The sequence below is a fragment of the Toxotes jaculatrix genome, chromosome 9 (assembly GCF_017976425.1).
Source record: "Toxotes jaculatrix isolate fToxJac2 chromosome 9, fToxJac2.pri, whole genome shotgun sequence".
In the NCBI taxonomy this organism is placed as follows: Eukaryota; Metazoa; Chordata; class Actinopteri; family Toxotidae; genus Toxotes; species Toxotes jaculatrix.
The window spans coordinates 11,502,477-11,731,089 of record NC_054402.1 but is presented as its reverse complement, the minus strand read 5'-3'; the positions used below and the strand labels follow the sequence as shown (position 1 = coordinate 11,731,089).

At 40.2% G+C, this 228,613-nt stretch overlaps 7 protein-coding genes across 10 annotated transcripts; 4 read left to right on the top strand and 3 right to left on the bottom strand.

Moving 5' to 3' along the window:
* Positions 1-27,842: 27,842 nt before the first annotated feature.
* Positions 27,843-32,314, bottom strand: cep57 (centrosomal protein 57). 2 transcript variants are annotated; one of them, XM_041046735.1, is made up of 11 exons: positions 32,170-32,314; positions 31,599-31,779; positions 31,038-31,238; positions 30,759-30,880; positions 30,526-30,654; positions 30,311-30,388; positions 30,010-30,105; positions 29,582-29,665; positions 29,225-29,454; positions 28,992-29,136; positions 27,843-28,903 (listed from the first exon to the last, which is right to left on the bottom strand). In XM_041046735.1, exons 1-11 carry the CDS (start codon positions 32,215-32,217, stop codon positions 28,718-28,720), a joined length of 1,500 nt encoding a protein of 499 aa, XP_040902669.1. In that variant the 5' UTR covers positions 32,218-32,314; the 3' UTR covers positions 27,843-28,717. The 2 variants fall into 2 exon arrangements, with proteins under 2 accessions (XP_040902669.1, XP_040902671.1); XM_041046737.1 differs by having other exon boundaries at positions 29,585-29,665.
* Positions 32,315-32,662: 348 nt separating this feature from the next.
* Positions 32,663-39,186, top strand: mre11a (MRE11 homolog A, double strand break repair nuclease). The gene is made up of 20 exons (XM_041046250.1): positions 32,663-32,730; positions 33,298-33,378; positions 33,695-33,827; positions 33,926-34,086; positions 34,179-34,266; positions 34,374-34,515; positions 34,631-34,745; positions 35,087-35,272; positions 35,388-35,559; positions 35,659-35,739; positions 35,829-35,958; positions 36,061-36,161; positions 36,277-36,447; positions 36,611-36,670; positions 36,755-36,935; positions 37,814-37,900; positions 38,029-38,093; positions 38,195-38,256; positions 38,417-38,510; positions 38,703-39,186. Exons 2-20 carry the CDS (start codon positions 33,359-33,361, stop codon positions 38,742-38,744), a joined length of 2,091 nt encoding a protein of 696 aa, XP_040902184.1. The 5' UTR covers positions 32,663-32,730; positions 33,298-33,358; the 3' UTR covers positions 38,745-39,186.
* Positions 39,187-39,650: 464 nt separating this feature from the next.
* tmprss4a (transmembrane serine protease 4a) lies at positions 39,651-54,158 on the bottom strand. Of its 3 annotated transcripts, none has more exons than XM_041046253.1 (13): positions 54,042-54,158; positions 45,204-45,258; positions 44,779-44,922; positions 44,365-44,517; positions 44,132-44,258; positions 43,884-44,003; positions 43,292-43,335; positions 42,821-42,983; positions 42,548-42,714; positions 42,122-42,217; positions 41,861-42,003; positions 41,468-41,620; positions 39,651-41,162 (listed from the first exon to the last, which is right to left on the bottom strand). In XM_041046253.1, the coding sequence occupies exons 3-13, from the start codon at positions 44,888-44,890 to the stop codon at positions 41,151-41,153; spliced, it is 1,290 nt and encodes a 429-aa protein (XP_040902187.1). In that variant the 5' UTR covers positions 44,891-44,922; positions 45,204-45,258; positions 54,042-54,158; the 3' UTR covers positions 39,651-41,150. The 3 variants fall into 3 exon arrangements, with proteins under 3 accessions (XP_040902187.1, XP_040902186.1, XP_040902185.1); XM_041046252.1 differs by lacking the exon at positions 54,042-54,158 and adding an exon at positions 50,650-51,088 and having other exon boundaries at positions 43,292-43,332; XM_041046251.1 differs by lacking the exon at positions 54,042-54,158 and adding an exon at positions 50,650-51,086.
* Positions 54,159-61,099: 6,941 nt separating this feature from the next.
* Positions 61,100-65,849, bottom strand: il10ra (interleukin 10 receptor, alpha). The gene is made up of 7 exons (XM_041046990.1): positions 65,559-65,849; positions 64,893-65,013; positions 64,508-64,677; positions 64,242-64,381; positions 63,456-63,624; positions 62,994-63,112; positions 61,100-62,738 (listed from the first exon to the last, which is right to left on the bottom strand). Exons 1-7 carry the CDS (start codon positions 65,644-65,646, stop codon positions 61,815-61,817), a joined length of 1,731 nt encoding a protein of 576 aa, XP_040902924.1. The 5' UTR covers positions 65,647-65,849; the 3' UTR covers positions 61,100-61,814.
* Positions 65,850-69,038: 3,189 nt separating this feature from the next.
* Positions 69,039-79,299, top strand: tmprss13a (transmembrane serine protease 13a). Its single transcript, XM_041046800.1, has 13 exons — positions 69,039-69,252; positions 72,186-72,357; positions 72,499-72,606; positions 73,836-74,000; positions 74,579-74,705; positions 75,163-75,258; positions 75,508-75,551; positions 76,176-76,338; positions 76,584-76,762; positions 77,244-77,342; positions 77,881-78,023; positions 78,145-78,297; positions 78,432-79,299. The coding sequence occupies exons 1-13, from the start codon at positions 69,235-69,237 to the stop codon at positions 78,444-78,446; spliced, it is 1,482 nt and encodes a 493-aa protein (XP_040902734.1). The 5' UTR covers positions 69,039-69,234; the 3' UTR covers positions 78,447-79,299.
* A 188-nt stretch (positions 79,300-79,487) lies between these two features.
* Positions 79,488-91,062, top strand: fxyd6 (FXYD domain containing ion transport regulator 6). Its single transcript, XM_041046717.1, has 8 exons — positions 79,488-79,666; positions 86,285-86,338; positions 86,943-86,966; positions 87,499-87,534; positions 87,686-87,760; positions 88,053-88,089; positions 88,203-88,252; positions 89,758-91,062. The coding sequence occupies exons 2-8, from the start codon at positions 86,290-86,292 to the stop codon at positions 89,793-89,795; spliced, it is 309 nt and encodes a 102-aa protein (XP_040902651.1). The 5' UTR covers positions 79,488-79,666; positions 86,285-86,289; the 3' UTR covers positions 89,796-91,062.
* An 11,698-nt stretch (positions 91,063-102,760) lies between these two features.
* LOC121187128 (Down syndrome cell adhesion molecule-like protein 1 homolog) lies at positions 102,761-196,945 on the top strand. Its single transcript, XM_041046249.1, has 35 exons — positions 102,761-102,917; positions 113,282-113,602; positions 120,189-120,335; positions 159,892-160,038; positions 160,459-160,737; positions 161,959-162,234; positions 162,999-163,298; positions 166,262-166,404; positions 167,100-167,229; positions 169,076-169,354; positions 169,891-170,019; positions 170,203-170,382; positions 171,823-172,028; positions 173,106-173,202; positions 173,366-173,494; positions 173,841-174,008; positions 174,206-174,276; positions 174,497-174,737; positions 178,290-178,436; positions 178,530-178,685; positions 180,705-180,844; positions 183,856-184,009; positions 185,452-185,569; positions 185,920-186,083; positions 186,255-186,353; positions 188,127-188,315; positions 188,997-189,125; positions 189,275-189,433; positions 189,571-189,726; positions 189,935-189,965; positions 190,096-190,214; positions 190,387-190,539; positions 190,909-191,103; positions 191,275-191,583; positions 192,070-196,945. The coding sequence occupies exons 1-35, from the start codon at positions 102,875-102,877 to the stop codon at positions 192,660-192,662; spliced, it is 6,297 nt and encodes a 2,098-aa protein (XP_040902183.1). The 5' UTR covers positions 102,761-102,874; the 3' UTR covers positions 192,663-196,945.
* Positions 196,946-228,613: the final 31,668 nt, after the last annotated feature.

The window sequence follows — 228,613 nt, the reverse complement described above, 5'->3', positions numbered from 1 at the left end:
ATGGCTCTTCCTGAAAATATGTCATGTTTTATTTTATATTATTTTAATATATGTGAGCAGTGTTTTATCTTGTTTCATTCTGGAGTTGGGCTAACTAAGCTACAGGTGTTCTCAGAGACTGTCTGGTCTGTTCATAATGGGTCATAACCTGTGGCCACATGAGCTCCATTGTAGCACCTGACCATACAATCCTGGCTGTGGAAGCCCCATTGAGTGTAATTATCTGTAATTTTCTCCTGTGTGCAGCCTCCCTGTATTTGATGTCTGGTGCAGTGATTCCTTCTCTTATTATTTATCAAATGCCTGTTTTGTTTTCATGCCCCCCCCCCCCACCCCCAAACACTGTCTATCATCATTGGGTTACTCCCTGACCTCTGCCTTTATCAAACAACATGCAAATTCATGAGACAGAGGAGTTTGTTTAGTGGGCTTAAATTAGAAGCCAACCAACCCACATGTCTCTCTGTCTCTCTTCTCAGTGCAATGAATAAAACCTCACTGAGAACAGGTACATTTAAAAGACATAAATCCAGTCTATACTCGTACAATGAATCAACTTGACCTTCTTTTAAAATACTTATAAATTATCATGGGAACAAAACAAAAAACAAAAAACTGAAAGGTCGCCTTTTATCAGTTTCCTTCCTAGATTTATCTTTGTTGACAAGTTGAATTAATATTTTAGGGGGAGGAGATTGTAATCCCAACAGAGACATGGGCATTACAAGAGGAGGAGTGAGGTGCCAAAAAAAAAAAATCTGATCTCTCCTATCTATTCATAAGCTGAAACATGAAGTTGCTGCACATGCTGTAGGACCAAAAAGCTGTGAAATCTTCATAGCTTTTTGTGTTCCTGCAGGTTTGCTAGATCTGCTGCCATTCAAGCTGTTGTGCAGTGCACATTTCATTTCCGACCCCTGCTTGGTTTTCCTGAAACTGGACGCTGGGGCTGATTAATAAAACATCCTCTGTGTGCTGCTGGCTGATCACCGGAGCCCTGTCAGCTGTATAAGCGGTGAAAGGCGACATAATCTGCCTCAGAACAAGATCTGGACTGAGATTGAGACACACACAACAGAAAAAGGCACACAGCAGGAGGACCACTAAAGCCTTGGGAGCAGTATGTTAAAACCCCATGAGCACGGTGAGCTCCTCCTGCACGACTCCCCGCCGGTTTTTGGGAAGCCGTGGTACTGGCAGCGCAGCAGCAGCACCATGGAAAGCACCCGCAGCCTGGCGCAGGTCATCATGGAGATGCGAGATGAAATCAAGAAGCTGGAGGCGGAGAACCGAGAGCTGCGGGGAGACTACAGCCAGCGGGCATATAGGGTCACACCAGGGGAAGCCAGCCCAGCGTCTTCAGCAGCAGAGCACTGGGTGGGAATGGTCGAAAACCCCTATGTGAACCTGAGACGAAATGTGTCTGCACCGGTCCTGGAGGGACAATACAAGGGTAAGAGGGGAAAGAAAAAACTGTGGGCCTGTAACAGCACAAGGATTACTTTTGACGAAATATCATTTTAGTCCTTAGTAAGGATGAAACTCCAAAAACAATGGATCCTGTAATGCAACTCAATAACCTCAGTTATTTATATATAATAAATGCACTTACTGTTCACAGAAACAGCAACACAACAAAATGTGAGAAAGGATGAAAAGTCATTTTTTGAGACATGGAAAGTTATTAAATTGTAAAGGTGGTATAGAAAGAAACATCATCAGAATGATGATGCATACATCAGAATATCTCTTTCTTTGTGTCCATCTCTGCATGAGGAAAATGAATCCATTGCAATGTATCATGATGTTGTTATTTCACAGAGAACACTGCCATGACTGTCCGAAGGTACTCTATAAGCTCCAACCTGTCTGGGGTGACCGTGAGAGAGGGAAGGACTGACAGGGCGCGGAGGAGCGACTCTGGATGGGGAAGGCTACAGGAAGAAATCCAGCATGGGAATGGTATCTTCGGTAACCCAGCCAGAGGAGAGGCGGGAAGAGTTACCAACAGGCATTCCCTTCAGGAATACGTCCACAAAAACAGGTACAGACAGCCACTTTAAATCCTTTAATGCTATATTCTTGAAGAAAGTTTGGTTTAAATTTGACAAAGCAGAAGTATTTCAAGTTATGTTTTCTCCCACTAGGCTAGAGCCTAAGTTGCAGCTTTGCAGCAATATAACCCTCATGATTTCTTTGCTCTTTTAGGGCCAAGGTAAAAACTGTCACCTTCCTTTTACCTGTGGACGACATTTACACCAACCGTCCAGCTCTGACCAAACACCAGGAGGAGCCCAAAATCACTGAGCTGGCCTCCATTACTGATACCAATTCTTGAAAGAACTTTTAAACACTTTTGGGTGTGGCCATGAACTGAGCTTCTGTGGCCTGAACCAGGTTAATTCTCATCATCTAGGTCAGTGTAGACTGGGCTCTTAATGAGCGAGCCAGCAGACCGATTTTATCACACCTGACCACACAAACAGAAGACTCTGGTTACAGGGGTTGTTTTCATCTGGCCATGGCAATCCAGGCCCGGCCAGCAGTGATGAGACACGGGCCCCTCTGCAGCGAGGATCAGATGTCTAGACTCCTCTTCCCAACCTGGGGTGTCGTTTCGGTGTGAGACATACACCTGCAGGTGACAGCCCTTTTACGGACAGTTGTGGTCACTGACTCAGGCCTCGTGTGCAACATCAGACTCATTATTTATTCATCCTTGTTTCTTTTCACGTTGTAAACTGAAATGGGTAGTCAAGGGGCCATGTGACAGGTTTCTTGACAGTGTTTATAAAGAGTGTATTTTCGTAGTGTATGAAAGACTCCTTATAAATAAACCAGTTTGGCATACTTACATGAAAATCAGGCACCTTAAACAGTCATTGTAAGCTGTTAATTGTAACATATAGAATGTTATGTACTGTTTTGACAAATTTTAATAAGTTAATTTACTGTTAAAATTATATTTCACTCCAGTCATCATAGTGGATCAGTTTAAATTTTCTAGGTAATATAGTAATATCACATTTGCGTATTTATAAGACTGGATTTACAGCGGCATTTTTGAGTGAAAGCAAATTCAACTAGAACTAAAGTGGTCTCAGTGTTTTAGCACGAGCTGAAACTCAGGAGCCTCCACACTGAGAAAATTAGTAGCCAAAATGTTTGTGCAGCATTTCTTCAGCATTATCAAGGAGAAAACATACAGCAAATGAACGTCAAAAAACGACTTCTTCCTTTGAGTGTAAACCAGCTAATGTGTACCTGGACGTACTGCAGATTTTTCTGGTTTGAAAACACCTGCTAAAAAAGGGTGACCCTGGTGATCCTTCACTACATTGCATGAAAAATGCAAAGAGACTAAATATTTTTTACCTTCTTTGCTCATAAGTAAGATTGATTGAGAGTCAGTCACTGACAGGGCAAATGCATTTATTATTGAGTACAAACTCTGCATGAGCCACAAGAAAAATACATACTGTTAACTTAAGCTTTAACATAATTTCTGACTTGCTATATTCAAAGTATTGCATATTTTCCAAAGGGAAACATTGACAATGCTGATAATCTAACCAGCTGATAATACATAGTGAGAATGACACCATCTACACAAAAGCTTCTCAACCAGTGGTGTTCAGCCACAGTAGCGCAAGTTAAATATGCTGCGCCTCGGCTGATAAATCATTTATAGTCAATCAACCATTCAGCAAGCAATTACCAACTCACAGGACCATGCAGAACCTGGTCCGGGTGTATTTGCTTTGATTGATGGTTTCCTTAGCAGCATTAATCAAGTGTTGCTCACTGTCCAATGCATCCACATTTCTCTCAGTGTATTTCACTTCTGTGTGTCCAGATTCATCTGCATCTTTTAACTGATCTGGCACTCCATCCTCTGATTGATCATCAGTGTGCAGGCTTCCGTAGCTCTCCGAGTCCCGGGGCTTGATGGCTGGGCAGGTCTGGGGTTCAGGCATATATGTTGACGGTGGCGGTTCACTCAGGCTGTCTCCATATTTCACAGGGATCAAGCAAAGGTCATCCCTGCGCTGCCTCTGAAAAGCTACAATAGAGGAATAAAGTGAATGAGAGACAGAAAGAGATTGATGTATAAAGAAGACAGGAACACAAAAACAGAGAAACTGTCAATTAAAAGTCCTTGTTCCTCAGTTCATTGAAGACAGTGTAAATTAAAAGAATTTGTTGGAGAGCAAACAGACCAGATCTGTGGAGACGCGGCTGGTAGCTCATCTGGTTGTCTTGCTGTCCAGCCCCAGCCTCGGGGTCTGAGAGACCCATGATCTGCTGCTCGGTGACTTTTAGGTTTCTTTGCTAAACTCTGTTGAAACCTGAGCTGTGTTTTAACGTGACGGTTTCACCAAAATCCACTGAAAGAACCAAACATCACAGTGAAATTTAGAAAGTGCAGCAGTAACAGAGATGTCCTTCCACATGTGTAAACGATGACAAACTGAGGTGATGTGTCCCCAGTTTGGAGCTGTCCCAGTGAGGGTCAGGCTGGGGCAACCAGACTTCCTCTTCCTGTGTCATGGAGACGGTCAAGAAACCCAGCAGTGGGATGTACTGGTGTGAATCTAAACACAGACGCAGCAGCGACGTCGTCAACATCACTATCACCGCTGCAACGCCCCTCAGTGACGGGTAGTCACTGTTCTAAAAGGAAGTGATTAGAGGAAATGAATCTTACGACGACACATCTGCGGAATCCCTGAACCTCAGAAATATCAGCTGCAGATGCTGCTGTGCTTTCAGACAGGAACCTGGTTAAAGAGGACACACACACACACACACACACACACTTATGGACTGTTGTGTTTTTCACACTGCTGCAAACAAAACAAAACAAAACAAAAAAAAAAAAAAAAAAAAAAAGTCTCTTGATCATTTTGAGGCTTCCGCTGTGTTTGGTTTGTACAGTTAACATGGTAACAGTATGTTCTCACTCTGAACCTCTCTGTACACCTGGAATATTAGCATTAGTGTTAGCACAGCTACCTGTGCTCTCCACCTCAGAGCCGGCATAGTTTGTTTCAGCTGTTCTCAGTGGACTGGAGATGAACTCAGTCCATAAAATATTATAACTTTCAGACGGTCGTCCCTCAGACTCTCAGTGTTGCACAAGGTTGAAGTAACTGACTAAACAACAATGTAAAACCTTTTTTCCATCTGTCCTCAGTTGAACCAGTGATCCTGGAGAGTCCTCCCTGTGACGGAGCGAGACAATGTCACTCTGCGCTGTAAAACATCAAACTCCGCCTCCTACCTCACAGCTGATTTCTACAAAGACAACATCTTAATTGGGTCTGAGGGAACAGGTCACATGACCATTCACAATTTTTCCAAGTCTAATGAAGGTGTCTACACATGTGCAGGCCTTGGAGAGTCTCTGAGCAGCTGGCTGCTGGTGAGGGGTAAAGATTCAAAGTCACTAAACTTAACAAATCTGAGGCAACGGACAAAACTGTCCTGTCCAGAAAAAGTGATGGTATTTATGGAGGATGACTGGACCTGATGTGGGGTGCCAACAAGTCTGGCTTCAGTTTTGGAGCCGTTTAATTGGAGGAAATTTTGGCTCATCCATGCCTTTATCTCCTCCAGGCAGGTGGTAAGGGTAGACAGTGGTGATGGCAGTGATGAAGATGGTAGGGCAGCAGAAGGGGTTGAGTCAGTCTCGATATAGAGCTCTGTGTCATCAGCGTAGCAATGGAAAGAGATTCCATGCCGGCTGATGACACAACCGAGGGGAAGCATGTATAAAACAAATAGAATCGGCCCCAAGGACGGACCCCTGAGGGACTCAGGTGACAGGAAGCAACCGGGACTTAGCATCACCCAGGCTGACATATTCTGTCCTCCCAGAAAGATAAGATCTGAACCAATCTAAGGCAGTGCCACATAGTCCAATGCAGTGGAGCCGGTTAAGAAGAATGCAGTGATCCACTGTGTCAAAAGCCGCAGTTCGGTCGAGGAGTATGAGTAGGGAGGGAGAGCCAGAATCTGCCACCATCAGAAGGTCATTTGTGACCCTGACCAGAGCCGTTTCTGTACTGTGGGTGGAGTGGAAACCTGACTGGATTTCTCTGATAATTCATGAAATCAATACTTAACCCTGCAGAAAGGACCCTACCTGTTTCCATGACGATGCCCCCAGCCAGTGAGGATGATGAAGGAGTGGAAGGGGAGTACGATGATGAGACGTTTCCGTCCTCACGCAGCTGCTTTCTCATGGTTTTCATCTGTGGAGCACCTGCTGGTCTCCCTCAGTCCATGTTCAGTGTTCTTCTCTGGTGCTGGACTAGTTCTTTGAGTGTGCAGTGCATTATTTCAATAATATTAAAATAATTATAAGAATTGTATTATAATTCTTGTTTTTTGTGTAAAGGTTTGACTCACTTTTTTTTTTTACTCTGTATTTAATGTCTTTAATAAATAAAGAAAACTTCTTGCTTCGTCACAGCCAGTTTTCAAGTTGTGGCTTTGACGAGTTTTGTTCAGTTATTTTTTTTAGGCCTTGTCCACACCGAAAACGATCTATTTATATTTCTTTTAAAAAAAGTTTTCTGTAAACATAGCATCGTCTCAAGAAATGTGTGTGTCCACATGACACCACTGAAAACGCTGCAGTATATACACCAGGCCTGTAATTCAACGTTCAATGTTTTGTTTTCAGGCTCCCAAAAAGCCAGTTCAGTGCAGATGAAACGTCCATATGATAAAAAACATTTGCAGATATTCGTCTCCATGTGGATGGCCCCTTAGTTTAACAGCTGTGAAGCCTGGAAACTGCCTTTCCTTCACTTTTAAGTCTAAACAGTTTGTATAAGAAATAATCAGGTTAGACAGCAACGCACTGCCGTCTTAACACTAATACACATTTGATTAAAGAGTTTTAATCTACGATGACTATCATGAAAAATACCTGTTATACCTGTTTTTAATATTCCTGTAAAATAATTCCTTAGCCTGTTTTCTGGTTTGGTCAGTTCTTTGTTCAGTTTAGAAAACATCCCTCCCACTTTCTGACTCCATGGTGACATATTTGTGTCCAAGACCCAAAGATCAAAACTCAAAATCTGAAAACAGAAACAATTTATTATTTCAGAAAAAGTGTATTTTTTTAAAGTACAGATTCACAACTTCTTGACATTTCTCAGTAATAAAAAAAAAATAAAAATAAAATCCTAACACAATCTGTGGCCTGCATAACGACAGCATCACATACAGCTACAATATATACATCTACAATACATCTAAAATCCTATTGTGCCAGTTTGTGCTGTCCTCAGACAGATGTCCTGTTCCAGTGGTGCATATTTCAAAAGTCCTTTCAAAGGTGAGGTCTGGATGTCAGAGAAGTGTGCAGGGTTTGGTGAGCTCAGGTCAGGTCACAGGCCACTTTCCAGTCTTCCTTAAGGTTGGACATCTGTCTCAGAAAAAGAAAATCGATTAGCATAAATACAGAGCACAGACAGGTTTAGCTGAAGTGGATGATGTATCTGACAGAACACACCAGTATCCGCAGAGATCGATCACATGGTGCAGAGGTGGGGGTGGTGTCGCCTTCATCAGGGAGGACTCGGTCCAGCTCGGCCTTCGTCTTCTTCACACGTCTCTGGGACTCAGGTCCTCAGGGTCACAGTGTCCCACGCTAAATTCTCCGGTGGCACAGGAAACCTCGGAACCTACGGCAGCCTTCGTCAACGCCTGGCACCATCTGGCTCGTGCACCCTGCAACTATTCATCCACAAAGCACAATGAGATGTAGTCCACAACGGGCCACTACGCCCATACATGACACCCGACCCCCGTCCATCAGAGACTGGCTGAAAACTACACCAAGACGATCTAAGCTCAAGATCACCTGAGTATGATGTCATTAGTTAGACAACAAAAGTCTCTGCCCTTCACAAACTTTGACCTGGTGTTAGAGTCCCTGAGTGTCGTGTCTGGTGTTGGGGGGGGTCTACAAAACAAGTTTAGTATCCTGAAAAACAGGATTAAGTTGGATGAATAAGTGATCTAAGGAGCTGGAGGACTGACAGGCTCATCAGCTGCTGATGGACTGATGGTCCAGTGTGTCCATTACACAGTAAATGACACGGTTAAAGAGGGAGGTTGTTTTAACTGTGGCAGCAGAAACCTGTAAAACTCAAACTTCTGTCAAGATTCAAAGTGGATTCATGGTCCATCTGAACTGCATGTTGTATGGTGGGACAACATCAACATCAACACCACACACACACAGACACACCCCTCTCCAACATCAGCTAACAGGTGTTTGTGTCTGCCACTATCTGAAACTTTCCAACCTTGATGATCTGACATTGAGACCCACTTCCTGCTGTGACTGGCCCAGAGATCACCTGGCTGCTGACTCACAGTTCCTCCTCTGCCACTGATTCTGGAGCCTCCCCTACATTTCACTCTCTGCTTGAACCTGCTGCTCTTAACAAAATAAAACAATCACCCTTCATCGTCAGCTGTTGTCTCATCTCCAAAGGGAGCTGCTTCCAAATTCAACAAACAATCAACAAAGCGAACAGCTTGAAGCCTGATCTGCCCCTGAAATGCATCAAGACTCATGATCACAAGTCTGAAAGTGGTAACGTTACTCTAATGTGTTTTACCTTCATCTTCTGCAGGTATCTGTGCATCAGAAAGACCTGGAACACCTGTAGTTTGCTCTACATCACCAAATCTATCCTTGAAACATGAACTCAGAGTATGATCCTGACAACAGCACACCACGATCAGCTGATTCACAAAGCCAGAGGGATCCTTGTCTGGTTTTGGAAACTGCATGACTGAGGCACACAAGCTCTGCAGAATAAACTCACAGGGCTAAGTTTCTCCTTACTTATCTAGGAACCTGTTTCACTGCCTGGAAACACTCCCAGCCTCTGGTCTTGTAAAAGTCCCTGATCAAGACAGAGCCAGCAGCAGAACTAACGATGACTGATTGCAGCACAGACTTCGTCACACACAGAGAAGAAGGGGAAGGAGAAAAGCCTTGCCTTCTTATGAAGTGAGTCGACTCGTGTGGCCTCATTCTCTGTTGTCTTCAGAAATCCGAGCTCATTGAAACCTGAAAATAATCCTGGGGAGACATTTTCAAATGCTGCTGATTCTGTCAGGACATGTCAACGTCTCTGGCATCGTCTCCTACATCACTTCAAACTGTTCACAGACTACAGGCAAGGTCACTAGTCCTGGAGACATGTTGTCCAACAACATCAGAAACCAACTGAGTAAACAAGTGTTCACAGTGACCACGCTGGAAAATCCAGCTGCCACAGAGAGGGGGAGGGAGGGGGGAGAGGGGTAGGGGTTAAAAACATAACTACCATTTCAGACACTACAAAGGGAGTCACTAATGGTGCTGCATTGGGCCAAACACCTCTCACCTGTCTCACCTCCACACACCTGGCCAATGTCAAAACAGCTGAATCAGATCATTTCAGAAAGACGACACATGCTCCTCCTATCTGCCAGCAGTGTGTGTGTGTGTGTGTGTGTGTGTGTGTGTGTGTGTGTGTGTGTGTGTCATCTGACCATCCAAAATGCAGTTCAGACTCACCATAAATCACACTCACCTCAGCAGGTTTTGTGTCTTAGGCCTAGAGACAGACGATGAAATGAAAATTTAAGGTTTAATTAAAAAAGTCCAAACACTAGAAGTGGTCTGTGGGTCCTGGACTGGACTTCAGTACTAAACTCATCAGGTTCAGGAAAGCGAAACCCTGATCCATCTCTCTGATGCTGTTCCTCCACCGGAGCACTGGGGGGAAGCAATGAGAAGGAAGAACATGTCTCATGAGGTGGAGAGGTCACATGTTCATGTCTTCTGTCCCTTCTGTGGTCACATTAGCCCCTGCAGCTAATTTAATGCTAATGAAGCTGACTGTGTACACGGAAACATCCTCCTCAGTCTGTTCCTTCAGCCCTTAACACTACTCCCCCCCCTGTCTTAGAGACTATGTCCAAGGACTGAACAAGTTTTTCATTTTGTCTTACACACGGTTTCTAGGTTTGACTTGTTGAAATTGTTGTAACAGCTCAGATTAACACATGTTTCTTTAAAAATATATATATATATGCCAGCCTTCACTGGTTTAACAGTACAGCTGCCTCCTGCCTCTGAAACAGACACTGACCACTTGTCAGTTTAGAAAACACTGTTTAGAACGTGATCAGATTAAACACGATAAACAGCAACTCTGCAAAGAAATAAATCTCATGGAATGTTATAAAAGCACAGAACCAGTTTTATTAATATCAATATGTCTAATACAGGTACTGTCAGTGCATCAAGAGCTCTAAGTCTGTCCTTTGTCTCTACTTAAACCTGAAGACCTTCTCTGGGATTCAGCCCACAGTTTGTATTTCAAATACAGCAACAGCTGGTAACTGATCCCTCAGAATCAAACTGGTACAATGGACTTAAAGAAGGATCTAACAGTCTCTGCTGCTGCCGCTCTCATCACCAATAAGGGCAATTTAATCAAAGGCACCCAACACGGGTCTCCACAAGCTTCATCTGTGGTATCTGAGTTGTCTCTTTCTGCCAGGCTTCCTCCATCCATAAAACCAAAACGCAGAACGGTCTACCGATCATTACCCTACCCTAGAGACGTAACGCTTTGCAGGGGCGGGAAAAAGTCCCCTGCCGGGAGGCCTCCCTACACACACGAGGAAGAAGAAGAAGAAGAAATACGACACGCAAAACTGGACGTTGCTGGACCGACTTCAGCTCAAAGGCTGTACTCGAGTCGCCCCTTGGAATGAAACTTGGCAGAGAGACAAGCCAGAGTTCAACATCTAGATAAATTAACCAGGAAGCCCAGTAAACAGGAAGTCTATTTAAAATTTGAATGGTGATGATCTCAACAGCAGCACAGATCTCAGTTTGGAGGATCCCCAATCAGTCTGGATCAGACTTGCCCACATGCCTCCATCTGATGAGGGAAGAACAGATGCAGGATCAACAATCGACTCATGGAGCCAAAAGGTTTCATTCAACAAAAGAAACGTGGAAATACTCAGAAGCCAAAACTGATTTTTACATAGATTCATAATCTACTACCCATGGGCTGAAAACCACAGCAGTCTGAAACCAGTCTCAGATGGACAGTGATGTCATGGAAGGATGGATCATGGAAGGACAGAAGGAAGGAAAGAGGAAGAGTGAGAGAGAGAGGGAGAGAAAGTTGAAAAGTTAAAAAAAATTAAAAGTTACTCACCGTTTGTAGATCCCCCCCCCACAGATACACACACACACCCACAGACACACACACAGACAGACCAGCTGAGACGTCCCAGTCCAGGAAGACCCTCAGCTGGAGCCTTGAATACAGAACTGTTGGGAAACTCAGACTAATGTGCAGAGCAGAACTTTCAAAGGTGAGGTCTGGACGTCAGAGCAGTGTGCAGGGTTTGGTGAGCTCAGGTCAGGTCACAGGCCAAGTTCCAGTCTTCCTTAAGGTTGGACATCTGTCTCAGAAAAAGAAAATCAATTAGCATAAATACAGAGCACAGACAGATTTAGCTGAAGTGGATGTTGTATCTGACAGAACACACCAGTATCCGCAGAGATCAATCACATGGTGCAGAGGTGGGGGTAGTGTCGCCTTCATCAGGGAGGACTCGGTCCAGCTCGGCCTTCGTCTTCTTCACACGTCTCTGGGACTCAGCTCCTCTGGGTCGCAGCGTCCCACGCTAAATTCTCCGGTGGCACAGGAAACCTCGGAACCTACGGCAGCCTTCGTCAACGCCTGGCACCATCTGGCTCGTGCACCCTGCAACTATTCATCCACAAAGCACAATGAGATGTAGTCCACAACGGGCCACTACGCCCATACATGACACCCGACCCCCGTCCATCAGAGACTGGCTGAAAACTACACCAAGACAATCTAAGCTCAAAATCACCTGAGTATGATGTCATTAGTTAGACAACAAAAGTCTCTGCCCTTCACAAACTTTGACCTGGTGTTAGAGTCCCTGAGTGTCGTGTCTGGTGTTGGGGGGTCTACAAAATAAGTTTAGTATCCTGAAAAACAGGATTAAGTTGGATGAATAAGTGATCTAAGGAGCTGATGGACTGATGGTCCAGTGTGTCCATTACACAGTAAATGACACGGTTAAAGAGGAAGGTTGTTTTAACTGTGGCAGCAGAAACCTGTAAAACTCAAACTTCTGTCAAGATTCAAAGTGGATTCATGGTCCATCTGAACTGCATGTTGAATGGTGGGACAACATCAACATCAACACCACACATACACAGACACACCCCTCTCCAACATCAGCTAACAGGTGTTTGTGTCTGCCACTATCTGAAACTTTCCAACCTTGATGATTTGACATTGAGACCCACTTCCTGTTGTGACTGGCCCAGAGATCACCTGGCTGCTGACTCAGTTCCTCCTCTGCCACTGATTCTGGAGCCTCCCCTACATTTCACTCTCTGCTTGAACCTGCTGCTCTTAACAAAATAAAACAATCACCCTTCATCGTCAGCTGTTGTCTCATCTCCAAAGGGAGCTGCTTCCAAATTCAACAAACAATCAACAAAGCAAACAGCTTGAAGCCTGATCTGCCCCTGAAATGCATCAAGACTCATGATCACAAGTCTGAAAGTGGTAACGTTACTCAAACGTGTTTTACCTTCATCTTCTGCAGGTATCTGTGCATCAGAAAGACCTGGAACACCTGTAGTTTGCTCTACATCACCAAATCTATCCTTGAAACATGAACTCAGAGTATGATCTTGACAACAGCACACCACGATCAGCTGATTCACAAAGCCAGAGGGATCCTTGTCTGGTTTTGGAAACTGCATGACTGAGGCACACAAGCTCTGCAGAATAAACTCACAGGGCTAAGTTTCTCCTTACTTGTCTAGGAACCTGTTCCACTGCCTGGAAACACTCCCAGCCTCTGGTCCTATAAAAGTCCCTGATTAAGACAGAGCCAGCAGCAGAACTAACGATAACTGATTGCAGCACAGACTTCGTCACACACAGAGAAGAAGGGGAAGGAGAAAAGCCTTGCCTTCTTATGAAGTGAGTCGACTCATGTGGCCTCATTCTCTGTTGTCTTCAGAAATCCGAGCTCATTGAAACCTGAAAATAATCCTGGGGAGACATTTTCAAATGCTGCTGATTCTGTCAGGACATGTCAACGTCTCTGGCATCGTCTCCTACATCACTTCAAACTGTTCACAGACTACAGGCAAGATCACGGTCTCTCAGGCAAGATCACGGTCTCTCAGGCAACTAGTCCTGGAGTCGTGTTGTCCAACAACATCAGAAACCAACTGAGTAAACAAGTGTTCACAGTGACCACGCTGGAAAATCCAGCTGCCACAGAGAGGGAGGGGGGGAAGGGGGGGTTAAAAACATAACTACCATTTCAGACACTACAAAGGGAGTCACTAATGGTGCTGCATTGGGCCAAACACCTCTCACCTGTCTCACCTGTCTCACCTGTCTCACCTGTCTCACCTGTCTCACCTCCACACACCTGGCCAATGTCAAAACAGCTGAATCAGATCATTTCAGTAGGACGACGCAGGCTCCTTCTATCTGCCAGCAGAGTGTGTGTGTGTGTGTCATCTGACCATCCAAAATGCAGTTCATACTCACCATAGATCACACTCACCTCAGCAGGTTTTGTGTCTTAGGCCTAGAGACAGATGATGAAATGAAAATTTAAGGTTTAATTAAAAAGGACCAAACACTAGAACTGGTCTGTGGGGTCAGGGTCTGGGTCCTGGACTCATCAGGTTCAGGAAAGCGAAATCCTGATGATGCATATGGCCTCTTCTGTTTTTCTTTCTTCCTTAACACTGCCTGCCCCCCCGTCTCATAGACTACGTCCAAAGACTGAACAAGTTTTTCCTTTTGTCTTACACACATTTTCTAGGTTTGACTTGTTGAACCCTAACAGTTCAGGATAACCCATGATGTTTCCAATAATAATAATAATAATATACCAGACCAGGCTTCCTCTCTCCATAAAACCCAAATGCAAAATGGTCTACTGATCCCTAACAGGTCCGAGGAAGAATAAACAATCGTCTCATGGAGCAGAAAGCTTTTATATAACAAAAGAAATGTGGAAATACAGAGAAGCCAAAACTGATTTTACATGGATTCATAATCTAGTACCCATGGGCTGAAACCAGTCTAAGATGGACCGGGGTGTCATGGAAGGAAGGAAGGAAGGAAGGAAGGAAATAAAATGGGGAGGGTGGGGGGGGGGGGGGGGGGAGCAGAGTGCAAAAGTTAAAAAAAATGAAAAAAAATTACTCACCGTTTGTAGATACACCTGATATAAAGTTCTGCCACACACACACACACAGACCAGCTGATACATCCCAGTCTAAGAAGACCCTGAGCTAGAACCCTGCATACAGACTTGTTGAAAAACTCTGACTAATGTCCAGAGCAGAACCTTCAAAGGTGAGGTCTGGACGTCAGAGCAGTGTGCAGGGTTTGGTGAGCTCAGGTCAGGTCACAGGCCAAGTTCCAGTCTTCCTTAAGGTTGGACATCTGTCTCAGAAAAAGAAAATCAATTAGCATAAATACAGAGCACAGACAGATTTAGCTGAAATGGATGATGTATCTGAAAGAACACACTGGTCAGTATCCGCAGAGATCAATCACATGGTGCAGAGGTGGGGGTGGCGTCGCCTTCATCAGGGAGGACTCGGTCCAGCTCAGCCTTCGTCTTCTTCACACATCTCTGAGACTCAGCTCCTCTGGGTCACAGCATCCCACACTGAATTCTCCGGTGGCAAAGGAAACCTCGGAACCTACGGCAGCCTTCGTCAACGCCTGGCACCATCTGGCTCGTGCACCCTGCAACTATTCATCCACAAAGCACAGTGAGATATAGTCCACAACGGGCCACAGCGCCCATACATGACACGCCACGCCCATCCTTCAGAGAATGGCTGAAAACTACACCAAGACAATCAAAGCTAAGGATCACCTGAGTATGATGTCATTAGTTAGACAACAAAAGTCTCTGCCCTTCACAACCTTCAACCTGGTCTTAAAGTTGCTGACTGTCGTGTCTGGTGTTTCGGGGTCTGCAACACAAGAAAATCAATTAGCATAAATACAGAGCACAGACAGATTTAGCTGAAGTGGATGATGTATCTGACAGAACACACTGGTCAGTATCCGCAGAGATTCATCAGCCCTTCATCAGGGAGGACTCGGTCCAGCTCTGCCTTCGTCTTCTTCACACGTTAAAGACCCACACAGAGACAGACAGACTCACATAGAGACATAGAGACAGACCAGCTGAGACATCCAACACAATACACAGTGATGCAGAGGTGGCCATGTTGGAGAAACTGAAATATCTTCATGACATGGTGGCCACAGAAAACCCATCACCAACAGCGACAGCACATAACTTTGTAGATTGGCAGGAAAATCATCAAACTGGACAACAAGCAGACAGGTGGAGACATCTTGGGTGGAGAAATGTCTTCATCAGATGTAAAGGTGGAGACATCTTGGGCGGAGAAATGTCTTCATCAGATGTAAAGGTGGAGACATCTTGGGCGGAGAAATGTCTTCATCAGATGTAAATTGGCAGGAAATTCATCAAAATGGACGAACAATAAATAAAATGACGGAGAAATTAAAATGTCTTCATCAGATGTAAATTGACGGGAAATTCATCAAAATGGACAAACAATGAATAAAATGACGACCAGCGGACAGGTGGAGATGTCTTGGACGGAGAAATTAAAATGTCTTCATCAGATGTAAATTGGCGGGAAAATTATCAAAATGGACGAACAATAAATGAAACGATGAGCGGACAGGTGGCGACGTCTTGGACGGAGAAATTAAAATGACTACATTACATTTAAATTGGCAGGAAAATGATCAAAATGGACAACGGACGGATAATGATCTAACGGGCTGCCATGTTAAATGGAGAAATGTGTGGGCGATGGTTGGAAAATAATAAGTTACAGAAGCAAAAAAAAAAACACTACAAGAGGCAGAGACAAAGCCCTGTTTTAAATAGCTATAGATATATAGATGTGTTTGTAGATATGCCTGAATAATGAGTGGTCATGTTGGACGTGTTCAACAACCAGAGGAAAATCTGTCATGGCACAGTAAAGCATTAAGAAAGATGGGGGCATGAGGATGGAACTAGCAAATGGGGCATGAGGATGGCACTAGAAAAACGGGCATGAGGATGAAAATAACAAACAGGGCATGAGGATGGAACTAGCAAACGGGCCATGACTATGAAAATAAACAAACGGGGCATGAGTATGGAACTAGCAAAGAGGGCATGAGGATGAAAATAACAAACGGGGAGAGAGGATGAAAATAACAAACGGGGCATGATGATGGAACTAGCAAACAGGGCAGGAGGTTGAGGATGAAAATAACAAACGGGGCAAGAGGATAGAACTAGCAAACAGGGCATGAGGTTGAGGATGAAAATAAACGGGGCAAGAGGATAGAAATAAAGAGATGATGACGATTAAAATAACAAACGGGGCAAGAGGATAGAACTAGCAAACAGGGCATGAGGTTGAGGATGAAAATAACAAACGGGGCAAGAGGATAGAAATAAAGAGATGATGACGATTAAAATAACAAATGGGGCAAGAGAATAGAAATAAAGAGATGATGAGGATTAAAATAAAGCGCATGAGGATGAGGATGAAAATAAGAAACGGGGCATGAGGATGGAACTAGCAAATAGGGCATGAGGATGAAAATAATAAATGGGGCAAGAGTATAGAACTAAGAGAGAATGAGGATGAAAATAACAAACGGGGCATGAGAATGAGGATGAAAATAACAAACAGGGCATGAGGATGAAAATAAGAAATGGGGCATGAGGATGGAAATAACAGAGAGAGCATGAGGGTCAAAATAACAAAGAGGGCATGAGGGTCAAAATAAAGCACAGTAACAAAATAAAAAATACAAGAGGCACAGTGGCTGACAGCAGTGACGGTTCGGCGAACATCCAAAACGCATATTAAAGAAAAAGCAGACTTACAGTTCGTAGATCTACCTGGAAAAAAAAAGAAGAAAGCAGAGTTAGTGTGAGTCGAGTCTGGAACCCCTGATGTTTTCAGGTTTGGTCTTGTCCTGACTGAAGTTCATGATGGGGGTGTGTGTGGTATTTTATCTCACTCTCACACTCTTTACTGAGCACCTACTCCACCACGTTAGTCAGTTTAAAAAATAAATAAATAAATAAATAAAATACAAAACACTTATATAGGAGATAAGGCTTAAATATTAAACATCACTTATTTAATGCAGCCGACTCGTCCACAATTGTAATATCTTTGACTAAAAATTCAAACTGTATTTGTAAGGAATATTTTCACCTGACATTCTGACCGGCGGGATTAGAAAATACTGGCAGATTTTAACAGACACCCAGGTCGCAGTAATAACGTATACCAGGGTAAAATGTGGAGGAGGTTTGATGGTGTGAAAGTTTGGATACCGCCCAACTCTACCTGAAAGCTCTCATTTTGATGCTAACTAGTAGCTACTTCAGCAGACCGACAGGTGTCACTGACCTCTCTGGATTAGTTTAAGTTCCACGTGAATATGGACAAGGTCAAGTCGGCATCTCTGTCCTTCTCCTGCTTTCTTCACCAGAGGAGCCGTTTCTCTGTTAAATCAAAGAGAAAAGTCAATTAGTCTGAATGCAGATCTGAGGCCTGGACCATAAGGCAGGACCTGTGATTAGCCGGCTAACTTCAGGTTTAAGCCTGGGCTCTCAGGGTTATGGTGGCGGACTACCTTTAACAAGTGTGCATCACCAAGCTAACTTGTACTGTGTATTTCAAGGTGTTGTTGTTTGTTGTTGTTTGTTTATTTTTGTTTTTTTTAAATGACTGATCCTCATTATGACGAAGGCCCGGCTACTGAGCTGGAGAGTCCTCTGAAGGACAGAGGCACTGAAGCTTGGACCATGTTTAGTTTTTAATTTACAGCTCAGAACCAGACTACACCATTCTCACCTGTCTCACTGTGAACTCAGGTGACTGTAGTCAGTGGGACTCAGCTCCTCTGGGTCACAGCGTCCCACGCTGAATTCTCCAGTGGCACAGGAAACCTCGGAACCTATGGCAGCCTTCGTCACCGCTTGGCACCATCTGGCTCGTGCAACTATTCATCCACAAAGCGCAATGAGATATATTCCTCAACGGGCCACTACACCCATACACGACACGCCACCCCCTGTCGTGGCTGAAAACTACACCAAGACAATCAAAGCTAAGGATCACCTGAGTATGATGTCATTAGTTAGACAACAAAAGTCTCTGCCCTTCACAACCTTGGACCTGGTCGTAGAGTCTCTGACTGTCGTGTCTGGTGTTGAGGGGTCTGCAAAACAAGAAAGTCAATTAGCATAAATACAGAGCACAGACAGATTTGGCTGAAGTAGATGATGTATCTGACAGAACACACTGGTCAGTATCCGCAGAGATCAATCATATGGTGCAGAGGTGGGGGTGGCATAGCCTTCATCAGGGAGGACCCGGTCCAGCTCGGCCTTCGTCTTCTTCACACGTCAAAGACCCACACAGAGACAGACTCACATAGAGACACAGAGACAGACCAGCTACAAGAGGCAAAAACAAAGCCCTGTTTTATATAGCTATAGATATACAGATGTGTTTGTAGATACGCCTGAATAATAAGTGGTCATGTTAGACGTGTGAGGATGGAACTAGCAAAGAGGGCATGAGGATGAAAATAACAAACGGCATGAGGATGGAACTAGCAAACGGGGCATGAGGATGAAAATAACAAACAGGGCATGAGGATGAAAATAACAAACAGGGCATGAGAATGGAATTAGCAAAGGGGCATGAGGATGGAACTAGCAAAGAGGGCATGAGGATGAAAATAACAAACGGGGATAGAGGATGAAAATAACAAACGGGAAGAGAGGATGAAAATAACAAACGGGGCATGATGATGAAGATAAACGGGGCAAGAGGATAGAAATAAAGAGATGAGGATTAAAATAAACAGGGCATGAGGATGAAAATAACAAACTGGGCATGAGAATGGAACTAGCAAAGAAGGCATGAGGTTGAGGATGAAAATAACAAACCGGGAATGAGGTTGAGGATGAAAATAACAAACGGGGCATGAGGTTGAGGATGAAAATAACAAACGGGGCATGAGGTTGAGGATGAAAATAACAAACGGGGCATGAGGTTGAGGATGAAAATAACAAACGGGGCATGAGGTTGAGGATGAAAATAACAAACGGGGCATGAGGTTGAGGATGAAAATAACAAATGGGGCATGAGGATGGAACTAGAAAAGAGGGTATGAGGATGAAAATAAACGGGCAGAGAGGATGAAAATAACAAACGGGGAGAGATGATTGAACTAGCAAAGAGGGCATGACGATGAAAATAATAAAGCACAGTAGTAAAATAAAAAATACAAGAGGCAGAGGCACGGTGGCTGACAGCAGTGACGGTTCGGCGAACATCCAAACCACATATTAAAGAAAAAGCAGACTTACAGTTCGTAGATCTACCTGAAAAAAAAGAAGAAGAAGAAAACAGAGTTAGTGTGAGTTGAGTCTGGAGCCTCTGATGTTTTCAGGTTTGGTCTTGTCCTGACTAAAGTTCATGATGGGGGGGGGGGGGGGGGGGTATTTTATCTCACTCTCTCCCTCACACACTCTCTCTTTGCTGAGTACCTACTCCACCACGTTACCCTGAGTTAACCAGGTTGACACACCTGACAGTAGGATTGGGCAGTAATAAGGTATACCGTCGGGTCTTAAAAATAGCAACGGTATCAGTTTCAATACGTCAGTAAAAACAAAACAAAAATAAATAAATAAAATGCAATATACTTATATAGGAAATAAGGATTAAATATTAAACATAATTTATTTAATGCAGCCAACTTGTCCTCCACTCAAAATTCAAACTGTATTTGTAAAGAATATTTTCACCTGACATTCTGACCAGTGCAGTTGGAAAATACCGACAGATTTTAACGGAAACCCAGGTCGCAGTAATAACATATACCCGGGTAAAATGTGGGGGAGGTTTGACAGTGTGAAAGTTTGGATACTGCCCAACTCTACCTGAAAACTCTCACTTTGATGCTAACTAGTAGCTATTTCAGTAGACCGACAGGTGTCACTGACCTCTCTGGATTAGTTTAAGTTCCACGTGAATATGGACGAGGTCGAGTCGGCGTCTCTGTCCTTCTCCTGCCTTCTTCACCAGAGGAGCCGTTTCTCTGTTAAATCAAAGAGAAAAGTCAATTACTCTGAATGTAGACCTGAGGCCTGGACCACAAGGCAGGATTTGTGGTTAGCCAGCTAACTCTAGGTTTAAGCCTGGGCTTTCAGGGTTATGGCGGCGGTCCACCTTTAACAGGTGTGCATCACCAAGCTAATTTGTACTGTGCATTTCAAGGTGTTTTGGTTTTTTTGGGGGGTTTTTTTGTTTTTTTTTAAATGACTGATCCTCATTATGACTGACACCTGGCTCCTGAGCTGGAGAGTCCTCTGGAGGACCGAGGCACTGAAGCCTCGACCATATTTAGTTTTAAATTTACAGCTCAGAACCAGACTACACCGTTCTCACCTGTCTCACGGTGAACTCAGGTGACTGTATTCAGTGGGACTCAGCTCCTCTGGGTCACAGCGTCCTACGCTAAATTCTCCAGTGGCACAGGAAACCTTGAAATCTACGGGAGCCTTCGTCACCGCCTGGCACCATCTGGCACCATCTGGCACCATCTGGCACCATCTGGCTTGTGCATCCTGCAATTATACATCCACAAAGCACAATAAGATATATTCCACAACGCCCATACATGACACGCCACCCCCGTCCAACAGAGACTGGCTGAAAACTACACCAAGACAATCAAAGCTAAGGATCACCTGAGTACGATGTCATTAGTTAGACAACAAAAGTCTCTGCCCTTCACAACCTTGGACCTGGTCGTAGAGTCTCTGACTGTCGTGTCTGGTGTTGGGGAGTCTGCAAATCAAGAAAATCAATTAGCATAAATACAGAGCACAGACAGATTTGGCTGAAGTGGATGATGTATCTGACAGAACACACTGGTCAGTAAACGCAGAGATCAATCACATGGTGCAGAGGCGGAGGCGACGTCGCCTTCATCAGGGAGGACTCGGTCCAGCTCTGCCTTCGTCTTCTTCACACGTTAAAGACCCACACAGACACAGACAGACTCACATAGAGACACAGAGACAGACCAGCTACAAGAGGCAAAGACAAAGCCCTGTTTTATATAGCTATAGATATACAGACCAGCTGAGACATCCAACACAATACACAGTGATGCAGAGGTGGCCATGTTGGAGAAACTGAAATATCTTCATGACATGGTGGCCACAGAAAACAGCACATAACTTTGTAGATTGGCAGGAAAATCATCAAACTGGACAACAAGCAGACAGGTGGAGACATCTTGGGCGGAGAAATGTCTTCATCAGATGTAAAGGTGGAGACATCTTGGGCGGAGAAATGTCTTCATCAGATGTAAATTGGCAGGAAATTCATCAAAATGGACGAACAATAAATAAAATGACGACGAGCAGACAGGTGGAGATGTCTTAGACGGAGAAATTAAAATGTCTTCATCAGATGTAAATTGACGGGAAATTCATCAAAATGTACGAGCAATAAATAAAATGACGACGAGCGGACAGGTGGAGATGTCTTGGACGGAGAAATTAAAATGTCTTCATCAGATGTAAATTGGTGGGAAAATCATCAAAATGGACGAACAATAAATGAAATGACGAGCGGACAGGTGGCGACGTCTTGGACGGAGGAATTAAAATGACTACACTGCATTTAAATTGGCAGGAAAATAATCAAAATGGACGGATAAGGATCTAACGGGCTGCCATGTTAAATGGAGAAATGTGTGGGCGATGGTTGGAAACAACTAACAAATTACAGCAGAAAAAAAAACAAAACTACAAGAGGCAGAGACAAAGCCCTGTTTTAAATAGCTTTAGATATATAGATGTGTTTGCAGATACGCCTGAATAATAAGTGGTCATGTTAGACGTGTTAGGATGAAAATAACAAACATGGCATGAGAGTAGAACTAGCAAACAGGGCATGAGGATGGAACTAGAAAAGAGGGCATGAGGATGAAAATAACAAACGGGGAGAGAGGATGGAACTAAACGGGGCAAGAGGATAGAAATAAAGAGATGAGGATTAAAATAAAGAGGGCTTGAGGATGAACGTAGCAAAGAAGGCATGAGGTTGAGGATGAAAATAACAAACGGGGCATGAGGTTGAGGATGAAAATAACAAACGGGGCATGAGGTTGAGGATGAAAATAACAAACGGGGCATGAGGTTGAGGATGAAAATAACAAACGGAGCATGAGGTTGAGGATGAAAATAACAAACGGGGCATGAGGTTGAGGATGAAAATAACAAACGGGGCATGAGGTTGAGGGTGAAAATAACAAACGGTGCATGAGGATGGAACTAGAAAAGAGGGTATGAGGATGAAAATAACAAACGTGGAGAGAGGATGGAACTAAACAGGGCAAGAGGATAGAAATAAAGAGATGAGGATGGAAATAAAGGGGCAAGAGGATAGAAATAAAGAGATGAGGATTAAAATAAACAGGGCTTGAGGATGAACCTAGAAAAGAAGGCATGAGGTTGAGGATGAAAATAACAAATGGGGCATGAGGTTGAGGATAAAAATAACAAACGGGGCATGAGGTTGAGGATGAAAATAACAAATGGAGCATGAGGTTGAGGTTGAGGATGAAAATAACAAACGGGGCATGAGGTTGAGGATGAAAATAACAAACGGGGCATGAGGTTGAGGATGAAAATAACAAACGGAGCATGAGGTTGAGGATGAAAATAAACGGGGCATGAGGTTGAGGATGAAAATAATAAACGGTGCATGAGGATGGTACTAGAAAAGAGGGTATGAGGATGAAAATAACAAACGGGGAGAGAGGATGAAAATAACAAACGGGGAGAGAGGATGAAAATAACAAACGGGGAGAGAGGATGAAAATAACAAACGGGGAGAGAGGATAAAAATAACAAACGGGGAGAGAGGATTGAACTAGCAAAGAGGGCATGACAATGAAAATAACAAACGGGGAGAGAGGATGAAAATAATAAACGGGGAGAGAGGATTGAACTAGCAAAGAGGGCATGACGATGAAAATAACAAACGGGGAGAGAGGATGAAAATAATAAACGGGGAGAGAGGATTGAACTAGCAAAGAGGGCATGACGATGAAAATAACAAACGGGGAGAGAGGATTGAACTAGCAAAGAGGGCATGACCATGAAAATAATAAACGGGGCAAGAGAATAGAACTAAGAAAGAGGATGAGCATGAAAAACGGGGCATGAGAATGAGGATGAAAATAACAAACAGGGCATGAGGATAAGGATGAAAAAAAACGAGGCATGAGGATGGAACTAGCAAACGGGGCATGATGATGGAACTAGCAAACGGGGCATGAGGATGAGGATGAAAATAAGAAACGGGACATGAGGATGGAACTAGCAAAGAGGGCATGAGGATGAAACTAATAAATGGGGCAAGAGGATAGAACTAAGAAAGAGGATGAGGATGAAAATAACAAACGGGGCATGAGAATGAGGATGAAAATAACACGGCATGAGGATGAAAATAAGAAATGTGGCATGAGGATGGAAATAAAGAGGGCAAGAGGATCAAAATAACAAAGAGGGAATGAAGATCAAAATAACAAAGAGGGCATGAGGAATACAAGATACAAAAAATACAAGAGGCGGAGGCACGGTGGCTGACAGCAGTGATGGTTCGGCGGACATCCAAACCACATATTAAAGAAAAAGCAGACTTACAGTTCGTAGATCTACCTGAAAAAAAAAAGAAAAAAGAGTTAGTGTGAGTCGAGTCTGGAGCCTCTGTTGTTCAGGTTTGGTCTTGTCCTGACTTAAGTTCATGATGGTGTATGTGTGTTGTATTTTATCTCACTCTCTCACTCACACACTCTCTCTTTACTGAGTACCTACTCCACCACGTTACCCTGAGTTAACCAGGTTAACACACCTGACAGTAGGGTTGGGCAGTAATAAGGTATTAAGGTAATCAGGTATACAGTCGTCTTAAAAATAGCAACGGTATCAGTTTCAATACATCAGTAAAAAATATAAAATGCACTTATATAGGAGATCAGGATTAAATATTAAACATCACTTATTTAATGCCTTATGTGGTTGAAATTTCAGTTTTACTTCAGTAGTACATAGAATATAATATGTTTTACTTTTCGAGACATTTGATAAAGTTTATGAACTTGACGTTATTACGTGACAGCACGGAGAGGAGAGAAAGAGAGAAAGAAAGCTGGCTAGTCGCACAACAAGTCACTATCCATTCAGTTTGTGAACGGCGCAGGCACAAGCCAATACTTTGCTGAGCCTCACGGTCATCATTTTTAATTCACAACGTGACCGGCAGGTTTTCAATTTACCGGACAAATGTTTTAATTAAATATTTGTATTATCTGAATTTATTGAGCTTAAAATGATAAATGATATGCAGGATGTATGAGAATGATATCAAAGTATGTCAGTTTAGAATCTTTTTATTAAAACATATAGGCTGTATCAGATAAAATAAGTGCCGTCAACTGACTCCCATGCTTCACTTCTAAAATAAATATTGCACAAAGCTGCGCTCTTTGAACATGAACATAAAGAAAATATTCTCAGATAAAACCCATCTGGACTGGCTCATACCGTTTTAATAACACGGCGTGCTGGCAACAGAAAAAAAGTCCGTTCGCTATATGCGTTTTCAATGCAATAAAAACTAAATTAATATTAAAAGATCCCTTGACATGTTTCCGACTTTTTCTAATGCATATTTGCTGCAGTTAACTGTAGGCTACAGCAGCTGAATTAAAATCTAAAGTATGCAGTGTTTCTCCGCAACTTGCAATGCGCATTATACAATAAGCGCCGTTTGGATGCGGCTCTGCAGAGAGAAACCTCTGTGCTGGCACACTGGAGACGGGGATCACGGGAGCTATTTTGGCCAGTTTATCTCACTCAGGGTAGATTTCGCTGAAATCTGTAATGAGAAATTCGCTATTGAGAAGTTCAAGCCTCCAGAATCACGGAGAAGCGATGGCGTCTTATTGCGCACTTGTGGCATCTATGAGCGGCTGTAACTGCAGCCGACTTGTCCTCACTTAAAGTGTCTTTGACTCAAAATTCAGATTGTACTTGTAGGGAATATTTTCACCTGACATTCTGACCGGCGGGGTTAGAAAATACCGGCACAGTTTAACGGAACCCCAGGTCGCGGTAATAACGTATACCGGGGTAAAATGTGGAGGAGGTTTGACGGTGTGAAAGTTTGAATAAGGCCCAACTCTACCTGACAGCTCTCATTTTGATGCTAACTTTAGACTAACTAGTAGCTACTTCAGCAGACCGACAGGTGTTACTGACCTCTCTGGATTAGTTTAAGTTCCACGTGAATCTGAACGAGGTCGAGTCGGCGTCTCTGTCCTTCTCCTGCTTTCTTCACCAGAGGAGCCGTTTCTCTGTTAAATTAAAGAGAAAAGTCAGTCTGAATCCAGACCTGAGGCCTGGACCACAAGGCAGGATCTGTGGTTAGCCGGCTAACTTCAGGTTTAAGCCTGGGCTCTCAGGGTTATGGCGGCGGTCCACCTTTAACAGGTGTGCATCACCAAGCTAACTTGTACTGTGTATTGGAAGGTGTGTTTTTTTTTTTTTTTTTTTTAATGACTGATCCTCATTATGACTGAGGCCCGGCTCCTGAGCTGGAGAGTCCTCTGGAGGACCGAGGTACATAGTGATGTGACTCAGTTAATTCACCACTTCACCCAGTTTAGACTCAACCTCAGGCCTTCGGCAGCTACAGGAACATGAACCAGTGTGGAGACGCGCTCACCTGGCGGTAATGACGGTGATGGCCGACTCATGGCGTCACTGGCCTGAGCGAGGGAGACACCGGATTCGGGTTCTTAAGTCTCGCCGTTCGCCCACATTCTTTACAGGACTCGGTCTCTCTGGCTCTGTCAGGTTTGGGGGTTTAACTTCAGTCCGGCACCCACGCGGTTTTATGGCGTCTGACGTCACACGCTAGGCAGTCGTGCGTTGTGGCGCGTTGAAGGAAAGAGTAAAACTTTCCCCGCACACAAATGTCCGGTACCTGGACTGAACTCCGATAGAGTCGTGTTGCTCTCGTCTCTCTGCTGTTGTAAACCGAGCGACTGCGGATGCGCACCTTTTAAAAGGTTTCCCGCGCGGGAGTCTAATTCTAATTGGTTTGTGGCTGCACCTGACCAGGGGGAGGGCGGAGCAACACAAAAAAAAACATACTTCACACAGCCCCGTGTGTAAGCTGTTCACACCATAGACTGTATAAGACACATCACATCACTCCATCAGTTCTAAAATAATAGAACACATTGTGAAAGAGATCAAAGTATCCAAATATTTCTCCATCATTTTGGATTGCACCCCTGATCTGAGTCATAAGGAAAAGCTCTCTGTCATAGTGAGGATAGTGTCATAAGAAGACCTACCTCAAGTTAAGGAGCATTTCTTGGGCTTTCTTGTTGCAGAGCAGTCAACAGGACGACATTTGTCATCTCTAATCCCAAAAAGGCTAGAGGAACTAAACATCCCATTTGAGGACTGCAGAGGCCAGTCCTATGACAATGGGGCCAACATGAATGGAAAAAATAAAGGTGTTCAGGCAAAGTTGCTTCAGCTGAACTCAAGAGCTTTTTTTGTCCCATGTGGTGCCCACACTTTAAATCTGGTAGTAGCTGATGCTGCAAAAAGCTCACCAGATGCCCTTAACTACTTTGGGCATTTAACAAAATTATTCAAGCTTTTCTCACCCTCCACCCTCCTCCTGAAATATGTGAAAATCACTCTGAAATCATGGTCTGAGACCAGAGGGGAAAGCAGGATAAAAAGCATTGAAGCAGTAAGGTATCAGGCTGGGCAAGTCAAGGAGGCACTTCTGGAGGTGAGGGGAAACAACTGCAGACCCTGTGGTGAGAGTTGAAGCCCAGTCTTTGGCTGAGGAGATTGGATCCTATCGCTTTTGCACAGCTATATGGTATGACATTCTCAGCAAGATCCAGTATGTCAGTAAACTGATGCAGTCACCCTCCATGCAGCTTGGTGTGGCTGTCGACTTGCTGAAGAAAACCAGAGATTCCCTCACCACTTACAGAAACACTGGGTTTTCTGATGCACAGACAACTGCAAAGGAGATGTGTGAAGAGATGAATGTGGAGGCTGAACTCAAACAAAAGCATTTGAGAACCACAAAAAGGCACACAGGTTCTTATAAAGCTACTGTAGTAACTGTATGTGGACTTCAGAAATAAACTATCTTCAAAGTATTATATTCGAAAAGTATCAGTCTCTATCACTACAATGTTATGAATATTGCTTGAACATCCTTATAAAACCCATGTGTGTGTATATTTGTCTTTTTATATTTTATATATTTATGTTTTAAAATGCCGAGTAACAGTCCAATAAATATTGTTCCGTTAGATGCTTGATTGAAAGTATAGAGGTTCAGTTAACTAAAGCTTAACACAGCCTGAGGACGTGGTGATCGACATTTGATGTTGACTAACGTCATGACGCCAGAAGCAAAGGTAATGAAAACAAAACAAAAAACTGAAACAAACAAACAATCGAAGACTGCAGTCATATGCAAACATAAATACTTTATTTCTCACAGAAACACAGTTTCACTCAAAAATAGGCTGCCCACGAGTCGCAAAACAACAAACAAAAAAACAATAGCAAAATCCTCCCACACACACATGCGGAGAGCCTGCAGTTTGACACAGGGAGGGGATTCAGTCCATTTAATCAATCACAGTATTTGTTTTTTTTCTTTTCTTGGGTCATTATTCTAATCAAACTGCAGAAATATGCACCACTTCATCATCATATTCATTGCAGTTTATTTGCACTACCAATGGCTGCTTTTGTGAATGAATCTGTAACTATTAAGCAACCCAGGAATGTTTTAGCACCATGAAATGTTAACTTTTTTTTTTTCCAGGTTGTCCAGGTTGTCCACTACTGTAAAATCTGGCCAGAGGGACACATGAAAAACAATCTTTTCCCATGCTCATTGGATCGTCAGTTATACAGATAACTAATCAGTGATTATAAACGTTCATGCCCTCTGCTGCTAAAAGACATAAAACATTAAGTTAATTTTTTTTTTTTTAAAGTCCAGGCAGGTGTTCGAGTCAGTATGCTCCATGAACAAAAATCCAATTTCTTTAATAGTATTTGTAAGAATGAATCATGTATAATTTATAGCCCTCTCATTCTTTAAAATGTTCTGACCATTTGACACTAATCAGACAATATATTGACCTTGTTTTGACAAAATGCCCTTTGAATGGACTGGGGAGAGACAACTTGATAGAGACAATGTTCCTGATTAATGAAAAATATATTTTTCTCCTGCGATCATGGGTCAAATGTCCATAAAAAGAAACTTGGTGGTTGTGCTGATGGTGAAATAATAGTCATAGGTAGGTAAACAGCACCAACAAGATTAACTGTATTTGTTGTGTTTGTGTCCTGGTGAGTTTCAGGTCCGTAGTGAGGTCTGCAGAGCTTTCATGTCCCTCAGCAGCCTCAGATTCCTCTTGCTTCTCTCTCCTGGTCTAACCTTGACTGCTCCAGCAGAGCGACCTCTTGTGGACACTGTGGTAGTTACTCTTACCTCATTCCCACTGTTAGGCCTAGAGTTAGCTTCCTTTCTTAACTTCTTTATCTAGAAGAAAGACAAGAAAAGGTAAGGGAAAGGAGTCAAAGAACAAAACAAAGTCTTTCAGTTTGGTTGTTTTTGTGTGAAAACCTACCTGCCTCTTGTGTTTGTACAGCTTACTGATCTGCTCTCCCTTCCTCTCCATTTTCAGCAGCAGCCTCTCCTGCTCCCTCTGAAGTTCTCTTCTTTCCTGCTCAGACACACTGTCCTCCACTTGCCTCGTCAGCTCGTCCTGCTCCCTGCAACACACACATTCACGCAGAATAAAATGGAACACTTTTCATAAGCAATTCACTCCTGATCACGCTCAGATGCTACTACACTCACAAGCTCATGAGTCGCAGCTCCTCCTGCAGAGCCTGAAGCAGCTCCGACAGCTCCTCTCCACTCGTGGAGGAGGAAGAGGATGAACTGTCGGAAGGCCTGCAGCTCACTGTCTCATAGCTGTTTGCGTTGTTAGAGACGACGCGGCTGTTGCAGAGGTGTGGTTGGTGTCGCTTCAGAAGAGATAAAACTGACTGGACGTTTGCTCTGACTGAGTGGCTGCAGCCTACTGACTGAAAGCCGGGGAGGAGAGGGGGGAAGGAAAGTTGAAGAGAGAGCCAGTGTGAGGGAAGTGCAGCACTTAAAGCTAAAACCCATTTTATTCCTACGCCAAAACCACAAATGCACATATGACCATACTACCGTTCCAGCAACAAAAGGCACATCTCTGAGGCTCAGTCTATAGTGTGGCTGCGTGTAGGACGAGTGGCGTGGGGAAAATTTCTGGGAAGAGACAATCAGCAAAATCAAAAGTAAGATCCACAGGAATAGGCGAATCTGGGAGAATTAAGTAATAAAATAAAGCTGGGTGCTTTTTTGAGAAAGAAAAGCAGGGAAAATTGTGGATTTATCAGGGTGTCTTAAAAAATGTCCTAACAAATGCACTTGAATTCCTTCCTACTTAAGTGAATATGACATTCACAGATGTACTAACACTGCAGAGAGAGACACTCAGCTGCAGCTGTCTTGTCACATTTGTTCAAACATTTGCTTATAAAGAGGGAAAGCAATACTTAGTTTGGCTAAGCAGAAAACCCTGAACCACCCTCTACCGTGAAGGTCTTTACCTTTGAATTGGACTTCTTATCTTTGGATGGTCTGGTGGACAGTCGAGGTGACACTGACTGCAGCAAGATCCTATTGGCCTCCAGACCTGTCTGTAGCTGAGGAAAGATGAATTGAAAAAAAAACCCACCACACACACACAAAACAAAATGCATTAAAGTGTGTGTGGACATTTCAACATTTAAATTAAGCATACAGTATGCAAAACAAGACTAAGTTTCATTTCAAGTATAGAAAACATTACAACCTGCCAATAGTGAGTCCAAGGAAGAAAATGGTCCCTAAGCAGACTTGTGTCATTACCTGATTGGCCTTATCCTGGATGAGCTTCCTCTGGTGCTCCTCCTCCTGCAGTTTCATCTCTAGCTCACAAATCTTAATCTGACATATTGAGACACACAGTAATCATTACTGTTAGAATAATTAAAGGAATTGTTTTTAAAAAGGCAGCTCAGAAGTTGAGGCCAGTATATGTTGTTTTATCATTTTTCTAACTGGCACTATTTCTTTCAATGTACCTCAGCATTGTTTTGTGTGCGTGTGAGCCTGAGATACTCCTGCTCCAGTCGCTCCAGCTTCTCCAGCTGAGCATGCTCAGACACCGTGTCAGGCTGTCGATCGGCTAACTTGGCTGTATCCGTGGAAACCTGAAAGTGCGGGGAACAGTTAATACAATTTTTTTTTAGTATTTTTAGGTGAAGAGACTTAAATCTACATCACAGCCAACGACACTACGAAACACTGAGCTAACCTGCTGTTTGACCAGGCTGGTCCTGTCTGCCCTGGCGTTGCGCAGCATCCTCCTCATGTGATCCAGCTGTCGCTCCAGCTTCACACAGCGAGACTCTGCAGCGGCAAGGTGGTTGATCAACACTACGAGAAGAATGAAGGTCCACGGTGAGACGGAGAGAAGGAGAGAGATAAATAATAAGATGCATGGAAATGAATATATGTAACAATGAAAAAAAGTAAATGAAAAAGTTATGATATTATTATCAATTATTATCAATATTATTAATCATATACTGACCTTGGTTACAGTCGGACGGGTCACTCATCTCTCTCTCCCTGTCTGTCTGATTACTGAAGAGTCTCTGTGTGACCTTCTCTCTCTGCAGGTGTATGTGAGATGTATCTTTGCCTACAGTTTGCAGACCAAGTCCTGCCTGTCCTTTCTCCAACTCCAACCTCCTGATCTTCTCCTGGAGGTTCCTCAAGGCAGAAAAGATTGCTGCACAAGCACATGCACACCCACACACACATATATACACAAATTTGTGTGACAGATTAGATACAAGGTGCATATGTGTATATATGTATATACAGATAGAGTTCAAACATACCCGGAGCATGGTTACAGACATAGTGTAATAAGATATGATTTAAGAAGAAGTGGATAGGATAGAGGCTTAAGACAGGATAATGTGGAAGAATGAATAGATGTCAGTGAAGCTGAGACGTTCAAGTAGCGAGGCATCATGTTGCACATGTAACCATGGAGCTCTGAAACACCACAGTACCTGAACGGGAACATTGTAAAGGGGGGAATACATCCCACACTGAGACACAGATACACAAATTAAACACTCACCTGCACTGCTGGTCTCTGGGAATGCCTTGCTGGGTGAAGGTGGGCGACATGACTGATGCATGCGTGCTTGGGGTGTGTGATGCACAAGTGTGTCGATGAAGGGACGGTGAGCAGGATACTCTTTGTAAGATGACAGGCTGTCAGATACTACTCCACTGGGTGGTGGTGGTGGACAGAGCTCCTGCACAGAAAAACAGCATTCACAATATATGGAGAATATTAGATGTCAAGAGTGCATCTTCAATACTGATATCTACAATATATTAATAACGGAGATGCGTTAGTGTAGCGAGCCATCATGAGCAATAAAGTTACATAAATATGAACTACACCCTTAAATACGTGCTCTAACTGAACTTTACATCATGATTTCTTGGTCCTGCTCAAATCAAATACAAAACGTTAAGATGAAACTTCATTGCACTCTCAGGTCTGCAACATCAGCTGGTCTAAGTTGTAGCAACTGCTGCTAGGTAGATTCCCGTATATTCTTGCTAACTCTATGACCAATATAAACAGTTGTAAAAAGACTTTATTTCTCCTTTCAAGATAAAAAATCTAGTAAAGCTACCTTCTCCCGCGAAGAATCAGCACCGGGTGTTTTTGACAGTCTCTCCATTGAAATGAATCCGATCCAGTCTGCCTCGCTTGTGCTGAACCAGGGAGTGAATTATGCAAAAAAAAAGATGCCAGAGCTAGTTTAAATTAAAACTATAGAAAACCCCTTTTTAATTACGACTGACAGTTTTCTTGCTAAACCGTTTCCACAGCTGCCAGCGCTAATACGGGTTGTGAAAAGAAAACATCACTTGGCAAGCCACACAGCCCAGGGTTTCTGATGGGTTTGAATCATATTTATACCAGCATAGCCCGCCAGCGCTGCCCACACAGACGGCTACACCATTTTTTCAGAGACAGTAAGCCCGGTGTCTTTCTATAATTAAAACAAACGCACATCGTTTGCTAACCGGAAGTGTAGTTCTTCATCTGCGGATAGTCTACAGTTTTGAACGGCGATGCTTCGGAATAAAAACTACAATAACTCTGAGCCTTTTGTGAGGGGTGTGGAGATGGTTTGCAAGACTTGCCGGGAGTTCATGGCAAGTTAGGTCGTTGAGAGACTTCCGAGGAGGTGGGTTACAGGTTAAGGTTTTACACGTTGTAGCTTATAACAAACGGTCATCAAAGTAGCATAGGCATATTAATTCTAGGGTGGACCCAATCAATATTTAAACGCGTTTAGTTCGCGTTTAGTTAGTTACTTGCGCCCATGGGCTTCTAGCATGAGTGGAAGCTAATTCGCCATCCTCGCAGTAACTCAACGTTATCATTCAGTTACATGTTACTGTTAGCTACTACTTTACTAACGGATTATTAGTTAGCTAGCTATCACACAATATAACACAGTGTTTTGTAATGTATTGTAAAGCGTATTGTTCGGTGACCCTGATCATATAAACATGTCTTTCCTCTAGAAACCATGACAAACATTAAAGTAAGGCTTCTGTGACGATTCACTGATTACTTACTTAAGCGCGGTATTTCTCTATCTATATATGTCAACATAAGATTTGTATTAGTATTTGCATTTATCCGTGTGATATAGTTTTGTAGCAACTCTAAAGTTGATCAAAAGCACTTGTAATTTTTTTAGACAAGATATACAGGACTCAGTTTTTTTTTTTTTTTTTTTTTGCAGGAATCGTCTTTTGCTGATCATCTGTCTGGTGTAATCAAATCTCTCTTTACTCCACATCATCATGTCCTCCGAGAAAACATCGTGAGTCTGTTTAAATTATTAATAATAATTTTAAAAAAAGTTCTCAGACCAAATATATTGTACTTGTGCTGTTTGGTTATTAACAGAGATCCTAATATATCCCAGTGCCCAGTGAACAATGAGGAATGTCTATATCCAGGCTAGTGATGTGCAAAGCAGTTCTTTTCAGTGTTCTGAATCACTAGAATCAGTTCATTAAAAAGATTCAGGCCATATACAATGTTGTCTCATGTTCAGGTATGTTCAGGTTCAGAATGATCTAACCTAAATGAGCTGTATTTCTTTTCAGTGATTGTATTGTTTGCTGTTTTTATAGGGATGATGAGGATACCTTCAAGATCCTGATTGCTACTGATGTTCACCTTGGTTACCTTGAAAAAGATGCGATCCGTGGCAATGACTCTTATAACACACTGGATGAGATCCTAAAATGTGCCAAGACAAATCAGGTACATGCAAGTTGATAGATGTGTTTGTGTATGATGTCAGATGCATGATTAAACATTAAATTAGATTCATTTCAGAATTTTCTTTTCTTTGTTTTCAGGTCGATTTCATCCTGCTGGGTGGAGATTTGTTCCATGACAACAAGCCGTCACGGCGATGCCTCCACAACTGCATCACTATGCTCAGACAATACTGCATGGGAGACTCGCCCATACGCTTCAACATCCTCAGTGATCAGACCATCAACTTCAACACAACCCAGTCAGTCTCTCTGTCTCTGTCTGTGTGGTCATTCCTTCCTACCAGTGCTGTTTTGTTTTGCCAATGTTGTTTTGTATATGTATGTGTCGTAGGTTCCCCTGGGTTAACTATCAGGATGAAAACCTGAACATCTCTATTCCTGTGTTCAGTATTCATGGCAACCATGATGACCCAACTGGGGTGAGTTGCTTCCAGTGTTGGAGAAATTATTATATCATACTAATAAGCAAGCATGTGTATTTCTGTGTGCCTGTGTTTTTGTATAACAATGTCTTTTTTTCCCTAAGGCTGAAGGTCTGTGTGCGCTGGATCTGCTAAGTGCCTCTGGTCTTGTCAATCACTTTGGTCACTCACAGTCAGTGGAGAGGATAGAGATTAGTCCCATTCTCATGCAGAAAGGCAACACCAAGCTGGCCTTATATGGTCTTGGTAAGTGTGTGTGTTTTCTATAATCTTTGTCTGCATTCTTCTAGGTTTATATAAAAAGAGTTGATTGAAAATTGTTATTTTGGTCTAAATCGTATGTGTGTGTGTTTATGTGTAGGTTCTATCCCAGATGAGCGATTGTACAGGATGTTTGTCAACAACCAGGTGACCATGCTTCGCCCTAAAGAAGACCAAGATGAGTGGTTTAACCTCTTCACCATTCATCAGAATAGGTGAGTGGTGAAGAGGTTAATGTGTAATCCAAAGACTGTTTTGCACATACTGTATACTTCTCTATTGTAAACTGATCCTCAGTCAGATGCAGGATGAATGTGGGGAGGGAAGTTATGGCATCGGAAATTAAAGCGCTTTTTTAAGTATAAAATAATATGTTATTTAAGGTTTTAGTTCATATGTTATGTTATGTTTATCATGCTTTGTTGATATTTTGGAATGTTTTCAGATAAAGGTAAGTCTTTACCACATTATCTCACAAACGGATGAGTTCTTCATTATGTGCTGTTTTTGTTTTATCCTTCCTGTGTGTGTGTGTGTGTGTGTGTGTTATGTCTAGGAGTAAGCACGGCCCCACAAACTACATTCCTGAGCAGTTCCTGGATGACTTTCTTGACCTGGTGGTGTGGGGTCACGAGCATGAATGTTTGATAGCGCCAACCAGAAATGAACAACAGCTCTTCTACGTGACCCAGCCTGGCAGCTCTGTAGCGACCTCCCTGTCCCCTGGAGAGGCTACCAAGAAGTACAAATATATACACACACACACACACACACACACAGGGAATGATTGTCTCCATATTCTGAGTCCGTTTTAAAGTGATCAGTAAGCTAAACCTTTATTGCTGATGTGTATCTAGGCACATAGGGCTGCTGAGGGTGAAGGGTCGTAAGATGAACCTGCAAAAGATCCCCCTAAAGACGGTGCGTCAGTTCTTCATTCAGGATGCGGTGCTGACTGACTACGAAGACATCTTCACACCTGATACACCCCAGGTCACAAAGAAGGTGGAGGATTTGTGCTATGCAAAGGTAAGCCCAAAGTCACCATCGAACGTAAAGGGCCAGACCAACACTTATCGCTCAGTCATCTCATCCTGTATTTCGTTCTTTATTTCTTTTATTCTGTAGGTCATGGAGATGTTAGAAGAAGCTGAGAGAGATAGGCTTGGAAGTCCGCTCACCCCAGAGAAACCTCTTATTCGCCTGAGGGTAAGATGGAAACACTTGCATGGACACATGTGCACACACGTTCATATTCACGCTTCGTTCAAAGTCTTCAACTTGATTGCCCTCCCCAGGTGGACTACAGTGGAGGTTTCGAGGCGTTCAACACTTCTCGCTTCAGTCAGAGGTTTGTGGACCGCGTGGCCAATCCAAAAGACATCATTCACTTTCTCAGACGCCGTGAGCAAAAGGAGAACATTAAAGGTCTGGCACAGGCTAAATACACAGCTATGAACTCACAGTATACACCACAGATTGATGTACAATACTATCTGTTTAACTTGCTTCAATCTTTGCGCTTTTTAGATGAGGTCAATGTTGACTATGGCAAGCTGTTAAAAACAACTGCAGTTGAGGGACTGAGAGTGGAAGACCTGGTTAAACAATACTTCGAGGCAACCGAGCAGGTACCGCACATACGTGGATGTACAGCCACATGCTGACAGGGTGTCATAACACTTATTTTCATCTACTCTCTCTACTGTGTATTTTCTCTAAAAGTGTCTCTGTATGTCTTCACAGACTGTACAGCTGTCCCTGCTGACTGAGCAGGGTATGGGGAAGGCCATTCAGGAGTTTGTAGACAAAGATGAGAAAGATGCCATCCAGGAGCTGATCACTTACCAGCTGGAGAAGACACAGCGCCACCTCCAGGCCAGAGGAGTAACGACAGAGCAAGATATAGATGCAGAGGTAAGGGGAAAGGGCATGGAGGCATGCTTTGGAAGTGGAGCAAATTATGAAAACGTTCAATAATAATAATAATGACTTTATTAATACAGAATTTCTCACAACAAAGTTACAAAATGCATATGTGTATATGTCTTTATAAGACAGCATATTATTATACTTTCAGATCAAACAATTCAGAGACTCCAAAAAGAACACAACTGAGGAGGAGAATGACATCAGAGAGGTGAGGGTGTAGAACAAACACAGGCCTGCAATTTTGCGTCTGTTGCTGTGGAAAACTGTACGCTCGGCTTTCTTTCTCTTTCAGGCTATGAACAGAGCCAAAGCTCACAGAAGGGAGCGTGGCGACGAGCCTTTAGACGCTGATATATCCAGCGAGTTTGCCGATGTCGCTATGGCCTCCGACGAGGACTCGGTCCCGTTCCCTCCCCCCACGCGAGGCAGAGGGCGGGGAGGCAGGGGACGGGGTGGCCGGGGGAGGGGGAGAGGTGAGTTATCATCACTTGTCTGTCACAAATATGAAGTGAGAATAGAGGTGCAGAGAGACACACAGGGGGCAAATAGATGTTCCAAAGGTGGAAGAATGTAGGCTTAGTTCAAGGCATTGGCTCAACACAGCACTGAGTGCCTGAGCAGCAGGTCACACCAAGCATACACAGACATACAGTGACGAGACTATTGTGTAAAGGTGATGCAGAACTTAGCAAAAAATAAGCAAATCTATAGGTCAGCAGCCCTAGAGCAAAAGTGATTGATTCATTGAGCTAGATTTATAGTGTAAGAGGTTAGCTGATTGGTCATGTAATAAACCCTGACTGGTACATCTGTCTAATAAAACAAGAATTGTAAGATTATAATGTAGAATTTAACAGAAACAATAATGAGTTTCTAATATGTGTTGGAACCTCACTTGAAGTTAACAGCATTGATACTGTTCAGTCACACTCTTCTTAAATTCCAGCAGAGGGCGGTCAGAAGTCTTCAGATCATGTTTACACCCTCTTTCTGTTGAACTTTTGATTAATGAGTGTTAACAAACAGGGACAGAGTTCACTCTTAAGTAAAGCTCAGCCCTAATTCAAAGTGAGCTCCTGAGTTACAGCTTCAGCTGTAGTACGTCACTACAGAAGCACTACAGTTTAGGATTATTAGGCAAAGACAACTTATTGTAGCTTGTGTAATTTTCAGACTGTCAGTGCACAAAGTAGGCAACGTTATTTTAATGGCATATGACACTACAATGGCACAGTTCAAATTGTAATTTTAATTGGGTTAAAATACATTTAATGCAGCAAACGGTTCAGTCTCATGTACAGTTATTCCACCACATATCCTCATTCCACTGTTGTTCATCTGTTCTTTTCAGGTGCAACTGCCTCGGAACCAAAGCCAGCCGGTCGGGGTCGTTCCCAGAAATCCTCGACAACAACCCAAAGCAGGAGCATTATGCAAGGTGGGAGAGTGTAAGAATCTGTAGACATTACTAAAACGGCAGAGAGATTCGATTTTCATCTTTCAGTTTCTTCCTTTGCTTTCACCTCCACTCCTCCTTCAATGTGTCCTTTTCGGCTCATTCCTCAGCATTTCAAGGTTCATCCCAGAGATCATCTCGAACTGCAGCCTCCACATCTTATGCAGCAGATGAAGTAAGTTAAATGACAACACATACATACAGTAAACACAAACACTTCCTTTTTTTCTTCTGTACCATCCTCCAAAACTGGCTCTCACCTGTATGCATCCTCAGGTGACCATTGATGACTCCGATGAAGATATCTCTGTAATGAAAGCTACTCGACCTCCTCCAAAGTATGTTTGTTTCAGTCTACAGTGTGGTAGTCCAGTCTTTTAAGGGAGAAGAACAAATAGTGACATAGAGTGACAAATGTAGTGACACACTTCCTTTCTTCCCGCACACCACCTGTTATTGTGACAACTATGATGTGTTTCTGTCTCTTGCTTACCTCAGACCAGCACCGTCATCATCCTTCACTAAGTGCAGCTCTCAGAGCCAGAGCCAGTCGTCCAAAGGAGTTTCATTTGATGACAGTGATGATGATGAGGTAATGACTATGTGAACGAAACTATGTTTTTTTTCCATTGCTAATAAATGACTTGTAAGAAAATGTATATCCCCACACTTAAGATTACATAATACATTTTAGATTTGCTTGCCAAAACTTAACTACACTTGATTTATTTTAACATTTCAGTTTTTCATGGAAAACGTCTGTCTGTTTTTTTTCTTGATCCAGGATAACCCATTCAAAGGCTCAAGCCGTCGGTCACGGAGATAACCAGAAGTTCATCTGTTATGTAATACTTATTAATGTTGCTGATTTTCCCAAAAATCTATAATTGGTAATTAGAAGATGAGCTGCTGCAGCGTTGTTCTGAAGGACTTCAAAGTGCACACTTCCGTTTTCTCAGCACTCAGTCTTTCTAGTTATTCACAATAAATAATTACATTGGTAAGCTACTGTTGCTTAGGGTGAAACTATCCGTTGATCTGTTTTGGTGAAGAGGCTGGGCTCAAGGCTATGGCACGGCATGGCTTCAAATAAGACTTACTGTACATGGTCTGCAGTTTTCACAACATCATTTACTAGCCACTAGCTGAACCTAACAAATGGTGGAGCCCATCTGCTACTGTACATCGACACTGATCAGTGCTGGGTTTCGTCATTTTGGCCATTGTAGAATTCTGATATTCAGGAATAATAAATGTTTTTTTTCATATATTTTCAACTGTCTCTTTGTTTTTGAATTGTGGGCTGTGTCTCTTTGAAAGGCTGTGGCTGCAGTCACAGACAAGCCTTGTGTTGGATGTTGAAGGTGGAGAAAATGGCATCTGTCCACCACAGGGGGGCAGGCTTAGAGCGACAGTGGAAGTATAGAGTATGTTGATTATCATCGAGTGTGTTGTTGTTAAAAAGCTTGAAGTCAAGATGCTGCAATTTAACTTTGCAACATATAGTTATTTTTCAGTATGTTCCAGACTTAGATTGAAATTTGAGTCGAAAACTGCCATTGGCATCACCTTTGTTTGCACTTTATGTAATGATTTACATAAATTCTCTTCCCTGTTGTTTCTTTTGTTAACTTTGGGTCAGAGGGTGTGCATGTTGGGACGAGGACAACACTGGAAGAAGTGGAGATCCAGTTTCCATGGGATTCGCTTGCAAAGAATACCAAGTCAGTTGTCCAATGGCCAAGTAAAAGCAGAACGTTTTTATTATACTTACAGCCTATTTACAGGTATATAAAATCAACATGTACCATATATACAATCAAATGTTATCTCAGCTCTTCACCATACTTTATGGAAACCTTGAACCTATTCATGTCTAGCTATTTCATAATATACAGTATAATGCAAGATTTTTTGTAAATTGCTAATTGTAAAGTGCTAATTTACACTTATTTTGTTTGAGTCTCTGTAGACCAGAGAATGATAAATAAACCATAAAATACAGGTTGATGTATTCTTTCACTTTGCTACAAATGGAGTGTTCACTTTAAAATGAAGCAAATAATGGCAGAGGTTTTGCCCGAGTGCACACATTTTACAAATTAGCATACTGCACTCCCTGTTTCGCTCTCTTAAATTTTAGGAAGTTGCATTTAGCTGTGAAGGCAAAAAACTTGTGATCACCACCCTGAATATTTTTTGGTTTTCTGAAAAGTTTTCTGAAGGCACAATGGGTATTTGATTGCACTTTGAGAATCAGTGTGGAGGCCCTATGCACATATAACTGTGATCTTATTGTCCTCAGTGCATCAATAGACTAGTTACTTGAATTATCTGTACAAACAGTAAGCTCAAGTATTTCTCACTTTCCACTTAAAGTGCTCGTGTCAATCACTCTGTGGTAGGAAGCAAACACACCATCCGCACTGCAAAAAGGTGCATTTGCCCTTTAATAAGGACACAAATTGGCTCAACTGAATCAGCACCATAAATGCATTAACTAACTGGATTGGTCACGTTGACAGTGTTGGTGGTATTAATCTGAGGCTTCACACTGACTTCTGCTGGTGTTAGTATGCCACAGATTTACCCCATATGACACCTTTCTTCACACAGCAGTTTATCATATAAACCCTCATAAAACGCTGCACACCTAAAGTCATATCACATAGTCATCAAGTACATTATGTCTGAGGTCTGACAGTCTGGTAGGGTACAAAATCTTCACAGCTGAAACAGACTGAACAGTTACTGCTATGTCAGTGCCGGTGATCAAATATTCTATTATCATTTGACAGTAACTGACGTTATTGTTTGGAAAACTCAATGAATCTATAAAGTGGGTCTGTCAACTGAAAGACAACATATGGGCATTCTGCTATGAAGACCCCAAAACTGGCCTGCAACAGACAGCTACATAAATATATTTGTCCCCTGAGATAAGAACCTGAAATGGCACAAACAACACCTGTAATAAGTTTGTATGAAATATGTGTATGTGTGTGTGATATGTGTGTGTGTGTGTGTGTGTAAGTGCAGTGTTCATGCGCATGGCTAGGTTTAACAGTTCATCTGTGTTGCTCGAGATGCATCTTCAACTTCCCCTTTCTCTCCTTCTGTCCCCCATCTTCGGTGAAGCACGCTGAAACTAAATCTTTCTTTTAGTTTCACAGTCTGTCCGAGGTAGTCTGGACTGGAGACTCGTGGTGGTTGCTTGTCATGCTGGAGGACCTCAGGGGTTTTTCTATAAGGATGGAGAAAATAATTAGCAGGGCAGGCTTTGTGTGTTTTGCAGTTGTAATTTTTGTCGATATTTATTTTTCACACTTTAAGATTTTCAGTCATTTTGTTGTGTTGTTTAACGTAAAGTCCACTTATCAGCTTTTTTTCAGCAAATGAAGTCTGTTCAGTTCAGCAAACTGAAATACAGCTGAAATTAAGAAACTCAGCCCTCTTAAGGCATGCTGTGTGATGTAGCTGAAAGCTAGGGCAAAAGCTAGTAAGTGAACCATACAAACACAGACACTTTGGGTTTTTTGCATTTGGTACCTCAATGACTGTATTAATCCAGTTGAGCATCTCTTCCACGTTGCAGTAGACACCTGGCCTTCTCTCACGAGCACAACCAACGCCCCAACTCACCACTCCTACCAAGTGCCATGTAGAGGAAGTGAAGTGCACTAGAGGGCCCCCACTGTCCCCCTGGGATTCATAACAGCACAATAACATTTTTATATCATTTTAATATCCAAAAACATTTGCCAGAAGAGAGCGTCAATACTGCATGATTCTATAAACTACAACTAATACTGAACTGCAGGCCTATAGCAGAACAACAAGATGTGAATCCATTTTAAAAAGGTAATACAAGATACACATGGTTGTTAGGTTAAAAGTATATCAATACTGATTGTAACTGATTGTAACTCAGTGGTCGATTACCTGGCAAGCATCCACTTTCCCCTGCAGGAAACCAGCACAGATCATCCTCTGGGTTATGGCACTACCGTACACTGTGGGACTGGAACACACAGCCTGGTCTATCAGCGGGATGGTGGCCTTCTGAAGTGAAGGAGAAACATTACCTGAGGACAGAAGAGGGATACAACATCTGAGTGATAGCGGTAAGTTCAAAGATGTTGTCTTTTCTTTTTTGTGAGGTGGCAGTTGATAGTGGTGAGAGGCTGTGTATAGGTTTCTCACCATTTTCCTCCAGGTATCCCCAGCCAGTCACAGTCATGGAAGCTCCGGCAGCAAGGCCAAAGGCTTTAGGAGGTAGACAAACTGGCTTGCGGGCAACTGGAAGACAAGGGCAGAGCATTTATTATGGAAAAGTTTAGCCTTTTGGATTCTTATTATTTGCTTTTGTTATACTTAAAGTGTATTTAAACCTACAGTTAAAGTTTGATATATGGCAAAGAGCTTGCTGTTTTACACATACTCCACTAGAAGGCAATCAAGTAAGTGTGCTCTTACTTGCCCTCATCACAACTGCTGAGGTTTAAATTTTTAAATTCAGCCACTAAGACTCTACAAGGCCAGTTAAAAATACACCAGTATAAGTGCCATTTGGTAAGGTGAGGTGATTTCTCTTGGTGTGTTTTTATGGGTATAAAATTCAACTCTAACCTCCCACTGTGATTGGGCTGCAGAGCCTCATCAGTGCTATGTCATAGTCGTTTCTTGACGGATTATAGTCTCCATTCACTATGATTCTGTCCACACAGGTGCCTCCCAGTGAGCCCATGTATGTCCGGCCTGACACCACTCTCCAGCGACTCAGCTCCTTTTTACTGCTGCAAAGTCCAAAAGACGTGAGGAAGTGTGAGCAAGAGCTTGTGTATTAGATAATAACCACAAAGGAAATGTATTGGAAATCTTGTTTCTGGACACTGTACTGACCCTGTAAAGCAGTGGGCAGCAGTCACTACCCATCGCGGTGACACCAGTGAGCCTCCACATGTGTGACTGCCACCCTGCTGCAGGCTGACCTGCCAGGGCCAGTCCTCGATGAGAGCATCTGTACCCCCCACAATACGGTCCTGAGAGCCCACCTGTCCACAGTCTGACAAACAAAAGTTGTTATTGTTATTTTCAAAGATAATTTTCTATACTGTGGTCTGTTTAACTAAAGTTTATTTTATGTCTTTTTTTGATCCGTCCATCTAGATCATTCTATTCAAACAGTAAATGTAAGGCTAGGTTTGTTTCTTTTCCTCCACAAATTCCAAAGAAAGTGTTGTGGCTCACTGTAGACATGTACAGGCCTGTTAGTGTGAAACTAGTCATACAACCATCTTCCATCCATGAACCCCACTCTGCTCAAAACAATGTTAGTGACAGTGGTAGCTTTTCTCAAAAGCTAAAACTCACCTGAACAGGACAAAGATATCACAGATCCAGATCTGCACACACTGCTGTTGGAAGAGAAAGCCATTCGTTAAATATTAGGCATTACACATGTACCATGAACGGCTACACAATTAGTCAAACAGACAAAATACACAGGCTAATGTTGACCTAGCTTCACCTAACTTCACCCCTGTTAAACTTTGTCCCTGTTTCTGTTCTGTCTTTTTTCACTTTCACAGGAGATAGAGAGGGAACAAGAACTCTGGGATTTTTTGATAATTTAGGAAGAGAAACTGTGAACAGAATCTGTCTCTGTACGAGACACACATGGGGGGGTGGGGGGAAAGCAGAGAGCAAAAGTTAAAAGCTGAAAGAGAAAGAATAAAAGCGGAGATATATTTGTCAAACAATGATGTGAGCAATGGGAACTGATAGGGCTACAAAAAGGTGAAAGAGAAGTGTTTAATGCTTTATCTTTAAAGTCAGAGGGGAATCAGCTCCTAAACAGCATTGATTATTTTTTGTTTTAGATCATTTCAGATCTATGTAGCAATGGCGAATAATGCAGTCATGAATTATGAGGTTAAAAGCTTAAATGTGTTGCCTTACTTACCGGTCAATGGTAGCCTGATGTATGGGTGTTGTCGTAGTCCCAGGCCTGATGGCTGTGAATGGTCCAGTTTTCAGGGAAGATATTAAAGTGTCCACTGGGACACTGGTGCTACGAGGTTTACTGTTAAGACAGAAGTTGGGTGATGTTAGACTCGATTTCAGGTCAAATAACCCAGGTCTTAAATTTGCAACATAATTTGTGCAATGGACGTAATCTCATATATTCATCCCTGGTAGTTGTAAACTCACTTAGTGTATCCCAGTTGATTACAGGCTGTCTGTGTGTGCTTCTCGGTCCAGTCGTCACTACACACACTCCTCCAACCTGAGCCAGGGCTGTACACCTGCAGGACGTGCCTGTCTGACATGAGACGCACTGGAGGGACGAATGGCACAGAGAGGAAAAAAAGAGGTGTCATTTTTCAAGCTTTGTTTTTGTGTCTGTGACAACAAAACAAGGAAGAGTCGGGTGTTTGTTTTACCTGGAAAGGTAGTGTTGACCGTAAAGCTTGACAAGCAAGTAATTTCATCCTCTCCTCCAGCACAGTCATTTTTCCCATCACAGGCATTGTCTATTGGGATGAACTTCACTGAGCGCGCACAGAAGAAATACTTGCTCTCAATTAACTGCTTAACTGGAGGGAAAAGGAGTGGCACATTGGAACAGAAGAGCAGAACGCGGGTTAGAATAGCATTTTGTTTGGATGATTTGATATAAAGTGAATGACTCTGTCTCTCTAATCCCTGTCATGAATTTTGAACCTTTGCAAAGCATGTTTCTCCAGTGTCCGAGCAATTAAGTCTGATGGAAATATGAAGGTGGAGCCTGTTTAGCACACTATGATGTGTGTGAGTCTTTGGAGGAAGAAACTACTGTTTTTGGAATTGTGACTCACTGAAGTATGCTGCGGTGGCCAGTATGCCTAGTATGACAACAACTGTCAAGATAGTAAGCAACACTCTCTTCCCCTTAGACGCCTTGTCTTTCTGAGTCTTTGTCGCCGTCATGGGCCTTCTGTGGCGGCCTGGCCGTGGAACCACTGGGAGGGAGAGGGAGGGTGAAAAACAGAGTGATGTGGACAGAAACATAGGTGAGACAATAATACAAAAGTGAGATGAGAGAACAGAAACCATAAAGCAGATGAGAAAGAGAAAATTAGTCAAGTGGAAAAAAGCAGTAGGTGATGAATGTGCTGCAAGTTCTCAGTACTGTCCCACAATGTAGTTTCCAAATGTTTAACATGATATTCTTAGAACTCTTAGCATCAGAGCAGCAACATACTGTATATTAACACAAAACCAACACCATCTGACAGCTTACCTGCCTGCCTGGGATTCAATGGTCTAGTGCTTTCCTCTGGCAGCTGGGCGATTGTCTGAGGAAAGAATAACAAAGATAGATAAGACAAGGGATAAGCTGAGCAGGAGGAAATATACTGTGTGTCTCTGGGAGGAGGTGTAGGTTTGTGATTGTGTAATTTTGTGTGTAAGTTTCCATGTAATTATCGGAGCTTATGTGATATCCTTGCATGTACATTTTGATTGTGTTTGCTTCCAGGTGATCGTTCAAATATATGTGAGAATAAAATGCATCTATCTCGTGCAAAAAGGCTACGAAACAGAGAAAACGTGAACATGTGTAAAACTGGTGTATAACACAATGCATATCCAGGAGAGGAGCCACAAAGGATAACCAATTATGCACACATGGAACATAGCGTGCCACTTTGAGCTGTCATGTTACACCCATGTGCCCCCCCTCCCCAGTATAAGTCAGCCACTCCATATGCTGCAGGCAGTTCCCATAATCTGTTATCACACAAACTACTTGACCCCACCATGAAAGTGACAACCTCAATGAACGAGTACAGTATAGCGTAGTGTGATGGGGTCCACTGGGACCCAGTGAGTCTTCCATTCAAATGCAACTGATATTCTGGAGACAGTACACACTGTAATATTGCAGGATGGTGTAGAAAGGTGTGACTGCCCTTCAACCACAGGAGCCAGGTTAAATCCCAAAGCTACTCAAGTATTCTTGAGCAGGATATTAGCTGTATCCTGGTTGCATAATTGCACAGACTGCATTTCAGGTATTGTGTGTGTGTGTGTAGGCTGTAGGAAAAATTACCAAACGACTAACAGTAAGTACAGAGGGGCAGGATCATCTAAGGTTGTTTCCCCACCTTTCTGTTTTTGAACTTTGAAAATGCTATGTCACATGATGAACATGTTTGTGACCAGCTGAGTAACTTGCAGTGTGGTTTTCCCCTCTTAGAAGACACTGAATTTTAAAACTGAAATGAGGCCTCGAGGAGGTAAAACTATCCAACATTTAACAGAAAAAGAATGATTGGAAAAACTTTTTAATCACTTTAAGTATCCTGCAGCCCCAGCCTGGATCCTGACCACCATGGGAAAAACTGCTTCTGCTGGACTCAGCCCATAATAATAAGGCCTATCAAAGAACTGAAGCCAGGGCACCTACACCCTGGATTAGTCGGTCTACTCTCCCTTAACTCAAACATTTACATATTTATCACGAGGAAGCTGCTGTCAAATACAAACTGTGAACACCAGTGGTAACCTGCAACAAGATAGGTTGTAAAAAGCAAATCGAGATGCTACCCCTGGTAACAAGGTAACTCAAAAAAAAAATATTATTAACTGGTTAGCTTACTTTAGCCTCTGGTGGTTTAGCCTGGTTTTCTTGACAAATGGACGGCGTGCGGACTCTGCAGCGAGACAGCACACGGTCAGGGAGTGGGAGCTAGCTGTAAGCGCTTTTTAAAATACCTCCAAACGCAGAGTAACTGCTTCTTAAATCACAGCACCTCCTTTTCTGTTTGTTCATCTGTTAAATACAGATGATTTGACGTGTCAGTATGCTTTTCGAGGATTTGTTGCCTGTTCATACGTTGCCTTTGACACAATTAAGGTTAAACCTGCAATAGATTGTTTATTCTGGCCGCCTGGGGGCAATGTTACTATTAATGTTCCGTGTTTTAAACAGGTGAAAGAAAGGGGATGTAGCAACCTAACAACATTTAGATGCTGTATGTTTTGTGAAGTTTCCAGGTACTGTACACTCTAATGTGCTCCTGCTGACCCCCGCTATATATCTGGTATTATTCAGTCTTTAGAACAGTGAGATGGGTACATGCTGGGTGAAGCATTTATTTATTTATTTAATTCTAGGCACAGACTATAGTACAGTTCAACAGAGGCACAGCAGAACTAAGGTCATGACAAGTTTTCTTTTTATTTTTTGTTTCTAAAATGAAACTGCCAAGAGCAAAAATACACCGAGCCAGTGGAAAGTTGGAAACATACTGACATATCCGTGTCAAAGTTTAAGCTGATATGAACTTTAAAAAACTGAAACTTTATTAATCCCCGTAGGGAAATTTCTTAGAATATATATATACCCCAATATCAGAAAAAAATAAAAATAAAAACATATCTTCATATTTACCTATGTACATGCAAGCAAACATCTGCTTAGTTCCATATAGAGCAGTTGGGGAGAAACATTATCATTCATTTGAAATTCTGTCTCTGGCCACGTGGTGGAAGTAAGTCCAGTATAAGCTCTGTATTTTGTTTTGTTAACTCCTCAGGGAAATGACAACATTGAAGTTAGCTTCCGATTTGCAAGTTTCACAAATCCGAACTGTGTCTTTATCAGACAGTAGCCTTTCTGGGATGATGTAGTCCAGATTTGACAAGACTAAGTTTGATGGGGTATTTTTTTCTGTTTGTTTGTTTGTTTGTTTTTAACCTATACCTGGTCTGATGTTGACTGGATGGAGAAAACAGTCAAATTTTTGTAAACCTGAAAGTGGTTTTTGAGTAAAGTTTCAGGCCGGACAGCTAAACAGTGAGCTGAGACTCACTCTGAATCTCAGTAATGCCAGGTCTGGTGATAATTCTCCGTAGGTTCACCACTATGAGTAACCAGTCTCACAGTGTCATTCGATGTATTGTATTATAAGAAAAATACATATTATAGCTGCTTTAATGTAATGTAATGTAATGTAATGTAATGTTGACTGACTTCTTTTGCTGTTGAATAATTTGTATATCCCAACACTGATATGATCACATGATCTTTTGTGACTCTACCAGTTGATGAAGTTAAATGTACCATTGAACGGCCTTTGGCGGTGAATTATAAGTGCTACAAATTGACAGTTGTGTCCCCCAAAGTCAGGCTACAACTAGTGTATGAACACCTGCAAGCTCTGACAGATCTTCCACAGTGTTGGAAATAATCACTCCAAACCCATTTTCTGGTGTACAAGCAGAGGTCAGCTGTTGTTGATGTTGTTGAACTTGCACTTTTTGTTATTTTTGTTTTGTTACTCTCAGTTTATCTTCTAAAGTTGGCAGAAAGATAAAGCTGCATGTCTGCTTTTATTTATCAGAGGCATACATGATTCATCCTGCAGTGTTATAGCTCAAGTATCTCATCAGTATGGCTGCTGATTGGCCTATTTGGAGGATTTCAACCCATGGTGTATAGTTACAGACAGTCTGAAGAGCACTTTCGGCTACCTGCTGTTCTGCCTTTGTATTGTCCTTGCGGCTTTTCATTCTCTTTTTGAACTGGAAATATATTTTAGTGGTTCAGCTTAGTGGCTTTGGTTTAAAAAAAAAAATCGAATGTAAAATCTTTGATGACTCAACAAGGAATTGCCAGAAACTAAAACTAAACAGCACAGCTAATTGGAAACACCACTATATATTATTCTTTAACTTTCACTTCTGCTTTAGAGTAAGAGTATTAGGTAAATTCCCTCACTTGTTTATTAGGCTTGTTCTTCTGCTGTTACTTCAGTTACATGGAGTGTCCAAAATCTTTTCAGCAAGAGGGGTGAAAATAATGGTTGATGGCTCTTGTCAGCCGAACGGAAGGAGCAAGCAAAGTCTATTGACTCCATAAAGAGAGAGGCAAAAAATGTTGTTGGGCAGGTTTATTTTTTTTCTTGGAAGTGAGCTCTCACTTCACCCTGCTATGAATCAGCTATGTTGGCTGAAACCGTTTTGCTGAGAAATTCTTATATAAGACAGATTTCATATAGTCCCGTCCAGCTTACAGCAGAAAAGACTGCATGCGTCAGAGATCCCAGCATTTTGTTCTTTACTCTACATGTTGTGCTGTCAAAACCTTTCTCTGGTTTCTCTTTATATGGAAACAGGGATTCTTTCACTTGTGTGCATTAAGCCTTGCAGCACTTTGGCATGTAACATAAGACTTGTACTCACTTAAGGCAAAGTTTGAAATAATAGTTTAAAGCCATATACTTTCACTTTTATGTAACAGAATGTAAGGTGATTCTGAGATGCCCCCTTATTGTAATTTTCCCAAAAGACTGAAGACTCAACCTGATTTTTCACCAGTATATGGAGCCTAAAATATTAGTTTGAAATCCCATATCATAATTAGTCATCCCTATATGTAAATGAATAATTTGATTTTAAAATGTGTTGATTAGTAAACACCCTCATAAGAATCCCACACACTCATCATTGATACCAACTGGTAAAAATAGTGGAAAAAAACAAAAGTGCGAGAAACCAGGTCATCATCTCCTGATCTATGAAGGAGTTGAATGAGCAAAATGAATGAGACGGGACAAGAGAAGAGTGACAGGCCCATCCAACTCGGGAAACCAGAAAGGTGACTGAAGAAAACCATGTTGTCAAGAGTGGACAAACACATACTTGAAAATACAGGATCTGCTTCGTCACTGTGTGACACATCTTATGATACTGCCTACTGGGAAATATAAATGTCGTCATTTGTACCATGACTAGAATTAACCAGTGTACATGCCAGAGCCATGTCTCATAACAACCAAGTAGCAGTAGCCAAGCGTGATCATATCTCACAGATTATTTCTGCTGCAGCAGATAAACCCTTGAACCTGGCTTTGTTTCTTTTTGAGTCACATTGACTTGTAAACTCAACCTAGTGGGATTCTGCTCCAACACCAGCAATAATGTATAACTGGGTCAGCCTTAACAGACAAAAGCCGTGACACGGTAAACCTTTTGTTCAAACGAGGTGTTCCCCTTGCTGCTTCCTCAGCTTCATTGGATTATGTTCCTCTAAGCTGAAACGCTCACAAAAGCGCTTTCAAGAACCTACGCGTGACATGTTGAACAAGTTTTAATCAAAGGTGGAGATCTAGACCAGTGCTGTCCACATGCGTTTAAATATTTGGAGGCACAAACACACGTATGTACATTTCTATAAGCAAAGGTGCATGTTTTAGTCAGTGTAGGCTGCACTCGCTAATGCAAAAAAGGTTGCACACATACATATATATAATGAGGTTAGAAGGTGCTCAGAAATATACTGAACCTACAGGTAAAATGAACTCAAAACTGTTATTTCCACACAAGCCAAATGAAAGCAGGATAATTATGAACTAAAATCTTCATACCTGCACCCAAAGCTGCCACTGATCTCACACCTGTGATAAGATGCGATATATTAAGCACCAGCAGGTATACACTCCCATTTAGAAGCAGGTGACATTTCCAATATTCAAAAACATAACTGCCATGAGCCACTACGCTACAGGAAACTGGTTGAACCTTTAGCACGACAATGAGTGTTTGTACCATAGTATGAAAACAAGCTTGTTATCAGAATATACAGTGAGGATGCTATTCAAATGGCCGCTCTAATGCAAACCAGTGACCTGACTTGCCATCTTCCTGATGAATACATTGATTATGCTTCCAGTTTCACTCACCCACATGATGTAGTTGTCTTTCTCTGTAAGGCCCAGATGCACCTCATCTGACAGGCAGCACAGAGTAAACGCTGCCCTCCGTACCTGGAGTTGGGACTCCCCAGAAACTCACTGTCCTGTGTATGTCCTTTGTGCTTCTCCTCTCACCTTCCTGCTCCAATGGCTTTAACTACAAAACCTGGTTTAATTCAACCCCTCTCTCTCTCCTCTCTCTCTCTCTCCCTTTCTTTCTCTCTCTCCTTCTTTTCTTTCTACAGTAGTGTAACTGAAGCCAGCTTGACGGTTACGTTACTTGCCCCTCTCTAAAACCTCAAGACTGTAATAAATAGTGCTGGTTAGTGGAGTTGTGTTTTGATATGTCGCAAATTTAGAGAGAGTGTTGTGTTTAGATGACCAAGCCCTGCTGACAAAACAAAACAAAACTGAGGTATTCCAGGTAACTTGACACCTGAACCCTCCTCTCCCTCTCTCTCTCTCTCTCTCTTTCACTCTCTGTCTCTCCCCCTCTTGTGTGCCCTCCCCTATTTTATCTCTCCTCCCACACACCCTCCCACTCCAAACTTTTTAAACCCTCTGGACATAAACACACATTATCTCTTTTTTGCCCCCCGTTTGTGCCCGTCTCTTCTTCGCTTCCCTGTGGTGTCTTTTTGCATCTCAAATTTTACCCACACAGCCAGACATCTGGAAAGATACAAATACATGCAAAAACACAGACATAACACAAGTGCTGCATGTGTGCACACACAAACCCAGGCACAACATACGGTTAACAGTGGTGTGGTTTGTGCGTGTCGAGTAGCATGCCCCCCAGGCTGAGGTGTGTCTTTTCTCATCTGTGTTGTTTTGACAGTCTAATGAGAAGTCAGTTGGTATCAGTCAGAAGTCTGTCTGACATCAAACTGTGACTCACACCAGGTCACGTATCGTAGCGTAAACAAAACAGGAAGATGGCCAACATCTCAACTCAAATGATATAATTTATATATAACATATTCATTTCTTGTGTCAGACTTTTTTTTTTTTTTGAAACCCCCCACCTCCTGTCCTCATGGCATAAAAAACTGGCAGTCCTGACTGTGACAAATACACTCAGTGCGTCACATGAATCTACACCCATGCTAGCAGCTGTTTGGCTACTGTGGCACTTTGAGCTAAATAATAAAAGCTAGTCCTGTCAGGACTAACACTTTTACAACTGACTCTGTGCAGGACATGTACATCTGAACCAAATTTTATGGAAATTCGTTCAATAGCTGTTAAGACATTTCATTCATTTCATTTCAAAAAACAAAAACGGCAACCATGAATGTTAATTGAAAATTTAATGGCAATCCAGTAATAGCTGTTGAGATGTTTAAGTAGGGAAACAGCAGTAAGTAAACAGACAGCTGCAAACATGGATAAAATTGTAGTATATTAGAAAATTATCTGAATATGTCTTTATTCTATTCAACATTTAAGGCTATTGTTATATTAAATGGAATTACACATCTTACACCTACTTTCTATGGGTTGCTGTAAAACTTGCGAGAATGCTGCTGTTGTATAGGCACATCTATGTCAATGATGCTACCTACTATAATTAAATTTTTTTTAAAAATGGCATTGACACTACTGATGGGTTTGAGGCCAGAAGTGCAACAATCCTGAATGTTTCAACCAACAGATACAAATACATCAGCACATTTCCGTCCTGTGTTTCTTAAGTGTTCAGTTGCCCTTTGAGGATGTCCTCAGTGACCACTCCGGTCACTAGGTCAGTTTTTGTCAAAATTCAGCCTTTGTGAATGTTGTGGGACACTGAGCATAGATAAGTGAGGGCTCAAGCTTGATTGGGAGGGGGGAAAAAAGGCAAGAAAGAAAAAAGGTTGGCTGAAGAGAAAGAGCCATTGTTATAAACAGCAGCTGATTGTGTCGCTTGACCTGGACTATTAAATGCAACGAACCTTAAAGCTCACTCCCAACCTTTCCTCACTTAGTCCATTGATCTATGGACCTCTCAGAGTAGACAGTCGATGTGAAAATACATAGATGGATAGATATATAAATGTGGGTATGTACAGTGAGGTATACATTTATAGAAACACAGCTATGGCTTTTTCTGAGCGGATCAGTTTGAGCCTGATGAACCTTGAATGCTCTCAAATAACCTCTGTTAACTTTGTTGATATTCAAGTTGCCATAAAGTTGCCAAGACATTTAGAGGCTCCACCCTGGAATGAAATGTGTTGCATTACCTCCTTTGTTAAAGTGAATTTCATGGTGATTTACTCTTTTGTATGTATAGTAAATCACCCATTTTCCACCCCCTCTAATATGACATAATTCCCACTCTGGAAATGACATGAATATTGTTCATTCATTAGGTTTATTCTGTCTGACAGCCTGACATGGTTGAACAATGGCTGACAAGATGTTTGCACAAGCTATAAAAGCAAAGATCAGAGCAATAGAGAGATCTAATAAATCTTTTGTATGTCCTTATTTGACTCTAGGCTTTTATTGTTCTGCTCTTCATTTTGTTCATAATCTCATCAGCTCTCACAGCACGACAACCAAACACGCAGTCTGTATCAGACAGGGGAAATTCATTTGTTCATTATTCTTCAGTTCTTTGTCAGTGAATACAATGGTTGCTGCAAAAAACACAGGCATGCTCTTTTGGAACTGGGTGCATGTAAAGCTCAAGGACAACTAAATAGACCCTTGACTTCCTGAACAGCATATAGTCCAGATTGTTTACACATTAACAGAATACCATCGGGGCTGGTGCTAAAATTTTTGTATTCACAATGAATATGTACCAACTAAGATAAATATTTTCAAACTTTTATGTTACTTATTCTCTTGCAATATCTCTAAAAAAAATTGATTTTTATTTGCTCTTCACTAAATTGCAAACAGTGTAGCAGCAGGTTCAAATACTGTGCAAATCTGAGTAACCTAAGCAGAGGCTTTACAGCTTGATCTTTGATCACAGTGAAGCATTTCGTCACCTTTATAATTTGATTACAAGTCTAGTTTTGAGCAGACAAAATTAACATGAAAATGGCAGCTTTCGTCCTATTAAAACACGAATCTGACCACTTACTTGCAAAACAGCTAGCTTTCTTTTTATTTAATATCCTTGACTCAGATGCTTATGGGGGTGGCTTTCTAGTTTAGAGAGAAACTCAAGTTGTTTTCTGAGTTGACTGGGTTTGAAAAGCACCATATATATAAAAACCATCTAATGTTCATACAGCATGCCATTCATTCTTTTGTCCTCTCACACAGTTATTTCATGAAAAAAACCCAAACCCATTCATTGTCGAGAATTTAGAAAAAAAATGTAGAAGTAATAAAATACGGACAAATATGATTCCTCACACCAGTGCACCATTCCTCACCTGAAAGGCAGCTGTCACTCGTCAGAGGAACATCTGAAAGGTCAAACAGGTGGAAAATAGTATTCCCCGTCTCTAAAATTCAGCATCTTTCTCTGAGGAGTTTCTCAACGACTTTTATCTTTTCAACAGGGACCACCCCCGCCCGTCCGCTTTCATGGGAGACAACTTATCTCTGTCCATCTCTTGCTTGCTTTCTCTCTCCCTTTCTCTCTCTCTCCCTCTTCCAGGCACACATGCACTCCACCTCAATTTATCACCAAAGCCATCACACCACCACCACCACCATCACGTCACATACACACAGGTGTGTATTTTGTGAAACTTGATAGGAAGCTTGAGAGAGGTTAGGGGAAGTGCAGCTTGAAAAATACCTTGTTAATTATTAACACTTTGACTTTTCATGTTCCCTGGACTCTAAAGAATATATGGTGTCCCTCTGTCATTTGGGAAACCCAAATGTTTTTGCATGTTTTTGAGAAAACAGATTTTTTTTTCTTTTTTTTGTTGAAGAAAAGCCAGATTTCAAGCCAATATTAAGTCAATTATGTCATATAGGTTAAGTTAGATTCAGTTAAACTGAATTTGACAAATATGAATGACATGTCCTAGATGAAGGAAAAACAAACAGGATTAAACAGGACTTAAAGATATATTCAAGCCCCATCGACAATGTCTATGATACTACACAATCATTTTTGTCTAACATATGTATTTAATTCCAAAATATGTTGTCAAGGTTCGTTTGTGGGGGTATTCCAGAAACCATAAACACAAGTCTCATGATCTAAGTCTTCATCATCACAGAACAGTTTTCTGATGTTGTTATTGTGTCAGCTGCCACCCATTGCAACATTAAATGAATAGATTTACAGTATAAGGAAGCACTTGTTCTGTCTGCTGAGAATTGTGAAATTTACCTCTTGTTATGCAACTCAGGCAGGCTGCATGTATCTGCATCAATCTATTAGTCATGCCATAGTGATAGATGATATCATAGAGGTCTTTGTAGGATATCAGTTTCACCTCTCGGTGTGATGTGATGGTAAAATGAAATTATTTCCTGGAAACTGCTGTTGTATTGCCAAGAGATCCCAAAAAACTTTCATGAAAATAATTTTTTCCTCTTTTTACCACTCCCCAGGTGCACCTCATAAACAAGAGACACACAGGTACAGAAAACAGGATCTACAGAACTAAAAAACTGAATTATATTTAAAAAACAATAGACAAGAAGCCGGAAATTGGAATCGAAACACTCTCACCACCAGGAACGCGTAATTAGCCATTTTAGACATGAATTTTTAAAGATTAAAATTTACTCTGTCATCTCACTGTCAACTCACCTATGACTATCAACTGCTTCCTCCTCCTTGAAATCATTTGAATTTCTAGGAGCCTATAAACCATATTTACAGTAATTGAATATGATGTACCAAATTTGGATTGCATATTAATGTGGCTTTAATGGGCCAAACTTGATTGTGGAGAAGACATGAATTTCCAGTTTTATTGCACAGCAGGCAGATCAGAATGTGGATTTCCATCAGCAAACTCCCTGAATACTCTTTACTCTTGCTCCAAAAACTAGTTCCTTTGATCTCAGAGTATTTTATTACATATTCTCTTCCCAGTGGGTCAAGAATGAACTTATATGCTCATATCCTCACTTTTAACACCCTCCAAGATGAATTTCCTCCCTGGGCATTCTTAATAAGTGTCTAAAGTCATACTAGCAGGTCTGTGAGGCTGTATATCAGTGCTTTGAGCCAACATCAACATGCTAACATTCTCACAGTGACAACGCAAACATGGTGTTGTTTAGCAGGCATAATGTTTACCATGTTCACTATCTTAGTTTAGCATGTTAGCATGCTATCGTGTTAATTAGCACTAAACACACAGCACACCTACACCTGATGAGAATATCATTAGTCTTGCAGGTATTTAGTCATAAACCAAAGTATAGGACAAATTACATTTTTGACTTGCTGGTTACCATGAAGGTCTGAGCAAAATTCAATGACAGTCCATCTAATAGCTGTTGTGGTTTTCAGTGTGGACCAAAATTGTGGACCAGCATTGTCATCCTTGCAGCAACACTGCTATCGTGGCTAAAAATTGCAGACTGACTTGAGTCATTTTCATCACTGTCTACGCACAGTATTTAGCAAGAACTTAGTCATGTTTATTAGTTATGCTGTCCCCTAACTAGATCATGGGATGGTGAATGGAAAGATGAATGGAAAGATGCTTGAACACATTTGTGGCTCATGCTCTGTGGTTAAGTCAGAGTGCGAATCACTCAGAGAGCTTTCCACCATTTGGACCTGATAACATCTTGTGGATAAGTGTGACACACTTTTAAGGACTCTTTTTAAAGTTAATGTACTTACTATGGTACTTTACAGTAACTCCTAAACTGTGATAAGTTTGTAGTCACTCTCAATCATAACCACCTTGTCTATGTGCTATATTATTTTCTTCTTTTTAAAGTCAGAACTATAATTTTATTACACAAAATTTTAAATTGTGGTTCTTTTACATTCATTCAGTTCTGGAATTAGTATGTGACTAGAGTACTTTCCCCCTCTATATTCTAAAATATAGTGATTTGTTGTGGGTAATTCCACATGTTCAGCGGTCCAGAATTGTATCAGTAGGAGACATTCAAGAAAACCCAGCAAATCCCTTCAAATGGAGAAGCAACATGGTATCAGATTATAACAAAACATTTTAATTGTATGAAATTCATTGGATTTGTACCTTTTTAACAAACACAGAAATCTTTGCTGTGAGTGTATTTTCAGTCAAAGTACCAGTACTTCTGTTTTAGTCAGATGTTTTGTCTGTCTCACTGACTGTACATTAAACTGGTTCAGTTTTGGCTTCATCTAGAGTTTGCACCATTATTTCCAGCCACGAGAAGGTGTAATGACTCAGCCATCCAACAGGAGTCCCCATGCACCATCTGATTCAGGTGTTATTACCTGGCAGCCTGTTACTGATTTCTAAGAGAGTAAAAATAGAAAGGCTGCTACTGGAGATGTAATGGAAACTGGTGGTCAGTAGAAGGTTATTTCCTCTGTGAAATGCTTTTAATTGTGTAGTTAAAACAGTTCTCATTAGGCTTGGCAAAACCAGAATGTCTGGTTGTGTTTGAGATGCCTGTTGGATATCAGTGAGACAGGGTGACTGTCTTGTGAAAAGCTGTCACTGCACAGTATCACAGTACTCCAGGTTGAATTTTAAGGCAAGACCTGCTTCACATGACTGTCCACATGAGAACGACAGGCCGTCACATCCGCTTTGTTTTAAAAGTTGCCAGTGGAGGGAGGGTAGAAAACAAGCAGGATAATGAAAGAAGATGGACCGGTTTAAAAGAATGACTGGTATGGGGACATGGAGAGACAGACGTAGGCAAAGAAGGAAGAAGAGAGAGATTTTGATTCTTCACCATTGAGACAAATTATTTTATAAAGCCTTGTGTAAAATCAAATAAGTGACAGTGCTCAACACCAAACGGACACGGAGGAGAGTAGACATCGGTCATCCTGGCTGGTCAGCTATGGGGAATAGTGGTAAGAGTCTTTTAGCTGAGATGCTTAATTTCAGTTCTGTTTGCAAGAATGATGACGCACATAAACAACTTCCAAAAACCTGCTGTAGCCTGTGGTTCAGATTTGATTTTTCTACTAAAGCATTTCAATTTAGAACATTGCTGAAACTACTTCTGCTTCTTTTCTGTGACTAGAAATTTCAAGCCCTTCTCCCTATCGTAGCTGGCAACTTAGAGCTTTTAAAATATTGAGTGACAAAAAAAAAAAATACAAAAATGTCAGCAGTTTACATGTGTTTTTTCTGTCTTAAGCTCCCTCCACACTTGTGATTTCAGTGTCTCTCCAGACTGCTAATGAAGCCAGGGTCAGAATCTTTCCCAGAGATTGATTTTCCAATCTCATTTAATCACAGTGAATATTCATTCATAATGAACAGACATATATTGATCGATTTAGGCCCAGGCAGCCAGACAGACTATTTCAGTTGGTAATCATTTATGTCAGCAATAAAATACACTGTAAAATTCAAACAGAACCTCTTTGTCATTCAGAGGGCTTGTTTATTGTTCTTGAATGCTTGTAAGGTGATCTTGGAAAATGTTAATCTATGGCTATAATCTAATTGCCTCTTTGTGTGTGTATTTGCAGGGAGCACGGTAAACCCAACAGCAATTGGGATTATTGTGGGCTTTGGCATCCTGGCGATCCTTTTCACTATTGGCATTGTCCAATTCTGCTGCAAGTACAAATGCAAAAAGTTCAAAAAGTGCTGCAAGAAAAAGGGTGAGCGGATCTTTAAAAATGTCATAGCAAAAAAAAAAAATACACACACTTCCTCTCTTATCTCTAGCGGTAATGAGTCATGCAGGCAAGTTTGGTTTTATCTGACCAGGTTTTGAGATTTGCACCTCCGCTGCCTCATCAGTACTATCGAGGACAATATGTGAAATTTGAGCATTTTTTTCTGTGCAATTTGCACCACAAATTTCATTCACCTCGTTTGGCTTCAAGCACCAATCTCAGAGATGGATATCTGAAAAAAAAAATCTATACAAATAAAACTGAAAGTCTCTGCATGGCTTTGAATTTTGGGTGACAACTTTAAACTTGTGAAACTGGGATGCATGTGTATACATGGTGGATGCTGTGAAACATCACCCATAATTAAGACCACGATATGATGAATCTGTCATGCAATTGTCGCACAGTAATGCATATTCATTGTCTCCTCTTACTCTTTAGAGCCATCATTGAAAGACAAAGTGCTCAAGTAAGTGGACTATTCCTCATAGGCCTTTCCAATAATTTTTTTTCTTTCCTCTTAAATTCAGTACTTGCTTTATGGTTGTATGGGTAAACTTGGTGTGTTTGATGTCTCTATCTGCAGCAAGGCTGGGTTGAAGAAGTCCCCTCCCTTCTCCGTCAGCAGCATCATAAAATGACAAACAAGCTGGTGGCATCCAGCACCACCGTAATGGAAGGCACACCCCTCATCTGTCTCTTTCCTGTAGAACACATTTTGTTTTGAGCATGTATGTTATCTGTTGTGCTATAAATCATGATGGGTTTTTAACCTGAGGAGGGACTTTCTTGTATTTTTGTTTTTTTCTTAATTACTTTAATTTTTTTATGTGATGTGACCCTTTCAAACCATGTCACTTCCTCTGGGCCAACTTTTTAGTGGGGCCTTGAAAACTGCATGCTATGTCTTGAAACAGAGAAGTATTGCATGCTACTGTGTATGCAAAACTGGTATTTTTATGTCAAGTCATGAAATTAAAAAATATTATTACAAAATAGAAAATATTCACTTGAATATATATTGTCTTGCAATTTCGCTTTTTTTTTGTCAGTTTTGCTATTTGTCATGAGAAACTGAACAGTGTCATTTTGTGCATTTATGTGGTTAAAATTTGAGCACGCACACACACACCACAGACAGATACGCTGGGCTGCTCATGAGAACTGTTGAGGTGAAGGCTAAATATCAACAGCTGAACCGCAGCAACAAGGCAGATCAATTTTCTTGTAAGCTGTGGGTGACTTCCCTCCACGTTCACATAACTACTACCTTTTTGATACTTTCTATGCTAGTTGGAACTTTAATGTCTCATCATTTTCCTTTAATGAAACTAAAACACGTTTCTCTGTATCTGATGTTCTTCTGATATGAACTGCCTACAGTAGGGTGAATAAAGGTTAACCTTTCTATTCAGTCATAACTTAGATTTGCACAAGACAAAAACAGAAATCTTAGAAATCTTCTTGAGTGCACTTGACAGGATTTTAGATTATTTCAGGCCTCCCTCTCTATTTTTCATATATCACAGTTCAGAAACATAAATGGTAGGTGATCCACTTATGCGGCTGCAGTGTTTAAAAACCTTTCACTGCATTTGTTCCTTTGTGATTATATTAAAAATCAAAGGTAGATGTTTGGAAAATCCACAAATTAAGAAGCTGAGGGGCTCCAAAAGCCTCAAGCTCACTGCATATCAGATGCTTTTGGTAATTTGTTTTACCAAAAGCCAATAATTTATTTTGGTAATGAAATTTATTGGAGAATTTACAGGGCCAATTAGCTAATTTTGTGACTGCATCTTACAGAGGGACCTTGCAACAAAATCTAATTAGTTTCAGCATGGGAGAACTGGGTAAAGAGGGAACTTGGGGGTGACAAGATACATGCATACTCATTATACAGATAGCTGTGTGTGGGGGATCCTTAGGGGCTCATCCGTAAATTTTTACACCACGACCTCCTAACAGGTTAATCCAGTCTAACATGGAGTGGTAAGAACAGACGATAAACTATGTTCGACATTTGCTGATCATCACTGTACATGTATTGCAGAAAAAGTAATGTGATACTTTTCAGTTCAAATGATTTTTTGTTTTCTTAAACTTAAGGATTAGCCAAAATTTGTCTCACTTCCCCTGTACTTTTGCTGCAAATTGAGAAGTAGGTCATATGACTGTGTTACTGCTGTCATGGACCTGCTTCATCTCACCAAAGAGTGTAACTTACCCTACAGCTCACTAGTAGATCTTATTTAACTGAGACATATGTTCAGTATCAATAGAAAATTTGGCGCCACTAACAATATTTTCTGTCTCTGCCGTCGCTGTAATGTGGGACTTTTTTAAAATGAGTGTAAGGCTGAGAGAGGAAGTGTTTGTTTCTTAATTTAGAAGCTTCAAAGCCACTGTCCTGGTTCTTGTACAGTATTTGCATACATGGGGATCCCAAGTACAGCTAAGCGATATGTAATGTTTGCTTTTTTTCCAGTTGGTATCACTTTGTTGTTTCAGGGTTTTCCTTTTGTTTGCTTGAGTCTTGGTTTTCTAATAATCGACTTCATGTCATTTGTTTACTGATTGCTCTTTTTTTTTTGTTAATGTGTGAAATTTACTCAAGACTCCAAGAAGAGACTTGCTTTTAATCACATGTAGAAGAGCAGAATCGCATATATATATATTCACATCAATACACAATAAATATGTATTTTTTTCCATAACATTTAATAAATAATTGAAACAGGGAAGTAGATGACAGACAGATCTGCAGTAGAAGTTATATGAAAGTCATTCAGAGAATGTTAAAAATAACCTGTAAAAAAAAAAAAGCCCAGCTCAAACTTGAAAATGACAAAAGAAATGTATGCTCCTTAATTGTGTCCTTTGTTTGACACTGCTTGATATATTAAGAAACAATCATACACTTTACTAGTGGGTTCTTTGTTGGAGGAGGTGAAATAGCAAAATGTCCAAAAGCATGTAACTGTTAAACCGTTTCTCTACATTGCTCCCCACACCAGTTTCACTTCCGGCATGGTGCGTTTTAGTCAGTCGTAAATATACCCAGAGAGACGGAGCTGTAAAAGTCTTTGACTCCACAGTCTCCATCTGTATAAGCTCCTGAGACTCAAACCAACAGCTATCAGCCAGCCGCTGTGTGGTTAAACCTCTCATTTCCTTTCTATATTCAGAAACAAGGTGTTGACTGCTTTGTTTCCTTCCCTCACTTTTCGCCTTCGTCCTTCACATTTCCAATTCTGTAGCATTCCTCCGTATTGGAAATCCCCAAAATACCACAAAAATACTCCCTAAATACTAACTCATGCTTCTATTTCATGATTCAAAAGGTGTGTCATGTGGGGAGAAAGGAGTTTCTTGTTCCAATATACCATTTGGAACGGTTCCATTAGCATGATTTTTAGTCAGTTTTCAGCTGTACGTCACATAGGGAAAGGGACACATTGTTCATATTGAAATCATGTCCTTCCTCCACCAGGGGAAGTGATGATAGATTTGTTAGCAGCGGGAAAGTCTCCCCTAGTTGTGTAAAAGTATTGTTGAAATCGTCCATTATGACAGTGTCCAGCTGTGATTTTTTAGGATAATTTGAAAATGTAAGCCCCACTTTGTAAGAGTCCACAAAATCACATTTGCTGCTCAGTGGTCCATTTTCTATACACATAGCTTTGTATTGTTTGATAACTTCAGATTCATAATGACCTTGCTTATGGCACCAAGGGCACTGACCTGCTCCTGAGCAGATACACAACTGAGGCCCAGCCCTGTAACCGGTGACCACTTCGGCCAAAACTGTATCTGGAATTATCTGTTTAATGGAGTCCTCATCGCCACAGACATGAATCTGAACAGCCGAGGGGCTCTGGGTGCGATAATTACCACCAGGGACTGACTCTTTCAGAAGCCTGCTGTCCTGTCCCTCCAGATTCATGGAGGAAGAATCAAGCTGGCAGCCCAGCCCTACTCCACTATCCTCCTGCTTCCTTACTTTGTCAGCATCAGTCCTCTCATCTTGCAGGGGGTAATCTGCCTGACTGCTGGTGGAGCTCTCTGGTCCTCCCAAGCTCCCGCAGCCGCTGTCTTCTTGTCTCACATGTCCTCCGTTGTTTGTATTACAGTTGGACTCCATGCTGACGCCACTGTCCATGCTTGTTCTCCTGTCCTCATCTTCAGTTTCCTCTGTTACTGTAACATGGGTCATGGGTTCTTTGACACAGTTTTTCACTTCTGTTCTGTAACTTGACAGGAACCATCCTTTGTCTGTGACAACCTCCATAGTCCCCACTCCAACAGAGAGTGGAAGCCAGTAACTTGCTGGGGATTTCTGGGGTGAGATAAGAGAAGACAAAGGTTGTAGAATTATTCATTGTTTAGTGTCAAAATAGTTATGACCTATGAGCCATCTCACAAGGCTATATTGAAAAATGTGGCGCAAGGCGGTATCTACTGCCCACTTTATGAGCTCCTTTCACTTTTTCTTTTTATCTCCCTGGGAACTGTTTGGTTCTGCTTTTCAGAACGACTGACACTACAAGTTTTTTGAACTGTAACTCTTCCCAGTTTTTATAATTTAACTTACCAATGCAGCAGGTGTTTTCTCCGGTCGTCTAAGGTAACACAGGAGGATAGTTACACTGACAGCAATGATTGCCAGCACACTCAGAACAGCTAGAGATGATACAGCAATCACGAACCATTCTGGAGGAAGCACAAAGACAAAAGAATTTAATAGGTGTGAGGGTGTTATGCATAAAAGGATTTCTTCAAAACTATAGATCTGAACTTGTATCAAATTTTAAATTTAGGTTTGGAGAAAGCTTTACATTTTAGGAACTATGCCAGACTTGAGAGTGGCCCACAAGTGGTGTAGATCTTTACCATTGAAAAAAAATGTTTTGGTTGGTTTTCATAAAATCATCAGCAAATCAACTAAACTAACCTAACCTAACCTAACCTAACCTAACCCAAATTGTAACTGCCTGGTTGCCATTCACAGCTGCTATCTCTTAGCTGTCTGTCATCATTATAATGCTTTTCTTACCTTGCTCTGGTAGCAGCAGACACTGTTTTGGAGACCAGCTGCTGATGGATAGGGCTCCATTACCCTCTACCTTCATGCTGACACAGTACTCCCTCCCCCAGTGGAGAGACGTGAAAGTTTTAGTCCTCTGATCCTCCCCTACGTCATCTTTCAGGTATGCTTCGATAGTCTGTGGGATAAAAATCAAAATTCCATGCAGGTAAAGGCATTGTGGGGTAACGTTCAAACACTCATTCATATAACCAAGGCCTAATCGAGATTATTAAAACATACATTAAAGGTATATGCAGATACTGTACTGAAAATATATCTTCATTTTAGGAGCACTGACTGTGTCTCCAGTTCCTCGTTTTCATTGTCACCAGCTTTCATCTCAGATCCAGCCACTCCCCTCTACCCAGTTTCCTGCCTGCTGGCCCCTCCACCCCTGCACACACCTTTTCTTATTTACCTAAAATTCCCTCGTTTTGTCATTAATTCACCTTCATTCTCCTTGTTTTTACTACTGTACTGTACAATATCTTAACCTGGCATCATTGATGCTGTTTGTGCTTGGAACATAGACTGATAATAAACATTTTACATGGTCAAAAACACTGACAAATTAGATTTAGCTGTTGTCTGTTGTGTTTGCCTGTATTTTAAAAGCCCTGCCAGTGAGTTTAAGAGTGTTACAATTTGTCGCAATTTTGTGTTTTGAATTTCAGTGACACATTTAGTGGAAGTGGTGTCTGCTGTCTTATATTATTTCTCATATTGTGCCTTTAACCTAATTCTGATGCCCACCTTGTTATCTTTATCCACCAGGTGGATGGTGTACTTGACCCCATAGGGGTAGAGGTTTCTCAGAATGGGTTTTTGGTGAACAGAAACTGATAGAGAGCTGGAAGTAGCCACCAAAGTGAAGGAGGGAGGCTGCAATTTACCTGTGGATAGAGAGAAAGGTAAGAAAACATCCCCTATAGTGTGTGTACACAATTATTTATCCAGCCAAAATATTATAACCAAACAAATGTTTAAAATATAAATACAAAAGTAACAACTATGCTTACTTTCTTTTGGGTTAAATTTCTTGCTTTTCCACTCAGAGGTGGAATTTTCTGCGACCAGGTGAACTCTGACCTTGTAGACATTGCTATAGTCATCTATGAGGCTGCTAAGGTCACAGTAGGCGTTTGTGATCTCCGTGCAGATTTCTACCTTGGTCCAAGGACCGTTGTACCTGAGGACAGACAACACACCAGTCACCAACTGGAAGGAGTGGAGTCACTGGATAACACAAGGTGAAATAAAATCTAGCAAGTCAGAATCAACATTGAATAACTCTCTTTGGAAAAAACAACCCTGGGAAATTTGAATTGCAAAATAATAGGAAACCAACAGGACATGGTGATGACTACATTTAACTGTCATTACTGATACTGAAGTTAAACATACTTTGCCATTTCTACATTGTATTTGGAGTCTGCGGGGGCATCCACGGGACGTTTCCAATACACTATTATTTCCCCATCCAAAATATCCACTGTCAGGTTGTCAGGCTTCGGGATGCCCAGTCCTGCCAAAGAAAACAAAGTGGCATTATGATATACATTCACTGGTCAGTATCACAAGATACTTTACGGTTCTCCAATTGAAGTGCATTTTTAAACTCTTTTCCTCTGTAAAATCACAGATATGTTGTATGCACACGCTGAGCACAAAAAGTTATTTTTACTTAAATTTTTAGTGAAGGATGCGGTCAGGGGAGTAAGGGAAGTCTGACTAACGAAAAAACTTGGCGGTCTCGAAATAGCTTATTTGACTTCTGATCATGACGACACCGCAGGTGTCATCATGAAAAGCGAACAGGATTCTGCTCATTTCCACTCTAAATGTGGAATTCATTTACCAGAGGGAAATAGATGTGATTAATTCTCTTTTTTTCCATGACGCTTTCATGAAAAAAAAAAAAAAAAAGACGTTCAGTGTTTCATCAATATGAACAATTCTGCAATAATAAATTAAAATTATTGTCAGGATAAACATGGCAAAAAAAAGGTTAGTTTAACTGAAATGATAAAGTCAAAATAAAAATACATTGTGATAATGGTTGTTAATTACCTGGCACAGAGTTTATGCAGATAAGCAGGAAGAAAAGTATTGCTGTCTTGTTGCTCATATCCATTTCTGGTATCCAGAGAAATATCATTCAGTCATAATCCACACATTGATCACCAATAAAGTCTCTTATTCCAGTCATCACTGAGGCACATTAGGCTGTAGAAAACATCTTTTCTTCTCAACAGCTGAGGGGAAGACACTGATACTCTCTCTTTGATACTCTCTCTGATACTTTCTAACTGGCACTGAGGTGAAATAAGAAGAGGCAACTTATTTTCCCCTCATGACTTGATTTACATAGTTCTCCTCAAACACCTTCCTCTCTTGCTCAACTCCCCTCCCTCTCAGATGATGCGTTTCCTGTTGTTACTACATCAGTGACGTTGTTACCAGTTTTATCTCTTAGTCTGCTAGTCTTTTCTCTCACCAGACGTTTTCCTCTTTCCATATTTACTGAATGTTGTGAACTGCGACTGACGGCCGTCAGAAAAACAAAAACAACAATGCTGTTGGACTGTACAAGGCTCAGAGAAAAGAAAAGGGAAGTGTTCAGGAATTTCCCTGGCCCCTTTTATTTCTTATTTCTTTTTTATCATAAGAGAGGCATTCCAGTGTTTTTGGAGAATTGATATTTTTAACTTCTTAGTTTTCATACTAAAAACATTCAAACACATGATAGTTTTAGTTTGCCTCTATTTGACTTGTGTGTTCTTGCCTTTCTGACTTCATCACATCTTTTCCTGTGAGACTGTCTGTTAAACCTCTGTTGTGGTTGGCTGCACCATGGGTGGGTTTTGCAAAGAGCAGTGGTAGAGCAAGCTGTGACACGAGTGGAAACAAGTAAAAAGACACATAAACTACACTGATAATCTAAATGAATTGTAGGTTTTTAAATATTAACCATCCAAAATAATTTGATTTGTTGATAGACATGAGTTATGAGTTTATATGCTTCACAGACATATAATTCCATCATGACTGAATGTGCATTATGAGTCCAGTATGCAGGCTATTAGACTAGAATCTGGACTTGTCTTTTATGTAGTCTCTTAAAATGTCTAATGAGTGAGTTATAAACTTAACTGACTAAAGTGACAGGAGCCATGACCTTTTCAAAATGAATCAGCTGAGGGGTCTATCTGGTATATCTCTCTGGCGTCAACAAACCACAATGACTGTGGTCCCTTATCTTCATACTTCATCTCACTTTTCTCATCACTTTTCCAGAGATTTCAGAAGAAAGTGTATGATTTAAAGGTTAATGCGGGTTCATATGCAATATATGAGTGTGGTTTTTTCGTATTAGCGAGAATTACTTGGCAAATTACTCAAATACTAGATACTTTAGATAGACTTTTTGATTTGACTTTTAGATATACTTTTTGTCATGAACTTGGTTAATAACTAAATGCAACGTATATGTCCTTCACAGTTTTTTTGTCTCATCATGAAAAGAGTACCATGTACCAAACATGCTGTTTGCATGATAACTTAATATTTACTGTTAATCTCACTGAAACTGCATAGAGATAGCTCACACATAACAGATCCCTCAAATACCTGTATTACCACATTGAAGAGGAATCCATGAGGATGTTGATTTATTAAGAGGGGAAACTTGTTTTGATAGTTTAGCTTTTGAAGGAATGTTATTTTTTTTTCTGAATAATTTATTTAAATTAGTTTACATTTGAACTCCTCTTCTTAGAATATGCTGGCAGTTATGAGAAAGCAGTTTGTACTTATTATAGCCACACGTGTCATTTTTAATTCCCCATTTTGTTTCACACCTCTTTTTCACAAGGGACTCATTGAGTTTTAGTTCCTGGTAAATGCAGACTTGCTAGTGTTATCATATGGTGTCTATCTCACAGGTGGACAAAGAACCACTGCGTAAGCGTGAACTGTGGGAGCTCTCCATAAATGTCAAACATCATCTTCTGTTTTAGTTCAGGGCAGGGACTTTTTTCACAAGTCACTTGATTCATGAGGAATTCCCAGTGAGTACGCCCACATAGGAAGAGTCTCTATATGATATTACCCTCTAGTGGTGCTACAAGGTGCGTACATTTTCACAGTAAAAATCTTGTGATACTTCTCATAAACTCAATTTATCATGCAGTATCTCAGTAACGATAAAACTGCAATGGGCTCACACAGAGAATTACAGAATTTATCTGACCATCAAAGGTCTTGTAATACAGACCTGTATTTCAGCATTCAGATATTCAGCACTAACATTATGCACTGGTGTGCTCTATCTGCTTATCATTCATGGTTGCATACTTTGGGGACATTTTACCTTTATTTATGTAAGAGGACTGTTGTGGCAAAGATGAAACATGGGGAGAGAGTGACAGGATGACATGCCACAAAGGTTCTCAAGCAGGTTCAAATCTGGGGCAGTGTGGTTTCGTGGTATGTGTCTTAGACCACAATGCGCTATGTTCATAATCATGTGCTTTTTAGTATAGTATATGTACACAAAAGCAGGCACTCAACGCCAAGTAAATTATTTAGCTTGTGGATGCTTATCGCACAGCACCCACAAGCTAAATTGCTCCTGTTAAGTCCTACATATTGTGACAGGGAGAAAGATGCAGGAAAGGCAGACACTTGGAATCAAAACTACTGTAACCATGGGAAGCTTTCAAAAGGAGACATTGCAAAGCATCAGTGTGTGGTATCTCGACAGATATCAGATGAAGGAAGCTTCAAAAGTTTCCAGAAACAACACAGCTGCAGTGAGGTACTGTTGTAGGAACAGCAATGATGAAATTCACAGAGAGAGGAAAATACATCAGTCAGACAGTGCCACCCATGAGTGAGTGATGGAACATATCCTGGTTTGCTATGTTTGAGTCAGTGTATTGTGTTGTCTGTAAATCTCTGTGGCCTCCAGAGGGTTGAAGAGTGCTGTTCATGCCAGAGATTATAGGCTGACATCAGAGGTTTAACTTGTTTCAATTTACCTGCCAGACAGCAGGTGGAGGGCACTCAGCAGTGCCACCTATATGAATGAACAAGGGAACAGATCTTTATTTCCAGAATTCAATGACAGAGCTCCCTTTTCCCCAGCATGTCCCTAAACTGCTAACAAGCATACTGAGGTGCAAGGTTTACAGATTAGACATCCTGCATTTAACTGACATAATGTAGAATTTCATTGTATGTGAAAACCATTTAGTCTCACCATTTAAAAAAAAAGGTTTCTGTCATTCTTTGTGGAAAAGATGCCATTTTGGTTCGGGTCCCTGACAGCTCAGCTGGTGTCATTTGAGCCATAATGGAGGTTCGTACTGTGAAACAAGTGCCGACAGTTTCTGGCCACCACGAAACCGGTCTGGCAGGTGGGAAACTGTTGCACTGGTCACGCCCGTCTCTGTGAGGAAAAGAATGAGGGATTGAGAGAATGATGGAGGCTGGAAGTGGGAGGTGTTAGGGAGGGAGGGGGAAGGTGGATCTACCTGTTGCTGCTTAGATGAAGGTCAGTGACAAACGCATAGCCAAGTAGAAAGGAGAGGAGAAGAAAAAGAGAGAAGGAGAGTAGAGGTGTTAAATGTGGCGTCACAATGCTCTAACCACTGCTCTGTGACTGAGTAATCGCCTGGATGTGAAAAAGTATCCAACTACCTGCTCTCACCTCCACTCTTCACTCTCTGCTGCCCTGAGTCCGATGGCAAAGCATGACCTGGTAGGTTCTTCCTTTGTCTTTCTCTTTCTCTTATAACAAAAACCTCCTTCTTCTTGCCACAGTATGTCTCTTGGTTTATTCAGCCTTCCTTCAATCAATAGTCAAGCTTCCTCCTTAATCAATACTTACTGTCCTACTGTCACTACCTACCGTCACTCAGACTCTTGTTCTGTTTATCTGCTTCTCTGTTTGCTCTGTTTGAGTTTCAGTATATTATGTTGTCTGTAAACTTCCAGAAGGTTGAAAAGAGCTGTTCAGTGCAGGGATTATTAAGGTTTTATTTGTTGCAATTAACCTGCCAGGCAGCAGGTGAGAAGGGGCTCAGAATATATTGTAGGTTTTGCCTAAAATAAACTGTTCAATTGTTATAAAGGGGTTCTGTCTTTAGTTTCTGTTGGATGACACTTAAAGACTTTGCTTAAAGCTCTTGAGACTGTAACACGCAATGTTTTGTCATAAGGTACAGCCTATCTCCACACCATCAATGAGCAAAGAAAAAAAATCCCTGTTGTCAGCTTTGTGACATTGTGTTTTTGAGATAACGAACTAGGGTTTTAAATTGTTTATTTAGCTTAAGAAGCAGGGGAATTTTCTCAACCCACAATGGAATTGTGTTATTTTCATCTATTCAGAACTTGAGGCACCTATTGCAAAAAAAAAAAAAAAAATGTTTTTTGTGGATTGTTTCCTGACCAAAATCAAGAGTCTAAGAATGAAGGGTGTTGTATGTTGTACAGATTGTAAAGCCCTCTGAGACAAATTTAAGATTCCACTGAAAATGTTGCTACGTTTTCAGTGGAAACTTACTGTGTGTTCTGTTTACTTAAACAGGAATATTTTAAGATTTGTTTTGGTTGCGGTCAGGCTCAGATCACCGTATTCTCTAAAGAAATGCAGCGACCTGACGTGTATCTGTCTTGATTCCTTCTTTTTCCTACAGACAAGGCAACTAAGCATTAAGGGACACTTTAGTTTACTATTTCGTGTTGGGTAGCTTTGTAACTTCATATTATCATAGTTCTTGTTTGAGGCAAACAATAACTTTTAAATGTCATGTGATTCCCTAATCTTTTAATTTTTTTCGCAGTAATCTTCCAGGATAATGGCTGATAGGCAAACTATGCAAGATGATCCATGTGTACCCTGGTGGGAAATATGATGAACCTGCTCCTCCACCTATTTCATTCTACTTCTATTAAGTGGGGTGTATGCTGCCTATAGGCATATTTTGAAACTTGATCAGCATGCAATAGAAATTGTCTTATGAAACACCTTTTGTAGCGAGTCCACCCATTGCCTTCTGAGTGCCACCTGGACATAATGCCCCCCCCCGTTTATGAAGGTGTGACCACAGTGATGAATGAAGAAGGGTCCCAACAGCTTTAGAAAAGCTTTGATCACTGGCTGTTGGAGACTGAATTCTAGCTTGTTTTGGTGATTGAGGTTACTGCTCAATGCTGTGCTCATCAAAACTGATTTGACTCTATTTGAAAAGATTGTGAAAGAAACTGACCCTTTAACTGTGCATTTCAGATTTTAAGCGCCATCGAAATATCGTGCATGGCTGTGTATGTTTTTCAAAAGGCTTTTATTTGTAAGAATAACAGAAGGATACAAATGACTCGACATTTCTGTAAATGCTTGGGTGACACTGCAAACAGGTGATCAGGCAACATTGTGCCCAAACAAGTTTCGTCACATAACTTTCTGCAATCAGGAACTTCTGAATCCCAAGTTGCATTTCACATGCCACCTAACAACACAGAACTATAATAAGTACATATAATAACTGCATATTAATGAAAAATGATCATCATCATCATCATCATCATATCAAAATCTGCCTTCCAGCACCTCTAAAACTCAGTAGTTAACACGTTACATCTTGTTTGTTATATCCCACTTGGCCAAGAAATAGTGTGGAACATAAACCCCCAAACAACACAACTCTCTGGTTTTTGTAAGGATGAAGCAACTGAGACTTGTAAATTAGTGAGCTTTAGAGGTGCTGGTAGGTGGATTCTGTTACCTGTGGACAGAGCCAGGCTATTTGTTTACCCTGTTTCCAGTTCCAGAAGCTACCTCTCCTGTAAACATATTCTCTATCACAACATCCTAGTTTATAGTAGTTAAACTTCAACCATAATCAGGGAAGCAGGAAGAGAAACTTGTTTGAACAATGAAACAATGCAGGTCAAACTTTGAAAGGCAGGTTTTGCAAGTCATCGTAGCAGAAAAATAGATGCAAAGAGATGAAAGGAATCACTGGTAATAGAAGCTATTGTTTTACCAGGAATAGAGTCTGACTGACTTATGTCCACGTTTATCATGAGTCATTCTCAGTGAGTTCATGACAGATCCAATTGGGTAAATGGCCTTTTGAGACCATTTCCAATCGAAATTGTAGTTTTAGTCACCTTCCTGTTACCTCTTATTTGTAAGCAGATGATGACCTACCTGTCCCAAAAATTCAAACACTGATTAAGTCCTTTGTCTGAAATACTTGATATGGATATTGGGAGCTGTGAACCAAAAAGGGCAGAGGAGATAGCATGAACAGAACAGGAAATGAACTCTTGAGACCTTTTAAATCCCGTTGCCGGGACACATCACTTGTGTCTTTGTGTACAAAGTTGTTACCCAGGTGTGGACATAGACTTGATACTAGTGTTAGGATTGCATGAAGGACAATGGCCTACGTGCTTAGTCTTGGCAACCAAAAACATACAGAGTTATTTGTTTCCCTCTCCATTGTCTGTCGATTCATTGATATCATTATACCTATCAAATATAGCATGGTGTCTTATTTCCAAGGGCAACAGATGACACAGTAATGGAGACTTCACATCGCTTTGTGTGTTATTACAATAAAGGATTTTTTTCTATATGAAGTTATTTCCTTTCCTTCCAACCTTTATGTCTGTTTCTTACAGAACGACCCCCCTCCTCCTTACTCTGTAGCTGTGCACACCCAGCCCCCCCTCAAGTCCTATGAAGAGGTAGTGTATGGCGTGGGTCCGGGCCTGAGACCCCCCACCCAGCCACATTACATTCCTCAGTATCCACCACCTGCGATTGTTGCCCAAGTCACACAGTCACACATACGTGAGTGAAATCCACAGCTCCCATACTTTGCTGAGAATATAATTGATGCAGGTGTACCTGCAAAACAAACAGGGACAGAGTCACTTTGAGGATTATCAGTGTGCGTGTTTGTTTATATATTTTTGTACTGTCTGTGTCCAGCCCCCAGAAAGAAGAGGAGCTGCTGTGAAAGTAATGCCCAGTGTTATGGAGGGGCAGGGGGAGCCTTACTGGTGCTTGGTCTGCTGGCACTGGCCATCTGGCTTGGAGGTACATTGTGTTTATTCATACAGATCACTGGACATTGTCATTAATATTCATTTGTTGCTCTAATTTATTTAGGACTATTGTGACTGAATGCAAAGTTCCTCCCTTGTGGTTCCTTTACTTTTTGAAATGTATAGCTTACACACATATACGGTGGGGTCTAAAAGTCTGAGACCACTTACCTCTTTAAGTGGTCTCAGACTTTTGAACCCCACTGTATACAGTTACATTTGTCTTAATAACAATAAGATAAGGCTGTTTTTTCCCCATTTTCATTGAGCTCTGTTGGCCATCACAAAATGTGGGTAGTTTCAATTTAGTATTTTTCCAGGGAATATTTCATTTTTTTCCCCTTCTTTCTAGTTTGGGCTTTTGCATATGTTCATTGTTAAAACAGACAAAATCATATGTGGGAGTTAGAATACCCTGAGATGGGAGTAAAAAGAAGAATATACTTATACACAGCTAGTCAAAAGTTCAAGAAAACATGCAGTTTACTAGCTGTTAAAAACAAGCAAATTTTTGGACTCATCCAGCAGCTGAACATACTCGTGATGTTCTTTCTTCAAATCAAATATTTTTCAACACCGCTGCAGAAATTCCCATCGATGTGTTACGCTTGTATGTTGCTTTGCTTTCACCTTTTGTCCAGTTCTTTGCAAACCAGCTCCATGTGGTTGAAGTCTGGAGACTGTGCTGGTCTCCCATCATGTGAAGCCACTGTCTAGTTCTTTTCTTCTTATGTTCTGGGTCATTATCTTGTTGTAGTAGGAATCACTGACCAACCAGTCACAATACTACTTCCTGCTGTACAGTGTTATCCTGATAATGCATCAGATGGTGTAGTAAGCACCTGTAGGAATTGTTTGCATTAACTTTCAAGGCTTAATTTACTTCCTATGCCTAAATTAACCAATTTCTTACTCCATGAAAAAGGTTTGTTTTCTATGAAGTTTATATGATTTTTCAAAGTATTTTATTTATTTATTCATTTATTTTACGTTCGGCTTTATTATTTACTGGACTCGAAGTTTCAATAAAAAATAGAAAAATGGGGTGTTCCAAAACTTTTGATTAGTACTGTGTTAAAATAGTTGCTGACATTCATGGGTGGTGTATTCATTTAAGTTGCATTTTATAGTTTGTCAGTATTGATTAACAATAACAATAACAACGCACACTGTACCTCTACTTAACCTCACTCATGACAACCCACTCTACCCCAACAACAGTTCGTTACGGCACCAGACTGTCAACAGCAGAGATCCACCATGATGAGGATGATGATCACAGAAGTGAAAATATGCCGTTGCCAAAGTATGACACCTGTCCCAACAATACTGTCCAGTGTAATGGGATAAGAGATTGCCAACGGGGCACTGATGAGACAAATTGTGGTGAGTAGGCTCAACTCCACACAGACCTAATCAGACCCCAACAAATCCAAGGACAGATGGTGAAGAAATATGGGCAGACACTTGACAGATTAAAGATACCCTCAAAATAAAAAAATAGGCCAAAGGATCTGCATGTTGAGTTCTTATCTATGGCAGGCACTTGTATTCAGTTGAAACTTAAATCTACTGTAGTAATATTACTATTATTACCACTTACTACAATATATTTTGTAGTACCTTTTAAGTCAGAAGTACAAAATCCATTCCAGTAGGCAGCATAGTTCAACCTTGTTAAAATGTTGGGCTTCAGTACCAAGGAATCATATAATGTCATATGAAGAAACAAGAAAGAAACTGCACACGGCAGCATGCTTGCATTTGTCAAATCTTGCAAAGTGAAGCTTTAATTTATTTCACATTTGATTTTTATTTTCACTGTAATTGTTTGTTGTTGCAACAACAGCAGCAGCACAGGCCAAACACTCCACATAATAGTCACATTGTGTTAGGCCAGACCCACTGAAGAGATACCATCTAAATTGTCTTCTCTGTTTTATCTACCTCTTTGTCTTCCCCAGTGAGGTTTGGTGCGAACAACGGTCTGCAGGTCAGGACATCTCAAGATGGCCGCTTCCTACCAGTGTGCTACAAAGGCTGGGACCAGAGCCTTGCTGAACAGACCTGCACTCAGCTGGGTTTCAGAAAGTAAGAAAAAAAAATCGCCACATTAAGTGTGCTAAATAACATCCATGAAAAAGTCAGAAAGAAGTAGTACTAAATGATGAAAACCATTTTGGATCAGCGCTACAGCATCAAAATATTTATTACCATTCCCAATCATCAGTCAGAACAAGGTCTGGTTTCATAAAGGAATGATTTAGCTGGTCAGTTTATCAGAGCCCATTTTCAACAGCAGCTAGGGGACCTGTGGACTTCAATCTCCAACCTGTGATTTACCCACTGAGCTCCATCTAATTTCTCCTCACCTGCTGCTGTGTGTTTAGGCCTGAATTGATTCTCCACGGGTCTCTCTGGGGTGTCTCAGTGTGACAGAGCCAGAATGAGTTTCCAGACCCAATCAGACCTTGTTTCAGCAAAATGGTCTCTGCATGTGCAAGTTTATCTCTTCAGCTTTGTGAACTGCCTTTCTCTCTATCTCCAGGCCCAGTGTCACCAAAGCAATGAAATCCCAGGGGTCCATCAGTGTAACAGTGGCCAACAGATCATCTGTGCCTATCCAGGGTCTGGTACAAGTCAGGTATAGAATCTAATCCTTTTTTTTTTTTACCCTGTTTCATACACAGCTCAGACTTGATCTGCATCATCCATCCAATCTGAGTTTATTATGAAATCTGTTTGTAAAAGAATTTCATACAATATTAGCCCCACTGACTTACATTCAGCTATTTTATGGGATTGTAAAGCTATTTATAAAAAACATCAGTAAGGTGCACATTGGTTTACTGTATATACTCATGTTAACTAACATGCTTTTCTCATTACACAGTTCTTCCTGTCCAGACCAGGAGACTGTCTTCCTGCAGTGTGTGGGTAAGGAGCCTCCATCTGTTCCTACAGCCACGTGTCACAAACAGTTACGCATTAGCTCTCTCTGTGTCTCTTTTTCTCTGTCTCTATCTCACACACACCAATAACTGTGCTTCCAGCCATTTGGCACCACAACAACAAAACACAAGCATTTGACATGACTGTAGTATGCTTTGAATCTTAAATCTGAATTGAATTCAGAGAACATTTCTACAGACCATATTATATTAGAGTTGGTGTGATAAGACTGGGTTTCAACAATGAGAAAACCAACAATTAAATGCTACATATCACAATACAACAAATGTGAAGGGTACTGTGCAAGCTGGTTCAGGAAGCCAACTTGAGCCCACTGCTCACTCCTGCTCCTGGCACTGCAACATAAATCAAAGGGCCCCTTTCAGTCATGTTTATCTAAGCTGTTAGTGCTTTGCTCGCTCTTTTTCTGCCATACCTGCTGGCATACTGTTTACTGACTTAATCCATGATCTATCCAATCACCTATTACCACCATTTTGCTGAAACTCACTAAACCATAATACAGAATTACCTCTTAAACCCATATAAAGGATGTTTCAGCTGTTTCTTTGGTATGGTGCAGTATCATACATTGCGTCTTTTTCCCAGACTGCGGTCGCCAGCAGTCTACATCTCGGATCATTGGGGGCAGTGTAGCTAAGACAGGTCAGTGGCCTTGGCAGTTGTCCCTCCACTTCAGAGGATCCCACGTTTGTGGCGGAGTCCTGATCTCTCCTGATTTTGTGCTGACTGCTGCCCACTGCTTCCCAAGGTGACTGACACAGAAAATGTGTTCTAGCAATCTTTTCCACACTTTGGGATTCTTGTTTTTTTTTCTATGCTGTAACACTTTTGTTCATTCTTGCAACAGAATTCATACATTGTAACTGTAGAAATGTATTTTGTTGAGCTGCAGTCCACAGTGTTGAACTGATACATTTCGAAGTTAAGAGATAAAGTCTTCTTCTATGCTAAAACTGTAAGCACCAGTGCCAAATCAGTATGAATCCATTGCAGTGGCAACACTTTGGCTGTCTCAGCGCAGTACTGGAAAGTCTATGCTGGAGTGGTGTCCCTGGACAATCTACCTCAGCCTTACCTAGTTAAGAAGATCCTGCTCAATGAGAACTACAACAGCAAGACTAATGACCAAGATGTTGCTCTGCTCAAACTTACATCTCCAGTTCTTTTCAATGGTCAGTCACATCTTCACTTTGTTAAAACAATGTTTCATCCTACTTTCATACCTGAGGTTGCAGTCAGAATTTCGTCTTCACATCAACACCTTAGCTGCTGAAGCTACCATGGTGAGCAAGACAAGAGTCAGTAAAGGGTTTCAGTATGACTGCTTCCTCCTTGAGAATATAAAGGACAGACAGCCTTGAATGAATCAACACAAGTTGTTTATGTTTGCAGGGAGTACGTATTCATGAAAAGCATTATCTAGTGAAACCAAGTGGGTGACTGAATGGCTTGAAAGACAAGCCTTCTGTTGGCTGACGTGGGTTCAAGAGTCAGTCAATAAACATTCACTCTGCAGCTGAAACGCCCTTGAACAAGTCACTATATTTCTACAAAATCCAGAAATTTCTTTTGCGCTCAGAGTGCTGTTATTTTGAGTACATAGGTTTGCCAGTGTGTTTGCAAAAGTTAATTACTTGTTTTTGTGTTATCCAGATGAAGTTCAGCCAGTTTGTCTGCCTTTGTCTGGCCAGCAATTTCCACATGGAACCAAATGCTGGACTTCAGGCTTTGGCACCACTGTGGCAGGATCAGGTAAGCTGGGACACAAAACCACTGAGTTTATTTATTTCACTGGATCTCCATTAGCTTCTACTGAACCCAAATTGGTCTTTAGAATGCAGTCAGACAAAACTAACAAATCCAGAGAGCTAGAAGACATTCAGGCAGATAGTCATCGGAGGAAAAACAGGTAGGCAGAGCACAACAGAATAAAGTCTGGACCACCTAAGGAAACATGGGTGTGTGAGTAATGTCTGTCATCTAAGCACAGAGACTGACAGCGAAAGAAAAAGATGGATGTAAAACAAAAGTAATGGCTGATGGGCAGTTGCAGAATGACAGAGGAAGTAAGAATACACAACATTGTGATTAATCACATAAACTGGAGACAAAAGAGGGAAGTCATGACCACAGACTAGCTGTTTCCATGGGAGTGCATATATTTATCAATCAGCTGATCCAGCTTTTAAGCTCAGTGGAAAGTTTCACATGTATTCAACCACTACTCTGACATATTTTAGGGCCTTGTTAGAAAAATGAATGAGCACATTGTTTTTGCTTTCAAATGCAGGTACTGTCTCCAAGGATCTGATGGAAGTGACTGTGGACATCATAGATACACAAGTGTGTAACAGCCCCCGTGTGTATGGAGGCGCTGTGACCACAAACATGCTCTGTGCTGGAGACCTGGAAGGAGGCAAAGACTCCTGTCAGGTGAGCATTTAATGTCAGTAGACAGGCTTACAGTAATAAGATGGATACACATTGTGCTATGAACGCCCAGCAGACTTTGGAGGAAAACTTATGTTAAGTAAGTATGAACTATATTTTCCAGGGTGACAGTGGTGGACCTCTGGTATGTCAGGGAGAAGACCACTGGTACCTGACAGGGCTCACGAGCTGGGGAGCTGGCTGTGGTGAAAAAAACAAGCCTGGTGTTTATACCAAAGTCAGTAGTGTTCTTCCCTGGATCTATAGCAATATGCAGGTAAGAATGGGTGAAGCAAACAATGAATAAATTGTGTAGGGGGGCATGTTTGACATCCAGTTGATTAGGATGCACTCAGACTTACAGTAGGCCGCAGGCTGTCACCATCTTAACTTTTCCTGTGCCTCCTACAGCAAGAGAGGCCGTGATGTCACTTTGTCTCCTGCTGGTGGTCTGCTTCACCTCTCCCATCCCCCAATGAACCCTGCACTATGAATTTGTCTTAGAGAGATGGATGGACTTAGATGAAGGAAATGATGAGAAGATGGTGAAGACAGAAAGACAGACAGATGAAAGGTTGGGGGTGTAGCAGCACAACAAAATGCACAAGCAGAACACAGGACTTCTGTCTTGGCGTTCTGCATCATCTATATTCGTCCTCTTTCATATGTCTGTTTTGTGTATTACCTGACCCTGATTATTAATACAACACTAATCAATGCAATGACTTCAGTCCTGCATTCTTAATTTTTCTCCTCTGTCTCTTGGTGTCTCAGTCATACAGTATACTTATGTGGACCTATGCTAGGTGTTAAGCAAACTTCGAAGATGGCTGGTCCTTCTCTTATGTGTTCTGTGCCAATGAAACAGTCCACTGTACTGTGATCTCTTTAACTGGAGTTAGAATGATACTCTTTAAAATGATTGTAGAGGTGTGTTTTTTTTCCTCAGGGACACATCTCAGGCTTTTCTTTGTTAACCGTTGTATTTCATACTAAAATTAAAAAAGGACACTATGTATTCACTTCATGAAGAAAGACAACAATGTGGGCCTTGGCCCCCTGTATGAGCTGGGGCTCTGTCTGTGCACCTAAACCTCCTCTTATACTCACACTGTGAAATTTTTCAGACATTGCTCTTCTTACATTGTGTGTCAATGTGTGTGTGTATTTATGTGGACTGGCCATATTATCTAACAGAATTTTCTACTTGTCCAATGTGTGGGATCATCCAGCATTAAACAATGAGCATATATGAACAATAAAGATCAAGGAAAATGTTTATTATGGCGTTGATTAATCAATAGAAAAAGCCTGACCCTCACAAACTGTCAATCATATGGTTTTGTGTGTGTGTGTGTGTGTGTGTGTGTGTGTGTGTATGAGAGAGAGAGAGAGAGAGAGAGAGAGAGAGAGAGAGAGAGAGAGAGAGAAGGAGCGAGAGAGAGCTCCAGAAAGGGTTCAGCGCACTGAATAGACAGTCGCTCCTGGAGTCACACTGTAATCCATCACATCTATTTCTCCTGGACAAGTAGATGTGAGAAGTGTGCACATATTGACAGATGAGAATATTTCGTACGAAAACCTTGTGAGACAAGCTGATTGATCTTTGTGGGTGGATATCAGTTTGTTGGCTGGAGAAACAAGAGGTAAGTTGATAAGCGCGCATATATGATGTGTTGGATGTTGTTGTTATTGGTTTTTTTTTCCAGACAATTATTGTCAGGAGGGGTCTTAAAAGCCATGAGAGATAAATTGGAGGGGAATTTTATCGTCATTTATTCCCAGCAGGTTATTTGGAATACACAGTCCAGTTTAAACAAATCTGGTAATCAGGGATTTTCACTGAATCACGCCTCTAAGTGAAATTATTTTTTACGCCAACGTGTGTGGTGTTTACAGTATTTGCACTCTGCTGGATATGATTTCATTAACTTGCACAAATGCTGTTTACAACCCTAGTTGTTATTTATCACTGCTCTAATATACAGTGAGGGTGTGTCTGCTGGCGCTGATCACTACAACCTTCACTGATTGAGCGGCAAAAAAAAAAAGCAAATATGGATCAAAGGCTTAAAACGAGCGTGCCCAATTCACTTCATCTGACGCCACTGTTATCGTGTGCCTTGTCAGAGTAACTTGAAAATCAGATGTCGTGCATGATGTCACTGCTTTTATTGTAAACGGCGAGTTGCTTTCACTGAGACAGAAAAACACAAGGCGGATGCTGGCTCTCTTTTCCAGCTCCATCAGATGATCCACAGGTTGAGGGGACGCAGAAGTGGATGAATGCGCAGACGTCACCCATCGGATGTTGACATATATCGTGCCAATTGTATATTTAGAGTGTGTCGGTGAAACCTGGCGGTGCGTGATACCTGTGCGTTGATATCATAATGGAGAGTTTATCAGTGCGTTATTGAGGTCGGTCTTTGTTTGTTGTGCGCGCAACTTGCACAGATAACAAAAGGTGCTGGATATTTTTTATTACCGACGTATTAATTTAGAAATGGTTAGATGGCCATTTATCGTAGATACAGACTGAATTCCATCCGACTAATTCTGACTTCAAAGCTTCGTGCCACACCCCTTTTCTCCTGTTTATGTGCGGACTGGCCGTCCCTGTGTTTTCATATGAGCCCGTCATCTTAACCCATTTCTCCTTCAGCGCCAGAATTTTCAGTTGGAGACAGTTACCATAGAGATAACTGGACACTATGGAACGACGCACATTGTTGTCATGGTGATGTAACATCATTATGGTGGCAGATATAGGAGGCCAAGTTGTCGCCCCCCCCCCCCCCCCCCCCCACAAAGGTTGTGGAGACCTGTGGCGTGACCCATTTATCTGCCCTACATTTTTTTTTTTTTTTTGATGTTGAAAAATAGGAAATGCCTTTTTAATTTAACCTGGGACTTTAGTATTAATTTGTTTAAATACTTTTACAGAAGGCTAAGGGTTATTGGTCACCAAACGGATGTCCTTCCAGAAACCTGCACAAAGGGGTAGTGGGATGTAAAGGGACACACACATAAATAAACACAAATAACCAATCAAACAGGTACACATTCTCTCAGAGACACAGACAGATGGAGCAGTATTTCATGTGGAGGTGTACCTTACGGAGTTAACAACAGTCAGACAATGAAACACACGACAAGCCTGGGAAGATGACGTCTATCACATGATATAATTTCAAATGCTGCATAATCTGTGTCATTGTGCAGAGGATGGGACACATTTAGAAGGGCTGGCGGGGTGTGGTCTCATGCAGAAACACACATACAATGGACTCTGGCATACTCAGTCGTTTTGATGTTGTCTTTCTTTAATGACCTTGTCGGGTTTTTCCATGATTTCTCAGTTAAACTGTCATTTTAGGTGCTTCTGTTGCAAAAGTTTATGTCACAGTGATCTTACTGTCTTCTGAGACTCATACATTTGGCAGATAGTATGAAGTCAAAGGTTAGATTGTTATTTTTCTCGCGTCTCACTGACGGTTGAGCACTCTGCTGCCCTTAACTGCTTCACCATCTCACTGCTCCCATTGCTTTGACTTATTGTTATCTCTGTTGTCTCTTACTTATTTCTTTGTATCACTCATGTCATTTGTCTCACCGCATTTTCTGACCTTTCTTTTTAATAATCTGTGTATTTTACACTGGAAATGCCACTATCATGCAACATACTGGCCTTCCCCTGTCCTTTCCCCCAGACAGTGTCTCCTCTGCATGCCCTACTCCTGTACTCTCCTGCCAGACATTGTCTGTCTCTGTCTGCCCTTTCCTTGTCCCCTGTCCCCACATTACAGAAAACAGCCTCCTACCCTGCTATTTCCTTGTCCTCCCCAAAGAGATATGGTCACCCAGCCTACCCTTTTCCTGTCCTTTCCTCTCAGACAAATGGGAGTCTGGTTCTGGAACTTGATATTGCAAAACAATAGTGCAGATATGAGGAAACTGCTCAGGTGCCATGTTTCATACCTAGTGAGAGAAAGGCTAGCGCTGAATAGCTGCTTGATACATTACATTGGGCAGTGCCAGGTTGCCAAACTCCCTAAAGGATTCTCATGGGACAAGCATGTGAATCTGACCCACTAACAGTTAAAGATATTCCCCTTGAAAGGAGATTCATATTGCAACACAAACCCAAACCCAAAAGTTTAATTCTTCACTGTGATCTCAACATTTTTTAAATTGATGTATATATTTTTGAAAACACCTAGCCCTGGTTTCATTGTTACTGGTGTATTGGAAGAAACTGTAATACAGCAACAGTGTCACTATTACAGAGTTAGTCAATTAGAGAACAACGACTTAATTCTCTGAACTGTAAAATGCCCCTACTTGGTTCCAGTTCTCTGAAAAGAAAGAATAAAACAAACATACACACGCAAAAGTAGTTTTAAACTCTCAAACACTCATATCTCTACTGGCCTAAAAAACAAAACAAAACAAAAAAAAAGAAACAAGTACTGGTCAAGCTAATGTGTAGTTTAAAACAGGTAGATTTGTTGAACATATCAAAAAGTATTTTTGGGACATGGGAACACAATTGTGATACCTTCTAAAAGAAAAACTTTCAAGTTGGGATTTGTATTTCACATATATATGTCTGCTTCCCCAGCACTTAAATAAGGATTGGTGTTGTGGAGTGAGTGGCCATCTAGTGTTTTGAGTCTGACTGATTGCTTGGCCTTTAACCCCAGACTGTCTTTGCTTCCTCCAGAATCAGGCGAGGTTGTTCAACGGGCCACTTAACCCTGAACACTTACTGTCATATCAGTGCTATTTACACGTCTCTTAGTGAGATGAGACACAAAAAGGTATTAGACCTCTCTCCATCCACCAGCCAGCAGCATCTTCGTCTTTCCCTCCAACAGTCCGCCCTTCCATTAGTCTCTCAGTGATGGACCTGTCTTTACACTGCCAGTACTGGAGACCATCCGGATGAATGCACATTATTCCATTTTGCTTTTGCTATATATAGTGCCAGAAGGATCATATTATTTAGGAACACTTTACAAATGGCTAAGTAGCTACTGTACTTCATGCACAACTGTATATTTACAATTCAAGCTTTGTGCTTTTTTGTGTTTTGTTAAAGAAAAAAAAAAGTAACTTTTGGATGAACACTTGTTTCTCGTTGAAAACAGTGACAAAAGGGCTCACTATCAGTCAACATCTGTTGAGTTAGATGAGGTTTTGATCTCTCCTGCCACATTTCTCTCTTCAGCCCACTTCCTCTCAGATGTATAGAGGTTCTCACACCAGTCAGGCAGCATGTGATAATGAAAAGAAGTGGGATCGAGAAGAGAAAGAAAAAGGTTAAGGGAGGCTATATCAGACAAGGTGTCGGACATGGATGACAAGCATGTACAAAGCTTAGAGACTGCTTCTTATGTAAAAAACAATAACCTGTATACAATAAAGGTTTTGTGTCACAGTCGGGGCTTTACTGTTGTAAAAACTGTCACAGACAATTGTAAACAATTATGTAAAAACACAACTATCAAATTTGCAATGGCAGGAAATCAGTCAGTGGGTGAAACCTGAAACTCTGAAGAAATAAAAATTCTTGTGAATTGTGAGCAAAAACAACTCATCTGCGTTTATTCAGTTAAGCATGCTGTTTGATAGATGGAACAAAGATGACGTACTTACCGACTTCTTGCTCCAGCTGTATTGAAAGCTCCGTCAAAGACAAATTATAGTGTGTTTGATTGTTTTCTACTCCAAAACTGGTAGTCAAATGCTGAACAGAAACAGTTTGGTGCTGTAGATTTGGATTTTAAAGGACACATCTGCTTTAGCGTGAATAACTTTCCTGCCTGCTGTACTTGAGCTGGATCAGTGTTTAATAATTTGTCTGAACTGAATATAAGTGATGTACAGTTTGGGGACAACCATCAATCATCGCCTCTGTTGTGAAAAAAGATGTCGCTTTCAAGATGTGCAGATGTGACAGACATGCCTCCAAAGGCTATATTGTCGTATCTGATCATTCGTAGATGAATTTGGTTTTAATGTGCCACTGAATGCACCGTATACTTCATAACACTTCAATACACTGTGATGGTTAAAAAGACTGAGAAAAGATGTCAAATGTTTCTGTCTTGCCTGTGTAGTCACAACTGAAATGAAAAGCCTCACCAGAAGAAGAATTTCTCTTTTGTCTTTAGTATTTATTGATGTTATGTGACTTAAGTGTTTTAGTACATATGCACATATGCAGAAGAGAACAAGAAACAAGAGAGCTTCTTATTAATTAAAATGATTAAAATTTGTTTATTAATGGTAAACAGCTCTACCTCCTCAGTGACTGTACTTCTTGGAACACAGCGCACACCCACTCAACAATATCAAAACAAGCACAAAAATGAAAATGTTAAATTCTAGTAATCTGTGCACAGAACAGACCGTTAAACAATTTTTTTTCTGTCTAAGTTGATTTGATTTTGATTGACCATTTTAAGGGTGGATACCATTAGTCTAATGGACGCCATAGGCCTTCTGTTCTACAGTTGTCATCTTGTGTCACATTATTTCAGAAATGTCCTACTTACCAGTGTGTTGCTCAGATCTGTATGAGGGCTCACAAATCAAATATACAGAGCTCCAACATACAAATAGCAACTGCAAAGGAATGCTACAGTCAGCACCTCTTCTAATGACTATAATGCAGTGTGTTCATTTAAGTGCATTATGTCCTGTACCACTGATACATCTGAAGATGGACAAACAGCCAAATGGGTAGATGGCTATAAATGGACCTAGTCAGTCAGAGAGCCAGTCAGTTAGACGGACATAAGTAGATAAAGGCATGTAGGCAGTCTGGTTGTCAGCCAGGTGGCACTGTCAAACAAGACAGGTAGAGCTTGAGTTACGTAAAACTTCTGGACTATTTAAGTCTTGAGACAGATGCTTCTATTGCTTGTGTATAACGTATATGTGATGTACTGCAAACTTGTCACTTTCTGTTATTTAACTGTGGAGCTTAGACATGCTTCATAAGAGGCATTGCTGTCAAATCTTGTTACCTCCCTGTATTTATCTATATTGAAATATTACTCTGAATGCACCCTCTTAGCTTGTTTGGAGGATTGATGTATAACACATTACCAGACACTTTGGAGAATTTGATGGAAAATTAGACCACTTCAAGATATTGATTTAGAACTTGTTGTTGCCACCAGGTCTGCGTTGTAAGTGCTCTGTAAGACTGATTTTATTGAACTATCAGAAAAAGTAAGAAATAGATTACCTGACCTTTCAAACCTGTGTTTGTAGGGGTTTTACAAATGTGAGGAGCTAGACATTTACTCATTCTATGAAAAGCTTCTTCTGTTCAAATGTCATTGATCAAAAATCTAATTACTCAGAATGCTTGTATGTTCACAAGACAGTTGATGTGTTTGTTAACTAACGTCTTAGTTTAGCACATTAACATGCTAACATTTCTTAATTAGCACTAAAAGCAGAGTAAAGCTGAGTATGATGGGAATGTCAATAGTTTTGCAGGTGTTTAGTCATAAGTACTTGCTGATGGTTTTAGAGGAAAAGTCAGGGGATCACCAAAGTCATTCGCATACATCCTCTGGGGACCATGATAATGTCTGTGGCAGATGTCTGCACAAAATTTCATTGCTATCCATGCAAACGTTGTGGAGATATTTTATTCAGGAGTAAAGTGGCGAACCCAGTGACTGACTCATCAATAGCCTAACACTGTCCTCCCCGGAACCATGCAGTTAGCATGGTTGCAACGTTGCCTCAGTGACATTACAGCACCTACAAAATGCATTTGCCAATGCAAAATAGTTGAATATGAACACATTTTATAGTAGTCACAGTTGGTGTCTGTGCTTTGAATACCCCAGACGAAAATAGGTCAAGGTTATGTGACGTCCACAGGGAGGTAGGAATAATCTCTGCCAGGAAAAGAGAACATGTATGCAGTCTCACAACATGGATTGTTATGCAAGATAAGAAATTAAATCCATAGGCCTTTTGCATCCCTTAAACTCCAGGGGTTTGGACAGAGCCAGTTCTGTGTGATGTGATTCCCCTTTCACACATCACTGTATGTCTGCTTAGTCTGTTTGGTCTGAGTGGTGTATACAAACTGCATGTGTATGCGTGTTCATTGTTAATGTTTATGTTAAGTGTAGGTTTGTATGTGTGGTGGAACACTCTCTCACTGTATTTTTTTTCTGTCTTTCTTTCATTCTCTCTCACCCTCCCTCTTTAATGCTCTATGTCAACAGTTGCCATGGAAACTATTTTGTTCTTCTTCTCTTCACTCCTGGTGTGTGTGGCTGGTAAGTGCCCCCCTACTCACAAAACCCTCTCTTCTCTCTCTCTCTCTCTCTCTCTCTCTCTCTCTCTCTCTCTCTCTCTCTCTCTCTCTCTCTCACACACACACACACACACACACACACACACACACACACACACATGCATGCACACATGCCAGCTGTCCATAGGGAGGCAGTGTAAGGGCAGGTAGTGCTGACATGAAAAGGCACTCTCTGGGTGTGGGCCTGTGGGCAAAACATCAATTACTTCTTTAGGGCTTAATGTGTGGGTTTTCGTAGACTGGCTGTGTCACTGACGACGTGTGTGAGGTCTGTTTGTGGTGTATGATTAAATGCAAGACACAAAAACACATGCTCTCACAGTCCCACACAAGAAATAGATGATGTGGTGCGGTGCTGCAAATGTTTTTTTTTCCTGGCACTTTGAGGTTGTGTTAGGTAAAACTTAGATAGATAGATCAAAAGACAAAGACACCAAGAGATGGGTGTGATTTGAGTATTTTTTATCTCATGGCTTCCTACCTGATTTCCTGTTTTTCTTTCTTCTCTGTTTTTCTTTACTGTCACCCTTTGACTCAAACCACTTCCTCTCTTTGCTGCCTCACAGCTGTAGCAGACCCCAGTGCAAAGGGTGAGTACTCTTGATGTAATGTCTAAAATCTCAGTCCTAGCAGCCACATAGATGGGTCTGTTGGTTTCCAGATCAGAGCTCAAACCCTTATGGATTGCCCCACTACAGCGAACAGTGGCAGATGTATGGATTAAGACTAAGAATTACTAGACCCAACTGTGGGTTGAAGAGAAAGAGCATTTTATAGGGCAAAATCAATGCTAAAGAGATGAGAATGGTTGTTTGGAATTAAAGAGAGGGGATAACATATGTATATGAATACACAACAAAATAGATTAAATTCTAATACATATAGTGCAAACAATGCTAGAATCTTTTCAAACACTAATGTCAATGAAGAACATTGGTGTTGGATGATTCTGCAAAACTCTTGAATACATCTAGTGGCACCATTTTAAGAAATTGTGCTCAGATTGTGTTCAGTTGCAGTTATGGTTGCCCCCCCCACCACCACATAATGAACTTTAATAATGTCTGGATAGTACTGAGACCTTTGGTTCTAAATGTGTGGTTTTGCTATTATGTTTTACAGATGGCAAGGAGGAAGTTCATAACCCATTTATTTATGGTACGTTTTGAAGAATTGTTCTTTCCTGCACACACCATTGTCAAGACACCGCAACTCCCTCTGCACATAAAGATACTTTTTTCCATAAATTGCATATTGATTTAATTTCTCTCTCATGCTGCTGTGTGCATTCTGTCATCAACTTCCGTAGACTATGAGAGTCTCAGGATTGGGGGATTGGCTTTTGCTGTGGTGCTGTTCACACTGGGCATTCTTCTCATCCTCAGTAAGTTAACCTCTTTGTGTGTGATCTTGTATATCATTATATTATGTGTACATCCATTTGGTGTAATCAAGTGTTACAATCAAATTAAAAAATAATTAATAAAGTAATGAATCATTATTGCATTTCCACAGTATGTTACTACACCATGTGGTTTTCACACTGTTTTATTTTTATTAATTATATTCTAATTATTGTGTATCACTGAGCCACTTTTAGCCTGTGATGACAGAGACGATACATCTTCCCAATTAGACTTCTAATCAACACAGCTAATGATTTCTTAAATTTCCAGGTCGGCGGTGCCGCTGCAGTATCAACCAGAAGCCCAGGTATGTCAGTGTCCCTCTCTGATTGAAAAAAAAAAAACAGACTCTTTCATTTTGTAAGGTTTGTCATGCTACATTATTTGGTTACCATGACAACATGTGGATCCTCACTTCAGGGCCCCTGGAGATGAAGAGGCACAGGAGGAGAACCTGATTGTCTCCAAGGGTAAAATGCACATTTTAACTCTCTGTCAGCTCGTTTCACCTCTGGCTCACCCCCTGACATACATTCATAATTCCATAATTGAGGTGATCCCTTCGGGAGTGCCCATGGCTCAGGCTGGGGCGGGGGGGTGTACTGTATGTGTTAGACAGTGAGAGAGCATACAAGGTGTTTATACTTTAGAATACATATACATATAGAATATAACCTTTTTTGAAAGGCGTACAGCAAGTTTTATTTCATATCTTCAGAGCTGTTTTAGGTTTCAGTTCATTTCAACACAGTGTAAAAATCAACCAGCAAAGACTTGTGAAACTGTAATAGGTAATTTATCACACAAGAACATTTTGTCACCTTGACATTATTGTCAAAATTAGAACGTTACCTGTAGTTACAAGCACTGACTGTTTTGCAATATCTACAAGTAAAAGCTTTCATGGCCTCCAGGTTTGGAGCTTGTTTAACGAATAGTTAGAGTAGAATGGTAGAGCAGAATGGAGTGGGGGAATTTAAGCTTCAAGACTGGGATTTCAGAGATGAAAGAAATAATCTTTTTTGGCAGTCTAACCATAGCGTATGTATCAGTAAACAGCCTAGTGCAGTATGGTGCCATCTTGTTAGTGTGCAGAGTTCATAATCAGCATATTCACAGAGTATATTCTACAGTTTTTTTTTCTCCTAGTGACTCCCACATGCACATCTCATTCATGCCGGTCCTTTACTCACACCAGGCTCCTCCACTCCATATAACAAAGTGTGAGCTAATGTCTGATCAAAATAACACAACATTTTATGATGGGCTGGTTTGTCATTAAATACAACACAGAATTAATTTAGTTGGCAGCAGTTATCATTGCTACAACACTTTCAAATCAGTTCAAGGATGTGCTGACAGCCTTGAATGCACTACCAAAGTTTTCAAACAGCTTCTGTTCTCATCTGCATTAGCATAAAGCCGGTAAAATTAAGTGTTGTATTACCAGCGTCAATTAAGCTTCAAGTCTTTGCAAGCTGATTTTCATAATGTGGTCTGGAAGGCATAGATGCTAGAAGTATTCAGATGCTTTGGCAATGTAAAACTAGTAACTGCACATTGTAAGAACAAGTACCACACATACAAGTCTTGCCTTTAAAAATGAGTAAAAGCAAAAATCAGAATGAACAACGCTGTACTATGTACAAAAATTTTTTCATCAATAAGAAATATAAAGTATAAAGTAGTGTAAAATGGTTCTGTCAAACTTCAAACTTACTAAAATATATTGCTTAGAAGGTTGAAAACAAAGGTTGTGATGTCCCTTATAAAACTGTCCATAAAAATCTCACGTTCAGATGATTTGAGTTAAAATGTTTGTGAACACGTCCAAAACTATGAGCATGGTCCCTCAAGTGATTCCACACAAGTGAGCTCAGGAGAGAGAGGAATTCTTTGGAAGAAATGTCTGTGAGCAAGTTTAGCATTTTGCACTTGTGCTTCAACTAAATCCCTTGTCCTTGACCTCTTTCAGCTGCAGCAGTTGCCAAAGAGACTCCAGCAGAGAACTGAGGCAACTCCACAGGACCGGACTGCCTTCTGAAATGATGATCAGTTTTATTTGATATTAAGCCGCTATAACATTGAAGAAATTGATGATTATTATAACTGGTTATATGATATGGGAAGAGGGGAGGTATATGTTTAGAGGTATAATATGTACATAAACCTTGTCCCCTGAAGACAAACCTTTAGCCTGTTGTGCTCTGTTGTGACCGTGCCAGTCCCTCAGTTCTCTTGTCCGTCCCTGTGCCTTTGTGTGACAGCCTCTCACTCCAGTTCTTTAACTTAGCCAGTAGCACCTTCGACACAAGATTGTCTTTAAAGCCCTAGAAGAAATTTTAATGTTGTGTGGTCCACTGTTCATTGTTTTGTACTTCTATTGCCTTTAGGTTTTAGGATTTGTCAACTGGTGGTTTATTGGCATTTTGTCAATTTTGTCAGCTGTCCTGGATAATGTTTGTTACATTTGGATTATAACATATGTCCATGTATACAGTATACACATAATATATATATATATAAGTAAAGATAGTTTACAGATAAGATATACAGTAAAATATCCTTCATTTAGGTGTGTGTTTGAATGGCTGGGTGTTTGCGTGCAATGTGGACATGTATGCGTTCATATCCTGTGTATGTAGGACTCTGTGTACATCACGAGTGCATGTGTATCTCTACATGTACATGTGATGAGCCTTATATAAGACAATCTCAACTGCCACAGCTCTCTGTCTGAGCACAGGAATTCTTTGCAGGTACCTGCAGGAGCTCCTCCACTGTGGTGTTTTATCATCTATAGTTGAGGGAGCTCCAGCATCAGCTGTCTCACTGCCGTCATCTCCACACATCCACTCCACTACTCCGTCACCGGCTCCACCAGGATTAACTAGTCTCCGACAGACTATGATTTTTTTTCTTCTTTTGTGTTTGCTTATTAAATTGCCTAGTGAGTCTCTCCAGTGTCATGATGTTTTGAATGATCATGCATGTAGTACATTTCCGAAAATGAGAGACAAAGTTTGGGTGCTGAGTTTGAGAGAAGTCAAATTCAAAATTTACATTATTTATGAGACTACATTAATAGTAGCCTAATGTAAACCAAATCATAATGAGAGAACAAATGAACAGTCCTTGTTGTGACTCTCCTGTCAGGTCAGGCTTTCACCAATCTTTGGTCTGAGTATACTTGTTTTCAAGATGACTGCTGTACAAGTAAAAGCTATGTTCATTCAGTGCATGAGGCCTTGTTGTGTAGCAAACAGTTGTGCTTTTGGCATAAATAAATAGAAGTATGTCTGAACACAATTTGTGTTTTTTTGTTGTTTAAATGGAAACCAGATATTAGTAGCACTTGAGTTTTTTTTTCTTTGTTTGGTTGTTTTTCATAATTTTCTTCAGCATCTCCATTTAACATTTTAGCCAAGAAAATCAGATTTCACACGCAACCCTCCAACAGCAATTGAAATTGGTCTGGTAATGTCTTGTCAATGTCAATCAAGGTTATAAGCTGCTTGCGGGGCCATGAAACTATATCAGGAAATGGGTTCCTCCCCAGCAGAGCCAGTAACATGCTGCTCTTTGTGCTATGATTCCAAAGGTTGGCAGATCTTTTCTTTATTGGCATCAGAGTACAAAATTTATGAGACTGTAAATATGTAACTAAGCGGCCGTACTGAAATATGGCTGTGTGTGTGTGTGTGTGTGTGTGTTAGAGGGTGGATCTCTGGGGTGGGAGTTTGGTCTGCACCTGCCCCTGACGCAGACAGGGCCACACACACACACAGTGTTGATACAGAACCTTCAGCAGCTCAGGTGAGTAGCAACTTGCTTTTATAAACCGATGTTTACTGAAGAAAAATGCACAAGTCAGTCTGCTGTACGCACTTCAGGTGGTTCAAAACTGGTGTAATTGTTGCTGTTCATAGGTTCATAGGACTAATGTTAATCTGTGTATTGGAGGGATTGTTTGTTATGTATATTATGAATAGATCTTTTCAATTGGTGTCTAGAATGTGTATTTCTGTGTAAAATAGAAATTATTACCATTCTTGTGATGAAAAGATGAAAAGGTCAACTTTTCCCGAACAAGTTGCTCCACTATTTTACTAGGCAAAATATAAGACCACACATGGTCTAATTAATGTACACTGCAAAAGTAGGTTTAGAGGACAGACGGTGCTGAATTGTTGGTGTTCTTGTTAATTGCCTCCCATTGAAGAAATCTAATAGTAGTGATGCATCACTGCATTTTAGGGGTAATTATTTGCTAAAATCATTTGGGTATCAATTCTGCATTATTAGGCACCACATCTACTCTTTCTCCATCTATAACCTCTATCAGACAGAGCAAGGTTCAAGGTTAATGAATATTGGAGCTGTAATATATTAATGAGTAACTGTCCGGTATGCCCTCATGCTCAGTGGTGCAGTGAAAAGGCCCAGACACATGATGAATGAAAGCATTGAAATCCACAATTCACAGTGGCATGCTTTAACAAAATAGAGACAGCAAGGGAAATTTTTAGTCTGTTAATCCGTGCAAGTTAATGATTATAGGTCAAGAGATGTAGATCAGATGAGAAGCTTGTATATGTGTGTGTGTACTTGTACTTCTATCTTTGTGAGGACCAGCTTGAGTTATAGACCCTATGGCGTGAGGACATTTTGGCTGGTCCTCACACAAGGGTTGGGGTTAGGCATTTTGTTGTGATGTTTATGATCAGTATAAGGGGCTAGGAAATCATTATGTCATTGAGTGTCCTCACAAAGATAGTACAAGAAGTACAAGTTTGTGTGCATGTGTGTGTGTAAAGGATTTAGAAAGAAAGGGTGGGGGTGAAAGAGGATCAATACCGCCATTAGCCTCTTAAAGTTCTCAGTGAAGATCAAGGCATTCACTTTACTATTAAGAGTGCAGCAGGCAGCCCAGGGAGGCAATTTGTCAGGACATATAGAGTTTCTGAGCCTTTCAACTACCTCTCATTTAAACTGAATAAGCCCATTTAAACAAGCCTCTACAAATCTGTAACTTTATTAAAAGGGAGAGACTACTAAAGAAACCAAATCCACACAAATCTTTGAACCTGCAAACTTTGGTTTTCAGATACCAGATTTGATGGTGAATGCTTTTATTGTTATTTTATAAAAACAAATTGTTCCTGGTTATTTTATTTAAAACGGCAGACGTGATGGAGCTTCAGCTGGCGGCTGATGTTATCACCGGCCTTTTGTTAACTGTTTGTTTTATGTTCTTCCAGTTTTGTCCAGTGAACACACAAACAGACGAGGCAACATGTCATCTCCTAAAGGTGAGTTACACAGCAAAAACACTTTAACATGACACCAATTGAGTGACTAATATGTACAAGGTCATTCAATCTATTTCTGATTCTGAGCCAGAATTACTGACAACAACACACTAATCATGTATGAGTAATACAAGGCTGACTTTTAACTGCTTTTTAAGAGTAACATAGATATGCCACTGAACTATAAAGAAAAACAAAAAAAAACAAAAAAAAACAAAACAAAACATAAAGCTTAACATAGGTCATACAGAGTGTCCCCGATAGCTTGACAGGGAACAAAACCAATGGGAGTCCTGCAGCCTCACAGTGTCAGCTCACCTTCTCACATTTCAGCGTTCTGCCACAGTTAATCATGTTCACAAAATCTATCCTGCTGTTGGTTGTGGTGTTGTACATCCTGAAAATGGAGCACAATGGGTACAAGTGCCCCTGTAGTGGTAGAAAAACAAGAGGGTGACAATACCGGGAGGTTTATAATATATTACACTACATTTTTAGGAACACTTACAACTCTAAATCTGATATCTATTCCATCCAAGACTACCCAAAATAGCATGCTGTCTGTGTAAAAAACACCTTCAGGGAATGGACCAATGCTGACTGTGACCTATTTTCTTAATTTTCGCTGTTTGACAGAGAGTCATTCAACCAGTAAAGCCCCAAATCTAAAAACCCTTACCAAATCCATGCACAGGTTGAATGTGTCAGAATGAAATGTGACCATTTTTGTTGATTTTTCATGCAGTGGTTTAATGAATGGCACTACTGCTGGATTTCTACCTCTGTCTATTCCTCTCCATCACCAGGTGCCGAAATCGACCCTGATGCAGACTTCGTATATGGTAAGCAAACCACAACTTTGAAAGTGTATCTACTTGGATGAAATGTTTGAAATATTTTATCTAAAAAAAAAAAAAAAAAAAAGAGAGAATGTCGAAAGCACACACAGGATAAAGGGAGTTTCTGCCAGCACACGTAGAGGTTAGATGGGCAAATAAAGTGGGCATGTGCAGAGAGATAGAGTTAAAAATAGGAGGAATAACAAAAATGGAAGTGAGACAAAAGACAAGGACAAAAAGAGAGAAAACAGGGGGTCAGGTGGTGAAAGGGTGTGAAGAAAAGTGAAAGAGGAAGATGGGGTAACAATGAGAGAGAAACAGGGCGTACATTCACAGCTTTCATGCATGACAGTGATGATGTGGTCACATTGTCCTATGTAAATTTGTAGACTACCATACACTACGTGTTGGAGGTCTGGTGTTTGCTGGGGTCATTGTTTTCCTTTCCATCATTCTGTTGGCAGGTAAGTCAACAGCCACATCCAGTATCTGTGTGTGCGCTTTGTGTGCCAAAGCTTGCATGTGTGTTTCAGCTGAAGAGAAAAGTAAAGAGTCTGCTGCAGGGAGTGAAAATAGATACAAAGACACTCAGAAACCAAACAGTTAAGGTGTGATGGGTGTGTGTGTGAATGTGGAATAGAAGCATATTCATTATATTTATGAGGATCATATGTATCTCTGCTCCCATCTCACAGCTGAGAGCAGGTTTGCTGAACAAAAAAAGCATATTGGATATGAGCTTTCCAAAGAACTAACCAACCATTCTCATTATTTTTTTCTGAAGGCAACAAGATCGCCAACTGTGGCAAATCCAAGGTAAGGGAGATGGTAAAAAAAAAATGCTACAAAAAAAATGAGCTGAAAAGCTGAAAAAAAATATGTAGCCTTATAGCGACATCTGCTGGTCATTATGGGACAATACATGTTACTTAGATGCTTTAATTTCTGCATCCTGCCAAGTTACAGGCTATAACAACCAGTGGTAAATCAATGATAATTGGCTCTTTTGTCTACAGCCAAGACATGTTGAAGAGGACTAAACTGTACAGAACCTGCCAGGAACCGAGGGGAGAGCTACAGTGTGCCACAATGTTGACTGTTATGTTTATGAGAATGTAAGGCTTTTGTATTAATAAAGTGTACGTACCCTTGCTGTGTTTATGTTTGTTTCATATCACTGCTGCTCTGGACCTTTTTACAGATCAATGCAATGTAATATTTAAACTGCATGACAGCTTCATTTTGTAACTGTCTTTGACAACAAAATCCCAGCTGAGCCTCCAATCAGGTGCCAAGTCATTCAGAGATATAAACGTAAGAGCATAAACGACCAAATGAGAAGACGAAAATACCAGAAGATACAACATAAAGAACAATATAAATTATATGATTTTAAAAGTTCTCAATGTACAATGTTGTTACAAATAGAAAGGAACTGAACAAAAGTTGTCGGATGTCCCGCATCTCAAAAATCACTTGGTCACACCTGTAGGAGAAAAGTAACAAAACAAGCGCTCCTTCCTGGAAAGGAAACGCCCACCCACCTCGGTGTAATCACCTGGACAGGAAGTGACTTCCTTTTCGTCTTTGTGTGTGTTGTGTGCTGTGTGCTTGCTGTGGGTGAAATTCATAATCTTATTTCGGCTTTATAACAAAAACTTTTAAATACTGTGTTCATACCAAAAACAAAACTACAAAAAAGCCAAACAAACAAACAAAACCTTCGATGTAAACACAATTCCTTGGACTTGCGGTAACAAAAACATTCACAAGGTGGCATCATAAGACCAGCATGACCACAGGAAGAATCGGCTTCAACTTCCCTCGGCAAGTCCACAAGAAGTAAAAGCTGCTAACCCTAACCCAAGGGAAATCAAATGACTCCAAAAACTGGTGGAGAGAACAAGTAGGTGGAAAAGTGCTTTAATCAAACGTTTTGAAGGATAGTCAAAGATGCTGTCGTGAGCTGTAAATTGGACAGCAGTCTGAGAAATGCTGCAGATCACATCAGAGATCAAATAAAAACATAAATAGGGGTTCTGAAACTTCACCAGTGCGCCGAACAGAGACATGACTATGAAAAATAGGCCCTTTCCTGGAAGGCACCACTAACATTTAAAAAAGCAACCCAAGTAGCAGCTGTCCGTACTGGTTTTGGTTGCAGAAAGGGCCTCCAATTATGTATCGCTAAGTTACTTTTAACTGATTATAAGTAAACAGGATGCCCCGTTTTGCCGTTGCATCGGAGCCAGCTAGAGCCGTGCTGCAACATCATAGGCTACTGTATTTTCACTGCTGCAGCACAGATGACAAAGCGCATTAATCATACCGCCAGAAAACTGCGCCTGATTAATTATCCCTGAATAAATAAGTCGTTACAGGGAGAGACAGGAGCTGTCAACTGGGTGAGTCCCAAGAACCCCCCTGCTCTCTACTTCTCTCTCTTTATTTCTTTATCTCTCTCTCTCTCCCCCCTTTTCCATTCAGCCTCCTGAATTTGTGGGAGAAAAAAAAAAAGAGGGGCCGAGCTGTAAAAGTTAACACAGCCTACTGCCCAAACGCCGGAGCAGGCGGTTTTACCGGTTGGATCCCTCAGGGCTCAGGTCAGCTGCTTTCCATAAGGGCTTCAGTTGAGGTAAGCATGAGAAGCCATTTATCACACAGTTCACTAGAGCTGATAACATCACAGCACCAGGAGGAGCTTTGCAGAACAACACATTCGGAAGCAAATGTACAGATGCTGGACAGGTGTGAGAGGGATGATCAGTTACTGTTCCCGTAAGCATTTAGGATGGCTCTGTCAGTGGCTGCTGAGACAAAAGGTCTCAGGGCGACTGAAGGGAAACAAGTGGAGAGTGGATGAAATGTGTTTTCCTTGCGTGGGTTGACGCAGCAGTTGTGGGTGAAGTGACCAAAACTCTTCATGACAGGGACTAACAACAAAGATGCATACTGTTTCTCTACTGGTTGGCTCAAACTGCGTCTACTGTTCTTCACTTGGCACAATGTGGCTCTGTTTAGCTTCAACGGGCTTGTCCCTTTGCAAATTAAATCATTTTGCGTTTACTTTACTATTTATACGCCTGCAGTTTGGGTTCAGATGACCTCTCTGAAGTTCTCTTAGTCATCTCATGTTGTTTTGTAAACTCACAAAGTGCTGACAAGAGGAGCCGTGTCATAGCTGACAAAGTGCTAATAACTGGCCTTCAACTTGACCAATCTCTGTAGCAGTGTAGTGAGCAGTTGTACAGTTCATTAAATATTTGCATTAATTTGTCTACCCCCTGAACTTCTCACAATGCTTTTTGACTGCCATAACTTGTATATGACTCTCATTCATTTTTTTTCTGAAGCTATAAATCTTTAAAAATAGGTCAAAGATGTATAATTAAAGAGTAACTGGTGATTGATCAATAAAATAAATGGCTGGTTTATTGATAATGAAAATAATCATGAGGTGCAGCCCTACAGGATCAGTTTATTGTTGGGCTCGATCTTTTTTTGGGTTTGTTGATAATAAAAAAATGTAGCGTATGACCAAGCTGGTCCCTCAAATGAGTGTCAGTGGTCCCTTCTGGGTTGGTCGAGGTTACTGCATGGTTCAACAAATCACACAGTTTGAGATAAATGATGATGCATCCTTTAAATTTAATGTGGTTGGGTTGGAGTTGTAGAAACTGAAGAATATAATGCTTGAATAAGCTTTTCTCTGTTGTGCAGCAACAACATTTTTACATTTGTCAGCATGTCCTTTAACTTTGTTGTTTGAGTAGTTTTACGTGTGTGTGTGTGTGTGTGTGTGTGTAACTGGTTAACCAGTCAGACAGAGGTACGGGAGTTTTAAAGCGTGGGAAAGCGATAACATCAAAGCTCAGAAGGTCAAGATGGAAAATCTGCCCTCAGCTAGGCTCTGCAACGTCCTCTCACACCTGCCAGCGCTCTCTATCCCTCCCTCTGTTCCCTGCCTCTCCCTCTGTGTCTCTTATGCATCAGTTTATTGTTGACTTATGTAATGTAACAGACCGGAACTGCAAAGATTTGAGTGTAAACATCTGTATATTTCTGTTTGTTCATCCCTTATTTATACATGTTACTTTTCTAAATGCCCTGGAGATTGATACAGTTTGATGTATGAAAACAGAGTCTATGTGCACAATATTACTACATGACTTTAAAATAACTAGATAAAAAGTTTTAGGAATCCGGTTAATGCAACAACCAGTGAGTTATTAGTTTGATGCAGGGAACACATGGTAAGACTTTTCTTTTTTAGTGTAAATTGTAAACCAATGAAGATCTTGTAACTAGATTTTCAGACAGGACCATCTGCATGTTGACTTTCAGTCACAAGATTAGGTCATTATTCATGACCTGCCATAGTTGACATTGTACAACAGTGGTGCAGATTCTCTTGCAAACATACATTTGCATTTACTGCATTGCAATGACTTTTGGGGCCCCGAGAATCTGGGGCCCAGGGGCAGTTACCCACCTCATCCACTCTCCAGTCTTAATAGGAACAATCCTAAAGCACTGGATTGTTTAGAAAGTCAACAAGTAAAAGATTTAAATATTGTTTACGGTCACACTGGTTAAAAGTAAACCTGATAAGTGAAAGTTGTCTCAGAAGAACTTCTTTTAGTTACTTCATTTATATCAAAATTTTACAAATATTTATAAGTTGTGCACTTTTTGGACTATTTGGAGAGAGAGGGGGACGTCAGGCAGGCCAGTCTTTTGGCTTTATCAATATATGGACTAAGACCTTGAACTGGAGTCACAAACAAGTGTGTCCCACTGAAAACTTTGCCAAGATCAGCCTATACAGGAAATGCAGCAGTGTGTGATCTTCTAATGATAACATCTTTAATTGTGACCACTGGGTGTCACTAGATATCTCTGATCAATATCTCTGTACAAGGCACAATCATAGTCATCTGACTAAATCTTCAATATATTCAAATTCAGATGATAAATGTTAATCCTTTACTGAGCTGTTCAGTTTTCATTCTCATTGTTCTGCTTGAGGAACACAGTGGAAGTCAGAAAGTGTGTTTGTGTGTCACCCACTGTGGAGTGAGAGCAGCGGGTCTCTAGGTTGGTCCCACAGAGGATGCCTCCAGCGGCAGCCATCTTGGAAGTGGTGGTATCGCCCTGGCACAGTATGTTTTTGTCTCCAGGCGTTCTGTCTGCTTCAGAATCGCTTCGTGTCCCATCTCCAATGTTTTTTTTCTTTCTCTTTTTCAATCTCATCCTCTTTCTCCCCCATCTCCCTTGCCTCCTTCCTTCTCAGCCATGCAAATAGTCTCATTTGCAAATGTGGAAAAACAAGTGGTGGGGGGGAGAGAGAGAGAAATGGAGAGATGAACCTCCATCCGAAGAAGGTACCCCCCACGCACCACCTCCGCCCCTCACCCCATCCTCTCGTTATCCTCCCCAGCTCATTTGAATAAATTAACACCCCTTGATGTCTAGTGTGCACATGCACATACTCCCATGCAAAAACACACATTGGCAAGCACGTACAAACTCAAGCAGATTCACATGGACAAATACACACTCACGCACACTCGACTGTTGGGTAGAAGAACAGCCAGATATACATGTCCTGCACCTTGCTGCCATGTAGACACACGCACACATCCTCTGATGTGCTGATACACTCTCACTCATCTGCCACAACATTCACGCATGCTTGGTTAAAGATAAACACACTCCATTGGTCGGCACCTTCCTGTTAATGCACTGCAGCATAGTGGTGTGTGGCTCATATTAGCCTAATGCAGAGGCTCGTTTGTACACAGTGGCATGCAGAGCTAGCTAGGGCGGCCCCACCAAAGAAAAAGGGCTCCTGCTGCATATTTCTCGGCTTTGACCGTGTTCAGGACTGGCACTTAACACAAAGTCCAGTTTTTGTGTCCATTTTCACTTCTGTGATGTGGTTTTAAAGGATCACAACTCCTCTATTTGACCCATCATTGAATGGTTTACCCTGAAGCTCCCCCATCCGCAATCCACAATCGCCATTCCCATTCCTGCAGCTCTCTCCCCATTCTCATTTCGATCCCTCTGACCTTGCACAGAGCTACGCAGCAGCACCATGTGCCCTCACCCTCTCCCAATTCTGACCTTGCCGAGGTTTCAGTGGGCTGGGGGCTGTGCATTAATACTGGATACATTAGCGTTAATATGATCCTAGCATGCAGTCAGTGCCTGAGGGGAGCTGTGATTGTCTGAGCATTAACATTAACATCCACATTAACTTATCTGCCTCATCACTCTCTCTCTCTCTCTCTCTCTCTGTCTGCCCCTCACCCCTCCCTCTGCCTTCTCTGTTTCTCTCCTGCCCTGCTCACCCGTTTTCTTCCTCAGTCAACAAACTCGCACTCTCCTCCTCCCTCCTTGCTTCCTGTCTCCTTCCCTATCTCCAGGCAACGATGGAGCAGAGTGATGGAGATGAGTCACATGGTGCTGTGGTTTTTAGTGGTGTGGTGGCAGCCTGTCCTGGGTCCTGTCCTCAGTGACAGTCACTAGAGCTGTCTGGGAGCTGCTTGCCTTTTCTCTGGCCTGGCTGGCCCAGCTCAGCCTGTCAGCCCCCATGATGATCACTGGCTGACATACAGTACAACCTGCTTGGTGCTGTCAGGCCAACTCACATCAGCCCCTTAACCAGCTTGCCATGCTGCCTTTTGAAGTCCTGACTGAGACTTCATGTGTTACCATACAGGGCTGCTGGGCGGAGCCTCTGTGCACGAGGTGCTTGGTTTGAGTGTCAAGGTGTTGGATGCTGTTATATGACCAGTTTGTCATTGGGAGATGGGGAAGAGTATTGAGGTGCAGAATACATGATGCAGAGACAGATTCTGTTCCCCGGGTGCTGTCAGATTTCTAAACAAGAGTGCCCATCTCACTCAGCGTGCACTGTAGGCCGCACTTTTAAACTTGAATTATGGTTTGCGGCTGGGGAAGTGCATAAAGCTGAAAAATGTATCCTTCTATAAAAAGAAATATAAAGTGCACATCTGGATGTACAGAGTGTATTATGGCAGTGCTCCTGTGCACACTCAAATATGTCCCTGTCATTGTGAGGTGTACGTGTGTGCACGTTTGTGGGTCTGTTTGAGACAGAGAGAGACAGAGAGGGTGCGTGGGTGTGTGTGTTTCCACCTGTTACATAACAGAGCGTGGAGGCAGAGTGTGCTGCCTTGCCTGCCACACTACATCGGCTCTTTGGTGGGAGTGAGAGAGGCCCCAGCTCGCCTCAGCTCGATTCCACAGCCAGAACTACTTTTGGTTACGATGCTCAGAACATTATACTAGTGAGAGAGACACAGAAAGAGTGATGGTGGAGGTTAGAAGGGAGTTCATGTCAAGTAGAAGGTGCTGGATGTCAGATAAATAGTGTGACTAAGCGGACATGCTTGTCTGAAATGGATGAATAACAATCAGCCATGCTTTGGTATTTATTTTACTGTGTGTTGATCATTCAGGTGATGAACTGGGTGGCAGTTCTGAGTCCATGCGATGATGAAATCTCAGAGGCTGTGTGTTGAAGTTGTTTTTTTCTAACAAGTGTTTTTTAGAGTGAAATATAATGACCTCAAACTAAAATGTATTTTATAAAAAAAAGTGTATTAATAAGATAAATCTCAGTTCAAAACATGAACAAGCATATCTGTAGAGCAGTTGGGGCACCCTCTCTCACTGGGGGGGGGTGGCACCCTGTCCCACTGGGGGGGCACCCTCTCCTTCTGGGGCCACTGATGCTAAAACATGTCAATCCAGATCATGATGAACAATTTTGGATATTTAAAACACACACACTCAGTAGGGTATTCCTAGTACTGAAGTTTTAGCTTGTGTCCTGCTCAGGTGCTGAGGTGCAGTGTAAATACATGCAAAACAGACTTGTGTTGCTGCATGTTGGTTGTTGGTTTGAAGTCTGTTTAACTGACAGGCCACTCTAAGATTTTACTTTGTAGGCCATATATACGTGAATATTTTAGTTATAGTTTTAATAAAACTAAATAGTTAAGATAGAAAAAAGTATGGGAAGTTTTGTTCAGACATTTCTTGTGACACACCTGTTTGTGTGTGTGAGAGAGAGAGAGAGAGAGAGAGAGAGAGAGAGAGAGAGAGAGAGAGAGAGAGAGATCAACCTTTATGAAGCTGATAATTTTCTAGTGTTGTCTTTAGTCAAAGTCGGTTTGAGCGCCAGAGTGTTGTAGTGACACAGGTGCAGCGCACATTCCTGTATTCCCCTTGAGAAAACGAGAAGCTGCAGCCTCTCTGCGCACCTTCACCTCATCCTCCTCACCTGGAATTCGCGCTGCAGAATTCGCACGGTCTTTTTTCAGCTCTACAATGGCACGTTATTGTGGGGTGGACATTTTTCTTTCTTTCTTTTTTTTTTTTTAACTTTCACTTTCTGCGCTCACCGCCGCGCAGACAAGACACAGACAACTGATTTATGGAAATGTTTTAAATAATTTGCATGAAGAACGTGCGCGGGCATTGCTGCTGTTTCCTGAACTTTAAATCAAATTTAAATCACTCGTACTTGCAGTTTTAAGTTCTTCAGCTTACCGGATAAAAGCATCCATCCAGTGCGCGTAATACAGAGATCCCCAGGCGCTTTTCGTTTGGTCCCACATTAGTACGTATGGTTCACCTCTCCATCACGGCGCATCATTAGGATACTGGGGGTGGAGCGACAGCAGCCTCTCCCGATAAGGGGAGGAGAGAACAGGGAGCAGAGGCGGTACTTTCTCCGCGGCTCGTTTCTCGGCGCTGGAGAGTGTGGGACCAGGGCTGGAGAGACCGCCGGGGAGCATCAGCAGAACCAGTCCAGCACGGAGCCTCGCCTGGCCGACCGCTGCGCCGTGCACTCTTCTTGGGGGACTGCACAACATTCCTGTGAAATATAACTGCTTTTAATGGCATGTGGCTTGTAACTTTACTTCTGCTGTATTCTTTGCAAGAAGGTACGTTGGAAATGTGTCTCTTCAAGTCTTGCTTATCTGCATGCTGTCTCCTCTCCAGTGCAGTGCTGAAGTTGGCTGTGCGTATTTGTCAGCTTATCAGGTTGATAAATGTTGGATTGAACTGGTTACATTCACAAAGGAGAGGTAGAGAAGTCAAATCAAACTCTAAATCACCTTTGGAGGAAGAGTGATAACTTTTTCTTAATGTTTTGAGAGGATGCTTTCCTGGTCAGCATTCATTTTTTCCTCCTGATGGAGCGCTCGGATTCCTCTTACGATCTCAATGTATCATAATGATTAGATGATGATATGATTAATACTGATAAAAGAGCATATGATGAGCATAAAATCAATATGCACTTAATTTGGATGGCCACAGAGGAAACCACAAAGATCTGTAAAGTGCACACGGTGTTCGCTAAGATGGAAAAGACAACGGCATTTGCATTTTGCATGATGAGTATGTGGAGGTGTCGTGAATATGGAGGCTGTTGAATAGGAGGAGAGGCTGATAAGGATCTGCAGGCGCGCGCACGGATAGACGGGCGACCTCGAGCGCTGATGCTCTGGCCACAGCTGTGGGGTGTTTACTCGCAAAAGTCCAAGGGGGCAGAGGAGTTTAATGTATTTGCTGACTTTTCCTCCTCTGCCCCAAAGCAAATAAGATGTCTGTATGTGTTTGCGTGTGCGCGCGTATGTGTGCGTGGGGAGGTTTGGAAGGGGTGGGTGGGCTGGGAGGGGGTCCCCAGGGGTTAAAGCATCCTTTGTATCAGTTAATTTTGTTTGGAAGGTAACACTAGTTACTAATAGTGCATAAATGCCAGTTTGCATGTGCGTGCGTGCGTGTGTGCGTGTATTGAAGAGTGTGTGCGGCCGTGAGGCAACAAGGGTCAATACATTTTATGAGAGACGTGTGAACTGATGCTGGGGGTATTGAGCGCTGGCCTTTAATTTGTAGATAATGTGCCCCAGTTGGGATATTTGAAAGACGAGGCCATATATCCCAGTTTATTTTCTTTGCTAAAATGTAGGAGTGTCAGTGTATGCAGACTCAGTTGTTATCATTCCTGGTCTAATTATTCATCCACCATTTTCTGTGGCACCAGATTCTACTGATTGGCTTCGCTCTAAATGCTGCAGATGGGAGAGAATGATTCAGTTAGTTTTAAATACCAAATGTTTTGTTCTTTCACTATGTGTGAATTTCTGTTGCTACTTCGCCACAACCAAATAATGGAAACAAAAAAAGAACCAAGATTTAAATTTTCCACTTCATTTTTACACGTTGTCTTTACGCCCCGCTCTGTAGGTGAACGTGTCTGATTATGACGCTTGTTATTGAACAAATTTGGAAAAATCTTAAGCGTTTGTTTAAAATTGTGGGCAGGAGGTGCGTGTCATGGTCCTGGTCTTCATCATTGGCCTTGGCAGTGCCCTCTGCCAGGCTGCAGCTGCGGCGAGGACCTCAGTGCTGTTTTTGTTGTATGTAATTGGATTACAGGGTCTATTTCGATTATACACACACTGTACATCGCCCTGTCCCGTGACTGAACGAGATGTACTGTGTGTGTATGTGTCTCTGTGTGTGCGTGAGTGTGTGTGTGTGGTGAGGGGAGGGGGGTTGGGGGCTACAAACAGCCACTGGAGCGGAAAGAGTGCTTGAGATGGGAGAGATGTAGATAACGCAGTGGAAAATAAACTTCCATTTTCCGTTGCTTTTCAACGCCATGTTCCGCTCATTTTGCACGAATCAGCTGTGATTTGTTGTCTCCCGTGGCAGCTTTGTATTTTAGATACGTATAATTTTTATATCAACTTTATTTTAAGGGGGAAAGGTAGGTCTATTATCATATATGCATATGCATTAGTACTGCGTATTTTCTAGGCTCGGCCGCGCCTCCTAGAATGGCACAGAATTCTCTTCTTTTTTCATGTTTTTACATCAGTATGGAAATATATTTTAGATCACACCGCTACATTTCTTTAACAGAATTTATTCTTTATCTTTTTTGTAATTCGATACTCATTCAGTCATTACTGACCGTTTGTTGCCTTGGTTTGGCTGCATATCAGCACACCTGCACCCATGAGTGCGAAGAGGAGGGGGAGAGGAGAGGCATGGATGGATGGATGGATAGATAGATAGATAGAGGGAGGGAGGGTGGGGGGGATACACTCATTCTTCTTTGTCATGATTTGGGAGGTTGCTTGTCATTTTATGGAAATAAAATTGAGACAAACTCAGCTGAGAGCTGTCTGAGAATCTGCTTTTAGGCCTGACAGGCCAGAACAGGGCCTGAGAAATTGGAGAAGGCTTAAATAATTATTACAATTAAAATATTTTTCAACCAGTTAGAAAAAGGAAACGCATTTTAGTGTTAAATTTGAGGACTTTCAATCAGTAACTCTACAAATTTCAAGGAAAAATGTCGTGGAGTGATCGAGGTGGAGTGAGAGCTCTTGCTATAATTATTTCATCAATTAATGTGATTCCGGTTTTATCCAGTTTCGCTCGACAGGCCTCCTGCAACACACACACTCGACATTAAACTGAACTGACTGTGTCACAGTGTTGATCTTGCATGGATGTAAAACACTTTTGTTTCTGAATGCATGCACTTGATTTGTGCATTTGATGGACTAAGCATCATTTTTTCCATTTATTTAGCCCCGTGTGTGTGTGTGTGCGTCTCAGTTATGCCATTTAATCTCTGCACTTATTTTCTTGATTTATTTAATAATACATCAGATTTCACGACCACTTCAATACATGTGGATTCTTGTGTATTCTTGAGACCGCCCTGAGCTGCTGATATACGGTGTTGCAGACCACGGGCTGTGTGTAAATTTGGAATCAAAACAGATACCGACTAGAGGAGAAGTGCTTGGAGGGGGGAGCCCAGTAATTGCGGTATGAGTCAGACTCTGGTGGCTACTAGGCTACACCCGCACGGTGCACTCAGAGTTGTTGCGTCTGGGTTGGATAACTAAGGCTTTAGTTGCTGATGGAAGTGGGATGACAGCAGCTCCGGAGTTGTTTTTCCTCCCTTTCTGTCTCTGTCTTTAAATATCGCTGAGTAAAACCCGGGTGAATTTGTTCTTTTTTTTTGTTGACCTGGAGATGCGCCGTGTGACATATAGTTCGAGATTCACTATTTTGATCTGTTTGATGAAAAGTAAAAGTGACTTGTACATGAATGCGCAGAATGTGAGAGAGGGTGTATGTGTAGAAGTGTGTTTGTTTTTTATTCCACATATTCAGCAACGTCCCTTTGCGTAATTTTACTATAGGATCCTGCCAGTAAAGGACAGCAAAAGGCGAGACTCCCTTCCCGCTGTCTTTCGACCACCCCCCTCCAGTTTTTAAACACTTACTATTATCACACCTGCATATAAATATTGCTTGTAATTAGTTAGCACAGTTGTACCGAACTGAAATAAATAATTTGGATTGAGTGCACCTTCGTTTTATCCATGACGCACATCTCCAATTACGCATGATACTTCACAAAAAGTCACATTAAGTCAAGACAACAAAAGGCCACTGTATGTCTTATTTCTCTGGCTCTGAGTCCCACTGTGCCTGCGCAACCTGTCAGTTGTCTTGGAGAGAGACAGACTCACAGTATAATAGCTACATGTCACTCTCACGTTAACTCACCTCCCTCGTTGTGCTCTGGCGAGCAAAGCCTGTTTTCATTGTCAAGTGTTGGCGCTCTGCGCTTGGCAGTTGAGTGGGGCAGCACAAACACGTCCATCTGAACAAGTCACTCGGTCTCATATCCAGTCCGAACATTTTGGTTTGTTTGTTTGTCTTGAAACACGCAGAACACGTAGGCCAATCGGCGTTACATGATCATTCAGTTATGGTATTGCCTCGAAGGCGCATTAAAGCAGATCTTTGCACTTTTATCAAAACAGGAAATTCTTTGTACAAACTGGTCTGGTGGATTTTTTCATTTCTTTCAAGTAAAATGAGACTGTATAAGTGAACAATAGTTCACTCATGCTTGGACTTGGTAAGGCGCATAATCTTGCATTGAGGCAATTCAGTTGTCATGCACCGCTCGCAAAAAACAATCCCAACGTTCCCTGTAGGCTCAAATGTCTGACTGCTTATCATTATACAGCTGTAGATCGTATAGTCTATAGCAACAGCAGTGTTATTGCACTAAGCTGTCACACAGACAAGTGGGGTTTGACCACTCACTCAACAGGTTTTATGCACAACAGTAGTGTCCGGTAGCCCGGTGCCCTCTCCATTAGGCACAGAGAGAGATCGATGGCTGAAGTATAATTGTTTTGTGTGTTCCACAAAACAATTATACTTCAGCATCTCACAATCAACCCTCTCCTCTCCCTCACTCTCCTGTTCAGCTTACTATCAAACAATTTATGGGCCTGTCTCTGAGGGAGAATAGAAAGAAAAAAACGTCTCTACAAATCTGACACTTCAACAGCGGAAATCATCTTTTTGAAGTGGGAGATGTGAATTTTCAAATGCTGAAATGGCTGCCTAATATTTTACTGACACTGCATAAACTGTGTATAGGGGTTGTTTACCACCTTCTACCCGCCTCAGTTGTACGTGTGTGTGTGCATGCATGGTGTATTGCCATTCCTGATATCACCATGCAGTTTTTCTTTCTTGACTCCAGTGTTTCACCCAGTGAAATGACACCATGTTAGAAATGATTTCCTTTCTGACTGCACACAAAAGCAGAGAGACACATTGTCATGCAACCCTAATGCATATCTCAATCTGGAGTCATTGTATAGCGAATGAGCAGCCCCCTCTATCAAACATGATCATATCTTTTGCCTATTATGTTCTGCCATTTTTCTGTAGCATCACTACAAAGACTGTATTGCCTCTGACTTCAATGCTTCGGCTGTTATTTGGCCTGAATGTGTTTTGTGTGCTGTTATCTGTAGTGCTACATTGTTCACCAAATAGGAAATCTACTTGCTATTATGAACGTATATGTGCAGTCTGAAATGTATTTATGTGACTTTGTGCGTGTGTGCGTGTGTGTGTTTGAGGGAGAAAAAGTGAGAGCGGGAGGGAGAAGGAGAGGGATTTATAGCCCTGTTTTTCGATGCACGTGATGGTATGAATCTCAGTGTGTGTGTGTGTGTGAATGAATGTAGATGAGACAGAAAAAGCTGCATTATGCATAGCGGTTCACCATAGGCAATATCCTTGCTTCTCAAGCATACATATTCATACTCCATTTTCATATCCACTGCAAAAACAGGAAGAAAGTGCAAATGTATTTGAGTGTACAGCAAAGAAAGATTTGAGTGAAAAGAAAAACAGAGAGGGAAACACGGGCAAAAAGAAAAGTGAAGGTTAAGAAAGGAGGAAAAAAAGAACAAATATAGAAAAGGATCGGAAAGCGTTCACCCAATAGGAAAGATGTTTGTGGATGTTTCACCCCAAAATCACTTTGACCTTCTTCATTGTAATCAATGTATTCAGGCTTGAAGAAGGGAATCAAAATACAGTTCATGAACGGATGAGTGCTGCTCCTTTGCTCTTTATTTCTTTGCTGGGGAGAGGGTGGAAGGGGAGCCTGGGGCTATGAAAGGATTCTGATAACCATCTGAGGTTAGATTTTGCCCAAATAAAGAGGAGAAACTAGGTTATTGTGCTCCATGTTTTTGAATGTTGCTTTACATGAAATATTTACAGTTTATTATGATATTTAACTTATAATATTGTTTATTTTCATTTCCATGTGCTCAGCTATTCATTTCATGAAAAGTCCGGGTTAGATAATTTGTTTATGTCTTGAGTTAAACAATTTAATGCAGCTTACTGCATTTTTGAGACGACAGTAATGGATATAATTTCTGTCTCATTTGCACATCTCAAGTTTCACATAACCTGAAGAGGTCAAGACTCAAGGGAAGACGGGAAAACAAGAACTCCACTATTGTCCAACAAGAAGTTACAGCTGTCCTATGTCTATATCACATCCACAAATGACCAACAGCTGCAGCCTTGGGAACCGCTTATGCAAAGTGAGAAAGTCCTCATTCCCTTTTGATGCTTTGACATCCAAGTCTAAACTATGACTGAGATAAGACACATGATCGACATGATGGTCTTTTTCGCTAGAGGCTGTAATCCACGCGGTGTTGACCGGGGGTTTGCTTCCGTGCGATTGTATACATGTAACTTTGTGTGCAGGAGTCTGTGTATGTGAACTCAGTGACCTGAATTTGTACCGCAGGACAAAGCGATTAGCCATCGCATCATAAGCTGCTGAATTTTAGAGGTCTGTTTCCTTGCAGGATGCTGATGTTGCAGGATCAACACTGTTTCCCTCTGAGTTTGGGCTGTTGCATCTGAGCTGTTTTGAATTTTTGTTTGAGGCCATTTTTGATGACATCACAGGATGGTTAAAGGTTTGTTTATTTCTGAACAGATTATTCAGTTTTAGAGCATATGCAGTGGTTCCCAACCCGGGAGTCAGGAGTCAAATCTGAGGGGTTGAGAGATGATGAAAGCAGAAAGATGAAAGCAGAAAAGGCATATTTATGCTACATAAAATTATGTTTATTTATTCAGACTTTCCTCTAATCCTTTTTTTCCCATGTGAATAACTGGATAATTTTACCTCTTTTGACCCCTTTTTACCTATTAAAATGATTCATTCATTAAGGGGACACAAGCCAAAAGGCTAGGCACCACTGGGGGTACTTATGCAGTTGGGCATATTGTGCAGTAGCTCAGATACTTTTTCTTTTTAAAAATGAGATTATAATTTGATTTAAAAAAAATCATATACATAAGCTATATCCACATATTTATGGATATAACATGTATATTAGCACACAACTAGGATTACAAATCGGTGTGATGCTGATTTTTAAATAGTTACCTCAAAGCTACAACATACTGACTGCATGCTTCAGCACTGATGTGAGTCAGTTGTAACACCAAGTTTTGCTTGAAAAATAGAGAGTATGTGAGTAGAAAAGTTAAAATAGCTGAAGGGAATGAATAATTGGTTTACACTTCCATCTGTTGCCATTCCAGGCAGTAAGGGCAAACTTGACCAAATCTGTAGGAAAAAAAAAAAAAAAAGGAGACGAGGCCTAAAAATGGACAGTTCTAGGATCACTTGGTCTTGTGTGCATTCACAAGCACTGTTTTCTCTGTCATGAAATACTATCAAACAATTCCACGAAGACATCTCACCTATCAAATGTGTATAATAAAGGGGTGCTTGAGCCTGTGAGGGTGCAGTGGGCAAAAAATGCCCACTAGTCTGAAGCACTATTCTTACATTATTCTGTGATTACCGGTATGCGACAAGATGAGACAGTGACAGAGATATTATTCCCTTTGTGGGGGCTTTTACAGCAAGAATGAGTTCTTTTTGTCACAAAAATATTTGGCTTCTAAAAATAGCATTTGTCATCAGAGAGAAGCGGGTCAACACACATCATCTGTTAGTAGTTTCCTCCTTATTTGCTCGGTATGGAAACACCTCCGTGTGTGTTCCTCACCCAGCAGTTCATTGTGGTACTCTCCTTGGTGCTGAAAGTGCAGATCAGTCAGCCTAGCAGCCTGCAAGAGTGATTGACATGGATTCGAATGGTAGGATGGATTGAACTTGACCTGAATTCGGATTTTTGAACACAGAGGATCTGTTCCAATTTTAGCTGGTAGGCAGGAGAACAATGACTCTCTACCTCTTCAGTATCTCTGCCGTGCTCGTACACACATGAACTTACTGTCTCTCGTGCCGCACGTGCACCCGAGCAGCGATCGCAGCGTTTTCCTGCACGCCTCAGCCTCTCGCTGTTGGCTGAGTTTGACATCAAGAACTGAGGCAGTCATTTAACATTAACCTCTCTATCCCTTTGACCTTACCACACACAGACGCACACACATTTGCACACTCACTCACTCAGTTGCATCCAAACACCTCTGCACCTGAGCACCTTTCCCCCCCAACCAGCCACCCGTATCCTGTCTACAATATTGCACTCTTGCCTGGCTCCCCCGATCTCTCCTTCCTCTCCACACCCACACATGCATGAGAATCAGGGAAGTCGGACATCGGCCTCCCACGGCAGTGCGATTACAGAGTGGATAGACTGTGTGTGTGTTAAATGTGAGAGGAGATTATGTGGGTTTAACTCTCTGCGTCTGGCATACAAATTCCAATCACATAACATTGCCTGTCTCTAGTGTGGCAGGAAAAGACAGGAGAAAGTGTGTTTGTGTCTTGGACAGGTATCTGTGAAGGGTGAAACAATGATGGCAAATGGCAAACGAAAAGAAAATGACAAGTAAATCAAAAAGATAAGATTGAGGGATGCAGATAGATACAATGGAGGAGAGAGTGAAAATCACCTTATGTCAGTTTGGGTCTTATCACTAATCCCTGCATTTCACTGAGCCTTTTCTCATGTGATTCATTGCATTCATGCCATTTTATTAATGTCATTATGTCATAGCATGTTACTATTTATACTGGACAGAACAGATATAAAGAACGGTCTTTTGTATCGACCATTCATCCATGCTCTTGCCATGTATTAAGGGCTTAAAAAGACAGCCAGTGGGCTTCTGTCTTTTATTTTATAGCTAGTTACTAATGATATCCATTGATGTATAGGATCTGTAGAACTAAGAGCCTAAATGACAGCTGATAGTGTCTATATCTCCATTGATGTGTCTTAGCCAACACCCTATTTCCTCCCAGCACAGAGAGAATTAAAGAGATAGGGCTAATCCAGGCATTGTTGACACAATCCAGGAAAAGGGATTAATTAAGTATCATTGTCTGAGACGAAAATTCTCTGGCTCGGGGCACAGCGTCTTCCCCTGGCCTCCAGCCAAGCTGAGCTCAGCACTTCTTTATACTCCTCTACACCCCTGCCCCCTCCTTAACCCCCCACCCCCCGTCCCAGCACACACACACACACACACACACACACACACACACACACACACACACACACACACACACACACACACACACACACACACACACACACACACATACACACAGAAACACACATATCTTTAAAGATGCCTTGATACCCCTCTCTACACTGGAAGAGGGTGTTTTAAGAGAGAGGATATATGGTTGTCTATCTCCCCCAGGACAACTTACTGTATCTGGCATCAGTTACTCCTATGAGCCACAGCAGCATTGTTTTACAGCAAACATCTGCGGTATCCAGCCAACTCCGCAGGCTTCTACAGCTACAGATGGAGGCCTTCCAACAGTGATGTGACAGGCCTTGAGTAGGTCTAAAACATGGAGCATTTTGCTATCACGCCCATGTGAATACTTTGTTTTCCTGCATGACGCTGGATACCAATAGGAAAAAATGAATGTGGTGGTGGGTGGGGGGGTCGAGTTGTGTGACACATTTTCCCTCCTATTGAGAGGCAGATTTCCAAAGGACTCCCTGGATGCATTACATTAGATTAGAGATATTAGGATAATGCATACGGGATGAGATGGATGGCTGCAGTTTGGCACACATAGAGGAAGTTGTTTGGGTTGAGGTGACCTGGGTGCCTATAGATCCGGCTTGTATACTGTATTCAGGTGTCTGTGTGTTAGATCAGTTAGTATTTATTATTCCACTGAACTAGTGAATGGACTCATGGAAATTAACAATTTCCCTCTGAGGGATGAATAAAGTATATCTATCTATATCTAAATACATTGTGCCTAAAAATAACAATACAAAAACAAATCAAGTGTGGAACATGAAAATTTTGATTTTTTTTTCAATTCACTATTACTATCAATGTTCATGCTTTTAAATGACATTACATGATTGTCAAGACACTTTATTATTATTATTATTATTATTATTATTATTATTATTCTTGAATAAAGCATTCTTTTTCATCAAAACTTTACATAACTAAAGTGGGTAGAGCCCATATCTTACAAGCTATTGCCTCAGCAGTTAGTCAGTACATTTTAATAAAGAAACATAGAAACACTCAACATTGTCGAGCAATACTTATGCACATACTTTCTTCACACTTACATTGGGTTGTTTCATTCATGTAAGTTGTGTGTAAGTTGTATATATGGGCAGGTTAACTTGTTAACTTGTTAATATTGGAAAATAGTTAAGTGTTAGTTTTTTAGTGTTCTATTTTATGTTCACATTTGTTCCATTTTATTAACTGATTGTATTATATTAAATGATTGTATTATAATAAATGATAAGCATTTCAGTTTTCACTCAGTGATGCTTTTTGATTGTGCACATGCTCCCTCCCCTCACACCTGTCTGACACGTGAATGTTGCCCTTATGTCCAACACTTACCAACTAACCAACTCTGTCTCCCTTTTTCTCATCCTAACAGTCAACAGTGAGGATGTTGTCTCTACGCGGCTGTACTTTGTGAACGCCTCCCTGCAGCGGGTGACCTTCTCCAGCTCGGTGGGGGTGTCCCTGCCCTGCCCTGCGGGCGGCGCCCCCCATGCCGTCCTGCGCTGGTACCTGGCTGCCGGAGACGATATTTACGACGTGCCCCATATCCGCCACGTGCATGCCAACGGCACCCTCCAGCTCTACCCCTTCTCTCCCTCCGCCTATAACAGCATCATCCACGACAACGAGTACTTCTGCACTGCTGAGAACCAGGCAGGCAAGATTCGAAGCCCCAGTATCCACATCAAAGCAGGTGAGAGCTGGACACTAGATGTAAACTCAGTCAATAGTCAACAGGATAGGCTAGTTTTCAGGCGACTTTAGGTGTCTGCATGCACACGAGTCAAACTAGAAATCTTCATTCTCATTTAAATTTCCACCCCCTAAAAGAGCATGCACAGTGTTTAATCTGCATAGCTGACAACATTTAGACTGTTTTTAGCCATGCTGACAGCCACTGCCGAACTGGGGATGCTGTGTTTACTGCTGGCACCTTAACTCCTTGGGCAGAGATTGGGCACTCTTAAGAGAAAGTTTGAAATAAAAGATTAAAAAGATTGGTGAAAATTGAAGCATCTGAGGCAGAGACATCCTGACTTTTATTCTTTAGTGTGACGTGGGCTTAAAAAACACTGGATCATACAGTAACTCAATACTGTCCTTCATTAGACTCTCTCTTAGACTTTCTCTTAAAAAGAGCGTTAAGGTTATACCTAAAATAATCTCTTTCTGGTTATTCCCAAATATTTCACTTCATTACATCTTCATAAAAATTTGTGTGAATACCCAGCTGTGGGTAGTTTATGTTGGCACACATTACTTACAGCCAAGCATCTGTAAATATGGTCACCCAAACGGCAGTCATATTGGCATCCTAAACCAACAACTTCTCCCAGTGGGGGTGAGGTGTCTCAAAGTGCCATGTCTTGACCCTGTGTATTGAAAATCCTCTAGAAGACGGACACACGGCCACATAGACAGTTGGTTTGGTGACCTGTCCGCACTCCCTGCCAAGGTCAAAGCTGGAGAGAGGTGCTGAACACACTGAGGGAAGGTGTTACTGCTCTTGCACACACTCACAAACACACACATAAACATCATAAACACATGCATATGACCTAATGTGAAACACACTGGATACACGTGTATACAACAGACATGCATGCATGTGCGCATGCACACACCTACTCAGACACACACACACACACAAACACACACTCTTACATGCACACCAGCCTGTGCATAGCTCATGCCAGCAAGCCTCCTGTCTCCCAGTCTCTCCATCTGTCCATGGACTGGAAAGTCCCCTAACTACACACACACACACACACACACACACACACACACACACACACACAAACAGCCATTTTCGTCAAGCTGGCTCTTGGTGTTTAGTTGCCAGCTCTTTGTCAGGGTGTTTGGCAAGAAAGATTTTGGAGAGTCAGCTACAGACATGGAAAGATGTGAACAGAATCATGAAAAAAAGTGGATTTTCAGGTCATGGTAATAGCCAGGCAGACATTTTGACTGTGTTGATTAAACCTGCCTGAAGAAACAGTCAGCAGTTCCCTGCCACACAGATGTATATGAACACAACAATTCTCCAAAATGCTACTGGATTCTCTTCCTCACTACCGCACACAAACACACCCATATGGCCTGTGTGGTCCCTAGAGGAAGACAGTCCCTCCAGCGTGAGAGTGACCTTCTATAGCCAGCCTCAGTGTTGGGATGACCTTCCCTCCCAAATAATTACAACAATTAATCAATTAAATGCTGAGGCAACCACAACTCCACAGCTCCATAGCTCCATAACCAGAGCTCACGTGCATGTGTGTGCACCTCATTACCTCCAGAGTCCTACACATCTCACACACACACACACACACACGCGCGCGCGCGCACTTACACGCTCACACACATGCACAACCCTGCAGTTGCCATGGGCGACAGAGGCGTGAGCGCTAGGGTGTGGCATGCCCTGTCTCAGGTGGCGCAGGAGAACGATGACAGCTGACAGCTCTCAGTGTGACACCCCCCAAAAAATCTGCCCCCCCCCCCCCCACCCCCCCCATCGCCATCCGTCTCGTTCTCCCTCCCTCTCTCTCTCTCTCCCTTCTCTTCACATCTTCACATTTCTCTCTATCCCTCCCCCTCTTTCTCACCCTCTCCCATGCATGCTGATTGTGGTCCAATAATAGCACTAGCACCTGTCTGGATAGCTCTACATTTATGAAAATCACTATGTGGGCTGGGTTTTTTCCTGTATATGTTTTTATTTGGCTCTCATTGCAACTAATCTAGTTGTCTGTATTTCTTTTTACTCAAGCTTCTTTTATAGTGTATTTCTAAATACCAATCTATTGCACACATTTATTTTTTGGTTAAAATGTTAAATAGTTTGAAAGATTTCAGAATGAGATTTGAGAGACACCTAAACGCACATTAAATAATAATTACTCTTTGGACAAAAAGTAGTAATTACAAATCATGTGTACTAACCGCTGATCATTTGCATGTTGTAGAATTTCTGCCTGTATCTTTTCCTATTTTTGAGACACCCATTTGTTTACAGAATTTTCCATACGGTATAAAAATCAACTAGCAAACTTTTACTTTTACTCTTGCTTAAGTTTGAGTGACTGAGCGATTTATCAGACTTAACATCAACCCTGGATTATTTTCTCTGTTATTTACCCCTGTTTTTACTTGGTAATTCAGACTGCACCGTGTTACCTCGAGCCAGTGACAAAAATAACTGAGAAATTATGTTCAACGTGTCAGACATTACACAAGTCTAGTAAGTTTCAAGAGTCTGTTATTTGATTGTGATACAATACGGAGATTCATTGAATCTACTGGTGGCTTGGAGAATTAGAATTAGAATTAAAAAATGTAAAACACCCTATACTTGTACTACATGCACATAACAGTTGGATGGATCTGTGCTGTATAGCATTGTTCTTTTTTTGTTGTTTGGGGTAAATTACTTGTCCAACACTCTGCCCTAAAAAGGAGCCTAACCAAGACAAATTCAGTAATTAGTTCTCTAATATGAAAAAATATGAAAATCTTTGTCAGAAGTTAAAATTTACATGCACTGTACTGTATGTGGTTTGCCAGATTATCTTATAGTATGAGACTGTAAATAAAATATGTCTTCCTAGTTGTTCTTTAACATCCTGGTCACTTGGCTGGCTGAACTTAAGCGCTGGTTTTCGGTTGAGTTTCCAAAAAAAAAAAAAAAAAAAATTATGGGTGTGTAACATATCCAGCAGTTTGGCATCATCCATGGCTTCAGGAATATGGTTGTACTATATTTTAGGGATTTTTTTTATTGATCTCCTTTTTCTTCCTCACTTTCTGCTCTTTGTGATACATAAATCATTTTCACTTTTGGTAATAAGTCAAAGGACCCAACAGCAAATATGTGACTTTACTCTAAAAATAAAAGCACTCCTTTCACACATGGTTAGTCATCATAGTCAGTGTTCTGCCTGAGACCCAGGGTTTCATGTTTTGTGCACCCAACACCTCCTTACACAAACTTAGTAAAATGAAATGAGGACACCTGTTCAGTGAGATCACCTCATCTCCCTTTTGTCCCGACTAAAACACACAAACCTACGTAGGCTCGGGCCAAGACAGCAGGTGCTTAGATCCCTTTTCTCCATCTGCCCTCCTCATCTCTTCTGTGGCTGACATTTCCTTACTAATACAGTAAGTAGGGTCCCTGAACCTGATACACAAGAACTGCTTTTCTTATCCATTCAGTAATGAAACCTTCATCCACTCAGTTCTCCTGTATTTCATTATTTTTCTCCTTCTCTCTTTTTCCTTCTCTGTGTTTTTGCTGCTCGCTTTATGAATAAGTAAATGCAGTATTTGGTTTCCCCGTCGTTAATTATTGAAGCGACAGTGATACAGGACTTGCCTCCCAGTGCACCCAGTGCACCAGGCCCATGTTTTAGCTCGTTCCTAGGCAACCAGGCTGCATATAGTCAGGCATCAGTAACATCCTAATGATTCTGCTGCGCATGCGATGAGGGGGAGTGCAATTTACACAGAAATCAGTTGGGTTACCATTTGCATCCTGTCACAAGGCTTAAAAGAATGAATATGTAATGGTTTTTTTTCCCCCTCTCTGTCTTTCATATCTTGGAAGAGGAGCGTGTGTTAAATGACAATGCTATCACAACAGTTGCCTCTTATTGGAGCTGCTTACATGGTTGTGTACCAGGGCATGTTGGCATACAGGGCTTATTTGACTGGTTTTAATGGGGAGCAGAGTGATTAAAAAACACTTTTGTAAATGTTAGCAAGTGTAGGACAAGCTTGGGTCAATTCACAGGAAGAACAAACCTGAGGTGACCTTAACTGGATTTGAACCTCCACTGAATTGACATGTGATGACTGTCATCATTGCACCAAACATTTACAAGCTGTCAAGCTGATTTTAAACACTCTATGATAGGCTCAGTGGGCATTGGGGATTTTCCCTGCCATTGATGAGAGGCGGCAGGGTCAATCAGAGAGTAAATAAATGATTGAAAGAATTTGCTCGGCCACAACAGCAGAGGCTACTCAGTCGATTCTGGCTATTGATCTGCAGGTAGATGGCATCAATAAGAGGCAGGGGCTGTTTAAATAAAGAACTGAAATGAAGACTTGATTGGAATTATTTGTCCTTTAGCTTTGATTTGTTTACAAATGAGGCTTCAGCTCAGATTATTGGCCTCTGTGTCAGGTGACAACTTAGATGCTCTCCAGAGGATATCTTACTGCAAACCATTAATTTGGCTGAGATACAAAGTAGTATGGCAACACCGGCATGGCCACATACACAATATGATGCAAGGTTAAATTTCAATAATTGTGACAGAGTAGCCCCTGCTGCACTCCAGTTTTAACTCCTTCACAAGTCAGGAAAGAAGAAAGGAAGGGTTCAGGGTTCAGCTAATTATGAAAAAGTAGAACAATGTAAAAGCAATGGACAGAATCAGACAAAGACTTGGGAGATTAAATCTCGGACTTTAAGGTGAAAGACTCCCAACCGTTTGGACAAGGACATTGGCTTTGGTTCCACTGGGTTCCAGTGACAGTGGCGGCTGGCATAAAGCATTATTAATGACCAAGGAAACTGGCCTTCAGGCTAGGCGTTAATTATATCACTGGAGAGCTGGGGGAGAGAGCGAACACACGGGAGGGTGGGGCCACTCCCTGTTTTGTGTGTGTGTATGTGTGTTTTACATTGTTAAGCCATTACTGTCCTCATTTCTAAGGGAAGCCTGGTTGATAGATTGTAGTAGACTGTCATGCCAGAAACACTCCCCAACATCAGCCTGAGACCTCGTCTGATTTCTGTATTTTTTTGTTTGTTTGTTTTTTCATCTTACTCATGTCAAGTAGCCTCCTTTTTCTATGTGTCAAAGTTACAGGGGAAACATTTGGCAACATCCCTTTATACAAATGTGATCAGGGTATAGTGGAAGCCCACACAGTTCAGCTCAGTTCAGTTTAGAAACACAGCTCCCCATTCATTCAGTAAAGCTAGCATGCCCTTGAACTACCTGTCTCTCCTCCTCACCAAAATAATCCATTAATTTAATTTCACTTTACTTAATTTATTTAATGAAAATTTATGCTCTGATTCAGCATTTCACATTCCCCACTAATCTAAATGTGACAGAGTTAACTGGAGAGATAATTTGGTTAGCTACAGGCTACTGTTTTCATCATTAAGCCCGTCTTAATCACCACCATCCTTTCTGTACACTGGCACAGATTCACAGCCTAGTGCTCTGCATGCCATGTGCAGAGGGTGTGTTTTTGCTGCCTGGCGCCTGCATGTGACAGTTCCATCGGCCGTGAGCAACCCTCCACTCCTTGCCGTCTCACAGCATCTGTGGCGTTGTTCTTTAAAAGGCCGAGGGCCACTCACTGCTTATCCCCTTCAACACAGCTCCAAGTCAGCCCTCCTTACAGTCAAAGTGTGACTTCAAGTCTGGGGCTAAAAAGTGGAACACTGGCCTAATGTGGTGGGACAGGACACCAGGCAAGTTTGTTTACGAGACCTGCCCCTACTTCTACTATGGGTTAAACAGGGCAGAAGGATGTTAGCCATACAGCGCTGAAACAATGAATCAATAAATCCAGTAGCTGGCTGATTAAAAAATAAACTGGCAACAATTTTGATAAGTGATTAATTGCTGAAGTAATTTATTATGTAAAAAGCCTAAATATATTCTGGTTTCAGTAATAATTTAATGTTCTCTTTACATTACAAACGGAATATCTTTGGGTTTTGGACTGTTGTTTGGATGAAACACACAACATGAAGGTGTAACTTTGGACTCTGGGAAGTGAAAAATGTTACTGCTACCATTAAAATTTTGCTCAAGTACAACATTGCATGGTAACAAAACAACCATCTGTCAATGGTTTGGTATCATGAAGGCCTAAAATGCCAAACATTTGCTGGTTCCAGCTTTACAAATGTGGCAATGTGATGCTTGTCAGTGTTTTTTATCGTTATTAATATCATGTCTTTGGGTTTTCTGACAAAACAAGCAATTTGAAGACATAACCTTGGGCTCTGCATAACAGTGATAGACAATTTTAACAATTATCTGACATTCTCTTACAACTTATTAATCAAAATAATCATCACTTGGAGTCATACTTTAATTATACTAGGTTGTGTATTAGTAATTTTGTCATTGGTTAAAACTAAAGATCAAGGTTTGTTGAGCCTTATTTTCCCTTTCTGAAACATCCACTATTACCACCAAACAGCATCCATCCACTGACTAACTTCAGCTCTTTTCTCCACACATCAGTGTTCAGGGAGCCCTACACAGTCCGTGTGGCCGACCAGCGCTCCATGCGGGGTAATGTTGCCGTGTTCAAGTGCCTCATCCCCTCAGCCGTCCAGGAGTACGTCAGTGTGGTGTCTTGGGAGAAGGACACCGTCTCCATCGTCCCAGGTAGGAAATTCAGCCAAAGATAGTCATTAAAGATTCATAAAAAACATAAAGTCAGTCTGCAGACAAAACCAGCCCCACATCCACTTTGTGTTACTATCCTTTTGCAATTCTGTCTCTCTTGCTGAAACTCCAATCGTATGACTATGTGAGTTTTATTTGGCTGAGTGCATGCTTGCTATGTTTGATCAGTTGGTGGGTAATAATGGAAAGCAGATGATCTAATGTCATCCAATATGTCAGTGGACTCAACAACACTTGCCCTTAGAGAAATGAGAAATCTCTCCTGTTATTTTTAGGCTGAAAAACTCTCAAACTTCAAATTGTCATGTAATGTGTCAATATCTTAAAAAAATGCCAGTTTCTGTCCGACTTTATTCTAAGGTAGATTTCCTTCTCGTTTGCCCTGCTTGTGATTGTTGACAGCCCTTAATCGATACTAATCGATTTATTTGTGTCACTGACATCTCCTGTTTTGTCAGTGAGAGAAGATGGAGGGAGGTTTTAAAAAATGCTCTAATCATACAAGTCTGATGAAATGGCCTTTGCCTGGCACAGCCCTGGCTCTTCACTCACTAACTGACACCGCTGTGGTTAATAGCTGTGTTACAGGGATAAATCAGGCATTAGTAGACATGCGCTGTGTGTGTGCGTGCGTGCGTGCATGTGTGTGTGTGTGTGTGTGTGTGTGTGTGTGTGTGTGTGTGTGTGTGTGTGTGTGTGTGTTTGTGTGTGTGTGTGTGTGTGTGTGTGTGTGAAGGACACAGGGGTGTGTGTGGGCTTGGGGGGATCTAATTTGATGAGTGATAGATCTGTTTAGCTGCTCATCACAGTCACCCAAAAGAGAGCAGCCACACCTCTAGGGCTCTGCTGTGTCTAGAGCTGTTCTCTCTGCTTCATTTGATCCTCTATTCAGATCATTCGCTGTTTCACTGAGGAATAATAATATTAGTTTGAAACCGAACCTCCTACATGCTGCTGTATGTCTGTGCATTGGTGTTTATGTGCGCTTGGTGTGTGTGTGTGCGCATGCAGGCTTGTGCTGTGCCATGTTAACATTTGCTCCATGGAGCAGTGGCAAATTGCAGGGTGTCAGATGAGACTGTTTAGGTCAGATGATACGTATTGCTCCCTCTGCCCCTTATCTCGCTCTCTGATACCGAGCAGCCCTTTCATCTCTCTCAATAGTGTGTATGAGTGTGTGTATAGAGGTGTGTGTGTGTCTGCATTTGTGTGCCTCTTTGTATGGCTCTGTCCTTCACACGGGAGCACTCATTGATCCAGCACAGCTGTAGTGTTTGTGTGCGCGTGCGTGTATGTGTGTGTGGCCTGAGGGGGGTTTCCAGTCTGGATCGATAAAGCTTGCTGTTGGATTCCCCTCTCTCTTGTCACGGATCCCTCAGTGTGAGAGTGGTGAGACCGGGCCAGTCTGTTTGACTGATAGCTCCGTGTGTTGGTGTGTGTGTGTGTGTTTGTGTGAGGGTGTGTGTTTGCACTAGCCACTGTATCATGGCTGTGTGGTAAGAGCTCAGTGGGAGTACATTATTGATCAACTGATGGACGTGTTCGGTAAAACATGCACATATGAACAAGCAAGAGTATGTGTGTGAGCGTGACCACACACACACACACACACACACACACACACACACACACACACACACACACACACACACACACACACACACACACACACACACACACACACTCACTCACTCATTCACATTCACATGAGCGGCTTTCTGTGGCTAAGCCTATCTGCACAAGGCATTATAAGCTTTAATCAAAAAAGGTGTTACATAATTTGCCCTTTGAACATATGACCATAATAAAGTACAGTACATTTGCAAAAATATATTGTTCTTTTACAGAAAATAAATTTATGTAAAAAAAATGTTTGCACTAAAGAGTTCTAGACCCAAAGATCATGTCTAGATCTCAAGAATTTGGAAAAAAGAATTACTGTCAATGATGGTACTTCTTCTCATTGTATGAACTGAAATATACTGTAAAAAAAAATTATAGTGGAAACGATTAGTCGATTTATGAGTTATCAACACAAAAAATAACTGGCAAATATTTTGATAGTTAATAATTTCAGTTAAGTTTGAACCAAAAATGTCCAAAATACCCTGGAACTGTTCCACCTTCTCCAATATGAACATTTGCTGCTTTTTGCTGTTTTATATCATTGTAAATGGAATATTTTTGAGTTAGAGTCTGTTGATTGAACAACACAAGACATGAAGATGTCACCTTTGGAATTATTTTCTATTTTGTGACATTTTATAGACAACGTGAATCGATTAATGTAGAAAATAATTGTTAGATTATTTGATAATAAAAACAATCATCTACACTATCTATCTGAATTAGCATTTGAAAAGGTTTGAGAGCTTTTTTGTTTTCCATCTCTGATTCTCTCTCTCTCCTTTTCTCCGCAGGGCTGATGAATAGGTCTTATTAGTAACACAGTGCTCCTCTTCTTCTTTCCGTCCATCTTTGGCTCGTAGCCTCCTCTCATCTCTTTCCCTCCCTGGTACAGACTGGTGGCCTGTGTCAGCATCGTGGCCACACACAGACATACACGCAGACAGAGTGCACGTGTGCGCCCCTCCCACCCCACTACACTCCACCACAGACCTCATCCATCCATCCGTCCATCCACTCTATCTATCAGCCTCTGGCGGCATGTACAGCTTTCTCTCTTTCAATAGCACTCGAGATGCTCTGGTGGTTTGCCATTTATTAGGGACAGTGTATGCCAAGGTATTGGCTTGACAGGATGACACATGTCATACAGACGGCCGTGTTGGTCAATAAAGCTGAGTTTGAACGGGCTTTGATGAAGAGGCAGGAGGGTGTTTGCTGACAGCTGGCCTCACTGCGAGACGACCCTGCCTGGGTGTCGTGTCACTATTTGACAGCCAGATCTGTTTGCGTTGAGGCAGCCCGTTCAAGGAGCGATTGGGGCGGGGGGGTAGACAGATAGATAGACAAACAGAGGAGGGCTTTGTGTGTTGACTGGCTATCCTGATTTTTACTCCCATGCCATACCTCCCCTTCTCTTGCTATCTCTCTATCTAGCCATGTCTCTCCCTCTAATTGATGGTTTGCTGGTGTTGCTGTCTGTTAGAAAATTAGCATTTGTTTGCTTGTCAGTTAGGGAACTGAAAGAGGATGCTCTGCTGACGGATGTGTATGAAGGAACTTCATCTGTGTGTTTATGTGTATCTGTGTGTGTGTGTGTGTCACTTTGTTAGTATCCATCTCCTCCTCCAGCTGGAGCTTAAAACAGTGTGAGTTTTATCTGGTCACCATGGTAACGGGTGCGAACCGGCAGGCGGAATGAGGAAGGTGTGAGGATGCATCGCTGCCTGATTTTTATTAGTGCATCACCACGGCTCAGCTCCGCCACACTCGTGTACACACACACACACACACACACACAAATACACACACAGACACACAAACAGCCACAAAGGACATAGCTGCATATTTATGTACAGTTCAGTGACAGGTAGCACACAAATACATGTCGTCACTGTCAAATGTGGAGATAAACCTTTTTTACACTTTTCTTTCTTTGAAAGTTGTAAATTTCATGGTGCGTGGTCTTTGGATGCTGCTGCTGCTGCTGTGTGTGTGTGTATGTGTGTATATATATGTGTGTGTGTATGTGTGTGTGTGGTTTGTGGTTTGTGGGTGACACATACGAATACATTTGAGCAAATCCAAAAAATTGGCTGGGTCAGTGTATCGGAAAATATTATCATATCACAGGTAACAAGAATTTGCATCTCAGACGTGTCTAATGGCATTTAGTAAGATTAAAATCAGTACATATTTCAAAACAAATTTAAGGAATGCTTGACAGAGTGCAGTTTTTTTTAATGTCGTATTTCATCTTATTTTGAAATGAATGAAGAAACTGGATCACCACCGCAAAAATTCACACACACATTAGACACAGCTTTTTTTTTCTTAAATTCCTTAGATACAAACATAATGCTTGCGTGAATCACATTACGTGCTGTGGTTGAAGATATTAAGCTGGTGACAACTGAGTAGCGTGCTTCATTTAATGTTGACGAAAACATTGTTTGTGTGAGTCATATTACCGCAATAAAACAGGCTAAAAAACATATGTCTTTACCAAGCTGATTTAACACACGCTGTTACATTTAAAAAAAGATATTGTTTACATTGTAAGAAAAAAATTACCTAGAATACTACAGTAATATTAGTCATAACTTTTTCAGAAGTTCCTGCGGATTGTAGATTACTCCTTTATGACATGGAGGGGCTTCAGACTGACAGAACACCACAAGAGAATGACACAAAGAGATAGATAGATAGATAGATAGATAGATAGATAGATAGATAGATTTATCTACTAATTGAGCTATTGATTGATTGATACAGTGGGAGGGAGACAGAGGGAGGGGCAGAGAGTCGAGGGTGAAGAGGGAGTGGAAGTGTGACGTCTGTGTTTTTGCATTCATTGATTGAGGTTGTTTAATCCCCCTTCTCTTTCACACACACTGCCTCTCTCTCTCTTTCTTTCTCTCTCTCACTCTGTGAAGTGTAGCGTCACCACAGCTGCTGCAGTTTCTGTCCCAGTCTCCATTTTGTCGCCACTCTGCAGAAGCCCCATGCTCTCCCCACCCCTCTGTTCATCCACTCTTCTCTTAACTTTATCCCTCTCTCAGCCTTCCGTTCTAGAGGCACTTATTAGGAGATGAAGTGACAAAGCATCGTCTTTTCCTTCCACTCCATCAAACCTGAAAGTGAACAACAGACAGGCACGAAAAATGGCAGAATAGGCAGAAAAAGAAAGACAAAGTGGCACAAAAGCATGACATGCTAAATTATGCAGATGTCAAAGTGGGCATAGGATGGAGGGATGATGGAATGAGGCAGGTAGGTATATGAGGACATAAGTGAGGATGGGCAGATGGACAAAGAGAGAGGTGTGTTTGTGTGTGCTCGGTTTTCTTGCTGTCCCCAGCACCCCAGGGAGGAAGAGGAGGCCAGGGGCTCTAAAGCCACTGTGTCCTGCCATTAAAGATGCATCTGACAAGTGCTTAATGCCCCCCCACCTACCCTCTCTCTTCCATCTCTTGTTCTCCTTTAGACTTTTTTTTTTTTTTTATCCCTGTTAGTATCTGACCATTAACCATTACACACTTTGTGTGCATCAGTGTGTGTGTTTGTCTTTGGGATGGTGGCAGTTTGTACCTAGTGTGAGGGTGGGGGGGCAGGGGGTAGCTGTGGAGGGGAAATGGGCGGTGTTTACTTATTGATGTGTGTTTATGGGCTGTGGTTTGTGTGTGCGTGTGTGAACCTGGCAGTGATGCGTGTTAGGTTGGGTTATTTATTCAGCACTCGTGTTTGGATGTTTTACAGAGAGAACAGGTGCAGAGCGACTCTGAGCTTGCTCTGTTTGAGCGGCGTGTGTGTGTGTGTATGCGTGTGTGTTAGTGAGACCGAGAGAGAGTTAGACACAGGGGCATTCACTGCTGGCCAGGCACTGACAGGGCCGCACTGTTTATTTGTGTGGATGACATGATTTGAGTGTTGAAAGGAAATGATGATTTCTAGCTTTCAAGATCCACTGAGACATAAATGTCCAGGTTATCTGTAAAATGATGGATAGATAGATAGATAGATAGATAGATAGATAGATAGATAAACACTGTGTATGCACAGGAACATGGATGTTCTGTGTAGAGATTGAAATGGCGGGAGAGATGGAGGGAGACTGAAGAAGGGAGGGAGGTAGGAAGTGAGAGAGGGCTGTGCACGAGGAGAATTTCAATGGCACTCCAATCATGCAGGCAGTCTCGTTAGCCCAGGGAACATTTGCATAGCGCTTCGGCGAATTCATTTGGCCTTACTCAGAGAAGATGGCTCCCTTTCCTCTCTGCTAGTTAGTTATTCATTAACCACACACAGCCAAGGTGTGCGCGAGTGCATGCACGTGAATTTGTCTGTGCGTTTCCGTTTGTTTAATGACCTAGCCGCCGACATTCTTTTAATTTCATACTGTATAGTCGCTGTTTTTGCAGCGCTGCGTCTTTCTGACTGAATGGATGCGCGCCATGTCACATCCTCCTGCATATATGCTTACAATAGTAGTGTAAGTACATGCCAGCAGACAGAATCACTGTCAGATATTTTGCCAAATGCAGAACCAACGTCAGAGCATTACTCATCACCCACCATGATCTCCTCGCCAACACCCTCTTCCTCAAACAGTGATGCTGTGCCTCAACTTTGTGTATCACTGCTCATTCCTCCCCCTCTTTCTCCCCCAGCTCAAGGAACTAATTAGGGAAAAAAATACATGATGGGGGTTCAGACAATCAGATCTATACTTGAGGCCATCACTAATGGGGATCATGACTTGCCTAAAAAAGCACGTCACTTGTAGTGTGGGGTAAGATTGTGTGTCAGGGGTGGGGGGCTCAGGGGGAGGAGGGTGTTGTCAGTGAGGAAGCACAGCCAGTAAGTGAAGATGACACACATAATGAAGAATACAGTGGATGTGTTATTCTAATTATCCCACTGACACCGCCTTGCAATCTAATGTTGTTTGACAGTGCACAACAACCATGGTGGAGAAGTGTATGTGTGTATGTACATTTGTATGTGTGAGCCTAAACATGTGTGTGTATGAGTTTGCAGCCAAGCTTTTGCTTGAGTCTGACAGTGTTTGTCACATGTGCCTGAGTTGAAGTGTTTTTTTTTTTTTTGTGTGTGTGACCTTTCTTTAAAATAAATTGGTGTGTAGGTCAGTTGAGGTTGACACAGTAAGAAAACATTTCAACAATATCCACTGCACCACACTTGAATTTGTGTTTCATAGTAGGTACTTACTGCAGCTTTATTTAAAGAAGAAAGAAAATTAAATCGTATGTGCAGCATAATGTGCAGCTTAGTCCATCAGTTTTTTGGGGGGGATTATTTGGAAAATGTGACAGGAGACTTTACAAAGATAAACATCACTTTGCTGTGGATGCTGATGAAGTCTCACCTAAAATAGATCCAAAATAAATCTGGCTACACCAGTTTTATTGACTTAAAGATACTGTCATTTTTTTAAGCAAAAATAAAAACACCAAACACTCTTTGTTGCAGTTGTGATTGGCATATTGCACTCATTTTTTATTGAATGATTAATCAATTAACTGGTAAAAAAAAAAAAATCAAATCTGATAAGGAAAATGCAGCCCACAGTGGAATGCTGGGCTGTTGGCATGGAGCACTGCACCATGCAGTGTGAAGTAAATTATGAATTTGAGGGCTATGATTTTAGTATTTGATAAGTCGGTTTACCAACAGGTCAAGAACTTGTCTAGTCTTTCACCGTGTGTCTTCAAAGAGAGAGAGACACCAATAAACAGAGAGGAAGAAGGAGAATGGAGCACTCGTGTGTGCAAGTGCGCTTGCAGACTTGCATGTGTTTGTGCATATTTGTGTTTTAGTAGCGTAGTGGGGGCAGGGCAATATGAGAGATATCCTGTTCCAACACATCCCCTCTGGAGCTGACTTAATGACCCGTGACCTGAAGAAGTACATGCTAGGGAAGGAGGGAGGGTAGCCGAGGAGGGACAGAAAGAGAGGACGAGAAGGAGGAGGGGGAACGCAGTGGGGTGAGGAACCAGGAACAAAATGGATGAAAACTGCAGCAAATAAAGCAGAATGAGAGATGCAAATGTGTCCTTCCTGACGCATCAGTCTCTCTCTCTCTCTCTCTCTCTCTCTCTCTCTCTCTCTCTCTCTCTCTCTCTCTCTCTCTCTCACTCTTTCTCTCACTGGGATGCGTCCTGATCCGACCACAGTCATATCCATCAGCTGCCGGTGCTCCTCCTCTTACTTCTCTTTGTCCGTCTTTGCAGCTTTCACCCACTTTTCGTTATTCATTTCTTTCATCGGGCTCATCGATCACGGCTAATCAAAGACGGGATGGAGACAGCCAACAGAGCTCTGACATGCAGCACACAATGGACACAGGCAGAGGCAGACAGAGAAAGATAGAGAGCCTCGAAGTGAAAGAAGGACAGGGGGATAGAGGTAGAATAACTCAGTGGGGGAGTGGGCAGAAGACAGGTGAAACAGATTGGCACAGTTTACCTGCTCTCTCTTTTTGCTTCAGTCCTACTCAATTTTCCTTTTTCCCTTTTTTCACTGTCCAGTTTTTTATTCTCTGATGTTTCCTCCTACTGTTACCCCATCCTGCTCTTTCACTCCCACCTCACTTCACCTCTGTTAATTTAAACTGTGTAGCTGCCTTTGTGCCTTTGTGTGTGTGTGTGTGTGTGTGTGTTAGCCCTTACTGACCTCCCCTGTGAGCAATGGCATCTCTGTGCTTTATTAATAGCTAATCAATGGGCTCTCTGGGATGTATTGGATGCCCTGAGGACTTCCACAAGACATATGCCGGCGTATCAGCACACACACGGACATTTCCCCACACACACATCAATAGTTCATAGAAGTCAGTGGAGTATAACACATGCAAAGGTTATTTTGCCACTAGTGTGTTTTTATTATGTTTTTATTTAGGCACTGCGACAAAATGATGCAAGCAGCTCTGATCCGTAATAGACAGTTTCAGGTTTGTCCTTCATGTTCCTTTATTTGGTTTGTTTGCATCATAAATGCACTCTCTTTCTCACTTTCTCTTCTACCTCTGCCTCCTAGGGTTCTCTTACTGCTTGACTTGACATTTATTCCTCTCAAGCGCTTATCAGGCCCACCTGACCACCTCTTGTTTTGCATCATTATTTTCCTTCCCTTTCTGCTATTTTCAGCGTGCCTGCCCTCTTCCTATTCTTCCCTCACCTACTTATTTTCTCCTCTCCGCTCCACTCTCACTTTCTGTACCGTATTTTGAAAGCGCAGTCTGTTTTTTTTTTCTGTCTGTTTTGTTCATGTGCATAGCCATTGTTTTACAGTGCCCAGGGCAATGCAAGTTTTCTGTTCCTCTCACTCTGTCTCACTGGAGACATTGTTTGAAAACAGGGATGTGAGTTTTAAGCATATCTTGGGAGGAATTCTCCATGTTTTTTCATTCTGCCTTTCTCCTCTGCTCCTTTGTCAACCCTCACTGAGCTAATGGCTCACTCCTTACTCACGTCGTGTGCTTTACTTGCATGAATAGCACTCCTTGCCACACATTTAAATTATCCCTGAATTATATGTCTGACGGTTAGTTTGCTGTTGTGTGTGAATTTCAGCATCGCAAACCCAATGAAAGGATGAGGCTGGTGATGTTCTATAGTTTTGTTATAGTCACCAAATCCCATGAAAAGACCAAAGCCCCATTTGTTCCTAAAAAGGAAAAAAATCTAGATTTCCTAAAACAGCTGGGCACTGTAGTCTTTAGATAACGTTTTTTTTATTTTTCAAAACAGATTCACTGGCCCATTTGTCTGTTATACCCACAGATTTGGGATATATGTGGGATGGAATCAAAATAAACTACAGTTCCAGTTCAAGGAACATGCCGTCCTGTGCAACTGTGTGAGTCACTGATGTGAGATATTTGATAGTAGGATCAATTTCTAGTTACGTCACAGTAAGTTTTGGTGTCTCCTTTGGTTTCATGATGATGACAAGACTCTAAGGCTTCTAGACAAGACATAGTCTAGCTCATAACCCCTCATAAAACCTACTACAGGTTGTATTGCATTAAATGGGCTCAGACATAAACAACATTCGTCACATTCAGACCGATGTGAGGACCCATTGGAAACAGGCTGCCATACTTTAGGTCATGGTTGACAAGAGGCTTCCTCTACACCTGTGGCAAAATAGAAACCATGACTCCCGTTTTATTTGGCCACTGTTCATACCTACATCCAACTGCCCTTTGACTAAAAATGTGTGTGTGTCTGTTTGTATTTTTGTGTGCATCTGTGTGTGTCTGTGAAAGAGAGACAGCGAGAGAAGAAAATCTTTTTACATCTGAGCTTAGCTGACTAAGGCTCCCAGAAGACAAAGGAAGAGGGAGAGGAGTGCGGGAAGGGAGAGTATAGAGGAAAAAGAGAATGTAATTTGAATCTCATATACATTTCAGTTGAAAGTCATTGTAGCCTTGATACATTCTCTCTGGAGTTGGCCTCACACACACACACACACACACACACATTCCCCCCACCCACTCTCGTGGACAAAGCTCTTGTGTATGAGCACAGATTGACAGTTGAGTGCTCGCACTACAGCTCATTCATCCTTGTTGACTACATCTCTGCTGCCAAGTTGAAAATACAATGTATGTCAGATGCGGCCTCTCCACAAAACAAAATGTACTGCAATAGCTACAGTTGCTTGCACACTTAAATACCCCAAATACAACATTAGGAGCAGCAAAACAGAAAGAATGGGAAGAAAACAACAAGCTGTAGGCACTAAACCGATTTGTGCTGGCGCTCTTTCTCCCTCCAAACTTATTTTTCTTTTGTCCTGGGAAACACAATGTTCCACCCCCACCTCCTATAGGAACAGAGCTGTTTTAGTCTCAAATCAGTTGGTCTCAAAAAATCTCACACATATCACTACTTTGATTTGACATTTCTTACATGGACACAAGAAGAACATCTGGACAGTGGCCCTAACTTTTTAACTTTCTACAGTGTGTTGGCTTTTATTGTTGGAGATCAAAGTAGTGGAAATGACATTTATAATGTTTGCAAATTGCTGTACATACTGTGTTTTAGGCCCACAGTCTTACAAAGGAAGGGCTGCATATCATATTTTGACAGTGTCAAGAATACACGCAGATATTTTTTGACTTGTCTTCCTCTTTAAGCACCTCCACTCGCCAACAGCACCCATCTCCAGATTTGCCATTTGTGTGTGTGCATCTGTGTGTGTCTTTTCTCCACTGCATAAACAGTGTGCCCTTCTCTTGCAGGCTGACAAGTGAACGCCTTGTTTATTTCTGCTGAGGGGAAAACAGACGGGTATTTATTCCTTTGCTCCCCTACCTCCAGTTCTTTCTCTTACCCTCATCCCCCTTATTTCAGACAAACACGGAGCTGTAGCAGAGCATCATACAGTAATGAGCTAATATTTCATCCAGATGAGGTTGTTTGACTAAGGACAGATGAGGATAAATGACCTTCAGGGGGCTTATTGTAGGTTTATACTGCCATGTAGCTAACTTAATGTTGTGACAGCTTATATAGATTACATATTGACACGTGATGTAATGGAATAGGAAGAAAACACATATATTTGTCCAGTGTGGAGGATTCAGTGATCTCTGTCACTGGACACCTGCTGCATCACTGACTTCAAACCTTTTTCTTTGGTAGTACCTCCCTCTTCTCTCCCAATGATCTACTCATTTTTTTGTCTTACGTTGCCTTTGTCACTTGATTTCTGACTCATTAGACATCATCATAGAGGCCTAAGGTGGAATTAGGACACAGCGCCTTGGTAGTAACTACAGTATACTGTGTTGTATATTGTAAGTAAATACAATATACTGTATTTTGGATGAGATTTCATATGGTGTGTAAAAATACAAGAAGCCGTGATTGATCTGAACCATGCATGTGAATAGATTGCTGTCATTCATGTTATGTTTAAGTTATGTTATATTTAATTTTAATATCATTTATCTTTCCTGCTTTATATCCACATACATTCTTGCTCTCTATTTTTCTTTTTTTAGACCCGTGGTGTAGTGAGTGCATTTCATTTGACCACTTAAAACATCTGCAATTTCCAAACATAATCCAATCTAATTTATAAGCAAAAACATCCCTGCTCTTGAATCTGACGATCCTGCATCAGGTTACTATCTGTTGCTATAGAAACAGCATAAACTATCATAAAACTTTTAGTCCCCACTGCCTCAAGCTCGAGCTGCTTCTACATAATTTTACAGACATTTAATTAAGCCTGTTTTCAGTTCATATGACTTAAAGGTGCCTTATTAAGCAGTTCTGTGACTGTATCAGCATTTCATCAGATTTAAATCCTGAATGCACAGTGCACTGGGGAAATACTTACAGAACCTGTGGCACTGCCTGCTTTGCTGCTCAGCTTCAGACAAGCCAGTGATTAAGCTGTCGCAGAGCAGTGCTCCTAAGCAGTAAAGCAACCAACTAACTAACTGGTCACTTAGGAGCTCTACAGTCAGTAGTGTCACGAAAAACAGCGCTGATAAGCTCAAGAGGATCACCAGTCAAGATCGAAACAGAGGAAGCATATTGGCCACTTTTAAAGTCTATGGAGGGTTTTAGTGTTTGATACTTAAAACATTTGGCAATAAGTTCCGACAAACTGCATATTTGCTCTTTGGGAATAAGCACTTGTACAAAAATGATTGTATGTATTGTATGGAGGAATAGCTGGGCGGATGGAATGATGTAGATGAACTTGTCTGCTGTCTAAAATCAGTTGTGCTTAAAACAGACTGGAAATCATACATGAAAGTACCTACAATCAGATAAATTAAAATATCTGGTATAGCTACTAGACAGATGAACGTGTCTATCAGTAACCAGGAGAATCTTTTCAAAGAGCAAGTCCTGAGCTTTTAGTTCTGCCTATTTAAGACCTCACAAGAGTCACTGGGACCTCATTTGCATTTGGAAGCCTCAGTTTCCATTTTTGATCTTCCTCCACCAATAGGAAGTGACCTAATTTTTCAATTACACGAATTCCTTGGGTGTCATTATAGCTTCATATGGAAGCCACCTACCTATTACGCACACAGTGCCCACACTCTGTGAGGGGCCGGGTGGAGGGCTGCGTAATTGTGGCATCAGTTGATAACCAGTGGACATGACTGTATGTTTTCCTCTCCAGAAGTCAACAGCGCGTAGCAGCGTTCCACTAATAGGGAGAGTGGCTCTGCATATACGCAATGTGTTTCTGTGCAGGAGAGAACAATTCTGCCACTGTCAGTGTCTGTGTGTTTGTGCATGTGTGTGTGTGCTTTTGTGTGTGTGTGGATGTGCCCTTATACTGTCTGTGTGCATGAGCTTGTACATTTATGTGTGCAAATGCACGGTCGTGTGTCTGCGTACATATTTGTGTGTGTTCGTTCATGCGTGCCTGCATATCCAGGGTGTGCACATTTGTATGTGTGACAATAAAATCGTGGTTCGCTGACAGGTAGAAGATGAGAAACAGACAGAGATTGAGATAGAAGTAGAGCGATAGGAAGAAGAAGGGTAAGTGAATAAAGTGATGAGAGAGAGATACAGCACAAAGAAAAAGAGGAGAGAGTGATAGAGAGAGTGAAAGACAGAGGAGTACTCTCCTGAGAGATGCACATGGGGACCAAAGACACATTCTGCCACCCTAAGCATGTTTAAAGTTTGAACAGGCACTTAAGAGGGACGGCACAGAAATGCATATTTCTCAGAGAGGTTCAGAGCAGGCACTTGTGGGTAAAGCAGTGATTTTTGTGCGTATGAAAGAGAAAGAGGTGTTTAAAAGAAGGGAGAGAGCAGAAAAGAGGAGAGATGAGTTAGAGTGGAGGAAGGGAGGGAAGAGAGAGAGATGCCAGCTTTCTTAATGGAGGTGTTTTTGCTTCACTAATTTTAGGGCCCATTTAACAGAGTGTGCTGCTCCCCCACTGCCTCTCCCTCCCTCCCTCCCCCATCCTTCCACCTCACCCTCTCCTCTCTTTCCCTACATCTCCAGTTAATTTAATGAAGGGTTGCCCAATTGCTTTTAGCATTAATATTCCAATACCAAGTGATGTAAATAATGAATGCAACCTCCCTCTATTCTCTCTCTCTCCATCTCTCTCACTCTCTGGATGATGTTGAGCCCCATCTGTCGTCTCTGCGGTGGCACAGAGCACTCCCCAAGGATGAGAAGGGAAAAGTGGGATAAGTGGGCAGAGACAGAAAAGGAGAGAAAGAGAGAGAGAAAGAGGAGGGTGAGGGGTAAGGGAAGGTGTGTTTAGAGGGGTAACATGAGCGTGTCTCTCACTTTTTATCAGTGCTGGGATTTTCTGATTGTGGGTTTGTTTCTATCTGAATGGGGGATTCAACTCTACACCTAAATTTAGTACCACAGTAGATTATTACAATAAACACTACAGGCTTCAAGGGTCTCAAACTACCCGTCTGGGTACCAGATACATGAGTTAGTTTTGTTTTGTGGAGCTCAGTGCAACTTCAGCTGAGTTGCCATTCTCAAAAAATACAATTTTAAGTGGCACTTCTCTACTAAACATGCAGAACAGTAAAACAGGCATAAGGGAGTGGGGAAGGAAGAGTTAATTGAGTTTTTAGTTTCTTATTTTTCTCATGAGTGTTTAAGATACGTCCCTAATGGTGAGTGGTGCATCATATCTACACATTTGATTGCTGGACTGTTTTAGCGGTGTGTTTTGATTTGCTCCAAACAGCCAATGTTCTAACTGGACAGGTGTTAGCTATAAACCAACTAGCAGCAAATGCACCAACTAAGTGTGTGAGTGTGCCAGTGTGTTTGTGTTCAGCTCAGCCTCTGACTGATCTTAGAACTCACCAGGAGCTAGAGTTCTTTCTGTGACTGCTCAATCAGGCCAGTGGCCCTCAGGTAAAGTTAAACAAAACAAAAAAGAAAAGTAAAAACTGAGTGTAGGTTTGTTTTTGTCTAAATGGCTTTATATGTTTTAAGTTTAATATCAGAATAAATGTGGGCTTCAAGGTTTAAACCTAAGCTAGGGAGGGTGAAAGAAGAAGAGATTGTAAGAAAGAGAAGCTGGTGTCACTAGCTGGTTTAGACTGCAGGCCTCTTGCAAACTAGTATTGAGTAGAGCTAATTAATTTAGACTCTGCCAACAGATGGCTAAAGCCACATGGCAGCCGCTAAGGGAGGCACTTCTCTTTCCTCTCTCTCTCTCTCTCTCTCTTTCTCTTTTCCTTTAACTGTCTCTGTCCATCTCGCCAGCAGTACTCAATGGGTGCCCCTTTGCGTATATGTGTCTTCGTTCAAGTTGTCACCACCAGGCAGAGTGTTTGATCGATCCTCAGCGAGCAAAGGCCTCTCGGGTGGACATGGGAGCTCTGAGGCTATTAAACAATTACACATTCTCAAGGTGGTCACCTCAACCTTCAACACAGAGAGACAGAGAGAGAGAGAGAGAGAGGGGAAAGAGAGAGAGAGAGAGAGAGAGAGAGAGAGAGAGAGAGAGAGAGAGAGAGAAAGAGAGTGTATTTTCCAGGTATGTGTTTGTTCCACCATGTAAAGGAGACTGGATGGAGAAGTGGTGGAAAAGGGTTTTGGTATTAATGGCTACATTTGTCTGTAGCTTCGCTCGCTTGTGTACCACTTCAACTTCACGCTGTGACCCCCCCCCCCCCCCCCCCCACATACACACCCACAACCACTAACCACTTAAATCTCCCTCTCTTACAATACCGCTACAGACACACAGAGAAGCCACACTACAACCACTCTGGTGTTTCTGCAACCAAAGCCATTTCTGAGGAGTTTCCCTGAGTACTTGAGCAGGAAAACACATTAAAGTTTAACTCAAGGAGGAGAGAAAGGAAGAAGGAACGAAAGAAAGGGGACATCAGAGTACTGTTGCACACGCTATTCTCTCTCCCAATACTCTCTCCGTCTAAATTGTGGGCTTTTCCTCTTCCTTCCTGGCTCAATTGAAAGGTTAAAGGATGCAAAGGGACATGCAAGGCTGATGGAGAAGAGAGGAGAAACAAGATTAGTAGAGAAAAGGAGATGATCAGGTATTGGAAAGAATATTGATATTCATTAGTAAGTCCGTCACACTACTGATAGATTATTTAGTGCAAATTTCACACCACTGAGTGGGACGACCAGTTGACAGCAACTGTATCAAAATGTTTTGTCACTGAAAAGGAATCAACAGCTTACTGTACAACACTGAATAAATGTAAGTAGTAAAAATTGCATGTCTTTGTTCCACCAATCTTTCCCCCTCTGTAGTGGATTTTCCCTTTCCTGCCAAATAGTGAATGTCAAAGGGTGCAGAAATAAAAACAGATAAAATGAGGAGATGAATAGACAGAAAAAAGGGGGAGAGAGTGAGGGACAGATGGGGGAGCTGGCAAGCACGTGGCACACTTTGCATGGGAGTGTGTGTATGTGTGTGACACACAATAGTGGTAATTATCTTAGCCGTTGAGTGCACAGAGGGCTTGGCAGTATAGGGTATGATGGGGGAGGGAGGGAAGGGGGGTGGGGGGGGGGCAGGCAGTCAAACAGTAATATAATCATAGTCCTTTGTGTGAGCGAGAGCAGAGGGCAGCTCAGTGTCAGCTGTTATTGAGTGCTTATCCCCTAACGGCCTCCCCTACACACAAACACGCACACAACTGCACACACAATGTATAGCCATGTCCATAAAATTGCACTATTCATACATTCATGCTCAGCCACTTTCACACGTCAGTTCCCAGCGAATCCATCAGTCACAGCCGAACAATTATTTAAAACAAACATCATGCCTAATCTGACATGCAGTGAAGGGTTTGCAGTGGTTGCGACAGGTGACAATACAAAGCCTAATCACTATGGTAACTAGTGTTAATGTTAGAGTTGTCTTAACTACAAGCAGTACATTCTTTGTCCATTCATTACTTGTTTTTCTGTTACCTATTGTAGATGCAATCTGAAATCCCTAATCTTTGTGGAGAAGCCAACATCTCTTAAAGTGCATTGGTATCTGTGTTTGTATTCGTTTTAACAACATTTTGGGGACACATACCTCACAGTCACGTTATGAGGACTTACTTCCCATTATGGGGCTCCAAGCTGGTCTCCACAAAGCAAACCCTTTGATTTCTTTTAATAGTGACTTGGTTTTTGGTTAGGAGGAAAAGATTAGGATTGTGTTAGGTTAGGGCAAGACCCCTGGTAATTTGTATGAGTCAGTGCAGTGTCCTCCTAAGTGACAAAAATTAGTGGTGTGGCTGGGTGTCCCTATTCACTGTTGATATGTACATGGTCTATAGTGAGTGGTTTAACAGTTAATGCATCAGCATTAGTTGACTGAAAGGAAACTAAATGCAAACAACGATTTTGATCAACTACTAAGCATTTGTATCATTAATCAAGCAAAAAAAATGCAAACCACTTCCTGGTTCTATCCAAAATATTTAATCAAATAATAGAAAGATATAGTAAAGAAATAAACCCTTTAAAGAAGCCTGTATCCACTTTTTTTATTTTAGTGTAAAGACAGACAGATGGGGATGGTGTGTGGCAAGAGACAAGAAAATGGACTTGAGCCTTGAACATCAAAGTTAATGTAGTGAAGGGGTTAAGCACACAGTGTAGTATGGAAGCCTGTTTAGGACTTATAAATAATTCTCTGGCCTGGTCTTGATCCTTCAGCCCTGAGGAAATCCCACAGCTGACCAGAGAAAATACACAGGACACATCTTAGACTTGACCTTCTACTGTATACCCACACACAAAACACATTCAAGCTTTCTTCGACATCTCTCTTTCAACATGGCCTCTTTCTGTCTCTTGACCCTCACTTACTCTCTTTCTCTCTCCTTTTCTCTCTCAGCTCTGCAGGGATCGGCTTAGCTTCTACACATCCTCGATGATAAATAAATGTTTCGCTTTGTCTCCTCATCAATAATGCAGACTTACTTTAAGTGCTGCTGTGGGGGCTTACATTCTTTGTCTTTTCCCTCTGTTGTTCTCTCTCAATTCTTTCCTCACCTCTATCCCTACGTCCGATAAAGGAGAAGACGCACAGAGGGGAAACATAGGAAAGCACTCAGAATCTCCTCCAGTCTTTCAGAACCTACCTGTGGCTTTGTGAGAGAGAAGCATGGGTTTACTGAGCAACAGGAGAGAAAAAGAGAAGTAGGAAAAGACAAGGCAATAAAATTGCTTTTGGAATTTTTTTGCATATGCACACAATTTGTTGATGGGTAAAATTAGTTTTACAGTGTCAGGTGCTTGGGTACTTAGGTGTCAGGTACTTTGACAGTGTCAGGTAGAACCCTTCGGGTTAATTCAGTCTTGAAAGTTAAATAGATCTTAGTAGCAAACAAAATATGGCTGTGCAGTGTTTCTGTTTTGTTATAGTTTTACATATAGTTATTTTATGTTATAGTTTGTTTTTCACTGAATTACATTATTTACATCTTAGATTATGCTCTGTAAACATGAATGTAAACAGAAGTAGGGAAAAGTTTAAAAATAGTTTAATATAATAATGTAAATGCTGCACACTGCACATATGAACCTATATTAAAGATGGAAAAGCATGATTTCAGATCACATTTCCTATAGCTTTAGTAGTTGTATTTATACACAAAATCAAATAAACTGCATTATCATTCTCCTGATTTTCTGATCTATTTATCTCACACACTTCCTGTAGAGGAGCACTCAGACTTGCATGCAGTTTTGTTGAATCAGGACAGGCTCATTAATCCCCCACAGCGCAAGCTGTATGGCTGTTGGTACTGTGCTTGGTGTTCACTTCCTGTGAATCACATCTAAGAGCAACATAGCAGCTACACAATTACCTGTGGCCAAGGATATCCCGATCTTCTCCTCTGAAGATGCAGTCTGCAGATTGTCGTTCTCATGCTTTGGTCTCAGCATGTAGTAGATGATGATTTATAGACTCAAGACACTAGAGAACTTCTATGCCTGCCACTTCTGGGCATTGGGCTGCAGGCCCTAAGGAGGTCCCTGAATACCAGACCTTCAGGTCACTTTAGTGAAATGTTGTTCATGTCTGCCACTGTCTTCAAGATCTCTTGTGTATTGGCAATGTTGCAGTACTCCAGTGATGAAAGCTGCCCATCATAAGTTACCTTACCGACTTCACCTTCACTAATTTGTGTAACTTCTTATCTCTGCGTTTATATAGTATATTTCCATAACATTTTTCTTTGCTTGCTCTATGCTCACATGAGTTTTGTTTTCACAGCTTTTTATCGTACTGAGTATTTAAGCTTATTCAGTTGTTGTTGCATTGCATTCAAAGTCATTCTGTGTAAGAGCATCAGCTACACATCTAAAGAATGATTTCACTTTGTTAACTTTTCATACAAGAGGAAAATTAGATTGTTGGACTAAGGGCAGGAGTCAAAAGAAAAGAAGGAGAAGAGAAAGCAAAGAGTTTTGCAGCATAAAGGAATTACCTTGATACTGCAGTGATACTGGAATGACACATTTGTATAATGAGCCTCATTGAATGTGTGTGTATAGACGTTTGTGTGCTTGTGCAAATGTAGTAAGTGCTTGTGTGTTTGTGTGTGAGTCTGCCACACTCAGAGTAAAAATTAAGTAAGAGAGCAGAATTTAATCTAAAATACAAAAGCCTGTAGCCTGTACAGACCATTCTTGAAAGCCAGAGCCAAATTATTTGAGCAAAATGATATTAATTATAATTGAATATTGAGGAAATCAGAATGTTACCTTTATTTATGAGTTTATTTTCCCCTTTATCATTGCGAATGCCCAATACCCACTGCACTTCTTGTCCTACTCTCGGGTAAGGAGGGTGAAAAGAGTAGATGGACCAACCAGAATGAGTTCCTAGGGGTGCAACAAGGACATGATCACTCAGCAGATTCCCACCAATTCAGTGGAGCCAAACCCAGCTCATCAGGGGTCAATATCCAGCTCTGCTGGGTATTGATATGTACTTTTTGCCTGTGCCACCCAGGCCCCCCGAAATCAATGAACTACCTTAACTGACTTTAGTAACTGTTAGTTCAGGCTAAATTGGTTCAAATTCATGTTGTAAACAGCTTTGTGTCTGTATGGTGCATCAAAAGGTGTGTAACTGCTCTCATTAAGGCCCATTATATACCTATTATGGGACAGCTATGAAAAAATCTACTTCTATTTAGGATTACAATTTGGTATAATAGCATTTTATCAAATCTGAAACCAGTATAATCCAATTACAAGAGAAAGGAAAAAAAAAAGTTAGGTTTGTTATTTTGTGAAACGTGATCATGATCCAAAATGGAAACAGTAATCCGGACCCAAACCTACTTTGGAAAGGAATATGTAATGGTGTGTGTGATTTTGTAGTAATAAATAAACAGTAATATGTATTGCAATATTAAATATTTTATGGCAAATCAGTAATAATTTGTTATAGACTAAAAAAAATAATATGGGAATTTGTATTTTTGAAAATAAAATCAAGTAAATTAAATAGCTGATAAAGGTATTGTTGAGGTATGTCAACAAGATCTTGTAAATCCCATAGGCCTTTTTCATGGAAGTAGGAAAATTACAGATGGAAATAGTAAAATTATGATGGCTAAACTCTATTTAGCATCTTTAATTTAAGCTGACTAACTGTCACACTGTCATGGTTTAGTGGGACACTTCAGCAGAACAGAGATGTTGTCACTGTTATTAGTGTCACCGGTACCTTTCCTTCTCAAAATGTCTTCTGTGAGAAAAACCTGAATTGTCATAAAGCAACTCTGCTCAGTGATTTACCATATTTCCCTACAATGGCTTAATACAACCACAGATATCAAAAGGTTATCTACCAGTCTTTCAGTAAACAGACAGTAAAGTATCTCATAAAACTTGTATATGCTGAACTGCCTTATTGCCCAAACTTACTTCTACTATATGTCTGTTTTTGAGTACCTACTGTAGATGTGTCCATTTTACTGCATAGCCTCTCAAGAATACTTCAGGTCAATACTGTACATAGACATGTGTGTGTGTGTATATCTGGTAAATGTAACCTGACAGTATAAAATGCCTAGAAGAGTGTGTCAGCATTTGGTGAAGCAAGCGGCGGTATCTGTGTGTCATTGTGGTCCATGAGTTTCTGGGTAAGAAGCTGCTGTGTATCTGATGTGATGTGCAGTGTATGCTGTGTGTCACAGCAAAACATCTGTTCCTGCATAGAGCCGTCGGGCACCTGTGTCTGTGTGTGTGCTTGTGTGCAAGGGGCAGGCTGCCTTGTATCACTGTCACTCACTGAGACAGAGAAAGACACTGATGTTGTTTCACTCTGACACTTATCTGACTCCACTGTCCTTAACTTTTACCCTGCTCCAGGCAGATATATGTGTTCCTGTGTGTCGTACAGTTACATCACATCAAACTGTGGCACCCAAACTCTGGCCTAAAGCCCATTCCTCTCCTCCACAATCATTTTTCAGCTCCCTCACTCCATTCCTCCTGTTTCTTCTCTGTCCCTTCCATAACCCTTCAGCAGTCTGAATACCCCTTTAAATTTGAAAGATTTACCAGTGGACACAAGTGGCTTTAGTCCGGGGTATGCTGTCTACCCTACCACATTTTGTGTGTGTGTGTGAGCCCTGGTTTCTTGATAGCATTTTACCGAATCTGAATCCAATATTAAACACTGGTCAAATTTAAATCTTTTGGATCTTTTTTAGTGTTAACTGTCTTTGGTCCTTTAGGTCTAAAAATTCAAGGTCAAGGAAGTCAAGGAAGTGAAACCCAATCTTCCCAAATAGAATATATATTTGCTGTTTGGTCCATTCAGTGGCTGTGTTTAAGCACACATGGTATTAGCCTAGATTTGATGACTGCCATATTGCTGCCACATTATTGCCTTGTTTCTGGATGTGTAGCAGCACAAGACTATAACGCTCAGCAGAGGTTTGTGGGTCAGCGTCTTGTGTGTAGCTTGCTTTAGTTGTGATGTACATGTCTAATTGTGTTTTTATGGTGCCACTAATGTCATAAAAGTGAAGCCAAAGGAATTTTTCATCAGTCATCTGGCCTCCTAGTCAACCTCCTGGCCATTATTATGAACTGAGTCACACGGAGGGTTTGGTGTTTACCTGGAATGAGCCAGGCTGTAGAGAAACAGTCTTTATTTACTGCTCCAGTTCTGTTACAAAAATACTGCCTATGATGTTGTTATGCTCTGAATTCATGGGGTTAGGCCGTGGCATGCACACGCACACACACACAGAAATGCACGCGCACACACAGATGCAGTCAGCAGTCATGTTCTGCCAGCACTCCTTGTAATCCCTCAGACAAATTACAACGTCTTCTCCTCCTCCTCCTTTCTCCTCCTCCACCTCCCTCGCTCTACTCTCTCCTTCCAGCTGCAATTGGATTTGGATAAAGATGGCTTTTCCTTTTCTTCTCTATTCTTCCCTGCTTTGGCTAAAGAGGGATTTGCCCGGGGAGATTACACACAAACACAGACACACATACATGCACGCTCACAGACTGCAGCGCGGAGACATTGCATTTGAGGAAAAACATCTTCACTAACAAACAGCCCACCCCTCACTCCCCCCTGCCTGCACTATAGCGACAAGCTCCATAGCCAGAGGTCAACAACTTCTCTTGCCTTCACTGTCTTTCACTGCTTTGCCTCCTCTTCTCTCCCACACACTCAGTCTCTACTACTATTTGTCCTCTTCTCATGGTCCTCCCCATCTCCTTCATTCACTCTTCCTCTCCTCCCCCTTCATCTCATTATTGTCCTCAGTGCTCTTGTTCAGGTCAGAGGAGCTGGCCTTAACACAGTGTGATGTTAACTCTGAGCCCCCCACAGAGTTCTGCTTTCTCGGAGAGCTCGGGTTGATCTCATGCCACTGTGTGAGCAGCAAAACTCATGCAATGGACATTGTGTATTTGTTCTCCGTTTGTGTGCGTGCGTGTATCTGTGAGTTGTCATGAAGCCATGGATGAAGGAAACTCTATAAGAATGACTGTAATGGATAACTCGCCCATTTTGCATAGTACAGTGTAGTACACATAGTATTAGGCTATTATGTCACATTGAAAAAGGAAATATGCTCCCAGGAACTAATTTGTGTGTGCATGTGTGTGTGTACATGTATGTGTGTACATGTATGTGTGTGTGTTTGAGTAGAGGGGGCTGGTGGTGGTGTGACTGAATAATTGAAGGATAGAGGCAGCAGATGGTCTTTAACCCTGAACCCCAGACAAGACAATAATCAATATTTAAGCAGAGAAGGAATGATACACTACACACAGAGACACATGTGCACTGTACATAAACTCAGTTACACATTCTTATGAGAGACAGTCCATGGCTGACAGTGTGTATGATAAATGGAGTGTGTTTTTCTGCACACTGAGGGAATTTATAGCATGTGTGGAAGCAGGGAGTTTAGAGTAAAGATCTTGGATGTTTGTGTGGTATATGTTTTTTTTTTTTTTTTTTGCAAGTAGTTTTTGTCACTTTAGATTGTCAAGATTGTTCTTGCAAGCAACTGGCCAGCATGCTAAAATGTATGAAAGTTGTTTTGTGCAGGCACTGTTTCTATGCAATTACGTGTGCTTGTGTATGTGTATGTGTATGTGTGTGTGTGTATGTGTGTGTATGTGTGTGTGTATGTGTGTGTGCGGGCTCACAGAAGGGGGACGCACATCATGTGTTTTGAATTGTGTAGACAGTTGTTAAGAACCACAGTGTCTTCCATTTCTCCCCTCTTCATCTCTCTCTCTCTCTCTCTCTCTCTCTCTCTCTCTCCCTCTTCCTCCGTCCCTGGGCCACCAGTAGTGGTAATGGGGAGGGACCTGTCAACTCACTTAATGCAGCTAATGTTTGCCTGCGCCTGGGGACACGAGCACAGAGACACACATAGTCCTGACACACACAGCGCTCTGCTCTCTCCCTCTGTCACCACTCTGTCACATTGCCTCTCTTCTGCCTCCCCCCCCTCCTTCCCTCGCTCTCCCACTCTCTTTCGTTCCCTGTGTCCCTCCTTCTCTCCCAGCTTCCTCACCCACACTGTACTGCACCCAGTCTCTTAAAAATTTTCAGCTTTGTTTTTCCTCACAGCATGAAGCTCTGTAGGCCATGTTTATTATAATCACCTTCACCTTCCATATTACTTCAGTGCGGTTGTTATTTCAAATGACCACTGCATTTGAACAGTGACTAAGTCGTCTGTTTTGAATAAAACAGTCTCACTTTACATTAAAGAATAAAAAATCTTTTATACTTTTCTTATTGTGAAAAGATCCTGTGAAAAGACAAAAAAGAAAGGATGTGTTAGTCCATCTCTCAGTATATCTCTGCCCAGCGTTTAGCACTTAGCCACAATCCCATTCCTTCCCACTAAAGATGTAAATCTCCTAACAGGTCATAAATATATAGTTTCATTTGCAAATTAATAGACATTTTGTGCATTAGTGAGCATTTATGGCACCAGGGTGGTAAATGTGGAATTGACTCAGAATAAACTGCAGTGGCCATGTTTATCATAATGAAGGAGCATGTCACCCAGTGCTACTGTGTGACTCATTTATGTGTTTTTAATAGTTTGTGAATGGAGGTTTATTGCACAGAGGAATAAACTAAATCAGGCTTTGGTTACACACACAATACAATACTTGCTATGGATAAAATAATTTTTGGTTTCAGTCTTTTCATTGAATTTGTTGGCAGTAAGTAAGTATATAACATATAACTGGCATCATCATTTGAGTCCAATTAAATTTAAATGAAATAAAGAAATCTTGTAGGATTTAGGTAAATTCAGATGCATCCTCTCTTTTCTTCACGATAGCAAATAAAAAAAAAAATCCAGACATTTTTCAATGCACCACTTTTCTTTATGCTTGTAAATTCCACTATAGGCATGCCCCTGTAACTGAACATAAACAAATACAAGACAGTGGAGGGCCCAGGAAACAGCCACAAGGACGGGCAGGGAAGCTTAATAAAAACAAATGGCTTATAGAAACAAAAAATACTTCTGCTTCTTTTCTCTCTTTTCCCTCCTCCCTCCCTATTGCTGCCTCCCTCCATCTATTCCTCCCCTACGCTCTGTCGCTCTGATGCATATCACCCAAGCAAATCAGAGATGCAGAGGAATCTCTCTCATTTCTTGCTCCTCTTTCCCCTCTCCTTATATCTTTCTTTATCCCCACTTCCCTCTGTTTCTTTGTCACCCCCTATTCTTTTTCTCTCTTTACTCGATTTCCCTATCTACCTTCCCTTCTTCCCCCTTGCGTATGTGGTTCTCATTCTCTCTCATTATGATGATTTGAGGTTCAGCTTCAGCTGCTGGCCCATTAAAACCAAGCAGCAGTAGCAGCAGCAAACCTTGCCTTTCCTTATACTGCAGACTGACAGATAGGCAGCCTCATAAGATGGCCTCTACTCTGCATACTACACTATAAACTGAAATCCAAAAATGACCCATGTCTGCGATGTTCTTGAATCTAAATATAATACGGTGGGATTCTTACATGCAGCAGAGATGGTAGCACACACTAACACACACACACACACATGCTGAATGACCTTGACAAATGCCACCTCTAGCCAAACTGCCATATCTCAGTGCCAGCCCTTGATGAGACCTCCCACTCTTTAGGGAGGGATGTTGAGGACTGTACAGGGATTGGGCAGTGGACAGAGGGGGGAAAAGAGGAGGAGGGGGTCTGTTGTAAAACCTACATGTGGGTAGAAGGTGGGGGTAAATGGGCAGGGGCCAGGAGATTGCCAAGTCTCTTTCACGCTATCCTGCTCTGTTCTACATGGGTGGATCCATATGTATGTGCACCCAGAGAGTTCATCCACTGGTGTGTTTGGACTGCCGTTAACAGGAGACATCTCCAAACATCCCAGAGGTATAATGAATAATGCGAAACAGGCAAGTGCCGTGTCAGCACTGTATTTGGATTGTGTTTGTGTCATTATTTTAAAAGTAGATTAAAATGCACAGAGACGTTCAACACCATGATGCATTATGGCATTCCACTCTTCCACTTAAGTCAGGAAGCACACCACAAGTGCATTATTTTCAAATGATAAAGATCTTTTGGTGTTGACCTTGTATATTAAATAATTTTATAGGGTTCATTTTGGTGAAAAGATTTTTACAGCCAATGTGTAGCCAATTTCGAGCTCTTGCCTGGAATACCTACTTAAGTGGCATTCTCTTAAAGGACAGATAAGCAGATAAGATGGTTTAAATGTCCGTCAGCCAGAATGATCATTGGTTGACAGAACAGCAGGGAAACGTAGTGAGTTCATCTGATAATAACTGACAGGTGGAGACTTGGGAAATTCTTGGAAATTAGAATGATAATAGACTTCCTGCTTGAACTTATTTTTAAAGTGTCATTAGGACGGTGAGTTTTCCATTGTCAGAGATGCCTCTGAACTTGATGAATAGAAGATGAATAGACATAGATGAACATTTCTTAACTGTTGAGTAGGTCCATGTGTTTCAGATTTTAATTTTATTTTTTCATTTTTTTTTGTCCAGGTAGTTCATAAAATATTCTGTGTTCTTTTGTAAAAGGTAGATACTGGCTGCAGTTGTGTTGTTGTGGTACTGCATCTGTTAAACTGGCTAATCTGACTGAGGGGACTCACTTCAGTTTTGAGTGTTGCAGGGGTTTGAAATGATATGAGTGGTAATCACTGTTTTTTGAATGTTGCTAGAATTTAATCACATTTTCCCATGTTCCCCTCTGTCATTCTTTGTTTATGCACAGCATGCATACGACTCTGTACATGTGCAAAACTACTTCAAAACTCATCGGTGTGTTTGTCCCTTTTGCCAAATTGTCCTATTTAAATATGGAGCAAACACTTAATTGCCATGAAGAGCAATTAAAACACTCAATTAGTTTAATATGTCCTGCACGTTCTGTCATTTTGTCCATTTGCTGCATGGATAAAAGTTCCTGTTTTCCTGATTTTTAGACCTGAATAGATCAAAATAATTTTGTAGGGTACATCCAGAACACCTCATTCTTGTGTGTTCTCAGGGTTTCTCAGATTTTTTTTTTACATTCAAGGAACATTAACAGCTCTTTTATTGATCAAACTGTGTCTTGCTTACAGGTGTTTGCTCAAATGCCTCAGCTTATGGCATACTCTAAGCCGTTTGATCCACGTGACCTTTGATCAAATCAAAACCTAAGGGCAGTGTTTGTTTAAAAAAATAAAAAAATTTCCTTCAGTAGTTACAGTACATGGATTGTGGCAGATCCGGCACCTTCAGTAACCCCCAAACCCACAGTCCCAAGCACTTCCAGGTTCTGTTGCAGACAGCACAGGGCTCTGGTCTTCATCATCTATCATACACTTCTCCATCCTTCATTTCCACCATTCATACTTGTCACATCTAACAGTGACAACCCTCTTTAACCCTTTAAAGGGGAACTCCACCAATTTTACACATCAAAGCCTATTTACAGGTCTTGAGCAGTACTACAGCATATGTGGAAAAAAGTTGTATAAAGCCTTTTGTGGCTCCAGAGGGAGCTGCACAAAATCTGATAAACTGTCTCAAGTGATACCATTTATCTCATTGGGTTGCGACTGAATACTACAAGTTTGAAGATGAAAAAAAGATGTGAGGTTAGGAAGAATTGAGCTCACCAGACCTCTGCAGCCTGCTCCTTATCTCTGCTTGAGCCTCGGTCACACCCAAATCTCTGCCCAGACTGTCGGCAGTCAAATGGCATTGTGTGTAATGTGGGCGTAAGATTTTGACAAAGAAAAAGAATGCGAGGAATAAAAAAAAAAAAAAAAGGATGATATTTATGGTTCTGCTATATCAGTTTTTATCCTTTTTAAACTGTCCATCATGAGTTCCGACAGTGTTATAGGAGTGTAATGCTAAATCAGTGGATCACTCTTTTAATAACTTCCATTTATATTTTCCCACTACTTTCACTCCCACTCTTACTATCTTTATTATGTCTACTTGCTATAGTGTAAAGGCCAGTGCTAAATTTTGTGTGTCCTGTGGGTTGCAACGGTCTGTAATGGTAAATGGGATGTAGGACAGTTAATAAATTTTAACAGTATCAAAGCAAGGTAAAAGAAACACGGTTTTTATTGAACCATTTCCCATGGTGGCTTTGGATTGTTGTACTGTTGTCCTGTTAGGCATGCTTATCTCCAAGAATCACACTTCACCATGCCATGGGACACTGGATCAGCTGACAAGACCACAAAGCATGCTTTACTACCCTCCTTGTATGTGTGTGTGTGTGTGTGTGTGAATGCAGGCTTGTGCAAGCGTGCGCCTGCACATACATGTATTTTCAACAGGGACTTTGTGCTTGACTGCTTGTGTAACTCTACATATGCTGAGTGCGGTATGTTTGTGTGACAAGGAGACAAAAGAATTCCCTGAGAAGGGATTGTGTGAGAGGAAGGGAGAGAAAATCTGGATATATGAAAGCTTGTGATGGCACCTTAGCTGGACTCCCCATGCTCTGTTCCAGCATCACTATCCTCATCATCATCATCATCATCATCTTCCTCCCTGGGATCTGTCTTCCATCTTTTTCTTCCAATCCTCAGTCAGTCTTTCCTCTTTCTCTCCCTCTTAGTTTCTCTTTACTTTCCTGCTTTTTTTTTAGTTTTTTTGCTCTTTCTCTCTCCTCTGTCTCTTCTTTATGTTCCCTCCCCCTTGATCTGGCAGTGACATTGGGCTAAAGTGGGACAGAGTGTAGGGGGGCAGTGAGGCAGAAGAGACGGAGAGACAGTCATGCAGAGAGGGAGGCAGGGAGAGCTGCTGTGGTGGCCCCCTCTCCTCCTAGCACATAGCTCGGGCACTCCTGGCCCCTCAGGCCTCCCCGCAACGTCTGGGGAACCCGCTTTTAGCATGTCACCACTACTCCAATCTGCAACATCTGTCTCTGCAGTTCCTTCGCTTCCCATCATCCCTCATTTCGTTCTCCTGCTTTGACTCCGCCTCCTTCTCCTCCTCTTTATCCTCTTTTGGGTCTCTTTCACCAAGATGCCCAGCAACAGCGGTGAGGGTGCATCATCACGGTGGTGCAGGCGAACGAGGGGAGCCAGGGAAGGAATGCGTAGGAGAACGGCAGGCCTTCTCCCTCCCAGCCTCCCCCTTTGCCCACCCCCCCCCCCCCCCCCCCCCCACGCCTGCCATGCAAGGTGCACTCATCCGCACACAGGCCTTGCTCCCTGGTGACCTCCTGCTCCCTGAGATTCAGTATGTGTCACTGTGGTGCTGCTTACATGCTGAGGCACTGTAGTACTCCCACTGAGGACAACATGGCTTTACAAAGGGCAAGGCATTATTGATTTGTGTGAGAGTTTATCACATGTGTGCCGGCACTCTCTCTGTGTCTCTCCTTCTCGTGCACATAGAAGGAGCACTGCAGACAGCGCTGTATGTGTACAGATACCCATGTAGATACAGTGCAGTATTGTCAAATTTACGCAAGTACATCATGGAATCAACCTCAAAAGCTAGACAGAAAATCAAAATGCTGCTTTCAGATCCGTGATCAGTCTTTTCCCTGTTTGCCATGTATTCCTCTTCATAATGGATGACAATCACAAAAAACAGACCTGTGTGTGAAATTGGACTGTTAACACACTGTTGTTTTTGTGTTTTCCGCAGCAGAAACAAGGTCACACTTGAGCAGAGTTCATTGTTTTGTGTGCATTGCGGTGTGTGTGTGTGTTTATAATGCATTAGATATGTCCCGTTAGCCTTCTCATGACTGGCGAGCATGTCTGTATCTATTATCTATGAGATTAAATAATTAAAGACTAAAGCGGCACAATGCACCACATGTTGACAAGTCGGGAGTGTATGTTTGTTTGTGTGTCATTGTCAGTGACCAGATGGAATCACAGATAAGTAAGTAGTAGGGGCCATTTTTTCGGTTGTGGGTTTGTGTTTCCACTCTGACACACAGAACATAAATTTAGCAGAAAAGAAAAACATGCAAACAATCTGAAGACAACAGGGTGTTTTTGTGCCACTTTTGGCTACTCTTATTTTAGTGTCGTTTCCTTTCTATCCCACTTTCCTAACCATTTTCTCTTCATCTCTTTATCCATCACATCCATCCCTGCCTCCATCTTGCTGTTTGAATATTTATGGTTGTTCCAATTAAGGTTGCTTAAGTGTGGTAGAGGCCTTCATCCATTACAGAGGGAAAGATAGAGATGAAGAGGAGGGGGTGTGGGCTGATGATTAAAACAGACAGATTATCAGATTTCTCCCTCTTTCTATTTCTTTTGGTTTGGATGAGTGCATTTTCCCATTTCCTTTATTTGTTTTTCTTCTTCCTCTCTCTTTTTCTCTCTCTGTAGTCTCAAGCATGAGTTGTTCAGAGAGGGTGAGGGGTGTGTGGGTGTACGGGGTGTCACCTTCTAACAACAGATATAGAAAGAGAAACAGAGAGACAGCAGCAGGGAGAGAGATAGAGGTAGAGAACAGAGGAACGGAGGAAACATAGATATCGAGACAGGGAAAGACAAAGAAAGCAGGAGACATGGTGATGGTGGTGGTGTTGAGGGGGGGGGGGGGGGCGGCAGCTGGCATTTGACGGTGAAGCATGCCTTTTTAATGAGTGCATTAGTCCTCTGCATACCTATCCTCAGATCAGTGCATCACACTGAACCTGGAAAACAGACGGAACAAGGGAGGAGAGGAGGATGAGAAGGTCAAGGGTTGGGACTGAAAAACCGGAACACGTGTAGAGAGATAAGAATAGAATGAGTGTGTACCTGTGTTTCCTCTTCAATTACTCTGCCTCTGGTAACCGCGTGTGACACTCACAGGGAGAGAAACAGACTCTGTCTGTGAAATTCACACAACTCTTCTTTATTAACCTTCTTCTGTTATTTTGACATAACCTCTTTCCAGTCCTTACTCAAGCTTTTGTCTCTGATTGAGTCAAAGGAAGTGCCAGTAATATGCCATCCTTGTGGCTCTCTCTGTGTCTGGCTTGTTCTCAGTAGCACTTAACTATTATAGACTACTTTGAATGTGAATAGAAAGGAGATGGGAGCAAGCGTCATTCATTTCATACTGGAGAGAGAGAAAGAGAGATAGGCTTAGATAGGGAGAGAGCCTATTGTAGCTAGGTGTAGATTTCCCTTTGTCAAACACATGCCAATTCTTCAGACCCAACAGAGGAGAGGAGAATAGGAAAATGATAGCAGCGGAGAAAAGGATGAAGGGAGAGAGGGCGGGTTGGAAGGCGGGAGCGGAGCAGAGGAGGAGGAGAGTGGTATTGATTTGACACTCAGGGAATCACACCGCAGCTCTGTTCATTTTCATTCATCTGCCCTTGTAATGGTGGTGTTAATATGGCAGGTAGGGGGAGAGGGCAGGAGGGGGATTTAGGAGGATGAGAACATTTTATTAGAATCCAATCTTTATTATCCTTCACCCCTTCCCACCTTTAAGCCCCTACACACGCAGACATGCATGGTATGCACTGGTGCACATGTATGCACACACTCATGCCCCTATATGTGAGTGAAGTTGGGGTGACGGTGTTAATTACATGTTGGGCCTGAATGGACTCACAGTTGTACAAGTCATGTTTTATACAGTGTTATGTGTGTATGTATGTGTGTGTGTATGAGTGCATATGTGTGATGCACGAAGGGTGCTTAGATACCGTATGAGCCGCTCAAATGAAATAGCTTTTAGTAGGCCTTCCCAGTGCCTCCTTGAAATCAGCTATAATGGACCCTTGGTAATTATCAAATAAATTAGCTAGGGGAAGGAGAGGAGGAGGAAGAGGAGGGAGGGATCAGGACTGACTCCTTTCATTCTAATAATGTTTAACATAATCTTTGTGGATGGGTATGTATACATTTCTGTAAAACTGTGCTCATTAGCTGAGGCAGACCTGATGAACTGAGGACTAGCAAGCCTGTGTGGCGACAACAAACCAACAAACCACTGATTTTTGCAAACAAAAAAATTGTAAAATCTAAGAACTGATGTGTAATACTTCTTCTATGACAGTAATTTTCAGTGAAGACGCAGAGGTGAAGAAATAATACAAGACACAGCAACATTTCTAAAAACAAATCAATAAAACACAACATTCCACTAACAATTTGTACTGTATATACCAAGGACTCGACTAATTCAGAAAGCTGACACTAACCTGGCTCGACATGAAGTCACATTTGTACTAGCTACACTACTGCATGACTGTTTTGGATTAAAACAAAGTCGTCACTGTGTTTCACTGTTTGCATGTGCCCTTCATTCATCCTTTTGTATGTATGGCTGCGTGTGAGTTCTTTCAAGCCTGTGAGTATTTGCTGCTTGTTTGTTAGACCATTTAATTGATTATTATGCTCTTTTATTATATGGTGTATGTGTCACACCATATTTACCAATCACAAGTTCATCCACCGTGTTCACCAGTGTTAGATTCCCTGTTACTGTGTCTCTGGTAGGGAGTTGACTGACTGCTGGTAGGCTGGGTTGTAGCACTGGGCCATATGCCACATTACTATTTTATTACTCTGGCACAGTATCCACTGTAGCTAACAGTACCCTCAGACACACATGGTTTAATTTTGCCAAATGTTGTACCACTGAGACATGTATGTTGAGACTTTACTCAAGAAGGTTTTCCTACAGCTTAAGAGCTGTCCGTGGTGCTACCTTTACCAGTATTCCTGAAGATTTTCTAATGTAGCTTTCAGTGGTGCTGATCTGCTGTAAAAACCTTGATCATTTCTCCTAATATGCACTAATGTGCGTAGTTTATGTGTTTAGATTCCATAATAAAATGTTTTCTAGTTTGTGGCAAAATTCCACACTGTTGTTTCTCAGTGCATTGAATTAGTGATGGATAAAGGGTAGATGTTTTGTGTTTACTTCTTTTGAGGGTACCATAAATAATAGTAAACCTCAACCTTAATCCATCATTTTAACATCCCTAGACATCCTTCAACTGTATTCCATCATAGCACAAATATTGTTTGCAGTGGCTCAAGTTTGCTGGAAACAGGTAGATGCATCTGCTCATTAAAAATGGGCAGATGAAGAGGCCTTTCTCAGCCTGGTGCAGCCTCACCCTTTGCATGCTGTTACACCCTTATGTCACCACATTTAACAACATTTAGTTCTGTGTGTGTTTGCTTGGAAATGAGTAAAGGAATTATAGTGTGTGAAGCCTGCTTGTTTATTAAGTTTCAGTGACATATGGGAGTGAAGGGCAGCAAAAAAAAACACAAGGTTGCTGGGTTGACTGTTACAGAACTGATTTGGTTTAATAATATTTTTATTACCTGTGAGATGTTACAGAGGAATTTGTTTAACTTCAGTCACTGCAGCTATGATGACTCTTTTGGCTAGTTTTTGTTCTTTAAACACGACAACATCTTACGTGGTGCAAACAGACACATACACACACCTTTCATTGCTACTGCAGAACGTGAGACAACTTGTGTGTGAGAGATCTAGTATGTCAGTGTAATTAGCGAAGGAAAGGGGAGGGTATGGAGGGAATGGAGACGCACCGAAAAGAAAGAAAAAGTGGAAAAGAGAGGAAAGGCAGAAATGAAAAGTTGAATCAGGAGTGGAAGAATAAATAAGGAATGTGTAGGTGTACTCTACTGTCTTCTCATTGCTGTGGCATCCTGTGGTGAGGATGCTCTGCACAAAAACACACACACATAATTTGTTGAGTGCTCTCTGCAAACGTGGATTGTGAGACAGTGGGAGTAAGAATGTGTAGATCGTGAGACAAATTGTGAGTGTATTTGCAAGTGCAAGTGTGTGCATGCATTTGTGAGAAGGCCATTTGTGCACCTACTGGTCTATATTGCACTGAGGCTGTGGTCCATTTAGCCTTAAAATCTGAAAGGCAAACCTTGACAGTAATGGTCATGATAGTCTTCAGCATCTGTTTTTGGGAAAAAGCACAAGTGAAAAATAAAGTGACATTATGCACAGAGAGATGTGTTGAGCTCCTCTGTGGCCTATAGCCCAGGCCTGTGAAGCAATTACAGATCCATTCAGCAGTTTCTCTCCTCTGATCTCCACCGCCATCATTTAAATGGCTGATTCCGTTTTTACCTCTAATGAAGGGTACTCTGCCGCACACACAAAGCATACACACATACACGCAAAACACACATGAAACGCACACTTGCACATGCCGCTGTGTGCCACCGCAGCGCCCCCTACCCAGCTGTTGTCACGTGAGTGCACGGGCCCTAGCAACAGCGAGCGAGAGAGCGAACAAAAAAGAGAGATCCTGGCGAGAGCAGGGGAGAGGGGAATGGGTAAAGAGAGGGAGAGAGAAAGAGATGGGAGGGAGCGAGAGAGGGAGGGAGGGGGAGCCATAGAGCATTAATAAGTGATGAGTCCAACAGTGTGAATTGCTGTTAGTTAGCATTGCTGCAGCGCCGCCTTCATTTGCATGGCAGCACCAAGAACAAACTCCCTTACCTACGCCATTTCCTCTCTTGCTCTGTTTCTCTCCGAATCACTTTCTTTTTCTCTTTCACTTACTGTTTCATCTATTTCTGTCTCTTTCGTTTTTTCCATGATCTCGCCAGCATCTCAAAATATGTACATCTTTTCTTAGTTACTTTCTTTATCTTTCTTTCCTGTCTGATCTGTTCCTCTTCTCCTCTCAGCCTCCCTGGTGGCTTCAGCATTCCTACATTAGCTTCATCATTTTCTTTTCTCATTGCTTCCCTCTTTATGATCTCTCATGTTGCTTTTCCTTCCCCATCTATTTGATGATAATTTGTTGAAAATGGCAGCCATATACTGTACTGAGATATATTTAGCTGTGCCTTTCCTGCATCTCACCATCTTCTGCTTCCATCTTTGCCTCCTCCTCCATCGCTTCCCCCCTTCCTCTCCATCTCTCCCACCTATCTTAAAGAAGAGGGGTGTCCTCTCTCTGGAGGAACTTTGGGCAAGACAAGTGATGCTCCAGGGCTTCCTAATCCTCTTTTCATTGTGTGTGTGTGTCTCTCTCTCTCTCTTCCACCCCTTCCTGTCTCTCTGTCTCGTTATTTGCATGTATGTGTCTGTCTGTGGAATTTCTGGCATACGTGCACACACGCACACACACAGATCCAGCCGTAGCTTCACTCTGCACTTGGCTTGACTTCCTGCCTCAGGCTGATCAGCTGAACTGATTCCATTACTTACAGACCCCCCTGTAAGAGAGCGAAGAGGAGCACAGACTAGGAGGAAAAAAGGCAGATATGGAAAGAGGTAGAGGGCAGAGGGGCGATGGGAGGAAGAGAGATCAGGAATGGAGAATGGATGTCACACAGATAGAGAAAAAAGAGGAATAAAAGAAGGGTAGGAAAGGGTCGGGACACAAGGAGGAAGTGAAGCGATTTCGTGCCTCCCTTGGGTGTGGGATAGACCTCAAAATTTCTCATCCTGCCTCCCACAGCAAAAAAGGGAAAAAAAAGCAGACACAGAGGCACATACATACACACACTCAACAATAACAACAACAAACTCCTGGAGGCGTAGGCAGACTAGACGAGAATTGATCTCCTCTCCCACAAGGAGAGGCTTGCAAGGGGAGAAAGAGAGAGAGAGAAAGGGAGATAGAGGAAGACATAGAAGAATTGTTTTTGCCCATGTGTGGCTCTCAGGCCTGCAGGCCCCTCATCCCTCTCACTCCCTCCTCTGTCACTCCCAACGGCATGTTTCTCTTTATCTCCCTATCTCTCCCTCCATCAATCTCCATCTGCCGTCCTCCTCCCTGCAGGGTCAGCCCCTTCCTCTCCTCCGCTGCCTCCCTCCATCGCACCCTCTCCGCTGGTTTAGGTGTGTCACATCTCCACAGACGGGAGGAGGGCAGGTAGTGCCTAGAAATTGAATATTTGGTAGAAAGAGCAGCAGTGAAAAGAAGCAGAGAGGAAGTGCAGAGTGGTTAATTGATTAGCCAACCGTCAGAAAATTCAACAACAACAAATTTGATTATCAGTTAATCTTTCCACCATTTGAACCACAGGCTGGTCTTTACTCCCGTTATTTGCAGGCTAGAAGCACTGTCAATACATGTTGTAGCTGTCACATAATGTAATTTTCAAGGTAATTTAACCTTCCCAGAAATGCTATCATGTTTTTTTCATCTTTGTTTGCTAGTTTGTTGCTGCTTTAAGTTTTTAAACACAGAGCAGATGCGTATATATTAAAAGATAGATGGTAATGGAACTGTGCTGATTGGGCCTACGTATTGTACGTGTGTAGAATGAAAAAAGGTGATTTTTCCTGCACTTTTTTCCCCCCTACTTTCATTTGAGATGAAGAGGTTGTGAGTCATGTTACTGAACTCCCCGTCATGCTTTCTGTGGTGCAAAAAAAAAGAAAAGAAAAGACATTTGAAGATGTCACCTTAGACTCTGGGAAGTTGTGATGAACATAATACAGTATTTTCTGATAATATGGCCTAGACAATTAATTGATTATTTGGAATCAAAGTCATCTGCGGGTTAATTGCCTTTCGGTGTTCTGAACAAGGGAGCAAAAGAAAGACAAAATGAGAAAGGAAAACATAGTGAGTAAGTTTCCTTTACAACTAGCGTTGCTTCCATTCTCAACCGTCTCTGAATTTCTTACTCTTCCCACCACCACCCCACCCTCCTACCCCCCTCCACCCTACTCTGGTCTGTCTTTCTCTCTCCAGGCATGTTGTGACAGGGTGTAGCAGTGTGTTATACAGGGTTCTACTCGCCAAGTGCATATTATCCTGTAAGGCTTAATACCCAGGTTGGAACAAAAGGGCAGGCTTGGAAATTACAGCTTACGTCGCTTAGCACTCAGCACAACAGTCTGACTCACATGAAAACACGTGTGTGTGAACTTTCACATGCATGCAGATGCACAGGGTGGCACTCACATGTGTGGATATATATTCAGAAATTTGACAACCCAGACACACACACACACATACACAGATATTACTTTGCCTGTTATATGCTAGTATAGAATCAAATAAAATGCAGATGCTCTCTGAAAATATGAGCTGGATTCAGATCCGACAGGAGCTTTTTTGATACAAAATGCTGTGGACTAAATTTCTAAAACCTGGTCAGCAGTACCGCTCAGCTATTGAAGTAAAATAGAGCAAGGGAGCACACAGTAATAGTAACAGCTTTTAATAAGGTGCAGCATCTTATGTTTCGACATAAAGCACGTTTTCATCGGTGTTCAAGACTTTTTGCTGCGTATTACCTTACACTCCATATCTCACCTCAGTTGTCCTGTCTATTGAGGCACTGGCTTCACAATTTCAAGGTAACTTATTGGGTTCTGGGATATTATAATGGCCTTTTCACTTTTTGAAACCTTTTTTTAATGGATGAATTGATTAATCTGTAAAATAATCAACAGGCTAATTGATAACAAAGGAAAATCACTGAAGAAAAGCCTGTATGTGGAGTCATTCACATTTTGTTTAGTTAGTGAAAACCTGTTCACTGTGACACAGGAAGTAAAGCCGTCAGTCTTCTTCACTTCTCAGTCTTGTTAGAGTGATAGAGCGTGCGTGTGTGTCTGTGTGTGTGTGTGTGTGTGTGTGTGTGTGTGTGTGTGTGTGTGTGTGTGTGTGTTTGTGAATGGCAAGGAGCCAGACCAGTCCTCTCTGTTTTAATAAATCTCCTTTGGATGGAGCTGTGCAGCCATAAAATGCATCGATTGCCGTTACTCACATTGTGGCAGGAGACACACTCACACACATACACACACACAGACACACACACACGCACACACACAACACACCCCCCACACACACACACACTAGCTTGGTTATTCATACTTTTCTACACATTCCTACCTATACGTGTTCATCGATCTCACACACACATAAAATCATGTATTGGCATTTTACATGACTACATACAGAATGACGTACAAACGAACACACTCACGCATTTTGTCAATCAACACACTGGAATACGAACTGAGAAATTCTGATTAACCACCGGAATTGACTCAGAAATGATCGTTTAAGAATAAAATGAAAACCAACCTAATATGAGGCAGATATATTGAAGTTTACACACTACAGTAGCCTCCTTTTATCGACAGTTCAACACATTGAACAGCTAGTAGCTAGCACAAGTGTTTCAGGATAAATTTCTGTGCTGTGACTAAGTGCTGACCTATTGCTTGAAGCTGTGTGTGTGTGTGTGTGTGTGGGTTTGTGTGTGAGGGAATGTGTTTGTGTGTGGCACATACTTCCGGTATTCAACTATTCAATGCACCTGCGTTTTACTCAAGCTCTCTCTTGTCAACACTGCTAAAAGACATTGAAACGTCATGTACAGCAAACAACAGCCAGCATGTTCACACACACACACACACACACAGTGCCATAGCATTCGCATAACCAAACAATCTGCAGTCTACTACAAACTCTGAAGTGCACTCCGTCTAAAATAACCCTTTGGGGGAACAGAATACAAAAAGACTCAGAGAAGCGGAAAGAATCAAACACTGAAATACACTCTCCTCATCTCTTTCTCTTCCATTTCTTTCTCTTCCATCTCTTCCTCTTCTTCTCTCTCTCAACACACATGTGCACATGCCCTCTCTATTGACGTGTAGATAAATCAGAGGCAGACCAAGCAGTCAGTGATGTGAAATGAAAATGACACTAATCTGCTGTTACCATAACACACGCAGACACATCAATTATTAACACCTACAATAACTCTCTCTCTTTCTTTCTTCTCATCTATCTTTCTCTATTGTGTATATCTCTCTAGATGGGTGGGACAGAGTATGTTAAAAGCTCCCATGTGTTCACCTAAGTGCTGTGGTTGAGCTTTCTGAAGACATGAATATCGTTGTCATCCTTTTTTTTTTTTCTTCTGAAAATCAGTGGTTTCTTTGGAAAATGTGCTCAAGTTTTGTTAAGAAGGTCTTTTGATTGAAATTCTTGCTTCCACAATCAAAAGCAGCACATATCTCAGGTGACCTTTGCTTCACTCAGCAGCAATTTTCCTTGCGTGGTTTGCTTTTTTTCCAGCAATCACAAACATAGAAATTAAAAATAATAAATGCAGTGAATGTACAAGATCTCAGGGATCAAGAGAGGTTTTAAATGTGTCGCACAACATTTATAATAGTGAATAAAACTTTAAAAGACATTGAAGCATCTACTATTTGTGTATTTGTAAAGACTTGTGAAACACAAATGCTATTTGCATACATGTAAGGTACTTTCCAGAGTGTGGACAAGGCTTTGAATGGGATGTAATGTTTGTTTTTCCTGCGCTTGTTTTTAACAAAAGATTTCTTTAAATGGAGACTATTTGACTTTTGCTAAACAGCAGCCACTGTTCCCACAAATGGAAATTATATTGCACAACCTGCCACGATTTGTTTACATCCTGGTTTTTTTTTAAATGAAATTTATTTTTGAAATGCTCAAATATTTTATTGATCACATTATAAAACATAGTGTTAGCTGAGCATAAATAGCACAAATAAAGTCACTGAGTCAATTAAGTGATGTCATTTACAGAGCAAAATCTGTTTAAAGTTAGCTAACATCAGAAAACATTGGCCACCGTAAACTACTGGTTGGAGGTTTTAGCAGCAAAACCCCTTAAATCAACAAATAAACATCATCAAATCATAATCCCACAACTGTGATTATTGGCTCTAACTTTTGATTAGAAAACCTTAACCCTTAACAGAGTGATAAGGACTCAGACGTGAGGTTCTGAAGAACACTGCCCAATGCAAAACACCTGCATAGACACAAATACCCAAAATGTAAATGATTTGCCATATTTGTTATGCAAATATGTTAACTATTCTGTCCGTCTCTCCTCTTCTACCTGCTTCCTTTCTGCTATCCTCCGCAGGTAACCGTTTCTTCCTGACCTCATTTGGCGCTCTGTATATCTCAGAAGTGCAGAAGGAAGATGCTCTGTCCACCTACCGCTGCATCACAAAGCACAAGTACAGTGGAGAGACTCGCCAGAGCAATGGAGCCAGGCTCTCTGTTATGGGTATGCAACAAGTTATGATTTCCACTCATAATAGCTACAAAATGCCAATCAGAATGCGACCAGTGGCTTGTCTTTTACAATTATTTTCTTCAATAGACTTACAAGGAAGAGTTTTAGCTTTTAGTCTTAAAAGAATGTTCCTCCATTTTGGGAAATACAATTATTTGCTTTGTTGCTGAGAGTTTGATGAAATGATCAATACCTTTCTGTTAAGTTAAGCCAACTGCTGCTGGCGAAGAACGTATTTACTGTACAGATATGTGTGAGCGGAATCAATCTGTTCCTTTAACTCCAAGTAAGAAAATGAGTAAGTGTATTTCCCAAAACATCAAACTTTATCCTTACATTCCTGTAAGGATCTAAAAATCAGTCAAATGACTGATGAGTCCAAATAAATATATAATTTTGTTTCACCTACAGACCCTACGGAGTCCACCCCGTCAGTGCTGGACAGTTTCCAGTCCGGTGAGGTGCAGGTGGGGCACAGTGTGGAACTGCCCTGCATCGCATCTGGATACCCCAACCCCACCATCCGATGGCTAAAGGATGGTCGGCCATTACCTGCAGACTCCCGCTGGACCCGGCGCATCACTGGCCTCACCATTTCAGACTTGAGGCTCGAGGACAGTGGCAACTACATCTGTGAAGTCACCAACAGCTTTGGCTCCAAAGAGGTGACAGGTCACCTCAATGTCATAGGTGGGTAGAAGACTGAAGAGGCTGCAACAGAGTAATAAAATATTAATATTAAAGGCCCTCTTCTCAGCTCAAAATAAAGTGGCACTGATCACTTTATTTACCTCTCCTGACCTCCAGTGTTCTACACTGACAACTATAGATGAAGCGAAAGAGTGAGATGCACATAAGTAATGAATGTGATGTCAGGTCATGGACAGGCACGCTAGAGACATCATTTAAGTTCTGTTGGCTGTGCCCTGGCCCTGTGTCGCCTACACGCCACCCCAGTCCACCGTCATATATGCCTAGCGTGAGCTTGATCTCCACGGACGGCTTGTTCCCCTGCTGTGCTCTCAAACCCCACTGAGGCGTTTGCTGCTGTGACAGAGCAGAACAGTGGTCATGCAGGCCTGTCGCTCTGTTTACCGAGGATGTGAGAGAGGGAGGAAAAGAGCATTTCATAATGTTGTCTGTATGAATGAAAGAGATGTGTGGAGGAGACATAGATAGAGAAGATGACACGCTTGTGGAGAGAATAGGGGTTGGGCTGGGCGGGCAGTGGAGAGAAGAGATGGAATTTGAGGGTGGTTGGGAAGAGGATTCACCCTTAGTAGGACACTGGGCAGACTGGGCACAGGGCGCATCACTGCACAAGCCACAAACCTCCTGTGACAGGGCATGGAAGGTGGGACACACACACAAGCACACATTTGAACACACACTTACAGTACATGTGCCCATTGCCTGTGAAGAAAGTCTTGCACATGCCCTGTCACTCACACATGCACACACACACATGCATACACACATTCAGCAGCCTCCAGCACTTAACACCAGCTGCTTTATTGCTCACTGACATTTCTCCCCTTTCTGTTTTTCTGTCTCGGTTTTCCTCTCTGCTTAGCACACACACACACACACAAAGGCAATGTTAGAAATCTTGACACACAAACAACAAATTCACAATCTCACCCCACCAAAATATGATTTGTGTTGCCTGGCCTGCACAGTGTAGCTCAATTCAGATTGCTTCCATTCAGCGATGCAAATAATAACCATGTACTATCAGAGACAAGCCTGCATACACACCAAGTACTGTGCCTTCAGTGTTTAGACAGTAACTTGTGAATGTGAAGGTATGTCTGACATTTCAAAAAGCACTTGGTTCTGTCTAATTTATTCTTTCTTTCTTTTTTTTTTTTTTTTTAACTCTGCTCTTCCTGGGGGTCCTTCTAACTCCAGAGCCACTGCGGGTCACCTTGTCTCCCAAGAACCTGAAGACAGGGATCAGCAGTACAGTCATCCTCTCCTGTGCTGTCCAGGGTTCCCCCCACTTTACTGTGTCCTGGTACCGTAACACAGAACCTGTTCTGCCCGATCAGCACTTTTCCATACAGGGGGCTCACAATGAGACATTGTTCATTTCGGCTGCACAAAAGAGACACTCGGGAGCTTACCAGTGCTTTGCCACGCGCAAGGGCCAGACTGCCCAGGACTTCTCCATCATACTGCTAGAAGGTGAGAACAGAAAGGGATTACCATGCTGGAGTATATGTAACAAAAACTATACAGGGTTTTATTATACTGCAATCAGGGCAAGGGTGTTTTTTTTGTTTTTGTTTATGCTTAAGGAAACACATGGACAGTTACACATAGTATACATTACATGTTAAGTGTCACGAATGCTGGAGAGCAATTTTGTTATGCCTCTACTTCATTTCTGCAGCTGTGTGTCTGTTACCAAGATATGTGTTCGCAGAATTTCTACAAAACATTGTGGAGAAGATGTTAACGGGGCAACGGAGACCTGGTTGATTTTCATTACTTTACTGAGTAATAACAGTTTAACTGACATAAAACTGAAGCATTGACAATTGTATTGCATTTCTGTTATGTTCCATCTAGTTTATTCTCTTCAGTGATTTACAATTCATTTTGATTTAATTGTACCCATTGAGTGCATGCTCTCATACGCACATGAAAACATATATGCACACATTTTATATAAAGAGAAAAAAAACAGTTAAGAAAAAGAAATGTATTAAAGCATCGCCACTTGGTCACGTTAATTCGAGCACACAAAGAGATTTGTTATATTGTGTTACACAGCTTTATTCTTGTTACTGAAATGAAATGTTGCTTTCCCTTGGTATAGTCATTTAGTCTCGTGTCAAATAAGGTCCAGCTTCTTCTTTTAATCCATCTTTCCACCATAATGCTGATTTAAATCCAAATACACTAAATTCGCAGCTTACATCTCTCGTGTTATAATTGTTTTTCAGATGGCACACCACGTATTGTTGCCTCCTTCAGTGAGAGGGTGGTGGTCCCAGGTGAACCGTTTTCCTTGATGTGCGCCGCTAAAGGAGCACCTCCTCCCACCATCACCTGGACTCTGGACGACGAGCCTGTGGCCCGGGACCTGTCGCGTGTCAGAGCCAGCCAGTACACGCTCTCCGACGGCAGCACTGTGAGCCACGTCAACGTCAGCAGCCCGCAGATTCGCGATGGAGGAGTGTATCGGTGCGCCGCACGAAACTCGGCCGGTAGTGCCGAGTACCAAGCGCGCATAAACGTAAGAGGTGCCTGTCTACTTTTCAATATCAGTCATACAGAGGCTTCTCATAGCCTGACCCCTACCCCTACCCTGACCCATATCCTATCCTGTACCCTTCTATATCTCTGCCTCTATCTCTGTATGTTAGTTTTACTTTCTCATATGTCTATTTTTAGTTTTTCTCCTGGTTTACTTTTTCTTTTTTGTTCTGTCAGTCTTTATACCTATATGTTAATTATCTGAAGCAGCCGGTGTTTTGTTTCTCCGGCAGTCTGTCTCTCTCATTCTGTCTTTCTTGCAGTCTGTCTCCTCAAGCTAACTGTCCTGTTGTCTGTCTTAGTGTAGCTCTGCACATGTGCCTGTGTTACTTACTGCACACAAACCCATAAGGAAAACAAATACACCTACTCATCCACCTACTGTATCTACCCGTATGCACAGTCACATGCACACACATGTAGGAAGGTAGACAAAATGTTGAAATAGAGAGACTAGAGTTAAACATATGGAGAGAAAGCGTGGCTAAAGCAAAGGATGTGAGATTAAGGCAGTGTGAGGCAAATGAAAGAAGGAACTTTAGAAGAGAAGCAAAAACAGATGGCCAGAGACAGAGGAAGAGAGAGAATAGATGACATGAGAGAACAGAAATGGAGAAGAGAAGAGCGGAGCAGTGCCAGTGTCTGATGGGGGAGTGATGGTGAACTCTGGTGACAGGACTGGTGATGTCACTGTCGTCGGAGACAACAAAGATGAGGAGTGACACCGATGGACAGGGCTGGATCGCTCTCTCCCTCTCTCTTCTCTCTTTTCTCTGTCCTTTGGTGAAATGTGTAGTTGTGACATGTGAGTCTGCTCTAAGCAGACATGCCAGAATGATCATTGGAGTGAGAATGAGCCCCATTGCCAGAGAGCTTCAGTCTTACATGCAACACATACTCACACAAATACATCCAATAAACACACATACATGGACTCACATGCATAACTACACATGAAAAAGCAGTAACACACTACTATGCTGATCCACTCACTGAAAAGTGATATGCTCAACTTATCCCATTCAGTGAGGGGCCAAGAGCAAAGATACTGATCCACACAGACATAGCTGAACACACATGCACGTGTATGCTGTAGCTGTGCTTGTACGAGTTTGTGTGTGTGTCTGTCTGTCTGTCTGTCTGTGCGGTGGTGCTACTGAATAATACATCTTTGACTCGTCAGAGCTGTGACTTCAAAGCTCAGCACGCGCTGAGAAAGGGAGGAGAGAGAAAGAGCGAGAGATAGGTGGGGGGTAGAAGGGCTGGAAGGAGAGTCAAAAACAAAGATACAAGACGAACAATGGTGAGAAGGTCAGAGCTGAAGTGACAGATGATTGAGTGATAGCTCCCAGTGTCTTCCAGTAATGCTAAACACATTTTGTGTCTGTCTGGCTGTCTGTCTGCCTGCCTGCCTGCCCACAGCCTCCAGTCTCTCTCTTTTGGAAATGATACATGACCAAGAAACAGAAGCAGTTAAGCTTTATTTCTGTTATATTCTTGTATTTTTCGGGCATCATTCACATTAATTTTGCTCCAGTTAATCTGCCAGTTACCTGTTGTGGCCACTATTGCTCAGTCTCCCTGCCCCTCAAAATGTCATAGCCCATGTAGCATGACCTTCATAAAGTTCTCAACACAAATGTTAACAGAGCACATGTTCATTTGATATAGCACAAAGAATAGCAATGCATTAGTTGCACTATGCAGCCATGGAAAAGGCACAGCACTTTGTCCATGCCCCACGGTGAATACAAAAGTGCCCCACAGTGAATACAAAAGTGCATTGCACACTTATGGACACACAGCATCCGTGATTAGGTTGTTAAAGCCGATGAGTTCTGCTCTGGAGAGTTGCAATAGACCTAGAATCCTGCAGGTCCTGCATCACCCAGCACAAATGTGGCAGGTGCAAGGCACATTTACTGTAAAATAGTCAGAAGTGGTTGGTCGGCATGAATGAAAATTCATGTATGAAAATGTGACACTTTGTCATGCATGGGTGTATCCATCCATGTAAACGCGCTACCTTCCAGTAGGCTGAAAGCCTCTAAATAAAGTACAAAATAAGGTGAAGTGTCAGTTTAGGTTGTTTTTTTTTTTAATTCACCCACTCACTTTCCCTCTGTCTGTTATTCTCTCTTTTTAGATTAGTCGTGTAGTGGGTTACATTAAGCTTAAATGTCAGTAACATTAAATAAAGTTGCCATTGCTAATCCAGTCTGACCTGTAAACAGTAACACTATTGCTGCTGCTGCTGGCAGACTGGCAAGGCTGGCATTCCTGTATTTCTGCATCTAGTTAGTGACTGTTACTAGGGAAAACAACATGAACTATCTGTGTCAGAGAAACAGGGGCATGATCTATAACATTCTCATCCACTTTTATGTTCCTCCCACCTGAGGCTGAAACTTTTAAAAGCATTTGGTGAGGGTTCTTTTTAGCTCACATCTTATAAAGGTAGCTTAATACATAGCTGAGTAACTATATTTCACTAGACTTAAAAATTCAAAAGACCTACATGTGTCTCGGATGGGCTAAACAGATTTTCAGCAGAAAACAGTTGTGGATGGGTGGGCAGGAGCGGGATGGCACATCAAGACAGTAATGGCCAGAAATTGTGCGAGAGTATGTAGGTGCTCCTCCAGAAAAACTCTGGCATTAAAGCAGCTTTTTAACATTAAAGCAAGACATCCTAACCCCTCTCTCTCCCTACACCCCTACATGCTTTTTTCCTCTTCTGTCCCTTCCCTCCTCCCCAACTACCTTCCCTATCACCCCTCCCCTATATTCCTAAAATTCCATGACCTGCTTCTGACACCATCAACTAACGATCTTCTTTTTCCCTCTCTTTCCTACCTCTGGTCAACCTATCTCTTCATCTCTCTCCCTCGGCCCATTTCTCTCTTTCTTTCTTTCTCTCTCTCTCTCTCTCTCTCTTTCCCCCCATCAGGTCCTCCTAGGATTCGGCCTATGAAGAACATCACTGCAGTGGCAGGAAGAAACACATTTATAAACTGCCGTGTTATTGGGTACCCTTATTACTCAATCAACTGGTACAAGGAGGGACTTCTGCTGCCTGATAACCATCGCCAGGTGGAGTTTTCTGCACTCTGCTCAAATAAATTGGTTCACAACTTCTTTTCCATACAGCACTGTATAACATGAATATATAATATGTATGTGCATAAATTCAGTCCTATACATATACTGTGCCTCCTGTATAAAGGGGTGTTGTTTAAAGGCTCATTCGCTAATTCTGACTGTATAAATTACTATTTTTCAACAGGACGTCTGGCATTTTTACAGCTTTACCTTAGAATTAGTTATTGACTAGTGTTAACCTGTTTCCTAAAACACCCGTGAAGCTGTTTGGGAATGACAGTTGGGCATTCTTTTTGTATCACAAATTGCACCTTTTAGATGGATGTAAAAACTTTACTTTCCATGAAACATTTCACATGATATTCTCATATAACATAGGCTATTAAACATTTATGCTCTTGTGCCTATATAACCGAAGATCAAGCAAGTACTTAGTCAAACATATTCCCTGTGAGCCACTTTTTGTTGTGTTTGTTGTATATTATATTACTTGATGTTTTCCTATGATTTGATTTATCTGTATAGCAGAAAAGATTTCCACGGGATTATACTTGAAAACTCCCAAATACAAACAAATGAAGGCACAAAGCAAATCAAGGGGATTTCTTTTTGCATCAGTTTTGACCAGTCAGTTTTTGATCTTAGAATCACCTTGCATGCCTGTAACCCGGCTGATGTCTGTTCAGGTGGTGTATGAGAACGGGACTCTGAAGCTCAGCGATGTTCAGAAGGGAATGGATGAGGGGGCCTATGTCTGCAGCGTGCTCATCCAGCCACAGCTGTTCATCACGCAGACTGTTTATGTCACTGTCAAAGGTCAGTCACAGGCTTCAAATTTTTTACTGATAACTTTGTTGCAGAGTTTCACTCACAATTGTACCACCACAAAAAGCCACATAGATCTTTCTAAAAATATACATAACACAAGAACACATACTATATTGTGTGTTGTGTGGTGTAAATGGTACATACCTATTTGTGTTTAGGATTTGTGCAATAAGGTGAATTTACTACTTGTAAAATAATATAGAATTGTAGTGTGTATGAGCCGAGCTTTGTTTTACTGTGTCATAAACAGCAGTGGAAAAAAATTATGAATGTAAAAGAGGGTGATTGTAAGAGGGATGGAGAGTGAGTAAGACTGGTTTGGAGCAGGAGGGTGTGAGTGTAACAGGGAGAGGAAAGAAGAAAGCTGTATGCATTGCCTCTAATAACCCCTGATTAAGGGGCGGAGTGGCCTAGTGTGCTCTCTCAACCACTCAGCAATTACATAGAGCAGGAGTGCTATTGTATAAGATTTGTGTGTGTGTGTATACCACACACGTACATATATGTCTGTGAATGGCAAAGAGTGTCTGTGTGTGTATACGTATTCTGCATGTCATCCTGTATGTTATTTCACTCTGCTCTCTGCGGCAATAGCATGACATGTTTGTTTTAGGAAGTTGTGGCATGTGAGTGTGTGTTTCGACTTGACATTAGTAGATGTGTGAAATTAGTGGTACTCTGGTGGTCTTTGCAGTGTTTCTCTGCACATACATCCGCATGCGCCTGTGCACGAGTGCGCTTGCGTGCACATGTATGTATGTATGTGCGTGTAACATTTGCTGCGTGTGGGTGTAGGTATGTGCTTGTATGAATGCGTGCTCGTCATGTCTCTGATTTAATTAGATGAATTTTAACGAGGCCCAGATTAAATCCCCCAGATGTCTCAGCTGTAACCCCCCCCAACCACCACCACCTCCTCCCTCCCCTCCTCCCGCACTCCAAACCACCGCCATCACCTCCGCCGGTCTCCATGGCAGCGCTGTTCTTCCCCCATGTGGATGGGGCTCTAATTAGAGCAGCTATTATGGGCTGGCTTTAGCAGGGCAGGGCGGGGTGGAGTGGAGGTTGGTAGGGGGCACAGGAGGCTGCAGAGTGGGTAGTGGGCTAGCAGGCCAGGCTGTAGTGGTGTGGAGGCTTTAGAGGTCCAGACTTAGAGGAGAGACTCAAGACGTCAGGTTTAGGATCATCTACAGTCAAACACACAGATGGACCAGTAGTTTACCAGTCAGCCTGCCAGGTAAAAATGACAGATTCTGAACCATGCACTCTAAAAGAAATCTAATTCTGTCTTTTTTTTTACCTTCTTCTGTGTATTTTTCACTCGTCGTCTTCTCCCTCACTCTCCCGCCCTATGTCCTCTCAATGCCCCCGAATCTTCAAATCCGTGTGTCTACCCATATCCTCCCTGTGTCTTCACATCTGGCTTCCTCTCTCTTCTCTGTCCTTCACTTATTCATATCTGCCTCAAATCTCTGTCTTCACCTTTTACTCACCCCACTCATTTAAACAACCCTCTGTTTTCATTCATCTTTTTTTCATTATTTCCATTCCCTCTTTGCCTTATCCTGTCTTCTTTCTATCCATCCTTTATTTCACCCTGTTGCCTGTCCTTGCCAAAATCTCCCCCATCTCTCCTTATCATCATATATTTCCTTCATGTGATCTGCCTGTTCTTTTTTTTATTTCTTATTTCACTGTTTTCTCCTCCATTACTTTATTTCTACTACGTTTCTAATTATTCTCCCTTCCTCTCTACACGTCCTACACTCTCTTGCTCTCCTTCCTTCACCTCTCTTGATCACTCTCTCATGCTCTCATTCTGTACCTCTCTCAGTTCCTCCACTGATCCAGCCATTTGACTTTCCACCGACTTCCATTGGCAAATTGATGTACATCGCCTGCGTGGTGTCGTCCGGAGACATGCCCATACGCATCACGTGGCGCAAGGACGGGCAAGAGATCGTGCCCTCTTCAGGCATCACTATCGACACAAAGGAATTCATGAGCTCCCTCCAGATATCTAAAGTGTCTCTCAAACACAATGGCAACTACACCTGCATTGCCAGCAATGACGCTGCTACAGTCAGCACAGAGAGGCAGCTCACAGTTACAGGTAAGAAAAAAGGAGTGTGAGAAGATACAGAATAAAAGTGATATTTGTCTGAAGGAAAAAGGAAGGGGGTTATTTTAAAAGAGCCCTGCAGTGATTTAGTATTGCACTTAAATAAAATATGGTCAGAAACCAAGCAGGGAGATATATACTTCCCTTTAGTCCTTGTTATGGGTTATACTCCAAAAACACTGGATCTTTCACTTCCCTCGCTTCCCACAATGCAGACCCCCCCCCCCCCCCCCCCCCCCCACCTTTGCCTTTTGCTGATCGTGCTTTTGTACTTTTTCTTACGATACTTACTCATAATGTAGTATTTTACATTGTTGTACTGTCACTTTTACTTGAATAAATGATCTTAATATATCTGCTACTGACAATCAGTGGATTGTCCCATTGACTGGATGCCACATTTATTCAGTTTTATCGTAATCGACAGAACTGATGAAAAGCAGCAGCCATGCAGGAAACACAGAACATGGTTCTAAAGTGGGGACGTTTTATAAGTTTTATTCACTTCTCGTCTCCTCTTCTTCCAGTGCCTCCTCGGTTTGTGGTGCAACCCAACAACCAGGATGGGATCTATGGGAAGGCAGGGATCCTAAACTGTTCTGTTGATGGATACCCTCCTCCCAAGGTCATGTGGAAGCATGCCAAAGGTACACTAGGTACATGAACCATCTTTCGTCTTTTATCGGTGTACTGTGATGTGTTGTTTGTTGTTTTTTCTCTGCGCATTGTAATACTCATAGGTCCATACTGTCCAAAGTAAATTCTCTCAAAATTCAAGTGTTGCCAGCTACTGTAACATAACCACTAGTCCCTGTTGCCGTTTCTCTCTTTCTGCCCAGCGGGTATTGGGAACCCTCAGCAGTACCACCCTGTGCCTCTGACAGGCCGTATCCAGATCATGAGTAATGGCTCTCTGCTCATCAGACATGTTCTGGAAGAGGATCGTGGATTCTACCTCTGTCAGGCCTCCAATGGGGTGGGCTCAGACATCAGCAAGAGCATGGTTCTCACCGTTAAGAGTGAGTATACTAACTCACATGGGCCAATGTAACAGAGTATGACTTTTTCATGGCGTAGATGACTGCGTTGAGGCCGTCTAGGTTGGTCCAGTGCTCCTCATCTATCAGTCTTCATGCACACACACTCGCAAACTGTGTCAAACCAATGAGCCAGCTCGCACTACTCTCCCTGTGCTCTGTGGGCATGAGCGTACACACATACACGCTCAATGATGAATCGGCGGAGCAAAGGTGACCATGGACATAAGAGCAAAATAATAAAGAACAGCAAGGGAGAGAAGGGTGTGTGTGTGTGTGTGTGTTCTCGCGTTTGTGATAGGCAGTGAGAAAGCGAGCAGCTGAGCGATTGATCTTTTGACTCTTGGGATCTGTCTACAGACAATCAAAAACACTTTGAGCTTAATCATTATCTGTAATCAATCTCTCCATCCTGCCCTTGCTGTCAGTAACATCCTGCGTGATGCCAAGTGAAAATGTGTAGGGAAAATGTATGTGCATATACACACACACAGACTGTCAGCATAAAGTAGGACATTATGTGAGTCCAATATCCCTTGTATCATGCAGTACACTGACCTTACAAAACAACTGTACTCGCAAGAGAGATGTTAATGCTTAATTTCTGGCACCTTTAGACTCTTGCTCACACAGACACATATAACCAGCCGCACATAAATACATCTACTGGTTTCATCATGTTCTGCTATCACAGGGTTGCCTCTCTCTCTCTCTATCTCTCTCCCTCTCCTTCCAGTGTTAGTGTTATTGATTGAACCGTTCCTCTCCTCTGCTTCCCTCAATTCTGTCTGTTTCGCTCAGTGGAGAGAGAGGAAAAGAGGAAAAGAGGGAGGGTGAGATGAATAAGTGATGAAAACAAAACAGCAGAACCCTCCTCAGATCGATATTGTGTGTGTGTGTGTGTGTGTGTGTGTGTGTGTGTGTGTGTGTGTGTGTGTGTGTGTGTGTGTGTGTGTGTGTGTGTGTTGGACAGAGAAGATTGAGTGTGTGAGTGATTTTGTGTATAGAGTGTACACAAAAGGTAGAGTGTATCGTTTTTGCCTCTTCATTCACCTAGACCCCAATGTTAACTATTGGAGAATGAGAGAGGAGGTTTATTGACTTTACCTCATTGACCATAGCTCTTCATTACTCTACTGCAATGGAACTTGGCTACTCCGAACTCCACCTTTTTAACTGCCAGCTGTCCTTCCCTTCTCCTCTCCTCTCTTTCTCTTCGCTCTCTCTTTCCACTTAAACTCTGCTTATTATCCACTTACTTACTACTTACTTTCTTCTCCGCCCCCTTCCCTCTCTTTTACCTGCCTCTGTCATCTAATATTCCTCTCATCAATCTGTTTACTGTCACCATTTCTCCCTACTTCCCCCCCATTTGTCCTCACATTCTCCTCATCTCACACTCCATTTCCCTTCTCTTTTCAGTCCCCGCGATGATCACCAGTCACCCCAACACCACCATGGCCAAGAAGGGTCACGTGAAGGAGCTGAACTGCACAGCCAGGGGAGAATGGCCCATCATCATCCGCTGGGAAAGAGGCGACACGGTCATTGACCCTGACCGCAACCCCCGATACTCCATTACCACCAGTCCCAATGAGAAGACTGACGAGGTGCTGTCTACACTCAAGGTAAGAAACACTTATAAATGGTAGAGCATCTAGTTGTTGAAATAAGACAGCAGTGTCTTTATGACTCTTTCAAAAATTCTCTCTTTTTCACATTTGTCTGTTTGGGCTCTGAGTCAAGGTGCAGGGTGCATAGAAAAAGTGCAAGATTTGAATTGAATCCATTATCATGTCAGCCAGTCTGTGCAGGTCTTGTTAAAGGCTGGTACCAGGCATGGCCAATCACATTAGGTCTTCTAAATGTTTGACATCTGTGTTCTTCCCCCTATACTAGCAGTTTAGTAATCGAGTCTAGACCAGCATCACTTGGGCGGAAAATAATTGCATGTGGGTGTGAAGATACAGCAGACTGAATTAAGATTCCAAAGAAAAGATTATGTCTCTATTTCAATTAAATCCCCATTTCTGGACGTATTGAAAGAGACCACGTTATGTTTCATGGTATGTCCCTCACCTTTACTGTATTAATAAATGAGATTCTTAGATTCCAAGCGATACATTTGCCAAAACCATAGGAAAATGGTGACGGTACAAGCAGCTTTGGCTGCCTGGTGATGCAGTGTTTTTGGATTGTGATGATAAGAGAGGGTCACTGGCAGCAAGTGAAACTGAAGGAGGTTGGAGATGTAAAGACAACCTGAATCAACTGTGTCCAATGAGTTCTGAGGAAATCATCATCAACCAGCTGGTTTGATACACATGGGAAAGCACAGAAGCTTGTGTGTGTGTGTATTTTGCACAACACACAAGGTAACACCAGTGGATTTGGTATCTGTAACCAAGATTTGACTATATGCTCCTCTCAAGGTGGAGACTTCCAATGGAACTCATACCTCTCACTTTCAAATGATTGTACAGGTAGTTAATCATGACTCATAAGACCTGAGCATCAATCTTTCCTGCTGGCGTCATTTCCATAATCAGATAAAAACAGTATTTTTGGTGTGAATGTAGATGTATCTAGTGGTTAAAGGCCACTTCTCCTTCTCCATCACAAATCTGTGCTTTACACAGTTTGCCTGCACAAAGATAGAGCTGTTTGTCTCTTTGACATTTCTCTTTTTACCTTTCTCCCTACAGCTAAAGCCAGCAGAGCGTGAGGATTCAGTCTTCTTCTCCTGTCATGCCATCAACTCTTACGGAGAAGGACGAGGCCTTATCCAGCTCACTGTGCAAGGTAATTCCTGCATTCCTGCACAAATGCATGTACTGTACCATCTCATCTTTATACTCCTAAAAGCTGCACAAACCTGCTCTTCCCTCTTTCTGTCTGAAATGATCTCTCTTTCTTCTTTCTCACCTTCCTCCCTTTGTTCACTCCCTCTCTTTTAAATCCCCAGAACCCCCAGACCCTCCAGAGTTGGAGGTGCGAGAAGTGAAAGATCGTAGTATGAATCTCCGGTGGACACAGAGATTTGATGGAAACAGCGTCATTACCTCCTACGACATTGAGTATAAGAACAAGACAGGTAAGTAAAAAGAGTGTACTCTTTATTTTACAGAAAATTAGGATGGAAAAGTGAATCTGACGGTGGAATAAAATGCTTTAAAAAGCTTTTGGTGTTTTTTTTTTTTTTGTTTTTTTTTGGAAGCACAACAGAATATTTTGACGGTCAACTGTTAATGTTAGAATATAAAAAATGCTACATTTGTGAATAATTGTACTTTACTTTTGTAAGATGATTACAGGGAAAAATAAGACTTCATTCTATACAAATATATCAGAAGTGTTTTTTGGAGTGGGAAAATTATTGCAAACTGTGTAACTCAAAATGAAAAACAAGGCTGTAAAATTACTCTCTTCCTCTTTGCCAGATTCCTGGGAGCTGAAGCATGCTACTCGAAACATCTCCCCTACCAACAATCAGGCCAACATAGTGGATCTTCACCCTGCTTCTGTCTACAGCATCCGCATGTACTCCTACAACGCTATCGGAAAGAGTGAGGCCAGTAAGGAGCTCACCATCAGCACAGAGGAAGCACGTAAGTATCTTGAAAGTGCTGCTTTTTATTCAAGGTACATGTGAACAAAGGAACTTTTAGCCACTGCATCTGTGGTGACACTGTCATCCAGAATAGTATAGGTACATGAGACATGAACCATTAAAACCACAAAGCATTTGTTTGACAGTAGCAAAATGCCTTCACCTCAACCCCTCTGTGTCTCCTTCCCTGTGCAGAGCCTGATGGCCCTCCCATGGATGTGATCCTGCAGCCTGTGACCTCTCAGAGCATCAGGGTCACCTGGAAGGTAAAGCATTAGAACTACTGGGCTTCTCAGTAATTATGTACTTCAGCAAATATTATTTGTTAGTTTAAGATTGTCTCACTTTATCACATTTTGCTGCTTGCAAGTCCTGATTCTTTTTCAATTTATTAACTTTGCGGAGGTGTCCGAATCATTGTGCGCTAAATGAATATGAAAAGATGAGCCTGATGTGAGCACCGTCTTTTCTTATTTCATCCATTAGGCTCCCAGGAAAGAGCTGCAGAACGGTGTAATCCGGGGTTACCAGATCGGTTACAGAGAGAACGGCCCTGGCAGTAACGGCCAGTACAGCATTGTGGAGATGAAGGCCACTGGGGACAGCGAAGTCTACACTCTAGACAACCTGAAGAAATTTGCCCAGTATGGTGTGGTTGTCCAAGCCTTCAACAGAGCCGGCACTGGGCCCTCTAGCTCAGAGATCAATGCTACAACACTGGAAGATGGTGAGAGTCACGATAACACATGTGCAGCATATCTCAGCATGCAAGAAAAGGGTTTTTTTTTTGTCTCTTGGTCTGTTAATGACTGTAAATGTGGGCTACTAAAGTGACCAACAGTAATAAGGGAAATGGCAAAAGGCAAGGTGCATTATATTCAGCAGACAAGTAAACTGTCAGTCCTATGAAATATCACTTTCCATCTGCTTTGGCTTTGATTCACAGTTACTACACTTTTTTTCTGTTGCCATTGTGCTTTTTGCTTTCTCACTGTCTGATCTGTGTCAAATCATGCCGTGCTTTGTAACCTAAAATTACTACATTCTCTCTTACTACGTTCTCTCAACAAGAATGAATGTTGGCTGCAGGAATCAGAATGTTTCTTTACAAATATCAAGGACACATAGTCTCATGGACTGAGTACACATTCAGCGGAGGTCTTACTACACATCCTGATGGCTAGGGGGCAGATGGGCTAAAGGTTGAATGAGTGAATGGGTGAATGAATGAACAAACTAAAAAAGAACTTAAGAAGCAAAAACTTCTTTCTAGGCTACACAATGCTGCATTTAGATTCTTTTTAACATCATCTGGCTGTGAATATGCAAGAAAATGCACATAATGAGAGACAATTATCAGATTTTTTTTTTTCATTCAGGAATGTGCAGTCGTAGTGATATAGGAAAGAGGTTCATTGAATATTTCCTAGAAATTCAATCGTAAGAAATCTTTTGAAAAAAGAAATCTTTTTTTTTGAAAGACAAACAAATGTGGCCAAAAACATCCACCAACCCCTTGATGGAAGTACTGAAAAGAGTCATATTCTTGATCCATAATTTGCATTACCAAAAAAAAAAAAAAAAAAAAAAAAAAACACAATAAACATAAGCAATCACAAAAAATATCCAATAATTCCTCCAAAATACCAAATGGCAAAAATGTATGTGAGGTTGATGTTGGTCTTGTGGGAGAGGTGGAAGGTGTGGGTGTAAAGCAGTAAAACAGGTGGACAATGGACAACTGGACTTCATTTAGTTTGTTTGTGGATCAGATTTGACTTCCAAAGACTATAATTTACTAAGCAAGAGAATTTTTCCTTTTATTCATTTCTTATAAAGCAAGTATTTTCTAAGCGAGCTGCATTGATTGACTTTTGGCCTCTGAAGAGCAGAAGAAATCCAAAATAAATTGAAAGCCGTTAAGATAAAAACACAGATAAATACATCTTCAGAAGAGAAAAAAAAACAGCTGAATTCTTTCTCTTAAGACATCTAAATATTCTTCTTCTTCTGCTCTTGTATTCTACATTTTTCACTCTTTATTCTTCGGTATTAAGCTGCAGTTTAAAAGACAATTTATTTGTACGCTGTACATGCAAACAATTTTTTCCACATGCCATCTCTCGCAGTCCCTGTCATACGTCATCCACATTTGCCTGAGTCCCCCCTCCACAAACAAATACAAACAAACACACACACACATACACACGCACACGTCACATACATACTTGTCCACCCAGTGAACAGTTGGCTGAGCTCCATTGGTCCAGAGCAGACAGAGCCCTCCAATTCTTCCCTGTGGCTGTCACCGTGGCGACAGTGATATTGATGGCCATTATGATAATAGTGATAACAACAAGCATACTAAAAATAATTATAATTAGCTTGTCTCTCTGTCTGTCTCTCTCTCTTTCTCGTTCCCTCTGCTAGCTTCCTGCTGTAATTATCCACAGCTGAGCGCATTGTCTTTCTGCTCCCTCTTTTCATCTTTTTCTGCCCTTCCCTTGCTCCCCTTGCTTTTAACTCTCTTCCTCCCTTCCTCTCTTCTTCCTCTGCCCCTCACCCCCATCTCCTCCTCTCTGTAGCCCCAGTCCAAAAACTGCCTTTTATCATGTTCTTGTATTAACCATCTTTTTTTTCTTCTCCAAACTTATGCACTTATTTATGTAAGGTTCTTTTATACATCAACCACTGATTTATTAATTTTTGTTTTTATTTATCTGCCTTCCCTCATCTGTTTGACACTACATTTAACCCAATACAGACAATTTGGTGGCACCTTTTTGTTCACAACCTCTTCCAGTCCTTATTTATCTTTGTGTAAAGGTGTGACTGTGAAGGGAGGAACTGGACTATATTTTGGTACCTTTAAACTTTAAGCCTAAAGGTTTATTTATGCAAAACCCTGTTTCAGTTTTCTAATCCTCCTTTCTCCTCTCCCTCCCTTCCTCCGTCCTCCTCCCCACCTCTTCTCTCTTCACCAGCTGCAGAGAAATTCCCTGGTGGACTTGGCGCAACCTCTCTCTTTCATTGCTCTCTGTCTTTCAGTCGGCTCTCTTCCTCTCTTCCTGCCCCTCCTTCTCTCACAAGTTGACTTCTGTTCATCCTCAACAGTGTGTGTTATTCAAAGCCTGAAAGACTAATGGTCAGCGGTAGCCAATAGAAGAGACACCTGGGCTGGCGGGGACAGAGGGAGGCTTGTACACAGAAAGAGAGATGGTGGTTGTAGAGACGGTCCTATACATCAGGCTGGGTGCATGTCATGGGCTTTTTATCTATCGCTAGCCTGTTTAATCACTTAAGGTTTGATATGGAAATGCCTTTTAGGGTTTCAGCGAGGACTTATTTATTTATTTATTTATTTATTGTCTAGCAAAAAACAGTCCTAATTTTGAGGAGGCAATGACAGCCTTTACATTCATGTGAAAACCATCTAAATTTTCACAATAACAAACCTCTTAAACCCCATGGTCTTAACCAGTCAAAGCAACCTCATGCTGTACATCCAAACTTTGTTCAAATACACAAAACTTAACTTTAAATTGGGGTGGAGACCCAAAAATATTCATAGATACGAAATATGTCAGCCTAAATTTTTGGGAAATGTGTACAAGTGATGCAAAAGGCATCTATCTGTTGGAATTGTGCAGCCATGAAAACCATAGTCTTAGATTTGAAAATTTCAAATCAGTTAGCGTCAATTAAAAGTTGGAATAAGCTCATACAGAGTATATGATAGTCAGACAGTGAAAATGAATTTTTCCAACCTTAAAGCTACTTAAAGAAAATTTAAAACCCTTTGATCTGCCGGAGGGCCAGATCGCAGAGTTTCAGAAGATAGCAACTATGAATTTTAGGAAATGTGTAAAAATTATGCATGAGACATCTAGAATATTGGGTTTTAAATATTTTACTCAGTGTAAACATCATATAGCTTCAATGAATTGCTGGAACAAGCTGATCTAAGATATACAGTATATGTTATATTGTCACAGCTTGGAATAAGATCCTTTTTCAACCTCAAAGCTACTTAGGGGATGAAAGGTATCTGGATGGTGAGGGGTTAAAGAATTCCTTGGTTTTCTTTTTTTTTTTTTATGGGTATTTAGCTCAATCATCAAACAAGTCGTGATTGTTTTTCACCCTTCAATGAGCAGACCTTTTCTTTTGGATTAAACTGTGAAATACATAAGGTTAGATAAGTGCAGATACATGTTTTAGATAACTTATCTGACCTTTTCTCTTCTCTCTCTCTCTCTCTCTCTCTCTTTGTCTCCAGTGCCCAGCCAGCCTCCTCAGAATGTGCGAGCCATTTCTGTAACATCAGATGAGGCAGTAATCACATGGGCTGAGCCTCCCAGAATGACACTGCATGGTGTATTGAAGGGATATCGCGTTGTGTTCTGGGCTGTCTTCCCGGATGGAGGTGGGCTGAGTGTGTCTCTCATCTTACTTAGACACATGAAAGGTGGTCCTTGGTTTGAATATCTCACCCTCTCTCTCTCTCTTTGTCTCTCAGAGTGGGGTGAAATGCAAAACATCACAACCACCAAGGAGCAGGTGGAGCTCAGAGGCCTGGAGAAGTTCACCAACTACAGCATCCAGGTGCTGGCCTACACCCAGGCTGGGGATGGAGTTCGGAGCAACGTCTTGTATATACAAACTCGTGAAGACTGTGAGTCCACATTTCAGTAGAAATTTCCCCACAGTTACACCAAGTAATGTGTCATTTGCTTTGACCACACCTTTGGGGCAGGTCCTGGGGTTTTACTTCTTGGTTTAGGCAGCACAGTGTGGGAGGTAGACAGCCACGGGGGGTGGGGGTCTTTGTTAGGCTGAGGTTGCTGATTAAAACCTCTTTGTGCTCTGATGTGCCATTACCAGTGCTAATGAGAATTAAGAAGCCAAAAAGTGTGTGTGCGTGGTTAAGGAGCCTAAGGGTGTGGGTTTGTCCATGCGGATATGTGGAAGTGTTGGAGGGGGGTGTGTGTTTGCATGTGTACATGTCTTAGCATTGGTGTGTGCGTGTGTGTGTACATGTTCTATTGTTTGTGTGCAAGTCTAGCTCAGCACCCAGCACAAGGAGAGGGATTAATTCTTTGTGGCTTAGAGAGAATTAATTTTGTGCTTACACTGGCGGGCTGTGGATTACATCCGTATCCGCCTCTCCTCTCCCTCCCTGGGTCCAGGCAGAGGAGGAGGCAAGCGTCTGGAGATGGAGAAAATGAGGGAGCGCAGGAGTGAGGGGGAGAGCAGAGATTCTAAGAAGTGTCATTTCAGGAACGGCCTTTATTCTCTTTTCCTCACTGTATCTCCATTTTATGAGCTCGCTGCAATAGCTCTTCAAATATGTGTATTGTGTTAGTCTTTGAGTGTGTGTGTGCATGTGTGTGTGTTTATCAGGGGCAAGCTGAGTGTCTCTTTTTCCCTGATGCGGGTTGACACTGTGTCCAGGGGCAACCTCTTCACATACGTTCAGCGTTCTCTGTCTCTCTCGGTCTCATCTTTCCCTTTGCCCTCAGTTCTGTCTGTAGCATATGGAAAAGTGTTTGCAGTGCAATTGAGCAAACAGCCAATTCTCAGCCTGCCTTTCTCAATAGACAGTAAACATAAGAGAAAAGAGGAGAGGCATTCATTCTTCACTACATTTTCATCCTCTTTACAAGGGCCACACACTGTTGGGGTCTCAGCATTTAGTTACGGGAGTGCATATGTGTTAATTTGTGGATTTTATGTTTATGACACTCTCTTAACTTTAGCTTTCTTTATGTTGTCTATTTTTTGGGGATGTTCTAACCTCATAGGTGTTTTTAATCATCAGTGTTACACCAAGAAAATACACGTTTGACTCTTTTTGTCGACCTTAAAGTGATGGTTAACTAACCCCTAATAAGACCTTAGACATCAAAATAATCCATGATGAACTTCAGTAAGCCATGCTAACACTTTACCACACACTAAGAGTCATATATTAGCCAACCTGGTTTTCCGTTTCTTATTTTCATTAACCTGGAATCAAACAGAACAGCCGAGACTGCAGGTTAGCAAGCAGATGTATAAGTTTTTATGCAAAGAAGTCAATGATACACATTAATGCTGCAACAGAGTAATATTTTCAGTATTGAATATTCAGTAGATTTTTTTTATTTTTAGATTGATTTAGATTGTTTGGTTTATAAAAGATCAGAAAACTGTTAAAATGCCTCTACAGTTTCCTAAAAGAAAGGCCTACCTGTTCAAAACACTTGTTTTTATAAAACCAGCAATCCAAAACCCAAAGATGTTCAATGTACAATCATAGAATACTAAGAATAACAGAAAAACCAATAACATATGACGAACCAGAACCAGTCAATGTTTGGCATTTTTGCTTAAAAATTAAGATAAATGAATAATTAAAAGGATATGAAGATATATGATTTATTTTCAGGCTGCACTGGCTATAATAATGTAGGATGAAGCAATGAGAACTAACAATTGAACCAAGGGTCTACAGGGTACACACAGATGTTTTTGTTGCGTGTGTCACCAACATCAACAGCTAACAATGACAACAAATGTACAAATCTCCCCAAAAGCACCAAAAACACCCAAAAACAGCTATTAAGTCAGTGAATCGTACACACAGAGAAATTTAACTGGTTCACGTTTTCTCTGCCCTCTATTTCCCTCTTCTTTCCCCTTTATGATTCAGACCCAGGACCCCCAGCTGGCATCAAAGCTGTGCCCTCCTCCGCCAGCAGTGTTGTGGTGTCCTGGTTACCCCCTCACAAGCCAAATGGAATCATCCGCAAGTACACCATCTACTGCTCCAGCCCCGGGTCAGGCCAACCGGTGAGTTAGAAGAGGGGTGCAGAGAGTTTCAGGATTGGGAAGTAGATGAAAGAGGAGAAGGGGGAAGAAGACCATCCAAACATGGCTGGTGATGAAGGAGACAAGATCCTTTTTAAATGCAGAATATAGCTTCTGTTATACAATTTATATGATGCAAAGATAAAAGAAAATTGATTTAATTATGTATTAATTCAGTATTTGTGTATTTGGGGATGTGTGTGTGTGTGTGTGTGTGTGTGTGTGTGTGTGTGTGTGTGTGGTCTAGTGCTGCAGTCTCAGCAAGATGTGTGTGTGAAATGAGCTCTCCTCATACCGCAGTGTGTGTGCGTGCAAGCTCACCCTCCAGCCTCATTTGCATATCTGCGTCTCATCACGTTGCCAGGACAACCTCATCTGTTCATCAACGAGGGCAGAAAACAAGCCGACAGCAAACACACACTCTCACTTACAGACACACAGACATGAATATACACACACTCAGAAATGCATCACACCAAGCGTATGGAGGTACATACATATATGCAACTCATGTTTGTGAGTGAATTCAAAAGCAAGAAACATATCCTGCTTGCATACTTGCACACACACAAACACACACACATACCCTATAAATGTACCTATCTAGAAATATACATGCATCTTCTCCTTAGTTTCCCTCATTCACAAATCACTCTTTCTCTCTTTTTCTCTATTTACCTCTCTCTCTCTCTCTCTCTCTCTCTCTCTCTCTCTCTCTCTCTCTCTCTCTCTCTCTCTCTTTCAGTCCCTCTTTCTCTCTCTGAAGCCCCCATGCAGAGTTCGGGATGATTACTATGTAAATGAGTGCGACTGGAGAGAAGGAAGGAGGGATGGGGGGGTCAGACACACCGCGTGGGGAGTACTTTTGTTCCTCTTTTCATTATCTCACTCTATCGTTCCCCGGATCACCGCTATCTCCACGCCGGAGGAATATTTTAATATCCGTTACAGCAACACACACTCTGTCACTCCTCCCTCCCTTCCTCCCAACATCTACCCACCCACCCATTCATCCATCCATACATCCATCCATCCCTCTGTCCATACCTCTGCCTGCAGTGGAGTGTATAGAGACAAATTTACAGAAAGGAGAGAGCAGAAGAAGAAGACAATGATATACGTGAGAGTCGGAGGGAGAAATGCAGAGACAATGTAAAACAGAGGGGGGTACCGGTGGATAGATGGAGGGAAAGGCAAGGAGTGGGCCCTCACATGACAGGGAAATGTGGAGAAGGACAGGGAAATGAAGAGAGGGATGAAGAGTGATGGCAGGAGGAGAAGGGAAGGATGGCGCAGTGGGGTAAAGGATAGGCAGAGAGGAAAACACAGAGAGGACGGAGACAAGAGGAATGGATGATGAACAAGGAACACGGGGAAGTAATAAAAAGCCCGGTGGATTCCTCTACGACGGCCTGCTCATAAATGTGAAAAACAACAGGAATACTGGAATCTATTTGCCCAGAATAAACCGTTCTGCAGACAACAACCCAGCAGGCTAGGGCATAGCTCAGCAACACTGCAGTGTCTTCGCAGGCTTTACTGGTCTGCCACGTTTACAGATGCGTCAAACCATTTGACACTTGTATCACAGTCATCATTTCATCTGTGCACGAGCGCCTGTCAGTCAGAAATGTGAGTCAGTGTCAAACTTGTGGGGTGTAGTGAAATGCGATTTAGACGGCGGCAATGAATGTTAGGTGTTACCTTACAGTGCGTGTGAGTTAAATTTGTGATTGTTTTCTTTTTTCATATTCTTCTATTCATAGTTGAGACCAGCAGCACAATAACACAGGGGATGTGTAGAAGTGTGTATGTGTGTGTGTGTGTGTGTGTGTGTGCCTGGATGTTAGGATACCTGAGGAGTAGATGAAGAGTAGGAGTTGAGGGAATAAGGGTATAATTGGTGGGTAGGTGAATAGTGACTGGCAGGCAGTAAAAAAGAGAGGTTCTATGTTGGTGTGTGTGTATTGAAGGGACAGTGATGTGTATATGTCTAGACAGCAGACACATGGCTGGGTTAAACACACTGCAATTACACATCCACCTCCAGGTCATGTATGCCACTGTATGTGTGTGTCTGTGTGTGTTAGTATATTCGTGCATGCCTATTTGTGCTTGTTTGTGTGTAACCATTCCTCTTTCTCCGCCTGTTTATGTGACTCTCCCCTCCTCTCCTCTCCTCTCCGTCATTGCTGATGCCTGCAGTAGATAGGCCTCATTAGTGTATGACTGTTCATGATATCTCTGACTGTGTCATTTGTCTGTCCCCCATTGTCTTCCTCTGTCTCATATCTCTGTTTGCCCTCCCTGAGGAGAACAGAGAAGGAGAGGGAGTAGGCTTTACTCCCCCTAACCCAACCCTCTCTCTCTCCCTCCCTCCAGTTTCTTCCTTCCACACAGTTTTGCCTTGTCATAAAATGCCCCAGAACCACTATACCCTCCAACCCATCCTCCTCTTTGTTCCTGTAGAACTGACTCAAGGAGGGCTATACAGGGCTTTCTTCACATTAGAATGATGTTCACTCAGCCCTTCACATTACTTCTGCCTCTCCAGTAAAGTGACAAAATGATCTTGTCTTTGTCTTTGGCATCTCCCAGATTGTATCAGATGTGCTGCTTAGCACATATGAAACACAAAAAGGGAAATCTTAAATGTGTATTTTTTAATCTTAGGGAACTGTAGAAAATATGTGGAAAATGTCCATTTTTTTATGTGGTTTTTGTTATGTTCTTGGGAGCCTTTACAACTTACAGCATACTTTTCTTTATTGTGTTACAAAATTACACCTGTTTCCTCGGCAGAGCTGTTTTTAATGCAATAATTTGTGTGGTTATGTAACTGGTATATTGGTGCTTGTTCCTACAAAACTTTACAAGGGAAACTGCATCAGAGACAAATATTTTAGCCAAACAGCAGATTTGCTGATTGATTTAAAAAGAAAAATATATTTTCCTCCAAAATTAAGGCTTTCCTTTCTGCTTCCTCTCCCCAGCTGCCCAGCGAGTATGAGGCCAATCCAGAGCTGCTGTTCTACCGAATCACCCACCTCAACCACCGGCAGCAGTACCTGATCTGGGCTGCAGCCGTCACCACTGCAGGCCGGGGTAACTTTAGCGAGAAGGTCACTGTGGAGCCAGCAGCCAAGGGTGAGCCCCTGAATGTGAAAGTGACATATGTAATGAGAGACATGATGGGGTTAAATGTACAGTAAACATGGTCTTGGTCATTTGTAGGTCAAAAGACATTTAGTTTAAAACTAGGTCACAAGAAGAAGATGTACACCAATTTAATATATCAAAGTCTGTTTACAGGTCTTGGGGAGTACTAATACAAAACTCAGTCGCCCACTCCTCATCTCTTCTTGATTTTTTTTATTTTTTACCCAGACACCTGAATGTCTTTTGACCTTCAAATCACCAAATCAGTTGTTATTGGGTAGATGAGACGACAGTGTCCTTATGCTTTGTCCAGAATTTTCTGGCTCTTTGTTTGCTTTGTCTCTCTCTGCCTCTGCCATGTCTCTCTCTTAGGAACTGTTATGGCACTGCCACTGACAACGTAGTATTCCTCTTCACGTCTCTTATCGGCCATGCAATGCCATGAACTATTTTTCAAAGGCTGTTTTGCCCTGTATGCTCTATCCTTTTTCTGTTTGTTTTACCAGCCTCCCCTTCTGTTTCTTTGTTACCGCCTGTTTTGACTTCACAAAGGTGTGCTATTGATTTCAGAGTTCAGAGGGCACAAGATAAACTGCCCTCAGTCAAGGAAATTATAAGAGGGGGGGCAAAAGCTAGGAGAGCAAGTGGAGGGGAAAAAAAGAGGAAAGAAAATGACACGACAGGAGCAGAGCTAACTAATACACAAGACAATAGAGAGGCAGAGTACTTAAGAAAATGACAAGGGCAGTTAAATCAATAGGTTTTGGATTAAAAGACAGGAAGAATAAGGGAGAAAGGATTAATAGAGTGCACTTTCCACCATGTTATCCTTTTCTTTATCTATTTGTTCCTTTGACTGCTGGTTGCAAAGGTTTGTGAGTGTGTCCTCGTATGGATGGATGCGTCAGCTGATCGGCAGTTGTAAAAGGCTGCCGATCCAGGCTTGCCCACTCAATACTTCATTCAACCTTAAGATAAGTGCACTAGAGCGCTAGTATTAAGATGACAAGCCTGAGAAAGGAAGAGATAGAGAGAAAGCAAGTGAGGGAGTGACAGAAAATGCGAGGTTTTTGTACCTAAATGTATGGGTATGTGTGAATTACAGGAAAGACAATACATATTTTCTTCTAGTAAATGCTTATTGAAAGAATCCCAAATGGAAAACAAATCAATTTATGCATTTCATGTTAGCCGTCACAATGTATTGATCCAAACATTCTGAAACCTCTGCAGCATTTGTTTATTAGGTTTGAAAATTGTTTATTTGGCAATGGCAAGATTATCTGATTGGTACATATTAATTAGGCTATTGCTTTGCTTGTATTATGGTCTGTTTGAGTGTTAATGCAATTAGGTGTAATGGCCCCTTTTCAATTTCTTTGCCTTCAAACACCTATCATTTTTGCATGCCTCTCTTCTGCCTCCACTAGCCCCAGCTAAGATCCTGTCATTTGGGGGTACTGTGACCACTCCTTGGATGAAAGAGGTACGACTGCCCTGTAGCTCAGTGGGAGAACCAACACCTACCATAAAATGGACCAAAGACAGGTGAGAATTCACCTCAGAAATGTTATATAAAGCTGAATGTACAGTGCTGCTGTGGCTCTTCTTAGAATAGTATCTCAGGCGGTTCAGCGAGAGGTCATTTTGTCAATAATGTCATATGAGTAGTACATCCTTAGAAAAATTCTATACAGCTCCTAAACACAAACCCAGATTCTAACTTGGATGTAAACCACACGAAGTACCCACCTTGAATGTTTACCTCATGCCCTTGCACAATTCTGCAGCATCCTGTCGAGTAACATTATGACAGAAGAAAAGGATTTTAACACAATATGCAGTAAAATAAGTCGTACAGTGTCCTCTCATGATTCTCTCTCCTCCTTTTCTGTTAGTGAGGACACAGCCATCCCGGTGTCTCTAGATGGACAACGTCTCATTCTGGCCAATGGGACATTAGTGCTGCGCTCTGTCAAAGCTGAAGATTCTGGTTACTACACCTGCACAGCCACCAACACTCTGGGCTTTGACACTATTATAGTCAACCTTTTGGTACAAGGTAGGAAAATGCTTTTAATGACACTATCACTTACAGGCCTGTTGTTCTTGCCTAAAATGAGAAATATAGTTTATAGCAATTATATTTCCTACTTAAAAAGGAGAAACATTTTACTAAAATACAATAAAAAGTTTTATTATTCAGTGTTTTATTCTGCATGTTTTTCCTCAGTCCCTCCAGATCAGCCTCGTCTAACCGTCTCTACCACCTCCACCTCTTCCATCACTCTGGCCTGGATACCAGGAGACAACGGAGGCAGCTCTATCAGGGGTAGGTTGCCCTGCTCAACAAAGCTGTCCTTCTGTATACTCACACCTCTTTCTTCTTGTCTGTGGTTTATGTGTCTAAATGTGACACTATACAGGATTTTGCCTGAGGTTATCAAGTGGGGTGTATGTTATAAAATGTTAATGAATGAAAAAGATTTCCCTCTGACCTGTGGTCTTAGTTTACCCTCTCTGTCTTTTCTCTCCCTTTTACCTTTCACATTGTTAGTGTGCATACTAATCTGTTACTTTATTGATTGGCTTCCTGGTTTTATGTTTCCCTGTTAACTATGTGTCTGTTTGATTATCTGATTGTTGGTGATTTCTGTATGAAGGTGGGTATGATGTGTCTGCCTGAATGGCCATGCATGCAGAAGTGATTTCAGTTCTTTTTAGTTCTTTCTTTTTTCTTTTCTTTGTTCATGTTGTTTGTCAATATGGGGTTGTTGCGGGGTCATCTGTATGACTCCTTGTTGCTCTTTAAACCTTCACTTTAAACCTATTTGAGGCTATATAGTGATTTTAATGTAAGACAGAACTGGACTGACAGAGAATTCTTCCTGCATATGTAATTACAAAGAAATAGCTGCAAAAACAATGAAGAAACTTTCATGAGATCGCATTCAAAAACTCTTTGAACCATTAGGTCAAGTGTATTTTAAAGTCATCACAATCTGTAAAAATATAATATTTTTGTGTTATTCATATATGTCAGCACACTGCCAGAAAGACTCAGAGAAAGTCACTGATTGTGTAAGAAGTAATATAAACTTTGGTGCAAACAGTGTGCGTTGGGTGTGCAGCTTTGTATTCAAATAATGATGGGCCACCAAATCAGCATTTGCATACATCATCCACTGTCTCATACATCTGTGAATCTGTATATCTTGTATGTATACTAGAGTGCCTGTCTGTCTGTGAAGCCATCTGCACAGTGTCAGCAGCAGGCAATGCTGAAGTTCGCCATCAAGCATCTATTTTGCATTACTACTGCAGAGGCATCTGCAGGCTGTTGTTTTCCAGATAAACCATGTTAGCGTGTTTCCATGAAAAAAAAAATATAAACACATAAACAAATGAGCAAATCCCATAGGTTAGTAATCCTGGTGTGAGAACTGATGCTATGTTCTAATCTATTCCACAATAGTGTGTGATGGTGCTCTTTTCTGTAGTGTTCTCTCTGTTATATTCCGCTGTGTTCTCTTCTGTTCTGTGGCAGACAGAGGGTGATGATAAAACTTATAAACAAACACTGCAGGATCTGCACGTTAACCCTTCTAATGTTTTTGGCCCTATCGTACCATCTGTTAGAGAGAGCGGGAGAAAAAAAAAGGATGGTACAAAGAGTACAAAGAAACACAGAAAGGGAGACATTCGTATATGCATAATTATTTACCAACAGAAGGAAAGACAGACAGAGATGGAGGATTAGATGTGAAGTGTCTCAGAGCAGGAGGGAGTTGGCTCTCCAAGGCAGCTGATTATAAAAACAGTCACCATATTGCATGCCCTCATTTGCATAGATGCTCAGTCAGCGCCATCCCAGTCTTGGGGTTTGTAGGTAACTAATGGCAGCAAAGACAGAGAACAGCTAGACTGTCCTCCAATTGGGGCCTATCTGTCAGTCAGACACTGCCATCTGCTGGACATTATAGGTACCAGTGCCATAAAGTTTGGTAGGGTTGGTATAAAAAGAGCTCGTCATCTTAACTGTGAAAAAGAAAGAATTATGTAATAAAGCAAAAAATTAATGTAATGTCTTTCTCTGTTTGTAAAGGCTTCGTTCTGCAATACTCTGTAGACAACACAGAGGAATGGAAAGATGTTTTCATCAGTTCTAGTGAGCGCTCCTTCAAACTGGACAACCTGCGCTGTGGCACCTGGTATAAAGTAAAGCTGGCTGCCAAGAACAGTGTTGGAGCCGGACGCATCAGTGAAATCATCGAGGCAAAGACCCACGGGCGAGGTGAGATGTCTGGAATGGAGGATGAAGGAAATTGGTGTGTGTGGATAAGGGTTAAAAGCATACATAAAATGCCCATTTTCATAAAGCAGAAGCAAATTTCACTTTTGTGTGATGGTGTTGAGCAATTGCGCAGAGCCTGAGCAACAAATTTTACGGACCAAAACTTTCAGTCGACAAGGAAGCTTTAAAGTACTCACCCAACAACCTTAAGGACAATAGAACCCGTAAAAACTTTACACTTCGTATCAACACACAGTATCAACAGATTTTGAAACTGTAGATACAAAATGGTTCCTGTCTTTACCTAAAGGATTAAATGCCACCTCTTTGTGCATCATTGTTAACTGTACTCACAGTATCTGGTAAAGGATTTCTGGCCTTTTTGCAGACACTGTATTGCTCTGAGACTTTGCTCCATTTTGATGAAATTTATAACAATAGTCATCCATTGTTTAAGAGCAAATCTCAACATTTGAATAAGAAAACCTGATAATAAAAACAGCCTGTTTTGTAAGTAAATGATATTTAAAATTATTAGTAGGGTGTTTTTGGAACACACACTTTGTTTCTAGCAGTTGTACACATGCATGTTGCTCAGTCTCATATTCCCCAATTACTTGTTTTCTGGCACAACTCTGAAGAGACATAGGCAAATATATCATGATGCTGCTTCTTTTGCAGAACCCCAGTTCAATAAGGACCAGCCAGTCTTCACCCACATTAACTCCAGCCACGCCCGCCTCAACCTGCAGGGTTGGGCCAGTGGAGGATGTCCCATCAGCGCTGTCACACTAGAGTTTAGACCAAAAGGTGGAAAACTGCTTTTTCAATTTGCAATTCTTTGCTAAGTCATGCGTGTGAAATAAAGAAATGTCTTGTTTGTGCTGAGGTAACTTTCCATCTTTTTATGTAAACAATAGAAGAAAGAGGTTTTATTCAACATTGCTAACTTGTTGCAGGTACATGGACGTGGCAGAGTGTACGTACCAATGCCACCACAGATGTGTTCCTGGCAGAGCTTCGTGAGGCCACCTGGTATGAGCTGAAGATGAAAGCCTGTAACAGCGCTGGCTGTGGCAACCAGAGCTCCCAGTTTGCAACACTGGACTATGATGGCAGTGAGTAGAAGACTCTTTGTTTGACGTTCGATTTGGATAAACGGTAGTTTTAACTACTTTAATAAGACATTCATTAAACTGGTTACCTTGAAATATTGTCATGAATAGGCAGTAACTAATCTCCTGTGTTTGTGCAGGTACAATCCCACCAATCAAATCCCCCCTGGAAAAGAACGATGATGTCAAGAAGCTGTTTTCTATTGGCTGTCCTGTGATCTTGGTCACGTTGGGTGTTGCACTTCTCTTTATCATTCGCAAGAAACGCAAAGAAAAAAGGCTGAAGAGACTAAGAGGTGAGAGATAAAGTAAAATGAGAGGAGAAAAGTGGTGGGAATGAATTGGCAAGGAGAACAAAGCAGTCTTCAGAGAGATTCCTGAAGCAGAAGCAGACTTCACAGAGAATCTTGAATGTAGTCTCTAGAGTTGCATTTATTTTAAAAGATTGATTTGTGTGTCAGGGAAAAAAAAAACATGATTTGTTGTGTTCTCTGCTCTGTGTAGATGCCAAAAGCCTGGCAGAGATGTTGATCAGGTAAGACTGCTGTTTCCCCTCTCACAGAATTATTTAGTGTAACTCAAAATCCATTTCACAAATCCACTTCTTGCATTTTCTCAAGACCCCGAATGTTTATGTGTGTGTTTGTCTTGTATCTCTGGATTAGTAAAAACAACCGCAGCTTTGACACCCCGGTGAAGGGCCCTCCTCAGGGCCCACGGTTACACATCGACATCCCCAGAGTGCAGCTGCTGATTGAGGACAAAGAAGGCATCAAGCAAATCGGTGAGAGGAAGAGAGACAGACAGAGAGAGTTGTTGTATGTGTTCACATGTCTGCGCATGAGTGTTGGGTCAAATAATCTTGATGCCAAATATGTTATGAACACTGGGATCCGTTAGACTTTTCTCAGCCTCAACAGGTGCTTTTTCTGTAATATTCTTTCTGTCTCTTGCAGGTGAGGACAAGGCCACAATTCCTGTGACAGATACAGAATTCAACCAAACTGGGAATCCTCAAAGCTTCTGCACAGGTGTGTCTGTTCATCACCCTGCTCTCATCCAGAACACCGGTCCTTTGATTGACATGTCAGACATCAGACCAGGAACCAGTAAGTTCTCTCTCCTCACTGTCCATTTTGTCAGGAAAGGCTTAAACTAACTGAAGCAGTTTTTGTAACTTGTAGCCCAAATTACTTTCTCACTGACAACAGTACAGTAAATGCATGGTTTAAGCATAAACTGTTTAAAGTTCCTGTATTTCTGCTCAATTTCTTGCATTTATATTTTTTTTAACTAAATTTCAGGAATCGCTATCTTCACAGATGACTTTTTTTTTTTTTTTCTTGATCTGTTAAAATCCACTGTGGCCTTCTCCTGGTGTTTTGCAAATGTGTGTCCATTTTCCTGGTGTTAAACAACCTCTATATATATCTTCTTTTTTATCGTCTTTTTTTATTTCTTCAACTATTTACCACCAGACCCAGTGTCGAGGAAGAGTGTTAAGTCAGCCCACAGCATCAGGAACCGCTACTCAAGTCAGTGGACTCTGACCAAGTGTCAGGCCTCCACGCCAGCCCGCACTCTCACCTCAGACTGGCGAACAGTTGGCTCCCAGCATGGCATCACTGTCACAGAGAGTGACAGCTACAGTGCCAGCCTCTCACAGGACACAGGTTGGTACATGGGTGAAATGACACTTACAGCCATTAACATGCACATTTAAGTAAGGCTATTTTTTAATGTGGAGGAGCAAGTGTTTTTGTAGTGGGCTACACCTCAAAAAGCCTTTGAACATCTGGATGAAATGTGCTCACCTTCATTTTGTTTCTTTTCCTCTTCGATAGATAAGGGTCGCAACAGCATGGTGTCGACCGAGAGCGCCTCCTCCACCTACGAGGAGTTGGCAAGAGCCTATGAGCATGCCAAGCTGGAGGAGCACCTGCAGCATGCCAAATTTGAGATTACAGAATGCTTCATCTCTGACAGCTCATCTGACCAGATGACCACAGGTACCAATGACAATGCAGACAGCATGACGTCCATGAGCACACCGTCAGAGCCTGGTATCTGCCGTTTCACTGCCTCGCCACCCAAACCCCAGGACTATGACCGTGGCAAGAATGTAGCTGTGCCCATTCCACATCGCGCCAAGAGTGAGTGGTTGTTGCAAATCTTTTTTTTTTTTTCAATATTTTTTTTTTACACACAAATGGCTTTAAATATAAATGTCTAAATGTCTGCTATGACTGACTTGTTGCAGAGTCAGAAGAGCAAAATGAAGAGTTAAGAGGGCAATAAAAAATAGCTTATATGCTAAAGATGAAATCTAATAGAGAAGCATTGTAAAACAATTGTAAATACTTATAAACATTATATGATAATATGCAAATGCACAAAAACAATATAAACAACTAAGTGTACAGGGGAAGTAAGGTTTCTGTGTGATGGGTCATATGTATATAGTGTAAAAAAAAAATACCAGTGATGTTGCCAGATGAGTCCAGTGCAATCAGCAGTTTTGATAAATAAGCAGTGAAAATAGTAATAGTTTGCTGCTCTGTTTGCTGCTCAATAGTATCAACAGACTTTGGCTTTTGCAAGCTTTTACAGTCACATTAAATTAGACTTCTCTCTTCTAGGTGACTACTGCAACCTACCCCTCTACATGAAGTCAGATCCCTTCTTCCGAAAGCAGTCGGAGCATCATGACCCATGTCCAGTGGTTCCACCTCGTGAAGCCTCTATTCGTGGCCTGGCCCAGCGGGCATACCACACCCAGGGCCGTCATGTGACTATGGACTCTGCAAAGCAGCAGGCCCTATCCATGGGTCACTCTGGCCTGTCCAACCTCACTTCCTCTGGGGCTTCCTCTGGAGGAGCAACAGGAGGCGGTGGTGGAGGTAGTGGGAGTGGAGGGGCATCTGTTAGCTCTAGCAGCTCCACACTTCCCCAGAGGACTCTCACCATGCCTGGCTCCTCTGCCTCAGTGGCCCAGAGTGCAGCGGCAGCTGCTGCTGCCACTGCTGCAGCTGCTGGAGCATCATCATCCTCTGGTGGAGGTGGGGCAGCAGGGGCCGCAGGAGGGACCCCTGGAGGTGTCTCCTCATCCTCCTCCAAGATGGCAGGATCCAGAGACTCTCTCCTGGAGAGCAGTTCCTCGGGCTTAGGCAGACTACAGAAGCAGAGGGATGGAGGGGCAGGGGCCTACTCAAAGTCCTACACACTGGTGTAGCCTGCCATCACTGCGGCCTGTCACTGTAACTCTTTATAGAATGCTGGTCAAGCCAGCGCTTGCCTGGAGCCTCTATGGAAAAATGGGGTGAGGAACATACACGTGCACAGCTGACCCGTCAGTGCCTGCACTGTGCCAGGCTGCAGGGGGCTGGTTGGGTTCCCATCGACACTACTGTATGAAGGGGTCAGAGTTGGGTCTCCACAGCACAGGGGTTTGCCTTTCTTTCTACCTGTTTGCTTTCTATTATTATTGTGTCATCTTTCTCTCTTATTTCATCACCATGGAAATCAATTGCCAAAACATAAATGATTTATCTGTTCACTTCATATTTTCTTTTTCTGGTAAGGACACTGTACTTATGCACAAAATGCTTTCCACGTGCACTGTCTTGTCTTCTGGGATCAAGACAGTCGTAGAATGAACCAGGTTGCTTGAGTTTCACACAGATGTGTGTTAAGGTTTTTAGTTTTTTAAATATGTTACTTTTCTGGTCTCTGATGGAAGAAGAGCTCATATCACAGCATTGTGCCATGGCAGGATGCTTCTACTGTATGCATAAACCACCAACCTTGGTGTTACACTGGCTCTGAGAGGTTACTCCATCATGGATTCATACATTAGAGGCAGTGGAAGGACTGTGGTCTCAATACCAGGTTTGAGACACGGGGAATTTTCTTATACATGCAATGGATGACACAGCATAGTGGTCTTAACTGATGCTTTTATAAACAAAGACTCAAAGTGGAGGAGATAAAAAAAATGTCAAGCATCATCAAGTGAAAGATGAATCCTAACCTTTTTTTTTTCCATCAGTTTTCTGTTTATTTTTCTGATGATGGAAATTTAATCTCATGTGCACTAAGAAAACGTTAGAATGGATCCAATAACAGAAACCTTCACAAGCCTGCGTGTGTGTGCGTGTGGGTGTATATGTGTAAATATAAATATGTATACATGTGGCAGGCACACACCAACAGTGGACCTTTTTAAAATCAATCTGTATGCTGACCTCTCGGGCAGACGTCTGTGTCAAAACTGAACCCCCCCACCCCCATTGTTCATTTTGTACCTGTGAAAGGGGATTATGGGGACAGTAGCGATGATGATGCTGACAGTGTAAACGCTATGATCCTAATTTGGTCCAGCATTTTGAACTTTGTTTTGCTAAATCTGACTGACAGCATTGCTTAGGAAATGAGATATACTGAAGAGGAAGTGGGTTCAAAAGAGAGCAATTACAGATGATAAGAAAGAGTTTCTTTTTTTCTCATTTTCTCTCTTTCACTCCCTCAAAACAAAGAAGGAAGAGACCCTTTTATGATTCATCATGGTGCCACAATACCATTATCTTTTTCTTTTTTTTTTTTAACTCATTTTTCCTTTACCCACTTTTTCCCTTTCTATCCTTCCCCACCTTCACCTCTACCCACCCAGTCCCCATCATATCCATACAGTGTCACTGTGACCTACTGCTAGCATACAGGCTAGCTAAAAAAGACAGACTGAGAGAAGAGGTCTAATATGCACAGACAGGCAGAAATGCTGTTTGACATTCAATGACAACTTGAATGGAGAAACAAGTTGAAAACATACAGCAAATTTATAGAGATGTATACAAGAAAAATAATATTTGTATGATGTGATCTTGAATTTATGAACGGACAATGACTTTGAGATTATAGACAGAGAGATCAATTGTTAATAGAAATTGCAGTTGTGTTAGGGAACCGGGGAGGGGGGTTACATAGCAGAGAGATACAAGTTTTCTTCAAAAACGAAGTGGTCTTCAAAACAAAAAGATGTGTTTTCGAGTCCCTCCGCCTCACTAAAATTGATTTTAGCTTTATGAATAGTACTGTATCTGTTAAGTTTATTTTTTTCCCATTTCTTCTCCCAAAGCTTAATTCCATAACAAAGATCGTTCCAAAAAAAAAAAAAAAAAGAGTTGCTCCCAAATGTTTTGCAGTGGTAAAACGTAACATCAGGGCTCTCGCAATAGAAAAAGATATGATATATGTTTGTTTTCAAAAGTATGTACATATATATTTCTATTCAAATATATAGCAAATATATGAATATTGAAAAAAGCAGAGAAATATAGAAGCCGTTCTAATTGAAAATATATATAAAAGATCACAAGACAATCGCTCAGAGTGAAAAACTGCAAGAAGGAAGGAAGAAAAAGAAGAGGGAAGTTTAAACGGGTAGCACAACCATGGACAGGAGATCTTGGAGAGAAAGGAAGTGGTGTGAAAGAAAGTTAAATGGTGAAACTGAGGTTTGAGGAATGATACAATGACCCCCCCTTGTGATTTTGTAAATGTTCCAGCTGCAGCGCCTGTGCAGCAGGTAGCAGCTGAAAGGACAAGCACAGTAAAGTCAAAATATAGTGTGAGATTGTGTCGCTGGTTGTGGTCTATGGCTCAGTGCAGAAAGTGTGGTGTTGAAAAAGAAAACAGTAAAACAAGGACAGCCTATACAGTAAGTGAGCCTGTTGTAATATGTTGTATTGTACCTTCCAAAGGTGTGTTCACAAACTCAATGCCATTACCTGACTATAGCTAATGAAGACAAACAGACCAACAAGTATTTCTGTTTCTTATCTGTCATAGCAAGTCCTCCCCAAACTCCAGGACTGCAGGCCAATAAACACACAGTAAAACTGCTCATTAAAGTATTTCCGTTCCCTTCTATTTTAAAACTAGACAGGAGAGAAATGGATTTTGCTTTCCACTGTCAGTGGTTATGATGCCTTTCACTTTGGCCTTGACTTTGGCCATGAGTTAGGGAATGGAGAAGGCCTGTTTCAACAACCAAAAACAGTGGCTTCCTGACTCCAGCTATATGGATATTGGATGGAGTGATGAAATAAACTCCTTCCCAACCTGCTTTGCCCAGTTCTTCAGTGAAGTTGCTTCTACGGTAAAACACTGATCTACTGTCAGTTTGTTCAAAGTAAATGTAATGTCTGTCATTAAGGAAATTTCCATCCTCCCACACTTTGACACTGGGACTATCACCATTTGAACAATATTGAATCCTAGACCTTTGGGTCCTCTTAGGCATGGCATATTATTTAGGCAAAAATAAATAAACAGCTGTTGACTGATTTAGGTCTAATTTAAACACAAACTGCAAACTATTGCTCTAGTAATGAAATTTTTAAACCATGCTGTAATTAATCATCAGTCATTATCATCTTTGTGAAGAATGCATGAGTACTACAGTTTAGTTATTTATTTAAATGAAGTACTAAGTACTAATGCATCAAATATGTATAACGTAATGTTATGTCATTTCAAAATTTCCATTTATTTGTCTGCAATTTCTAAAGAAGGAAATCTAGATAGTACTTAAAAGACCCAAAATGACTTTAAAAGCTTTACAGTACACTTTTTTTTTCATGGAATTTGACAGCTGTAAATTTCTCAGCAGCAGCTTATTCACATTTGATCAGTTATCTGCAATATTTTAATGATTCACAGTGTTTAAGTAGTGGGCTAGTGACTGGGTGGATTTTTCCTTGAAGTGCAACAACATCCTTTCAAACTGACTCTGTGTTCGTAAGGCCAACTTCACACGTGCTATTTCCCCGACCTTTTCCACATCTGCCAAACCAATCAGATCTCCCCCTCTCACTGTACCCTTTTGCCCACCTATACAACATAATTTCTACTCCATAATAGAAGACTTGTGTACATAGGAAAGTGTTTTGTATAAATGAGTACTATTTTCGACATCTTCACTAGAAACCAGGGCACAATGTAAACTCTGAACTGAAGTTATTGTAATGAAACAGAAGAGGACTTAACGAAATATTATAGAATTATACACACACCGCTTTATCTTGATTTATGGAGCAGCTGAAACATGTCAGAGTGGACCATGCATAGTTAACAATATTGATTTCTTCCTTTACAGGACCCTTGGTTGCAGTGTTTCCTTTTTTCTTTTTTTTCTTTTTTTTATGTCACAAGTTGCTTGATAGATTTTTGCCTTTTTTTCCCCCACTTTTTGGGGGGGAGGACAGCAGCATTGCATGTTCTGAAAATTTTGCTAGTCATAAAAGAAAAAGGGAAATGGTGAATTGAACAATTTAAAAGGGGGTTAATTAAAACATTTTAAAAATGCAGAAGTTGTTCCTTAAACTTTTATGGGGAAAATGTTGCTTCAATTTGCAATTGCTTGTGTTTAACTCTACATTTTCTTTTCTATGAAAACAAACAAAAACAGAAAAAGAGTACTCAACACCTTGTGCAATAAAGCTATCTTTTTATGAACTGTGATGATATTGTTCATTCTTTCAGACCCATGTAGCTTTTGAGATTAATTGTAGTATTTTCTGTCTTAGTCAGGATTACAGTAATTGGAACATGGTAAGGACTCAACTGATTTGATTGTGAAAGAATTTGGCTTATTAGTCATTTTGGCACCAAACTTCTTTTTACAATCCACACAACTCACTGTGAGTAGATAATTTATAGGGACCAAGTCTCCTGGCAGAAATAAGTTCAATAAAAAATGTTAAGAGTGATGTCTGGGAATTTCAAAGTAAAATGAACCTTTGCTCTGAAAAGACATAAATCAGTCATGTAAAATGTGATAACTCAGTTCTGTGAGCAGCACAAGTTAAATTCAATTCTCATCCATTGTACTGGGGACAAATCAACAGTGCTGCGCAAGTTACTTCAAAACTGTAATGCATTATTTATTACTTGTTACTGTCAATTCAAAGTAATTCGTTACAGTACTACTGTATTTGAAATGTAAGACATATACACTGTTGCATTACTTTTAAGTTACTCTCACCAAAATAACTGGAAATATGGAATTGCCATTCTAAATGTAATTCATTATGCTCAATTAGCTTATTACCATAGACCAGGGGTCGGCAACCCGCGGCTTCAGAGCCGGATGTGGCTCTTTCATCCCTCTGCTGTGGCTCCCTGTGACTTTGGAAAATAAATAACGAGTGTTTAATTTAAATGTATTTTTATTTTAGTTCATTCGTTTTTTAAATGTAATTCTAAATTTGAGGATTATGGTGATCTAGTGGTGGTGGTGGTCATACTAAAATATGACTTTTTTTGTCGGATTTTGACGCCTTACCATACTATGACCATTTTTACAACATTTTGAGGCCAAAAAAAAATTTGACTTTTTTTGTCCGATTTTGACGCCTTACTATACTATGACGTTTTTTATGACATTTTGAGGTCGAAAAAAATTTTGACTTTTTTTGTCCGAAAAAAACGCCTTACTATACTATGACGTTTTTTATGACTTTTGGAGGTCGAAAAAAATTTTGACTTTTTTTGGCCGATTTTGACGCCTTACTATACTATGACGTTTTTTATGACTTTTGGAGGTCGAAAAAAATTTTGACTTTTTTTTGGCCGAAAAAAACGCCTTACTATACTATGACGTTTTTTATGACTTTTGGAGGTCGAAAAAAATTTTGACTTTTTTTGTCCGATTTTGACGCCTTACTATACTATGATGTTTTTTATGACTTTTGGAGGTCGAAAAAAATTTTGACTTTTTTTGTCCGATTTTGACGCCTTACTATACTATGACGTTTTTTATGACTTTTGGAGGTCGAAAAAAATTTTGACTTTTTTTGTCCGATTTTGACGCCTTTCTATACTATGACGTTTTTTTATGACATTTTGAGGTCGAAAAAAATTTTGATTTTTTTTGTCCGATTTTGACGCCTTACTATACTATGACGTTTTTTATGACTTTTGGAGGTCGAAAAAAATTTTGACTATTTTTGTCCGATTTTGACGCCATACTATACTATGACGTTTTTTATGACTTTTGGAGGTCGAAAAAAATTTTGACTTTTTTTGTCCGATTTTGACGCCTTACTATACTATGATGTTTTTTATGACTTTTGGAGTTCGAAAAAAATTTTGACTTTTTTTGGCCGAAAAAAATGCTTTACTATACTATGACGTTTTTTATGAATTTTGGAGGTCAAAAAATTTTTTGACTTTTTTTGTCCGATTTTGACGCCTTACTATACTATGACGTTTTTTATGACTTTTGGAGGTCGAAAAAAATTTTGACTTTTTTTGTCCGATTTTTACGCCTTACTATACTATGACGTTTTTTATGACATTTTGAGGTCGAAAAAATTTTGACTTTTTTTGTCCGAAAAAAACGCCTTACTATACTATGACGTTTTTTATGACTTTTGGAGGTCGAAAAAAATTTTGACTTTTTTTGTCCGATTTTGACGCCTTACTATACTATGACGTTTTTTATGACTTTTGGAGGTCGAAAAAAATTTTGACTTTTTTTGTCCGATTTTGACGCCTTACTATACTATGACGTTTTTTATGACATTTTGAGGTCGAAAAAAATTTTGACTTTTTTTGGCCGGAAAATACACCTTACTATACTATGACGTTTTTTATGACTTTTGGAGGTCGAAAAAAATTTTGACTTTTTTTGTCCGATTTTGACGCCTTACTATACTATGACGTTTTTTATGACATTTTGAGGTCGAAAAAAATTTTGACTTTTTTTGTCCGATTTTGACGCCTTGCTATACTATGACGTTTTTTATGAATTTTGGAGGTCAAAAAATTTTTTGACTTTTTTTTTCCGATTTTGACACCTTACTATACTATGACGTTTTTTATGACTTTTGTAGGTCGAAAAAAATTTTGACTTTTTTTGTCCGAAAAAAACGCCTTACTATACTATGTTTTTCATGACTTTTGGAAGTCGAAAAAAATTTAGACTTTTTTTGTCCGAAAAAAACGCCTTACTATACTATGACGTTTTTTATGACTTTTGGAGGTCGAAAAAAATTTTGACTTTTTTTGTCCGAAAAAAACGCCTTACTATACTATGACGTTTTTTATGACTTTTGGAGGTCGAAAAAAATTTAGACTTTTTTTGTCCGAAAAAAACGCCTTACTATACTATGACGTTTTTTATGACTTTTGGAGGTCAAAAAAATTTTTGACTTTTTTTGTCCGAAAAAAACGCCTTACTATACTATGACGTTTTTTATGACTTTTGGAGGTCGAAAAAAATTTTGACTTTTTTTGTCCGATTTTGACGCCTTACTATACTATGACGTTTTTTATGACATTTTGAGGTCGAAAAAAATTTTGACTTTTTTTGGCTGGAAAAAACGCCTTACTATACTATGACGTTTTTTATGACTTTTGGAGGTCGAAAAAAATGTTGACTTTTTTTGTCCGAAAAAAACGCCTTACTATACTATGACGTTTTTTATGACTTTTGGAGGTCAAAAAAAATTTTGACTTTTTTTGTCCGATTTTGACGCCTTACTATACTATGACATTTTTTATTACTTTTGGAGGTCGAAAAAAATGTTGACTTTTTTTGTCCGAAAAAAACGCCTTACTATACTATGGCGTTTTTTATGACTTTTGGAGGTCGAAAAAAATTTAGACGTTTTTTGTCCGATTTTGACGCCTTGCTATACTATGACGTTTTTTGTGACTTTTGGAGGTCGAAAAAAATTTTGACTTTTTTTGTCCGAAAAAAAACGCCTTACTATACTATGACGTTTTTTATGACTTTTGGAGGTCGAAAAAAATTTTGACTTTTTTTGTCCGATTTTGACGCCTTACTATACTATGACGTTTTTTATGACATTTTGAGGTCGAAAAAAATTTTGACTTTTTTTGGCTGGAAAAAACGCCTTACTATACTATGACGTTTTTTATGACTTTTGGAGGTCGAAAAAAATGTTGACTTTTTTTGTCCGAAAAAAACGCCTTACTATACTATGACGTTTTTTATGACTTTTGGAGGTCAAAAAAAATTTTGACTTTTTTTGTCCGATTTTGACGCCTTACTATACTATGACATTTTTTATTACTTTTGGAGGTCGAAAAAAATGTTGACTTTTTTTGTCCGAAAAAAACGCCTTACTATACTATGGCGTTTTTTATGACTTTTGGAGGTCGAAAAAAATTTAGACTTTTTTTGTCCGATTTTGACGCCTTGCTATACTATGACGTTTTTTGTGACTTTTGGAGGTCGAAAAAAATTTTGACTTTTTTTGTCCGAAAAAAAAACGCCTTACTATACTATGACGTTTTTTATGACTTTTGGAGGTCGAAAAAAATTTAGACTTTTTTTGTCCGAAAAAAACGCCTTACTATACTATGACGTTTTTTATGACTTTTGGAGGTCGAAAAAAATTTTGACTTTTTTTGGCCGAAAAAAACGCCTTACTATACTATGGCGTTTTTTATGACATTTTGAGGTCGAAAAAAATTTAGACTTTTTATGTCCGATTTTGACGCCTTACTATACTATGACGTTTTTTATGACATTTTGAGGTCGAAAAAAATTTTGACTTTTTTTGGCCGGAAAAAACGCCTTACTATACTATGACGTTTTTTATGACATTTTGAGGTCGAAAAAAATTTTGACTTTTTTTGTCCGATTTTGACGCCTTACTATACTATGACGTTTTTTATGACTTTTGTAGGTCGAAAAAAATTTTGACTTTTTTTGTCCGATTTTGACGCCTTACTATACTGTGATGTTTTTTATGACTTTTGGAGGTCGAAAAAAATTTTGACTTTTTTTGTCCGATTTTGACGCCTTACTATACTATGACGTTTTTTATGACATTTTGAGGTCGAAAAAGATTTTGACTTTTTTTGGCCGAAAAAAACACCTTACTATACTATGACGTTTGTTATGACTTTTGGAGGTCGAAAAAAATTTTGACTTTTTTTGGCCGAAAAAAACGCCTTACTATACTATGACGTTTTTTATGACATTTTGAGGTCGAAAAAAATTTTGACTTTTTTTGTCCGAAAAAATCGCCTTACTATACTATGACGTTTTTTATGACTTTTGGAGGTCGAAAAAAATTTTGACTTTTTTTGGCCGAAAAAAACGCCTTACTATACTATGACGTTTTTTCTGACATTTTGAGGTCGAAAAAAATTTTGACTTTTTTCATCCGATTTTGACGCCTTACTATACTATGACGTTTTTTCTGACATTTTGAGGTCGAAAAAAATTTTGACTTTTTTTGTCCAATTTTGACGCCTTACTATACTATGATGTTTTTTATGACATTTTGAGGTCGAAAAAAATTTTGACTTTTTTTGTTCGAAAAAAACGCCTTACTACTATGACGTTTTTTATGACTTTTGGAGGTCGAAAAAAATTTAGACTTTTTTTGGCCTAAAAAAACGCCTTACTATACTATGACGTTTTTTATGACATTTTGAGGTCGAAAAAAATTTTGACTTTTTTTGGCCGATTTTGACGCCTTACTATACTATGACGTTTTTTATAACTTTTGGAGGTCTAAAAAATTTTTGACTTTTTTTGTCCGATTTTGACGCCTTACTATACTATGACGTTTTTTATGACATTTTGAGGTCAAAAATTTTTTTGACTTTTTTTGCCCGAAAAAACGCCTTACTATACTATGACGTTTTTTATGACATTTTGAGGTCAAAAAAATTTTTGACTTTTTTTGGCCGATTTTGACGCCTTACTATACTATGACGTTTTTTATGACATTTTGAGGTCGAAAAAAATTTTGACTTTTTTTGGCCGAAAAAAACGCCTTACTATACTATGACGTTTTTTATGACATTTTGGAGGTTAAAAAAGAATTTTGACTTTTTTTGGCCGAGAAAAACGCCTTACTATACTATGACGTTTTTATGACATTTTGAGGTCAAAAAATGTTTTGACTTTTTTTGGCCGATTTTGACGCCTTACTATACTATGACGTTTTTTATGACTTTTGGAGGTCGAAAAAAATTTTGACTTTTTTTGTCCGATTTTGATGCCTTACTATACTATGACGTTTTTTATGACATTTTGAGGTCGAAAAAAATTTTGACTTTTTTTGTCCGATTTTGACGCCTTACTATACTATGACGTTTTTTATGACTTTTGGAGGTCGAAAAAAATTTAGACTTTTTTTGTCCGAAAAAACGCCTTACTATACTATGACGTTTTTTATGACTTTTGGAGGTCGAAAAAAATTTTGACTTTTTTTGTCCGAAAAAAACGCCTTACTATACTATGGCGTTTTTTATGACATTTTGAGGTCGAAAAAAATTTAGACTTTTTATGTCCGATTTTGACGCCTTACTATACTATGACGTTTTTTATGACTTTTGTAGGTCGAAAAAAATTTTGACTTTTTTTGTCCGATTTTGACGCCTTACTATACTGTGACGTTTTTTATGACTTTTGGAGGTCGAAAAAAATTTTGACTTTTTTTGTCTGAAAAAAACGCCTTACTATACTATGACGTTTTTATGACTTTTGGAGGTCGAAAAAAATTTTGACTATTTTTGTCCGATTTTGACGCCTTACTATACTATGACGTTTTTTATGACTTTTGGAGGTCGAAAAAAATTTAGACTTTTTTTGTCCGAAAAAAACGCCTTACTATACTATGACGTTTTTTATGACTTTTGGAGGTCGAAAAAATTTTGACTTTTTTTGTCCGATTTTGACGCCTTACTATACTATGGCGTTTTTTATGACTTTTGGAGGTCGAAAAAAATTTTGACTTTTTTTGTCCGAAAAAATCGCCTTACTATACTATGACGTTTTTTATGACTTTTGGAGGTCGAAAAAAATTTTGACTTTTTTTGGCCGGAAAAAACACCTTACTATACTATGACGTTTTTTATGACTTTTGGAGGTCGAAAAAAATGTTGACTTTTTTTGTCCGAAAAAAACGTCTTACTATACTATGACGTTTTTTATGACTTTTTGAGGTCAAAAAAAAATTTGACTTTTTTTGTCCGATTTTGACGCCTTACTATACTATGACGTTTTTTATGACATTTTGAGGTCGAAAAAAATTTTGACTTTTTTTGGCCGGAAAAAACGCCTTACTATACTATGACGTTTTTTATGACATTTTGAGGTCGAAAAAAATTTTGACTTTTTTTGTCCGAAAAAAACGCCTTACTATACTATGATGTTTTTTATGACTTTTTGAGGTCGAAAAAAATTTTGACTTTTTTTGGCCTAAAAAAACGCCTTACTATACTATGACGTTTTTTATGACTTTTGGAGGTTGAAAAAAATTTTGACTGTTTTTGGCCGAAAAAAAAGCCTTACTATACTATGACGTTTTTTATGACATTATTGAGGTCGAAAAAAATTTGGATTTTTTTTGGCCGAAAAAAACGCCTTACTATACTATGACGTTTTTTATGACTTTTGGAGGTCGAAAAAAATTTTGACTTTTTTTGTCCGATTTTGACACCTTACTATACTATGACGTTTTTTATGACTTTTGGAGGTCGAAAAAATTTTTGACTTTTTTTGTCCGATTTTGACGCCTTACTATACTATGACGTTTTTTATGACATTTTGAGGTCGAAAAAATTTTTGACTTTTTTTGTCCGATTTTGACGCCTTACTATACTATGACGTTTTTTATGACTTTTGGAGTTCGCAAAAAAGTTTGACTTTTTTTGGCCGAAAAAAACGCCTTACTATACTATGACGTTTTTTATGAATTTTGGAGGTCGAAAAAATTTTTGACTTTTTTTGTCCGATTTTGACGCCTTACTATACTATGACGTTTTTTATGACATTTTGAGGTCGAAAAAAAATTTGACTTTTTTTGTCCGATTTTGACGCCTTACTATACTATGACGTTTTTTATGACTTTTGGAGGTCGAAAAAATTTTTGACTTTTTTTGTCCGATTTTGACGCCTTACTATACTATGACGTTTTTTATGACATTTTGAGGTCGAAAAAAATTTTGACTTTTTTTGTCCGAAAAAAACGCCTTACTATACTATGACGTTTTTTATGACTTTTTGAGGTCGAAAAAAATTTTGACTTTTTTTGGCCAAAAAAAACGCCTTACTATACTATGACGTTTTTTATGACATTTTGAGGTCGAAAAAAATTTGGATTTTTTTTGGCCGAAAAAAACGCCTTACTATACTATGACGTTTTTTATGACTTTTGGAGTTCGCAAAAAAGTTTGACTGTTTTTGGCCGAAAAAAACGCCTTACTATACTATGACGTTTTTTATGAATTTTGGAGGTCGAAAAAATTTTTGACTTTTTTTGTCCGATTTTGACGCCTTACTATACTATGACGTTTTTTATGACTTTCGGAGGTCGAAAAAAATTTTGACTTTTTTTGTCCGAAAAAAACGCCTTACTATACTATGACGTTTTTTATGACATTTTGAGGTTGAAAAAAATGTTGACTTTTTTTGTCCGATTTTGACGCCTTACTATACTATGACGTTTTTTATGACTTTTGGAGGTCGAAAAAAATTTTGACTTTTTTTGGCCAAAAAAAACGCCTTACTATACTATGACGTTTTTTATGACATTTTGAGGTCGAAAAAAATTTTGACTTTTTTTGTCCGAAAAAAACGCCTTACTATACTATGACGTTTTTTATGACTTTTGGAGGTCGAAAAAAATTTTGACTTTTTTTGTCCGATTTTGACGCCTTACTATACTAAGACGTTTTTTATGACATTTTGAGGTCGAAAAAAATTTTGACTTTTTTTGGCCGATTTTGACGCCTTACTATACTATGACGTTTTTTATGACTTTTGGAGGTCTAAAAAATTTTTGACTTTTTTTGTCCGATTTTGACGCCTTACTATACTATGACGTTTTTTATGACATTTTGAGGTCAAAAATTTTTTTGACTTTTTTTGCCCGAAAAAACGCCTTACTATACTATGACGTTTTTTATGACATTTTGAGGTCAAAAAAATTTTTGACTTTTTTTGGCCGATTTTGACGCCTTACTATACTATGACGTTTTTTATGACATTTTGAGGTCGAAAAAAATTTTGACTTTTTTTGGCCGAAAAAAACGCCTTACTATACTATGACGTTTTTTATGACATTTTGGAGGTTAAAAAAGAATTTTGACTTTTTTTGGCCGAGAAAAACGCCTTACTATACTATGACGTTTTTATGACATTTTGAGGTCAAAAAATGTTTTGACTTTTTTTGGCCGATTTTGACGCCTTACTATACTATGACGTTTTTTATGACTTTTGGAGGTCGAAAAAAATTTTGACTTTTTTTGTCCGAAAAAAACGCCTTACTATACTATGACGTTTTTTATGACTTTTGGAGGTCAAAAAAAATTTTGACTTTTTTTGTCCGATTTTGACGCCTTACTATACTATGACGTTTTTTATGACTTTTGGAGGTCTAAAAAATTTTTGACTTTTTTTGTCCGATTTTGACGCCTTACTATACTATGACGTTTTTTATGACTTTTGGAGGTCGAAAAAATTTTTGACTTTTTTTGTCCGATTTTGACGCCTTTCTATACTATGACGTTTTTTTATGACATTTTGAGGTCGAAAAAAATTTTGATTTTTTTTGTCCGATTTTGACGCCTTACTATACTATGACGTTTTTTATGACTTTTGGAGGTCGAAAAAAATTTTGACTATTTTTGTCCGATTTTGACGCCTTACTATACTATGACGTTTTTTATGACTTTTAGAGGTCGAAAAAAATTTTGACTTTTTTTGTCCGATTTTGACGCCTTACTATACTATGATGTTTTTTATGACTTTTGGAGTTCGAAAAAAATTTTGACTTTTTTTGGCCGAAAAAAATGCTTTACTATACTATGACGTTTTTTATGAATTTTGGAGGTCAAAAAATTTTTTGACTTTTTTTGTCCGATTTTGACGCCTTACTATACTATGACGTTTTTTATGACTTTTGGAGGTCGAAAAAAATTTTGACTTTTTTTGTCCGATTTTGACGCCTTACTATACTATGACGTTTTTTATGACTTTTGGAGGTCGAAAAAAATTTTGACTTTTTTTGTCCGATTTTGACGCCTTACTATACTATGACGTTTTTTATGACTTTTGGAGTTCGCAAAAAAGTTTGACTTTTTTTGTCCGATTTTGACGCCTTACTATACTATGACGTTTTTTATGAATTTTGGAGGTCGAAAATATTTTTGACTTTTTTTGTCCGATTTTGACGCCTTACTATACTATGACGTTTTTTATGACTTTCGGAGGTCGAAAAAAATTTTGACTTTTTTTGTCCGATTTTGACGCCTTACTATACTATGACGTTTTTTATGACATTTTGAGGTCGAAAAAAATTTTGACTTTTTTTGTCCGAAAAAAACGCCTTACTATACTATGACGTTTTTTATGACTTTTTGAGGTCGAAAAAAATTTTGACTTTTTTTGGCCAAAAAAAAAACGCCTTACTATACTATGACGTTTTTTATGACTTTTGGAGGTCGAAAAAAATTTTGACTTTTTTTGGCCGAAAAAAACGCCTTACTATACTATGACGTTTTTTATGACATTTTGAGGTCGAAAAAAATTTGGATTTTTTTTGGCCGAAAAAAACGCCTTACTATACTATTACGTTTTTTATGATTTTTGGAGGTTGAAAAAATTTTTTGACTTTTTTTGTCCGATTTTGACGCCTTACTATACTATGACGTTTTTTCTGACATTTTGAGGTCGAAAAAAATTTTGACTTTTTTTGTCCGAAAAAAACGCCTTACTATACTATGACGTTTTTTATGACTTTTGGAGGTCGAAAAAAATTTTGACTTTTTTTGGCCGAAAAAAACGCCTTACTATACTATGACGTTTTTTCTGACATTTTGAGGACGAAAAAATTTTTGACTTTTTCCGTCCGATTTTGACGCCTTACTATACTATGACGTTTTTTCTGACATTTTGAGGTCGAAAAAAATTTTGACTTTTTTTGTCCAATTTTGACGCCTTACTATACTATGATGTTTTTTATGACATTTTGAGGTCGAAAAAAATGTTGACTTTTTTTGTTCGAAAAAAACGCCTTACTACTATGACGTTTTTTATGACTTTTGGAGGTCGAAAAAAATTTAGACTTTTTTTGGCCTAAAGAAACGCCTTACTATACTATGACGTTTTTTATGACATTTTGAGGTCGAAAAAAATTTTGACTTTTTTTGTCCGATTTTGACGCCTTACTATACTATAACGTTTTTTATGACTTTTGGAGTTAGAAAAAAATTTTGACTTTTTTTGGCCGAAAAAAACGCCTTACTATACTATGACGTTTTTTATGACTTTTGGAGGTCGAAAAAAATTTTGACTTTTTTTGTCCGAAAAAAACGCCTTACTATACTATGACGTTTTTTATGACATTTTGAGGTCGAAAAAAATTTTGACTTTTTGTGTCCGATTTTGACGCCTTACTATACTATGACGTTTTTTATGACTTTTGGAGGTCGAAAAAAATTTTGACTTTTTTTGTCCGAAAAAAACACCTTACTATACTATGACGTTTTTTATGACTTTTGGAGGTCGAAAAAAATTTTGACTTTTTTTGTCCGAAAAAAACGCCTTACTATACTATGACGTTTTTTATGACTTTTGGAGGTCGAAAAAATTTTGACTTTTTTTGTCCGATTTTGACGCCTTACTATACTATGGCGTTTTCTATGACTTTTGGAGGTCGAAAAAAATTTAGACTTTTTTTGTCCGATTTTGACGCCTTACTATACTATGACGTTTTTTATGACATTTTGAGGTCGAAAAAAATTTTGACTTTTTTTGTCCGGAAAAAACGCCTTACTATACTATGGCGTTTTTTATGACTTTTGGAGGTCGAAAAAAATTTAGACTTTTTTTGTCCGATTTTGACGCCTTACTATACTATGACGTTTTTTATGACATTTTGAGGTCGAAAAAAATTTTGACTTTTTTTGGCCGGAAAAAACGCCTTACTATACTATGACGTTTTTTCTGACATTTTGAGGTTGAAAAAAATGTTGACTTTTTTTGTCCGAAAAAAAACGCCTTACTATACTATGACGTTTTTTATGACTTTTGGAGGTCGAAAAAAATGTTGACTTTTTTTGGCCGAAAAAAACGCCTTACTATACTATGACGTTTTTTATGACTTTTGGAGGTCGAAAAAAATTTTGACTTTTTTTGTCCGATTTTGACGCCTTACTATACTATGACGTTTTTTATGACATTTTGAGGTCGAAAAAAATTTTGACTTTTTTTGTCCGATTTTGACGCCTTACTATACTATGACGTTTTTTATGACATTTTGAGGTCGAAAAAAATTTTGACTTTTTTTGTCCGAAAAAAACGCCTTACTATACTATGACGTTTTTTATGACTTTTGGAGGTCGAAAAAAATGTTGACTTTTTTTGTCCGATTTTGACGCCTTACTATACTATGACGTTTTTTATGACATTTTGAGGTCGAAAAAAATTTTGACTTTTTTTGTCAGAAAAAAACGCCTTACTATACTATGACGTTTTTTATGACATTTTGAGGTCGAAAAAAATTTTGACTTTTTTTGTCCGAAAAAAACGCCTTACTATACTATGACGTTTTTTATGACTTTTGGAGGTCGAAAAAAATTTTGACTTTTTTTGTCCGATTTTGACGCCTTACTATACTATGTCGTTTTTTATGACTTTTGGAGGTTGAAAAAAATTTTGACTTTTTTTGTCCGATTTTGACGCCTTACTATACTAAGACGTTTTTTATGACATTTTGAGGTCGAAAAAAATTTTGACTTTTTTTGGCCGATTTTGACGCCTTACTATACTATGACGTTTTTTATGACTTTTGGAGGTCTAAAAAATTTTTGACTTTTTTTGTCCGATTTTGACGCCTTACTATACTATGACGTTTTTTATGACATTTTGAGGTCAAAAATTTTTTTGACTTTTTTTGCCCGAAAAAACGCCTTACTATACTATGACGTTTTTTATGACATTTTGAGGTCAAAAAATTTTTTGACTTTTTTTGGCCGATTTTGACGCCTTACTATACTATGGCGTTTTTTATGACATTTTGAGGTCGAAAAAAATTTTGACTTTTTTTGGCCGAAAAAAACGCCTTACTATACTATGACGTTTTTTATGACATTTTGGAGGTTAAAAAAGAATTTTGACTTTTTTTGGCCGAGAAAAACGCCTTACTATACTATGACGTTTTTATGACATTTTGAGGTCAAAAAAAGTTTTGACTTTTTTTGTCCGATTTTGACGCCTTACTATACTATGACGTTTTTTATGACTTTTGGAGGTCGAAAAAATGTTTGACTTTTTTTGTCCGAGTTTGACGCCTTACTATACTATGACCTTTTTTATGACATTTTGAGGTCGAAAAAATTTTTGACTTTTTTTGTCCGAAAAAAACGCCTTACTATACTATGACGTTTTTTATGACTTTTGGAGGTCGAAAAAATTTTGACTTTTTTTGTCCGATTTTGACGCCTTACTATACTATGGCGTTTTTTATGACTTTTGGAGTTCGCAAAAAAGTTTGACTTTTTTTGTCCGAAAAAAACGCCTTACTATACTATGACGTTTTTTATGAATTTCGGAGGTCGAAAATATTTTTGACTTTTTTTGTCCGATTTTGACGCCTTACTATACTATGACGTTTTTTATGACTTTCGGAGGTCGAAAAAAATTTTGACTTTTTTTGTCCGATTTTGACGCCTTACTATACTATGACGTTTTTTATGACATTTTGAGGTCGAAAAAAATTTTGACTTTTTTTGTCCGAAAAAAACGCCTTACTATACTATGACGTTTTTTATGACTTTTTGAGGTCGAAAAAAATTTTGACTTTTTTTGGCCAAAAAAAAAAACGCCTTACTATACTATGACGTTTTTTATGACTTTTGGAGGTTGAAAAAAATTTTGACTTTTTTTGGCCGAAAAAAACGCCTTACTATACTATGACGTTTTTTATGACATTTTGAGGTCGAAAAAAATTTGGATTTTTTTTGGCCGAAAAAAACGCCTTACTATACTATGACGTTTTTTATGACTTTTGGAGGTTGAAAAAAATTTTTTACTTTTTTTGTCCGATTTTGACGCCTTACTATACTATGACGTTTTTTATGACATTTTGAGGTCGAAAAAAAATTTTGACTTTTTTTGTCCGAAAAAAACGCCTTACTATACTATGACGTTTTTTATGACTTTTGGAGGTCGAAAAAAATGTTGACTTTTTTTGTCCGAAAAAAACGCCTTACTATACTATGACGTTTTTTATGACATTTTGAGGTTGAAAAAAATGTTGACTTTTTTTGTCCGATTTTGACGCCTTACTATACTATGACGTTTTTTATGACTTTTGGAGGTCGAAAAAAATTTTGACTTTTTTTGTCCGATTTTGACGCCTTACTATACTATGACGTTTTTATGACTTTTGGAGTTCGCAAAAAATTTTGACTTTTTTTGTCCGATTTTGACGCCTTACTATACTATGACGTTTTTTATGAATTTTGGAGGTCGAAAAAATTTTTGACTTTTTTTGTCCGATTTTGACGCCTTACTATACTATGACGTTTTTTATGACTTTTGGAGGTCGAAAAAATTTTTGACTTTTTTTGTCCGATTTTGACGCCTTACTATACTATGACGTTTTTTATGACATTTTGAGGTCGAAAAAAATTTTGACTTTTTTTGTCCGATTTTGACGCCTTACTATACTATGACGTTTTTTATGACTTTTTGAGGTCGAAAAAATGCTTGACTTTTTTTGGCCAAAAAAAACGCCTTACTATACTATGACGTTTTTTATGACTTTTGGAGGTTGAAAAAAATTTTGACTTTTTTTGTCCGAAAAAAACGCCTTACTATACTATGACGTTTTTTATGACATTTTGAGGTAGAAAAAAATTTGGATTTTTTTTGGCCGAAAAAAACGCCTTACTATACTATGACGTTTTTTATGACTTTTGGAGGTCGAAAAAAATTTTGACTTTTTTTGTCCGAAAAAAACGCCTTACTATACTATGACGTTTTTTATGACATTTTGAGGTCGAAAAAAATTTTGACTTTTTTTGTCCGAAAAAAACTCCTTACTATACTATGACGTTTTTTATGACTTTTGGAGGTCGAAAAAAATTTTGACTTTTTTTGTCCGAAAAAAACGCCTTACTATACTATGACGTTTTTTATGACTTTTGGAGGTTGAAAAAAATTTTGACTTTTTTTGTCCGATTTTGACGCCTTACTATACTATGACGTTTTTTATGACATTTTGAGGTCGAAAAAAATGTTGACTTTTTTTGTCCGAAAAAAACGCCTTACTATACTATGACGTTTTTTATGACTTTTGGAGGTCGAAAAAAATGTTGACTTTTTTTGTCCGAAAAAAACGCCTTACTATACTATGACGTTTTTTATGACTTTTGGAGGTCGAAAAAAATGTTGACTTTTTTTGTCCGAAAAAAACGCCTTACTATACTATGACGTTTTTTATGACTTTTGGAGGTCGAAAAAAATTTTGACTTTTTTTGTCCGATTTTGACGCCTTACTATACTATGACGTTTTTTATGACATTTTGAGGTCGAAAAAAATTTTGACTTTTTTTGTCCGATTTTGACGCCTTACTATACTATGACGTTTTTTATGACTTTTGGAGTTCGCAAAAAAGTTTGACTGTTTTTGGCCGAAAAAAACGCCTTACTATACTATGACGTTTTTTATGACTTTTGGAGGTTGAAAAAAATTTTTGACTTTTTTTGTCCGATTTTGACGCCTTACTATACTATGACGTTTTTTATGACATTTTGAGGTCGAAAAAAATTTTTGACTTTTTTTGTCCGAAAAAAACGCCTTACTATACTATGACGTTTTTTATGACTTTTGGAGGTCGAAAAAAATGTTGACTTTTTTTGTCCGAAAAAAACGCCTTACTATACTATGACGTTTTTTATGACATTTTGAGGTTGAAAAAAATGTTGACTTTTTTTGTCCGATTTTGACGCCTTACTATACTATGACGTTTTTTATGACTTTTGGAGGTCGAAAAAAATTTTGACTTTTTTTGTCCGATTTTGACGCCTTACTATACTATGACGTTTTTATGACTTTTGGAGTTCGCAAAAAATTTTGACTTTTTTTGTCCGATTTTGACGCCTTACTATACTATGACGTTTTTTATGAATTTTGGAGGTCGAAAAAATTTTTGACTTTTTTTGTCCGATTTTGACGCCTTACTATACTATGACGTTTTTTATGACATTTTGAGGTCGAAAAAAATTTTGACTTTTTTTGTCCGAAAAAAACGCCTTACTATACTATGACGTTTTTTATGACTTTTGGAGGTCGAAAAAAATTTTGACTTTTTTTGTCCGATTTTGACGCCTTACTATACTATGACGTTTTTTTATGACATTTTGAGGTCGAAAAAAATTTTGATTTTTTTTGTCCGATTTTGACGCCTTACTATACTATGACGTTTTTTATGACTTTTGGAGGTCGAAAAAAATTTTGACTATTTTTGTCCGATTTTGACGCCTTACTATACTATGACGTTTTTTATGACTTTTAGAGGTCGAAAAAAATTTTGACTTTTTTTGTCCGATTTTGACGCCTTACTATACTATGATGTTTTTTATGACTTTTGGAGTTCGAAAAAAATTTTGACTTTTTTTGGCCGAAAAAAATGCTTTACTATACTATGACGTTTTTTATGAATTTTGGAGGTCAAAAAATTTTTTGACTTTTTTTGTCCGATTTTGACGCCTTACTATACTATGACGTTTTTTATGACTTTTGGAGGTCGAAAAAAATTTTGACTTTTTTTGTCCGATTTTGACGCCTTACTATACTATGACGTTTTTTATGACTTTTGGAGGTTGAAAAAAATTTTGACTTTTTTTGGCCGAAAAAATCGCCTTACTATACTATGACGTTTTTTATGACTTTTGGAGGTCGAAAGAAATGTTGACTTTTTTTGTCCGAAAAAAACGCCTTACTATACTTTGACGTTTTTTATGACATTTTGAGGTCGAAAAAAATGTTGACTTTTTTTGTCCGAAAAAAAACGCCTTACTATACTATGACGTTTTTTATGACATTTTGAGGTCGAAAAAAATGTTGACTTTTTTTGTCCGAAAAAAAACGCCTTACTATACTATGACGTTTTTTATGACTTTTGGAGGTCGAAAAATTTTTTGACTTTTTTTGTCCGATTTTGACGCCTTACTATACTATGACGTTTTTTATGACATTTTGAGGTCGAAAAAAATGTTGACTTTTTTTGTCCGAAAAAAACGCCTTACTATACTATGACGTTTTTTGTGACTTTTGGAGGTCGAAAGAAATGTTGACTTTTTTTGTCTGAAAAAAACGCCTTACTATACTATGACGTTTTTTATGACATTTTGAGGTCGAAAAAAATTTTGACTTTTTTTGGCCGAAAAAATCGCCTTACTATACTATGACGTTTTTTATGACTTTTGGAGGTCGAAAAAAATTTTGACTTTTTTTGTCCGATTTTGACGCCTTACTATACTATGACGTTTTTTATGACTTTTGGAGTTCGCAAAAAAGTTTGACTTTTTTTGTCCGATTTTGACGCCTTACTATACTATGACGTTTTTTATGAATTTTGGAGGTCGAAAATATTTTTGACTTTTTTTGTCCGATTTTGACGCCTTACTATACTATGACGTTTTTTATGACTTTTGGAGGTCGAAAAAAATTTTGACTTTTTTTGTCCGATTTTGACGCCTTACTATACTATGACGTTTTTTATGACATTTTGAGGTCGAAAAAAATTTTGACTTTTTTTGTCAGAAAAAAACGCCTTACTATACTATGACGTTTTTTATGACATTTTGAGGTCGAAAAAAATTTTGACTTTTTTTGTCCGAAAAAAACGCCTTACTATACTATGACGTTTTTTATGACTTTTGGAGGTCGAAAAAAATTTTGACTTTTTTTGTCCGATTTTGACGCCTTACTATACTATGACGTTTTTTATGACATTTTGAGGTCAAAAATTTTTTTGACTTTTTTTGCCCGAAAAAACGCCTTACTATACTATGACGTTTTTTATGACATTTTGAGGTCAAAAAATTTTTTGACTTTTTTTGGCCGATTTTGACGCCTTACTATACTATGGCGTTTTTTATGACATTTTGAGGTCGAAAAAAATTTTGACTTTTTTTGGCCGAAAAAAACGCCTTACTATACTATGACGTTTTTTCTGACATTTTGGAGGTTAAAAAAGAATTTTGACTTTTTTTGGCCGAGAAAAACGCCTTACTATACTATGACGTTTTTATGACATTTTGAGGTCAAAAAAAGTTTTGACTTTTTTTGTCCGATTTTGACGCCTTACTATACTATGACGTTTTTTATGACTTTTGGAGGTCGAAAAAATGTTTGACTTTTTTTGTCCGAGTTTGACGCCTTACTATACTATGACCTTTTTTATGACATTTTGAGGTCGAAAAAATTTTTGACTTTTTTTGTCCGAAAAAAACGCCTTACTATACTATGACGTTTTTTATGACTTTTGGAGGTCGAAAAAATTTTGACTTTTTTTGTCCGATTTTGACGCCTTACTATACTATGGCGTTTTTTATGACTTTTGGAGGTCGAAAAAAAGTTTGACTTTTTTTGTCCGAAAAAAACGCCTTACTATACTATGACGTTTTTTATGAATTTCGGAGGTCGAAAATATTTTTGACTTTTTTTGTCCGATTTTGACGCCTTACTATACTATGACGTTTTTTATGACTTTCGGAGGTCGAAAAAAATTTTGACTTTTTTTGTCCGATTTTGACGCCTTACTATACTATGACGTTTTTTATGAATTTTGGAGGTCGAAAAAATTTTTGACTTTTTTTGTCCGATTTTGACGCCTTACTATACTATGACGTTTTTTATGACTTTTGGAGGTCGAAAAATTTTTTGACTTTTTTTGTCCGATTTTGACGCCTTACTATACTATGACGTTTTTTATGACATTTTGAGGTCGAAAAAAATTTTGACTTTTTTTGTCCGATTTTGACGCCTTACTATACTATGACGTTTTTTATGACTTTTTGAGGTCGAAAAAATGTTTGACTTTTTTTGGCCAAAAAAAACGCCTTACTATACTATGACGTTTTTTATGACTTTTGGAGGTTGAAAAAAATTTTGACTTTTTTTGTCCGAAAAAAACGCCTTACTATACTATGACGTTTTTTATGACATTTTGAGGTAGAAAAAAATTTGGATTTTTTTTGGCCGAAAAAAACGCCTTACTATACTATGACGTTTTTTATGACTTTTGGAGGTCGAAAAAAATTTTGACTTTTTTTGTCCGAAAAAAACGCCTTACTATACTATGACGTTTTTTATGACATTTTGAGGTCGAAAAAAATTTTGACTTTTTTTGTCCGAAAAAAACTCCTTACTATACTATGACGTTTTTTATGACTTTTGGAGGTCGAAAAAAATTTTGACTTTTTTTGTCCGAAAAAAACGCCTTACTATACTATGACGTTTTTTATGACTTTTGGAGGTTGAAAAAAATTTTGACTTTTTTTGTCCGATTTTGACGCCTTACTATACTATGACGTTTTTTATGACATTTTGAGGTCGAAAAAAATTTTGACTTTTTTTGTCCGAAAAAAACGCCTTACTATACTATGACGTTTTTTATGACTTTTGGAGGTCGAAAAAAATGTTGACTTTTTTTGTCCGAAAAAAACGCCTTACTATACTATGACGTTTTTTATGACTTTTGGAGGTCGAAAAAAATGTTGACTTTTTTTGTCCGAAAAAAACGCCTTACTATACTATGACGTTTTTTATGACTTTTGGAGGTCGAAAAAAATTTTGACTTTTTTTGTCCGATTTTGACGCCTTACTATACTATGACGTTTTTTATGACATTTTGAGGTCGAAAAAAATTTTGACTTTTTTTGTCCGATTTTGACGCCTTACTATACTATGACGTTTTTTATGACTTTTGGAGTTCGCAAAAAAGTTTGACTGTTTTTGGCCGAAAAAAACGCCTTACTATACTATGACGTTTTTTATGACTTTTGGAGGTTGAAAAAAATTTTTGACTTTTTTTGTCCGATTTTGACGCCTTACTATACTATGACGTTTTTTATGACATTTTGAGGTCGAAAAAAATTTTTGACTTTTTTTGTCCGAAAAAAACGCCTTACTATACTATGACGTTTTTTATGACTTTTGGAGGTCGAAAAAAATGTTGACTTTTTTTGTCCGAAAAAAACGCCTTACTATACTATGACGTTTTTTATGACATTTTGAGGTCGAAAAAAATTTTGACTTTTTTTGTCCGAAAAAAACGCCTTACTATACTATGACGTTTTTTATGACTTTTGGAGGTCGAAAAAAATTTTGACTTTTTTTGTCCGATTTTGACGCCTTACTATACTATGACGTTTTTATGACTTTTGGAGTTCGCAAAAAAACTTGACTTTTTTTGTCCGATTTTGACGCCTTACTATACTATGACGTTTTTTATGAATTTTGGAGGTCGAAAAAATTTTTGACTTTTTTTGTCCGATTTTGACGCCTTACTATACTATGACGTTTTTTATGACTTTTGGAGGTCGAAAAAAATTTTGACTTTTTTTGTCCGATTTTGACGCCTTACTATACTATGACGTTTTTTATGACATTTTGAGGTCGAAAAAAATTTTGACTTTTTTTGTCCGATTTTGACGCCTTACTATACTATGACGTTTTTTATGACTTTTTGAGGTCGAAAAAATTTTTGACTTTTTTTGGCCAAAAAAAACACCTTACTATACTATGACGTTTTTTATGACTTTTGGAGGTTGAAAAAAATTTTGACTTTTTTTGTCCGAAAAAAACGCCTTACTATACTATGACGTTTTTTATGACATTTTGAGGTAGAAAAAAATTTGGATTTTTTTTGGCCGAAAAAAATGCCTTACTATACTATGACGTTTTTTATGACTTTTGGAGGTCGAAAAAAATTTTGACTTTTTTTGTCCGATTTTGACGCCTTACTATACTATGACGTTTTTTATGACATTTTGAGGTCGAAAAAAATTTTGACTTTTTTTGTCCGAAAAAAACTCCTTACTATACTATGACGTTTTTTATGACTTTTGGAGGTCGAAAAAATTTTTGACTTTTTTTTGGCCGAAAAAAACGCCTTACTATACTATGACGTTTTTTATGACTTTTGGAGGTTGAAAAAAATTTTGACTTTTTTTGTCCGATTTTGACGCCTTACTATACTATGACGTTTTTTATGACATTTTGAGGTCGAAAAAAATTTTGACTTTTTTTGTCCGAAAAAAACGCCTTACTATACTATGACGTTTTTTATGACTTTTGGAGGTCGAAAAAAATGTTGACTTTTTTTGTCCGAAAAAAACGCCTTACTATACTATGACGTTTTTTATGACTTTTGGAGGTCGAAAAAAAGGTTGACTTTTTTTGTCCGAAAAAAACGCCTTACTATACTATGACGTTTTTTATGACTTTTGGAGGTCGAAAAAAATTTTGACTTTTTTTGTCCGATTTTGACGCCTTACTATACTATGACGTTTTTTATGACATTTTGAGGTCGAAAAAATTTTTGACTTTTTTTGTCCGAAAAAAACGCCTTACTATACTATGACGTTTTTTATGACTTTTGGAGGTTGAAAAAAATTTTGACTTTTTTTGTCCGATTTTGACGCCTTACTATACTATGACGTTTTTTATGACATTTTGAGGTCGAAAAAATTTTTGACTTTTTTTGTCCGAAAAAAACGCCTTACTATACTATGACGTTTTTTATGACTTTTGGAGGTCGAAAAAAATGTTGACTTTTTTTGTCCGAAAAAAACGCCTTACTATACTATGACGTTTTTTATGACTTTTGGAGGTCGAAAAAAATGTTGACTTTTTTTGTCCGAAAAAAACGCCTTACTATACTATGACGTTTTTTATGACTTTTGGAGGTCGAAAAAAATTTTGACTTTTTTTGTCCGATTTTGACGCCTTACTATACTATGACGTTTTTTATGACATTTTGAGGTCGAAAAAAATTTTGACTTTTTTTGTCCGATTTTGACGCCTTACTATACTATGACGTTTTTTATGACTTTTGGAGTTCGCAAAAAAGTTTGACTGTTTTTGGCCGAAAAAAACACCTTACTATACTATGACGTTTTTTATGACTTTTGGAGGTTGAAAAAAATTTTTGACTTTTTTTGTCCGATTTTGACGCCTTACTATACTATGACGTTTTTTATGACATTTTGAGGTCGAAAAAAATTTTTGACTTTTTTTGTCCGAAAAAAACGCCTTACTATACTATGACGTTTTTTATGACTTTTGGAGGTCGAAAAAAATGTTGACTTTTTTTGTCCGAAAAAAACGCCTTACTATACTATGACGTTTTTTATGACATTTTGAGGTTGAAAAAAATGTTGACTTTTTTTGTCCGATTTTGACGCCTTACTATACTATGACGTTTTTTATGACTTTTGGAGGTCGAAAAAAATTTTGACTTTTTTTGTCCGATTTTGACGCCTTACTATACTATGACGTTTTTATGACTTTTGGAGTTCGCAAAAAATTTTGACTTTTTTTGTCCGATTTTGACGCCTTACTATACTATGACGTTTTTTATGAATTTTGGAGGTCGAAAAAATTTTTGACTTTTTTTGTCCGATTTTGACGCCTTACTATACTATGACGTTTTTTATGACATTTTGAGGTCGAAAAAAATTTTGACTTTTTTTGTCCGAAAAAAACGCCTTACTATACTATGACGTTTTTTATGACTTTTGGAGGTCGAAAAAAATTTTGACTTTTTTTGTCCGATTTTGACGCCTTACTATACTATGACGTTTTTTTATGACATTTTGAGGTCGAAAAAAATTTTGATTTTTTTTGTCCGATTTTGACGCCTTACTATACTATGACGTTTTTTATGACTTTTGGAGGTCGAAAAAAATTTTGACTATTTTTGTCCGATTTTGACGCCTTACTATACTATGACGTTTTTTATGACTTTTAGAGGTCGAAAAAATTTTTGACTTTTTTTGTCCGATTTTGACGCCTTACTATACTATGATGTTTTTTATGACTTTTGGAGTTCGAAAAAAATTTTGACTTTTTTTGGCCGAAAAAAATGCTTTACTATACTATGACGTTTTTTATGAATTTTGGAGGTCAAAAAATTTTTTGACTTTTTTTGTCCGATTTTGACGCCTTACTATACTATGACGTTTTTTATGACTTTTGGAGGTCGAAAAAAATTTTGACTTTTTTTGTCCGATTTTGACGCCTTACTATACTATGACGTTTTTTATGACTTTTGGAGGTTGAAAAAAATTTTGACTTTTTTTGGCCGAAAAAATCGCCTTACTATACTATGACGTTTTTTTATGACTTTTGGAGGTCGAAAGAAATGTTGACTTTTTTTGTCCGAAAAAAACGCCTTACTATACTTTGACGTTTTTTATGACATTTTGAGGTCGAAAAAAATGTTGACTTTTTTTGTCCGAAAAAAAACGCCTTACTATACTATGACGTTTTTTATGACATTTTGAGGTCGAAAAAAATGTTGACTTTTTTTGTCCGATTTTGACGCCTTACTATACTATGACGTTTTTTATGACTTTTGGAGGTCGAAAAAAATGTTGACTTTTTTTGTCCGAAAAAAACGCCTTACTATACTATGACGTTTTTTATGACATTTTGAGGTCGAAAAAAATTTGGATTTTTTTTGGCCGAAAAAAACGCCTTACTATACTATGACGTTTTTTATGACTTTTGGAGGTCGAAAAAAATGTTGACTTTTTTTGTCCGATTTTGACGCCTTACTATACTATGACGTTTTTTATGACATTTTGAGGTCGAAAAAAATTTTGACTTTTTTTGTCCGAAAAAAACTCCTTACTATACTATGACGTTTTTTATGACTTTTGGAGGTCGAAAAAATTTTTGACTTTTTTTTGGCCGAAAAAAACGCCTTACTATACTATGACGTTTTTTATGACTTTTGGAGGTTGAAAAAAATTTTGACTTTTTTTGTCCGATTTTGACGCCTTACTATACTATGACGTTTTTTATGACATTTTGAGGTCGAAAAAAATTTTGACTTTTTTTGTCCGAAAAAAACGCCTTACTATACTATGACGTTTTTTATGACTTTTGGAGGTCGAAAAAAATGTTGACTTTTTTTGTCCGAAAAAAACGCCTTACTATACTATGACGTTTTTTATGACTTTTGGAGGTCGAAAAAAATGTTGACTTTTTTTGTCCGAAAAAAACGCCTTACTATACTATGACGTTTTTTATGACTTTTGGAGGTCGAAAAAAATTTTGACTTTTTTTGTCCGATTTTGACGCCTTACTATACTATGACGTTTTTTATGACATTTTGAGGTCGAAAAAATTTTTGACTTTTTTTGTCCGATTTTGACGCCTTACTATACTATGACGTTTTTTATGACTTTTGGAGTTCGCAAAAAAGTTTGACTGTTTTTGGCCGAAAAAAACGCCTTACTATACTATGACGTTTTTTATGAATTTTGGAGGTCGAAAAAAATTTTGACTTTTTTTGTCCGATTTTGACGCCTTACTATACTATGACGTTTTTTATGACATTTTGAGGTCGAAAAAAATTTTGACTTTTTTTGTCCGAAAAAAACGCCTTACTATACTATGACGTTTTTTATGACTTTTGGAGGTCGAAAAAAATGTTGACTTTTTTTGTCCGAAAAAAACGCCTTACTATACTATGACGTTTTTTATGACTTTTGGAGTTCGCAAAAAAGTTTGACTGTTTTTGTCCGAAAAAAACGCCTTACTATACTATGACGTTTTTTATGACATTTTGAGGTCGAAAAAAATTTGGATTTTTTTTGGCCGAAAAAAACGCCTTACTATACTATGACGTTTTTTATGACTTTTGGAGGTCGAAAAAAATTTTGACTTTTTTTGTCCGATTTTGACGCCTTACTATACTATGACGTTTTTTATGACTTTTGGAGTTCGCAAAAAAGTTTGACTGTTTTTGGCCGAAAAAAACGCCTTACTATACTATGACGTTTTTTATGAATTTTGGAGGTCAAAAAAAATTTTGACTTTTTTTGTCCGATTTTGACGCCTTACTATACTATGACGTTTTTTATGACATTTTGAGGTCGAAAAAATTTTTGACTTTTTTTGGCCAATTTTGACGCCTTACTATACTATGACGTTTTTTATGACATTTTGAGGTGAAAAAAAATTTTGACTTTTTTTGTCCGATTTTGACGCCTTACTATACTATGACGTTTTTTATGACATTTTGAGGTCAAAAAAAATTTTGACTTTTTTTGTCCGATTTTGACGCCTTACTATACTATGACGTTTTTTATGACATTTTGAGGTCGAAAAAATTTTTGACTTTTTTTGTCCGAAAAAAACGCCTTACTATACTATGACGTTTTTTATGACTTTTTGAGGTCGAAAAAAATTTTGACTTTTTTTGGCCAAAAAAAACGCCTTACTATACTATGATGTTTTTTATGACTTTTGGAGGTTGAAAAAAATTTTGACTTTTTTTGGCCGAAAAAAACGCCTTACTATACTATGACGTTTTTTATGACATTTTGAGGTCGAAAAAAATTAGGATTTTTTTTGGCCGAAAAAAACGCCTTACTATACTATGACGTCTTTTATGACTTTTGGAGGTCGAAAAAAATTTTGACTTTTTTTGTCCGAAAAAAACGCCTTACTATACTATGACGTTTTTTATGACTTTTGGAGGTCGAAAAAAATTTTGACTTTTTTTGTCCGAAAAAAACGCCTTACTATACTATGACGTTTTTTATGACTTTTGGAGGTCGAAAAAATGTTTGACTTTTTTTGTCCGAGTTTGACGCCTTACTATACTATGACCTTTTTTATGACATTTTGAGGTCGAAAAAATTTTTGACTTTTTTTGTCCGAAAAAAACGCCTTACTATACTATGACGTTTTTTATGACTTTTGGAGGTCGAACAAATTTTGACTTTTTTTGTCCGATTTTGACGCCTTACTATACTATGGCGTTTTTTATGACTTTTGGAGTTCGCAAAAAAGTTTGACTTTTTTTGGCCGAAAAAAACGCCTTACTATACTATGACGTTTTTTATGAATTTTGGAGGTCGAAAATATTTTTGACTTTTTTTGTCCGATTTTGACGCCTTACTATACTATGACGTTTTTTATGACTTTCGGAGGTCGAAAAAAATGTTGACTTTTTTTGTCCGATTTTGACGCCTTACTATACTATGACGTTTTTTATGACATTTTGAGGTCGAAAAAAATTTTGACTTTTTTTGTCCGAAAAAAACGCCTTACTATACTATGACGTTTTTTATGACTTTTTGAGGTCGAAAAAAATTTTGACTTTTTTTGGCCAAAAAAAAAACGCCTTACTATACTATGACGTTTTTTATGACTTTTGGAGGTCGAAAAAAATTTTGACTTTTTTTGGCCGAAAAAAACGCCTTACTATACTATGACGTTTTTTATGACATTTTGAGGTCGAAAAAAATTTGGATTTTTTTTGGCCGAAAAAAACACCTTACTATACTATGACGTTTTTTATGACTTTTGGAGGTCGAAAAAATTTTTTGACTTTTTTTGTCCGATTTTGACGCCTTACTATACTATGACGTTTTTTATGACATTTTGAGGTCGAAAAAAAATTTTGACTTTTTTTGTCCGAAAAAAACGCCTTACTATACTATGACGTTTTTTATGACTTTTGGAGGTCGAAAAAAATGTTGACTTTTTTTGTCCGAAAAAAACGCCTTACTATACTATGACGTTTTTTATGACATTTTGAGGTTGAAAAAAATGTTGACTTTTTTTGTCCGATTTTGACGCCTTACTATACTATGACGTTTTTTATGACTTTTGGAGGTCGAAAAAAATTTTGACTTTTTTTGTCCGATTTTGACGCCTTACTATACTATGACGTTTTTATGACTTTTGGAGTTCGCAAAAAATTTTGACTTTTTTTGTCCGATTTTGACGCCTTACTATACTATGACGTTTTTTATGAATTTTGGAGGTCGAAAAAATTTTTGACTTTTTTTGTCCGATTTTGACGCCTTACTATACTATGACGTTTTTTATGACTTTTGGAGTTCGCAAAAAAGTTTGACTGTTTTTGGCCGAAAAAAACGCCTTACTATACTATGACGTTTTTTATGACATTTTGAGGTCGAAAAAATGTTTGACTTTTTTTGTCCGAGTTTGACGCCTTACTATACTATGACCTTTTTTATGACATTTTGAGGTCGAAAAAATTTTTGACTTTTTTTGTCCGAAAAAAACGCCTTACTATACTATGACGTTTTTTATGACATTTTGAGGTTGAAAAAAATGTTGACTTTTTTTGTCCGATTTTGACGCCTTACTATACTATGACGTTTTTTATGACTTTTGGAGGTCGAAAAAAATTTTGACTTTTTTTGTCCGATTTTGACGCCTTACTATACTATGACGTTTTTATGACTTTTGGAGTTCGCAAAAAATTTTGACTTTTTTTGTCCGATTTTGACGCCTTACTATACTATGACGTTTTTTATGAATTTTGGAGGTCGAAAAAATTTTTGACTTTTTTTGTCCGATTTTGACGCCTTACTATACTATGACGTTTTTTATGACTTTTTGAGGTGAAAAAAAATTTTGACTTTTTTTGTCCGATTTTGACGCCTTACTATACTATGACGTTTTTTATGACATTTTGAGGTCGAAAAAATTTTTGACTTTTTTTGTCCGATTTTGACGCCTTACTATACTATGACGTTTTTTATGACTTTTTGAGGTCGAAAAAATTTTTGACTTTTTTTGGCCAAAAAAAACGCCTTACTATACTATGACGTTTTTTATGACATTTTGAGGTCGAAAAAAATTTGGATTTTTTTTGGCCGAAAAAAACGCCTTACTATACTATGACGTTTTTTATGACTTTTGGAGGTCGAAAAAAATTTTGACTTTTTTTGTCCGAAAAAAACGCCTTACTATACTATGACGTTTTTTATGACTTTTGGAGGTCGAAAAAAATGTTGACTTTTTTTGTCCGAAAAAAACGCCTTACTATACTATGACGTTTTTTATGACTTTTGGAGGTCGAAAAAAATGTTGACTTTTTTTGTCCGAAAAAAACGCCTTACTATACTATGACGTTTTTTATGACTTTTGGAGGTCGAAAAAAATGTTGACTTTTTTTGTCCGATTTTGACGCCTTACTATACTATGACGTTTTTTATGACATTTTGGAGGTCGAAAAAATTTTTGACTTTTTTTGTCCGATTTTGACGCCTTACTATACTATGACGTTTTTTATGACTTTTTGAGGTGAAAAAAAATTTTGACTTTTTTTGTCCGATTTTGACGCCTTACTATACTATGACGTTTTTTATGACATTTTGAGGTCGAAAAAATTTTTGACTTTTTTTGTCCGATTTTGACGCCTTACTATACTATGACGTTTTTTATGACTTTTTGAGGTCGAAAAAATTTTTGACTTTTTTTGGCCAAAAAAAACGCCTTACTATACTATGACGTTTTTTATGACATTTTGAGGTCGAAAAAAATTTGGATTTTTTTTGGCCGAAAAAAATGCCTTACTATACTATGACGTTTTTTATGACTTTTGGAGGTCGAAAAAAATTTTGACTTTTTTTGTCCGAAAAAAACGCCTTACTATACTATGACGTTTTTTATGACATTTTGAGGTCGAAAAAAATTTTGACTTTTTTTGTCCGAAAAAAACGCCTTACTATACTATGACGTTTTTTATGACTTTTGGAGGTCGAAAAAAATTTTGACTTTTTTTTGTCCGAAAAAAACGCCTTACTATACTATGACGTTTTTTATGACTTTTGGAGGTTGAAAAAACTTTGGACTTTTTTTGTCCGATTTTGACGCCTTACTATACTATGACGTTTTTTATGACATTTTGAGGTCGAAAAAAATTTTGACTTTTTTTGTCCGAAAAAAACGCCTTACTATACTATGACGTTTTTTATGACTTTTGGAGTTCGCAAAAAAGTTTGACTGTTTTTGGCCGAAAAAAACGCCTTACTATACTATGACGTTTTTTATGAATTTTGGAGGTTGAAAAAAATTTTGACTTTTTTTGTCCGATTTTGACGCCTTACTATACTATGACGTTTTTTATGACATTTTGAGGTCGAAAAAAATTTTGACTTTTTTTGTCCGAAAAAAACGCCTTACTATACTATGACGTTTTTTATGACTTTTGGAGGTCGAAAAAAATGTTGACTTTTTTTGTCCGATTTTGACGCCTTACTATACTATGACGTTTTTTATGACATTTTGAGGTCGAAAAAATTTTTGACTTTTTTTGTCCGATTTTGACGCCTTACTATACTATGACGTTTTTTATGACTTTATGAGGTCGAAAAAATTTTTGACTTTTTTTGTCCGAAAAAAACGCCTTACTATACTATGAAGTTTTTTATGACATTTTGAGGTAGAAAAAAATTTGGAATTTTTTTGGCCGAAAAAAACGCCTTACTATACTATGACGTTTTTTATGACTTTTGGAGGTCGAAAAAAATGTTGACTTTTTTTGGCCGAAAAAAACGCCTTACTATACTATGACGTTTTTTATGACTTTTGGAGGTCGAAAAAAATTTTGACTTTTTTTGTCCGATTTTGACGCCTTACTATACTATGACGTTTTTTATGACATTTTGAGGTCGAAAAAAATTTTGACTTTTTTTGTCCGATTTTGACGCCTTACTATACTATGACGTTTTTTATGACATTTTGAGGTCGAAAAAAATTTTGACTTTTTTTGTCCGAAAAAAACGCCTTACTATACTATGACGTTTTTTATGACTTTTGGAGGTCGAAAAAAATTTTGACTTTTTTTGTCCGATTTTGACGCCTTACTATACTATGACGTTTTTTATGACATTTTGAGGTCGAAAAAAATTTTGACTTTTTTTGTCAGAAAAAAACGCCTTACTATACTATGACGTTTTTTATGACATTTTGAGGTCGAAAAAAATTTTGACTTTTTTTGTCCGAAAAAAACGCCTTACTATACTATGACGTTTTTTATGACTTTTGGAGGTCGAAAAAAATTTTGACTTTTTTTGTCCGATTTTGACGCCTTACTATACTATGTCGTTTTTTATGACTTTTGGAGGTTGAAAAAAATTTTGACTTTTTTTGTCCGATTTTGACGCCTTACTATACTAAGACGTTTTTTATGACATTTTGAGGTCGAAAAAAATTTTGACTTTTTTTGGCCGATTTTGACGCCTTACTATACTATGACGTTTTTTATGACTTTTGGAGGTCTAAAAAATTTTTGACTTTTTTTGTCCGATTTTGACGCCTTACTATACTATGACGTTTTTTATGACATTTTGAGGTCAAAAATTTTTTTGACTTTTTTTGCCCGAAAAAACGCCTTACTATACTATGACGTTTTTTATGACATTTTGAGGTCAAAAAATTTTTTGACTTTTTTTGGCCGATTTTGACGCCTTACTATACTATGGCGTTTTTTATGACATTTTGAGGTCGAAAAAAATTTTGACTTTTTTTGGCCGAAAAAAACGCCTTACTATACTATGACGTTTTTTCTGACATTTTGGAGGTTAAAAAAGAATTTTGACTTTTTTTGGCCGAGAAAAACGCCTTACTATACTATGACGTTTTTATGACATTTTGAGGTCAAAAAAAGTTTTGACTTTTTTTGTCCGATTTTGACGCCTTACTATACTATGACGTTTTTTATGACTTTTGGAGGTCGAAAAAATGTTTGACTTTTTTTGTCCGAGTTTGACGCCTTACTATACTATGACCTTTTTTATGACATTTTGAGGTCGAAAAAATTTTTGACTTTTTTTGTCCGAAAAAAACGCCTTACTATACTATGACGTTTTTTATGACTTTTGGAGGTCGAAAAAATTTTGACTTTTTTTGTCCGATTTTGACGCCTTACTATACTATGGCGTTTTTTATGACTTTTGGAGGTCGAAAAAAAGTTTGACTTTTTTTGTCCGAAAAAAACGCCTTACTATACTATGACGTTTTTTATGAATTTCGGAGGTCGAAAATATTTTTGACTTTTTTTGTCCGATTTTGACGCCTTACTATACTATGACGTTTTTTATGACTTTCGGAGGTCGAAAAAAATTTTGACTTTTTTTGTCCGATTTTGACGCCTTACTATACTATGACGTTTTTTATGAATTTTGGAGGTCGAAAAAATTTTTGACTTTTTTTGTCCGATTTTGACGCCTTACTATACTATGACGTTTTTTATGACTTTTGGAGGTCGAAAAATTTTTTGACTTTTTTTGTCCGATTTTGACGCCTTACTATACTATGACGTTTTTTATGACATTTTGAGGTCGAAAAAAATTTTGACTTTTTTTGTCCGATTTTGACGCCTTACTATACTATGACGTTTTTTATGACTTTTTGAGGTCGAAAAAATGTTTGACTTTTTTTGGCCAAAAAAAACGCCTTACTATACTATGACGTTTTTTATGACTTTTGGAGGTTGAAAAAAATTTTGACTTTTTTTGTCCGAAAAAAACGCCTTACTATACTATGACGTTTTTTATGACATTTTGAGGTAGAAAAAAATTTGGATTTTTTTTGGCCGAAAAAAACGCCTTACTATACTATGACGTTTTTTATGACTTTTGGAGGTCGAAAAAAATTTTGACTTTTTTTGTCCGAAAAAAACGCCTTACTATACTATGACGTTTTTTATGACATTTTGAGGTCGAAAAAAATTTTGACTTTTTTTGTCCGAAAAAAACTCCTTACTATACTATGACGTTTTTTATGACTTTTGGAGGTCGAAAAAAATTTTGACTTTTTTTGTCCGAAAAAAACGCCTTACTATACTATGACGTTTTTTATGACTTTTGGAGGTCGAAAAAAATTTTGACTTTTTTTGTCCGATTTTGACGCCTTACTATACTATGACGTTTTTTATGACATTTTGAGGTCGAAAAAAATTTTGACTTTTTTTGTCCGAAAAAAACGCCTTACTATACTATGACGTTTTTTATGACTTTTGGAGGTCGAAAAAAATGTTGACTTTTTTTGTCCGAAAAAAACGCCTTACTATACTATGACGTTTTTTATGACTTTTGGAGGTCGAAAAAAATGT

What these genes read in the sequence shown, in the direction of transcription:
- cep57 (XM_041046735.1), bottom strand. Translation starts at nt 32,217, where the DNA reads ATGGAGAGACTGTCAAAAACACCCGGTGCTGATTCTTCGCGGGAGAAG. An exon ending in CCCAGAGACCAGCAGTGCAG is followed by an intron (nt 31,239 to 31,598) that starts GTGAGTGTTTAA and finishes GTGCTTGTGCAG; the next exon opens with CAATCTTTTCTGCCTTGAGG. An exon ending in TGTACAAACACAAGAGGCAG is followed by an intron (nt 28,904 to 28,991) that starts GTAGGTTTTCAC and finishes TCTTTCTTCTAG; the next exon opens with ATAAAGAAGTTAAGAAAGGA.
- mre11a (XM_041046250.1), top strand. Translation starts at nt 33,359, where the DNA reads ATGTCCTCCGAGAAAACATC. An exon ending in CCTGGAGAGGCTACCAAGAA is followed by an intron (nt 35,273 to 35,387) that starts GTACAAATATAT and finishes ATGTGTATCTAG; the next exon opens with GCACATAGGGCTGCTGAGGG. An exon ending in AAGCAGGAGCATTATGCAAG is followed by an intron (nt 37,901 to 38,028) that starts GTGGGAGAGTGT and finishes CTCATTCCTCAG; the next exon opens with CATTTCAAGGTTCATCCCAG.
- tmprss4a (XM_041046251.1), bottom strand. An exon ending in ATTGAATCCCAGGCAGGCAG is followed by an intron (nt 44,923 to 45,203) that starts GTAAGCTGTCAG and finishes TCTCCCTCCCAG; the next exon opens with TGGTTCCACGGCCAGGCCGC. An exon ending in GGCCACCGCAGCATACTTCA is followed by an intron (nt 44,518 to 44,778) that starts GTGAGTCACAAT and finishes TTTTCCCTCCAG; the next exon opens with TTAAGCAGTTAATTGAGAGC.
- il10ra (XM_041046990.1), bottom strand. Translation starts at nt 65,646, where the DNA reads ATGATATTTCTCTGGATACCAGAAATGGATATGAGCAACAAGACAGCA. An exon ending in CTGCATAAACTCTGTGCCAG is followed by an intron (nt 65,014 to 65,558) that starts GTAATTAACAAC and finishes TTTCTTTGGCAG; the next exon opens with GACTGGGCATCCCGAAGCCT. An exon ending in AGAAAACACCTGCTGCATTG is followed by an intron (nt 62,739 to 62,993) that starts GTAAGTTAAATT and finishes ATCTCACCCCAG; the next exon opens with AAATCCCCAGCAAGTTACTG.
- tmprss13a (XM_041046800.1), top strand. An exon ending in ACTGGCCATCTGGCTTGGAG is followed by an intron (nt 72,607 to 73,835) that starts GTACATTGTGTT and finishes CCCCAACAACAG; the next exon opens with TTCGTTACGGCACCAGACTG. An exon ending in TGTCTTCCTGCAGTGTGTGG is followed by an intron (nt 75,552 to 76,175) that starts GTAAGGAGCCTC and finishes TCTTTTTCCCAG; the next exon opens with ACTGCGGTCGCCAGCAGTCT.
- fxyd6 (XM_041046717.1), top strand. Translation starts at nt 86,290, where the DNA reads ATGGAAACTATTTTGTTCTTCTTCTCTTCACTCCTGGTGTGTGTGGCT. An exon ending in GGGCATTCTTCTCATCCTCA is followed by an intron (nt 87,761 to 88,052) that starts GTAAGTTAACCT and finishes TTAAATTTCCAG; the next exon opens with GTCGGCGGTGCCGCTGCAGT. An exon ending in GAACCTGATTGTCTCCAAGG is followed by an intron (nt 88,253 to 89,757) that starts GTAAAATGCACA and finishes GACCTCTTTCAG; the next exon opens with CTGCAGCAGTTGCCAAAGAG.
- LOC121187128 (XM_041046249.1), top strand. Translation starts at nt 102,875, where the DNA reads ATGTGGCTTGTAACTTTACTTCTGCTGTATTCTTTGCAAGAAG. An exon ending in GCATGCCAAAGGTACACTAG is followed by an intron (nt 170,020 to 170,202) that starts GTACATGAACCA and finishes CTTTCTGCCCAG; the next exon opens with CGGGTATTGGGAACCCTCAG. An exon ending in AGGTGCTGTCTACACTCAAG is followed by an intron (nt 172,029 to 173,105) that starts GTAAGAAACACT and finishes TTCTCCCTACAG; the next exon opens with CTAAAGCCAGCAGAGCGTGA.